Raw genomic sequence first — 251,670 nt, forward strand, 5'->3', positions numbered from 1 at the left:
AATTGGTTGTGGAGGGGTGGGGGAAATGGAGGAGTCAGAGATCCAAAACTAGAGGGAAATCCCCTAACTCAGTTCACCCCTACACCCACCAAGAAAAGGATTTCTCCAATTGGGAGCATCGAAGATGTCTCTCTCTCTTCTCCCCCCCCCCACCTCTTTTCTTTAACGCCACTTTCCGAAGTTGGGTTACACTTGAACTCTCCGTAGTGATGGTTTTTTTTCCTAGTACAACTCCACTGATACCCCAGCATCGCCACTTCTTGGCCGGGTGAGGCATCTCTCTTGATGATATTCAGATGATTGCTTTATAAAATATTTTTAAACCCCGACAGCTCTCCAAGAGAGAAACCTCTTATCAGAAGTCTGTGTGGCTTTCTATTTCTTTCAGCCTTTTAGGAAAAGTCATTTGAAGTTGGGTGTTTATTCTCTGCCTCCACAGAGCACTTAGGGGCACAGGATGACATCATTTTGTCGTTTACATCACCCTCCAGTTTACTGCCTCCCAAGCCTGGCTGTTAATCTGTCACCTGGAAGTGGAGTATCTTGGATCTTTTCTTCTTCTGGTGGCTGGTGTGAAAGTCCAGCCAGGCAAGTGGGAAATCCAGCCTCTGGGCTTAATGCTGATGGCACAGGGATGCATGGTGCACGGAGCCTGGACCCCAAGACCTGGCATTTCCATGCCATCTTCTTCACCAGTTTGTAAAATGTCACATGTTCAGCTCTTTGAAGTTCTCCAGGAGCATCCAGGCCAAGCTCCTCACTTGCCTTGCATAGGGGAAATGGAAGGCCAGAGGGAGCAGGGCCAGGCCAGGGCCCCCTGGAGAGCTTGGACCCACCAGCAGGAGACAGCACGAGGGCATGTTGGAAAGGAAAGAACACGGACTCAGCACTGGACACGAGGAGACTGGAACTCCAGCTCTGTCACTTACTTGCTGTGTAACTTTGCATAAGAGCCTCCCTCTGTCTCAGCTCTGAACTGGGAACCAGAATAATCATCAACATTGATAGATGCCCTGTGTGTAGGCACTTTGCCTCTTTCAACTCACTTATCGTTACTGTTGTTATCACTCTGCTTTTCAGATGAGGACAGTAAAGAACAGAGAATTTATCAAACTTGTGTGATGTCACAAAAAATAGCAAAAATTCCAACCAGTCTGACTGCTCTATTTTATATCAGAAGTCAGCAAATTTATAGCGGGTGGGAAGAATCTGGCCAACTATTTTTTTAAACATTTTTTATTGAAATATGACATATACCATACAATTCATATTTTTAAAGTGTGTAATTCACTAGTTTTTGTTTTATTCTGATTTGTGAATTTACCACCACTATCAATTTTCATCATCCTAAGAAAACCCAAAAAACCTGCCTCTCTTAGCTCTCAGGCTCCATGTCTCCCGAACCTCCCAGCCCTCATCAACCATAATTTCTCTTAGATTTGCCAGTTCTGGACATTTCATATGAATGGAAACATACAACATGCATCTGGCTTGTCTCACTTAGCATAATGTTTTCAATGTTCACGGTTCAGTACTTCATTCCTTTTTTAAAAAAATTTTCATTTTGTGCTACAAATCTTTGTGAATCTCATGTCTTTCTCTCTCTTGTTTTATACCCTCACTTTGGCAGAGCACATTCTGCATAGTTCCTGGAGATTAATATCATTATATACTGAGAAATTTCTTATGTTTTGTATTCTTCATTCTTTCATATTGCCAAATAGTGTTTCTTTGAATGAATGAGACCACATTTTATTTATCCATTTATCAGTTGATGGACCTTTGTGTTGCTTCCATTTGGGGACTATTCTGGAGAGAGCTTCTGTCCACACTCTTGTACAGGTTCTCATGTAGACATGGTTTCATCTCTCCTGGGGATGCACCTGGGAGTGGAATTGCTGGGCCACATGCTGCCTCTGTGTTTGTCATCTTTGGAGGAACGGTTCCACCATTTCCAAAGAAGCCACGCTAACTTGTATTCAATAAGTTTCTAGTTTCTGCACATCCTCACTCACTTTCCCTGTCTTTTTTTCTTATAGTCATCCTACTGGGTCCGAAATAGTATCTAATTTGTGATTTTGGTTTGCATTTCCAGGAGGGCCAATGATATTGAGCATCTTTTCTGCCTGTTTTTGTAAATAAAGTTTTATTGGTGCACAGCTCAACATCACTGGCCTTTAGGGAAATGCAAGCCAAAATCCCCTGTACAGGGGATCATTGGGATGTAGAGGAGAGTGAACCAGGCAGAGACAGCGACGCTTACAAAAGCCATGAGGTGCAAAAGTGTGTTTGCAAATAGAGCCATGCAGGAGACCTTTAGTTTTACTCAGATGCTCGTTGCTGTGGCCCTTCCCTGCACCTCATCTGGCTTCAGCCTCTGCAAAACAAAACAAAACAAAATAGAACAAAACAAAACAAAACAAGCAAACAAACAAAACACCCCAACCAACCAACCAAAAACAACTTCAACAAAACAAAACAAAACAAAACAAAACAAAACAAAACAGAAAAAACGGACCTCAGGCGCCACCTGGTGGTGATCGTGGATACTAACAGGCTAGAACCAACGGGAGTCAAAGCGGCTCACATTCCTCTTCCAGGAACTATTCCTTCCTATGTCTTTCCCTAGGTATGGACTTGCTGTAAGAGTGATAGAACAATCAAAGGCCATTTTTTAAATTTAAAAATTATATTTTTCCAGTTATAGAAGCAATTCATGTTCATTTCAGAAAATTTGGAAAATATAGAAAAGAATAGGGACACCTGGGTGGCTGAGTCGGTAAAGCGTCCGACTCTTGATCTCAGCTCAAGTCTTGATCTCAGGCTCTCAAGCCCGAGCCCTGCGTTTGGGCTCCATGTCGGGCATGAAGTGTACTTTTTTAAAAAAGAGAAAATATAGAAAAGATTAGAGAAGAAAATCAGTCATCCTAATTCTACCACCCAGAATAACCACTATTAATATATTGGTGTATTTCATTCCAGTGTTTTTCTCTGCATATAATTTTCCCATAGCCCAAGATTAGCATGTATATATATTTACATATAAACACATAGACATACATATGGGCTCAGTTATATATAAACATATGTTGAGTATGTTTTTAGCTTTTATTTCAAAATTTTTTTAGTTTTTGTTTTTATAATAAAAAAAACCTTTAACTCCAGTGTAATGAACACATAGTCTTATACTAGTTTCAGGTGTACAATACAGTGATTCAACAGCTCCATACATTGTTCAGGGCTCATCACAGAAAGTATCCTCTTCATTTCCTTTACCTTCTCTACCACCAGCCCCCCAACCTCCTCTCTGGTAACCATCTGTTTGTTCTCTATAGTTAAGAGTCTGGTTTTGTGGCTTCTCTCTCCTTTTTCTCCTTCTCTTCCATATGTGGTGTATTTTTGTGCACAAAGTCCTGGTGTGGGAGTGAGTGTGGGTGTTGGCAGCTGGGTACTAGTGTCACGTCTTGCTGAGTTGGAACCCTTTCCTGGCTGTGTGACTTGGGCAAGTGACTTCTTGGGGTAACAATTTCTCTCTGTATCTGTAAAATGTGTTTCATACAGGACTTCCCCCAGGGCTGTTGTGAAGATCACACGACATGGCGTATGTGAAATCCTTCGGACAGTGCCTGAGGCAGAGAGGTTTACTCCTGGCAATACAGTACCATGGAAAGTTGCATCTGCCTTTATGATTCATGGCAGAAATCTCGAGAAATGGGACGGATTTCTGGGTCTAAGGATGTGAAGAGCCCCAAGGTTGATACAGTTTACCCAAATTCGAGAGGCAAATTGCAACCAAGATCTCGTGCCTCCAGCACCACAGCTGTTCTCATTTGTCTCTATATTCTTCTAGGCCCTGTTTGCGCAGAACACGTCTCAGCATTGTAATTACAATGCTTGCACTCGCTGGCTTCATGTTACATCATCAACATTTTCCTAAACGTCTGGTGCTGTCATTGACAGCATTTGCCACCTTTTGCTTAACTATTTCCTTATTGTGGACTATCTGAGTTTTCTTTTCCATTCATTCATTCATTCATTCATTCATTCATTCAGGAAGCAGTTCTGCCAGGCACCAGACTAGGCCCAAGGGTAGAGTGGTCAGCAAGAACGACATGCTCCTTACTGCGGGCACTTGGGCTCTGGCCAGCAAGAGAGGCCACTACAAACAAGCAAACAAGCGAGACTCCCACTGTAAGCTGTGGTGAGTGCTGGGAAGGAAAAGGAGGGAACTACGGGAGGGATCCACTTTGTGACATAGTTTTATATTTTTGAGAGGTCGTCCGGGTGCCTCAGTCTAACCTGCTACTTGCTCCTTGGCAGCTGTAACTGAGGCTTCTCTTTGAGGAGTCGCTCTTGGGGTTGGATTTTCCACTAACACAGTTTCATGAGGAGTCAGAGCTCATGGAAGTGTTCGGAGATCTGACAATGAAATCCAGTGAGCCTTCTTTCCTGTTCTCCCTCCCTCTAAGGCTAGTGTTTCAACCAGTGTGGTCCCAAAGAGACTTGCAATTAGCCACTGCTCAAATCTACATGCACTGTGCCTTTTCCTTACCCCCTTCCCAGTATAGGACTCCCAGTATAGCCCTGGGAGCCTTTGAACCAATTGCCAAAGGCGCCCCCTTCCAGAGGACAAAACCTCAATGACTGAGCCTTGGGGGTGCAGAGCACAAGTTGGATTTCAGCCCTTTTGAGGCTGCTTGGATCACCTGCATGACTGCACATGGCAGCCGTGCCCACAGCCTCTGGAATGCCAACCCCACGTACCTTCTATCTCTCTGATTGTCACTCCATCATGACAATGTATTTCATCTCTTATAGGAAGTCTTATCTAGCTTTCTAGTTCACAGTAAATTTTCCATTCCTTGAACTCCTGAATAATTTTTTTACTCCTTGCCTTATTTGCACTTAATTGTACACTGCCTTCTGATTCTTCCTGTTTTTCTCACTTGCATCACTATTTCATCTGATGAGGGATGATTTAGATTGAGAAATCAGAGATATCTCTGTAGATGTATCATTTATACTAAATGCTGAAGGAGCAGTCGGCAAGAGTTCTAGAGAAAAGTGTTCTAGGCAGAGGGAAGGGCATGTGCAAAGGCCCTGAGGCAGAAGGTTTTTGAGATGCAAGGCCAAATGAATATGAGTATCTCTGCATGGAATGGACTTTACAGATTTGGGAAATGAAGTGGAAAACAACTATTAAAGTATGCATTCTCACTACTTTCTGAGGACCTCTTTGTTCTAACCCCTGGAAAGGACATATAGAGATGAATCAGACCAGGCTACACATGTTCCTTCTTAGACTAATGGAGGAGGCTAAGATGGTTTCTATGTAGTGTGACAGACATACCATGGTAGAGGGTTATCATGTATGTCAGTAGAGGGATAGAGAGAGTAACTATTTCTGTTTGTGGGCACTGAGGAAAGCTTATCCAAGATGGAGACATCTGAGTGAGATCTGATGTAGGGCGACCCATGGAGGCTGGTGCATGGTCCAGGCTAAAGGCTTGGACTGGAACAATGATAATAAGGATGGACAAGAGAGGAAAGAGGAGAGAGACATTTCAGTGTAAAACCTGTAAGACTTGGAGATGGACTGGTTTTAGGAGGCCAGGGAGAGGAATAAGTTAAGGCGCTGCAATTTTGGCATGGATGACTGAAGAAAGGCGGTACCTCTCGATGAGATCGGGGTTGGAGGAGAAGAGACAGCATTTGAGGAGGGTGGTTGGTTGGTGGAGAGACAATGGGGAAGGGCGAGGGCTTTTCTTTGGTACCACGGACAGCTCCAAGGATCTCCCCAGGACTTGACATAGGCTAGATCAAATGGTTGAGGCGAGATGCCTTAGCACCAGCAAAGGAGCTAATTTAATATACAGACTCCCAGTCCCACCCAAATATTCTGTGTCAAAATCCCTGGGGTTGGGGTTCAGGAAGCTGCTTTCTAAATAAGCACCCCAGATAACTCAGATACAGGTTATACTTAAACACTGAAACAAACCACGGTGGCCGCCAGAGGAAGAGATGAGAGCGCCCTCTGCTGCTAAAAGGACGTTTGGACCTCTTGAGTTTATGACTGGTGCATTTTAAGGCAGTTTATTTAGGAAGGGAATCCCAAAGCCAAAACAAAGAAACAAGAGACCAGAGAATATGAGTGAGAAAGAGGGGCCACCTGTGTGCAGTTACGGTTAATGTCTTCAGTCTGGGGGTGCTGTTACACCTTCCCAACTGCATTCCCTCAAAAAAAAAAATGTGGCTCCCTAAGGCAAGAGGAGAGAACCCTCGCCTTGGATTGGCTTTAAAAGTATATTTCATCCCAAAAGAAATGAAAGCAGGGACTTGAAAAGGTATTTGTGTACCCGTGCTCCTAGCAACATTATTCTCCACAGCCAACAGGTGGAAGCGATCCAAATGTCCATTGACGGATGAATGGGTAGAGAAACTGTGGTGGATTCATGAGCAAAACATTATCCAGTCTTAAAAAGGAAGGACATTCTGAGATATGCTACAACGTGGATGAACCCTGAAGGCATTATGCTGAGTGAAATTAGCCAGACACAGAGGGACAAATATTGTATGATTCCACTTGTATGTAATGAGGTCCCTGGAGGAGTCAAATTCATGGAGAGAAAGTAGAGTGGTGGTTGCCAGGAGCTGGGGGGAGGAAGGATGGGGAGTTATGGCTTAATGAGTACAGAGTTCCATTTGGAGAAGGTGAAAAAGCTCCAGAAATGGGTGTTGGTGATGGTTTTTACACACTCGTGTGAACTCACTTAATGCTATCGAATGGCACGCCTAAAAAAAGGTTAAAATGGCAACTTTTATGTTTATTTTTCCACAATAAAAAAAGGGACATAATAAGAAAAGCGGTGTTAATGCCCTCCACTTGACGGGGAATGCGTAGGGCTTCTCCATCCCATGCGGCGCTGAGAGCAGGGAAAGATGCCTCCCTTCTCCGTCTGGGGCTCTCCCAGGCCCAGCAGGTGCTTCTTTCAGCGGATACCTGCTCCCCCAGGGCCTGGACCGGTCCCGGCCAGCATCAGACTGAGGTGCTTCCAGATAGTGGAGTTCCCTCCCCGCAACGAGGTCCTGCCTCCTTCTTCCGAGGTTGTTATTCCAGCGACTGTGTAGCGGGGTGGGGGAAAGCGGGTCTCTTGTTTGAGATCCTCCGCAGCCCCCGGACTCAGCCAGGCGGCTTTCCGCCCTCTTCCAAGATGGCCGCCCGCGCCTCTGTGACAGGCCTGATCACGTGGGCGCCGCCGCCTATGAGGTCGCCGCGGCTCCGGCCGCGATTGTCCCTTCCCGGGCCCCGTCCCGAGGAGGTGCCCGCCCTTGTCAACCAAAGCCTGAGCGATCATGGCAACGGGCTCTGGAGGGGAGCGCGTGGCCGCGGCGGCAGTTTGGTCGCGGGCCGGGACGGCCGAGCGGCGGCGGCGGCGGTGGCACTGGCGCTGGTACCGGCCCTGAGCGCCATGCAGCGGGGCAGCTCCGAGAGGGAGTTGGCGGCCGGCTGGGAGGCGGAGGCGGTGGCCGTGGCCGAAGCGCCGGCGGCGGCTGCGGGGGAGCCGGTCGGCGTGGACTCCGGCGCGGCCGGGGAGCCGGAGCGCAAGGCGGCGGAGGAGCAGTCCAAGGAGCGCGCCCGGGCGCAGCCCCGCGCGGCCGAGGAGGGGGACGCCCTGGTGACCCCGCGGCCGCCGCCCACGCTGCCCCTGGCGAAGCCGCAGCCGGCGCGGGTGCGGGGCCTCTGCCCGCACCGGAAGCCCCGGAGCAAGGGCCGGGGCTGCCGGCGGAGCTCGGGCCGCTCGGCGGACGAATACTGCTCCCAGCGGCCGGTCACCGTGGACAGCTCCAAGGCCAGGACCTCCCTGGACGCCCTGAAGATCAGCATCCGCCAGCTCAAGTGGAAGGAGGTGAGGCCCGGCCCGGCCGCGTGGGCACGGGGGGAGGGTGCACTGTTCGTCCTCAGAGGACCTGTCACGGCCCAGGGCTAAGGGCTGAGGGCTGAGGGCTGAGGGCTGAGCTCCTGTTGAGCACCAGGCTCCCAAGTGCTCATCCTTCAAGGCCTAGCCGCCAAAGTCACTTCCTCCCGAAGACTTGAAGCCCGCTCCGGGTCAAGTTAGTCACTCCTTCCCCTGGCTCCCCTAACACTACGGCTCTGGCTTCTAACCATCAGCGCTCACCCGCCCCAGACGCCAGCACTCCCCTACATTGTAGATCTTAGCTTCTGTGTCTGTCTCCTCCACCAGCTTTGGGTCTTCGGGGCCCGGGACCCTCTCTGTCACTTCATTCACGTTCTCATGGTACAGCACTTCCTGTGCGGCGGTTGAGGAGTTGGTACTTTGGAGGCAGACAGACTTAGGGTCTCAGCACACCCTGCCACTTAGGTATGCGACTTCGAGGAGCAAGTTGTTTCACCTCTTAAGCCTGTTTCCTTCCTGTAAAGTGAAGCCAATAATCTGTCTCCTATCAGCGTTAGAGGACTCTGCTTATTGTAGCGTGGCACAAGTGTGCAATAAATGGTAACTCATCCCACCACCTTCTCCTCTCCCTCTTCCTCCATCGCTGTCACCGCCACCAGCATCATCATCAGGGCAGGACCTGTATTTTACATTCTAGGCCTTGGCATATAGTGCGTGTCAGTAAGTGGTGGATGCCCGGGTGAGTGAAGGGATGGGTTATTCATCCCTGAACACATTTTCGACCTGGCGGGGGCTGGGACACAGAGGGCTGCCTGTTGCAGTTGGCTGACTGGGTATAGCCATTTGACTTAATTTTCAGCTTCTAAGGCTATTTAACAGGGTCCCAGGAGTGGCGGATTGTAATTTAGGGGAGACAAGTCTGGAGCCTTAGACTCAGATGGTCTGCTGATGGAATGGGCATCTTCAGCAGGCAACATGAAGATTCGGGTACTTAGCTCTATGCTTGGCTTATGGCAGACATTCAGGAATGGTTTTATGAAGTTGGAACACACAGAGGGATGGCCACAGAAAGGATCAATGAGGTCAGAAGGTTGGCGTCCCAACAGGAAGGAGTCATGTAGTTTGGAGGGAAGTCAAGATTCAGGTGGGAAAGGGTTAGCCATTGGGGGCATCTGACTTCCCATTCCCCGCTCTACTAGTGTCAGAGTCCCCAGGCTTGGGGCTGGGGTTTCAGAGGACTTTCATGCCTAGGAAACCTGCAAGGAGGGCTCCCTGTTCTGGGCAGGAGCCCAGGTCTGGGCCAGAGATAAGACGGCCAGAACAACATGGAATTGGAGAACTTGTCAATGCCGTAGTCTTAATGAAAAAAGAATCCAGGGACTGAAACCAGGCCACAAGAACCAGGCGAGGCTGACCGGCCCCACTTAGCTTAGCCCTGTGGGAGAGAGAGACATGAAGCTGACTAGATCTTGAGAGATGCAGCCAGAAGGACTCAGAAACGAGCAGGCATACATGCCAGGTTCATGCACTCAGTCTGTGAGTGTTTGCCATGGATGCTGGACCCTGGGAATCAAGGACCCTTAAGATGTAACCTCTGCCTCCAGGACATTAAGTTCAGTAGGGATAAAACACAAGTAGAAAAACCCATTGCAGTGATTATAGCGTCTTTGCTCCTGCTTCCTGAAATGCTCTTTTCCCAATTATTTGCATGGCTCACTCTGTCACTTTCCATGTCAGGGCAAACGCCACCTCCTCAGAGACGCCTTCCCCTTTGATCCCTCCTCCAACCTTTACTCTTCTTTATTACAAACTCTACTCAACACTATATTGTGTGTTGTTGTTTATTACCTGTTTCCGTCATTAGAATGTAAGCTCCATGCGGGCAGGGGCTTTGTTTTATTTACTGCTGTATCCTCAGGTGCTTGGCGCATAGTAGGTGTTCAATAAATACTTGTTGAATGGATGAACACATGATGTGATGTGTGTCTCCCTGTCCCTTCTTAGAGCTTAGTAGGTGCTGGGGGAGAAGAGGAAGGCCATACCAAGAAGAGCTTCCTGGAGGAGAGAGATGTAAGCTGAGTTCTGAGTGCCAAAAAGGAGTGGGGAGTTACGGAGGGACTGTGGACTTTGTATCTCTGGTAGAGGGCATAGTATAGGCCTAGCTGAGGCACATTCGGGACTTTGCATATAGTTCAGTATGGTGGGATGTGCATGTTTAATGGTCTTTCCGTTTATCGCCTCTGCTTGTTTGGCAAGTGAGTTCAGCTCTTTAGGCCTCTTCGTCTGCCTGTCTATCAAAGGGGGATAAGTTGGGCGAGATAAGTGGTTCCTGGGCTCTCCTATGACAGCCACATAATGGTCATGTTCATCTACACGAGGCCCTTGCACGGGTGGACCCTGTGTAGGGGGCAGTTTCCAGGCACCACCTGTAACTGCCCCCTCTACCCCAAACCTGCCTTTTCCTTCTCACTCAGAGAGACACTGGACTGCAGGTGGAGTTGCTCCTTCTGGTAGATTTTAAAACAAATTCACTCACCACAATAGGACTTTACTATTCGATGTGTGATTATTCACTTATTGTCACTCTTCCCTATGAGTCTGTGAGGTCCTGGTCCTCCTGGGAGGGCGGGAGTGGTGTTTGACTTGGCACACGTTGTAGATGTTTGATAAATATTCACCAAATGATGCTACTTGTCTCAGAGCTCATATTTCATCCTGATACCCTAGAATGTGGAGTTTCAAAAGTACTGGAGTAGGTAAACTTGAAGTTCCTTCCAGCTTTAAGCTATGACAATGGTATTTTTAGTACCTACTGTAAAATTGACGGGATGACTAGTAATGTATATAAAGCAGGTACTAACGAAGTACAGACACTACCTCTCTAGGCCTCAGTTTCCCCATCTATTACAGGGGTGATGGTGGACAAGATCACCTGTAACGTTCAGCACTGATGTTCTAGGAGCAGACATATCTCCACCGGGAGCTGGGACGTGAGGGATTGAATGGTGTCCCTTGAATGCTGGGCTGTAGCTGTGGGATTTGGGACACCCACCCAGCTGGCTGGCTTTGGCGGGGGTGAGCGGGCAGTCCAGGTAGGAAATAAGATCATGAACACCAACCAGGGTAAAAATATTTCCTTCGTGAGTGTACAGTGAGGGGCCACGCCACACGGTCCACTTAGCACGGCATCACGTAGCCAGCGTGTGAATTCAACATGTGCCTGGTTACAGGACCTGGTCTCCCTTCCTCCTTCAGTTTTATTACACATACATTTAACAACAATGATTGTGAATGTCAGCGACTATGATGACCCCTTACGTAACTCTTAGCCTGCACCAGGTACTCTTCTAAGTGCTTAATGTATCTACAGTCATCTGATTTTCCCAACAACCCAATAAAGGGCCTCATTGTCTCTATTTTTCGGAAGAGGAAGTTGAAGTACACAGAGGGTAACTTATCCAAGGTCATGTGGCTGATCAGTGGCGGAGCTAGCATTGGAAACAGACACTCCTTTGGAAACTAGCCTTCAGTTCTGGACACTTCTCTCTGTTTCCTGCTGGATCTCTGTCTGCAGACCCTGGGTTGGAGTTCCAGATCTAGATGTGAATGGGAATCACTCCTTGCCCTCCAGCAGCAGGGACAGACATGCACACAATGGCAGTCCAGTCTGGGTGTTGAATGGGGGTAAAGGCCATTCCCCACGGAGTAGGAAAAAAGGCAAGGAGCACGGATCAGCTTTCGTACGCAGAATGGGAAGAGCAGCATAGAGAGCGTGTGGGAGAGCCGGAGGGATGAAGAAGGAGCCGGATCACGGAGGACGTTGGACGAGGACGTTGGAGGAGGACGTTGGAGGCCACACCAAGAGGCTTGTGCTTCTGCCTGAATATGGTTACAGGATCTTTGCCATATATAGACTCCGCTTCTCTTGCCCACTCTCTCAGCCCCACGCCAACTCTCTGAGGACTCTGTTTTCAGTTCTAGCCAGTCTGGTCTGGTCTGATCCAACTGTGTCTGCAATGTTGAATTTGCCTCTCAAAGGAGAAGTCACAAACGTTAGCTCTGTGAACTTAATAGATAAGGCGAGAGTTTATTTGAGAATAGCTAAATCAGGTTTACGGAGTCACTATTGAAGCTGCCACATGAAAGAGACAGATGGTTCCTGGCTCATGGTGGATGCTCAGTAAATATGTGGGGACTTGTGTGGTCCTCTTCCAATTGTGTGAGTCTCTCTCCCCATCCCCTGTGTATCCTTCTGCGGTTTTGACACCATCAGTAAAGAAACCTTAAGGGAAAGACACCAAGGAGAGCAGATGCCACTATTGTTACGAGCTGCCCTCCCTGGAGATGTAGGTTGTGTATATGTACGCAGTGGTGCCATGGACACCGGCTCACTGATGGGAACGAGGGCGCTGAGAGATCCAACAGAAGGATCTTTGTTGACAATAGCTTGCGTAAGCGCCTGTCCCAAGATCTATTACAGTGGGAGCTCTTTTTTTCAGAGACCCCAAATCATGAGTTGTTTTTCTGAACCTTATCCAACCTTCCTTCGAATATGTACACACTAATTATATTGTCCTATTTATAACTTATAGAATATTACTGTTTATTAAACATTGGTTACTGTTTACGAAATATCTGTTATGTGCCAGGCATTGTGCTGAGTGTCTTATGTTCATTAAAAATTGTATCAGACATTTACTGTGGATTGTTTTATGTAATCCTCACAGCAAACCCCTGAAGTAGATCCTATTATCACTTCCGAATTACAGATGAGGAAACCGAAGCTTAGGAAGAGGTTGGTGCAGGGCTAGCCCAAGGCCACAGGTAACAAGTGGCAAAACCATCTAGGGCCTGTGCCTGGAACTGGTCAATAATCCTACGCTGTCTTCTTTGCTAATCCTTGGCTAAAATCCACCCTACCGGGGGTTACTCTATTATTATTAGTCCCCGATAACGCTTGAAGACACTGAGGTGGGCACAGCAACTAAGAAGGAGAATCAGGGTTCAAACAGTGGTCTGTCTTGTTCCAAAGCACACTTGTCAGTGTGTTTTATAATTCTCCACTCGTTAACCCTCCCATTTGTCTGACTCATAACTCTCAAATGACAGTGGAGTCGCTCAGATCCAGGAGAGCAGTATTGCAAGTAGGACTTAAAATAAAACACGTTGACATCTATCTTTGGTGCCTGCACCTTCCAAATCCTGTCTGTTGCTGCCCACAGACTGAGAAGCAACTTGGGTGCCGTTTGACTAGCTGAGTAGCCTGTCTCCTCTGTGGAATGTGATCCTGCTCTATGAATCACTGCATCTCATTCCTTCTGGAAGAAGGTGGAGTATAAAATGAAAAACTGGAGAGTTAAATCTTCCCTCCCTTTCTCATCTCCAGGATGGTCATTGCAATTTACATTCCATTTTTTGAAAACAGCATTGCATGTACGAACGGTTTATATCCCATTCATCACATGCTCTCCTTTCAATAGACATGCGGTTTTTCCTTTGCCCGTTGAGCTTGTCAGGCCATAAAAATCACTTCTCACTAGCTGCTGTTTGAACAACATGGTATGCGCAATAGCTTCACGAATCCACACTAACACCTCAAACAGTCCTTCAAAGAACAAGTTCTAGGGGCTCATGCTCAAGTTCAATGACTAGTACAAATTCAAATTCTGGGTTTGTTTTTTTTTAAGCTGATAATTGCTAGAGCTGTTTCCCATGTTATGTAAAAGTACCCTCTGTTGTAAATAATCTCAATTTTGATAGCCTTCTGGATTCTGGGTTTGTATCAGCAGACGTTGACTGCAAAAATTCAATCATACGTATCCTTTTTCTTTTAATTCTATTCTTTGAAAAGGACATATTATCGTAGTAACTGCCCACTCGTTTAGTGCCTTCTCTAGAGGGGAAGTGTTGTGTCTTGGAGCTAGCATGGGCTTTGGATTCAGACTGTTGGGTTAAAATCCCAGCTACTGGGGCGCCTGAGTGGCTCAGTGGGTTAAGCCTCTGCCTTCAGCTCGGGTTGTGATCTCAGGGTCCTGGGATTGAGCCCCGCATGGGGCTCTCTGCTCGGCAGGGAGCCTGCTTCCCCTTCTCTCTGCCTGACTCTCTGCCTACTTGTGATCTCTCTCTCTCTCAAATAAATAAACAAAATCTTAAAAAAAAATAAATAATAATAAAAAAAATCCCTGCTACTAATGACTAATGTGACCCAACTGATCATGTACTAAATATAGAATCTGAGTCTCAATTTCTTGACCTCTAACAAGTCAAGTGACACCTACTTGCAGAATTTTTGTGAGATTAAATGAGGGAATGTATGTAAATTGCCTTAACTCACACTGTCAGTAGTTAGTAAATGTTAGCCATCTTTCTTCCTTTGAGCAATTACAGACATTGGTTGTTTGACCTACTTTTAAAAAACTAGAAAAGAAACTACTGTAGATTTTAGTCTGTGTATATAGGTTACTGGTAAGCCAGAACATCTATGACCAGCTCATTGGAATCATTTCATAAATAATTTGAGACCAACTCTGTGCCAGACGATATTTGGGCTTTGGGATATAGCAAATAACAAAGCACACACAGATCTCTGAGGATAAGGAACAGTAACATTTTAAATGAATGTCAATGTGATGTAGTCTAGATTTAAAAATTTTAAAATAACACAGACTTAAACTTTTTGAACCAATTATACTTTGAAGGCTTTGTGAATTTAACTGAAAAATTTAAAGGCTCCATTTTGAACCTGGTGCCTTCCTCATACTTTGGTGTATTATTTATCAAATACATCACTGTGGGAAGCTTATTGTAGCTATTTGAGTTCACAGGGAGGACTGAGGTTGTGTGTATGAATATACCCATTAGCCGGGTGGAGGAGACTTCCTGGGTTGATTTCTTTACTCCTGTCATCCATACAGTCCTCCCCACTGACTCTGGAAAGACCGTAGCCAGACACGGGTTTGAGTCTTGACTCTGTGACCCTGGATAGACAACTTGCTTCCCCTCTCTGAGCCAAAGGTTCTTCATCTCCAGGAATGAGCATCCCATACTTGGTAGGGCTGTAAGGAGGGTTAAGTCAGAAAATCTTTAAAGTGCCTGGGTTTCCAGTAGGAATACCTGTTTGGCTTTCCCTCCAGTGAATTTCTGTGACATCTTCATTAAGTTTTATAACAAAAACTTGGAGGTGTGAACAGGCAAATAACCTTGCTTGCCCTTTCATTAGTTTTGAACTCCTCCCTTCCCGTGGTTGCTGCGCTGCAGCCAAGTTAGGGCCCTCAGATGCCTCTGCAAAGATTAGTGTTTGGTGGAGAGCAGTCATCATGCTTCCCCATCCCAGATGGACTCCGGTCTCTCCTTTCACGTCACGTAAGTCGTGCCTTGCTGTAACAGCTGCCTTGGCTGCCATTTGTGCGCGCGTTTTTTCCCTGGGTGTGTTTGAACCATTATCTAGTAATTTTTAGAAATGTCTTTGTAAGTCCTAGCAGGCAGTTCTGATGACTCTTTCTCTAGCCCCATCTGCTTCTCTTGTCATCTGAATAAAACCTCCTCATTCTTCATGGAGCTGGGAGAATAGGGCAGTTTTCCTCCTGTGCCCATCATCCCTATTCGGTAGACTGTCACTTTTCCAAAAAGTCCTTCTGTCCATCTGCCCAGAACTCTTATGTAGGACAGTTTTCCTATTTTGTTCTTTATGCTCATAGGGAGATTTTATTTCTCTTTGTGTCAGAACTGTGGTTTATTGGGATCTAAGAAAGCAACAATGGTCATTTTTCTGGACATCTAAGATTATTTATAAATAAGTTTGTTCAACCTCCAAAAACAATGTGTGGTTATAAAAAATATATACAGATCCCAAACCTCCACTCCTCACCCCATCCCCTTCCTTCTAACTCTTCTCCTTAAGAGGCAATGCCACTGTTACAGTTCGGTATGGATCTTTCCAGAATTTTTTCTTATTCCTGCATGTGTCAGGATAACTAAATTGTGCTCTAGTAATAAGCAACCACAATGTATCAGTGGCTTGATAACAACAGAAGTTTATTTCTTGCTCACACTCAGGGATTCAGTGCAGGTTGGTGAAGAGGGAGGCTTTCCGCATTTTGGTTATTCAGAGCCCCATGCTTCCAGCTCGACGCCTGCTTCTCTGAGTCACCGAGGGGAAGAGAATGTGCACTCTGTGTAAGACTTTTTCCCCAGAAGTGGCCGTGCTCACCTATCACTCAGCACAGTGTTACATGGCATGGCTAAATTCCCAGGGCTTGGGCATGTGCGGTCCTACCATGATGGCATAAATAGGATAATCAGAATATCCGGTGAGCGGTGCTAATGACCATCGCAAAAGGAATCATATGTAGAGTTGCAAGAGTTACATATAGAATATATAAATTTAAACACACATTATTTTAAATGCTGCAGTCAATATGTATAGTGTTTGGCAACTGCTTTTTTAGCAGGGACAACTTTCTCTGTTAGTAAGTGTAGGTTCATTTCATGTTAATAACAATCTAATAGTCCACGTTATGGATATACCATCATAAAATTTATTGATGGATATTGTGTCCACACTTTTCCCTTGCAATTTCAAAGAAAGGCACAAGGGACGTCGCTGTTCAGACAATTTAAGTGTTTATTTGTACAAATACTTCCGTAGGATAAATTCCTAGGAGTTGTTGGGTCCGACGGTGTATGCACTTTGTGTTTTGATGGTTACCGTCAAATGCCACCAGCAACGTTGAGAGTGCCTGTCTTGTCCCCTCCTGCAGTGCCGTCTCCTATTCATCTTCTAAATCTGAGCCCAATTGTAGGGTAAAAATGGGGTCTTCTGATTCACATTTCTCTACTTGTCAGTGAGGTTGGGTTTTCCGTATACTTACCAGTCCCTTCTACTGCTTCCTCTGTGGAATGCCCAAATGTATTCTTTGTTCATTTATCTTCCCAGTCATTTATGTTTCTATTTTGCTTATATTGATGTTTTTCTTGTTGGTTTACAAATATTACAGATAATTACGTTTGGTCTCATATGCATGCTAAGCCTTTCCCCTGTTGATTATTTAAACATCTAATAGATAATCATTTGCCTTGCATAATCTACCTTATTCTAATTAAAAATTTTCTCCTTCCTATTCACTAAAAGCAGTCCTTTCTTATTATTGACTTGTTGGCCCAAGAGGGTAGAAAACACACAGAATTCTATCTTCAGATGCTATTAAACTTCTAATGGATTAACAGGCTGTGTGGACAACCTTAGAGTCTTAGATTTCTATGGAGCAAGATGGGGTTTTTTTCTTTTTCTTAGAGAGGGAAGGGGGAAGGGGCAGAGCAAGAGAGAGGATCTTAAGCAGACTCCACGCCCAGTGCAACACCCAATGTGGGGCTCGATCTCAGGACTCTGAGATCATGACCTGAGCCCAAACCAGCTGAGCCACCCAGGTACCCCAGAGCTAGACGTTTTATGTGGAGCTTTTACATACATTTATCTAATTGACTTGAACTTTATGCAGTGAGTGTGGTAGACTTCCTTACTTCTATTTGGTAGGTGTCAGTATAGAATGGAGTTAGATTTGGGTTTGACTCCTCCCATTTATTAGTACTGACACAGGGACCATCATACTTGTCTCATAGGCTGCTTGTCCCATTTGAGTAGCATATGTTTGATAGCATATATAACCTGCATGCCAGAGCCTCCACACAGTAAGTCCTGGTCCGGTTCAGCTTTCCCACCCTTCCGAGGTGTTAGGTGACATACAACTGAGAACTTGACACTGGGTCTCCTGGCTCTTGGGCTGGGTCTTGTTCCAGTAACCACATTGCCCATCTAAATTGAGTATGATTTCCCAGCCTGCCTAGAATTGAATAAGACCATTGGAAATTACTTAATTACCTAAGTCATCAGTACAGGACTGGGCTTTGAGCCTGGCTGTTAGTTTCATTTAAAAAGCACATTGTTTAAAATACTAAAATTTTGGGGGGAAAATTGAAAAAAATTTATAGTCCTACCAGAGATGCAATGACTCTTTTCATTTTGAAGCATTTCATTCCAGCATTTCTTCAGCATAAGTTTCAGCTGATGTGGTTAATGTCAATGTTTTACAAAGCTGATATAGTGTTACTCTGTTACTATTAATGCCCATATTATAATTTAGACAGTTTCCTATGTTAGAAAAACTTTCAGAAATGTCATATTAATTGTTTAAAAAATCTTATCCAGTGAGATTTATTCATTTATTAATTTTGATGTTAGTAATTGTTGAGACTGATTGTTCTCTGAAAAAATTTTCTGGAGTCCTTTCCCCTACATTTTAAATTATTTTCTTAAACTTTGCAGAAGTGAAATATTTGGGTGAAAGGACATTTATCTCTTCAGTCTTCTGGAACGTATCACTGATTTTCTTTCCAAGAATTGTAGCAGTTTCTACTTAACAGTATATGAGAGTAGCTGCTTTTGAAAGATGTAATGACAAATAGTGGAGAGGAGAGTGAACTAGGTGAATCTTTCCTCTATCTTTGCCAAACCTAGTTCTGATAATTTTTCCTAGTTCAGGGCAGGGCATTTTGATAGGGCTGTTTTTATGTAGCTATTATGTCTAAATTGAAAACAGTCACATCTTGGGCCATCTGGGTGGCTCAGTTGGTTAAGCAACTGCCTTCGGCTCAGGTCATGATCCTGGAGCCCCGGGATCGAGTCCCACATTGGGCTCCCAGCTCCATGGGGAGTCTGCTTCTCCCTCTGACCTTCTCCTCTCTCGTGCTCTCTCTCTCTCTCACTCTCTCTCTCAAATAAATAAATAAAATCTTAAAAAAAAATAGCCACATCAGAATGTGGCTTTACCACTTTTAAATTTTCAAGTAATTTACTCAGTGGACATGCTTGATTTTCTCTCTACCTTTGTCCCTTTCCCCACATCTGGCTCCTGGATCTTCTGCTCATGGGTTAAGATTTAAGCATTTCACATACAGTTGGGTAATGAAACTGTGGAAAGTTTCAATAGGTTATTTCTTTGTCTCTTAGGTTTTGTCAAAGTATCTCTGATGTGGAAAAAAAGGGACACATTAAAGGTTGTATTAAAATGTCACGTGCCATCGTTAGTCATTTGGGGAATGAAAATCAAAACCCCAGTGAAATATGCTTTGTACCTACTAGGATGTCTGAAAAAGCAAATCATCAGTGTTGGTGAGGATTTGGAGAAATTGGGGCCCTCATACGCTCTTGGTGGGAATGTAAAACGGTGCAGGCATTTGACAAACAGTTTGGCAGGTCCTCAAAATGTTAAAGATAGAATTGCTACATCGTGGTTGTTTACTCCTGAGAGAAACGAACATGTATGTTCACTAAAAAACACTATGCTAAGTTCAGAGTAGCATTATCCACAATAGGCAAAAAGCAGAAGCAACCAAATGTCCATGAGCTGATGGGTAAACCCAGTGTGGTCTGTCCACACGGTGGAATGTAATTTGGCCCTTAAGAGGAATGCACTGATACAAGCCACAACATGGATGGGCCTTGAGAACATCCTTGGGGGAAGAAGCCAGAGCCACAGACAACCGCACGTGATGTGATTCCATTTATATGAAACGCTCAGAATAGAGAAATCTGTATGGAGAAAGTAGGTTAGTGGTTGCCTACGGCTTGGGGAGGCTTTTGGTGGGGGACGTTGGGAGCGGCAGCTAATATAGGATTTCCCTTTGGGGTGATGGAAATGTCTTAATATCGGTTGTTTGATGGTTGCACAACTCCATGACTGTACTACACACTGTTGAGCTGCACACTTGACATGGGTGAATTGTGTGGTATGTGAACTGTGTTTCGGTAAAGATGCTAAAAAAAGTACACGTGCTTATCCCGTTCTCGTCATTGAACAGTGCTTGGCTCCCAGGTAGTAATTGTAAATATGCCTCAGGAACGCAGGTCGGCCCGGTGCTGTGTGGCCTGTTACTGGTACGTCGACTCTGGACACCACATGAAGTGGACTCGATCCTGGTGGCAGAGAGTAGTGGCAGCTGTAACGCCATCCCACACTTTCACTCTAAGAGTGAGTTTTGTTTTTTGCGGGGTAGATTTGAATATTTGCCTCAAGAATAAAGTTCAGACTCCTTAAAAGATCCATGGGAAGACTTCCACGACCTGAGATGCAGGGTAGCATGGACTTTGGAACCACCCAGACACGGGCTTGAAATAACTCACTGTGTAACCATGGGGACATTTTGCTCGGGACCTCCGTTTCTTTTTTCTTTTTTTTTTTTTTTTAAAGATTTTATTTATTTATTTGACAGAGAGAAATCACAAGTAGACGGAGAGGCAGGCAGAGAGAGAGAGGGAAGCAGGCTCCCTGCTGAGCAGAGAGCCCGATGCGGGACTCGATCCCAGGACCCTGAGATCATGACCTGAGCCGAAGGCAGCGGCTTAACCCACTGAGCCACCCAGGCGCCCGGGACCTCAGTTTCTTTATTTATAGAATGGGCGTGATACAATGGTACCTCGTGGAGTTGTTTGTTGCCAGCATTAAAAAATATAATCAATGTATTCAGTCTATGATATTGGGTATACAGTAAAGACTCAGGTGAATATTTTTTAGTAATATCTGACACTAAACTTATCTATATTTCATACATCCCATGCCTTGAACTTTATCTGCTACTAACACTGCACTGTGGGGGGGTCTCTCGAGCCTTTGTGCTGTGCCATTCCCCTTTACAGTGGTTATGTTTTCCCTTTTCCTTAGAATGTGCCCTTCCTTTCTTTGGCTGACTCTTACCCATCCTTCAAGGCTCAGCTCATGCTGCCTCTTTTCCATAAGTCTTCCTGACCCCCTCCACTCACACACACCCGAGTCCAGTCTCAGTACCCTTGCTTACTCACTTATGGTGCTTTACATGGATCTCAATTTCATTAGTTTTTCCAAAGAAGCAACTTTTGGTTTATTGATAATCTCCATTCTGTTTTTGCCTTCTATGTCATGGCTTTCTGCTCTTCATGATTTCCTTCCTTCTACTTTTGAGGTTTATTATGTTGTTCTATTTCTGACATTAAGTTAGATGCTTCGCCTATCTCTTTTCTAAGAAGACTACAGATTTGGGGCACCTTGGTGGCTCAGTCAGTAGAGCATGAGACTCTTGCTCTTTGGGGGCATGAGTTCAAGCCCCTTCTTGGGCATAAAGTTTACCTAAAAACAAAAACAAAAACAAAAACCCAAAAAACAAACAAACAAACAACTACAAACTTACCTCTAAGTACCGCTTTGGCTGTACCCACAGTTTTGGTATGTAGCATTTAAAAAAAAAAATCACCTTTTAGTTCTATGTAGTTTACAATTTTGTGAAGATTTTTTCCTTCGCCTGTGAGTTATTTAGCTTTATGGTTTTTTAAGGGGTTCTAAACTTATGAGATTATTTCTGCTTATCTTTTTATTATTAATTTCTATCTTAATAACATGGTGGCTAAAGGATGTTCTTTCTTTCCTTTCTTTCTCTTGTTCTCTCTCCTTACTTGTTTTTTCCTGTTTTCCAGCTTTTGGCTTTATAGCCTTATAAATGGTCATGTTCTATTTGTTTTTGAAAAGAATCCATATCCTCTAGTTATTGAATGCAGTATTTTACATATGTATATCAGATTAGATTGTGGATTGCATTATACAAATTTTATAGCCCTGTTAATTTTGTCTGACCGTGGAAGAGTTTTATTAGTGTTTCCCTCTATGATTATGGATTTCATATTTTTTTTTTAAGATTTTATTTATTTATTTGACAGAGGGAGATCGCAAGTAGGCAGAGAGGCAGGCAGAGAGAGAGAGGAGGAAGCAGTCTCCCCGCTGAGCAGAGAGCCCGATGTGGGGCTCGATCCCAGGACCCTGGGATCATGACCTGAGCCGAAGGCAGAGGCTTTAACCCACTGAGCCACCCAGGCGCCCTGGATTTCATATATTTTTAAATTGACTTTTCCTTTTCCCATTTCCCCCTGTACTAGTCTGGAAGTTATACATCTTATTTTTTTTTCTTCTAGTGGTAACCCTAGAAAATTTAATATGTGTATAACTAACTTCACAAAGTCTAAAGTTAGTATCTTTACTCTCCTCTTAACAACATAAGGATCTTAGGATATTTCGCTTTGGTCACATCCCTCCTGACTTACCTGCTTTTGTTGTCCAGTGTATTAGTTCTCTCTTACTTTATCCTTTTTTGAAATTTACGAATTAGACATTATTATCAGCTTCTACAAAGCTTTGGTGTATTTTAGATTTGCCCATGTTTATTTGCTTTGTTTATTACACTCCACAACTCAGGCTTTCCTTCTAGGATCGTTTTCTCTCTCCTGAAAGGAATCTTTTAGAAGTTCCTTTGGCAAGGGGCTATTTGTAATAAACTCTGTCAGTTTCTCTTTGCCCAAAATTACCTTCCTTTTGCCTTCATTCTTGAAAGATAGTGTTGCTGCACATACAGTGCTAAGGTGATATTATGTGATCTCAGCACTTTGAGAACATGCCACAGTTTACTCACTTCTATTTTTACTACTGAGAGGTCAGTTCTCCATTGGCTTTTTTTCTTTTGCTGGTGAAGTGTCTTTTTTTTTCCTTTGGGCTGCTTTTAAAATCTTTTCTTTGTCTTCTATGTTGTCCGTGTCATTATGACTTCCTGGGTGAGGGTTTCTTTTTCTATTTATTCTGCTTGAGATTTGTTGGGACTCTTGTCTCTGAGGTTTGCTGTCCTTTATCAATTCTGGAAAATTCTCATCTGTTTTCTCCTTCAATATTGTGTCTTACCCATTGTTTCGCTTCTCTCTTTCTGGGATTCTGATTTAGATATTTCTAGACCTTTCTTTTTTGACAGTAAGCTCATGTCCCTTGGGACTTTAATCTCCGATAATTCTCTGAGACCTAAATTTAAAGTGAAGATTTTTATCTTGTGCCCTTGTGGCTCAGAGGGCTCCATTAACCTAGAGCACTGAAAACTAAATTTTTGATCTTAGACTTTTAAGATTATAGGCACAGTATAAATTTTGACTCCAGACTTGCATGTGTTATGGTTAGGCATTCCAAAGGAAGGCTCTTTTCCTTTTCCCTGAGGAGCTTTTCTTCTGGTTCACCCCTGAGGATGTGGCCTTGCAGAGAGCCTGGCTTGATCTGGGAGCTTCTAATCTGATGCTTGCCTTCCAGAGGCACTCAGGGGCCAGACCATTCCCTGTATACAGGGGAAAAGGGGATTTACACCTGCCTTTGAAAAACATCCCTCTGGACAATGGATCAGAGCTCCAGAGTGGAGACAAAGATAAGTTAGGATGCTGTCTTATACCTCAGGAAAGGTGATGCTACCTGGGACAGGATAGGGGTGGGTGGCAAGGCTATTGATTGAGATGGTCTCTCTCTTCCCCTAGTCTGTAGGGTAATCCAGTAGCAGCGAGCTTGTCTTATTCATCTTTGAGTTCTTCAGTGCCTGGCACAGAGAAGGTATTTGGCAAATGTTAACTGAATTGAACTGTGTAATCAGTAATGGTTCATGGGCTGTGTTTTTGGACTACCTTCAAAGAGACTATTTTCTTTAAAGGGAAGTGACATAAAGGGATTCCAGGCGGTGAACTCACCCTGTCGCTGGCATTGCAAAGCTCAAGCCAGAAATAGAGAACCAGCTGTTTGTAAGCCCATGCGAGTCTTCAGTTTTGGCTGGGTTTACTTTCCATGATAACAGAGCTTTCTTTAGCCTGTGCACTTGTTCCTTTCTTAAGGAACCTCGGGTCTATTTGAAGGCCTTGCCATCTTACTGGATTTTATGACACTTTCTCAGAAATTACTAAACTTTATGACTGTCTAGACAGTTTGCAAAGATGTTCCTTTAATGGTTTGTGATAACTGTGAAAACTTCTTACTCTTAAGACTTCTCAGAAAAGGGGTGCCTGGGTGGCTCAGTGGGTTAGAGCCTCTGCCTTCAGCTCAGGTCAGGTCATGATCCCACGGTCGTGTGATCGAGTCCCACGTTGGGCTCTCTGCTCAGCAGGGAGCCTGCTTCCTCCTCTCTCTCTCTGCCTGCCTCTCTGCCTACTTGTATCTCTGTCAAATAAATAAACAAAATCTTAAAAAAAAAAAAAAAGACTTCTCAGAAAAAATATTCTGTGTCTAGGGAACACAGAGAGAGGAGAATGGTCCCCTCTGAGTGACAGGTTAATGAGCTTCAGCTGGTCACTGAGGAGGGCTGTTTAAAGATTTATGCAATACTATTCCTTTAGAATGTGCAGACGTATTTCTAGGAAGTACAGTGAAATAGAGTGTACATACATGATTTTAAATCCTGTGGCCTTGAAGTTTTCCATTATTCATTCAACAAATACATGTTGTATGTCCACCATGCCCCAAGGCCTGTTCAAGGCAGTGGCAACAGAGACAACAATTAGGGGTGCTTGGGTGGCTTAGTTGGTTAAATGTCTGACTCTTGATCTCAGCTCAGGTCTTGATATCACGATCATGAGTTCAAGCCCTGTGGTGGGCTCCATGCTGGGTGTAGAGCCTACTTAAAAAATGGTGGGGGGGTGCATCTGGCTGGCTTAATCTGTTGAGTATCAGACTCTTGATTTCCGCTCAGGTCATGATCTCAGGGTTGTGAGATCCGGCCCACGTTGAGTGCTCTCTTGTGCTCTAAAAAAAAAGAAAGACACAACTAGACACCATCCCTGTCCTTGAATAGGGCCACTACTGGCCTATACCATCCTTTTGTGTGAATGAGAACAAGGTGCCCCCTCCTCAAGGAAAAAAATATTAAATTAGTCAATATATTAATTATATCTCAATAATGAATTTGTTAAAGCAAGTGGATTATTGATGATAAATGAGTATTAGTTACTAGATAATATTTACATGGTATTATAACGAAATCCGTATTGATTTCAACTTAAAATTCAGAAATATACTGGCATAAGAAACAAACACCAGCTGAATTGAACTGCAATATGGTTTTACTATTGCATTAATACCAATGAGGAATTTTTCAAAAAAAATGAAAAGTACTCATCAATTATACGTCAGTTATAAAAGCAGATCTGATTTAGAAACATAGTCTGTTTTAGATGTTATTAGATCAGCCGTCTTTTGGGGCACTTGGGTGGCTCAGTCGGTTAAGCGGCTGTCTTCAGCTTGGGTCATGATCCCAGGGTCCTGGGATCAAACCCAGCATTGGGCTCCCTGCTTAGTGGGGAGTCTGCTTCTCCCTCTTCCTCTGCTGCTCCCCCTGCTTGTAATCTCTCTGTGTCAAATAAATAAATCAATAAAATCTTAAAAAAAAATCGACAGTCTTCTGATAATCCGATTTGTCAAAGGGGAACAATACATATTTTCTTGTTAAAACAAGACACTTGCGTACCATTTGCCAGGAGATTCTCATCATCAATATAAAATTCCCTAATAAAATCATCTGATGTTTGTTTACTGAACCAGAATATTTTTGAATTCCCAGTTTAGATCAGTAAGCATTTTTCCTATGGTAACATGTAAATATTACATGATAACTAATACTTGTATGAATAAGTCATTTGTTATAGAGTAAAAAATATAAATATATGGATTATAAATATATGGAAAGTGTTCAAAATACAAAAGGTACCTGCGTGTGACTAGCTACATAGCATCCTTGTGCATGACCTAAAGAAAACCACCAGTGGTGGCCTTGGGGGCCCCCGTCTCAGAGGAACAGACACAGCCGGTGAGTCCAGCATGAGACGCTAAGCGCTCTGTTAACAGTTATGTAGGAAGTGTGGTGGAGACTGAGGGAAGGGAAATGAGGTCAACCTGCAGGTTTTGGCAAAAGCTTGTGTGTCAGAGGCACTCAGGGAAATAAGAGTCAATCTTTTTGACATACTTTGGTTGTAATCCTTCTTTCTGGGTTCCGGCTACTTTCTGAATAAATGAGATGGCGGGTTTCCAGATTGGTGAGGTGTTGCTATTTTGGATAGTCTGTGTTGATCTTCTCTCCTGCCCCCCACATCCGTCGTCCTCTGTCCTCAGGCCTCTTCCCTCACAGCACGAGTCAGCATCGCTGTCATGGCCTCAGGCCTCTTCCGTCATAGCACGAGTCAGCATCCCTGTCATGGCTTGCTTCATTTTCTCTTTTTCCCACCAGATTTTCAGTTCACCTAGTGCAAGGACCACACAGGTCTTGGTGACGATTGTTTATATCAGATTGTCACCCTCCAGCGCACAAGGCCTGGCTCCCTAGGGAGCAGGCTCTTCACAGCCATTTGACTGAAATGACTTTTTCATTCATTCCTCAGACATTGCACTGTGGACTCCACTAGGCGAACAAGGAAATGCCCCCCGTGGGTCCCTCCCCGCAGGAAGCTCACTCTCTAGTTATGACAGCTCCCTGCACGAGGAGGGGCAGTGGTAAGGGACTCAGAGGCCATGCTCAGGGGCGCCTCCTAGGGAGGAAGACAGGGCTGAGCAAGGGTTCCAGTGTTCACACTCGGCGCAGCAAGCCAAGACAGGGCAGTGAGCCGGCACACAGGGAACTTGGGGGGTACTGCAGACCTTGTGAGGGATGATGCCACCTGCCCAAGAGGTGGGCAGAGGCCAAGACATGAAGGTCCCAACTGCAGAGTGAGAGCTCCACGGAACCCCGGGGTGGTTGTAAACAGGTGTGCATGCGTGTGTGTGTGTGTGTGTGTGTGTGACAGAAATCACCTCCGTATGTTGGAAAGATCCCTCTGACTGTGATATGCAAGGTATATGAAGGGCTTGGGGGCGGGGTGAACCAGAAGTAGGGAAAGCCTCCTTGAGGGCAGGGAGAGTGGCTTCCCGGTCAGTTTGTGGCGTGTGGCAAGTGCTCGGAGGTGGTACTTGGTAACCGAGTCCAGCTGCAGAAACCAGCAGGGTAGGACCACAGACCCTCTTTGCAGAAGGGCGGCAGAGTCACTCCTGTCACTTAACAGAGCAGCCCAGCCACCCTCTGAGGCAAGGAGGCTACATCCCTTTGCTCTACAGATGAGGTAACTGAGGTTGGGCTGGCCAGAGGACTCAAACTCAGGTCTCTGTCAAGGCCAAGTCAAGTGTACTCTCCTCCGTCTGTCCCATGGTGGGGGGAGGAGTGGGAGCCACGCCAAGGAGAACTGGCTGGCTGGTGTCACTTATTCCCAGGGACCACTGTCTTCCTTTCTGGTGAGGGAGGGGCCTCTGCCTTCCAGCTCTGGAGTCCCCCAGGCAGTGGTGCCCCCTTCCCCGAGTCTCCTTCCTGGCAGAAGGAGATGACGGCCCAGGGGGTGGCTGAAAGCTGTCTTCACCAAAGCAGTGGGGAGAGATTAGTGGGACCCTGGCGCTCTCATCACGTGGGTATCACGCTGCTATTTAATAAAGGCCTCAGTGCCAGAAGGGCCATAAGTAACCAATGATATATTTCAACCTCATTGAGGAGGAAGAGGGCAGAGTTAAATCAAATTCAGACCATGTGGAAATAAAAGAGTAAAAAGGCTCCTCCTGAGGGGAAAAAGAAGGGCACAGGGCAGTCAGGGTCAGCTGTGAGCCAGACTCTGGTTAGGAGCTTGGGCGTGGGTGCCGCTGCCCAGTAGAGACGGCGCCGTGTGTTTGGGCGCCGCTGCCCAGTAGAGACGGCGCCGTGTGTTTGGGCGCCGCTGCCCAGTAGAGACGGCGCCGTGTGTTTGGGCGCCGCTGCCCAGTAGAGACGGCGCCGTGTGTTTGGGCGCCGCTGCCCAGTAGAGACGGCGCCGTGTGTTTGGGCGCCGCTGCCCAGTAGAGACGGCGCCGTGTGTTTGGGCGCCGCTGCCCAGTAGAGACGGCGCCGTGTGTTTGGGCGCCGCTGCCCAGTAGAGACGGCGCCGTGTGTTTGGGCGCCGCTGCCCAGTAGAGACGGCGCCGTGTGTTTGGGCGCCGCTGCCCAGTAGAGACGGCGCCGTGTGTTTGGGCGCCGCTGCCCAGTAGAGACGGCGCCGTGTGTTTGGGCGCCGCTGCCCAGTAGAGACGGCGCCGTGTGTTTGGTAGGTGAGGAAGAAAATGCAACGGAAGGGACGCCAGCCACAGAGAGGTGGAGCCAGAGTCCCGACGCCGGGCCTGACCTCGTGCTGCTGGCTCCTTCCCCTGCACCGAGCTGCCTCCCCTGTGCAGTCTCTTCTTGCCACCAGACATGCAGGGATTAATCTTTGTGCAAAGGATGAATGGCAGGGAATCAGCAACCTGTGCCAGTTCCGATCCTCCACTCCCCAAGGGCAGGAGCCTGTCTCTTTGCCCCTCCACTGGGCTCCGTGATGTGCGGGCCATCCTGCCCCATGCTGAGTGTCACCTGCCTTTCTCCTGCCTTCTGGCTACTTCCCCTTCCATCTCTCCTGTCTTCTCTGCCCCTCAGAGATGCTCGTGTGGCTCTCCTCGAAGATGGGTTTGACCCCATCCTGAGATCTTTGCTGCTTAGTAATGAGCAAGGTGATGGGGAATCAACTGTGATTCCTCCTCTGGTGCCACATTCAAGAGGAGGTTTTGGAAGACGGCTTCACCTGCAAAAGCCAGTGGGATGAGGCCCCCCTCTGGTGGGGACCAGGCTGTGGGGTGGGTGTTCTCACACTCAAAATCCCCACTCCATCCAGTCTCCCCTGCTAGCCCTTTAGCCTCACCCCTGCCAGGCTCCCCCACCCCCCGCCCGCCCCCTTCAGCTGTCTTCTACCCTAACAGCCCAGGTTGGGCAGGTGCCACTACCCTTGTTCCCACTGACCTCTTGGGCTGGAGTAGTGTTCATCCCCTCTGCTCCCTGCCCGCTGAACTTGGAGCCAACTGTGACCTCTGCCATATGCCCCCTGCCCCCCATGCGGAAGCAGCTGCTTCTTCCTCTGTGTCTTCTTAGCACCTGGTAGGTTCCTCGGTATATATTGCTTTTCATGGGGATAATGATTTGTTTATGGACATTAAACTGTGAGCATGTTGAGGACAGAAGTAGTGAGCGCACGCGTGTGTGTGTGTGTGTGTGTGTGTCTGTCTGTCTCGTGTCTGGCCTACAGCAGGCGTCCAGGGAGGGCCTGTGATCTGGAAGAACGTGAGAACATGTGCCAGTGCCGGCCTCAGCAGCAGAGTGGCAGAGAGACACATTAGTGAGGGAGCAAGTCAGCCCTGTAGCTCTCCTCTCTCTGTCCTCCTGTTTCTTGCCAGGAAGGGATGCTTTTGTCGGGGGGTTATGCTGCTGAGTCTTCTCTGGGGCCGGCCAGCAGGGGGCTCTCGCCTACCGTCACCTGGGAGAGTGACCGCGCCCTCCTCTTGTCCTTCCTCAGCCCTGCTCCCCATCCCCAGCCTGACCTGGTACCTGACCTGACTGCATAGCTGGCCAGTCGGGAACAAATGCAGACTTGCCATCCGCCTTTGCTTCGCAGTGTCTCTGACCTGACCTGAGGAGATAGGGCTCACATACCTGGGAAGCCTGCCCACTGCACAGGTAGGGCCTCTCTTAGTCATCACTGTGTTGCCAGGCCTGAAGGCAACACCTGGCTCATGTAGGTGCTCGGTGACTCACAGTTCACTCTCATCGAAGGAAACCAGAGCTGGGCAGTAGTGGTAAAAACAGATTTTATTCAGGAACTCTTGCAAGAGAGGCAAAGAGGCCTAGGCTGTATTCTGTATACCACTAGGACGAGTGGGGATGTGTAGCCAAGGAGTGGGATATGGGTGAAGGAATGGAAAATCACCAAGAAGAAACCTCGGGGGCAAGGCAGGGTGCTGGCTAGAGCAGTTGGACAGGGTTCTCGCCGCAGCAGGCCAGAGGCATCAGATACCAAAGGTGGGGGACGAGGAGGAATTCGATGAGATACTGAGAGGGAGCAGATACGGGTGGGGGATTCCTGCTGAACTGCTGAGACCGGCGAGGAAGGCCAAAGGTGGAGGCCTGGTTGGGAAGAGCGTTCAGAGGAGCCTGACTAAAGTTTGGTCACCGAGAGGCTTTGTCACAGCAAGGGACCCTGGAAATGTCGACTCCTGGTGTGTCCAGAAAATAAAGGAACTGCATTTTGGGAACGGCCTGCAGTCTCTGCCACAGTACAAGCCTAAAGAAGGATTTGGAGTCTGTCAGACCTGCGTGCTAATCCGGGCTTTGCTCCTTGCTAGCTGTGTGGACTAGGAGGAGGCAGTTATTGAACTTGTCCAAACTTTGAGCCCCAGTGTCCTCAGCCGAATAATGGGGATAGTAACCCCCACCTCAGAGGACGGTTGAGGGAGAAGCCCAGTGCATAAGCCAGCACACTGTGAGTGTTAACGCTTTTGTCATTCGTGTCTTCATTATTACCATGTATCTCAATGCCACTGATGGACTAAAAACTTAAAGACACGCCCATAGTAAAAAAATCAACGTAGTATAAAAGGGTGACCTCCGAGAAGTATGTCCCTCATCCCACCTTCGGTTCCCTCCCTCAAAGGCAACTACCGTGGGCAGCTTCTTGGTGGGTTTCCAGAGATATGTAGGCAGAAGCATCCATGTATAAATTGTTCTTTTTCTTTAGCTAATGCGTTCATATGATGCACTCTTTTCTGCACCTTTTGTGTAATACGACAATATGTAACAGAGCTTGGCTACTGTTTTACGTCAGCACGAATTGATTTACCGCATCCTTTCCTTTACGGCTGCACGACATCCCGCAGTGTGGGTATCCCATCACTTACTGAACTGATGCCCCATCGACATGCATTTGACCATCTACAGGTGTTGCTACTCTAGAAAGCTGTGCCCACCATCCCCTCATGTATATGTCTTTGTATGCTTGCGTGAGACTATCTGTAGGACCAAAAAAAAAAAAAAAAATCTAGCATTCATTAAAATGGGGAATGTTTTCATTCTGGTAACTATTGTGGAGAAAAAGATTAGGAATTAGAGATTTGGCTTGTCATGAGAAAGTGAGAGATAAAGTACATGGTTTCTTTATTTTTAAAGCCTTTGCTAATAATAGACCCTTGTTTCCTCTTCCCTGGATGCCTTGGATTCCAGATTCCTCAGCAGATACACAAACCAGTGCAAATCAGCTTTTAGCTTGAGAGTTTATTTTCCCACATAAACATGTTGTCAACCAACTTTCTGAATGCCCTACGCATCGAAGAAGTTGGGTTGACTATAATAGGAACAAAGTCCTTTTGCTTGCTTGTTTGGGTTTGAGCGGCAGAGAAGCAAACACTGCGAGTGCTTTCTCTGGGTTAGGTATTTTTCACAGATTATCTCATTTGATCCTTATAAACCTTTGAGGTGACAAATATCATTCCTGATTCCCAGACAAAGAAAGGGGTGGGTTCACAGAGATTAAGCAATTTGCCCAAGGTCATGCAGAATCGAGATTTGGACTCCAGTCTTGATGACTGTACCACTCTGTGGGCCTCTCTTGTTCTTTCACAGGGTACTCTGTAGGACTTTCCTGAATGTTCAATAAGTTTTACCTATTGCATAGACATCTGATGATTAGTAGCACCCCTTGATGATTTTGTAGCTTTTCTGGGTTTAGTAGAGACAGAGGGTCTGTTATGGCCCCAAGTTCAGTGTCTGGAATGTTTTAGTCCTTAGGTCATTAATCCACTCTCAGGTGACTAGTCCAGTCGACATTGTCGGCTAAGTTCGTTTCTGCATTTGGGTGGCTTCTGCCCCTCAGCTCTAAGGCAGGATTGCTCTCCTGTGATCCTGGACTCTGGCTCCGTGTCCTTCCCTCGTGTTCTCCCCAAAGCCTTTACTAAACTTCTGTGTTTTCTGTCTCTTAGTAAAGGAAGGTCATGTAAAAGCACCTTCTAAATGGTATGGCCTTATTATGACAAATGCCCCCCAACCCCTGCCACCCCACACTTTGTCACCCCAGTTCTCCAGCCCCTGAGCTGATGTCACTTGAGCTTGAAGTTTGCTCTCTTTTCTGAAACCTGGTTCACTTCTGCCCAGCTCCCAGGAAATCTGTTGCCTATGAACAAAAATTAGCACATTAAAGCTCCCTCCCACACCCACCTTTAAAACATCATATCCCAGAGAACCACATTATAATTCAATCCACTGTATCCTGGGAAGGGCCTGTTTCTTCAGAACACATCTTAGAATCGTGCTTTGTGCCTGCAAATTCTCTTTTTTATTAATTTAATTTATCTTTATTAGCTCTTGGTTCCATATTAGCACAGCTCTCTTGTTGGGCTATAAATTCACTCTTGTTTTATTATTTATTAGCAAACATTTGTTAAGGGCCTGATGGTGTCAGGCTACCATCTCTATTATCTCACATATTCCTCCGAAATCACTCTGTGGATGGGCAGTATTAATAACCCCCTTCGCAGTTGGGGAACATGAGGCTCAGAGAGGTTCGTTAAATCATCTGTGTTTCATCTAGTAAGTGGTAGGTCTGGGATTTGAACCTCAGTGTTTGGATTCTAAATCCATAACCTCTCCCAGATGAAAGCCAAGGCTTATAGTTTCTTATTATCTGGCTGCTTCAGTTCCTCTACTCAACTCCTTAATTAGTGGTGACTCCAGATCAGTAGCCTTCTGGTAAGGGAATGGCTTTTGTTTTGACGGGACTCACATAATCCATACTGAGAAGGCGTTACTTAATCCGGAATGAGAGACGGTAAAAATCCACAGGAAAGCTGCAAGAAAGGAAGGGGAGCAAGTTTTATTTGACCGGCTGGCTGATTGATCTCCGGAGAGTTTTCTTTCTTTTTGTATCCCCATTCCTTTTCTTCTTGGAAGGCTAATGTGCTTCAAGGAGCTCCACCCAGTTCTTAAAAATGTCCAGGAGGTGGCAGCGAAGTAAGCGCCTGGTGTGTTGGGTTTTAGGTTTTCTGAAGCCTTAACTCAGCATATCCCAAACTTGTCTGATCATAAAAATCACCTGCAGCATTTGTTAAAGTTGGATTTCCCAGTAGGGGTGGGACCTGGGGAATATCTCTCTCTCTCTCTCTCTCTCTCTCTCTCTCTCTATATATATATATATATATATATATATTTTTTTTTTTTTTTAAACAATCCCCCCTTAGGCAATTCTTGTGATCAGAGTAGCCTGGGAAACACTAAATATCATCTCTGGGAATTGGGTCTTTTTTGGTCTACTGTCCTCTGTAGATTTGAAGCCAAGCTGGCCACACTGCAACTACAGTAGAGAGGACATGTATTCTGGAGAATTCTGGGGTCAGAAAGCACAGGATTCAGAAACCCAATGTTACCACTTATAAACTGTCTTATTTTGGGTTACATAATTGAACATTCTCATCTTGAGAACTGTCCTGCATTTTCTCTGCCAGGAAATAAGAAATTGTTTTCCTTTCTCTCTCTCTTCCCATCTCCTCGGTCTTCTTCTTCAGCTCTCAGGGATGCATTCCCTGATTCCCTGATTTCCCCCAAGCTGGGTCACTCATAATTATTTTCATAAGAATTTTTTAAGTGTCTCTCATTCCCTCTGGACCCAAAGCCCCTTGAAAGCCGGAACCATGTCCCTTGGGTTTCTTATTTATGACTCTCATGTTTATTATTGTACGCCCAACCCCTAGCACAGCGCGATGTGAATGACCTTGGAGCTCTGTTTTTCTTAACTGTAAAAGTGGATGAACACAATCAATCCCCAGGGAGCTTGGGAGATTAAATGAAATAGTGAGTTTTAGAACTACTGGCATACAGTAGGCGCCTAATAAATGTTAGTTCTTCTTTTCTGTTAAAAAGCAAAATTCAGCTGAGTTCATTTAAAGATCTTTTTGGCTTTATCCAACAACTCATCAATCAGGCAGCACTCCGTGCTTCAAAGAGAAAGTAACCCCAAGGAACTGTACAAATGAGAGGTTTGTGTAAGCAGAAGGGAGCAGGAAAAATAAATTTCTAGCAAAAAATGTATTGTTTTGGGCCAGATCACCTTCCTTTGGGGAGAGGCAGGGTTCTATCAGGCAGATCACTTTACTAGTATGGATCAGGTAATTCCAGATGGACTGGTTAGAGATTACATTCCTGGAGAGGCTGAAAATCCTTTTGGGGCCTGTTGTTTCTTTTTTTAACACTTACTTTGGAAAACCCACTTATGATTATTAGTTCTGAATGGAAAAGATTAATAGGCTTTAAGGCTGTTTGCTCAATACACTATTCTAAAAGGTTTCTAATATTCTCAAAGGTTTAGTTAGAATTCAGCTACCTTTCTCCCTGCCCACCCCCCTTCCCCACCAAGTCCAAAGACTATCTTCTGCCAGTCTTTTAACCTTATTCTGGTGACCCACTTCGAAGTCTCTAATAATTTGTACCTGACTCCCTGTGGATAGCATATCTTTACATTTTCTTTATTCATTTGGTGCTAAGAATGAAAACAGTATCACTGTAGACCGAACTTAGTATTTTTGAAAGATCATGGGTGGTAGGATGGGTTTCAAAGGTACCTTTACAGACTCTCTTTTCCTGGAATTCTTTAGAAGGAGACTTCGAACATTGTCTTGTGAAGATTTCTTCTAATCTTTTGTGAAATCCAGACTGGTGTTAGTAGGTGAAGCAAATTCAGAATTTTATTTTGTTTCCCTCCCAGTTGGGACCCACTTAGGGCTGTGTGACTGCCATTCAGACTTCAAGTGTAGGAAGAACCATTAATGGTTGGTTCTTCCTCTGACACAGTGGCAAATGGAAGATGCCCCAGTGTCAGGTCGACCAACTATCCCAGTTTGCCCAGGACTGAGGCAGGGCCTGGGGCACTAGACTTTCAGTTTTGAAACCTGGACCGTCCTGTGAAAACTGGGGTGAATTGGTTGGCATCCATGGAGTAGCTGGCTGAAGGAATTGAGATGACAGCAAAGCAAGCATTAGCATGCTTTTCTGTTGTTTTAAGGGACATAGGAACCAAGGAACCAAAAGTTAAACTGCTTTATAAAAAAAAAAAACAACTTTGCGAAAGTTTTTGAAAATTAATTTCACTTCTAAAGCCACCAAACTAAATATAGGAGGTCTCATATAAATGCAATTGCTTTTGCACCACTTAGAAACTCAATGACAGTCACTTGGAAATGAATGGTATTGTGTTGTAAAACCCAGTCCTGTCTTTTCTGCACCTGAATGGCTACAGCTAGCCAATTTATGTAACCCATTTTCTAGCGTTAATCATTTTCACTGATATGTTGTGAATAGTTCATCTTTGAAATTTTTTTTCTAGTTAAACACCAACAGTAGAACTGTTATTATCGTTGATGAGTTTTGAAAATAGGTCAGTTTTGAAAGGAGGGCCTTAACTCAGCATAAATTGTATATTATCACTTACATCTCACAAGGTAAAATATAAGCTTATTTTAATAGGTATTTATGCCTGTCTTATTCCCCAAAGCCATGTAAAGTGGCTTTCAAAAATACATAGATTTTTCTAAGTTTTTAAAAGTTTAGGTTAAAAAATCAGAGCAAAGGAACAACAAAAATGGTGTAGTAAGTTAGTGTCTAGCAATGTGAGATCTGAAGATTTTGCACAGTCTTTCTGATGGGACACAGATTTGGTTCTGAACTTTCTGGTTACCAAGAGAAAACAGAAACACACCAAGCTGTGAAGTCATGGTGCCAGCAGAGAAAATGAAAGATAACACTTAAGAGAAATATATTTTTTCCTAGTACTGAAAGCTAAGAGAAATCTCCCCAGAGGGCCTTCATAAAGGAGCCCCAGAGTGATAGGCATTGGTCCATCAACACCCCCAATTCAATGCAGTTTCAAGGTTTTGTATGAGATAGCGGCCCTCCATGCACTCTGACAGCGTAACAACCAAGTGCCAGTAAGACCCACAACTACATTTCATACAGTAGTCCTTCCCTGGGGCTGTGCCTTGGCCTCCTGGCAAGTGTTTTAGCCTTTAGATGTCTAGCTCTCAGCCCACCTCTGCTAAATCAGCATCTCCATGCTTTTGAAAAGCTCCTGGACAATCTTGATAGAGAATCACTTATTTAGAGGCTTTTTTTTTTTTTTAAGCCATTGAAAGAGGAAACTCAAATGTCCAATAAACATTTGAAAAAAAAATTCAGTCTCACTAGTATTATCATGAGTATGCAAAGTAAAACAATGTAAAAGTAAAACAATGATGAGCTACCATTTCACATACACGCCATTGGTGAAAATATGTAGCAGTAGCCAACAGAGTTAAAAGTGTGTATACTCTGTGACCCAAACAATTCCACTTCTAGAGAACAATTCTTATCTCTGTGCACAAAGAGATACAATGAAGATATTTACTGCAGTGTTCTTTGTAACGAGGAAGGATTGGAAAGCACCTGTATTTCATCAGTGGTGAGATGTATGAGTCCATTTATGATGTGGGTTGAATTGTGTCCCCTGCTCTGAGAGACAGGTCCAAGTCTTAACCAATATCTGCAAATGGGACCTTATTTGGAAATAGAATCTTTGGAGAGGTAATTAAGTTAGGGATCTTGAGATCAGATGATCCTGGGTTAAGGTTGGGACCTAAATCCAATGAGTGTCCTTATAAGAAACAGAAAAGAAGAAGACTTTGAGGTACATAGAGGTGAAGGCCATGTGACGACAGAGGCAGAAGTGGTTGACATTGGAGTGATGCATCTCAAAACCAAGGGGTGCCTGGGATTGCCAGCACCCACCAGAAGCAAGAGAGGGGCATGGAATGGATTCCCTTTCAGATCTCTCAGGAGGAACCAGCCCTGTCAGTGTCTTAATTTCAAATTTCTGACCACCAGGACTGTGAGATAATATGTTTCTGTTGTTTTAAGACATCCGATTTATGATAACTGGTTATGGCAGCCTTAGGAATCTAATAAAATGTAAACCTTCCCCCAAACCACAGGTATACCTACAAAAGGGTTATGGGGTTCTCCTTCAGCCAAGAGAGTGGAAACATGGAGCTAAAAATCTTCCATAGTGCAAATGAAGCCGTTTTCCCCTGATTTGAGGCTAGAAGAGCCCTTGGAGACCATGCGATCCGACTCCACCCATTTTAAAGATGATGATGCCCAGACAAGGGAAGTGACTTGCCCAAGACTCTATCACTAATAAGGGGCAAACTTGGATTTGAATACTCCAGAGTCTGTGTTCTTTTCCCTTCATTTGTGGCCCTGGCACCACAATGTGTCTGGTCCTCTCAGTCAGTGTGGCAGCAATGACTGCAGGAGGGAGCTCAGGTGTTGGAATCAGAAGACTTGAGTTCAAGTCTTTGCTCTCGCAGTGTGGCAAGCCAAAGTTTATTAAATTCACTAACCCTTAGATTCTTTTTCCTGCCAGTGAGGCTAACCTTCGCTCCCAGAGCACCTGACTCTCTGGATTGTAAGTTTCCCGTGAGATAATATACATGGAAAGGTCTTTATTAAACTTTAAATCACTATATGTGTGGTATTACCATCGTCGTCTAATCTAGCCTCAGACCAGGAATGGGAAAACTCAGAAAGTGTGGCAAGCAGAATTCTAAGATGACCCCGTGGGGCCTTCACCCATATGTAATCCTTTCCTTTTGAGTGAGGGTGGGACCTGTGGATTTGATAAGCTGTCACTCCTGTGATTTTGTTATGGCAAAAGAAAGATTCCCCTGGGTGGGTCTCACCAAATCAGGTGAGCAGTTTCAGAGCATTTTTCTTTGGCTGAGTTGCAGAAGAAGTGAGACAGACATGCTTTAGCTAGTCTGGAAGAAAGCCAACATCCAGTCTTGTGAACTCCCCTTGGGGCTCACTATGGCAAGAGACTGAGGCAGTCTTGAGTTGCTGAGTATGGTCCCCCACTGGCAGCTCTAAGGAAAATAAGGACCTCAGCCCTACAGCCGCAAGGAGAGGAATTCTTCCATACAGTGAACGGAAGATGATCCTGAGCCCAAACAGGAGTTGCAACCCTAGCGACACCTGCGTTTCAGCCTTGTGATGATCTGAGCAGAGCACCAGCATACCATGGTGGACTTCTGACCTAAAGAACTGTGAGCCCATAGGTGGCTGTTGTCTGAAGCCACTGGGTTTGTGTGTGTGTGTGTGTGTGTGTGTGTGTATTTTGGTGCAGCAATGGAAAATGAATACAGAGATTAAAAGCTTTTCCTTGGGTGATAGAGCCATTAAGTGGCCACAGCTGTATGCCCCTTCAAGAAACTGAGCTTCTGTAGGCTGGAGCTTCATCTGATCTCTGGAGTCAGACTGGGTGGGTCTGTGCCCTAGCTCTGCCACTTACGAAGTTAAAAAAGGAGGCAACTGGGGTGCCTGGGTGGCTCAGTCGGTTACGTGCCTGACTTTGCTTTTGGCTCAGGCCGTGATATTGAGCCCTGCGTCAGCTCCGTGCTGAGCGTGGAGCCTGCTTTAGATTCTCTCTCTCCCTCTGACCTTCCTCTACACCCCACAGCCCTGTTTTCATGTGCATGGGTACATGGCTCTCTCTCTAAAACAAGCAGACAACTGAGGCAAGTTACTTTACTTCTCTGTGTGTCCATTTCCTCTTCTGTAAGATGGAGATGATCGTATTGCTGCCGCCTAGGGCTGTTAGCAGCACTGAGTGATTTTATACATGTGAAGAGCTTACAGCTGTGCCAGGCGCAGAGTAAGCACTCAGCAGATTGTTCTATCTCAGCATTTAGCCCATAGCTAGCACATGCTAGGCACTCATGAATGCTTGTTGAGTGGATGAGTTCATTAATTTGGACTAGAATCTTGGTCCCCTGCTTCTTAATCCTATAGTCTTTCTACTAATCATTAGTTATAATAAAAGAATGCAGATTATACCCCCAAAGCTAACTTTACTGGCCCAGTTTCTTCAGGAAGCACCAGATTTTTTTTTTAAGATTTCATTTATTTACTTGACAGAAATCAAAAGTAGGCAGAGAGGCAGGCGGGGGCGGGGGGGGGAGCAGACTTCCGCTGAGCGGAGAGCACAATGTGGGGCTCGATCCCAGGACCCTGAGATCATGACCTGAGCCGAAGACAAAGGCTTAAACCACTGCGCCATCCAGGCACCCCAGGAAGCACCAGTTTTATAACACCACAAAAATACAGAGGTGTTTAAACTCATCCCAGAGTTCTTCAGAACCTGGACTCAGTGGAAGCCGACTGAAAGCTGTGCGTGGGCTGGCTTTGTCTTAATAAACCATGCCAGTGGATCAGGGTGACACACACTTCATGCTATTTGCCTCATTATCTGGTTATCAGGGAAATACCAGCTGCCATTGGCAACTGAGCTAGGCCGTCAATCAGTTCGTTCTGAGCCATGATATAAATTAAAAGATGTTGCTTAAATACTTAGTAGAGGAGTAACAGCCCCTCATCTCAAGGAGCTAGTGAAGCAGTGGCTTTTGCTACAGCTGTTGGCTGTGCTGAGCTGTGAATAATGAGAAGAATTTGGAACTTGACAGTATAGTTCAACATCAGAAACCAAAGGAGACCCCCAACAATTTGATAAGGAGGCCTGTACACTCTCTTCTCCGCTCCCATTCCATTTGGATTGTTTTTACTGGTAATTCCTTTCAAAAGCCTGGCAGGTGGGTTCTAGCTGAGAACTAGACCACCACTCTCAAACTGGTCCACATTAAGGGGGTATATTTCCTTTCCCACAGCTGCCTTGTTCACCTGCAGAGTTGTTATCAGAGCCTGGACTGGAGAGACGAGGGCCATCGCCGGCACATGTCTGCTGTATGGCTAAGTGGTTTCACATCAGGATTTGTTTTGAAGCTTAAGAGATTCTCCTTCCACTCAGTTCCCCTTCTGTTCCAAGACCCCATTGTCATGCGTTGTTCCTCTGCACTGAACCACAGGCCACTCATTCCTCCAGCATCTGTGACTTGCCACTCCCTCCCAGACACTGGGCGGAGGCACCTGGAATACAGAAATGGCTGAGATGCTTTTCCTGCTCCGAAGAGACTTCTAATCATGCTGCCTTGTATATCCTTGCCTTTGCACATGGGCCTCCTCCAGCCTAGACAGAACTTCATGCCTTCTGGGCATGGCAAATTCCAGCTAATCTTTCAAATTTCTAGTGAACCACATCTCTTCTCCCGGAAGATGAACCCACACCCTTCTCTGTGCTTCCATAGCTCTTTGGCTCTCATCTGCTAGAGCGTTTGCCATGTTGCATGAGTGATTTATTTACAAGTTCACATCCTAAAGACAGGAACTGCACATTTTTCTCTGAATCCCTGGTGCTTAACTGAGTTGATCCATGTCATGTTTACCTGCATAAAAGACAAACTTGGTACAAGAGTGTAACTGTTCCTATGTAAGGTGTGTAGGAAGGTAGAGGTGGGGATGGAACCAGATAATTATTGTGACTTTCTAATACCTCTGTTACCAGCAGGGCGAGAGATGTGTTTATAAATATCCCAACATGGAAGCCTTTAGGCTCCATGGTTTGAAAGGCCAAAGAGAGGCTCAGGGTCTTTCTCCAATTTATAAGGAGCCATTTTACTTGAAGTAAGAGTGAGTATGACCTTGAGTAACTTGAATCATGTCACCTATGGCAAGCTAATTTCTATTTTTCCCTTGAGGACTATAATTTCTTTTTCTTTTGGGGGGGAGGTTGAGGAGTGGTTATGGTTATTTTTTCACAGGTTCAAAGCTACCACGGACTAAATTCTGTGTTCTCTGAACACAGTGCAGTATTGGGGTTGGAGAGTTCAGTTATTTGTTCCTGGTACCCACTGTCTAGGACTGCTAACGGGCCTCTGACCCTGGCCCTTTGCTTCCCTTTCTCAGTAAGCTTTCCAAAAATACACTCACACTTTCTTTAGTTCTCTCCTCTATGACTCCCATATTTTTACCTCTTGCTTTGACTTTTCTCTCATTCTTGTATTTCTAATGCCTTGTGGGATAGTTCCAGTAAAATGTCCTGTTGTCCTCTCCAGCTCAGTACTTCTAAAAGTCAACTGTTTCTCTCCCAGATATACTCCATTTCCATTCATTCTGTTCTGTTAGCAGCCCTAATGGGCATTGAAATCAGAAGGTGAGGGTTAGAAGAGACAGATGTCGGTGCTCTGAGTCAGAGTACTTGGGCAGATGCAGTTCAGCACCCCGGAGAGCTCCCAGGTGGGGGCAGCTCCCTTCCTCTCAGGCCGCCCCTCTCCGGTCCAACACACATCAACCTTGGTACGGTGTGCGTCACTGGAATTCTATAGTTGTTAAAGGAACCTTATTCATTTCCCCTAGACTTAGTTCTCTGGGAACTGAGGACTTAATGGGGCTGGATTCTGTTCCTTGCTCCACCACTTACTAGACACACTACTAAAGACTAAGTTATCTAATTGCTCTGAGTCTCAGTTTCTTCATCTGTGAAGTGGAATGGCAATATCTCTATCTACTTGGTAGTGTTGTTTGTTGTGAGGGCAAATTGAAGCAGCTCATGTAAAGTCACAAGTACGCAGCACATAATATAGATTCTATAATAATAAAATTGTGACTATGATTTATTGAATCTATATTATGCGCTGCGTACTTGCGACTTTACAAGTGAGATGGCAGTGAGATGTCTCTGGGAGGTTACAGGTGGCTTCATGGGTCAGAGAAGCAAATGAATTCAGGGTGGAAGAGTCTGTCCTTTATCTAATAAGTGCTCTGGGAAACCACTTCTTTGTCCCTTAGTGTCATAATTAAGATAGCATTGGGTGCTTTGGGGTCAAAACAAATCAACCAGTTGTTGGAAAAGACGAACAGGCCCTCCTAGACTTGCAGAATAAGAGGTATCCTGCATGTGGCAAATGGGGAAACAGGCCCCAAAGAGATCTAATAATGCCCAAGGCAGCTCAGACAGTTAATAACCATAGGCAGAGGAGGACTGGGTCTCCAGGGTCTTGCTTGGCCTTTGTATGGGCTTTTGCTTCCTCCCAGTGACCTCTTTCCTCTGTAGCCTTGCAACCTCTCTATCCTTCAAAAGTCAGCTCAAATGTCACCTACCCCTCTGAGCCTTGGTTGCGTCTTCTGCGCAATGGGAGTATAATGGCCATTTGGAAGCTATGTAGAGATTAAATGTCACCGTGTGGGTAAAGAGCTCAGCTCGGGGGCAGGTATATAGTAGATGCTTGATAGGATGGTGGCTACAGGCATCCAGTGCTCTGTCTGTGTGTCTAACTCAGCTGCTGTGCTGTGAGCTCTTTGGAGGTAAGGACTCTTTCATTCATCCTCCTCCTGTTTTTACCTCTCCAGCTTTTGTCTCCCACCACGGACACTTCGACCCATACGTGGAACCTCTCAGCATTCTCTGAGCATACCGCCTGTCTCAAAGGCAAAATGTGCTTGTGTGTTGAGTGAATGCATTGATGTTTCAGCTAAACCACGGTGCATTTGACCAGCTTCCTGGTGCAGTTGCCACTGTGGACAGTCCTGAAAGAGCCTAGGTATCTGGTTAACTGGGGATGAGCTGCTGGAAGAGGTGTTGGGCATGACTTGGGCAAAAGTCATTTGATAATCCTGGTTGGGAAGAAAGTGCTACTGGAATGGAAAGTGCTACTGGAATGCTTCCGTTTCAGTTAATAAACACACTTAAAGTTTGTTTTAAACTTTAAAACAAACTTTCCCCCATTCACCGGGGCCCAGAAGAATGAGACCCAAAGAAGCAACCCAACAGCTATCTTTTATACTTTTTTAACAAGGAAACAATAAATTTGTGAGGAACTGACAAGACAAAGAAGTTTGAGCTTGAGGTAGTAAGTTAGAGAGGAAGTAACAAGATTTGTTTACATAGTCTATGAGGTTCCAAATTCTCTCTTGCTGGTAATAAGAATTTCTCCTTTCCTCTGGGTATAGAGAGGGCACCTTTCACATGGGAGATTTATTTTCTGTTCTCAGGGAGACAAAGGATGGTCAGAGCATCCCTCTTGCATTGTGTGTTTCTAATGTAACTTTAATTCAAAATAATATACCAGAGTGGTGCATTTTGGAGCAGCCTGCCCCAAACCACATCAATAATTTTGCAGAACATACTAGAGTTAATTTATAATATATAATTGATACTGCAACCCTTTTTCATAGGCTGAGTTATAGTGGAATGGATTAAGAGTCACTTAATGTGGGTATTTTGTTGTTTGTGTCACCCTTGTGAACTGGAAAGTGGAAAAAGAACATAGTGCTAACTTGGTATCTGATCTTTTCAGAGTGATTTGCCAAATAAACTGAAATTTTAATTAAAACTGCAAGCCAAGAGGTAAATCACTTTAGAAGTTTGTGAAGTTTTTCTTTTTCTCTTGGCTGGTATAATTACTACCAATAAAGATTCTTTTCAAGTGGGAAATTAGATACCAGAATAAATAACTGGAGGAGATTGCTATGGGGCATTGAAATTATGAGAGGGGCAAGGTTCTCCTCTCCTCCTGCTAACATGGGCCTTTTTTCTATAGTTCAATTGTTTGGTAACAATTCTGGTCTCATTAGAAGTCTTGTGATCAGAAGCAGAAGCAAGGTGGATGGAGGCCTCACTGCAGCTCTTCCAGCTCTAATTCATATGAGTCAATTATAATGAATGGATTTAATAAAAAATTACAATGTACTTTGGTGATTAACTCAGTGAACGACAAATGGCACGCTTACCCAGAGTATCATATTTGCAATAACCAAGAAGTGAACAGGAAAAGGAAACTTCATCGATCACAAGAATTGCTACTTTCCAGCAAAGGTTGTTAATTACTTATCCTTTTGCTATATTTATTGGCTCTATTAGTGGATGAGTAATTATTGTCTTCCTGGGAAACCCATTGGAGCCAGACGGCAACTTTATTAAATTGGAAGGCTCCTCAGAGTGCTAGTTATCCCTGTGGGATCCTCTCCGTTCAGAGTCTCCAACAACTAGGAATCTGGAGGAGGTGAGAGAGGACTGTCAGCCCATGGGCATGAAAGAAGGGGCTTCTTGAAAGTGCACTGGCTGTCAAAGCTGTTCTTACGCACGAAACTGGTGATGTGCTCTTACACCTCTGTGCCTTCCCTCACCCCGACTTGCAGCGCACTCTTTCTCTCCTTGCCCCATCACCGCTCCACCCTGTCCCCACTCTCCTAGCCTTGGCCAGATTCCTCATGCATCTGGCTGCCCTTAGTTCTGTTCTACCTCCCTTCCATTCTCCAGTCCAGTCAGATCTGGCGTAGCCCTGCTGGAGCACTTCCCTTGGCTCTCCTCTACCTGCAGAATCAAGTTCTGTCCACTTGCCCCGTGAGCCCTTCATGACCTGTCTGGGTCAATGAGACCCATCCAGCTTTATCTCCCCTACTCACCTTGGGCTGTAGGTACGTGGAACTTCTTGTGCTCTCCAGAATCCCTGCCTTGCATGCACTCTGCCCTCCACCTGATTTTTTTTTCTCCTTATCTCTGCCTGGCAAACACCTATTTCACACCCAGCTCAAATAGCCTCTCCTCAGTTCAACTTTCCTCCCATGGAGCAGAAACAGTTGTTCCTGCTGGACCATCACACAGATAATGCATCTGCCTTGACCCCAGGCTGGCTCTGGAATCCCTGGAGCCATGCTTGATTCACTACTGTTTGAGAAGAAGTGGATTTGTTGAGGGCCAACCTCTGCTTTCTCTACAGGGGGAGATGTCTGGGGACTTTTCCTCTCTGCCTCTCTCACCATGGGACTCAATTAGGTGAAGAACAATCCAGGATGCTCACTGTCACTGTAATAGGACTGTTATGCCCCCCAAAAATGGGTCTGTGATTAAAGGAGTGAGACTGATACAAAGTGAAGGTCAAGCAAAGCTTTATTTCACGCCAGGCATCAAGAATCAGACTGACTGGCCGGGGCTGCACATGTTACAGAGAGGGCGGCCTTTCTCTGTTTCACAGACTAGCTTTTAAGGCCAAAGGCCGTGTGGTTGGGCCTGGCCACGCACAAGTGGCCAATGAGATTGTAACACACAGAGAAAGCTGCACAGTGATGCTAGGTGACCGATTGAATTACAATTTACCCTATAGTAGACATTTGACCTAGCCTATCACACCTTGGTTAGAATTGGTGCCCAAAAGGCTCCCAAAGGGTAGGGCCCTTACTCCTTGGTAGCTAGGGAGACAGTATGCAACCCCCCACTGATCGGATGTCTCCACCTGGCCTGGCCCACCTTGTATTTGGGATTTGTTACCTGGGGATGGTTTCGGGGACTTGTTTTTAAGTCAGTCCCCTGGGGGAAGGGGAACAGGGACAGTTTAAGGGGAACAGGGACAGTTTAATGGAAGCCTCTGGTTAAATAGGTCCTTACAAGGACTAACTTAACTCCTTCTATGTGCCAGACTAGTCACAAACATTTTTTCACTTACATAGTTGTTTTTAATCTTCCCTATACCCTCTGTGATGGAGGCTTTGCTAGTCCTCTTTCTCAGATGTTAAAACCAAAAGCCTTAGAAGCTGGCAGGGTTGAGATTTGAACCCGGGTTCTGGAAGTCAGGTCGAGATTTGGCGTGAGTATAGGCTTTCCCCAGAGGTTAGGTGCATAAACAGGAAGACCTATATGGGTTCAAATAGCTTGGATATACCCTGTGCACCTTTAACCTTGGATTGGCCCTAGAAAACACCCCCTCCACCATCTCCTTTGGGTAATATTTTACCAGTCAGTAAGTATGGGGTGAAGGGTGTTGGGAAAATATGGAGAGAAGAAAGAAAGCTGCATTTTTTGAACACCAACTGTATATTTCGCATCATGTGCCAGGCACAGGGCTAGGTGCCTTAGATGCATTATTAATTCATCTGATAACCCAAATCACATTGTCATTATTGTTCCTGCTGAAGAAATAGGCTTGGGGTTGCCCTATGTATGGACTCCTCCCCACCCCACCCACCCCATCCAGAGATGCTGTGGTCAGGAAGCTGGCCAGTCCCTCCCCTGCATGGGGAGGCCTTTTCTTGTTAGCCCACTTTCCACAGGTAGGTGGAACCCCAGAATCTCCCTGTGGCCCCTCAGTTGGGTGGTTGGTGCTTCTCACCTGTCTGGGAAGATAGTGATGCCATTAGCTGAGATGTGAGCAAGAGAGGAGTGAGCTAGCCTGCCTCTCTCAGGCTTCAAAGAGGGGACTCCTCTTCTTTTGATATGCTCAGATTTGGCAGATGGAGTCATTTTCTATCTGGTCACACCCTTCAGCATTTGATGGATCTCCACCAGTATTTTCTTTGTCTGCTTGCTTTCCTGATTAAAGAAAAGTGTGCTATGTTTTCAGTCCATCCTTGAAGGGCAACTGCTCAATTCTTTTCTTGTCTTAACTGGTCTTCTCTGGGCTTTCTCTGGTCTATGCTCTTCCTTGAAGTGTTAACCACAGCTCTTTTTTTGCATAGATATACGTGCTCATTTTTCCCCCCACAGATTAATCCATCTACCCATCCATTCAGCTTAGTGGAGCCAAAAGAGCACAGTCTTTGGAGATAGATCAACATGACTTCAAATTCTGGGTTTGCCACTTACCAGCAACAGAATTGTATTTTTTTTTCATGTGCAAAATGGAGGCATATATGTAAGATATCTGGGACGCAATTAAGTACTGAATAAATAATAGTTATTGCATTTCTTTTAAGGATATATTAATCTTAAATTCCTTCATTCTTAGAATGCTTTCATTCTCTAAGGCACTGTTATAAACCCAAAATAGCGTATTCATTATCTACTACTGTGTAATAGATTTCTCCAAAGCTTGGCAGTGAAAACATCACACATTTATTACTCACACACTTACTGAGGATGAGGAGTCTGGAAGTGGCTTAGCTGTGGTTTTGGCTCAGGGTCTCTCATGGGGCCGCAGCCTCTGAAGACTCGATCGGGGCGGTAGGACCCACTTCCAAGTTCATTCCCACGGCTTTCAGCAGGAGGCTTTGATTTCTTCCCTCTCCCTAGGCACTCTCCATAGTGAGTGATGATGATGAGAAAGAGAGAGATGGAAGCCAGCCAGCCAGCCAGCCAGACATGCGTGTGCCCCCCCCCCCCACGCACACAGTGCACCCAAGACAGAAGCCACAGTCTCGACATTCCATCCCTTCTTCTGCTGTAGCTTCTGGTTCCATGGACCAAGCCTGTGCCAGTTGTGGGAGAAGACTACACAAGGGCCCGAGTTCCAGGAGGCAGGGATAATTGGAGACTATTTTAGAGGCTGCCCTCCACATATGGTAGGCCTGCGAGATGGTGGAGAGAATCAAGTATGTCTACCCTAAAGCCTTCTGTCTGATGGAGAGACAGGCATGTACACATTAATACCCTGCAAGGCAGTGCCTGTACTATAGGCATCGACTGAATACAGAGGGGGCACTGGAGAGAAATCCATTAGCTCTGCCCGGGGGCGTCAGCTAGGGTTTCCCAAGTGCAAGTACACTGCGGTGTTCTTATTCAAGAGCTGTCCTAATGGTGCTTGATGTTTGGTTGGCATCTTTTTTAATTGAAGTTACTCGTTGAGGTGATTTCCTTGGGCATTAAAAATAATAGGCTATCCTACATAACAGCAATTTGCTTTTTACAAAGTGCTTTCTCAGGCACTACCTCAGTCCGCATGACAGCCCAGGGAGGCGGATGGGTTTTACAGCTGTTGTTTAACTCCATCGTAGGTGAGCTAGAGCGGGGCAAGGTCAGCAGCGTGTCAAAGTCTCTGGGTGGGGTGTGGCAGGTTGAGGCTGGAGCGGTGCTCTTCCGAGCCCAAGTGAGCTGCTCTGGCTTCTACCTCTTCCTTGGATCTCCCCACAGCGATTTGGGCCTCTCATTTTAAAGCAGTAATTTGGGTCATTTCCCCCTGTAGATACATTACACATACACTTGCCCATATCAAAGCTTATTTGCCACTTTTATGCCCAATCACTTGAAAGATTTTCTTTCATGAAGAAGCTTTATGAAGAAAATCATTCACAAAGTACAGAAATGTGAATTGTGCTTTCATCAGCATTCACTGTGAAATTTCATTTTGTAAAATCCCTCAGGGGGTTTGAACTCGCTCTTTGGGCTATTTATTAGAAGGGGGACCCGGACATCAATTCCTTAAGCACAAATATGCTCAAAGGACATTTAATGGTTTCAGTTCTTGCAGGAGCCTGGCAAGTTTGTTTTAGTCCTTCTAGGTAAGAAGGAAAAGGATTTTGGGTCCACACAGGTGTATACGCTGAGGGAGAATCTTTTTTTGTGGTAAAGATGGTAGTATGTGGGGGGAGGGTGTGCTAGTTACTGTCGTTCATGTGTGACTAACAAACGTCTCATCCAGGCGAGAGAGGAAGCCTCAAAGTTTGACAACGGCACTGGGCATTAAAGTAGAGAGAAGAAATGTAAAAATAAATTAGGAGGTAAAACGGAAGACTTGCTGACCAGTTAGGTATTGGGGAGGGAAGGGAGTTATGGGTAATTCTCAGGATTATGGTTCTAATTTTCCTATGGGCCTAGGACGAATTGGACACCTGGTTAGTCATTCTCAGAGACCCGAGACAAGTATGTCAAATTGTTCCAGGTCCTAGAAATCCTTGGCGTTCTGAGGGAGATACGGGTTGCACATGAAGTACACAACAGTGTGTTGCGATAAGCATAGCAGGCGCTGAAGGGACCAGAAAGGTGATCCCTGTGGGCTGACATGGTCCTGAAGCTCTCCATGTCGTCAGAGCCAGCGCGCGGTTGTTAGTTTCCAGCCTACTTGACCTGTCAGCCACGTTCACGCCGTTCACTGTTCTCTCTGTCTTGAAACACTCTCCCCGCTGGCCTTTTATGGGTCATGCTCTCTGTCTCTCTGGTCCGTCTTCGTCTGCTCTCCACATGACCTTCTGTTTCTGCTATCCAGCTGGGGGCAGCCCTACACCATCGGCCTCTGTCTAGGTCTTCAGCCACATGTCACACTACTTTCCTCTGGTCCTCTGTACCCCAGCCATCTTGACCTGCCTTCGCTTTCCAGTGCGTCATGGTCAGTCTCACCTCTGGGCTTTTACATATTTGTTCTCTGCTTAGAATACTCTTCCTTCCTCATCTGCCTGTTCTTCTTTCCAATCTCAGCTCAAATAGCCTTTACTCAGGAGCAGGGTGACCACTCAGTTTGCTGTTCAAACTGGGATACATTTGAAAGTGGAAAACAACAACAACAACAACAACAACAACAACCCTGTATTAATATTAACACCAGGACACCAGGTGTAAAGGGGAGCTGTCCTGGGCTAATGAACATGTGGTCCCCCTACTCGGAGCAGACTTCTCTGACTTCCCAGATGTGCTGGGCTCTCTCTGGACCTCATTTCACAGCCCTTACCATAGTTTGTGGGGATACGTTGGAAGTGATTATTTGAGTCAACTCTTTCTCCCCCATGGACTGTATGCTCCATGGAAGCAGACATGTTCCCCTGTGTCCTTGCCACCTGAGACACTGCCCCACACACTAGGTTCTTAACACTTAATGAGTAAATAAATCAACGATCAACTCAGATTTGTATTGTGGAATGTACAAAGCATTTTCATTTCTATTATCTTGTTTGGTTCCTGTTGCACCTTGACATGTTTTCTCATCTCAGTCAACGGAGGACACAAAAATTTTGGTTGCTTAAGACCTCATAGTAAGTGATGGAACAAGTCTAGAACTCTCAGGTCTTTTGACCCCAAAACTAGTCCTTTTTCCAAAAGAGTTTGAAGAAGAGAAAAGGAAAGGTGACTCCTTTTAGAATTTAGAATCTAGATAACTGGGAAGATGGTGCTGACCTTAGAAAGATGGGGAGTGGGGGAGTCTGAGAAACATTGTCTATTTTCAGCTGCCCCATGAAAAGCCACGTAGCATTCCAGGCTATAGAGAGTTCAGAGTAGAGCCAGGAATGGCCCCTTACCCCCCAGGGGTAAGCAGACAGTTTCTTACTGTTGTTTTATTGTGGTGAAATATACATAACAAAAGTTATCATCTTAACTGCTTGTAAGTGTACAATTTAGTAGCCTTAAATACATTCACCTTGTTGTGCCACTATCAGTATCATCCATCTCCAGACATTTTCCATCTCCCCAAACTGAAATTCAGTACCCACTAAACAACACCTTCCCAGCCCCTGGAAACCACTGTTCTACTTTGCATCTCTATGAATTTGACTACTCTAACTACCTCGCAGTAGTGGAACCACACAACATTCCGTGTCTGATTTATTTCACTTGGCATAATGTCTTCAGTGTCTCATCTATGTTGTTCCAGGCTGAGTAATCTTACAGTGTATGGATATACCACATTTTGACTGTTGATGGACAGTTAATGGACACTTGGACTGTTTCCACCTTTGGCTGTTGTGAATAATGCTTAACATTTGGGTATCAGTATCTGTTTGAGTCCCCGATTTCAGTTCTTTTGGGTAAATACTCAGAGGTAGAATTACTGGATCATGTGACAATTTTATTTTCCACAGCAGCTTTTTACATTCCCAGTGCCTGAGGGTTCCAATTTCTCTACATCCTCATCAACACTTATTTCCTTTTTATTATTTTTTAAGCTAGCCATCCTAATGAGTGTGAAGTTGTATCTCATTGTGGTTTTGATTTGCATTTTCCTAGTGATTAGTGTTGTTGAGCATCTTTTCATGTGCTTATTAGCCATCTGTATGTCTTCTTTGGAGAAATGTCTATTCAAGTCCTTTCTTTGCCCATTTTTAAATTGTTTTTGTTGTTCTTGAGTTGTGAAAGTTTTAAAATATATTCTGAATATTAATCCCTTATCAGATTCATGATTTTCAAATATTTTCTCCTATTCCATGGACTTCCCTTTCATTCTGTTGACAAGTGTCCTTCAATGCAAAGAAGTTTTAATTTCAATGAAGTTCAATTTATTTATTTTTTCTTTTGTTTCTCTGTACTTTGTCATATCAAGAAATCATTGCCAAATTAAATATCATAAAGTTTATTCCCTGTATTTTCTACTAAGAGCTTTATAGGTTTAGCCCTTATGATTGGGTCTTTTACTTATTTTGAGTTAATATTTGTATATGGTGAAAAGTAAGGGTCCAACTTCATTCTTTTTGCATGTGGATATCCAGTTTTCCTGGCAGCAATTGTTGAACAGAATTTCCTTTCCCCATCAAATAGTCTTGTCATTCTTGTCAAAAACAATTTGACTGTATATGTCAGGGTTTAATTCTGGGTTCTGTATCCTATCCCATTAGTCTGTCTGTATTTATGCCAGTAACATCCTGGTTTTTATTAATTTATTTTTTTTATTAGAACTATTTTTGGTTCACTACAAAATTGAGCAGAAGGAACAGAGATTTCACATATGGTCACTGACCCTACATATGCATAGCCTCTCCAGCTATCAGAATCGCCTGCCAAAATGGTACATTTGTTGCAGTTGATGAACATATACTGACACATCATTATCACTCAAAGTCCATGATTTATATTAAAACTTATTCTTGGTAGTGTACCTTCTGTGGGCTTGGACAGATGAATAAATGATATGTATCCACTGTTGCGGTATTATATAGAGTGGTGTCACTACCCTGAAAGTCCTCTGTGCTTCCCCTATTCATCCCTCCCCTTACTCCTAATCCATGCTAACCACTGATCTTTTAACTGGTTCTGTAGATTTGCCTTTTCCAGAATGTCATATACTTGGAATCACACAGTATGTAGCCTTTGCAAATGGCTTCATTCATTTAGAAATACACATTTAAGATTCCTCCATGTCTTTTCTTGGCTTAAATTGCTCATTTTTTTTTAAAGATTTTATTTATTTATTTGACAGAGAGAAATCACAAGTAGTTGGAGAGGCAGGCAGAGAGAGAGGAGGAAGCAGGCTCCCTGCCAAGCAGAGAGCCCCATGTGGGACTCGATCCCAGGACCCTGAGATCATGACCTGAGCCGAAGGCAGCGGCTTAACCCACTGAGCCACCCAGGCGCCCCAAATTGCTCATTTTTTTAAGCACCGAATAATATTCCATTATCTGGGTACACCACAGTTTATCCATTTACCTACTGAGAGACATCTTGGTTGCTTCCAAGTTTTGGCAATTATTAATAAAACTGCTATAAATATTCACGTATAGATTTTTTTTCTGGGCATAAGTTTTCAACCCATTTGGGTAAATACCAAGGAACACAATTACTGGATCATATAGTAAAAGTATGTTTACTTTTTAAGAACTGTCTTCCAAAGGAGGTGTACCATTTTGCATTTCCATCAGCAATGAGTGAGAGTTCTTGTTCCTCCACACCTTTGCCAGATTTTGTGTTGTTAGTGTTCTGGATTTTGGCCATTCTAGTAGTTGTATAGTGGTATCTCATTGTATCTCATTGTTGTTTTATGCACTGTTTTGATATCTTAGCTTTATTGTAAGTTGGCATCAGGAAGCATGATAACTCCAACATTTTCTTCCTTCTCAAGATTATTTTGGTTATTTGGGGTCCCTTGAGATTCCACATGAATTTTATGATAGATTTTTATATTTCTGTAAGAAAAAAAAGTCATTTGGATTTTGATAGGGATTTCATTGACTCTGTACATTGCTTTGTGTAGTATTGACATCCTAACAATATAAAGTCTTCTAATCCATGAACATGGGATATCTTTCTACTTATGCATGTCTTCTTTAATCTCTTTCAGCAACATTTTATAGTTTTTGGCATTTAGTCTTTTATCTCCTTGTTTAAGCTAATTCCTAAGTATTTTATTCTTTTTGATGTTATTATAAATGTAACTGTTTTCTTAATTTCCTTTTTGGATCATTCATGGTTAGTATATAGAAAAGCTGATTTTTGTGTATTGATTTTTTATCCTATAATTTTTCTGAAGTCATTTATTATTTCTAACTGTATGTGTATATGTGTGTGTAACCTTTATGGTTTTCTACATATAAGATCATGTCATCTGCAAACATAATTTTACTTCTTCCTTTCCAATTTGGATACTTCCTTTCATTTTCTTGCCTTTGCTCTTACAATACTCTGTTGAATAAAAGTGGTGAAAGTGGGCATCCTTATCTCATTCTTGATCTTCAAGGAAAAGCTTTCAATCTTTTTCACCATTGAGTATGATGTTTAAGCAGTTTTTTAAAAAATCTTAAAAAAAAGGAGGGATTTTGAAGTCCTGGGACCTATTTAAAATTGTGTTTCACTGTGTTCTCAGCATCTAGCACAGTGTCTGGCACATAGCAATTATTGAATGAATGGATTTTTAAAACCCACAGTTTCTCAAAACCGAGAGAGCTGAAGGCACTGCTGAATGAAGTGTGAATTTGGGACTCATGAGGTTGGCAAGGGTTGAAGGGTAACTGTAAAGGTGATAAGGAGCCATTGGTTATCTGCGGACATGGAGCAGGTGTTGGTCCCACATTACAGGCAGCACGGTCACTTAAATCTTAGTAAACTTTGCTTGGATAGTGTGCTTTTTAGAGAAACTTCCCTGGTGAAGTTATTTTCCCCTTCCCTCTGTTAGCACTTAGCAGCTGGAAGAAAGTAACATATGCTGTATCTCTTTGTATTTATGACTACTGAATTAATAACTTCAGTCCATTGGATGCAAAGAAAACAAGTGAAATGCTATAAATTATAGATGAAAGTTGTTCATGCTAATAGAGTGTGTAACATATGCCTTACTTTGGCACAGCTTTGAAATAATGTGAATGATTTAAAGGGCTTAGTCTCTTTGCCTTCGTTTTAATTTAGAATAGTTGGAAAGCATCAAGTCACCACCATTTCATTAGTAATGCTATGCTTTTCCATTGGAACTTAAGCTCTCTCAACTTGGAGCAGACAAAAATCCTGATTAGCTGTAGTCTTAGGATGGGAAAGTCAAGTGATTGCATTCAGTGTGTTGGCATCTCTCTTCATCTGGACTTCTAACAAGCAAGTTCCAAATATGAACTGACACATCCTCACTTTTTTTCCTTTAACAAGGGTCCTCTGACTTATAGATTTAAGAAAAGGAATTCTGTAAATATAGAACTTGCTGATAACTTTGAGAGGCAGCAGGATATAGTGGATAGAGCAGGGCTTTCTGTCTCACAGAGGGATTTTTCTGGCTGCTAATAAGGAAACCCTATAGTGTGTGCAAAGAGGGGCTATATTCTAAGAATATAAGGCTGTCTTACAGGATCCAAGGACACGAGGGGCCTTGAGGCTCAGGAGGGTCTGGACCTAGGATCTAGAAGCCCTAGGAACTAAAGTCACTCAGTCTGTCACCAGGGCCGCATGGTCTCACCGCCACTTTCCTCTCTGCACCTCCTCCTTCCGTCTCTCTCATCAGCTGGGCTGCGTTCGTTTCTCTGTGCTCACAGCCAAGCACATCTGCCTGGCTCTGGCTTTTTATCACTTCCAGATCAAGGGGCAGCAGAGGCTGCCTGGCATCTCAGATTTCCAAATTCCTCGAAGAGAGAATCTGGTATGTCACCTTGAGTCAGATTACCATTCCCAGTTCGTTCATTTATTTATCCAAAAAGCTTTTCTTGAATGCCAGGAAACACTGGGGATGCAGCCTCCCTTCATGGAACGTGTGTGTTTGGGGGGGGCAGGGAAGAGAGAATGAGAGAGCGTGAGCGAGAGAGCGTGAGCTCATTTTTGCGGGGACTGATTTGGGAGTTGCAGTTTTTAGAGAAAGAGAAGTATGGCTCGGGGTTCAGATAGACCTGGGTTCAAATCCCAGTTCCTCTCCTTACCAGCTCTGTGTTACTTTGGGCATATTAGATACCTTTTTCATCCCCAATTTTCTCCCCAGTAAAATGGGAACAATTTTTTCTAGGGTAGTTAGGAGGATTAAAATGAAAGGTTAGGTGTGAAGCCATGAGTATGGTGCCTGCTACACAGAGTCAGAATGCCACCCCTCCCTGATCGTGACCTTGAGCAAGTTCTTTAACCTGCCTGAGATGGTTTCTTCACCTATAAAATGAGAAAGGCTTTCATCTACTTCACGTGCTTATTATGAGCATTACGTCATGTGATATGCACCAGGTCACGGGGAATGTGTATGTAACAGCCAGCCAGGATGATAGTTGCTCCTCTAGTTCTTGTTAATCGTCACAGTTTTTTCCCCTCTGTCTTCTAGTTCCCATTTGGCCGACGCTTGCCTTGTGACATCTACTGGCATGGAGTTTCATTTCACGACAATGACATATTCTCCGGCCAAGTGAACAAGTTTCCAGGTATCTGCTGTTATTGTTGGCATCATAAAATGTTTCTAGGCTGTGTGAGGGCACTCTCTTTTACAAAAACAAGGTGGCATTTTGAGCTCAGACTCAAGGACTCTTCATTGGGACTTGCTGCCTTTACCACTGTGGCGCCCTGACCTTGGGAGGGAAGCTAAGTAACGCAGAGGTCATCAGGTTTGGACCCACCAACCGATTAAGGACTGGAGGTTCAAAAATAAAAAGATAGGCTTTCCTGGACTAATTTCACCAGTGGAAGAACATGATCTTCACCCTTCTGAGTTATACTATGAAGGTATAATGAGGAGACTATGTTCTCAAAACGAAAAAAAAAAAAAGACCACTTCACATAAATTATTTGCCAGGAACAGAAGTACTAAAATTCTAGGAATATGCCACAAAAATGAGGTTAGCAGCTTCTGCTTTCTTTACATATCATCCCTGGAGGTACCATTTTAAAAACCAGATACACCAGTCTCCGTGTTGGGAACGGCAGGCTGAGACAGTGCCTATCTTAGACCTCGGGACCTTATCCCAGTGAGGCTTTCCTGTAGGGGGACTCGTTCCGTGAAGGTGTCAGAGCCAACACTTTACAACTCCTCCTCCCTCCGTCCCCAGCCTCCCCATATACCTTTCCACTTTATTCTGAATCTCTGCCACCCTCTTCTGCTATGAATTGCTATTCATTATTTTTAAAGGCTCCGTGAGGAGGTTGGGTAAGGTGAGTGGGTGTGTCCCCGGGGGAAGGAACATTTGGCCCAGTGGGGGTGGCAAAGGCAGCCAGAGGGTCTTTCTCTTATATTCAGAAATGTTAACATAATATGCACAAACCATATTATAATATGATAGTAAATAAATTTTTAATTTTTTAAAAAGATTTTATTTATTTATTTCACAGAGATCAGAAGTAGGCAGAGAAGCAGGCAGAGAGAGAGAGGAGGAAGCAGGCTCCCCGCTGAGCAGAGAGCCTGATGTGGGGCTTGATCCCTGGACCCTAGGATCATGATCTGAGCTGAAGGCAGAGGTTTTAACCCACTGAGCCACCCAGGCGCCCCAGATAGTGAATAAGTTTTTTAAAAAGGGCGTCACCCTGAATTCGGTCCCTCATTTAACAAACAACAATGTGAATATTTCTGTATTTCCTCCCTAAACTTAACCATATTTTTGTATCGCTTTTATACGGTTGCAGTCAGAGTGTAGTTGCCTAAATACAAGTGTTTTCTCCTAGTGTGATATCATTTATGCTTATTTTTAAAATGAAATTCCGTTTACCCTTTTTCTAGGGGGCTTTGGGCTCAACTGGGAGAACATGTGACTCTTGATCTCAGGGTCAGGAGTTTGAGCCCCATGGTATGCATAGAGTTTAACTAAAAAAGAATTTACTCTCTTTCTTTGGCATTCCATGCCATGTCCTTAAGAAACCATGTCTCAGAAAACCCAGTAGCCGGGGCGCCTGGGTGGCTCAGTGGGTTAAGCCTCTGCCTTCAGCTCAGGTCATGATCTCAGGATCCTGGGATCGAGCCCCACATCGGGCTCTCTGCTCAGCAGGGAGCCTGCTTCCTCCTCTCTGCCTGCCTCTCTGCCTGCTTGTGATCTCTGTCTGTCAAATAAATAAAATCTTTAAAAAAAAAAAAAAAAAGAAAGAAAGAAAAAAAGAAAACCCAGTAGCCGTACATGATACGCTGGCGAGTTACGCCATGTCCACTGGGGGCAGGGGGGTTCAATTAAGTGTTCAGACTTTCATGGGCCTCACTTGGCTCAGATTCACTTCTAAGGTCATAGGGCAGGAAACATGGCCTGCCAGCCAGTCAGGTCAGGCATTTCTCTCCAGCGATGTCTTTGCATGGGTGCCAGAGGCTAGACTCCCCCCTCAAGCAAAAGCTCGGAAGTGTAGGGAGACAAGACCTACATTGGTGGACGTGGGTCTGTCTTGGCTTAGACACCCCTCAAGAGCTTTATCTCACAACGCTTCTCCAAAGCATAGCTTCCAGGGCCCCCAGCAGGGTCCTGCTGAGTTACGAGCATCCTTACATCAGGCAAGCCTGGGGCTACGGCTTCCTACCAGGTATTTATGCAATTTGCCCATCAGGGATCATTTCCACCATATGCTTTGTCATCTGGTAACATGGCTAACTTTTCTACCTTTATTGGTTTCTGGGGGGACCAGAGCTAGAAAATTAACCCACAGTTAGAGAAGAGGGAGGGTTCTGTTGGAGAGCAAGAAGGATTCTGGTAGCCCGGGTTCTTGCACACACAGTTCAATGGGATAACTATTCTTTTCTGTCTTGCTGCTCATAAAAGGTGATTTTTTGATGCCCCTCAAAGGACTTACTGGGGTCCTGGGAGAAGGTAATTTGAAAGAGAACAGTTCTTTCAATGAGGACAGTGTTCCTTAGACATGAATCCTCGAATGAGGCTTCATTTATGTTTTCCCCTCTTTGCTTGTGCCTCATCTCATGACTGTGAGTAAAAAGAAGTCATAGCTATGGCTCTCCTTTTGGAACACAAATTAGAGAAAAACACCCTCAAAGGACTAGTTTCATTAAAGGACTAGTTTCATCATCAAAAATGATAGAAGAATATTCATGCCAAAGAAGCAAGTTCGCTCTAGCCTGCATCCCACATACCAGTGACTGGAACATATAATTTTCCACTTTACCAACAGCAATTAATTAGTTCTAATGACAAAGCAGGCTCTCGAACCTCTAGGCAGAGAGGCAATGTGGCTCCATCCTCTCCCTATGGAAGACAGCAATTCTTCGCTATGACATGATTCCAGAAGGGCCTGTCTTTTGGCTCTAGTTTGGGTCCAGGCTTATCTTCTGTCTCTCCTGTATCCCCTTATCCTAGCAGTGTGTCTCTTATGCTAGTAAGTTTGCCTGAATGTGGCAGACAGCTCTAAATGCAACCCATGCTGAAGAAACTGAAAACTTCTGGAGATGCATATGGAAGCGAGTTATTTTGTTTGTGTCAGCACATTAGATTTTAGCCACTTTTCTATGACGAGATCCTCCAAGATGGGTTATTATGTCTTAACATGATGAATTAAGACTTTCTATAAAAATAATCTGATTTGGATACGTCTTTGCTTTAGAGAAGTCCCAAACTGTCAATTCTCAGCCCCCAAGCCACAGTTTTTTGCTGACTTTCAGGGTCTGAGATGTGTGGCGGCCCACGGCAGGGGCGGGGAGGGGACGTTCTGGCAGAGAGGGAGAGGGCCCCTGCCAGGAAGGTCCCGGACAGCTGGCGTGCGGTCAAGCACTCGCTGTGCTGCGTGGAGGGTACAAAGACAAGGAGAGAGGCATGTAGGGAGAGAAGTCAGATACAAATTAAGTGCCAGACAGAGGAAATCTGGGGTGCCCTAGGGGCTTGGAATGAGAACACATGACCCAACCCAGATCTGCCTGGGGGACAAACAGGGTGAGAGACCCAGGAGAACATATGAACTGAGCCTCCAGGGCTGGACGGGCCTGACCTCCCTCCAAAATGTAGGAGCAGAGTTGGCACAAAGACTTAGGGTGTTTACTGCTCATTCGGCGAAGGGCAGGTGGCCTGTGATGGTGACAAAGGGTCAGGTGTGAGAGGGGCCATGGAAGCGAGATAAGCAGGGACCTATGGATAGCATCCTTACAGTCTGAAGGTCGTGGGAGCCACTGAGACATTGTTAGGCCAGAGAGCGACATGGGCCAGCTTGCATTTTTGAAAGGCCCGCCAGAGGGATGCATTGGAGGTGGTGGAAGGGCAGAGGCAGGAGACCGAGAGTTCAGAGGATGTTGCAGGATCCAGGCAAAAGATGAACTCCTCAGCGGCACTGGGACCAAGAGAAGAGGATGGATCCGGAAGTAGTTACTTGTCATTGGGTGGTTGGAATGTTCTTTTGCCAAAAGTCATTGTTTTCACTGGTGTTTGGATTGAATAGGACTCTCGACATAGCTCAGATTTTGTTTTGTTTTTGTTTTTGTTTTAAATTGGCTTAAACCGGTCTGTGTGGTAAGTCCCAGGATCAGACTGTTACCCTCTCGCCTAGCTTCACAGGGCTGGAGACCCACCAGGCTTGGAGACTCCGGGGTAGCAGAGAGAAGAACCCAGGCCCAGGAGCGGTGGGAGGCAAGTTCCTGGTGTGGGAAGCTCCAAGCTGAGTTAGGGCATTTTCCCAGTTGAGAGGGGACCTGCCACCATAGGGACATCTGGGAACAGACCCGTTGAGAACCCCAGGTAGGCGGTGAGCCTCAAAAGAACCTGTAAGTAGGCAGCGGGAGGGCAGGCACCAGGCTCAGGTCCTAAGTAGGAAGACCCTATCCATGCTGGGTAGCTTGGGTGAACAGGGAGGAACACAGGCGGGAACAAAGCAAAGCCATTGCGGAGGCAGCTACTCAGGCACCAGGAGCAAAAGACAGGTCACCAAATTCCAGGGCGAAGCAATCAGAAAGCCTCAGAAAGACAGTTGAAATCCTCCTTATCTAACTGGAGTACAAAGTCAAGGTCAAAGACTGCCTTGTTCCCAATCTCCAGGGGAGCTGATGGTTAGACCTAGAGCTTGCGGCCCAGGTCAGAGTGTGTCCCAAAGCCTAGGGCCAGGGTCATGGGAAGGGGTCAGGTGCTGCAGTAGCAGGGAGAAGGCGGCAGAGCCTGCCAGTGACCTCTCTTTTCACATATTTGCTCCGGGGACATGTGCTCTGGGTCAGCTAGAAACCTAGCTACTCTCGCCAGCTTCTTCCTGAGAGCCGATGACACCCCCACTTCTGTCTCTGAGCCACCACCAGAAGCCAGGATGGCAGCAGCTTCCATGTGGGGTGGAGGGAGTGGTCGGGTGGGAACACAGCCTAGATATGGTGGTAGAACAAAGGTTTTGGTGGTAATTGGATCGACAGAGGTCTACACTGGGGCCTCCTGGAGACAGGCATTTAGGCAGAGGATGGGGGTGAGTTGGCCAGAGCCTGTGGGTCAGAACGGTCTGGGAAAAGTAGCTGTTGGATTTCAGGGAGTCTCCGGAGTTGGCTGTTTTCAGCAGAGAACTACCTGGAGACTGGCACAAAAGCACACTTGGGAGCAGAACTGTCACCTGCTGGAGGACTTAGGATCCACAGTACAGAAGGAGCCATTCAGCTTTCAAATGATTATGTGTTCCATTTCCTGAACATTGATTTTTTTTCCCCTTTTCTTGTTTCTTTTCTCCTCTCCTCTCTCATTTCCTTTCCTTTCCTTTTCTTTCTTTTAGAGAGGGAGAGGGAGGGGCAGAGGGAGAGAGAGAATCACAAGTGGGCACCACGCCCAGTGTGGAACCCGATGCAGGGCTGGATCTCACGACCTGAGCCGAAATCAAGAGTCAGACACTTAACTCTGACTGAGCCACCCAGGCGCCCCTGGACATGGATTTTCACAAAACTTTTCTGGAGCATTCAAGCCACACTTATACTCATACCCCTCCTGTCCATGTTGTGTGAGTCTGTCTAACCTGCTGAGGGGTTTCTAAGAAACAGGGGTTTCTTCCCCTGTCACAAGGTCCTTGAAGTGTAGAAAGTAGCACAACGGTCAGGAGGCTTCATCTACTTGGTGTAAGGTGCTGTATTATAGTTGGTTATGAAGGATTTCAGTCTAGTATGATAATAAACTGTTGTCAATGAAAAGGAAAAAGCTTCAAAAACAGTTGAAGTTTTTGTTTTGTGTATTTGGTGTTTAGCTCCAGTGTTTATAACTCAAAAATTCTAATTTGGAGGGGACCAAAAGGAAACTTCTAGAATTTTCTGGGTTCGTACTTATTTCTTAGGAAGCTCATAAGAGTGTCCTCAGTGAGTTTTCTTTAATATTGAAGAGTTCACATCAGAGCAGAGTTTATTAGTGCTTTTCAAGCTCCTTTATTTCTTATTTAATTCTTCTCTCTATCCTTCTAAACAAGAACCAAGAAGCTGGGCACTGACATCTTAAATCTGTGATCTTCAGATTTATTGCTTTTTTTAATATGCTGAGGGAAGCAAGAAATAGGTTATTAAAACCTTCATTCTCAAGTGTTCACCCTTCACTTCCTGAACATGGGAATTTCAAGAAATCTCATTTGTTCTGATTGTGCCCATTTGGAATGTGTGATAATTCGGACATGCCAGGCTGACACGAAACTTTCTGCTTTCTGTTAAAAATAACTTGGCTAAGCCAGTTCCTTGTGTCAGTGATGGCACTATGTTGCCTTTCTCAAGGTGAAGGCCAGTTCTCGTCTCCATTTTCAGTGGTGATATTTACCTAAGAGATAAGTATCCTAAAACTTAAAAGAATTTTTACCTATTTGCTTAAAATTTGCTAAGGTTATACAGTTTCTTCTCTTGTCTGAGTTCTTAAAGATGTTCTAAGAAAAAAAAAATCCACCGTGTTTTAAAAATGTTTTATAAGTGAGTCATTTTAATCCCCTCTGGGCAAATTAATGGGGCCTTATCAATGTTATTGTCAGTACTTACAACTGAAGAACTCCTACAGATTCCATTTTCTCCCCTGAAACTATAAATTATGCTGTGATATCCTTTCTGCTTTCTGTCCTTATTTCAAGGAGACAGATTTTATGCTGAAAGCTGTGTATTTTTCTATTTTATACCTTGAATACTCATGAAAGATTAAAATAAAGCAACTTAATTAAGTTTCTCATAATGTAAGCAGAGTCCACTAGATGATATTCTTGAGGGTATAAAATGGAAGCAGTCCTCGAAGTATGGATGGTGGCCCCAAATTAAAGAGGACATTAAATTTTAAGTGCAAGATGTAAATGCCTGTCTTTATCTATTATCAAGGGGACTAACCAAGAATGGAATAATAAACTAGCTGAAAACCCATTTCTTCCAACTGATGCTTCATTTTTTTTTTTAAAGATTTTATTTATTTATTTGACAGACAGAGACCACAAGTAGGCAGAGAGATAGGCAGAGAGAGAGGAAGGGAAGCAGGCTCCCCACCGAGCAGAGAGCCGGATTCGAGGCTCGATCCCAGGACCCGGGGATCATAACCTGAGCCGAAGGCAGAGGCTTTAACCCACTGAGCCACCCACCCAGGCGCCCCTGATGCTTCATTTTTATAAGGAGGAAAAAAAACCCAGGCATTTGATAAGGAGGAAAAACTCTCTATTACCTCCAGTTTTTCATTAATCTGGTAGGTCTTTCCAAACCATGATTCCCCTCTGTGGGAAACAGCTCCTATCTGTCTGCAAAAGCAAATATGTCGGGTGGGCGGATTTCAAAGTCCCTGATCATGGCTGTCTTACAGTTAGCGGCTCTCTGCTGTTCAAACCTCACAGCTTCTCTTCTCCCTAGGCATGACGGAGATGGTGCGTAAAATTACTCTGAGCAGAGCCGTGAGAATCATGCAGAATCTCTTTCCTGAGGAGTACAACTTCTATCCTCGCTCTTGGATTCTGCCTGACGAGTTCCAGCTCTTTGTTGCTCAGGTAGACGACACTCTGTCCCCGGAACCCTTGAATTATGTCATGGTTGCAACTGTGTCCTGGAAGCTGGGTCCTGAGTCCTGTGTGCTGGGAGCTAGGGTGGGTAGCGGGGGGCAGGGGGTGTCCTTGGGAAGCTGCGGCTAGCCAAGGGAGTGTCCCAACAGTACACGGTGTGTCCCAACAGTACACTTGCTGTGAATAGGCGGGGTGACAGGTAGGCAAGCGGAAGAAGTGCATCTTGACACGAAGAGACTGGCCTGGGGCTGAGATTGGGAGCGGGGTCATGGAGCCGGTGTTCGGAAAGTGAGGGAGACAGGGCTGGAGCAGGTGGCCGAGCCCATCAGCAGACTGGGACCGTTCAGGCGAATCCAGGGTGGTCTCCCCGGCTTCCTGTGGTGTGAAATGTGGGAGTCGGGCTCTGTTTCAAGGCTCTGGAGGAGTCTGATACACTGTGGAGGTGGCCTGGGGGAACCGTTTAAGTGTCCTGCTTTAAATCTGTTCCGGACTCCATTTTCTAATCGCCCATTCCATATCAAAGCAAAATGTTTGAGCATGAAATACTTTGGGGCCTTCACCACTGTTTGAGACAGTACCAGTAGGGAAACTGAATTGAGGATTGCCATTTTTCATTTAGGACTCTTTTCAAAGCCTTTGCCTGTGGGTTCCACAGTCCATACCACACCTCTGAGGGTAACTGTACAACACATGCCGATCTTATTGTGATGCGATAGGGTTCATACCATTTACTGGCCCTACTGTGTTCTGGGCGTTGTGCCAGAAGCTTAATGTTATTTCTTTCAATCCTTACAGCAATCTTGTCAAGTCAGTTGTATTATAATCCCATTTTGTGGATGAGGAAACAGACTTTGATAAGCAAGGGTGACTTGCTGGAGAAGTGAAATTTAACCTAGAGCTGATTTCAAGACCTATGGATTTTTTTTTTTTAAGATTTTACTTATTTATTTGAGAGGGAAAGAGAGAGTGAGAGTATGAGCAGGTGGGAGTGGTAGAGGAAGAAGGAAACTCCCCGTTGAGCAGGGAGCCTGATCCGGAGCTTGACCTTGGCACCATAACCTGAGCTCAAGGCAGATGCTTAACCCATTGAGCCACCGAGGCACCTCAAGTCCTTTGCTTTTTTTTTTTTTTTTTTAAAGATTATATATATATTTGTCATAGAGAGAGGGAGTACAAACAGGGGAAGCAGCAGGCAGAGGGAGAAGCGGGCTCTCCGCTGAGCTAGGAGCCTGATACGGGACTTGATCCCAGGTCCCTGGGATCATGACCTGAGCTGAAGGCTGACGCTCAACAGACTGAGCCACCCAGGCATCCCACGTCCTGTGCTTTTTATCAGCTGTCTTATTGCCTGTGTGTTGCTTTGGTTTTAATATTAAATGATAAAACTTGTAATAAAATGATGATTTATTAAGTACACACAAAAAAACTTGAAGTGGTAATTTTTAAAAATGAAGCTCTCTGTGGAGTGGTGGTCATATGGGTTTATACATTTCTTAAAATTCATCTGATTATTAACCTAAAATGCATTGTATTGCATGCAAATTATGCTTCAGTAAATTAAAAAAAAACACAAACTCTCGGTGGCTTCTCATACTCATCCCTCAATTTCCCACGTCTGTGACTCTGCTCATATCCTTGTCCCTGTGTGGAATATCTTGCTGTCCCATTTCCACAACTCTATGTCTAACTATCCCGTGAATTTAAATGAGATACCGGTCAACTGTGCCTTCAAAATCAGATACGTGAGAACTTTTCCATCAACCCCTAAGTTCCTCTTGTGCCTCCTTGCAGTCCGTTCCTCAACTCCCCCAGCCCAGGCAACCACTGGTCGGTCTGTATTCTCATTCGAGATTTGTTTTGCCTGTAAAGGAATCATTCATATATATATCTCACATCACACACTTGAGTCTTTGTTTCTCTTTCTGAATTACATTTTTGAGATTCATCTTTGTTGTATAGTTTAGCCCTTTGTATTGGTGAGTAATATGCCATCGTATGAATTTGCTTTTCCATTTCCCACTTGATGGGCATTTGAGTCATCCCCAGTTTGGGGGTTTTATAAATAAAATGGCCATGACTGATCACATGCAAGTCATTGATTGAAAACCATTGATCACATTGCATGTGATCAAATGTTTTCATTTCTCTTGGGTAAAACCTACGAGTAGAATTTTTGGATCATATGGTATATGTATGTTTAACCTATAAGAACTTGCCGAACTTTTTTTCCAAAGTGGTTATACACCGTCACCAACAGTGTGTGAGAGTTCTGTTTGTTCCACATCATCGCCAAGCCTTAGTATTGTTAGTTTTTTGAATTTTAGACATTCTGGGAGATGGGTAGTTGTGTCTCCCTGTGGATTTAATTTATACCTCCCCTATGACCAGATGTTGAGCATCTTTTCATATACCTTTTGGCCATTCGAATGTCTTCTTCTGTTGAGTGTATAGTCAAACTTTTGCTCATTTCTCTGGGCATTTTATTTTTTAAGTTGTAGGTTCCTTATATATTCTAGGTACAAGTCTTTTATTTGTGTATTATGAATATTTTCTCCCTCTTTTCATGTTTTAACTCTGCCTTTTGAGGAATAAATGTTTTTAATTTTGGTGAAGTTGAACTTACCATTTTTTTTCTTTTATAGTTTGTGCTTTTGTGTGATATCTAAGGCATCTTTGACCAATTAAAGTGAAGGTTTTATACTGTTTTTTCTTTCTAGAGGTTTGTTAGTTCTAATGTTTGCATTTAGGTTTATGATTCATTTCTTTATTTTTTTTATTTTTAGAGATTTTATTTATTTATTTGACAGAGATCACAAGTAGGGAGAGAGGCAGGCAGAGAGAGAGGGAAGCAGGCTCCCTGCAGAGCAGAGAGTCTAATGCGGGGCTCAATCCCAGACCTGAGCTAAAGGCAGAGGCTTAACCCACTGAGCCACCCAGGTGCCCCTTTATGATTCATTTCAACTTAGTTTCCGTGTCTGGAATTTATCAGTGTTGAAGTTTACTTTGTTCCATAGGGATATTCAGTTGTTCAGTGCCGTGTTTTGTAAAGACGATGGTCTCCCTCATTGAATTAATTACCTTATCAATCTTGTTGAAAACCAGATGACTGTATGTGTTTGGTCTGTTTTCTTCCATTCATTGCGCATGTACTCATGCTGATATTGCATTTTATCTTGATTACTCCAAGTCGGAGTCAGTCTGGAAATCAGGTAGTGCAAGTCTTCCCACTTGTTTATCATCATAATTGTTGTGGTTATTCCAGTGCTTTTGCATTTCCCTATCAGTTTTATAACCAATTTGCCCATTTCTACAAAGCAGCCCACTGAGGCTTGGGTTGGGATTGCTTTGAATCTACAGATCAGTGTGGAGACAGTGGACATCTTAACAGTGTCGACTCATCTAATCCATAACTTTTTTCTCCATTTATTTAGATTTTCCTCAGTTGACTTCAACAGTGTTTTATAACTTTCAGAGTACAAGACTTCCCTAAGAAGTTTTGGTTTTTTTATGCTATGATAAATAGTATTTTTTGAATTCCAGTTTCCTATTGTTCATTGCTAGTATGTAGACATCCAGTTGACTTTTTACTTTTGAACTTGTAGTGTATGACCTTGCTCAAGTCCCTTATTAGTTCTACAAGTTCTTTTTTTGTAGATTCGCTAGGTAATTTGTTTCTTTCAAGGAATTAATTCATTTATCTGAGTTGTCCAATTTACTGATGGGAGTTTTGAAAAACAGTATTTCCTTACTTTTTAATGTCTATGAGATATGTAGTGATCTCCCCACTTCATTGCTGATATTGGTAATTTGCTTTTCTTTTTCTGAGCCGAAGGCAGACGCTTAACAACTGAGTCACCCTGGTGCCCCCTACGTTTTCTTTTTCTTTCCCCGTTTTTCTTTCTTTTCCTTCCTTCTAGAGTTGTTGGTGTGGCATCTGGTAAATGTCAATTAGGTCAAGTTGGTACTTGGTACTGTTCACATATCCCTTACTAATTTACTGCCTACTTGTCCACTCAGTCACTGAGAAGGAATGTTGAAATTTCCAGATCTCTATGTGCATTGTCTATTTCTCCTTTTAGTTATATCTGTTTTTGCTTCATGTATTTTTGAAGTTGTTGTTAGCTTGATGATTTGACTCTATTAGAAGGTAAATTTCCTTGTCCTGAAATTTACTCTTTTTGATATTAATACAGTACCTCCAGCTTCTTTTGGCTTAGTATTTGCATGGTATATCTTTTTACCTTTCTATTACTTTGAACCTATTTGCATTTTTAAAGATTGCTTCTTGCTGACATCTTGTAATGGGGTTATGGTCTTTTATCCAGTTTGACAATCCCTGCCTTTTAATTTGTATGCTTGCCCACTAAAATTTAGCACAATCATCAATACTGTTGGTTTCGAGTACGCCATCTTCCTATGTCTTTACTATTTATTCTATATGTTTGGATTAATTGAGTTTTTGGTGTTTTGTTTTATCTCCTCTTTAGGCTTACCAGCTATGCCTCTTTTAAAAAATATTTTTAGTTTTTGTCTTAGCCCTAGAATCTAGGGTTTACAGTCCATCTTTAACTTGTCACATTTACCTTTAAGTATTACACACTTCAAGTAAAGTATATGTGCTTCACAACAATATACCTCTATTCCCCTCTTCATCCTTTCTGGTATTATCATATAGTTATAAACCCCACAATATAGTGTTTTTATTTTTGCATTGAAAAGTCAACTATCTTATAAAGAAACTGAAAAATGAGTATATTTGTCTTGCATACTTACCTATATATTTGCATTTCCAGTACTCTCCCTTCCTTTAAGTAGTTCTTGGATTCCATCTGGGAATTATTTTCCTTCAACTTGAAGAATTTTTTTAAACATACTTTTTGTAGTACAGATATGCTGTTCTCCCAGCTTTTATTTAAAAATGTCTTTATTTTACCTTCAGTTTTGAAGCCCTTTTGAGATAATTACTTAAAAAATAATTGCAAAGATAGTATATAGAAGGGGCCCCATGTTACCTTCATTTAGCTTCCCCTAACGTTAACATCTTTTACAAATACCGATGCTGGGAAATTAACATTGATATAATATTACTTAATAATCTGTGCACCTTATTTGCATTTTTATATTGTCCTGCTAATGTCTCTTTTTCCTGGTTCAGGATCCACTCGGTGTTTACTCATTGCATTTAGTTGTCATTTCTCCTTGCTGTCCTCTGAGTTGTAACAGTTCTTTATCTATCTTTGTCTTTCATGACCTTGACTCTTTTTAAGAGTACTGGTCCTTTTTTTTTTTAGAACTCCCTCAGTTTGGTTTTGTCTGATATTTTTTCATGATTAGATTCAGATTACACATTTTTCATAAGAATACTACAAAGTGATGTTGTGACCTTCTCAGTGCAGCGTATCAGGAGGTACAAGATGTCAAGACGTCTTATTTCTGGGGACGTTAACTTTGATCACTTAGTTAAGGTAGTTTCTGTTAGGTTTCTCCATAAAAAGTTACCATTTCTCCTTTGTAAGTATTTTGTGGGGACATATTTTGAGAGTATGTAGATAGCCTATTTGTCTCATACATTTTAAAAAGCTTTAATTAAGATATAATTGAAGTAGAATAAACTGCAAATATTTCAAGTGTGCACTTTGATATGTTTTGATATATGTAAAAACCCGTGAAACTTAACACAATCAAGATAATGAACATATCCATGACCCCAAAGTGTTTTCTTATGTCCCTTTGTAATCCTTCCTTTCTTCCTCTCCCTGCCCTCTACCTCCTATCACCAGGCAACTATGGATCTGCTTTTTATCAAGACTAGTTTGCACTTTCTAAAATTTGTATAAATAAAATAAAATAGCAGGTGCTTTTATTTTTTCCTTAAAATTTTTTGCTGTTCTGGCTTCTTTCACTCAATGTAATTATTTTGGGATTCTTCTAGGTTGTAGTATTCATCAGTAATTCATGTATTTTTATTATTGAGGAGTATTCCATTGAATGTGTACACCATTGATGAAGTTCTAAAATATACGTGAGGTTCGGTGGGGTGAGGTCCGGGGCCGATGACCAAGAAAGAATTCTTGAGACATCCTTGGTGCAAAATGGTGGTTTATTAAAAGCACAGGGACAGGACCTGTGGGCAGGAAGAGCTGCTGCCCCAGAGTTGTGAGGGATGACAGGTTATGTACCAGGGGGTTGGGGGAAGTGAGGAAAATGGGGAGGCTTCTTTTCTTTTCTTTCTTTCTTTTTTTTTTTTTTTTAAGATTTTATTTATTTATTTGACAGGCAGAGATCACAAGTAGGCAGAGAGGCAGACAGAGAGGGGAAGGCAGGCTCCCCGCCGAGCAGAGAGCCCCATGCGGAGCTCTATCTCAGGACCCTGGGATTATGACCTGAGCCAAAGGCAGAGGCTTAACCCACTGAGCCATCCAGGTGCCCCAAAAGGGAGGTTTCAATAGAATTTTCATATGCTAAAGAGGACTTACTAAGATACCGCATACCAGAGGCCTTGCCATTGCCAAGTCATTTTGCCCTCTAGAAAGGTATTAACATTAAGATGGGTGGGAGATGCCTAAAGAATGTCTCATATGTCCCACCCAAGAGTGGGGATGGGGGGAGGTTGCAAAGTGTCAGCCTTTTGCTTTGTCCTCAGCCAGCCTTCTGTTACTTCATCACCATCGTTTGCTTATACCCTCAGCTGCTGCTGGATATTTAGATTGATTCCAGTTTTGTACTAATACAAATAAAGATACTATGACTATCCATGTCTGAGTCTTTGGGTGGACATACGATTTCATTTCGCTTGAGTAAATGCTAAAGAATGGAGTGTCTAGATCATATAGTAGGTGCGTATTTGATATTAAAGAAAGTACCAATTGTTTTCCAAAGTGGTTGTGTCATTTTATATTCCCTCAGCCATGAATAAGGATTTTAGTTCTTCCACATCCTTGTCAACACTTGGTGTTAGTCAGTTTTTTCAATGTTAGCTATTCTAATAGGTGTGTAGCCTTTTCTTATTATTTAGGTTGTGTTTCCCTAGTTATTAATGATATTGAACATCTTTTCATGTGCTTTGCCATCCAAATGCATTCTTTTAAAAAATTTTTTTATTTAAAAATTTTTAAAATGGATTCTTTAATGAAATAAATTTATTTATATCTGTGTCCATTTTTTAAAAATTGAGTATTTGTATTGCTGAGTTTTGAGAGCTATGTATTTTTTTTTAAGATCTTATTTATTTATTTGATAGAGAGAGATCACAAGTAGGCAGAGAGGCAGGCAGAGAGAGAGAGGGGGAAGCAGGTCCCTGCAGAGCAGAGAGCCCAACGTGGGGCTTGATCCTACGACTCTGAGATCACGACCCGAGCCGAAGGCAGAGGCTCAATACACTGAGTCACCCAAGCACCCCAAGAGTTATGTATTTTGAATATAGGTAATTATCAGATGTATCGATTACAAATATTTTCTCCCAATCTGTGCTTCATCTTTTCATTGTCTTAACAGTATCTTTTGAAGATCGAATTTTTCATTCTGTTGAAGTCCAGTTTATCAGTTTGTTCTTTTATGAATCCTGCTTTTGCTGTTATACATAAGAACCTTTACTGAGCCCAAACTCACAAATATATTTTATGTTTTTGTCTAGAAATTTTATAGTTTTAAGTTTAGATCTATGATTCACTTGAGTTAATTTTTGAATGTGATGTGAGGTATGGATTGAAGTTAACTTTTTTGGAAGTAGATATCCACTTGTTTCAGAAACATCTGATGAACATACTAACCTTTCTCTGCCCAACTGCCTTTGCATTTATGTTGAAAATAGTTGCTCAAGTTTGTGCGGGTGTTCCTGAATTCTCTACTCCATTCCATTGATTTATTTATTTTTATGCTAATACCTCACTGTCTTAGTTACTGTAGCTTTGCAATAAGTCTTGCAATCAGGTCATATAAGTCCTCCAACTTTGTCATTTTTTTCAAAGTTGTCTAGGCTATTATAGTCTTTTGATCTGCAATATGAATTTTAGAATCAGCTTGTCAGTCTATAAAAAAGCCTGCTGGGATTTTGATTAGGATTGCATTGAATCTACTTTTCACTTTAGGTAGAATCAACATCTTAATAGCATTGAGTTTCTGATACATAATATATATATATCTCCTTTTATTTTATATGTAATGTTATATATATATATATATATATTTTTTTTAATTTAGGTCTTCTTTAATCTCATTGGGCAATCTCTTTTATTTTTTAGTGCATAAGTTTTTCCCATCTTTTGTCAAGTTTATTCCTAAGTATTTCAAATTTTTGGTAAATTGGCAAGTTGTATTTTATCTATCTATCTATTTATTTATTTTTAAAGATTTTATTTATTTATTTGACAGACAGCGATCACAAGCAGGCAGAGAGGCAGGCAGAGAGAGGGGGAAGCAGGCTCCCCGCCGAGCAGAGATCCCGATGTGGGACTCGATTCCAGGATCTTGAGATCATGACCTAAGCTGAAGGCAGAGGCTTAACCCACTGAGCCACCCAGGTGCCCCGGCAATGTTGTATTTTATTTTATTTATTTATTTTAGATTTATTTATTTGATAGAGATCACAAGTAGGAAGAGAGGCAGGCAGAGAGAGAGGAGGAAGCAAGCTCCCCGCTGAGCAGAGAGCCCTATGTGGGCTCTATCATGACCTGAGCCGAAGGCAGAGGCTTTAACCCACTGAGCCACCCAGGCGCCCCGCAATGTTGTATTTTAAACTTCAAGATCTAGTTGTTTATTTTGAGTTTATAGAAATAGAATTGACTTTTATGTATTGATCTTGTATCCTGAAACCTTGTTAAACTCAGTAGTTTCAGCAGCTTATTTTGTAGATTCCACTGAATTTTCTGTATAGACTATCATGTCCTCATAATTTTTTACTTTCCAATCAGCCCTTTATTTATTTTTCTTACCGTATTGCATTGGCTAGAACCTCCATCTAATGTTGAATAGAAGTGATGAGGGAAGACATCCTAGCCTTGTTCTTGATCCTTGGGGATAAGCCTTTAGTTTTGCATCATTAAGTATGGGTTACTTGTAGATTTCTTGTAGATGCTCTTTACTAGATTGATGAAATTCCTTTTGTTCCTTGTTTCCATGATTTTGTTTTGCTTTTAATTAGAAGTGGGTGTTGGATTTTGTTACATACTTTTCTTGATTCTATTGAGATGATCATATGGATTTTCTTTTTTAGTTTATCAATATAAATAATATTGATTGATTTTTGAATATCAAATAAACCTTGCATTGCATTCCTTAGATAAATCCCACTTGTCATGATATAGTATCCTCTTTATATATTGTTGGAGTTGACCTTCTAAAAATTTTTAAAGAATGTTTGTATCTATGTTCATGAGGGATATTGTTTGGTAGTTTTCTTTCTTTCTTTCCTTCTTCTTCTTTTTCTTTTTTTTTTTTTTAATTTTACAATATCTTTGCCTGGTTTTGCTCTCAAGGTAATTCTAGTCACATAGAATGAATTGCAAGTATTCTCTACTCTTAAATTTTCTGAAAGGGTGTGTAGAATTGGCATTATTTCTTTCTTAAATACTTGGTAAAACTCACCAGTGAAGTCATGTGGACCTGATGGTTCTTTATGGGAGGGTTTTGGGTTTTTTTTGTTTTGTTTTTTTTTTTTGTTTTTAATTTTATCTATTTGACAGTCAGAGATCGCAGGTAGGCAAAGAGGCAGGCCGAGAGAGAGGGGGAAGCAGGCTCCCCGCTGAGCAGAGAGCCCGATGCGGGGCTCTATCCCAGGACCCTGGGATCATGACCTGAGCTGAAGGCAGAGGCTCAACCCACTGAGCCACCCAGGCTCCCCAATGGGAGGGTTTTTAACTAAAATTTTAATTTCTTTAACAGACATTGGCTATTTATGTTTTCTCTTTCTTCTTGAATGAGCCTTGGTAGTTTGTCCTTCAATGAATTTGTCCATTTTTGCATCCTTCAAAGATTCTTGAACTTTGTTATGGGATCTAATTAAGTCACGCAGAAATAGATTTGGGTCTTGTTTTTAAGTTTTGTCAGGCAGAACTGGAGCAGTGTTCAGACTAACCAAATAATTCCTTACTGCTGAGGCAAGAATCTTTTGTGTACTTCACCTGATGCTCCGTGGACCATGGTGTTTTCTAGTCTGGCTGGTGAGAGCGGACGCTATTCCAGGCTGTGTGTGGGCACCAGGCATTGCTACCTCTAGCCTTTTTGAGTGGTTCTTTCTTTGGCCTCAGGTAATTTCCTCAGAATCACTCACTGATTTGTCTCAGCTAAATACTAATGGGAGACCCTCTGCGGATCTCCAGAGTCCTCTCTTTGTGAAGAAATCTCCTTTCCAGTAGTCCATCCTGAGAACACTAGCTAGCTTAGTCACCCTGACTCACAATTTCATTTCCTCAGCTCCAAGGTTCTATTGGCCTAGAATCTTTCTCCGGGCAGTAAACTGGAGCAGTCACAGGGCCCACATCATTTGATTCTCAATCATCAGGAATCATAGTCCTTTGCTGCCTGATGTCCAGTGCCTCCAAAACCATTCTTAATATATTCTGTCTTATTTTATGGTTGCTTCAGATGGGAAGGTAAATCTAGTTTCTGACAGTACGTCTTGGCTGGAAGTGGAACTCCTCTGAATGAATAGTAACACTTACTGAGTATTTTTTACCTGGATTGCCTAATTTAAAATTCTTCAGCTATCCAAATAGGGTTCTTCTCTTATTCACAGGAGAGGAAAGTAAGGCACAGAGAGGTTAGGTGATTTTGTCAAGGTAACACAGCTTGGAAGACTAGCTCCAGAGTCAATACTTGAACTTCCAGTGCTATACTGTGGGCGGATATTTGAATATGTGTGTGGATAAGGTACAGAACTCCTCCAGAGAAAGGAGTAAAACTTTGCTGGCGATAAGAGGGTTAGTCAGGGTAGAGGGCAGATGGCCTAGAGGGAGGGGGAAGACTTCCGCCTAGAGGTGACACCTGATCAATTTTGAAATAATGAGCTTGCCTTGTAGACTATCCAAAGAAGAGCATTCCAGCCAAAAGCAGTAGCTTGTGCAAAGATGCATAGATGTGAAATAGTGTGATGTATTGGAATGCTAAGGAGTTTGGTATTACCGAAATTTAAAAGAAGAAGGTTTGACAGTAGATAAAGTTAGAGAGATAGAGGCCAGATCAGGGAAACCTTGAATGCCAGATTAATAGGAAGAAGCCTTGAGAGGGTTAGGTAGAGGATGGGGAAGGAATGTGGGTACCTCCTGGTGGAGGAGTATAGACAGGATTGGGGAGGGCAGAGTGAGACCTGTGGAGACATGCTTGGCTTGGCCAGGTGACAGAGATGCTGAGGCTTGTCCCGAGACACGAAGACAGGAGTGTGATGCAGAGAAGGACCAGGCGTGTGGCATATGTAGAAGGGGGAAGCTACAGAACTCTGAGACGGATCGGAGAGGCGGGTGAGGAAGAAGGCGGAGTCTGGTAGGGGTGCTGTTTGCTAAGATGCGCGCGAGAGGAGGAGGAGCAGATTTGGTGGAGAAGATGGAAAGTGGCGCTAGTGCTTGCTGTCTAAGTGTTGGCTTTCTGATGGTAGCTCCTCAGAGAGACCATCATCAGTAAAACGGGAGCCAGATCCGATGACTGACAGGGACTCTTCCGGTTTGAGCACTGGAATTCCTGAACTGTCAAAGCCCATTTGGTTGATACTACAAGTACCTCAAACTGGGTAGTTTCCTAGTACAAAAGAGGATTTCTTTGTCTCTAAGATGATATTCATCTAGAATCTGCTGACTCAGGGCTTGGCATATGCAGAATGAGACCATGAAAACCCTACTGTAGTCACTTGCTGGGAAGCCCGGCCCATCACTTATTTTCCTGGGACCACCAATAAGCCCCTTCCTCCAGCCCCCATTCTCCATCTGTTAAGTGGGGAAGTGAGCTGAACCTCAGAGGGATTGTACACATCCAGGGAGTATATAATGATGAAATGCTTTATTAGCTGCGAAGCTGATTAAACAAATGTGGCATTCTTATTTTTAATACATCCTTTGTTTTAATGCAAAGCAATGTGCTCCTATTAAGAATTCAAAGAATATAGGGACTTGTGAAGAGTGAAAAAGAAAAATCCCTACTCATTAGGTTATTTGAACACTAGTGTGTATCCTTCCAGCTTTTTCCTACATGTGAACAAATATACGCTGTAACACACACAGTTCTTTTTCTTTAAAGAAATGGGATGATGCTCCGCGTTCTCTTCTTTAGCCTGCCATTTCCTCTACTACATTTTATACATCTTTCCATGTCACTGCTGCAAAGTACTTTATCGTATGGATGCACCACGACTTTTAAAGTCGTTCTGCTACTGATGACCCTATAGGTAGTTCTCCTGTTTCTTTGGTTCAACAAATAATTCTGTCAGGTATACCCTCCTATGCAGTTATCTTCATACCCACGTGCCAGCATTGCTTCAGACAGATATCTTCAAGTGGAATTGCTGTATTCAAAGATATGTGCATTTACATTTTGACAGGTGAAGCCAGACATGAGGCTTTATTAGAAATGGTGCACTTAATTATGAGAGGTAAACAGTGTCTTGTGATTGCCTTGGAAGTGAGCTTTCAGAGGCGTTGGAGGAGGTGTCTTTGCTTTGTGACTCCTGACAACAGTGGGGGGGGCGTGTGATTAGCTGTAACACATTCTAAAACCTGACACTTTGTGGGTATTTTATTTGTCACGTTAATTAAGATTATATTTATTTCATCAAAGGACAGGGAAGATCCACATCACTCCTGATACTTGTCTGCAAAACCGGTACCCACATTTGACCAGCAGGTGGCGCTAGCAGGAAGCAAGTAGGATTCTCAGTGGAAATTTCTGTGAAGAGGGGAGGATGCGGGCTTGCTTTCCCCTGTTAGCAGATGGCCAATAAAAAAATTCCTTGGAGTTTATTTTGCATATGGTCTTCCATCTGGGTATTTGAGAAAAGTACAGTTTTGTTATCAAAACAGTATTTATTATGGTGAAGGAGTTTGTATTTCGTAGCAGAAGAATTTTTCAGTGAATAAAGCCAAAAACCTGTTCCATAATCTTTTGCGGTTTCTTGGAGGGAACCAGCAAGCCTGGGCTGCTTCTCCCATTTTCCTCTCCAGTTACCATCCTCAGTTAGCTTTTATTGATTCAGTTCCTCGAGGCTGAATGAAGTGCATTATTTGCAAACCCCCCAGAGAACAATGTTCTCCACTGGGTTTAGGAACTAGGAAAATGTGGAGTTATAAGTGGGTCAGAGTCGAGGCAGAAAGAAAACCTGCAGTGGGAAGCGTATATTCCTTGTCCTGATTCCATGCTTGTCACATAACCTTCTGGAGACTTGGTTCCTCCCATGGTTTTCCTGCGCTGAGATGCTATGCTGATCTGGCTGAGTTCGGGTCACGGGATGGTTGGCCCAGAGGATGAAGTCTCTACCTTCACCTGCCTTGTAGAGCCGTGCCCCGCTCCGCAGCCTCAGCTGGCACCATTTTCCACCCCATCCTCCGGGACATCCTTCCATAGTCAACCTTTTAGGTAGCACGGTCTCTCTTAGCTCTGCATTTTATACATGCCTTTCCTTTCGCCCCCAGCTCTCGTCTTCATCCTCCGTGCCCTTTTGCTACCTGCAGGACTGCTTTCTTTCGCCTGATCCATTTTGCTAATTCTGCAGACCCCCTTTTTAAAAATTTTCTCTACAAACCTACTCTGCTCCCCAAGTCAGGGGCAAGTCTTCCACAGTGCCTTGTTTTTCTCTCTTCCTGCCACTTGAGCCAATCCACCATAATCACCTTTCTTTCCTACTCCAAGTCCCCCAAGGGCATCAAGTGACCAGACAGGTCTTACTCATCCCTAGAGCACATCCCAGTGCCTGGCACATAGTAGCAACTCAGGTGTATTTGCATATTAATATACAGATGCTTCGGTTCCAAAAATTGTTGTCTCTTGTGAGTTTAGCCACCAGAAGTTAGCTCCTCTGAGGGCCCGGGGATCAGCATGACCCAGCCTGGCATTTTAGGAGGGTGTGGGCCAGACTTGGGCCATGAGGAGCTTCCCAAAATGCCATCGGTGAGATGGTGGTTGGTCTGCTGCCCTTTCCCTGGTGATGCCTGACCCCCACCCACGCAGGGAGCTCTTACACATCCGCAGCCGCTTGGAATACCTTCTGTTTATGCAGCGTGGCCTCCCCCGGAGGCTGACGCAGTGGCTCAAGGTTCTGGTGCAGAATTAGTCAAAGACTGAGGACAGAAGCTAGGAGACCCCAGCTGTCAGAAGAAGGCAGATGATTCAGGGCCGCTGGTGGGGACTCTGTAGGAGGCATGGGTTCACCTCCCCATCTGCTTCCAGTTTTGTTTTCTTTGTTGCCAAAAATAGAACTTCACCTCCTGCTTAGATATATCATGCTGCTCTTGTGCCCCTTGCTTAACAGTGGGATTTGTTTACTGGAAAAATGATAGCATCTGAAACCCAAGAGGCTGCCCCTCTCTGGGAAGGCACACTGAGGTCCTATTCATTAGGAGGTCCTTTTAAGTAGCCCAGGTGACAACTGACAACTTTGCAGCTTCCCCAGTACGTTTTATATGCATAACCTCTGCTATCCTCACTCAGTTTGGGGAGGCATCATTATCTGGTTTGCCGATGAGGACGTGGAGGGTCAGAATCTGAGAGGCTCGCTCATGGTCCCACGTGACTCTGCTATGGCCAGCGCACGCAGATTTCTGGCTTGGGGTAGCTTGAATATTTCCTAAGACCTACGAATTGCTGAGTGCCAGTGATACCAAACAAGTTACATATATCCTGGCCCTTGACAGTCCTTTAATGTGAAACGAAGGTCTAGACTGGAGTTGGGTGGACTGGGTTCAAGTCCTGGCCCCACCTCTTTTTGTTTTCCCCAAACTCAGCACGACTGAGATGTAACTGACATGTAACATGTAAGTTTAAAGTGTACAGTGTGATGATTTGACATCTGTATGTGATTGCCACATAAGGTATGAGGTTAGTTAATTACCTCCTTGCCTGACATAATTACATTTTTGTGCATGTGGTGCGGAACATTTCAGGTCTACTTTCTGAGCAGCTCTCAAGTACACAATATCTCCTCCCCGTTTCTGTACATCAGATCCCCAGAACTTAACACGTCCTGTAGCTGGAAGTTTGTACCCTTTGGCCATCATCCATTTCTCCCACCTTCCAGCTCCTGGCAACCGCCATTCCACTCTCTGCTTCTCTGTGTTTCGATTCCACATATAAATGAGATCATACAGTATTTGTCTTTCTCTGACTTATTTTACTTAGCATAATGCCCTCAAGCTCCTTCCATGTAAATGGCTGTATTTCCTTTTTTTTTTTTTAATGACTGAATAACATTTCATTGTATATATACACCACATTTTCTTTATCCATTCGTCTGTTGATGGACACCAACCTGGTTTCCACATGTCAGTTATTGTGAATAATGCTGTAATAAATGTGGGGATGCAACTATCTTTCAGAGCTAGTGATTTCATTTCCTTTGGCTATATACCTAAAAGCGGGATTCCTGGTGGTTCTAGTTTTAATTTTTCGTGGCACTTCCATACTACCTTCCCTAGTGACTGCACCACTTTGTATAATCACCAGCAGGTATGATGTAATGTCTCATTGTGTGTGTGTGTGTGTGTGTGTGTGTGTGTGTGTTTAAGATTTTATTTATTTATTTGACAGAGACACAGCAAGAGAGGAAACACAATCAGAGAGAGAGGGAAAAGCAGGCTTCCCATCGAGGACAGAGTCTGATGTGGGACTCAATCCCAGGACCTTAGGATCATGACCTGAGCTGAAGGCAGAGGCTTAACGACTGAGCCACCCAGGCGCCCCGTTATTGTGGTTTTGATTTGCATTTCCTTGATGATAAGTGACATTGAGTATCCTTTCATGTTCCTGTTGGCCATTTATATGTCTTCTTCAGAAAAATGTCTATTTGGGTCCTCTGCCCTTTTTTTAATTGGAATTTCTTTCTCTTTGAATTGTATGAGTTCCTCGTATAATTTGGGTACTAACCCCTTCTATGCTCTATGATTTGCAAATATTTTCTCCCAATTGATAGTTTACCTCTTTCATTTTGTCGATTGCTTCTTTCCCTGTGCAGAAGCTTTTTATTTTGGTGTAGCCCCACCTGTTGGTTTTGGCTTTTGTTGCTTGTGTTTTTGGTGCCATATCCTGGCGCCGTCTCTTAAGCGCCTATGGGATCCTGACCAAGTCATCCCTCCCCTCTCCCGAGGCTTCAGCGCATCCTCTACCAATAGAGAAGATTAGATAGCATCACCGAGGACCCTTCGTCCACTAGTCTTTTGCGATTCTGTGAATTTGGCTTTGCTGGGTGTCCATAAAACTCCCCGCTAGAGTTAAAGAAAGTTCTGCACAGATTTCTGCTCTAAGCTTTCAGCTGGAGCACAAAGGGCCTCGTGTCATCAATCTTCTTCTTGCTAATGCCTGGTCAGGGCAGCCCGGGCTTGGCGAAGTGTGGATATCGAAGGCCATCATAGGGCAGTCCCCTCACCGCTGCCCACCCCCCACCCCCGGAGGGTGACTGAAGCCATGTCTGCACATTCCTTCCAGAGTAGTCGTGCGGGGTGATCGGTTGGCTGAGACTAGCCAATATTGGCAGAGCCAAGACATCCTTCCTGTTGGGTCTGTCTAAAGCCCATTCAGAAAGATTCACATCTGAGCACCTTCTCCCCTCTCCTGACTATTTCTTTTGCTGGGGGTTCTCTTCCTGCGCTTGCTCACTTGACAAACTCTTCTAAGGTTTCCCTGCATCAGAGTTGATGTCACCGAACCTAAGACCTTTCCCGACCCCCGGCTCTCCCACTCCACCTCCCACTCCCCTGCACCCAGACCCATGGGCAGCTCCTCTGGGCCCGAAGCCCATACTTTCCTTCAATGATAGGACCCCAAAGCACAAATGTTCCTGGTTGAAAGGTAGTGAGACAAGCGTTTGGGGTTTAACCTTTGGACCCCAAAGGTTAAAATCCTTTTTAAAAAATTACTTTCTAAGTACGTACCTTGGGGAAATGGTTTCATCACTCTGAGCTTCAATTTCCTCACCCACAGCACCACGGGGCTGCGACGGGAATCACACTGTGTCCCTCAGCGAGCGGACATTTAGTTGTCCGTTGTCTCTGCTGCACGGGGGACCCTGGGGCGCCAGACCCTGCTCAGAGGCGTCTCCATCCCCCACCATCCAGCACAAAGGGGACTCTCAGGCATTTGTGTGAAACGCGTGAATATTGAGAGCAGTTTCGCAGTCTTCGATGGAAATTTAAGCCAGTGCTAAGATTGCTTAGAGTGTTCTGGGTGTTGTTGGCATATTAGAAATGTGAAGGTAGGCTTATTTTAATTTTTCATAAAAACCTAATCTCGAGACTAATCACCTCACTCTTTGGTGAGAGATCATTTAGGAGAGGAAAAAAGTGAAGACTTTGAAGAGAATCCCAGTTTGGCTTGACTTTTTTTCCCCCCTTAGATATTTTTTCCTCTCAGAGACAGCCCTCTGCATTAATACTTTGCAAGAGTAGAAGCCCTTTTGTCTAATTTTCTAAACTTCCATTTGGCCCCAAATACGTTTAATGTTTTAAATCACAGCTGTTAGAATCTTGCTCCTTTGCGGCACTGATTTATTATGTGGAGTTGTGAGATGAAGATGATCATTAGCGAGCCGCTGCCTGGATGTGCTTCCCCCTCTAACGGCAAAGCTTTTAAAAAGAAAAAGTGAAAGAGGTAAACATTTTTCTGGGAGACTATTTTAAAGGTCAAGAAAGCCTTGCTTCCCAAAGCGAGTAAAAGGTCATTGTTCACCCTTCAATTTTTGTCCTTTCATTTCATTCGGCAAAAGTTCTTAGTGATGTCGCCTTGGTCACTTGAGGACATGTCTCATTTTCTCCCAGACAATAGGGGCCCCAATCTTGACTTCGGTGCCTGTTTCAAAAGGAAATTATGAAAATTGCTTTGCCTGTGCCTCCTCTCCTCGTCTCCAAAGAAACGGAGCGATCCCTGGAACTGTTTCTCGTTCGGCTTCTTTTCTGTGTCATTGCCTTTTGCAGGAGCTCTTTCAGGGAAACAAGGCGGAGGAGAGATTTCGGGGCGAGCGGGACGCAGTGATCGGGTCCTCTAGCTTGTTAATGAACTCATTCTCGCGTCCTTTCCTGCCCCTCAAGCACACACCCCCTCTTCCACCTCCTTCTGAAACTCACCCCACATGTTTCCGAAAGAGTTAGAAGACCAGGATAAAAGGATCTGTTTGGCTAGGGCAGATCTAGTAATAGTGCTTCTCTGTCCTTCTTGGACCTGATGGCCCCCTTTTCATTTTGACGTAATTTCAGGCTTACTGAAAAATTGTAAGGATAATGAAAGAATTTCTACACACCCTTCACTCAGATAACCCCAAATGTTAACATTTCACCACATTCGTTTTCTCCCTGTCTCCCTCCCTCTCCCCTTTTTGAGAGCAAGTTGCCTACGTGATGCCCCTTGACCCGGAAACACGTCCATGTGTGTTTCCTGAATAAAACATTGTCCTTCATCACCACAAAAGCATGAAATTAACATCGATCCCATACTCTTGTCTAATCTAATCATATTCAGAATGGATCCGGATTTCGACAGCTATCCCCGTACTGTATAGTGAAAGAACCAGATCCGGTTTTGTCTCCGAAGCCTCCGGTAATCGGGGAGAATGTCCTAGTCTTTCTTTGTGTTTCATGACTTTGGCATTTTTGATGAGTACAGGCTAGTTGTTAGCAGACTGCCCCTCAATTTGGGTTTGCCTGGGGTTTCTGCATTATTCACTTCAGGATCGGCATTTCTGGCAGGAACAGCCCAGAAGCAGGGTCGTGTCTTTCTCAGGGCTATCATCCAGAGGCATGTGATGTCAACGTGTCTTCTTACTGGTCATGTTCACTTTAATCATTGGGTTAAGTGGTGTCTGCCAGATTTCCACTGAAAAATTACTATTTTTCCTTTCCGAATTAATAAGTACCTTGTGGGAAGAAACTTCAAGATGGTATAATATCCCGTTACTCCTCTGATTTTCACCCTCTCATTTGAACCTCTATTAGTAATCCTTGCCTGAATCAGTTATTATTGTGGTGGTTACCACATGGTGATTAGCTAACCCCATCGTTCCTTCTACATTCATTCATTGAGTTTCTACTGCAAGGAAGAACGTTGTCTTCCCGTGTGTGTATCTGGGGAGGTATGCATGTATGTTAGTGTGCACTCGTGGATTCTTATTTTATCCAGTGGGTTATAACCCTTTACTGTCACGCTCCAATAATCCAAGATGTGGCCAGTGGAGTCCTGTGTCCTTGTAGCACTTCCTGTTCTTCTGTGAGCGCTCTCTTACTTTTGCCACAACAAGATGTTCCAGGCTTTTCTTATCTGTTCCCTGACCTAGACTTGGAATCAGTCAACTCTCCAAGAATCCCTAGTTTCTTTTGGTGGGTGTGAAGTGTGCTCCTTGCCACCAGGTATCATTCCAGTGCCTTCCCCTTTTGTAAAAAGTATTTTGTGGTATTAACTTTACTATCCCGGAATGAAACATGATCCACCTACACACATAGTTTAAAAACAGAGTAACACTGGAAGTGTTCTCTAAAAGAGAAAATAAGGGGAAATGTAAACAGCTCACTAAGTGAATGCTTTAGCACCATTACTCTGGAAGACATAATAAAGTGATGAAATGTTTGCACCTCCCTCTGAGAAGCAGTTTTGGATATAAGTAAGACAATTTGATGAAACATTATGGCGTCTCTGTCTCTTGATAGATACATAGATAACACAAGCTGCAATGCTATCAGTAAGGTGACGTTTCTGAGCTATTGAACCACTCTTGATAAAATTCCAGGGAAAGAAAGGGCAAAGCATAGTTTTCCCTCTATTTACACAATTCCTGCATTCCTGGAAAACTGTGAGACTTAAATCACGTAGACAATTCTTTTTGTTTGTTGGTGACACAGAGTTGGGTTCTAGGCTCGCTTCCTGTCCTCTACAGGCAAGTCTCTGACTTCATGAGTCAGAGTGTGGGAGGCTCACCCTCCCCCCACCCCCCAGCCGTGGGGTCTGCCACTCAGGCCCCTGGCCACGGAGTGCCGGCAATGCTCTCTGTTCACCAAGACAAGCAAAAACACTCCCTAGTGAAATTTCCAAAACCCTCCCTAGGTGGCAGTGCCAGCCCCTCAAGAACCGCTGATCCTTCTCTGTGGGACAGAGCAGTTCCATCTCTCTTCCTTAAGAAACACAAATGCTGTTATATGGCTTGGAGGTGTTTAATTTTTAACACTTTTCAGAATTAATGTCTAACATTATAAGTTTCCCGGACTCCCATTTTACTTTCGGAATGAGGATGAGCCTGTCTCTCTGCCCGGGTGGGGAAGCAGCCTCAGGTCACTGCCTAGGGTGGCCCGAGCTTGCACGCAGGGAGGGTGTCCACGCTGGGTAGGAGGGCTGTGACCTGTCACAGCACAGTGCCATCCTGCAGGCAGTCTTGTCATGACCCTTGTTCTCCAAAGAACGTATGGAAAGATCCCTGGGAGCCTGAAGCAGACAAAGACCTCCACTGTACAGATGAGGAAACTGAGGCCCAGAGAGGAAGCAGACTTGGCCATGTCACGCTGTTCGTCAGAGATACTAATTAGGCTTAGAGCTAAAGAAGTACCGAAGGCTGGAACGACCCGAGAGAACATCCCGGCCACTCTCTTCTGGATGAATCCCCTCCACACCCGGACAGGTGCCCAGCCTCCAGCCTGCACTTGATCATTTTCAGAAATGAACAATTTAATATTTTCTGAGGCAGTTCATGCCGCCGAAGACTGTTGTAAATTTCTAAATTATTCCTGGGTTGAGACCTTTCTACGGGATCTCCTCTTCTCTTTCCCATTCCCCACTGGGTACGGTTTGGCACTGTGGGTCCCACGGAACATGTATGTTCCCTGTAGACGCAAAGACAGCAGGCATCTTGGGAATCTCCGAGTCGTATCCCTGTGTCCTGAGCTTTCTCAGCTGCTGGCTTTGACATTGTACTTGACATTGAGATTGGTTGATGAAAAAGCCGGAGTTCTTGTCCTTATGAAGCTTTCAGTGTAGCTGGAAGGCCGTTACTACACAGGTACTGGACACAAGGCTGATGTGAAATACCCCTACTTCCTTTTCCAAAGCAGTGTAGACGAAAGAGGCTGGGCTCTGGAACCAGCCATGCTTGCACTGACTCTGTCCACGGCTGCATGTGTGGCCTTGCGTTATTCTTTGCTTCCTGCTCTGAGCTCTGTTACACCCTCCGTAAAACTGCTGGCAGATGAGCACTCCATAGAGTGTTAAATAAGAGCGTTCCAAAGCGCCCAGCACCGCGGTACTCGGTGCATGGTTATGTCTTCCTCTTGCTCTTTCTGTTACCCCAGTGTGACACGTTTGAAGAAACTTCCAGATATTTGGGAAGGCCTTACAGCTCAGAATAATATGATTTATCAGAGTAAATGCACCGAGATTTATCTCTGCTTCTCTTGGACTCTACCCTTTGGTAGATAACCCGGTGATACCTGAAAAGTTGTATGGACAAAACACCAATGAGGAGATCGTGCCTATTAGAATTCAAGGGAAAGACAAAATAGTAACCTGTCTCTCAGATGAACTGTTGTATGTTTAATGTTAAAATGTATATTGACTAGTGTCCCCATGGACAAAGATAGCCATAGCACTGTCTTCTATATTGAAATTATAATCAGCCCACCTTATTAATCTGAATATATGTGAGCTCCTGCTGGTGTTCTCCAAGTATAGTACATTTATAAAGTGTTCTGTGGTCATGCAAGTGTGGAAAATGCTGGACCAGAGAGATTTGTTATAATCCCCATTTTGTGGATGAAGATACTGAGGCTGTGATGTTAATGAGTGCCCTACTATGTCTTGTACATCTCTCTCTGTGGCCTCTCAATTTATGGGATTCTGTCCTGATATCCTGAATGCTGTCCTGTTGTCGTTGTCGCATCACCAGCCTGTCTTTACAGGTCATAGGTGAGGTCTTCCCTAGAAAGGGTGAACTTCCCAGTGTCAGTGTTAGGGGATTTCTTCGCTGAGCCTCCAGGGAACGTAGGTGTGTCCCCAGGTATCGGGGAGTGCTGCCTTCCGCCAAACGAGGACACACTGCAGAGCTGCGTGGCACTGAGATGAGAATCAACAATTCCGTAAACAGAATTACGGCTCGTTGCATGCTCCTCCCTGTGTTTATTTCCCTTCTGCTCTCCTTGAGTCATTAATAACGATCTTTAGAGCTTGGTCCCTTCTCGGCTGTGGGCAAGTAAGGACAGAGTTGGAGCCCAGGCCTGGTTCAGGGCATTAACAAGGATCAACTCCCCTCCTGTCCTAAGTCCACTGTGATGGAGACAGTGACTAGAGAGATATCCCCAAAGGGCAGGTGGATTGGTGGGGGGCAGTCAGGGGAACCTGTTCCCACACAGAGTGTGGCCTCCGGTACCCCTCTCTGATTTATTAAAGAAGCAGGGAAGTTTCCTTATACCTGACCACGGAGGTCAGGAAGGGGATGCTGGGCCGACAGTGCCTGTGAAGCCTTTGAGAGTAGGCAAAGGTCTTGTCCAGTGGCCACTTGCTACCATTGAACTAAAGGGAGGTGGGGGAGAAACAGATAGTGTTTATTCAAGGAGAAGTGGCTTATAAAGCTGGCCTTCAGTGGCACGGTAGGAGTTCCCTTGTAGACTCAGCCCAGCTTGGCTTCCAACCAGCACACTCATTTGGAACACCACAGAGCTTCACGGTGATCAAAGGCACGTAAAAGTAATTCCTACATGTCAACACCTTCATGCTCCTCGAAATTTAAACCAGCAGTTGAAATCCGGAGGCTTGCAGGAGATCCTGTTCTCACTCTCCTGGTGTAAATGATCTGACGAGTTCCCAGAAGGGCACTTGGCTGCCAGGCCAGGCTCTCAGAGGGGATTGGCTTCTTGGTTGGTCGGTTTAGATCCATTGCTGTTCCGGTAGTGATCAGAGCTCTCACCCAGGAGCCCAAACACTGCGCTGCGGTCCTGCCTGCCCAGTGACCTTGAGCCAGGCAGACCCAGCATCGGGCCATGCGATTGGTACTCAGGGCAGCAAGTGTCCAGGTTCATGGCCCTGGTCCCCAGGGTCATCTCAGGCTTCCCTACCTCATCCCCACTCTCCTATTCCTGCCCTCCTGACATTTGACCCACCTCGTCCTAACTGTGATTCGCAGTCATGTCATCTGTGACTTCTCTGGATCTCAGATCCCTTATTTGTAATGTTATTAAAAATGACATTACACACATACACAAAACATATTAAAGAACAAAGCAAAAAAAAAAAACATTTTAGGCAAAATTGGCAAAGGGGGGTGGGTCAAAAGGTACAGACTTCCAGTTATAAAATAAATAAGTCACAGGGATGTAATGTATAGTGTGATTGCTGTAGTTAATAATACTGTATTGTATATTTAAAAGTTGCTAAGAGAGTAAATCTTAAAAGTCTTCATCTCAACTCATTTATCTTAAAAATTGTGTAACTATGTGCGGTGATGGATGTTAACCAGAACTACTGTGGCGATCACTTTGTCATATATACGTATATTGAATCGTTATGTACATCTGGAACTAATAGAATGTTATATGTCAATTACATCTCACTGAAAAAAAAAACCATAGAAATATAGAATATATATTTGACTAAGAGGTGATAGCCAGTAAACTGAAACTCTGCCCCCAAAATAATAATAGTGAACATTTATCTAGCACTTAGTACATGCCCAGCATCATTCTTTTAAAATTTATTTATTTATTTTTTAAAAGATTTTATTTATTTATTTGACAGACAGAGATCACAGGTAGGCAGAGAGGCAAGCAGAGAGAGAGGAGGAAGCAGGCTCCCTGCTGAGCAGAGTGCCCAATGTGGGGCTCAATCCCAGGACCCTGAGATCATGACCTGAGCTGAAGGCAGAGGCTTTAACCCACTGAGCCACTCAGGCGCCCCTAAAATTTATTTTTTAATTTATTCTTTCTTTTTAAAAAAAGTTAAATTTGATTAGCCAACATGTAGTACATCCTTTGTTTTAGATGTAGACGTCAGTGATTCATCATTAGCACGTAACACCCAGTGCTCATCACATCGTGTGTCCTTTAATGCCCATCACCCAATCACCCCATCCCCGCACCCACCTCCCCTCCAGCAACCCTCAGTTTGTTTCCTATGATAGAGACTCTCATGATTTGTCTCCCTCTCCGATGACTTCCCATTCAGTTTTCCCTTCTTTCCCCTATAAGTGAAACCATATTACCCTCCAGGTCCATCCACGTTGATATAAATGGTAAGAGTTCATCCTTTCTGATGACTGTGTAGTTGTCCATTGTGTGTGTGTGTGTGTATGCCACATCTTTATCCATTTATCTGTTGATGGACATCTCAGCTCTTTCCATGGTTTGACTGTTGTGGACATTGGTGCTATGAACACTGGGGAGCAGTTGCCCCTTGGGATCGGTGCATCTGTATCTTTGGGGCAAACACCTAGTAGTGCAATTGCTGGGCCATGTGGTAGCTTTATTTTTAACTTCTGAAGAACCTCTCTACCATTTTCCAGGGTGGCTGCACCAGCTTGCATTCCCACCAACAGTGTTGGAGCGTTCCCCTTTCTCCACATCCTCACCAATATTTTTTGTTTCCTGACTTGTTCATTTTAGCCATTCTGACCGGTGTGAGATGTCTCATTGTGGTTTTGATTTGTATTTCCTTGAGGCGAAGTGGAGCATTTTCTCATGTGTCTGTTGGCCATCTGGAGGTCTTCGTTGGAAAAGCGTCTAAACATGTCCTCTACCCATTTCTTGGCTGGATTATTTGTTCTTTGGGTGTTGAGTTTGATAAGTTCTTTATAGATCTTGGATACTAGCCCTTTATCTGTAATGTCATTTGTAGGTATGTTCTCCTGTTCCGCAGGTTCCCTCTTAGTCCTGTTAACTGTTTCCTTGCCAGCACTACTTTTTTTTTTTTTTTAAAGATTTTATTTATTTGACAGAGAGAGATGACAAGCAGGCAGAGAGGCAGGCAGAGAGAGAGGAGGAAGCAGGCTCCCTGCTGAGCAGAGAGCCGGAGGCGGGGCTCGATCCCAGGACCCTGAGATCATGACCTGAGCCGAAGGCAGCAGCTTAACCCACCGAGCCACCCAGGCGCCCCGCCAGCACTACTTTTTAAAAGAGCTTCACGTATATTAACTTGTTCAGTCCTCAAGACATCCCTTGCGAGGGATTGTTATTATAGATACATTATTTCATTACATCCATGAAACAACTGAGGCAGAGAATTTAGGTGTTTTGCCCAAAACTATTGCCGAGGAAGCCTTCACAGCCATAGAGGTGAGGAGCGCCGAGAGCAGCAGAGGACAGTCAGATGTGTTAGGAGGTAGGAAGGTCAGAATTTGGTGACCTGATAGGGCGGGTCATGCGCAAGAAGGTGCACGCCAGGGTGACTCCCAGACTTCTGGCTCAGGGACATGGGTGGATGAGGGCACTGTTCACTGATACGGGGAACACAGGAGCAATAGATTGGAGGAAAGAGACAATGGATTTAGTTTTGGCCATTTTAATTTAATTTATTTATTTGAGAGAGAGAGATCACAAGTAGACAGAGAGGCAGGCAGAGAGAGAGGAGGAAGCAGGCTCCCTGCCGAGCCGAGAGCCCAATGCGGGGCTTGATTCCAGGACCCTGAGATCATGACCTGAGCTGAAGGCAGAGGCTTAACCCACTGAGCCACCCAGGTGCCCCTTGGCCCAGCTGAATTTTTGATGCCAGTGGAGATGTCTCATTATATGGGTCTAGAGCTCAAGAGAGAGGTGTGTGCTGGAGATAAGAGAGTGGGGAGCCAGCTACATTCAGGGTACGGTCACTGAAGTCCTGGGAGTGCTTGAAGTCACCCAGGATTCACATCGGAAGTCATGCTCCTTGTCATCCTGGACATCGAACAAAGGAAGACGGGCCAGGGTGGGTTCCAACTAGCGTTTGCTGAATCCCACTCCCTGAAGGTTCCATGCTACGTGGGGGACAGAGGAGGGCGGGGAGCTGTTTTCCCGGCCTTCAAGGACTTGGCATTAAGTTAACTCACCCCCTTTTTTGTAGGACTGAGACTGTGGGGAAAAGCTCTGGTTACAAAGTATAACACTGGAAATGTTCTTACTCATCCCATAGGGTTACATCTCATGGTTGCATATAACATGCATAGCCCAGTGCCTGGTGCTGATCCGCATTGCTGATGCGGGTGCTGTTACCGCCAGAGGGGCATGGTTTGAATGTGGCAAAATATGACACCGAGAATGTTGTTTTAAGGTCAAGGGGTACCGTATGGTAAGAATGCAAGCGATATCAGGACCATGGTGTTGGGAAGAAGGAAAAGCTAGGGCTGGTAATCAGAAGTGCTATTGATTAAAATGTGGTCAAAGACATTTGGAGGTGAACAGAAGATTCTTTAGCCTGTTCATTAGCAGAAACCTCTCAGTCCTGAAAAACGAGTTTAGCTGGAAAGAGCACTTTCTCAGGTATCAGGTGTTGTTGTATTCCAGGTGGGATCAGCTACATGCCTTCTGGGGTCTCAGGAGGAGCCTGTGGGCAAGGGAGGTAGGAGAGTGGGGCCTATGGGGCCAGGGAATGACCTGAGGCTGTGGGCTGGACTCTGCTGGGGTGAATGGGAGGCTGCTGGGGGAGGGGAGCAGGGAACAGCTGCGGGTCAGGAGACAGGCCAGTCCCTGGGGACTGAGCTTGCTGTAGGATGGCGGAGTCGGCGTTAGATTCCAGCCAAGTAGGTCAGGGAGGAGCCGCCGTGTGGAATCTGGAGGATGATCAGGAGACCAGGGCAGAATAATAATAAAGTAAAATGAAACCAGAAGTAGTACTATTAAAAAAAACAGTCCTGCGTTAAATAGAAATGCAAGAGCGTGTTGAATCCTCACGGCAGCGACAGGAACTCGGCGCTGTCTTTCCTGTCTTCTAGGTGGGCATACTGAAGACACACGGGCTGAGTCACTGGGCCACGGCTCAGCTTAGGAGAGGCCAAGTTGAGATTTGAACCCAGGTCTGTCCAGCTCCAAAGCCCACGCCCTCTGCTCTGCGGCTCCCCATAGACTCTCGAATACGCGCACCCGGTGGCGGGGTCAAGGGGAGCTGCCGCCGGGGGCCCTCCTGTACGCAGGCCCGGCAAGCCTGGTCAGAGCCTGGTAGGGAACCCCGGGAGAGATGGGGGCCTGGCTGGTGGGCCGGCTGTCCTCGTGTCCTGTCTCCCGGCGTGGCGGGGAGGCCCCGGAGGAAAATGGACAGTGTCGCCACATGACTGGTTCCTTCCTGTTAAGCAGGTTTTATAGTCCCAGGTGTGTTCTAGAGGGGCTTTTTGATTGCTCACTAATGATGGATTGATTATGGCCCACATGAAGTTGCTGCTCACTGAGAGTGGGACCCATGAAATCACATTGACAACAGGCTGGACCAGGGTGACTTCCGTGGAGAGGCTCCCCTCTGTCTTCGTGATCGTCGCGCCAGCTGCCTGGAGGCTGTGGTGCTGTGTCCCCGTGGCGTCTCGCTGAGAGCGTCTTCAACACACGAGGCAGCTTGGGCCTGGGGTGCTGCTCCGGGGTCGCCTTCCCAGGGGCGGCTGCAGGCTCCGTTCTCTCCGGGCTCCCCTTCCTCTGTCTCCCTAGAATGGAGGCTTGGAGACTGAACACGGCGATCACTCTGAAAAGCATCCAAACGTATTCTAAGACCAAACGAATGTTATTATTCAGAACGAGGAGAGAGAACTTATTTCCAGGTTCTTTCTGAAAGACCGCTTCAGATGACTGAATCAATTATAGTGAGAAGAACTTTGGGTTAGAAATCGGAGTTGTGTTTCGGGTCACTAGTTGTATGGCCTTGAGCAAGACTCCAGTGTGTGTGTGTGTGTGTGTGTGTGTGTGTGAGAGAGAGAGAGAGAGAGAGAGAGAATGAACTCCTTCCTGGGCCCAGCCAGGCTCTGTGGCTGTGTGGAATCCCTCTTCTCACACCGGCTAGCCCCAGCCAGAGCAAGATGAGTCCTGCCCTGCGTGGCTATAACTTTGTCTTCCTATGTCTGTCTCCCTCCTTACTTTGCCTGTTAAACAACAGGCCCCACATGTTTACTGCTTTGAGTTTTCCCAAAGAAGGCAGTTGTCATGGAAAGTTCACAGGCTTTCTGAATCTGACCAGCTTGGTTTCCAGTCACTTTACTGCTACTCTGCGGTGTGACTTTGGCCTGGGACTCCACCTCTCGGAGTCTCTATTTCCCCGCAGGATTGTTGTGAGGCTTCAGTAGACGAGGACCACAACGGTCATAGCACAGAATGCGTGTTTCACCAGTGGTCGTTTAGAGGAAACTTACTTGCTAAAATAATTTTGTTTCTACAGGAGAAGTCGCCTTATCTGGCAGTCTCTCAGCTACGTATCTGTTAAGTAATGTTCCCGCCGTTTATAAAGGCTGTAGTAATCAAGCTTCTTAATGGTAATTTTGTAAAATATTTAGCAGGCATCCACCCCGCTACATAACAGGGAATAGCGACTAAAGTAAGGCGTGGTCTTTAGCCTCAACAAACACGTCCTTGAGTGGGAGAGACAGAAAAATAAATAATAATAGCCCCGTATGTTTGCTCAAGCCCTTTACATTCTTTACCTGATGCAGTCCTCACAACAGCCCTACGGCAGAGGCACTACTATTGCTCCCATTTCTCAGGTAAGCAAACTGAGACACAGAGGTATGAAAACTGTGGAGGGCTACCTAGCTACTCAGGGGCAGTGGTGCTGGGCTTCGTAGCCCTGCAGGTGGTTGGCTGTCATGTCCATGTTCTTAGCTTTCATAATGCACAGTACCTAAGTATGTTCCTATAATGCAAGATCGCTATCAAGTTAAGGACGCGTGAGCCATTATAATGTGATGGAGGTGTGCTGTGGAAAGGTGAGCGGCCACAGCCCTGGGAGCACAGAGGACCAGAGTGGCCTTTCGGCCTGGAGGGTTGTAAGCCAGGGAAGGATTCTCAGAGGTGATTCTCAGAGCACACCGAGTGGGGCCTTGGAGGCGGAATAGGAGCTCTGCCAGCAAAGAGGGGGCAGGGCTGGGTGGAGAGGGTGGGAAGCGTTGTCAAGGTGTAGGGGTGAGAAAGCGGGACAGAGGGGAGGCAGGGGGAGGCCCTGAGTCTGTGGCAGGCGAGGGCTAGCCTGCCGAAGAAGGAGGGCCTTGGAAGCCATGCCCAGGACTTGTGCATGCGAGGCCGGCTACCACACCTGGGGACTGACTCGTGGTATTTCTTCTAAACTGTTCAGATAAACCCAGGATACCCATCCGTCATAAAAGGAACGGAGGTTTTTGTATTTGCTTTTTTAATTTGCCACTCAAGTTTCCGTCACTGGAACTCTTCAAAAGCGAGGGAGTGGTGAGACGTGTGCCCAGGCAGGGGCGGATGCTGCTCCTGCCGTGGAACCCGTCGTCCTCCCACTAACCACCCGCCGGAGAAGCTGGTTCGGATCCCCGTCCTCCAGTTCAAGATATTCCACGTCTGAGTTTAAAATCAGAGCCTTGAGTCTCACCTCTGCCAGACAGCAGTCTCTACTTTTGCTAACACTTCAAAAGGGACTGCGAGGGTCAGAATGAGCCCTTGGTATGAAAGACTGGACACGGCAGTCCGGTTCCGATGAGTGGGAAGCGGCTTGTGGAAGGATGCGAGGGAGTTTTATGTTGGCTTCATGGCTCGGGGAAAGTCAGTCAGTGGGCTGAGCTCCCCATCTCCCCCTCCCGCCCCACCCTGTGCCCCTTCCGGCCCCCCCCGTCTGTAAGCGGTGCCCCTCCCTGCTGCAGCCCCCTCTCTCCTTCACCTGCCTCCAGTCCCTGGGTGCCCCCGAGCCCACCTCTGCCTTACTGCCCCAGTCCAGCCCAGGCCTTCAAGACTTTACAGCCCTGAATCTTCCTGGGTCTGGTCTCTTTTCTTCCAAACCATCCTCCCCATGAGTGCGAGCTGTACGGTGGCCTGGTATGGTGGCCTGGCATCACCGATTTGAAAATCGACCAGCTGCCTGCAGACCGTGTACAAATAGAAGGCATTTCGTGACCTCCTCTGCTCCTCCAGCCTCTCGTTCCCCAGGCGGCCACTACTGTCCCTGCGGAACCAGACCCATCGTGGAGGCCACTGCCATTGTGCTGGGGCCTAATGGCCTCAGATGTCTCTCTGGAGCTCCGGCTGCAGTTTCCAGTGGCCGCAGAACCTCTCCAGTTGTGTGCCCTCTGGCCCGCGCCCTCCCTCTGTTGCCCCCTGTCCTCCCTGAGATCTCTCTCTCTCTCCCTCACCTCATCATTCAGCTCCATTGATTTTACCTCCAAAATATTCTCCAGCCGGCCTCCCCTCCCCACCCCCCCCCCCGCCCCCAGCCTCAGTTCAGGCTCTTTCTCTCTGCCCCCAGCCTCTGCCCCTCCAGGCCATTTTCTGTGCGGCAGCCAGAGGGATATTTCTAATTAAGTTGTTCCTTCTAAAGCCCTGCCACTTTAGGACATGGTCCAGACTCCCTAGAATGATATTCAGGGCCCTTCCCTGTCAGGCCCCACCTCATACCCAGCCACAGTCTTCTTCCGTCCCCTCATTCACTACAGACAGGGGCTCTGGAATCTGACGGTTTGTGCTTAAATCCTCATCCTAGTGGCTGTGTGACAATTGGCAAGTTAATTAACATCTCTGGGCCCCCATTTCCTTAGCTGTAAAATAGGGTTGTGGAGGATTAAATGAGATGATACACTTATGAGTGCCCAGGGGCTGTGTGTGAAGCTTGTTGTTAGCTGGCCCCCGGCAGATCTCACTGGTGAGATTTCCAGTGCACCCCCCACTTCACTGCTCGCTGTTCTCCAGCCACTGGAACCGTTTGTACTTGCGCCGACAGAGCGCGATTTCTCCTACTTTTATAAACCCCGCTGCAGCAGAACCTGCCCGGTTCTTCCTCTTGGCAGCACCTGTCTGCCTCCCACTCTGCAGCTTTTGGTCTGGCCCTCGGTGCCCTAACTGCGAGCTGCTCCCTCCTCAGCTGACTCAGAGATCACCTGGAATGCCGGCCATAGGGATTTGCCCTGGGAGCAAGGCTCGGCCCACCGAAGCTGGAAGGAGCCGGACCCTGCACGCATGTGCTTTGTGACATGGGCTCGTCTTCCAGAGGCTTCGTTTTACCCCTGCCTTCAACACCGAGGGTCTCTCGGTTGCTGAGGTTGGATGCAAATCTACCTGAGTGACAGAGGAGTGCTCTAAACTGCCTTTGACCTCCCTGGGATTGCACACACCATATTTCCTCAGAAGCTGTCCTCTTAGCTGCCCCTAATGGCTAATCTTGGTTTGTGGCTTAGGATTCCCATTGCTGAATTTCTCTTTCAAAATATTTTAGGTCGCCCAGACGCCCAGCCAACTTCCTCAAGTGCATCATAAATCTCCAGTCCAGATCTCCCACTCTTGTAGACCCTCCCGAGGCTCTCATCACGGTGGCGGGAGCTCTCCGCTGATTAATGTCACTTGCGTGTTTGTAACACAGCCTTCAACTGTGGTGATGTCAAGATAAATCATTGTTCAGACCCTGGGAGTCGGCAGAAGCCAGGGACCTTAGTGTGCCCTCTTTATTTTATAGTTGAATACAACAAAGCCCAGGAGAGCTTAGGTGACTTACTCAAGGTCACACTGTCGGAAATTACCCAACTAAACTGGGGCTAGAATCCACATTTTCTATTGTTTTTTGTTTTTTTTTTTTAAAGATTATTTATTTATTTATTTATTTGACAGAGAGAGATTACAAGTAGGCAGAGAGGCAGGCAGAGAGAGAGAGAGAGAGAGAGAGAGAGAAGCAGGCTGCCTGCCGAGCAGGAGCCCGATGCGGGACTCGATCCCAGGACCCTGAGATCATGACCTGAGCCGAAGGCAGCGGCTCAACCCACTGAGCCACCTTTCTTTCCAACTCATCAATAACTATTTAGTTTCTTTATTCTACTAAACATTTTAAAAAATTTTTTTAAATTGTGGTAAAATCCGCACAAGGTAAAACTCGCCATCGACACCATTTTTAAGTGGACAGTTGAGTGGCCTCCAACGCATTTACTCTCCTGTGCCACCGTCACCAACAACCGTCTCCAGAACTTTTTCTATCTCCCCGGACTGACACTCTGTGCCTCTCACACGCCAGCACTCTGTTTCTCCCTCTCCTAAGTCTCTCGTAACTGCTCTGCTTTCGGTCTCTGAGAATTCTGACTTCTCTGGGTACTTCATGTAAGTGCGACTGTTCAGCATTTGTCCTTTTGTGTGACAGCTTATTTCGCTTAGCATAATGTCCTCCAGGTTCACCCACTGTGGCAGGTGTCAGAACTCCCTTCCTTTATATGGCAGAATAGTCTTCTGTTGTATGTGGATAGCACATTTTTTTTTTTACCACTCATCTGTTGATGGACACTCAGACTTCTCCCACATTTTGGCTATTGTGAGTCCTGCTGCTACGAACGTGGACAAACACGTATCCACTCACCAAGAAGTATTCCTTATATACATTTAGAGACACTTGCTGCCGACCCTTGCTACTCATTTTTTTTTTTTTTTTTTTTTTTTGCCGTAATGGGAAATTGGGAAAATACAAAAAAGCACAGTGAAGAATAGAAAAGCCACAGATGTTTTTGTGGTATATATTTACAGGATTTCATATTCATGCTGCCCATAATTTTAGAAGTTTTATACATACTAAGAGAGAATTTTAGCAGATAGTCCCATCTGTGTAGTAGGGAGAACACTTGAAATATATTTCAAGAACAGAGAGCATGAACGCTGAATGTGACCTTGGCCAACCCTGGCCTTGTAGAGATGAGTTCATCTGAACTATGACCTTACTTTACCTTAACAGTCTACGGAGAGAGCTCTTTGTAGCAGTGCTTCTTTAAGACCACCTTGGTAGAGCAGGTTACTGCTAAGGGTTGGAATTTTGAATGAGGGGTCTTTTCCAGTCACATTTCTTCAATATCCACTAGGGGGCAGTAAAAGACACATTTTTCAATAGGCCCGATGCCTGCCAAGCAACCAGGCCACCATATCCTCTTTGCATCTCTTTGAGCCATCCGTGCCTAGTTACAAGATAATGGATTTCACGTCCAACAGCAGCGTTGGGTAAAACTGGAGATACCAGCAGCTGTAGCGTACATGCAGGTCTTTCTCCCATTCGGTCTGACACCAGTGCATAAAACTTCATTCGATATGTTGGTCCCCGATTGCATTTTTATTCAATTCACATTAGTTCAGTGGTTCTCAAGCAGAGTGAACATCAGAATCATCCCTCATGCTCTTTCCAAAGTACACATGCCCAGGTCTCCTCCTAGATCTATTAAATCAGAATTTCTGGGGCTGGGGCCTAGTTAGAGAGACTATATTTTTATTCTAGTCCATGTGTTCTTGCCAAGAACTAGTGCATTTGTTCTTAACTTTAATAACTGGGAAGGAAAGGGTCACTCTGGGGTAAAACCTCAGAGGAGAGGTGAATATGAATTCTGGAAAAATCTCTTTCCCTTATAAAAATAGAAGCCACTGAAGGATCTGGTGGCTGTGGGAACTCAGAGCTCTGAGGCTTCCTCATAGATTGTACCTATATTATAATAAGCCAGGAACCTGGGCAGAAGCTTCTGGAATGGGAGAGGCCCTAGCAAACTCAGCATCTGTGGTTGTAGCTCTGAGAAGGCCATGCTCAGGGTCCAGACTCCTCAGTGTGCCACCAGAGATCAGACACCCAACACTCTCTGCCATAGGGAGAGAATCTTCCCTATTATTCTAATATTTTAATAATTCCCTAATATTCAGGAAAAAGAGGCATTTACCTTTAACTTAGGAGAGGTAAGTGGGTGTAGAGAACCTGTAGTAAGGTCAGACGACTTTAGTTCTCCTACGAACCATTCCGCCAGCCAGTGAGGGGACCCAGGGCAAGTCATGCCCCCTTTCAGAGCCTCAGCTTCCCAGTTTGAATTATGGGAGGACTGGGTGGCACTGATCTCTAAGGATCCTCCTGGTTCTAAAATTTCAATGATTCTGTTAGTATTAATAATCATGATTTGTATGGTCCTACCCTGGCAAAGAACAGAAGAAATATTCGGTAATGCAATGAATGACAGAGACTATTGACCATGTAGTTTAATTTATTTAAGGCATATACACTGAATTCAAAGGAGAAAATATTGCTCCTCATAATATATTGAACTGTTAGTGTCTTGAGCATAGTAAAAGCTTTCCAGAGGGAAAAATTATCCATCAGTGCAAACTTGACATTTTTCACTTTTTGATCCATAACTGCCATTCCTCCCACATGCTTGTATTTACTGTGAAGGGCCAAATATAGGAATGCTTTGGATGCATATTAAATAACTACATACACGTCAAGGTCGTAGTTACAAGAAGGGCTCCGTGGAAGGCCCTGGGAGGCTTGCATTGATCTCTTGTGAACTTCCATTCCCGAATCCTGCTGACAAGGGGAAACAATTGATGTGGACCATTATTAAGGTTTTAAGTGTTTCTCCATTGTTAAAGATCTTTTACAAGCCCGGAGTAACCGATAGTGCCCAAGGAATTGGCAAAAGCTTCACTTAGAAATATAGGCTGGCCAGAGAGATAAGTAAAACCCAGAGTGCAGCTGTCCTGGGCTGAGCGCCCGCAGCAAAGGTGGAGGGCCGGGGTGAGTCCAGTGGGGGGGGGGGGGGGATGCCCCCTCCTCAGGCCCCAGGTATGGCTCGGAGTTACAGAGCCCAGAAGAGCCCAGAACGGGAGCTCCTGCACACCATGAGTTGCACTCTTTCCCATCCGCCTCCAGCTTCCTCCAGCTCCCCCGCCCCCTCCATGTCCAACTCTGTGCATTCTCCATGGCTGCAGGGCGGACCTGAGAGTGTCCAGGGGAAACTGGGTGCGCGTGAATTATGCAGACCTGCGGATCCAGACTGACTGGACGGGTCGAGTGCCCCGGATAATTCTGTGCGTGTGCCGCTGACCTGGAGCAGGGAAGACCGTCGATGGTACGATAGTCCGGATGCAGTACTAGCTTCAGAACCATCTCAAAGGACCCAAGGAGGATGGGCGGGGTCTGCTAGAGGAACCAAATAGGAGATCCACGCGGTAACACGAACGTTTCCCTGAGCTAGCTCCGCATTTGCTCTTATGCTCGGCCCTTTGCACATTTTAGTTTCTCTCCTCTTTACTGTGACCCCATAAGGGTAGGTTTTTGGGCCCCATTTTTATTTTTATTTTCCTTTTTTAAAAAAGATTTATTTATTTATTTATTTGAGAGTTAGAGTGAGTATGAGCCAAGGGAGAGGGAGAGGCAAACTCCCCGCTGAGCACGCAGCCTGGGGCAGGGCTCGATCCCAGGACCCCAGGATCATGACCTGAGCTGAAGGCAGACCCTTAATGAACTGAGCCACCCAGGAGCTCCTAGATGCCCAATTTTAAGAGGAGGAAACAGAAACCCAGTAGGAGAGAGGAAGGTGCAGACACTTTAGAGTCCCTGATGGAGATTCTAATCCCTGTTCCGCCTCTCATTTAGCAGACAAGTTACTTCTTCCTTAAGAAGCAGGAAGAGCTGGGCTTCCTGCTGCCTTTCCCGGCTCCGGTTCTGAGTGCTTGGACCTTTGCATTCCTTATCTCATTTCATCCTCACATGAATCTTACTGACAATCTTACTGCTCAGAACGATCTTACTGCCGTTCTGTAGGTGAGGAAGTCACCAGGAACTTAAGTAACTTGCCCAAGGTCACGCGGCAAGAGCTGGGCCAGGGTGGAGCCCTGGGGCAGTGGGATTGGTGCCCACATTCCGAACATCGGCTTTGCCCTCTCTGCTCCCTGTGCCGTGAGAAGAGAATCATATTCTGTGTGAGGGTCAGAGTAGGTGACTGCTGTCCAGTGCCTCATAGAGTCCCTGGCGCTTCGCAGGCACTCCTACGTGGTGCAAGGCCGGGCGCCTGGGTGGCTCAGTCGGTTAAACATCTGACTTCGGCTCAGGTCATGATCTCAGGATGCTGGGTTCGAGCCCCGCGTCGGGCACCCTGCTCCGTGGGGAATCAGCTTCTCCCTCTCCCCCTGCCTTGCTCCCCGCTCCGATCATGCTCTCTTTATAAATAAATAAAATCTTTTTTTAAAAATGGTGCTAGGCCATTTTCCTTCTCCTTCCGCCCCTCCTCCTCCTCACCATTAACACGTCATCGTTAGTTAAATGGCTTGCCCGGTATTAGACCTCACAACTGACAAAGACCTGGAATTTGGACCTAGGTCCTGTGACTGCAGACCTACAGCACTCCCGGTCCCCTTCCTAGAGGACAAGACTGAGGACAGATCTTAGGTACAGATCTCGATACCTAGCCCCATTGTTATCCGCCCCCCGCCCCGGTGCTTCGTGAAGACTCCCACGGATGGGGCTCACTTTATCACTCCTTCCCCAAACATTGGCTGAGGTCCTGCTCTGTCTTGGGGGCCTGGAGAGGAAAAGAATGTAATGCCAACTGTGCTTTTTTCCCCCACCAGGTTCGAATGGTGAAAGATGGCGACCCCTCCTGGAAGCCCACGTTCATCGTGAAACCTGACAGTGGCTGTCAGGGCGATGGCATCTACCTCATTAAAGACCCCAGTGACATCCGCCTGGCAGGGACCCTACAGAGCCGGCCGGCGGTGGTCCAGGAGTACATCTGCAAACCTCTTCTGATCGACAAGCTCAAGTTTGACATCCGTCTGTATGTCTTACTCAAGTCCTTAGACCCCCTGGAGATTTACATAGCCAAAGACGGACTCTCTAGATTTTGTACCGAGCCATACCAGGAGCCCAGCCCCAAAAACCTGCACCACACCTTCATGCACCTGACCAACTACTCCCTGAACATCCACAGTGGCAACTTCGTCCATTCGGACAGCACGAGCACGGGCAGCAAGAGGACTTTCTCTAGCATTCTCTGTAGGCTGTCTTCCAAAGGTGTTGACATCAAGAAGGTCTGGTCTGACATCATCTCCCTGGTGATTAAGACTGTCATTGCCCTGACTCCAGAGCTCAAAGTTTTCTACCAGTCGGACATCCCCGCGGGGAGGCCGGGGCCCACGTGCTTCCAGGTAACCGTTGCCAGTCCCAGCCTGAGTTCCCCAAACTTCACGGGACCTGTGGAGGGCCCCCTGGCTTCCTGTGGGATGCGGGGTGGGGGCGGGGTGGCCAGAGGGGGGTCCAGGGGGTGGGGGGGTGTGGGAGGGGGGAATTGCGGTGTGGCCTCTGTTGTTAAACCTGGGTCCAGCTTTTTATTTGCCAGTCGTGTGATTTGAGGCAAGTTACTTCCCTTTGCTCACCTGTAAAATGAGACAAAGAGTACCTCCCTGAGAGGATTCTTGTAAGAATTAAATGAAATAACATAAGCACGGTGCTTGCCATTTATTTATTCATCCTTCCTTCCAGCGTTTTGTACCTTCGTAGGGGGCCAGGTCTTGTCCCAGGTGCTGCGGAGATGGTCAGTCATGGCTCCCCCGGCCAAGGCAGGGAGTTGACTAATATGGGAGACAAATCCTTTAAAAGTGCCTCGTATGAATATGTCACAAGTGCTAGAGTAGAGGAAGAAATGGACTGATCACTGTGACGTTGTGGGACCCTCTGGCATTTTCTGGCTGGGCTGGGAAGCCTCTGCAGAAGGAGTGGCAGTTAGATGAAGTCAGAGATCCTGGATAGGGCTGGGGAGACAGTGTTCTGAGGGGGCATGTTCGCAGCCCTAGGGGGATGGGGGAGTCATGCAATTTGAAGAATTGAAAGAGGTTCGGTGTGGTTGGAGGGTGGGGCTTGAGACAGAGCTTGGAGGGTGATGAGGGAAGAGGAGGTGGGAGCTGTAGGTTGTGGCCGAGTTATGGAAGGCTGAGGGCGGTGGGGGCCCCATGGGATGTAGACAGGTGAATGGTGGGCTTAGATCTGCACATTGCAAATAACAAACCAGCTGCAGGGTCGGGAGTGGATTGGGCACTGGGAGCAGGGAGGTGGCTAGGGAACCGATTGCTCTCCTGTAAGCAAGAGCTTGTGTTCACTTGGACTGGGAAGGTCTTGGTGCTGGTGGAGAGAGTAGATCTGAGAGCCATGTAGCAGGTGGAAGGGCTGGGCTGGTGACTGATGGGGCTGGAGAGAGTCATGAGGCCGTGGCAGTGAGGGACAGGGGAGAACCAAGACGGACTCACAGGTGGCTTAGGCATTTGGATGGATGAACAGAAGCCACAGGAAAGGCTTGTGTGGGGAAGGTCAGGAAGGTCATGGACTTGAACATGCCCTTTACGAGCCCATGTGACATTCAGTTGGAGAGTTTGAGTGGACAGTTGGACATTTGGACCTGGAGTTCAGGAGTGAGAGAGACAGGGCTGGGCTGGGAACTCATCAGCGTTCACACAATGACCAAAGCCATGTGAGGCTGCAGAAGAGACGGGGCCTCAGAAGACTCCTGAGGGCACAGCTGTTTAGGCAAGAGATAGCTGGTGGGGCCTGGGGGAGGGGCCTGCACCAGAGGCCAACAAGAAGGGGCTTGAGATGTCGAAGGGATATCAGCAGAGGAAGCACGCCGAGCGCCAAGGAAGACGAGCTTGCAGAAAGAGCAGGCAGGGATCACCAGTGGCGAATGCCACTGGGCTGTCACACGAAACCAGAACTGAAATTGCCCACTGTGCTTCGTGACTGGCGAGGATGGTCTTGGAGGGAGCGATGGGGCCGGGGCCACAGTGTGGTGGCCCAAGCCAGAGCGTGGCCGGAAGGGAAGGGGGAGTGAGAGCAGCCATGAAGCAGGGTGAGGCTAGAGTCCAGACACTCTGTAGACAGCCGGGTCCCTGCCACCAGATAATCAGAGCTGATGGGAAGAAGGAGGACCTCTGGGACCCTCCCTGACTCATCTCTAAAATTACTCTGTGGCAGGTGAATATATAAAAAGAACACACAGAACCTGTCCGTAAGCTTTGGAGCAGAACAGCAAAATGGGCATCCCAAGCGCCACCTCCCGACCCAAGACTGTGCACCAGCTACTGGGCTTGTCCCCAGCCCATTTCCCTACCCACTGCTGCCCCCAGGGTCACAGTGTCTGGAATTTTATGTTTATCATCGCCCTGCCTTAAAAAATACCTTTCGTATGCACGAATGTTTCCCTAACAGTATATTGCTTTGTTTTGCTTGGGTTGCAGCTTTATACAAATGCTGCTATGAAGTAAACAGTCTTTCTCAACATTCTTTTCCACCGCATGTTGAGGTGGGTTGCTGGGTCCTGTTTCGTTTGCACCTGTTTTTATGCCGACACCAAAACACACGATTTGTTTGGGCTGCTTCTCGCCCTCCATCCAAGAACGTGGCAGGAGAGCAAGACGGAACAAGAAGGGAGGGGAGAGGCGGGCGGAGCGGGGGCAGCAGAATCTCTGATGGGGGGGCTGCTTATTTGATGGCCAAAGAGGAGGCTGGTCCCGAGGTGCAGGCTCCCAGAAGAGTGGCTCCCCCTGGGCACCAGTCAGCAGGATTTCCAGGCCGGCCGGTGGAACCCTTTGAAGGGCAAATCAATCGGTGGCCAGTTCTAGGAAGGGATGGTTGTCCTCTAGAGATCCGTCCTTAGGCACTTGGACCCCAGGCTCTGGTTCCCAGGTAGGATGTCCAGCTTAGCCAATCACGTAGGGAGCTAAAGGCATTAGAAAGGGTAAGTGGGCAGAACTTGGAGATAGGACCGGAGAAAACAAGTCCGATCCCAAGCCATGAAAAGGTTAGGGCAGAGGAGACAGTTGCAACGTGGAGGCCTCCAGGGGTCATCCCGGGGGACTGTGAGGCCACATGTGTCTGACGGTGACAGCTATTCCAGGAGAGTCATGTGGGCCCAGCACGACCAGCCAAGCCACGGAGCCCTGGCACAGTGAGGGGGCGAGGGGCAGTGGTTTGCCGCTTGTCTTGCTGTGGACAGGCTGCATGGAGCAGCCACTGGGGTGGAACCGGGGGCTGGGGCTGTTGGGACTTGGAGGGTGGACAAGGAGGGAGCCACAGGTTTGGACAGACGACATCTCGCACATGGAACCGCAGCCCCATGTCTGTTTTCCATTGCTAGACCAACACTAACTGCTTCCAGGCCCGGGGTCAGGGGACGAGCACCGACTGGAAGCAATTTTCCACGGAGGGACTCTTCCCCTTTGCAGCTGTGTGACCTTGGGCAAATTCCCTCACTACCCTGGGCCTCTGTTTCTTTCTCTGTCAATCACCTACACCCACTTCCCCAGCTGCCTTCCTAGGAGGAGCTTGAGGCACTGTGGGAGAAAAACTTCCGACAAGGTGTAAAGTGTTAGATGTTCAAAATTGGGTTTCCCATACATGTCAGATTCACAGTGATTAAGAAAATAGTTTTTTTTTCCACCTTGGAGTCCTCTCTTACTTTCTTTATTCTAGTCACTTGATAAGACACTTGTTAGTTTGGGTCTCAGATACCTGAAGTAACTTGAAGCCCACAGATTGGGGGAAATGGTGTGGTTCTGCTATGGAGTTGCTGTGTGACCTTACCTAAGGCACTCAACTTCTCTGTGCCTATTTCCTCAGCCTCCTCACAGAGCTGTTGTCCATTGCATGTGAGATAGAGTATAAAGGGCTTTGCAAACTACAATGTTCTTTGCACGCACGAGAAATGATTGCTTTGTCGTGATGCCCCTTCACCTGTAGCCTGGGCCGGGCCCACATTGCCGCATTCCGGGACATAAACTCTAGCCAGCGACATTACATTTATCTTAAACATGTGATTGTGACCCCTTTCCAATCATAGCCACAATAACTACTCGGGAAATTATGGTGGCCCAGAGCGGCTGCTGGCACGGCTCAGGCTGTGGGCAGCCTTCCTGTAATCTGTTGCCTAGGAACCCGGCGGCCCTGTCATCGCGGTCTGCCCGCCGCCCCCCCACCCCCCACCATCGCGCAGCCAGCCCCCCGCGACACATCCTCATGGCAGTCTTCTTGAGGGCAGCAGTGTGACCCTGGCTTCGGCAGTCAGGTCCATGTGGGGGTAGATGATTCATGTGGCAGAAAAACACACACAGAGAAAAGGTTTCCAGCTCGGCTTTCAAGAACATTCTTTCCCAGTTCCGCGGCTGGGTGTCGATCTTCCTCTAGCTCTGTGTCTCACTCTTCTCTTGGCTCGTGATCGTTTCCCTTAAAGGTCTGGAGGAGACACCTTTCCTGAAGCCTAAGCTGCTTCTCCTTCTTTGTTCTTTTGATCTCCTGTTCCCCTTTAGCCCCAGACGCCCGCCCCCTAGGAAGGAGATGTAGAAGCAGCCTTGTGGTCATGCAAGGGCTTGGGTTTTGCTCTCCAATGCTCTGGGTTTGAGCTAATACCAGCTCCTCCGTCCAGGTGAGCTTGGAAGTTAACCTTCCTTCGCCGCAGTTGCCTCATCTGTCCTGCCACCCAGAGCAGCTCCTCTTAGACGTAATTTGTGCCGTCCTGAGTCTGCCCGTGTGTCCTCCTCTGTCTTGGCCTGGCGTGCTCTCGCCAGTCTCACGGTTTTTTGGAATTTAGTGCTTCCACCAAAGTGCTGCTTAAATCCCTCCTTCTCCGTAAAGCCTTCTTGACCACTTCTGATACATAAGCTTTTTTCTTCCTTTGGAATATTCCCTGGGCTTGCACTGAGACAAGCCCCAAGCTAGCTGTGGGGCGGTGGTCATGGGTAAGACGTGGTCCCTGAGGGGGCGCAGGCTACAGGGAAGACTGCCACCTGGGGATCACAACTGCTTATCCTACGTGCCGGAGGAGGGCCTCTACAGGATGCTGGGAGCGCTCAGAGAAGGGAGTAATTAACTTTGCCTGACCCAGTCAGGGAGGGCTTCCCAGAGGAGGAGCTCTTGCAGCTGGAGCTTCAGGCATGAAGCAGAATTTGGCAAGCAGAGAGAGGCGAGGGACTCCCACTGTGGCCCGCTTTTCCTTCCACCTTGTTGGCTGCTGGTTGTGCACCCCTCCTTCTGAAGGAGGAGATACCCAGCACTCAGTGCTTAGGAAATTCCCCTATCGACAATCACTCCCTAAATGATCTCACTTAGCCCCAAGGCTAGTGAATTTAGCTGCCTCCTTCCATTTTCTACTTGGATATCTAGTGGGACTCTCATGCTCAACATATCCAAAGTCAAACTCCTGATTTCCCTCCCACACCTAGTCTGCTACTGTTTTCCTATTTCAGTAAATGCGCAGCATCCGATTGGTTACGCAAAGCAAAAACCTGAGCCATCCTTTCTTCTTTTTCCCTCTTTCTTAGGTCTGCTACATAAGCCAGTCTTGCAAATAGACTTTAAAATACATCCTAACCAGCTCTGTTGCTACTGTCCCGGTCTAGGCAGCCATCACCTTGCACTTGTACCACCACCATAGCCTCCTAATTAATGCCCCTTTGCCCATCCTTGCTGCTGATGGCCTATTTTGCTCTCTGTATCCAACATGATTCTTTTAGAACATGTCAGATCCAATTACTTCCCTTGTGCAAATTCTCCCATGGCTTTCTCATTGCACTTAAAATCCTGGCCGCTTACCATGGTCTACAAGATGCTACACGATCGGTTCCTTGTCTTCCTATCTGACCTCATCTCCTCCCACTCTCGCTCTTGTTCACTCTTTGCTGTGGTTCACAAGTGACCTTGGTGCTCGCTGTCCCCTCTGCCTGGAATGCTCTTCCTTAGCTCTTCAGATGACTTACCCTCTCACCTCATTCAGCCCCAATTCATGCATCACCTCCTGAAACTTCTGCTTCCGGTCGTGATGGAATAACAAATCTGGACTAACCATCCTGCTGAAAACAACAAGAATACTGGACAAAATACATGAAATAAGTGTTCCTGACTTTGAACAACAAGGCAGCTCAGCACTGTGATCCCTGAGGAATTGGGGAGTGGAAACGGGGTTGAGTCCCTACGGTTGCCACAACTTTCTATCTGGGAATAATCCCCAGGACATGGGCACAGAGATGGGGAACTCAATCCCTGTGACCTCAATGAGCTGCAGAGATGGAGATCAAAAGTGTGGGAAGTTTGAGATGGCAGAGATTCTGTGGGCAGAATGCTGAAAAGGAGGGAGCTGAGCAGGAAAAGAGCTTCCTTGGGGAGGCAGAGATCCCCGTATCACTGCTGGCCACTGTAGGCCACCTCGGTATGAGTGTTGATGCATACAGTCGGGCAAAGAGTGACCAGTGAACTGATAAGCTGAACAACTCCCAGGCTCACACAGAACAGGGAGAGATGCTCACGCTCTGAGTAGCTGGTGTAGACAGTCCTTGGTGGTCACTGGGAGCATTCAGGAGAGGTTCCAGAGAAGTTATGCCTTAATGGACTGAATCATCCCTGGAATGAAAGTTACTCTAGACCTAACCTAGTGGAGCTTAAACAGTAGACCTTGGTGGTATCAAATTAATTTGCAAATAACTACCAAAAAAGCCTACCCCCTTTTAAAAGAAAACAAAATCCAGACACTCAGCTTTATAACATTCATAGTATCCAGCATCCTTTCCTGTCCAGCATCCAGCATCCAGACATTCCACAGAGCAGGTAAGGTAACCCATACCAAGGTGGGGGGGTGAAATCCACACAGACTCAGAATTATCAGAAATGATGAAACTAGTAGGAAAAGAATGTTAAAACAGCTATTATAACTGTGCACAAGATTTTAAAGGAGAATATGAGCTTAATGAAGAGGAGAGATGGAAGCTATTAAAAAGAACCAAATGGAATTTCCAGAGAAGAAAATATAAAATCTGAGATGAAAATTTCACTGAATGAGATTAGCAGATTAGATACCACAGAAGAAATGATCAGTGAACTTGAAGACGTAGCAATAGAATCTATTCAAAATGAAACAGAAAAGAGAAAATGACAGGAAATGTAAGTGAACAGACCCTCATTGATCTCTGATACAATATCAAGTATTTTAACATGTGTAATTGGAGTTCCCTGAGTAGAAGATATAAGAAAAATAGAGAAACATATTTGCAGAGATGGCCCCAAATTTCCAAATTTGATAAAAACTAGAAATCTGCAATCCAAGAAGTTTAAGAAACTCCCAAGAAGGACACACACACACACACACACACACACACACACACACACCCCAAAGCTTATCATAATCAAATTGTGGAAAACCAGTGATGATTAAAAAAAAAATCTTAAAAGCAGCTAGAGAGAAAACATACATTATGTTCAGAGGAACAAAGAATAATGAAAAAGTTATTCTCATCAGAAACTGTGGAAGTCAAAAGACAATGGGATGGCAAGACCTTCCCTGGTCATCCTTCTAAACCACCAACCCTCCCCTCTTGCCCACCATATCCCACTCCTTGTGGCCTTAATCACTAACTTACTGTAGTCTCTCTCTTCACTAGACTGTAAGCTTCAAGAGGGCAGGATAGTAAAACATCATTTGTCTCATTCACTGCTTTATCCCCAGTGCCTAGAACAATACCTAGTTATTTAATAGGTGCTCAATAAATACTTCGTCAATAAAGTCATCTTCCAGACAGAAGAGTATCAAGGCAGAGAGCAGTAGAGAGTCCTCAAATTACTAATACTTCAGCACAATTACAGCCCAAGATGTGCAGGGGAGGGGGAGGAAATACAGCTGGAATGAGAGAGCGATGGCAAGTCGTAGAGGAATTTGTAGGATATGCCGTGGAACTGGGGCTTCATTCTGCAGGCAGGGATGTTAGGCAGAGGAATGCTAAAACCCTACATTTTAGAAAAATTTCCTGGGAACCCCTTGTGCCGGATGATCTAGAGAGGTGAGTTGGAGAGCAGGAACTAAATGGGGAGGCTATTAAATTAGTCCAGGTGAAAACTGGTGCAGACCAAATGGAGGCCAGGAGCAGTGAGGATGGGTCAGCTCCAGAAAGTTCTTTAGGAGGTAGGATGTACAGGAGATACATTGAGCAGGAGTTGGTGAACAGCTAGATATGAAAGATGAAGGAGAGAGTTCTGACTTGTGTAATTGGGTGGATAAGGAGCACAGGAGGCAGAGTCAATTTTAGGGCAAGGAGGTATATCAATGATCTATGGCTACATAGTCAATTTCCCCAAACCTCAGCAGCTTGAACTGACAAACATTTATTATCTCTCAGTTTGTGTGGATCAGGAACCTAGGCTTAGGGGACTCCCTCTTGTTCAGTGTCTCAAAAGGCTGCAGTGAACCTGATGGCCAGGCCTGTAGTCACCTCAAGTTCTGACTGGGGAAGGAGCCTGGGGTTAGGTCTCAGGTCCCCCTAGCTGTTGGCTGGAGACATTGGTTCCTGTCACCTGGACCTCCAGAGGGCTGTTCCCAGCACAGCAGCTGGCTTCCCTCAGAGTGTGTGAGCAAGAGAGTAGGAGAAGGCATCCCAAGATGGAAGCCACAGTCTTTTTATAATTAAATATTGAAGGTGACAGCCCATCATTTCTGCCCTATGCTGTTTTTAGAAACAAGTCACTAGGTGCAGTTCACACACAAGGGGAGGGGGTTTTACAAGGGCATGATTACCAGGAGGTGGGGATCACTGAGACCATTTTAGAGGCTAGTGAGTTTGGAATATGCTAAATTGGAGACCCAACCTCCTAGTTGTGTTTCCTGCGGATGCAGATGGATGTGTAGTTCTAGGGCTCAAGAGACAATCTCCTCTTATTGGAAGGTAGCTTGGAGGCTTGGCGTGGTTTACAAGTAATGGCCCAGGACCCTTTTGTTCCCAGTTTGTTCTGGAGGCTTCTAGAAGGGCTGAAGGACAGATAGCTTGGAATCCCCAGAATTCCTTGGGAGTAGGAAGTGTACAACCCGTAATTGCTGTCTTCAGTCTCATAGGGGGCAGTGATTGAAAAGCACTCGCTTTCTCTCTCTCTTTCTCCCCTTTTGACAATTCCTGCTCTGCCATCAAACCAGAGAGAGGTTTTCCCCTTTCTAAACTGCAGGTTTATGATCTGCATAAAGGGACTGTTAGACTAGATCAATAGTTTCTCAAAAAAATATAAGGCTTTTTTCTCTGGGGTCCCCAGTATATGAAATAGGTAAAAGTTAATTTGATCTGGCCTCCCCAGTGCTTCCCCAGAAAAGAGCCCCATTTTGAAAAACACTGGACCAAATAAATTCCTGATTTTTTTGCCAGCTCTAACATGCCCGAGTTTCATGACTAGATCAACTCTAAGCTCCTCTCGGGTCTGTTATTCTGCTTGTTGAGATCTCCTGATGCAACACATTTCATTGAGCTTTTGAAAAGAAACCAAATTGTATTTCTTTGAACTTGTGAAAAAAATATAATAAAGCTGACCTTCTTTAAATGCTTACAGTGTTTCAGGCATGGTGCAAAATATTTTACATACCATTATCTTTATTTGGTCCTGTCCCCCCACTACTAGAATGAAAACTCCATAAGGGGAGGGAACTTGTCTAGTCCATTGCTCGATTTCTAGAAGCTAGATTAGTTCCTGGGATATAGGAAAGCATTCAGTAAATATTTTTTCCATGAATGAATTAAGTACTATTCTTATTCCCATTTTACAGATGGGGAACAGGTTCAGAGCTGCTAAGTAACTTGCCTATAGTTACACAAGTTAAAGGCAGAACTAGGATTTGAAATGAGCCCCTTTAGCCACATCCTGCCATTTCTTGGTGGTGGGATCCGTAGGAAACTGCAAAGGCAGCTAGCATATATGGGATACCTCCTATAAGGCAAGGTACTTTTTGCTTCCATTAGCAGCTAACCCTGCAAATCAGCTATCGTGACTCCCATTTTTCAGATGGGGGATATGAAGTTTGGTGAGGCTAAGTACCACTCCTAGAATGAGAGACAGAAGTAGGATTGAAGCCCAGTCTTTCTGACTCCAAAGCATTTCCGTACAAGATCCTATATATTCAACTGCCTGCACCAAAGCATAGGTTCTGGAAAATACCACACCATTGGTGGGTGCAGGTCAATGTGGCCGGACAGGTTTTGCCTTCTCTGGCTTTTCTGTAGCTTTATTTTCATGAAACCACTGTGCATTGAATTGAAGCGTCCACCAGGCTGACAAAGAGTGAGTCTAAGCTTCTGAGTTGGAGGAAAAAGCAGTTGGTGACTAAGGATGATAAACCTGGGCCCCATAGCCCGCTGCTCTCTGTAGCCTTGTCAACACCACTTGCCTCAGCCCAGGTCTGAAGTTAGACTGATGATGTCACCGGTGTCTCTTAAAGGGCTCATCACTCACAGCCACTTGTCATTTATTATTCAGCGGATCTATAATGCATGTAACATTTTCTACCGAATTTCCATTCCTTTCTTCTCGTGACCGGGGAAAGAAAAATAGAGTCAGGATGACTTTTTCCAACTCCTCGTCCTTATGGCCTTTCCCTGAAGAATAACCTCATTTTGAATTAGCCCCGAAAATGGTCATTCAGGCTTTGGTTTCATTAATAAGGATGAAGCTACAGTTTCATAATTACCATCTAACGAATGCACGTTCTACAGAGACAAGTAAATGAATTTCCCCTCATCTTTTCTTCCAGACTCCACAGAGGAGGGGACACCAGCTGTCCCTTTTTCTTTTTCTCCCCTTTATTCTCCACTTAATTTTTTGGAAACTTTGGGACTGTATCAATTCTGTTAGAAGCTTTCTACCTTCTCATCTGCAGAGTTAATGAGAGCCCTCCCGACAATCTGACGTCCTCATGGCTCGAGTGTGGATCTCATTAGAACACGGGATCTCAAGGATCAGGAGGATTCATGTAGGGGAAGGGTTGTTCCAGGCAGAGGGAGTGAGATGCTCAGGGTGGCTCACCCCACTCTAGGGCTTGTGAGGAACTGAAAGAAGCCAGAAGACAGCCCGCCCTGAAGCAGCACGCCGGAAGGAAGGGCAGACGTCAAGGACAGATGGTGTTGGAGTTAGCCTGGGGTGTGGGCGCAGTGACACAGCGCTCCCCGCTCATAAGGGCTCCGTGCCTGGTTTAAGGCTCTGTGGTCACCATCGTGCAATTGTCAGTACTTTTGGAACAAGGGGTCCCTTATTTTCGTCTTGCGCTGGATCTTGTAAATGGTGAGGGGTCAGTCTTTAGGGAAATCCTTTGGACTTTCTGAGAATCAGTTTCTGCTTTTGTAAAATGGAGAGCAGGATCCCTCCCTCAAATACACTGCCATGAGGATTAAGTGAGATTATGGTATGAGATTACATAATCGGTGCATTGTATAGTAAACGGTGCCTCATAAATATTCCCTTCTCCTTAGCTGAGAGGGTCTATCAGAATCACCTGGGCAGGGGGGGAGTTGTTTTTCCAAGTTCATTTGCCTGGGTTCCACTCTGATGGCTTCTGACTCCCACGTGTGGGTTGGGGGAGGTGTGTGCTTAGGGCCCTTCAGGGATACTGAGGTACAGCTGAGCTTAAGAAAAGTAGCCTTGGGTTTTCTGAGATCTAGCTGAGAACCAACTTAATAGAGGAGAGCAGATGGAGAGGGAGAAATTGATGGAGCACTACTGATCCTTAACATAATAAAAAACCTGTTAAGGAAGAGAGAGGTCACTGAGAATGCTGAAATGCATTATGAGAACTTGTCCCATTATCAAGATTCCTGTAAAATGCTCTGCTGTCTATGTGGCCTGACAAGTCCACCCAGAGGAAGAGAGGCCGTGGTCAAGAGAAGCCAGGGTCCAGGCCCAAGGTGGGGGCAAGGTTCAAATTTACCGTCCTCTTAATGACCCTACTACCATACTCGGTTGTTGAAAAGAAATTGGAGCTGGAGGGAGTAATCCTGAATTCTGTTTATCCGGCCCAGATTCTAGGCTTTGACATCCTTCTGATGAAAAACCTGAAGCCTATCCTACTTGAAGTAAACGCGAACCCCAGTATGAGAATCGAACACGAGCAAGAAGTAAGTACCAGGACTGTCTCCTTAAATATGTTGCCCTACCGCCGCTGGTGCTTGCTTGGCTCAACAAGATTCAATATCCTCAGCCTGGCCCAGCAAACTTCTGCCCAAGTCTGAATAATTTCAGCTTGGTGGAGCTCTGAGCAGCGTCTATAAATATAAGACCTTTCCGACCCATGGTAACTTCCCAGCATGCTGTTCTTCACGTTTTTAAGGTCTGCAGACACAGAAGCAGCTGAGCCTTTCCATCAGTTTTGACATGAACTAATTAGTTAGCCTCAGGAGATGAGCTAATTGAAATTCTATGAATATGATTTAGCCATGTCGACATACTCGAGTCACTAAGATAAATAGTACAATTTAACAGTGGTTTTATTTTTCTCCCCCCCCCCCTTAAAAAAAAACTCATAAAAAAGACTGGAAGGAAATACACCCAATACTAATATTGGGTTTTGGGTTCTTTTAATTTTCTCAGCCCCATCTATATTTCCAAGTTTTCTACACCGAGCATGGATGATTTTGATGGTTAGATAAACCTAGTGTTCTTTGTGTACGTTTTCCCCTTTATGTCTTTTGTGGATTTGTTAAAGGAAATTGTCATTGTAAAAGTAGCATGAAGGGAGCCTTTTAAAAAATTCTCCTCTATAGATTGATATGAGCAAAACCTAACAGCACAGCCAGTAGAGCTGGTGAGGATAGTCTCTTGGTACCAAGTCACTCCCTCCGCCGTAACACAGAATCCTTACCCATTCAAGCTTTCTCCAGGGGTGTTCGAAAATGTCCCCAGCCTTGTCGACGAGGAAGTGAAGGTGGCCGTGATCAGAGACACGCTACGCCTCATGGACCCACTTAAGAACAAAAGAGAGAACCAGTAAGTATTTTTTATATCATTCATTTCTATCAACTCTGCTCCCTGTGTCCTAGCCACTCGGTTCTTGGAACATCGTAGCATGGTGAGATGTACATGTGAAACCGTCTAACCCATCATATTTTCATTTATGGTTATCAGCCTCCAAATACGGTGACTTAAAATCAGGAGGTGGAGACTTGTATATGCATCCGACATTTGGGATTCAGCTATGAATTTTTAGCTGATTGTTATTTGAATCTGGAGATTCTCTTCCAAAAACCCCCATTCCCCCCTTGCCCACCATTGTTCACAGAGTGCTTCTCTTGGAAATGCTCAAGCCTAGGGAGAGACCACAGGTCACTCGAACGTGATAAAGATCATTTTCTTTTTACCTTCTTTGTGACGTTTACACTCTGGCATTATAAGCTTTTTGTTTCAACATTCACAGAGCCACTTAAAGGAAGTTCGAAGTTCTATCATCTTTATGGCAATTATAATTCCCCTCCATTCCACCCACCCCAGGGCACATAACCAAGGTGCGGATGCTGGTGGGAGTACATGCCCCGCTCCTTCCTCCGGGGATCACCCCTGAAATGAATGGCATCTCATTTGGGCATTTTGTTTGTTATGTTTTTGCCAACTTCCTGGCTCTCACAAAGTATGGGTTGAGTAAATATCGTTACGCTTGTTTGAGGCAGAAAAATCAAAGACAAGCATTTCAAATAGCATTCTTTATCTGCCACCCCTCCCCACCCCCGGCAAATCCGATTGACCAAAATGCTCGTAAATGCAGCTCTTGTCAGCTGCAAGGTTCAAGACTGCAAGGAACACTGGCTTCCCCTTCCTAAGCCAGGCGTGTCCTGCAGGTTCCCGCACCGCAGCGCCTCACCAACTGGGCTCACGCCGAGATACCGTTAGAATATTCTGCGATGGAGCTTCTCCCTTGGCTGCGCATTAGAACCATCTGGAGAGCTTTCATAAATACCGGTGTGAGGGCCCCCACTTCTAGAGACACTGGTTTTAATTAGCCTGAACTGGAGGCCTGGCTGCATGAGTCTTCTGGGTCCCCTAGGGGATCCACCCAAGAGGCCGAGGTGGAGTGCCGCTGCCCCACCGGAATTGTCGCTCTGGAGGAGTGTTGATCTTAATGCTGAGTCGGGTTGGATGGTGCCAGCTCGGCTGAGTGCCCCTCCCGAGTGTTCTCCACTGCAGAGTGCCACTGTTGGCGGGACTTGTCTGAGAAGGTTCACCTGCTGTCCACAGGGCCCGTCCTGCAAGGCATGGGTCCCACCAATTAGAGCTGCAAAGTGGCGTCCTGTTGGGTCCTGTGCACGCCCAGCGTGGCTCCCACAGCATAGCGGCCGGGAGCGCGACCAGGCAGGTTGTTGGCAGTTTGGTGAGATTAATTGCAATAAATCTCATTCCTTGAAAATAGACTCTCCAAGGGTTATTGATCTCCGTGATGGAGATGAGTCCTCCAGAGACCTACGGCACTCTGGGGAGGTGCGGGGGGCTGTCCCATGTCAGTGTGGCACATTAGAGCAACTCTTTAAAGATGACCTTGACACACGAGCACTCTGATTTTGTTGGTGGCAACAAATTCGAAAGCCATTGTGTGGCTGCCAAAGATAGGAAGGGATATAAGAGAATCACTGTATTTTCACATTAAACGGTATCAAAACACAATTAGCTTTCTTTTCCTTGGTTTAGTGGTTTTGCTTTTCCTACACCTGGCATTCTGGATCATCTTTGAGAGCTGTAGATTGAAAATTGAGGAGCAATGGGGCACAGGACCAGGATGAGAAAGCCAGTCACAACTTATCAATCTAAGTAGCAGAACCTGGTTTTAAAGGAAGGAGTGTTGCCTTTTTTTTTTTTTTAAATTGATAACCAGGAACAGTTGAAACTTTTAGAACCTGACCTTGATTCTAATATAAAACCCTTCTATCTCCCTCTTTCTAGCCCCCTCTATTCTTACCTGTTAACATAACAGTGCATATTAATAGCCAAATGTCATTTACCGATAATTTCCCTAAATTTCACCTTAAAAAAAAAAAAAACCCAACAATGATTCTCTATGAAAGCGCTTTGTAATCTGTAAAGTGCATTTATGTAAAGAATAATTATTACCATTTTGGTAATTTTATCATGCAGATAAAAAGGCTAAAATTATCCTCAACTCCCCTGTGTAGAAATGTATCAGAATAACTTGAAAGAGCACCATATTCATGCCCACGGAAAGTGCCCAGGGTAGTAGTACTGAATCGTAAGTGCCCAAAGCTGAAACCACATGGTTCTGGCTGCAGGAAACGTCGTCACAGAGACTTCTGGGCTGGGAGGCAGCTTTAGAAACCAGAGTGTCTTGTGTTTATTTATTTATTTTTTAAAAAGATTTTATTTATTTATTTGATAGACAGAGATTACAAGTAGGCAGAGAGACAGTCAGAGAGAGGAGGAAGCAGGTTCCCTGCTGAGCAGAAAGCCTGAAGTGGGGCTCCATCCCAGGACCCTGGGTTCATGACCTGAGCCGAAGGCAGAGGCTTTAACCCACTGAGCTACCCAGGCGTCCCGTGTCTTGTGTTTAAATAGGATCTGACCTAATCCTTTAAAAACAATTTATGACCCTTGCCTTTTACTACACGTCTTTAGCCAAAGAGGGTCCAAAGTGTCCCTCCCTAGTTCCTTCTTGAGTACCTGTGAGGTGGGTCCTCACTCTCTCCATACAGATTGAAGACAAACAGTAGATAGGTGTCCTGACCTCTTCATGCCTCTGAATGTCCTCAGGAAGTTGCAGAGGGGGCTCATGTCCGTGCCTGGGCCTCTTCACACTCCTCGGGGACTTACGGGCTAGGGTCGGTTTCCTGGTGGGACTGAAAGCTGTCCTCATGCCTTCCCCGGGAACGGGAACCCGTGACTGCTGGTACCCATCTTGGCATAGCGGGAGGCTCTCTCTTGAGCCCAGAGACACCAGATTCAAGTTCTGACCTTGGGGATGTGGAGGAGCTGGGTGAGCCTCGGTGTCCTTTTCTATTAAATGACATTTAAATGAAACAGGAAACCAATTGGTAAATAGTAGCTACTTAAATGCTTAGCTCACTACGCAACAATAAAATTCTCTACTAGAGTATGAGAAAACAAAAACAAGGCTTAGCTATCATTATATTTTCTGGTATACTTAAAGTAGAATTTTGAGTTGAAAACCAGAGATGTATCCTAAAACTGAGGCTGCTGGATCACTATGGACTAGAAATGACATGGGAGCTGGTTGCCAATGGAACATTCTGTTTCCAAGGAGCAAGATGTCACTGTTCCACGCATATTTCTTTGTCGGATTGGGAGAAAATACATTTGGCCCCTGAAGGAATAAAATAGCTACCATATGAGAGCTCTTGAGAACTAAGATAACGTTTTATAATATCTAGTGACTCTGATTTATATCGTAGGGTTCTTCGGAGGCACTGAAGGGACAGGGGAAAGGGGAGGCTCATGGGGTGGGACCCTGGAAATATCGTGTATCTGTACACACACATATATGGTGGTAACATTCACATACTATAAAATTAGGTATTTAAATTCCATAGCATTTAGTATATTCACAGAGTTATGCAATAAGCACCCCTATCTAGTTCCGAAATGTTTTGTCACCCGAAAAGGAAACCCTGTACCCATGAAATAGCCACTTCTCATTTCTACCTTTACCAACCTACTCTCTGCCTCTGGCTATATTTATGCTAAATACTTCATATAAGTAGAATCATACAGTATGCAATATTTGTGTCTGCTTTCACTGAGTGGTATTTTTTTTAAGATTTTATTTGTTTATTTGACAGACAACGATCACAAGTAGGCAGAGAGGCAGGCAGAGAGAGAGGACATAGCAGGCTGTCCGCGGAGCAGAGAGTCCAATGTGGGGCTCGATCCCAGGACCCTGGGATCATGATCCCAGCCGAAGGCAGAGGCTTTAACCCACTGAGCCACCCAAGTGCCCCATCACTTAGTGTGTTTTTGAAGTTCACCCATGCTGAAACACATATTGGTGCTTTATTCCTTTTTCTGACCAAATAATATTCCATTATATGGATATACCATATTTTATTATCCATCTGTCACTCCATAGACATTTGGGTGGAAGCAATGAACTCTTTTATATTTCAGCGTTCTGTAGGTTTCATTTGAGAACAAAGAATCCCTGCTACAAGAAATTTTTAAAATTCCCAGTTTAGTTCCATCCCCTCATTTTATTGGGAGAAGTACAGATGGTGAGAATCGGAAGGGTTCTTAGAGACCATCATGCCATTGGGCGCCTGGCTGGCTCAGTGGGTTAAGCCTCTGCCTTCGGGTCAAGTCATGATCTCAGGGTCCTGGGATTGAGCCCCACATCAGGCTCTCTGCTCAGCGGGGAGCTTGCTTCCTCCTCTCTCTCTGCCTGCCTCTCTGCCTACTTGTGATCTCTGTCTGTCAAATAAATAAAAAAATAAATCTTAAAAAAAAGAGAAAGAAAAAGAAAAGAAACCATCATGCCAGTCAGCTCCCTGGCCAAGACTCTCCCTCCTAAAGGTCCCTGCAGAGGAGAAGCAAGTGTCCATGTGGGGCACAGGTATGGCATCAGTCTGGCCTGCGGCGGGGGGAGGTTTTCAACCTCTGATCACTGTAATATGAGCTTGGCCAAGACACCTTGCTTTCTGATCTGGTCTCTAACATGGGGGTCGAGCGATCTCCTGGGCTGGATTGTCATGGTCACCACATGGAGTGACGCCTAGGGGAGAGCCTCATGACGTCTGAAGACATTAGACAAATGCCAGTTCTTAGGCCCACCAGGTGGCCAGTCAGGCCTTGAAGTTCTGTTCATGGTGACAAGCATTCCCCAGCGACCGAGACAGCCCATCTGAGTCATGTACATGACGGTTCTGCACACGGGATCATGCAAGACAAAACCTAAACGACAAAGTCACAGAGCTAGTCGGAGGCAGCGTGGGGACCGGATTCTGGGTTCCTGACTTCGACCCCAGCGTCCACTTCGCGTTGCCCGTTGCTCCATGGACCTCCAGCTTTGCCTTGGATTCAAAGCTAAGCTCGTAAGATAAGGAGGAAAAAAATCAGGAAAATCAGTGGAGACTTTTCCTTTCCTTAAGGGACTTGGGAGGCCTAAGTCTGTCTTTTTAAAAACTCCTATCCAAAGCAGAAGTAAACAAATGGCATTCCCTGATTATTTAGAAAACAAAGTGATTGTCCCATCAATTGATTCATTTGTGGAAGGTCGGTCTCCTCTGGGGAGCCATCTTACTGGCCTTTTTCTCCTCTTTGTGAATGTAGGTATTTCTGGTAACCAAGTGGCTATCCCAGGAAGCATAGCCTAAGGGCTACGGTTAGGGTTAGGGTTAGGGATAGTGGACCCCAGAGAAGCGTAAGTGAAGCTAGAGACAGGCTTGGAGGAATTGGAGGTGACTTTTTCAACATTGTGCTACCGCGTAGTGTCTGTGAGCTGTGGTGTAGACGGCCCGGCCCATCTCTTATTCAGAAATGTGTATTTTAGAACACGGCTTCTATAAGACATGGAAACCCCTTTCCCCACAGCAGCATCTGACCACCTTCTCCCAGTTTTCTACCACAGCAACAACCCAGTGGATTATAAAGGGAGGAGTCAGGCTGGGCACAGTGGCTTTTGCCCTGATTCAGAGAGGTTTGTCCTCCGAAAGCTTCACTGGGAGCTCGGGCTTTTCTACCCACCTTGAGTCCAGGCATATCCCTCGGATTCCTGCACTATGTTTGGAGTCAATAAATTAAGTGAATCCCCAAAGTAGGTTGATTCTACATAGAATCTGGAATAAAGGTGGAACATTCTAAGAGAAATGAGACCAAGGAATCTCCCCATGGCTCACTTTCACTGCTGGGGCTTGTACAAGACCAAGGAATGTCATTCTGACCTGTCCTGGCAAAGAGTATCAAAAATACACGAGCCAGAAGTCCTCCAAGCCCAGACCCCTGCCACTTAAACTGGCAGTATATCCTACTGAAATCCCCTCAGTGGCAGGGAAGAGGGACTCCTGAAATGTCTGGACCAAACACACCTTCTTAAGTGTGGGACGCCATCTTCCTCACCAGAGAGCTCTGTCGCCAACAGTCATCTGAACAGTCACGGAACTGTCCCGCCCAATGGCCCATCCATGTTGGCACAACTGACATTTGCTGAAATTCTGGGTTTCACTGATTCCTAGGGATCCCTGTGTAGCAACACCCTATAGATCAGCACACAGGGACACCAAGCACCTTTGAAGACTTCACATAAATCAGGAGTCTGGGTCAGAGAGAGACAAGTATTTGCATATTTATTTGCATGTCATTGACACCCTGTGAGGATTAGAGAACCCCCGCTCTTGGCTTTTAGAGTATTTACGGACTTACTACTGTGTGCCAGGGAGAAGTCTTTCAGAACTGAATTAGCTCACAGGCCCACGGGGGAGACAAGACCCACACACATAAATAAATCTGTAGGATAGAAAGTGCAAAGTGCCTAAAGGGAGAGACAGATGGCCAAGGGAGGAAAATGTAAGGAAAGAGTATTTACTGATAAGAAGAGTTAAAGAAAAAATTCTGGCAAAGAGGAGAGGGCATTTGAACTGAGCTTTAAAGGAAGAGTAATATTTGAGAAACACACCAATGGAAAGACATCCGTGGTGGAGGAAACAAAGTCGCTGTTGGGGGAAATTAAGGAGTTCGAGTCCCCTCGAGAGGCAGGTGTGTGAAGTGGATTCGCAGAGGGGAGGTGCTGCTGGGGAAGTAGCTGAAGACCCTGAGGCCAGAGGGGCATGGCCTTGAACGGCAGGCTAAGAGAGTTAAAGCTTGTTCTCAATCCCATTAACTACACAACATTTTGTGTATCTGTGTATTTTTTCCTGGAGAGAAGGCCAGGCATTCCATCACGTTCAAGAAGTTGAGGACCCCCGCAGTCCTATTATTGTCAGAGGCCACAGCGAGCCGGAGCAGTTTGTCCACGGTTCGGTGTTGTGGCTTCAGGATACAGCGTGCCCTCTGTGCCTCGAAACGTCTCCCATTTTGGATGGCAGTCAGCAAACTAGAAAAATGTGCACGCATTTTCAAGTAAGAACAGACAGGAAATGACTAATGATAAGTGCATTATGTTATGGGCCAGAAATAAAACCAGACAACTCTCTTCCATTTGGAAGTGTTTAAACATTAAGTCAGAAGTTACCAGTGAAAGCCTCTTTCGGATGAAGTTTGTTGAGCAGGAGGCATTTCCGAGACTTATGGGGAAGGTGGGATTTCCTGAGCTGAGTGAGAGTGTCATTTTGGAGACCATTAGACAGGAGCCGGGCCTCTCCACCCGCAGGCAGCCAGGAGCAGACGAGACACTAGACAAGCATATGGCCAGTCAGGCACCATTATGGGGTGACACGGAATTCTGTGGGGGCCCTTCCAGAATCCTTCCAGGTAGTAGTCGGGGTGGCGAATATATTTGGAAATCTCCTTATTGGAGTTGCTTCAGTGAGCCTTAAATGTTCACGGGCTTTTAAATGAGGAGCTGTTAGCTTTTCGGAAAGAGACAGTGTGGCCTGGGTTCAGGAGAATGAGGTTTTGGTACCGGATCTTCTTGGCCTCGAATGAGTCACTGTACTTCTCCTACACCTGGTTTCCTCATCAGAAACAAAAACAAGAATGGAAGCAAGGGGATGCCAGATCTGCGGAGCTCGGGCCCTGAGAGAGAATGGAGGTGAAGCTCTTTAGTACATGGAGGAGATGTGAGCCCACAGGGCATCATCGTATCATTACCTGGGTGGGCTCAGGTAAACACTGGACAGGGACGCGGCTTGTCGTCTTTAAGTACAGAACAGGAGTGCATCTGAGTGATGGGTTGTCTCCTCTGAGGAAGCTCTGTGGCCGGCTAGGTGGCTACTTCCTTTCCCGTAATGTTCCACACCGGAGTGACTAAAATGGGAGCCAGTGTGTGGAGAACGCCGACACACAGCAGGATCTACATGTGACACAAGAGACAACAGACCTGACAGAAACTTATTTGCATGTGGCTGTGCGTCCCAGACTGTGAACCTGTGGGAAGTTCAGAAGAAGGCAGGGTGAGCCAAGAATTAGGTGGAACCCCATGAAATGGTTGATATCCGACCTTTTTGGGGGACCTACAAGAATGGCAGTTTCCAATGGTTCTGCTGATAGCTGGCCTGGAGTCATCAAGGCCACCTTCTTGAGGGAGGTAGGGCTTATGTTCCCTTAGGTTGGGTCTGGTGAGAAAACAGAAACTAGTTTTGGGGAGGAAGGATGGGGGTAGGTAGGGGGCAGGGCTGGGGAGTGTCATGGCTGTCCAGGACCGCCAGGCATGCTTCCAGAAGGGCCCTGTGAGATGGAAACATCAGAGTCTTCTCTTTAACACACTTCCTATTAATTTTCTCCTCAGTATAAAAGTAGTATACGCTTCTTATTTAAAAAAAAAAATTGGAACATACTGAAAAGTATATAGCATGTAAGAAAAACCTCCTTCAAATTCAAGCACCCAGGAATTAACCTTCATTAACTTTATAGTTTATAAAAATAGTATGTTCTTCTCTTTCATTTTGTAGCTGAGGCCGCACGATCTATATCATTTCTGCGCGCTGTTTTTATTTTTCTCCTTTGTACGTGACAGCGATTTCCCCTTCGTGTCCGGAGCTCTGTGAGCAGCATCACCGGCATCAATGGCTGAGTCAGAGCCGGCCTCCGTGTTGGGGAATGTTTCGTTTATTTCCAGCGTCTTGTGCTTAAAGCTCTGTGTGCAGTGCAGGATGTTGTCTTAGCCTGGAGGGAGCCCCCGAGGAAGTGGGAAAGGAGACCCGCTCGTGTTTTGAATGCACAGGTAGGCGACCCAGCGGGTGAGAGTGGGCGCCGGGCTGAATCCAGGCACCGTGGCTGACAGCTGAAAACGGGACAGAACTTCCTCCCCTTTCTGTCCTTCGGTTTCTCCTTCTGTAACAGGGAGTTTGCAATTGGTTGTTCCTAAAGCTACAGAGCAATGAGAACTTCTTAATTTCGGGGGGAGAGAAACATGCTGCTTATCCCTAAAGACTATTTGTCTCGGGAAATGTCCAATCCGAGTGTATTTAAATAAGCCAAACAATTTGTGTAACCTGGGGACTTTCTTTTTTTAAGGGAAAAACAGTGCGAAGGAAGGGGTGGGCAAAGTAAGTGGGAAGGAGCTCCAGCAGTGACGGGTTAATCTTTGGCTGTGAGGATGGATTTGATTTCCCTCTAATTATCTGCTAGATTAAAAGAAATGAAAGATCAAAATTAAAGCCAGTTTTAGTCCTCATTTGAAAGCCCTTGGATATCACACCAAATGGTGGGCAATATTCTCCAATTGGTTTCATTCCTTTGTTCAATTTCCATTTTTTCCTTCGCTTTCAATAGCAAAAGAGCCCCAGGCAACCCTCCCCACATAGGTTAATGCGAGGGGGTGGGAAGAGGTGGAACCCGAGCAGCTCAGAACCATGGGACCCACCCCCAAGCTCATCCGCTTCTGGAGCGCTCCCAGCCGCAGTGAGGCTCAGGGGCTCAGTGTGTGCACTCCGGGCCGGGGTGGGTATCTGCATTTGCCTGGAGAGGATCGCTTTCTTCTCGCACCAGAGGCCAGTCTGGAGAAGCTGCCGACACAGGCACGAGTGCATACACGTGTGCATGAGTCAGTGAGTGGCGAGGGATCGTTCCACGTGGCCCCGTGCTGGAGGCTGGGTCAGGGGCGCCCCCGAGCCTCTGTGCGGTGCAGGGTACGGTGGGAGCCCCGGCAGCAACGTGAGCAGGAAGAAGGCAGCGAGAGGGGCCCGGGCAGAGAATATAAGTCCCCGTGAGGACCCCAGGGCAGGAGAGCACGGGGCTCTCGGGGCGCAGAAAGGAGTCCAGAACTCCAGCTGCGTGACTCATAAAAGCTCCAAGCCTGAGACAGCTCCACACTGTCCCCGAACAGAAAAATACACCCATCACGGATATTCACTCCTCGGAGTACTCTGTGTGAACCACAGCTCTGCACGTCAGTGTGGACATTGAACAAAGTTGTATCTGCAGTAGGGTTCCAACAAAGTAAAATGTAAAACAGGCAAAACTCAACTTTATTTGGTAGAGATGTAACCCTAAGTGGCAAAAGCCTAAAGAAAAGCAAGGACAGGTTGTGAAAGTTTCAGAGAGCTGCTTCTGGGCAGGGGTAGGGAGACAAGGTGTGACCCGAGAGGGGCAGAGTTGGGGACAGAGACCTCGGCCGTGCTCTGGTTTTTCATCCGGTTGGTGGTCCAGTAAGGGCTGGACTTTCTCTGTAAGCGCACACATCTGTCTTATGCACTACCCTGCTTGGGGCGGGGGGGGGGGGGCAGGGGGTAGAGACAGGGGAAATAAGGTGAAATTGGGGCGGCCTGCTTGGCGGGATCATAGTGTGTGAGCAGGGAAGGAGTCAGGAGACAGGGGCCAGATGTTGCCGGAACTACTGGGTTGGGCCCCACGTTGAAAACAGCAATGTCTTCAATAGCCGGGCAGCATGGTGGGGTTCCGCCGCAGTGGGAAAACCGGACTGGGGCGAGGGGGGGATGGCGTGGGGCGCTGAGAGGTTTGACACGGTGGTTGTGTGGACTGGGTGGCTGTGACGGGGACGGAGGGAAAGGTTGCAGCCACGAGGTATTTAGGAGGATGCGGGGGTAGGATTCGGGATGAGTGGGACGTGAGAGGTAAGGACGAAGGTGGACTCAAGAAAGGGGAGAGGTTAGCACCCGGAGAGACCAGGCGACGTTCCACAGGCCTGGGGTTTGGGAGGCTATGCGTGGGGGAGGGCAGAGGCGGAACGGGCAGCGATGGGTGTGTTTACCTGTGTGGGCGCACCCGCCGGCCCCGGCTCCAGACAGGTGCACTTCTGCACCCCGGGACCTCTGCGAGTCTCCGCGAGGTAGAGCGACTAGAATCTGTCCTTAGAGGCCTGGTTGGGAAGTGGGACTGGACATCCCGCCCAGAGGAAAGGGTGGAGGAGAAGAGAAGACCCCAGGGGCCAGCAGGAGCATTTTTAGCTTATAAGGTGGTTGTGTGGGAGAGGGATAGACACCCTGCAGGCCCCAGTGGGCAGAACAAGGAAACACGGAGAAAATTTGTAGAGAGCTTTATTTAAGCTCAAGGGAAAAAAACCCCTAAATCAAAAACACCAACCTTACTTGGCCTGAAATGGTAAAGGTTGACTCAAAAGAGTAGTGAGTTCCATGTAGCTGGAAGTATTCAAGCCAAGACTAAATGGCCACACGCAGGGAGGAGCACCACCAGCTCTGGGATCAGACAGAAGGGGGTCTGTTCCGGGTCTCATGATTGTGGGCAAGTTGCCTGACCTCTCCGAGTCCCGGAGTCCTCCCCTGCACAATGGGACAACAGGTAGCTGCGAGGATCCCATAGGGACCAAAGCAGGTATCTGGGTTCGCTGGTTCCACGGCACCTCTTGAGTTCCTACTGAGTATGTGACATGTGTTACCTGGTTCAGCTGTCGCCAGGCTGCGTGGAAGCCTGCCCTAGACGTTAGTGGGGCATGAGGGAGAGGACATGCTGATATCCGAGCCTCCCACCAGCCCCTCCTCCTCTTCCATCCGCCATTGCAAGGGGTGGGGAGATTCTCCAGGTCACCTGCCTAAGCTCTGTCCGCACCAACCCGCACCCCGAGCGTCTCAATCAGCTATCCATCATATCTAGGAGAGCACACCAGGAGCACCCTTTGCCCTTGAAAGGATGTACTCGGCCATTTAGGAGGGAACACCGGGGTTCTGCGTACCAGAAGGTGTGCGGCACAGACCCCATGTGGGCACGTCCGCTTGGCCTAGAGGACACCTTACTCCACAAGGAGGGGGGCTACCAGAGCTGGGCCGAAGCAGGAGCCTCTCCAGTGGAGAGCCCAGGGGCTGCTGGCCAGCTCTGAGTGCAGTATCTTTTGTAAGATTCTTATGTGGGGGTGCTTAGTTATCTCAGGGATGCTTGGCCATGGGCTCTTCTGGGGTCTCAGTGGCAGGCTAAGAGGAAGGAGCAAAACCAGGAAACTGGGGGAAATGGGAAGGGGCTGCGGAGGGGCGGGACGGGGCCAGTAGCCCAAATTGTAATCTGGGTCCATGTTCTCATTTCCACGGCAGTGGAGGTCCACGGCAGGGAGCGGTGGTGGAGTCCTCGGGCGCTGGCGGGAGGAGCCTCCCGACTTCAAGCTATCCAGCCAACCTGAGGGAGGACTGAGAGCCCTAGTGCCTCCCCTGGGAGCTGGCCGTAGGAGGAGAGTGGCAGTGACAGTGACAGTGGCAGTGACCATGCTTCAGCCATGGAGCCTGGAGTTTGAGATAGAACCGCGGCCCTGTTCGAATGCCAGCGTGGCAGCCGGGATGGCACAGCTGGGCATCAGACTCTGGGTCTGAGTCAGCAAGCCCCCCACCCACCCCAGGCCCCCTTCTGCTTGTGCTTCCGGGTCTGTTCATGCACTCCCCGCTGCGGCCAGCATGGGCCGTAGGGCTGGATGGAGAGAGTCCTCAGATGCAGGCCCCGAGAGCCCATAACTGAGCAGAGGCAGAGGGGCAAGGCTGCGCAGGCTGTGCACGGATGGTTCCTGAACTTGAGCAGCCTGTGAGATACCCCCCACCCCACCTGTGTGTGGGTGTGGCTGCGGGGGGAGGGGGTGTTAGAGGCCAAATGGCTGAGCCCTACCCCCAGCGTTCTGACTGTTCTGCATTACAGGGTCCTGGGTAATACAGATGCCACTGGGCCAGGCACAACACAATTCTTTGAGAAGCACTTGCCTGGCAGCCCCCGGCCTGTGTCCATCCGGGGCCATCTGAGGACTCTGGGCAGCAGCCCCTCGGCCCCGGCCGGGGTTTGGCACTCTGCTCTCAGTTGGGTAGCTAGGAGGACTGTCCTTATGCAAAAGAGATGGGGAAGGAGGCCACTGGAGACACTTTGCCAATAACACAACCCTTACTCATGGGTGTAGCGACCACAGAATTGAAAAGGCAAAGCAGAGACACTGCATAATTTCACGTTTTAATTAATGTTTCCTTTCCCTGCCTTTCTGTGCTGGCTTCATAGGTTGGGTCAATATGAAATGATTACAAAATCTAACTTTGAAGGCACAAGCCACCCCCTTGGAAATGATCTTCCAACGAGGGGGAAACGTTGCAGATTTCTTCCTCTCTTCCTCCTCTTCCGGCTGGTTTGCAGGCCAAGTCCTAGATGCATTCTTAATTTGAGACTTCCTCTGCAGCAGAGCAAGTGGTGGGGAAAATTTTTTCTCTAGGCAACAGCAACATTTCTGTCTCATTTATTTGGTTTTGTGCTGTAACATGACAGCTATGGGGCCCCTGATTCCAACTTAGGTCCTCCTAGGACTGCACCGTTCACGATCAGTAAATACAGCAGGTTGCAGATTTTAGCCATTTCATTATCTCAGATGGAAATGAATGCTTTCTGGCCTCGTGAATAGTTTTAAATGTATTTTAAAAAAAATACAATAGACAAGTTGTATTTCACTCCCAAATGTCTTCGTAGTTCTGATCCGTTTTGGCATTATCTGATTATCCCGAGGCCGTGAGCTGTACTTGTCTTCCAGGGATTTGGTGGTAAAGTTACTTTGTCCTAAACCGTGGAGGAGTCTAAGACATATATAGAGGACAGGTCGTTTTCACCGCATTTAGTTTGTCCTTGGATCTGCAAATGTCCTTGCTGGCAATGGAAGCTGGAGCCATGCTTTTTCATAAATGAAGGGATAGTGTTGTATAGGCGAGCAACAAAGGTTCTCGAATCCAGGGGGTCTGGGTCTGAATCTTGACTTACCTTTCCTCTTGCCCACTGTGAAACATGGGACCGTTACTTAACTTCTCAGTCTCGGTTTCTTCATCTTTAAAGTGCGAGGAATAGTAACAATAAGTGCTTTTAATGGAATTATTGTGATTGTTAAATGAATAAAAATACATGAATCTGTAGCATAATGACTGGACATAAGTATAGTAAGTGGTAGTTATTTGACAATTACCCTTATTGCTGTCATTATACAAAGTGCCTGTCACAGCACCGAGCGCAGAGTTCAATCAATGGTAATTATTATTACTATTATTATCACCATAATTCGTACAGATGGACATATACCGGGAATACAGTTTTCCTCCATGCAAATTATATGTGTTTTATTTTTTAAGATATGGGAGCCAAGAGGAATTTACATGAGTAAATGAACATTTTAATGAAGTTTAGCAAGATTAAAGTAAATCAATGGTGCTCATATAAATAGTTTAATTAAGGTAATCCCTGATGCAAAACATTTGTTCAATTTGTGCCTCAAAATGAAAATGGGTTCCATGGGTTTTCAGGAACTTCTCCTCTTTGCCACGCGTGGGTATGGGGACCTTAAGCAAGAACTGTGGGGTGCCTGGGTGGTTCGTTGGATTAAGCATCTGACTCTTGGTTTCAGCTCAGGTTATGATCTCAGGGTCTTGCAATGAAGCTCTGCTTTGGGCTCTGTGTTCAGTGTGGCATCTGCTTGAGATTCTCTCTCTCCCTCTCCCTCTGCCCTTACCCCCTCTCATTCTCTACCCACCCCTCAAGTAAATAAATAAAATCAGAAGAGAGGGAGGAAGGAAGGTTGGAAGGGAGGAAGGAAGGAAGAAAGGAAGAAAAAGAACAGCTTTCTCATGGAAAGGCAGCTCGGCCCATAGAGGAGATGACGTAGGCTGGGAGTTAGGGTCCTGGGCCCTGAGCTGGACTTTGGGGCTCCCCACCCTTCTCTGGGCTGTGACTTGTTCATCTCCAGAGTCTGCTATGGCCTGTAAATGCTGTGATTTTCTGAGTGCTTGTGATTTGCTGCCTTTAAAAAAGAGAGCTATAAAAACTAAAAAGGAAGATTTCATCCTTTAAAACCTTGCGACTCTGCAAATTTTGCCAATTGCTTTTAAACCACTCGGTATCAGGTGCCAAATATGTGAGGGAGGCTTAGTTGGAAATCGTGTTTGCCATCCGGAGTGTAAGCACGCGCACCGAATGTGTTCCTGACGGCCTCTTGCCACCCAGCTTCTTGCTTCCCAGCAGGGTGGTATGCTTCTCGGTTGCATTCAGAAGAAACACTTTTATGTTTGTTACCAATGTTAATTAGTTTAGAGAAACAGGATTGTGTTGCTAAAAGTAGTTCCGGATACAGAAGGCCATTTCTGGTGCTCTCATAATCTGGCTGCTTCATCAGCGTGGGGTGGGTGGGGGTGGGAGGTACATTAGGAGGCTTTGCATGTTCTTCTTGCCCCAAGTTCATTGCTAGCCTCTTGCAAGCTGGTGAAGCCGTGCTTAGATGGTGCTCCCTCCCTGTGCATAGCACCTGGGGATTTGGATCTTCCCATTCATCCTAACAGCGGTTTGTTGGTGGGAAATCTCTCCTCCGGTCTTGGTAGCCTGCTGAGTCGGCCTGCGACAGCCTGATAGTGTGAGTGCATGATGTCAGCGAGGCAGACGGATGTGCCTTGCTGTAAGAGAGGGAAGGCATGCTGGTGCGGGAGACCTGGCCCTCGTCTTGGTGGCCTCTCCGCCACGTACTGAGGGTCAGGCCTGTGCCGGGGCCTGTGGACGGGAAGTAAACTCCGTGCGGCATCCTTGCGCAGCTCCAACATTTGGACTTTCTTAGCTCTTTAATGAGGGGCTTGATTGCTGAGGACGCTTCCTGTCCTAACACTGTTGGCTCAGTTATTGGTAATAATGGCAGCAGTTCTCAGCCTTGTTGCTGAAGTGGGCATTTTGGTATAAGGCTGGCCATAGGCAGCTCTCTGGGTGAGTTCCGAGTTACCCCAAAGTGTGTGCTTCATTTCTGAACTTGCTTTATACCCCACAGCAAGTTTGTTGTTGGCTCTTTTCGGGGGGGGGGGGGTTCCATAAACTGGTTCTTGGCTCCTCTTTTGTAGTTGAGAAATGCTTTGGTTAATTTTCTATTTTGGGCTCTTAGTGGCATTTCAACTGCTTTCTGTGTTACCTCAGGTTAAAATCTCAGGATTGGTAGGGGCCTGGCATCGTCTTGATTTATGATGTAGTCGTTTGAAGCTGTGTTTTTTTCTTTTGGTTTCACATTTGAGTTATTTTGGGTGATATTATCCCATTCTCCCGTTTTTCTCCTCCTTAAACTCTGGGTTCTAGTCTGAATTACGGGCACTGCATTCATACAGCCTAGTAATGCTCTGGGCGATTGGTCACATCCGTGCTGACACTGAAGCTGCCTCTTCTTCAGGAGAGAGCTCTGCCCCATCCCAGGCTTTATCTGTGAAAAGGGGATCATAACGTTTAGGATCTTTGAAGAAGGCCCAATCCACAGTCCTCTTTTCTGCCTAAGTTCTGCCGTGACCAGGAATAAGACAAAGGAATAAAGGGGCTAGGGTCCAAAATATCAGTCATTATGGAAAAGGCGATGCTGGAGAATGAGTGTGAATGAGCCTCCCATGGTTGAGCCAGAGTGGGAGTCCTGAGAGCAAGGTTCCTCCCTGCCGCCCTGCCCCAGCAGGACCGCGGGAACCAGAGCCAGCCCTGGTGGCCGAGCCTGTGCTCCCAAGAGGACCAGGAGGGAGACCTGAGTGGCTTCCTGCATTTCTCTCTCCATACTCACCAATCAAAAAGTTCCTTAATTTCCTCAAGGGTAGAGTGAGGTGTGGCAGAGAGAGGCCCAAGATGTCATGCAGAGTCCCCTCCTGTCACAGGGGAGGAAACACCCAGGGTAGGGAAACAGGGACCCCCCTCCCTCCCCCAAAGAACAACCACACTTACCTCACAGGAAGCAGAGGAGCAGGGGTTAAAAGGACAAGCTCTGGAGTCTGATAGATCCGGTTCCAAAACCCCAGTGTCCACTCACAGGCTGTGTGATCAGACACGAATTCCTTCACTTCTCGAAACCTCACCTGCAAAGCAGGAGAGAGAGTCCATCATTGTGAAAGTCAAGTGAGATAATCTGCTGGAATGCCAGGCGCATGGTAAGTGCTCAATAAATAATAGAATCAAGAGAGAGAACACACAGAAATGTCCTTTGTAAATGATACACTCCTATAGAAATATGGGGAAGTGTTATTATTTGTGCTGGTGATATTGACCAAGTACGGAGTCCCCTTGCTACACAGTAGGGTCCGTGCCCCCGGGGTGGGCTTCTTTAAACAGGGCTGGGAGCACCTGGTGGCTTGAGATGATGCATGTCTTCTCTGGTCCACTCTTAATAAAGAAGATCCACGAGCCAGGAGGGAAGAAGAAATTAAATTAGCGAGATACTGGAAGCATGAGAATGACCAGTCTTCGGATTCCAGCTTTTTTGGTAGATTCTCCTGGAAACTGTCATGTAATTCGGTAGCAGCCACTAGAAAGCCTTTCCTCCCTTTAATTTATGCCAAAAAACCATTAGCAGAACTTTGACACAGACTGAAATCCTGCTGTCCGGCCCCAAAGGCCAGCTCCACATGCCAGAGCAGACCTTGAAGGGCACTCAAGAAAGAAATGGGGAGAGGAGTGTAGCTTCCCTCTGCCTCCCCTTGTCTTTCCAGTCACCACCAAGAGCGTCGCATTCACAGAGGGTTTCTGTGGCCAGCTACCTTCTTGTCTAGGCTTTCCCATAATCCTATGAGGCCGTCTTACTCCCATTTTACTGTTAACAGCCTTCGCCCACAGACTCGGGCAACCTGCCCATGGGAGAAGAGCTAGCAACATCTCAAAGCCCAGAGGGAGACCCCTCCCGCCCCGTAAGGCCCCTTGCAGCCGTCATGTCACTGACATTTGCAGTGAACCAGCAGAGTGCCCCTTGTCTTGGCAACTGTTATTGCTAATATCTAGCCACAGCCACATTTTTTGTTTTGCATTGGTTTTGTTTGTTTGTTTGTTTGTTTTGTTTTCATAATGACATTTGCTTTTCTTCCTTGACCTGGGAGCATTTGAGCACTGCCATGGGGAGCGGAGGTCTCTGCATGGTCCGCATTGCACACTCTGTCCGTAGGTCAGACTCTGTTGGTTCTGTCCTGGTGGAGAAACCACACCCCTTAGCACCAGGTTTTCAGAATCGGAATGGTTGGAGTTTCTTTCAAATCTAAAGAAATGTGTAAGCCCCTACCCTTTTCCAGGCACAGACATGGAAATTAAATAGCAGTATCTATCGCGGGTGGTTCAGATGATACACGGACCGTGCCTCCAACAGTACCCGGCACGTGGTAAGCACTCAGTGAGAACAGCCATGGTGTGGTTCTTGGTGGTGGCCTTGGGGAGCTTCCAGCAGGTTGGCAATGATACATCAACAGACGATGCCAGGACCACTGGGTGAATACAGTGGGAGAGGCTGCCCAGAGGGGGAAAACAGAGATTGGGCTGGGGAAGGGCTGACCGCTATGTCAGATGGGAGAACCGAAGATGTGGGCCATGTAGGTTGGGGCAGAGCTGGTTTGGGGTGACCAGTAACTGTTCTCACATGGAGGAAGGTACTCTTGGGAGGACCACATTTATTCAGTACAGTTCCACAGGGGAGAGCCAAGACTAACGACATCCCAGAAGGCAGATTTGGGCTAAATGTTAGCGAAAAGTTTCTAATAATCAGGGTTTTCTAAAATGGAGCAGGGTTGCCTGGGGACCCTGCTGTCCGTCGCCAAAGGGCCCGTGCAGAGCCCGTGAATGCGAGAGGTAGAGGAGGGAAGCCCAGGCTTTGGTACCAGAGAATCACACTTGAGCCAAACTTGCACGCTTGCCATGTGATCCCAGGCAGACCACTTGATGACTCACTGGATTCTGCTTTTCTTGCGAGGATCCAACACCAAGTGCAAAAGCACTTTCTGAACTGGGGAACACCATGCAAAGTGTGACTTTCACTTGTTGGCATCATGATAATTTCTGCTGAACAAGTCTTCGTTATGTCTCATTAGTAAATGCTTGTAGATTGGGTTCATTAATGAACTGATGATTTCCCCCCAACCTGGTCCTAAAGCTTGAATTTGGTCTTATCCCCAGAGCCTAGTACATAATGATTTTAAAATATACCTTAAGATACATAGTATAGTGTCATGTCTACACTGACTCTGAAAGCAGTGCCAGCCTCTTGGGAACTGTCGAATCCACCACAGAGGATCCCTGCAACCCCCCGCTTGGCAGCTAGAGTCTAGGGCTGTGGATTCTGTGATCCTAAGCATCGCCTAACTTGGACTTGGAGCAAGTTGTTCTCCAAGGCTCAGTTTCTGTATCTGTAAACTGAGACAGTACTGGGGTGCCCGGGTGGCTCAGTCCATTAAACATCTGACTTCAGCTCAGCTCATGATCTCAGGGTCCTGGGATCGAGCCCCACATCTGGCTCCCTGCTCAGTGGGGAGTCTGCTTCTCCCTCTCCCTCTGCTGCTACCCCTGCCACTGCCCCCTGCTTGTGCTTGCTCTCTTTCTCTCTGTCAGACAAATAAAATATTTTTTTTAAAAAAAAGAAAAACTGGGACAATACCAATTTCTTACAGTTATTTTGAGGCTCAATGTCAAATGCATGTTTATTTCATTGCTTGGCAATGGAAGGGCTCAGAAAGCGGCATAGAGTGGCCATCATCAACTGACTTTTAGAGTTCTCAGACATGGTAGACATCACTGGGTGAACGGTTGCTACTATAGATAATTGCTGTAACTTACCTAATTACAGAAACATGCATAACACCATTTTCTCTATCCATGTGATATTTTGAGGTGCCCGGATTTGGGGCAAATATTGGATAAATGAAGACCAAATCTTAAATCGGTGCCAATTTCCTTTCTGCCCCAAGTATCTCCATTTCTCAGTACGGAGAGCTGCTCAGAATCGTGCCTCTGGTTTCCATTCTGCCTTGTTCCCACCAACTCATATAAGGACAGGACTGCAGCTCTAGAAGCCTCCGCTGTCTTGTCCGTCCAATGGGGTAAGTGTAGCCACTTCGTAGGGTCATGGAGAGGATTAAAGGAGATCCGGGGACGATGCTGACAGTGAGAGCTGTTCCATCGCTGTCACTTCTAGTACCAGCTATGAAAAGGACGAGCTCAGTGTCGCCTTGTAAAAAGGGACCCTCGGTAAACAGGACTTTCTTTGATTCCTTTTCAATTTACAATCTCCTTCAATCCTCTCACGGTGCCAGCATAACGAGGCTTTATAGCATCGGCCAGCTGACGAAGGAACCACGCTGGGAGGGAAAAATGCCCCAGGTCTTTTTTCAGTGGGGACTACTTGCAGCTGAGCTCGCCTCTGGCTCTGGGAGATCACGGGGGCGAGCAGCTTCTGTGAGTCTCTCCTGTCATTTCTGAACAGGAGGCTCCGAGCCAGCGTTCCAATATTGGAACTCCACACATCTAGCGGCTGAGGCAGGGACAGGGCTGCCGGGCGTCTGGTCTCAGAGGACAGTGTCTGTGATGCTCCCGGTGGTGGAGGCTGGGAGCGAGCGCCCCCAGACGCCTTGTTCCCCACTTCCGTCGTCCTTTGTCACAGCGGCTAAGTGACTCCAAGTAAAGCTGCCTCCAGCAAGAAGCAGCACGCAAAATGCTTTAGTACATGCACGGCATCTTTTTTTTTTTTTTTTTAAGATTTTATTTATTTATTTGAGAGAGAGAGAGTAAGAGAGAGCCTGAGAGCAGAGAAGGTCAAGAGGAGAAGAGACTCTCCATGGAGTTGGGAGCCCGATGTGGGACTCGATCCCAGGACTCCGGAACCATGACCAGAGCCGAAGGCAGTTGCCCAACCAACAGAGCCACCCAGACGCCCCCCCTCCCACCCTGCATCTTAATGCAAATTGCGGATAGACATTTTCCACGTACTTGGGGTTTAGCTCTTCCAACCCCAAAATTCATTTTTAACTATTTGGGATTGAAATCGTTCTAAAAGGCATTACGTACCTGCTTCCTGAAATCGAAGGAACATTAATTTGACTTTTTTTTTCTCTTCTTGGGGCCCTAGAATTAAGAGGTGGACCAATGAATTGGCTTCCCAAAAGCAAAACAAACAAGCAAACAACCCTCCCGCCATTGTTAGCATTTGCCTCTTTCCGTGGTGTAACTATTTCTACTGCAAGTGATTTCATGCTGTCAGTGGTTTTTAACAGCCAGCTGGGAAGACTCGAGAATATTTACGGGCTGCTTGAGCCCCCGTTGCAGGAGGGAGTGGAGTAGGGTGGAGAGGACAGGGGCCCCCAAGCCCCGGCAGACCTGGCTTTAGTCCTCATTTCTCCTGCTTGAGAGCTGGGCTATCCGGGCTATCTGGGCTGTACTTAACCTGAGTTTCTTTATATAAACTAAGATAACAATGACTACCCCAAGGGTGACAGTAAGTTCTGCTAGGTCAGGGCTCCCAAAGTCAAGTGCTGAGGGGCCAACCAGGTGCCATCACGATTGTAACAAGCTGGATGGGCGCTCTGACAAATACAGAAACAGAGGTTCTCAGGCTTGGCCAGGGAACTTCACCCAAGCCCCAGCCCAGGCCCTGTCTCAGACCAATTAAACCAGAATTTTTTGGGGACCCAGTAAGCAAAATGTTTTTGTAATTTTGGGAAATCCCACAGGGAGATCAGTTACTATGGCAGAACTCGTTCGTGGTGGTGACTTGTGGCCTACTTTCTTTAAAGGACGTAGACACTGACCTTTAAAATAATTTTTCTCTACAGTATTGTCCTAAATGGCAACAGTAAACTTTGGGTGACTTTGGGAAATTGTTAAGCTGTGTGGTGTGGGGGAGGGGGAGATGAGGTAGGAGGGTTGGCAGCACTCTGATTATAAAGGGCCTTGAATGCTGGGCCAAGGAGTTTTAGCCTTCGCCTGCAGGCAGAGGGGAGGACCCCGTCCTCCATAGTTGGCAAGAGAATCGTTCCTGGTTGGCCCAGTGAGCAGATCAGATCAAACCATTCATTTTTCAGAGCAATCCCCGCTCCAGCCCTGTGTTCCTGCCCTTCGAATTTGCACAAGTTCCTTTTATTTAAAGTTATTTCTTCCACGACGTTCACCACCCGTACTGGCAGGAACAGTCTGGTGCCGGAGAGAATTAGATGGATGGGACCCCAGAGGACCGCCTTTGTTCATATTATTAACCCAAGTATTTTTCAGAGAAGATTTGATTAAAAGAGATCATCGGGGGTTTGTTTTCTGCTGTCTTTTCTGGGGAGAGCGTGGCCAGTGACCGTGGTTGCACCTGCCTGCCCTATCCGTGTGCATTTTACAAAGCAGGTGTCGGGCAGAGCTTAGGGGGCACCAGTTTCTAATGAGTTGCTTGTTAAACCACAGGCCTCCAGATTGTGTCGCTACAGTTACTAGTTTATCCAAGGAAGAAACCCTGATAGTACATTTTTTTTTTCACCCTGAAAACAAGCATATTCGATTCTTTGCTGGTACCATGGTTTTCTGAGATGGTTGTTGTTGCTGTTACTATTACTGTTTATGGCCCCGGGGGCAGTGGTGGGTGCTTGGCAAATATTATCGTCTTATTGAATTTTCACGGGGCCTTTGCAAATACTGGTTTTTCAGAAGAAGAAGTCTGGTTTCGAAGAACTGAGTCATTCCCCAAGGTCACGTGCCTGGTAGGGGTCATGCTCAGCGTTGGGCTCAGCCCATGTTCCTGTTCTTGGCTACAGCCTCTTTGCTACCCTGTGCTCATGGCTATCTGCTTGCCTGTGTTTAACTGGCAATGTTCCACGATATAGGAATTTGTATTTTGGTTGAAGAGCATCTGGAAAATAATAAAAATAATTTTTAAATATAGCTTAAGACACATAGTATAGATGCAGATTAAACACCACTACTACGTCCCCGGGACTAAAGTCATTCCATGGAATCCACTTAAAGGAACAAATTCAGCATTTCCCTACGATAGCCGTGAAGTTCCAAATTCCAGAATTACCCCAAGGGCAAGCGTTGACTTCAGTGATTATTCACGGCGTAAGCAGCCTTCCTAGGCCATATTCATCATTTGGTTAATTTGGTCATAGTTTGTTCTTCCTTCCAGGAAAATGGTGATTGCATAGAATCACTTTTGATTAGGGATTTGTAAACATCACAGTAACTTGATTTCTCACTTTCTTACTGTTAGCTATTTACCTTTTTATAATATGAGGATAGGTTTGTGTTCTTTGATCAGACATGACAAGAGAATCATTCATTGCTTTATTCAGCAAACATTTTCTGGGTACCTCCTGTGTGCCCTACGCTTTCCTACGGGAGGGGATAGAGCTGTGGAGGCGACCCATGGGGTATATGGCCTGGAGCATGCATTCCAAAGGGGGGACAGACACTAAGCGCACGGAGAAGGGAATGCAGGAAAGTGTGTGGGGGTGGGTACCAGTGAGCACGGTGATGGGCTGACAGTGGGGTGATGACATGGTTTTGTCTCTTTGGAAGATAGACATTTCAACAGATAGATATGAACTCCAGCTTCTAGGCATTTGTAGGTGTAACACTGACTGTCTTGACTGTCTTGACTGTGCTTGAGCAACGTGAAAGTATGTGAAATGCGGTAATTGGTCATTTTGCTGAAATATAAATTATCTTCCTTTGTGAAGGAAGGAGGAGCTTTTTGCCCCCTGGTAAAATAACTTGGGCATTACCAAAGAGGTGAAGTAAGTGTTTAGGGGGTGTGATGGGTCTTCCCTGCGCCCATGGAATCAATCCACACAGATACTCTTCCATCCACTGATGCAACAAAACTTCAACTTGGCGTCTGTATGGTCTGTATACCTAAGAAGCAAAGCTGCAAGGCTCCATCCCTGTCTTTGACAAGGGAGAAAAACACGTACAAATACTTCTAATACAGTCTGCTCCTAATAGTCATGAGGGGTGTGTCAAGAGAACTTTGTGAACCTTTTAATTGGCTGCTGCTTCTTGTCATGGAGAACTGAACAAATTGTTCATCGGCCCGCTGGCTCCTTCACTAGTTCAGTGACATGTGAATTCCTACCTCCAAGGTCAGGCAGGATGCCTTCCAAATGTCATCTCATTTCATCCTGGCGACAGTTGTGGGATCGGGATTGCTGTCTCCATTCCCACTGTCACCTGTCGCGACCTTCAGGACTGCCAGTGCCAGGGCAGACCGTGCGCCATCCTATATTCTGTAGGTCTGGAGTGAAGGGGCAGGTGACACGCCTTCTGGAACCAGGGGACGTTAGCCTGGGTTTTGCAGAATGAGAGGAGCTTGTCCGGCGGAGAAAGGGGAAGTACCAGCAGAGGGACCACATGTGCAAAGGTGTGATATACAAAAGAACAAGCTTATTCAGGCAAAAAAGAGATTGTAAACTTGGTGGGGGGGTGCGGGAACGTGGCAGGAGATTAACTTGGAAAGGCAGACTGGAACATGATGAAAGGCTCTAGTGCGCTTGGAGGCGGGGTCGACAGGATTCCTGCTGGCCACAGAGAAGAAAGGGGACAGGAGAACCAAGGCTCCTCCTGGGGTTTTCGGCAGAGTGACCAGGTGGCACCTGGAGAGACGGAGATGCTGATCTGTACCACACACATATCCTGTGGGGGACAGTCCCCAAGACAGACTGGTTAACAGATGAGCAAGGAGCACTTCGGACCAAGGTATTTGGCCGTGGTGCTGGAGAGAAGGGCGTCGACCAGAGAGAACCCTCCTGGCTCCACTTAGCAGGCCCCGCCACTGGGAACCGGGGTGGGTGGGGGGAGTGCTGGAGGGTGCACTGACCATGAGGTTGTGCGGGAAACAATTCCCTGAGGTCAGGAATGCAGCAGGGAGGAGAGATTTCAGGGGAAGGAACGAAGCTGGGCTTGGGACAGGCCGCCTTTCAGTTACCTTCGGGTGGAAGATGTCTAGAGCCTGTCCAAAAGGACAGACGAGGGAGATTTGGGCCTGGGCTGTGAAGCCAGACCACGCGGGTGCCGACTCGAGCTCTGTCACCAGCCTGCTAAGTGGCCGGGGCAAGGTACCCGACCTCACTAAGCCTCAGCTTCCCCTGTGGCACCTGAGGTATCAGCAGCACGCACACTAGGCTGTGAGAATCACCGGACAGACACGCCTAGAGGAATTGGCATGTTGGTGCTCAGCGAACGCCAGTCATCAACATCACTGTCACCGTCACGACTCATTTCACAGCCTTTGGCTCGTCAGCAATAGCTGAGACCATTGCCAAAGATGAGAAAAGGGTGAGGAAGGAGCTGCCTTCACCTCCGTTTCTCTTAGAAGCCGGTGCCAAAGACGTTGTTCTAATACTCGGGGCTCACTTTCGTGATGGACGTGGCTTCAGTTGAGAGTTTCTTAAAATTAACTGCAATTTTAGAAGGTAAGGAGTAAGCCTCTGGCTGTATTCAGCGATCCTGAGGTTCCCTTTACGCGAGAGCTCCTTGGAACACACGAGGAAGATAATGACAGGCTCAGCACAGTTAAAATGTTTTAATGGGGAAAAATGGATGTGAATGGCAGAATCTGAAATGCATTAATTTTCAACATTGTGAAATTAATTGGCTCCCAAATTTAGCCGGCTCCTGCCGTAATTGGAGTTCTGGGGACCTTCCAGTTTTCCTGTTACCTTTAGCCAACATTTCTTGGTTCGATGGTGAATAAAGACCTCTTTGTTTAATTAGAGTTGAATCATGTTTTGAGAAATTAGTAATCTAATTAAAATTATATTTCCAGTTTATACGAGGTAGAAAAAGGAGATCAGCCCATGGTCTGTGGAGGCTGTTCTTTCTCAGGGGGTGACGCAGGGCACCCCGAGAGGAGGGACACAGGGTCCCTGCCCTCAGGCTGTCCAGGGTGTGCAGACCAGAAACAGTGAAATCAGCTCAAGGTGATAAGTGGTCGTAGTCCCACAGGGCCCAGAGGCGAAAGTGATTTCCTCTGCCAGGTGGGTCAGGAAGCATCTCCAGAGAAGGGGACCCTAGAGGTGGGCCTTGAAGGGTGCCACTCTGACCGGAGGCCGGTTAAAGGTTGCGGTGGTCCAGGGAGAGCCAAGGAGAACAAAACTAGGCCTGGATCCTGGGGACAGTGAGGAGAAGCATTTCACTTCTCCTGTGGCGGCTGGCGGATGTGGGAGAGTGAAAGAGGAGCTTCCATGGAGAGAGCAAGGAGGTCATGGATCATAGATGCTCACACTCCACGAAAGGGAGAGGCAGGGAAATAGGGAGGAAGGGCCAAGGAGGAGACTGAAGGTTCCCCTCAAGCGTACACTCCCCCATAATTTAGGAACAGGATCTGTGACCATCAAACACATATGGGTTTTTCCCTCCGCCCTCCCCCACCCAAAAGCCGTGCATTCCTCTGAAAGCTTCATACACCGAAACGTCGAAATGTCATCAAGTGAAGAAGCAATTACCATTAACTTACATGGAAAAAACCGTTTGCGTTCCCAGACCCCCAAATTGCCTCTCTTGGGCTTTTCTGGTACTGGAGGATACACCCGGCTACCGGATGCATAGGCCACATGGAGAAGAGAAAGTGTGGTGCTCACAGACACCTCAGAGCTCTGGTGGGGGGTGCTGAGATGCTGAGGGTCTTTCTGGGAAGGAGCTGGCAGGGACCACCCTGCCACCCCCCCGCCCCCGCCACCCATCCTTCCACGGACCACTAACATGGAGCAAACGCCATTCTCGATTTTCTCCTCTTTTCATAAAATCCACTTTGGATTTTTTTTTTGGTTGGTAGGTCTTTCACAAAGACCGAATGGCGGAATGCAAACTTCTGAAAAGCAAGGGATACTGTGCTCAAAGCCTGTCCCCCAGCCTCGCTCTTTCAAGCGCTGTGCTGGTAAGCTGCGCTTTGAGAGACGGGATAGATGTCTGACCTGTGCCAGGGTAGGAATACCCAAGAATGAGCTGGGGTTTTAGGTTCCAGAAATGAAGGAAGACGAGCCAGGCTGGAAGGTGGAAGAGGGAAAAGCATGTGTCCCTTCTGGACAAATTACCTTTTCAGGTAGCACGAGAGATCCACTCGGCTCTCTTCCCCACCACCCTCCCTGCCCCCCTGCCCCCCTGCCCCCCTGCCTGCTGCTCCTCTTGTCCAGTCCTTGCTGAGCCAAAGTAAAGCTTTGACTGATGAAAAATGCTCTTCAGAGCTGTTACAGTGTCTGGCGGGTGCCTGATTTGCAGACTGCAGGCTGGGCTGAACCCCGGTGGGGTGGGGGCGGGGGGTGGCTGGGATGTTGGGCCTGGGGTGTTGAGCCTGGAGTGGGGGGAGACTGAGTCTGGCGGGGATGCAGCCTGAGCCTAGCAACAGCGCCACAGAAGATTACTTTTAAATTACTTTTACTGTGTACGTATGTATTTATAAACAAGACATAGAATTATTTTGTATATCGATTTTTATATGAAGGATACAACACGATACATGTATCCTTTTGCAACTAGCCTTTTGGCTTAACACTGTTTCTGGTATTTATCCTCTGTGATGGATTTGGATCTATGCTGAGTCTTTTTTACATTTACTTTTCTGGTATATAACATTTCATTTAATAAACCACAGTTTATTTTTCTATTCCTTCCTTATTAGTTCACTTGTACTGAGGAAAAGCCAGGTTGTGTCTCATCTTCGCTGTTGGAAGCAGCGCTGCTGTGAACAGCCTTGGCACGTTGCAGGATTTCTGTGGGGTCTGGACCTGTAAGAGGAAATGGGAGCCTTCTAGGTTACTGGTTATTTTTTTTTTTGCTATCAAGCTTCATCTGTTTGGTTTGCTGCCATATCCTTTGCACCTCCAATAGTGCCTGATAAATGTTCAATAAACATTTGTTACAAGAACGAGTATTGACAACTGATTCCCCAAAGTAATAGTACTAACTTGCATTCCCCCCAGTTTGTGAGAACTTCCCTTTTTAACATTCTTGCCAACACTTGGTTATTAAGCTTGCTCATGTTTGCCTGTCTGATATATATTAAACTATGTCATGTTGTTTTAAATTTGCATTCCTGTGATCATTAATGAGAATGGGCATCTTTTCACATTTCTTGGATTTCTTCCTCTATCAATTGGATTTCTTCCTCTGTCAATTCACTCTTCATATTCCTTGCCATTTCTGTTTTGTTTGTTTGTTTGTTTTGTTTTTACTGATGTGTATAAATGCTTTATTTAGCTGAGGTTAAAAATCCGTTGATGGTTTTATGGGTTACACCTATGGTTGCTCAGGCTGCCAATTGTCTTTTATCTTATTTTAGTTTGACTTTTAATAAACAGAAGTTTTCAATTTTATATAGTAGAATTTATCAGTCTTATTATTTGTTAAGAATGGTAACTTTATTTCTTCCTTTCTAACCCTCATATGTTTTATTTCTTTTTAAATGTCTTTGCTCTAATGATTACAGGCATGCTCACCTTACTTTTGATCTTAAAGGGAATGCTTCTAATGTGTCACCATTGAGTAGAGGTAGACATCTCTTCTTGGGTTATTTTATATATCCTTGCAATCCTAGGTTATCCTAGGATTATTATTAGATTATTTTTTTCATCTTTATTGGATTTCTTTCCAGGTATTCTCTTTGGGTCTGTTCTTAATTTATTTTGTCTTTCCAAATCATTTTTCTTCCCTTAGGCTTTAGTTTCTTTTGTTTGAAATTTTGATTATTTTAAACATACTTAGCTAGGATACTGTGGTCTGCCTTATCTTTTTTTTCAGGGAGGACCATCTCTTCATGCTTTTCAAATGGAGTCTGTCCTTTGCTTCCAGTGGATTACATAGCCACTGAGTCACCAAACATTTACTGGGTAACTACTGTATACAACAGTCTTTAGATCCAAGAACTCATGTGAAGAGTACTTGTCACATAGTTAGTGCTTACTGTCCGCAAATCCCTTGTCCAGCAAAGTGAGATGAGGTAGTGATCAAGAGCCCAGGATTTGGAGTCAGGTGAATCCATTAATTAATTAAGATTAAGTGTGTCACCCTTAGCAAAATAGCAAGTTGGTTAACTTTTTAAAACTCTAGCTGAGTTTTAAAGGGTGCCTGGGTGGCTCAGTTGGTTGAGCATTTACCTTCACCTTGGGTCATACTCTTGGAGTCCTAGGACCGAGCCCTGTGTCGGGCTCCCTGCCTAGAAGGGAGTCTGCTTCTCCCTCTCCCCCTCCTCCTGCCCATGCTCTCTCTCACTCATATAAATAAACTCTTTTAAAAAGATTAAAAAATAAATCTCCAGTTAACTTCTTCTATTACCATTAGATATTAATAGTATCTCCTTCCTAGAGTACATCTGGATACCTGTGATATAAAATGCTGAGCACAGGATCTGACACAGAGTGAGAACCAATGACAAAAGCTGTTATCATTTGTGTCCATTTTCCCATTTGATCCTCACAATGGTTTTATGAGATGCATCGTTATTGTTATTTGACAGACGTTGTATGAGCATGTGGAAACATTTAGTAAAATATTACTAAAATATTGGGTTTTCATTAATGTGTGCCAAAGGACTTTCTTTGATAAACATAAAACATCACGCAGATGGAAAAGAATGTAATACCGTGGGATGATTTAAACCCAAATTCTTGCCTTCTTATTCAGAGGTGTCATTACAGGAATTTAAAATCATATAAAAGACCCAGAGAAACAGCCTGGCATATTGGAAAAGGAGGGAGTAGAGAAAGGGTTACAAATTACCATTTAATACTATTATTTAGGTGTTACTCTCATGTTTTTGAAGTCTATAGGATGAAGTAGTAAAGTGTTCCAGAGTAATTTGCATATGGCACTCATTCATTTAAAAATCTATGGTTTATATGCATAGAAGCTATTGGAGGGAAACATGCTAAAATGTTTCTCTCTGACCTATAACATTACAGATAATTTTAATTTTTTCTTTAAGCTTTTCTGTATATTCTAAGTTTTCTACAGTGTTGTTGTTGGTTTTTTCCCCCTGCTCTGAGAAGGAAAAGAAGGAGCCAGGGCCCGCCCATTAGACCTGGGATCTTGCAGCCGCTGGGCCCCCAGAGGGCAGAACAGAAGTGGAATCTCCTCTCCTCTCTCTTTCCACTCCGAAGCTGGACATTAATGGTCTCAATTCACATCCTCTTGCCGGCCTGTAGTGGTCGCTTTCAGCTTGCTAACTGGTACCTGGCCAGGTTGTCTTACTCTTAAATTCTGTTCTGCCACCGGTGTCTTCCTTTGTCCATGCCCTCATCTTCAGTTCTCCAAGCAGGGAGGCTCTAACTGGGTTGGCCAACCTCTCCCCACACCCCCATCCAGAGTTAATTCTTTTTGATGGTAAGGAGCTCTGTCTCAGCCAGTCCCTCGGAGATCGGGTTATGTACCAGTTGCTACCTGAGGCTGCTTTTCTCCAAAGCGGCCAGTAGGGGTCAGTGTACCCAGAGACCTTTAGAGACTCGGTGCTCCTCCCGCCAGGAGGCTGGTTTCCCTGAGCTCTCCCCGCGAGCAGGTGCTGTGCTGTGCGTATCACACGCTCCATTCCTCTGCGCTCCTTTATCAAATCATCCCGGTACCTAAGCTGGAAACCATGGAGGTTTCCATGAACTCTCAGTGGGTTTTCTTGAGCTCACCTCGATCCTGTCGTCCTCTGCGATTTACGTATACCACCCCGGTCCAGTCACCGCCTTCTCCCGTGCAGGGAGCTCTAAGCGTCTCAGAACTTATTTTCTCCGCCCCCACCCCCCCCCCCCCCTTTCTGCATCCACTTCATTCTTGCAGCAGCCAGAGTGATCTTTTCAAAACTCAAATCTAGCTGGGTTAAGACGTAAAACACTACTTCAAACACTTCAATGGCTTTTCCGTTTCCTCATAGACTAAAGAGGAAACCATTTAAAGTGCCTGTGCGTGAGCTAGGCTAGACCAGCAGTTCTCAAAGTAAGATCCGCGGACCTCCAGGCTCCTTGAGGATCTTCTCAGGATACCTGCAGGCTCGAAACCGTTGTCATCGTCAAAATAAGAAGACGTCATTGGCCTTTTCACCGTGTTGACTTTTGCGCTGATGGTGTGATGGCAGTGCCCGGCAAAACTGGCTCCCTCCCCATGCTTAACACACCGCCACCAAACTGTGTTAGCCGTCGCTGTGTTGTCGTTTTTTGTTTTTTTTTTTTTTTAAGATTTTTAAAATTTATTTGTGCGCGCGCGCACACACACACACACACACGGAGCACAAGCAGGGGGAGTGGCAGGCAGAGAGAGGGAGAAGCAGGCTCCCTGCTGAGTAAAGAGCATGAGGGAGGTCTTGATCCTAAGACCCTGGAATCATGAACCCAGTCCAAGGCAGATGCTTAACCAACTGAGCCACCCAGGTGCCCCAGGGGCTGTGTTCTTGACTCCTTCCCACTCTCTTAAAGTTTAAAACAAACGCACAAAACAACAAACGAACAGAAACCAGTTTCACTTAAAGAAAATCCTTGATGAAGTGGTATAAATTATGAATTTAAGTAAATCTCAGCCCCGGGGTACACTTCTTTTTAATATTCTGTGTGGCAAAATGGCAAGTTAAGTTTAAAGTGCTTCTGCCGTGGAAACCATAGGGCTTGATTAGAGGAAAGGCTCTCGTGTGGTCACGCGGGTTACAAAGTGAAGTAGTTCTTTATGTCAAGGAATGATCAGAAAGCGCCGTTTCCTGGAAAGAAGATTGGTAGACAAACTGTAGTTATTCAGACTCAGGCATCTGGCAGACATTTTCTTGAAATTTGGAAGAAGGGGCTTCTCATTTCAAGGAGGACGACCAATAGCACTTGCCACCAATGATAAAACTCAAGAATATTTAACTCAAAAATTAGAATTTTGGAAAACTTGTATCAACCACCATGAGCTTGATGGCTTTGCAACAGTGAAAAGATTTTTCTGATGAGATCAGTGGTGATATTAACAAACATCACTTTCTGGTGTTGTATAATGAATTACACAACATTTGGAAAGTCTGTATCAACCAGTATTTTTCAAATATCCAGTACCTGATGTTGTAAAATTCTACATGAGTACATGATCCATTCCAAGTGCAAGGTAGACCAATAGATTTTCCTGACAGGGTACAACTTTTATTGATAGATTTCAGCTCCGACACTGTGCCTAACCTTTAAGACAGCGCCACCTGGCAAGATTTCGGGTGTGCCAACTTTCCTCCATATACTTCAATCCTGAACACATCACAGCAGACAATGTAGAAACACATAGGAGAACCCAACTATCTTCTAGTGAATCAGACATTAGAGACACTTAAAAAAGTGTAAAACAGTGCTACTCTTTTCACTATTTTGTGGTGGTGGTGTTGCTGTTTTGGAAAAAAATACTTTTCATAAGCATGTTATTTACAGTAACATATAATGAACCTGTTATTGTTATTTTTAAGTGAATATGTTAAAAAGTTGTCTGTTTTAATTTCTCTTATGGTGAATTGAGAGATTGTAAGTGTATGAAGGACTCCCAAGGGCCTCCCCCCCCCCCCGCCCGCCAATCTGCCAAATTTGGGAACCATGGATCTAGAACCTAGATCTAGAGATGAGGTCTCTACCCTCCTCTTACGTCATTCCTGGTATTCTCTGAATAGAGTCCCTTTCTGTGACCTCATCGTTTCCTCCAGCCGGACTCCCTGCTACTTCAGGGCCTTTGCACATGCAGTGACTTGTGCCTAAAATGTGTTTGTTCCGCCTTCACCCAAATTCTCTTATTAACCTCTACTCTCTGGCCAACCCAGCTCAGGAAACCTTTCTCTTTCCTTGCATCCTGTCACATCCATCCTGATGCCCTCCCTTCCAGAGGCTCCGCGCTAATATATTTCATACCTGTTCTTCCACTCTACCTTCAGATTTAAATTCGTGTTCCATCCTTCCTTCATCATTTCCCCTTTGTGCCTATTCTATAAGTCCCACTTCCTCTGCTGTCTGTTGCGTTATATTAGTCACCACCTGTCTGATACAAGAGAGAGGAAAAACTAACTGACATTTTCAATGCTAAAGGAGTCCGTTGATCAATCTTTTCCTTGAGATTGCATACATTTTTAAGAGGGTTCTCACATACCTCTTTACACACTCCAGTGTAATTTACTCTGTAGGTTTTTTTCAGCTCAGGAAGCAAAGCATCTGCATTTTGTCATTAACGAAGCCGATTTTCCTGTCTCTTGTACTTGGAAATCTCTGAAGTGTGTGCTTATTTTTTTATATCTGCCAAACTTCCCATTTTAATGGTACATCATCTTTTTTTTTTTTTTTTCCTGAGCTCCAACCCCTTGAAGTGTAAACTCAGACCTCACCTATCCTCACAATCAGTGGGAATTAGCCTTATTATTCGATGTTTCTTTGCGAAAAAACTGGGTTATCTAGATCTATCAGCCTGCCCTACTATGAAAGGTTCGACAAGATTTTCTTTTTGTACTGTAAAGAAAGCCTTTGTAATAGCTCAGACTATCTGTGCTGTCATGAGGGGGTCTGGGAGTGAAGCTTCTCCCAGCCGCGAATCATCCTGGGCAAGCCTCTTTTCCTCTCAGGATCTCGTTCTCCCGTTTGTGATATGAATGGGCTGGATGTTCACGAAAGCTCATCCTGCCCTAAGACTCTGTAATCCAAAGGCGTCCTGGGAGCCTGGGATGCACCCAGACTATGCCTGTTATTGCGGGGTTGGGGGCAGGGGTACAGATGTGGGAGGAACCAAGCCTCTGTTTCCAAAGAAGAGTGCCATGCTCTTGGGAACCAAGTATCAAACCCCCCGAAAACATTAGGTATCATACAGAATGATAGAGATTTCTAATATACATCTAGAATACATGTAGCTGCATTTTTTTTTTTTTAATACACAACCCTTCCCCCCTTTACCAAGCCTATGGCCACATCCTGGGGCATGATGAGGCTGCAGAGAAGGAGAGCATAAAAAGGTCAAGTCTCAAGAACTCATAGGTTTTTAATAGAAAAATAGAATATGCAGCATCCCCAGATCAAGGTGCAGGCCCTATGCCATCAGCAAGGACATCAGAGGAGACCCTCAGAGGTTGGCGCCAACATCACTGAGAAAACTTGAAAAGGGGGACCGAGAAAGAAGAGCTGGGGTGGGGGGCACCGAAATGTCTTTGCTGGGATAACTGGAAGTCTCTGGAAAATGGGCAGCTATCCTGAGGGGTGAGTGAGGTGGCTGGAATGACCGGCAGGATCCACTCAGAGGATCCTGCATAGTATGTCAAGGCCATGTCCAATGGCCACCGAATAGTTCCCGATCCCAGGGTGTAGGGCTCAAGCCTCACGGGCTGCAAAGACAGGCACGAGATGGGGACGGGAGGATGAAACCTGAGAGCATATTCCCCAACCCTTCAACAAGATCCAGTAATAGAGCAGCTAATTTTAGTCACTTAACTCACTCCTCTTCCTTCCGGGAGAGCCTGTATGCCCGCAAGGGGCTGGGAGGAAGCCGCGTGGCCTGGTGCCATTAGCACGTGCTCTCTGCCCCGAGCACATTAGATCATTAGAACGCGCTCGGTGTTTGACAAATGGGACAGCTGCCGCTCAGGCAATTTCCTAGTGAATGGCCGAGCCAGGTGGAGTGGGAAGATAGCCGGCCTTACCGAACAGGGAAAGCTAATACTAATCATTAGGTCTTTGAACCTTGCCATGTTACCAATTAATGGTGGAATAAAGTGAAATGAGTAATTAGACGGATTCCAACCCACTGGCTGTGCTTCCCTGCTTGAACGCCTCCCATTTCCTTACTGTGTGAAGCAGAGTACAGATTCCGTGACTAAGAAGAGGGGCCTTGTGGGATTCTACTATGAACAACGTTGTTTGCTGCCTCTCCTAGAAACATTAAGTGAGCACCTATTATGTGCCAGTGTCTGTGCTAGCAAATCTGCGTTTAAACACGTATCCTCGCAACCACCCCCTGAGGTGTGAATTTCAGAGGGGCAAAGGTCAAAGCATGGAGAGGTAGAGTGACCACTAGGACTCGGGATTCAAAGCTGGGTCTGCTAACTCTAAAGTCCAAACCCTGACTCGCTCCCTCCTCCGCAAGCTATGCCAGACACGGGTGGCTCACAGGCCAGCATCGCCTTTCATCCCCGTGCTGCCCTCTAGGCAGGAGGTAGTATTCATTCTGAATTCACCCATGTGGGACTGGAGAGAGAGAAGACAGTTGCTTGCTGGCGCCACTCAGCGAGTCCCAGGCAGAGCCTGGTTTCTGGCTGGCACAGGTGTCTTCTCCACTCCCTGGTGCTTCTAGGCTTTGTCCACAATGGGGTAAATGGCCTGGGGCCCTGGGGGCTGGGCTGTGTACATTTTGCTGTGCCTCCAACCAGGAAGACCCTTGCAGCAGCAACAACTTAAAGAATTGGGAACTCTGGTCTTTCTGATCTTGGGCCCAGGACTCTGCCATTGCTGGCTGAGTGGTTGCCCCCGGGTGGGTCATTTCCCTCTCCCTGTAGCAGGTGACCTTCGAGGCCTAGCATTCTCTGGGGGCTGACTGACATGGTATTAAGTTCAAGTCATCACCGGCCATTAACTGATCGTTGAGTGGCTGGTCTTGAGATGTGGGACATGGTTTTAGTAATTGTGTAAATGAGAAAATGAACCAATTCCTATCCATATTTTCCCCCAGATAAACGGTCACTTTGGGCTACTTGCTTAAGCCATCAAATTATTGGAGTAAAAGAGCTTCTAGAGGCCAAGTGCCTTGAAGAGCCAAAAGCCTTTCTTACCTTGAGCAGAGTTGCTGATGTGTAGTGTGTTACCCTGTAACCCACACATCCAAGCCACATGGTCTACGTGGGAATTCCAGCCTGGTCAGCCCAGGGCCATTGCTCGCTTCTCTTCCCCTCTTCCTGTGGTCCAAGTTCATGTCCCCGGACCTCAGTTTTCTCAGATGGTGCAATCAGCTGGGCCATCTTTAAGCAACTCTTCCAGAACTCAAATTCCATGATTTTCCATTGACTGCCCCGTCATTGCCTCTCATTTGGGGAATGCGATTGTCCCCATGAGTGAATTCTTCTCAACAGGTAGGTGCTCATTTCGCTGACCACCAAAGTTTTACAGTTTAGTCACGTAAAAGTTGGAGATTTTTTTTAAAGCTTACACATTTGTTTTCCTAATAAAGTAGATATTAAACCTTTTCCTGCTGAGTTAAGCTTACAACTTTGAACATTAAGCCACAGGACCTTAGTACCCAAAAGAACCGTGATCCACCCCCAGCGTCTACAAATGCCCCCAAGAGGCTCGAGGGGGGCAGCACGTGGGTCCTCAGAACCTGCCTATGCTTCCTGACGGGCACGCGCCTTCTTTTCTATTGTGGTCTAATGAATGGTTGCCCTCCAGACCTTGCTTGTATTCCCAGCACCTCATACAGGGAAAGGCTCTGAGAGGGCTCATTACTATTTAAGGAATGAATGGGTGAGCTCGCACTCCCGGAAGTGGCCCTGCTTTGTAGTGCTGGCATCTGATGTGAAAGTTTGGTTCACCCCTCCCCAGTACGCTTTTCATGCACACTCCTTGGCTGGAAGAGAAGTTGCAAATGCCCCTGGCTCTCCTAAAATAGAATGCATGAGTTTTATGGAAACTCTCTGCCATTCTGGGGCCTTTGGGGGCTCACTTCATGTTTGCAAGCTATGTTTTGTTAGCTGATATTGTCCCAAACTGCATGTTCTACTTAAAATCACAGAGGCTGTCCCTAATAGGCTAAAGAGGATTGTTTGTCCAAATGAGAAGAAATGAATCATTTTATACTAGTGTGGTAAATGTATGCTTTGTGTGTACCTAAAATGGAATAAAAGTTTTTAAGATCTTCTGACTTATGACTTACAGTCTCTTAGTATAGACATACTAAAAAAATAGCATCAGTTTTTCTAGAAATAGTAGCGCTCCCCAAGTCAGGGCTAATGGAGAGTTCATTCTGAAACAGAATTCTTGATCTTTCTGAATCACAGATGTGACCGTGTGTCCCATAACCCTCTCCACCCCCTTTCTGTGTTTCTTGATCATTTAAGACTGTGGTGCCTGGAGTACCGCCGTGGAAATCACCCTGCTGCGTTTTTTTTTTTTAATATTTTAAATTTTTTATTATTTATAAACATATATTTTTATCCCCAGGGGAACAGGTCTGTGAATCACCAGGTTTACACACTTCACAGCACTCACCAAAGCACATACCCTCCCCAATGTCCATAATCCCACCCACTTCTCCCAACCCCCCTCCCCCCAGCAACCCTCAGTTTGTTTTGTGAGATTAAGAGTCACTTATGGTTTGTCTCCCTCCCAATTCCATCTTGTTTCATTGATTCTTTTTCTACCCACTTAAGCCCCCATGTTGCATCACCACTTCCTCATATAAGGGAGATCATATGATAGTTGTCTTTTTCTGCTTGACTTATTTCGCTAAGCATGATACGTTCTAGTACCCTGCTGCGTTTTTAATACCAAAGTCTCTAGCCTTGAGACTAGAAGCAAGCCTTGAACAAGCTCATTGGGTGATTCCTTTGGCACAACAAAATTTAAGGGTTACTGGCCTCTAAGGTAAGATCTAAACCCAATACCGTGGAACGTGCAAGATCCTTCATGACTAGGTCTTACCACCTTACTGGCATGGTCTCACGGCCCCTCCTGCTTCCTAGTTATCCCCACCGTAATACCGAACAGACTGTAACTAAGGACCAGGCACAACAGCTTTGCTCCTTCTGCTTGGATCACCCTTTGACCCTCAGTCTGACTAGAGAACTCCTGACCTTCCATTAATAGCCCATTCAGGACCGTAGCCCCTAGAAGTCTTCCCTGCTTTCTAAATAAATAAATAAATAATCATAAGGCCCATTTTCTGTGCTCTTGTGGGACTCACCATTCCCCCCCCAAATTATCAGTCTACATATTCTTTTTACCTACTGACTCTAGACTATCTGGGGGCCTCATATGCCTAGATCTCTTTGCCTGGCAGTCCCTGGCACTTAGTAGGAACACCGTCATTGCTTTTTTGAAACTTACTGATCCAAAAAGCTGAATCACGGTTCAGGGAGAGGCTGACATTTGTTGAACAAAAATAATAACCATGAAGGTCAAATTCAGAGGGGAAATGGAAAGCCTCGAGAAAAAATAATGGTAACAAAAACCTCTAGCAGGCTAGCTACACTGGCGTGCACACAGCGTCCGTGCTCCGTGTAAGACACTGTGTGAAGAGCCGTATCGGTGCCACTTGAATTAATTTTTACGCTATAGAGTGAGGTGCTGTCTTCCCTCTGTGTGATGTTGAGGAGTCTGAAGCTGAGGGACGTGGGGGATGGGTCTAAATACAGCCTCAGCAGTGGGACCCAAAGCCATGTCTGTTGGGTCTGATGGGGCAGCAGGGTGACCTGGGAAGAGGCCTGGACCTTGACCTCTGCTCTGCCGCTGATCAGCTCTGAGATGTGGCACAAGCTGGTCCTCCTCCTGGGTTCGTGGATTCCTGGGCCGTGCCGCAGGGTGCTAAGAGGCCGTGGGGGGCAGGGGACTCCTACCTGTGACATCCGTGGCCCAGTGCTTGGCACCCACCAAGTGCACACCTGGGAATGAAAGGAATGAGTCCGAATGAGCCCTTCATAGGCCGTGTGGCTCTGCACAGAGGAGAGGGGAGTTGTTTTCAGGTTCTAAATAAGGCGGGGTCAGCAGAGAACAGGACTCCCTGCGGCCCAGCGCCTTGCGTTGGGACCGGGACGTGGGCAGCGCAGGGCCTGCCCGGGGCCAGTCCTGGGTCCCTCTGAAGCAGACACTCCTCACATCTGAAAAATCGTGGCTACTTCCTGGCGGGCGTGTGTGAAGGGGAACTTCAAAGTGTATGTCAGGATCCCCTTATGGCTCTAAAGATTAAAAAACCCCTCAAGAGACGAAATAACCTCAGAGCCTTCACACGGGTGAACGGGTGTCTTTCTGAGAGGAACACAGAACTGGGAAGACATTGATACGACAGGATTTTCAGAGCTCCTGTGGCCCAAGAAAAATGTGAAGGAAAGATGAAGGCCTTCCCTCCTCCAGAGCCGGCCTGTGCCTTTCATCCTGAGATTAGAGGCCCCTGGTGCCAGGCTCCCTTCTCCTCATGGGTGACGCTCTCCAACAAGGGTGAGGTTGCTGGTCGGAAGTGGGCGGCCGCCATCCATTCGGTCATTCCACAAGTCCGCCCTGAGCAGACGCTGCTCCCGGCTCTGGACACAAGGAGACTCCACAAACCTGTCCCCATAAGAGAGGGATGTGTTCTCTGGCAGCGTGGGGGGGGCAGCATGGGGGCCCACGGAGAAGTACCGGAAGCTGTGGGAACCGAGGGAGGAACAACTCACTCAGCCTGGGAGTGTCCGAGGGCTTTACTGAGGGGGAGCCTGTGAATCTGAAGAAGTAAGTGTTTACAAGAGGAAGAGGCAAGAGGGCAACCCAGGCAGAGACGAGGCCATGTGCAAAGGCCCGGAGTCGTGCGTGGGCCTGGCATGCCCAGAACAGGGCAAGGAGAATCCTCAGGGGATGGGGCAGGTGGCAGGGCCAGAAGTCTGGCAAGATCGATGGATCCAGGCAGTGGGTGGCCTGGCCCCCCATCCTGGGATCCCGGGGTCTCAGATGTGGCCTGTGGGCTCTGAAGAGCCAACCAACACCAAGCTAACATGGCATCACTTTCTCTGGGTTTTTAATTTAGTTTTTCTAAGCTTCAGCCTTAGGAAAAAAACCCATACATCTCCTGTTTGCCATGTTCTTCAGTACTTCAGTCTTTCCTTCAGAAATGCCATGGTGGAAGATTGGGTCTGAAATTCTGCCGGAGATATTAGAGATCTATAAAAAGAGCCTTTCTGAGGAGAAATGAAGAGCGAATTGCCTGTGTCCTGCTTCTCTCCTTCAGCCGAGCCTGTTCTCCTTGTCGTGATGAGAAAATTCTTGTAATAAGACCATATAGTCGGATTAAAACAGGTTGAAAAGAAACAAAATCAATACCTTGCCATTTGTTTTATTATATAGAAACCTTAGACTTGCTCACAGACATTTTGGTTAGCTTCCAGCCCCTTGTGACAAATGACTGTCTCCGGGAGAGTTAAAATGTCTCTCACGAGCTGGAGGAAATCTCCGGAACGAATTTTAGTTGATAAAAGTAGCTGGGCTTGACGATTTTGCTCAGGTTAAAAAAAAAAAAAAAAAAAAATGCTTGTTATCCCCACAGGCATTTCTGCAGGAAATTGCTTGGGCCTGTTTTTTCTCTTCTCTTTCTGGAAGTGCCCAATTTCACTCTGACCCCTGCCTTTTCATCAGGGCTCTCCCCAAAGCTATTCTCTCTACCTGTCCCCTCCTGTTTCATTTTTAAACTTCTCATCTCTCTCCGTAGGACCCTCACCTGCCCCTTCCCTTGTGTCTTGCTTTGCCAGACCTTTCTCATTTTCCTCTGGAAGGCTTGTCAACATCTTCTGACTATGAGTTTACTTTATGACTAAAACGAACAAGCCAGCACACAACATGGTACAGTCTCGAGAAACCAGGAAATGGGGAAACACTGGGGCCTTGCCACTCCCTGCCCTTGTGTGCCATGACCACGCTGGGAAGGATGGAAACATTCGAGGGTCCAACTCAACAGCATCGCTAGGTGCTGAGCACCGACTCTGCCAGGCCCTAGGTCAAGTCCCGGGAGCATGAGAGAGGCAGAACCCTGGGTCACCCCGCTAGCCCCATGAGCAGGGAGAGCCACTAACGCTCACCAAACCCCAGTTTCTGCACTTGTAAAACGAGGCACCTGATATTGAGGGCCGTTGGGAGTATCAAAAGGTGAATATTGTCTTAAAGCCCCTGGAATGATGCCTGGCCCAGAGGGTATCTCTGAAAGTGTTGATTTCACCTGTTTCCAAATGATGCCCTTTGCAGTTTTTGAACAAAAAACAATAAAGCATTAAGAAGGGCCCGGGGCAGTGGGGTTGGGGGTGGTGGTGGTAAAAAACAAATTTCTGAAAAAAATGGAATAAAAAACCCCCAAAACGAGAAAACTTCCAACCCCAACGTCGACCAACAAAGTTAATGCTTCTCTAGACTCTGTCTACTTGCAGATGTGCCTTTAATGCTTTCTTCTCATGTACAGGATTTGAGTGCTGCTGGTTTTTAAGGGACTCCGCGGCCTGAAATTTCCCCCAGGAAATTTCGCTATGCAGTCCTCATGATCGTTCTTAGTGCAAAGAGTATTCTAGGGCGCCGTTGCACTATAATTTACCCCATCACTGGACATTTATGTGGTGTTCCACTTTGTTCTTCTCTAAATAAAACCTGCTCAGGAATTACTGAGTCAAAGGGATGCTTATCTTTATAAAGGTCTTGTTGCAAAGGGTCACTTTGCTTTTCCAAAGGGCTGTAACTGCCATCTTTACCGCCATTCTTGTCTGTGTGAGCCCACATTCTGCAAAGCCTTCCGGCTGCCTTTACAAAACTAGTTGCCAATTTCGGGCATTTTAGGGAGTTTTAAAACGTGCATGTCTTTGGTTGTTCATGGACATCAGCATTATTCCACATGAGTGTTTCTGTTTACTATTTGTATTTTATTTTATGGGACTTGGAAATTATCTGTCTGTATCTCTTGTCCATCTGATTGTAGGGATTTTGAGGTCTAACACACACACATACACACACACACACAAACACACACACACACACTCAGTACTGATGTTGACACTTCGCCCTGAACCCTGAAAACACTGACTGGGATGTGGCCAGGCGGAGGTGACTACAGTCCCCCCTGGAAAAGCACACATGCACGGTAGAAGGTGATGGGGACCTGCCTGGGGCACTGATTTCAGGGGTGGTCCCCACCTAGCCATCCCAGGAGGGACCATTCCCCCCTCGCTATCACAGGCGAGAACAGTTGGTAGCCAGAGGCGGCCAGAGCGGCTTCCAGAATCAAGCTCACTTCTGAGAGAGAAAACAAATCCACTCTAGGCATAGTGAGCCTCTAGTGTGTCAGCAAACGAGGTCTTTCTACAGACTCCAAGGGATCTGGAATGTCCCTGTGGGCGTTATGTCTTCTCTGGCCCCAGGTCAGCTTGCTCGCTGGTGGTCACCAGCTGATTGGGGCGTTTGCAGACTCAAGGGTTCCTGGAGGATCCAGGAACCCTTTCTGTAGTGAGAAATACTGAATTAAAAATTCCACACTGCTGCCTGTGATGACTCGGCTCCAGGGTCCCCGATGATAAGCATATATGCACGTAAGGGCACAGAATTTGCAAGACAACAACATAATTATATCACATTTTTTCAAACAGTATCAATACAGTGAAAATGGAGAAGGATAAAATTCTTATGGCGTACTCAGGGATCTCACCAGAAACGGCAAGTCTAGAGGCTGTTTGCTAAGAGTTAGCAGGACATGGTTCAGCACGGATATGTGGTTGCTCCCACTCCAGTGGTTCCCAGTCCTAATGGCTTCAGATCCTAAAACCTCCTTGGCGGCAGGGAGGGGCGAATGGAAGAGCACGAACAGCCTCTGAGGTAGAAAGTGCCCTTTGCCAGGCAGCGTGCTAAGCTCCTTAAAGATGTTATTTCCTAATCCTCGAAACAGATGAAAAGGGCTTAGTCTGTGATGACTGTGTCAGGCTCTCCAGATTCTTCTGTGGGCTCGGAGGCAGGGTTTGTGAGCAGCCCGGCGCCCCTCTAAGAACGCGTCTCAGCTCTCCTTCCTCCTGACTAAGGAGACAGCCAGGAGCATCTCAAGTCTAGGATGACTTCCCTCTGACTGGCCACAGGACGCTCGACCTTTCCCGGCCATCTGCTTGGCTTCCACTCTCTCTGTTGGATCCCCTGTTCCCTCTCTGTCTGACCACCCCCAACTGGAGCGTCTCATAATTGCGATCACTAAAGCTGAAATTCTCAAGGTGTTGAAAAAGAACACAGAAATAAATCAGCAGGTGCCAGAATTTCTCCCAAGGGGGGCTCAGCCCTGGGGAGGGATTGCTGAGCTCTAATTTACACGCCAGCTGTGCTTCTAAAAGGGTGTGTAAATCAGTCCAGGGGTAATTGAAATGTAAGAGGTGGGGGTGGGGGGGTGGGGACTGTTACTTGGAGGAATTGTATGGCAAGCTCTTTTGTAAAACAAATCTTACTGATCCTTTGAGGTCCCACTCAGGTGTCACCTCCTCCTCAAAGTTGTCTCTGATCTCCGTCCCCCCCATTAGTTATGCTTTCATCTAATCTCCCTGAGGACAGTTGGTTGTGTCTCTGCCTAGCATGTGATCCAACCTCCCTTGTGATATAAATAGATCGTGGCACAAAAAAGTGTGAAACAAATGTTTGTTGAGTCAATGAGAGAAGGAACCAGTGAATTAGACTCAACTCCCTGAGGGAAAGATACATACCTGATTTAACTTTTTATGCATATCGCCAGCAAGCGTCTTTCAAGAAGACCTCACCCTTTCATCGGTCAGCAGACATTGGATGAATAAACAACCGAAGATGAATTAGCCTCTCTTAACTTATACTTTGTGGAAACCCCTCTGTTAATAGGAAAGAGATAATATTTCTCTTAGATAAAATTTCTCTTAGATAATATTTCTCTTAGATAAAATTTCTCTTAGAAATTTGTTGGCAGAAGTCAAAGCAATTCAAAACATCAGGATGCCTTCCAGGCTGTTCACATTTTAACTGGATGCCCTTTCTCTTCTTACCTTCCCCAGGCAGAAGGCTCCAGGCAAAGTGGGGGGGGGGGGTCCTTGGCTCTCTGTAGTAGGTAGGGGTCTTCCTCCCTCTTTGAGAACAGTTGCCTTCCTATGATGGGGCTGTTCCCATTCAGATCATTCATGAGACTGAAATGACCCTAGTCACATGGGGTGGCATAAACTTGGGGGGGCTGCAGTCTTTGCTACTGGTCTTCATGTTAGTGCTGACATACAACAGTTTCCAGAGAGAAATCAGTCTTGGCCGCAGATCCTCCTTGGTCTACTCTTGTGGAGATGGGGTAGCCATCTCTTCTGGTTCAAGTCTTGTTAGGTACTGATGTAGAAGAAAAGGATTTCAGCCCTACCTTTTGTTTGATTGACTACCAAAGAAAACAGCTTAGGTCTAAATCTGCAAGATAAGCTATCTGCTTCTCAGTGATGTGCTGCCTGGTGACATCCAGCAGTTTCCTGAAAGGCTACAGGATCCATCTGGTCTAGATGGCTGCATCAAGCCAAAGCACCAGAGAGCTCTGCTCTTGTACACATTGTTGCAGTTGCCTTTCCTGACTCTTCTTTGGTGGTGGGAGACATTACAAGAAAACACTGATTTTAAATATACGTTGTCTATGGAAAGAACTTACAGCAGAGCTTGACAAATAGTTAAATAGTATCAAAGTGTTAGCATCGGCATTCCCATTAAGGTCATTGTTAGGATGTTGTTGGGGACTTTCAGGCACTGCATCACTAGCTGTCTCACCGAGAGGAGATTTCTCTCCAGTGTCGGCTCCAGGAACAGCTGGGCTTCTGCTTGAGCAACTGGTATGGTTTCTGTATGGTCACAGCTTGTTGTCAAACTGAATCTCTCAACTCTTCTGTTTCTCTTTCCTTTGGCCGCTGGGAAGCCTGGAGCCAATCTTGTGACCACTTTACCTCCCCGCCAGCAACTATGCAGACCTTTGAAGCAAGTGTTTCGTTGTGTTGAGTTCATTCTTAACCATCTTTTTCTGCTATGCATGTTCTTCTCTTACCCCTATTTATGTGTAGATCCCTTTAAAAGCATTTAATCTATCTCCTCTTCTTTCTTCTCTCTCTCTATCTATCATCTATCCATCTCTGTAAACCACTTTACATACTTAAAAAAAAAAAAAAGAACATGTATGCTTTTTTTAAAAAAAAAAAAAAACTAGTATTTTAGGGGCCCCCGGGTGGCTCAGGTGGTTAAGCAGCTGACTCTTGTTTTGGCTCAGGTCATGATCTCGTGGTCATGGGATCGAGCTCCCTGTGGGGCACCACACCAGGCTCCACACTCAGCGCGGAGTCTGATTCTTTCTCCCTCTCCCACTCCCTCCCCCTCGGCTCGTCCCACTCATGTGCACACATGCTCTCTCTCTCTCTCAGATAAGTAAATAAATATGATCTTCTTTTTAAAAAAGTTTTTTTTTAATGGTATTTTTAAAGTATTTCACAGGGATCAGGCAACCCCAGTGTCCATGAACAGATGCGTAGGTGACCAAACTGTGGTGTATTTCTGTAATGGAATATTATTCTGCCTTAAGAAGGAAGGAAATTCTGCAGTATGCTGGCACATGGGTGAAACTTGAGGTCATCACACTAAGTGAAAAAAGCCAGTCACAAAAGGACAAATACTGTCCTATATGATTGCACTTATATAAGCTACTTGGAGTTGTCAGAATCATGAAGACAGAAGGTAGAATCATGTTGTTGCAGGGGCCGGGGAGGGGGGCAGGACAGGGGAAGGGGGAGTTCGTGTTTAATGGGTATAGAGTTTTAGATTTACAAGAGGAAAGGTTCTTGGGGATGGATGGTGGGATGATTGCACAATAGGGTGAATATTTACCACTGAACCGTACACTTAAAATGTATTAAGATGGTAACTGTTATGGGTATTTTAACACAATAAAAATCCCACAACATTCTTAAGTATTTTAAAGGATTTTAAAAGGCAGTATAACTCCTGAAGTTGTATTGCCATCTTTAAAGTTGTCTGATATTGGTTTTATTAAAAATAGATACTCTTAAACTTATAATTAAACTACCATTCTCTCCATGACTCCATCTAACTTCTGATTTTTGTAAAATATTCCAGTTTAACTGACATATGGCTTTCATAGAGAAAAGTACGTGATTTATAAGTGTACTGCTCAATGACTCGTCATAAAGGGAACACACTGGGATAGCCAAATCCAGGACAAGAAATGAAGCATTACCAGAACCTGAGTGCTCCCACAGACCCCTTCTCAATCCCTCCCCACTGGCTCCTCCCCACATGTAACTACCATCCTCATTTCTAACACCATGCTTTTTTTTTTTTTTTTTGGCCTGTTTTTCAACTTTACATATAAATACAGCCAGATAATATATATTTTTCTGTAGTTGACTTCTCTCACTCAACATTACATTGGTGACGTTCATGTGTGTTGTTACATATAACAGGAATTCATTGATTTCCCTTGTTGTATGGAATTCTATTTCATGAATGTACCGTGATTTATTTCTATGTTCTATAATTGAGGGGTTATTTCCAGTGTTTGGCTATTATTTCATGTGTCCTTTTTGGAGAACGTGATGGGTAATAGAAGAAATTAAATGAGTGAATGAATGAGTGCATCCTATAAATTGTCATAGAGCACTTTCCACTCCCAAGTGTCCTGGCCATGGAGTCTTCAGATCCAGGTCCCCCTGCCATCTGAACTTCTTGGACAGCCCCAGTATTGTTGTTGATGCCATCTGCCCTAGACCCAGCTCAGGGGCAGCTCTCATTCATTCATTCTTACATTCAACAAATAAGCATTAAACATGTACTATGTGTGTGCATTTTCTGGAATCTGGGGATATCACAGGCATGAACACAGATGACAGCTGCTGCCCTCATGGGGCACATGTTCTAGGAGCCTAGAATTACCCCATCCTTGTTCTATTATTTCCCAACGCTCTATGACCTTTGGTCCATGCTCTGCCCCATGGCAGCCACTTTCTTAGACCTCACAGAATTTCCCCCTGCACATTCAATCCTCAACCAAGGATGTGAGGGGTACCCCCCAACCTGGCCCCATACACAGACTTGCCCCTCTCCAGTTACCTGCTCCCTGCATTCTGGACACCTCCGCTCCCTGAATGCTGGTCTCTGCTTCCATAGCTCAGGGTCTGCAGCTCTTCCGTCCTTGGTCTGAGGTCTGTAAAGTGCCCAGTAGGAAATCCTGGCTCACCCCATGTTTCCCTATGTTCACGGTTGCACTTCCTGTTGTCCAGTACTTAGAAACACTTTCCTCAAAAAATTCACTGAGTTTTCTAGTTGCTCAGGGCAGGAGTAGAAGTTGGCTGTCACTTTATCACAGCCCAAAGTAGAAGTGTATGTTTGTCTTTTTAATGGCCCCATATTATTCCATTATATGGGCAGAACTCAATTCTCGTGGATTTTTTAAGTGCAATTTATTTCCTACGGAGCAATGAGAACAGTAATACTTAGAGATTATGCTCATTCTTGCCCCTAACTCCTGCTCACGTCAGCAGGTGCCTTTCAGATTACCTTTCTCTCTTTCTTTTTTTATTGTGGAAAAACAGACCGAACATAAAATTTATCATTCTAATGATTTTAAAGTATACAGTTCCTGTCGTTAAGTATATTCACAATGTTGTGCAACCATCAATTTAGTGGATTTTAAAGGGAAGTATAAAATAAAATTGACGTCTGGTACACAATAGGAAGTATTTGTTTGAATAAACATATGATTGAATCCTGTCACTGGAAAGAATGATTTTGAGTGTGCTGAAAGGGTTTTGGCTATAGGTACCTGAAAAGCCCAACTCCATTCGGCATAAGTTATAAGGAAATATATAATTTTTCATTAAAGAAAACATCAAAAGCTAAAATGTAGTAGCTCGATGACGTTGCTGAGTGCCCAAGTCCTTTCCATCCTTTTGTTCTTCCATTCACAGCACAGTGACTTTGTCCTCAGGTCCCCTCCTGGCCCAGAGATGGCCAGAGCAGTCTCAGGTGTTGTATCCCAAAATAGCAGCCTCTTGAGACAGTAAAGGGGTCCACCCCTCTTCATGTATCTTTGAAGAGTGAAGAAACCTCTCTCACAAGCCCTCAGGTGTCCCAGCACATCAAATTAGCCAGAAATGGGTCACGGTCCCAAACAGAACCAATATTGTCAAGGACAATAGGTTCACCTCAGTTGGCCTAGACCCAGCAGAACTCACCCCGGTGGCTGGGCCTTGGGCTGGGGCCAGCCTCCCTGCAGCGCCCAGCCTTGAGGAAGAGCGTGGGTACCTCAATAGAATGGGAGCTCTGGGAGGAAATGAACCTTGAATGAACCACCGATCAGATCTACCCCATGGTCCTGACCCGAAATCGATCTGCCCCAGTTCCAAGAAAGAGACACTTACCTGTGAAAATTCAGTTTGTCTGATACAGTTAAAAGAATGTTAACTGGAGATCAGATTCCCTAATAGTGTTTCTAACCATCTGACTGTCGTCAGCGACAAATCAAACTCTAACCTGACTAGCCTCACTCGGGGCTCGCGTGAACTCGAGAGTCATCTAGCTGGGCTCTACTCCTTCCGTTCTGGCTGCTTGCTACTTTCCAGGCTCAGCTCCAAAAGCACTTCTTCCAAAATCCTTCTCTGAACCCCAGAATCAAAATGAATTTTTCCTTTTTCTATATTCTCTTTCATTCTGCTTAGCCTAACTGCTATGTACCCAGGCTTTTCATTATGATTATGATTATGATTGTTACTATTTGTTTGAAAAATTATAAAAGATGGGGTGCCTGACTGGCTCAGTTGGTAGAGCATGGGACTCTTGATGTCGGGGTGGTGAGTTTGGTGTTGTGAGTTGGGTGTAGAGATTTCTTAAAAATAAAATTTTAAAAAATTATAAAAGTAACAATACATCTTACTTATAAAAAAATCCAAACCAGATGTAAAGTATATGCATTGAAAAGTCAGACCTTCCCACTTTCTCCCTCAATCCTGTCCCGTTTTCAGGTGATAACTGCTATAAACAATTCGCTTTTATCCTTTTTAACACTATTTTATATGATTTTTAAACCTCCAAGGAGAGGGGAATTCATTTTGTTATTGTAATTTTTATAAAAATGGAATCATAACTATAAAATCATAATTTTATAAAAATGGAATCATAACCATTTACTAAAATGGAATCATAACTAATCATTTTTATAAAAATGGAATCATTTTATAAAAATGGAACCATACTACACATGTGATGGTCTATGACTTGTTTTTACTTATCAGGATAGCAAGGACAGCTTTCTGTATGAGTAGATCCAGATCTAGACATAGTCTCTATGGCCTGACTGTCAATTCCAGTTTGAGGCCTTATCATACTTTTTATAGCCAATCCTCCGATGATGGAGACTTAGGTTATTTCCACTTTCCCGTATTTCAAACAGTGCTGCCAGGAGCTCCTGCACATGTGTGTGTGCACATGTGTGTGTGTATGTGTGTCTTTGTCCTCACAGACTAATATTTCTGCAGGGTAGCTTCCTAGAAATAAAATCACTGGGTCAAAGAATAGGTGATTTTTAAAGTTTGATAGCCAATGCCAAATTTATGAGGGTGTTTTGGAGTGAGTGGCTGCAGCTATAGGATAAGTAATTCCCAGACTTTTACTTTTAGACTTTATAAACCAATAAAATATAAAAAAAAATTGTGGAAATAACATAAAGAAAGTCATCAACATTTTGTTTTTCCATGTAAGGATGTTAAAATAAAAAAAAAAATCAAGTACCAATGGTTAGCTTGAACCATGTGAAATTGACATGTTTTTATGTACAAATGGCCCAATATCTGCAGTTTCATCTGGTTTCGCTTCATACCATCAGCATGATTTCAGAAAAGAGTGGATGCCACGCTCACACACCCACACGCACAGCCTTGTTTCCTTTTCTCATCTCACCCACCAGGTGGGGGAGCACTTACTTAATATCATGACCAGGAACCCCTGGTGTGGAATCACTGACCAGGGGCCCTCTCCCACCGCCACCACCACCAGTGTCTGGCTATGTTGTAGCTGAGAGAGACACTCTGGTCGTGTGAAGAGTGACAGGGTGGGGAGGGCATAGAGATGAAGTGGCTGATGTTCCTGTCCTCGGCCGCTGGCACAGGTTTTAAGCTCCTGTAGAAGAGGGGGTAAGAGGCAGAAGCTGATGAATCTGGGCGAGAGGACCCAGGTGACATTTGCCACAACAGGAGCCACAGTGGGGGAGGCCCTCCCCTGGTCCCCAGTCTTCTCCCCATGTCTCCGTGGAATCTAGCTCCATTCAAGGGCTGGAAACTTAGGGAGCACGGAGAGCAAACCCTCTTGCCACGGGATGGTGCTCCCATGACAGCCCAGCTCAGACACAAGGACGCTCCCTGGGGAGTGGGCCCTGGGAAGTCTGTGTGGAGAGGCAGAAGTGTTCTCCAGGGCTCTGCACCAGTCACGGGTGCTCCCCTGGTCTGGTGGGAGGACCAGAGCAGATCGGGACTCTGGCTCTGTTACGGGGCAGGTTGAGAGACACTGAAACAGTAAACACTTGGACTTGGCAGTTTATTTGAAGGCCCTGCCTGTGCACTCAGTCCCTTGATGCCATGGACTGTGTCTTCAGCTTTGACTCCACACCCCCACCCAACTCAGGCCTTGCCAATAGTAAGTGCTCGGGTAATTTCCTTATGAGGGTATAGGCCTTACTCTAGGGGTTGGCTAACTTGTCCTCTAATGTGCCTGACAGAAAATACTTTGGGCTCGGCTACCATAATGTCTCTGTTGCGTCCACTCAGTTCCATCATTGCTATGTGAAATCCAGTAGACTTGGCTGTGTCCGCATAAGGCTTTACTTACAGATGGCAAATTGGTTTGGACCCAGGGGCCATAGCTTGTCAACTCCCGCCCTATACTCTAGGAGAAGGAATGAGAGCAGACTGTCTTAAGGTCAAATACTGCATGAGTTCCAAGCTGCATCCCTGGGTGAGCTGTTTCACCTTCTTGAGGCTTTGTTTCCCCAAACAGAGAGTGGGGATAACAGTTGCCACCCTCCGGGTTGTCGTGAGAGCTGAATGAGGTGGCAGGACAGTGTCCAGCAGAGTCCTGGCAAGTGGGTGGCTTAAGGGGTCGAGAACTGCTGGTCTCAAGTGAACAGGAAGGCTCCATCCACAGCCCTGCAGCCCGGCTCCTTTCCCCAGGCCCATCCAGGGAGGAACATGAGAGAGCAGGAGGCAGGATTTTTGAAGTCTGGCAGAATGCGATGCTTGGGACTTTGATTTGATTTCAACACAAGCACTGGGCAGAGACATAACGTCCCTGGTTCTCCTTACACGTAGCCTTCAGGTGTCAGTCCGGTCGCTCCTGGCTTGATTACATTCATCACAAGCAGCGGACGGCTTCCAAAAACACAGTCCTAGACAGATGTTGAGCCTGTCTGGGGATTAGAAATATCCTTTTCCATTAAGCATAAATTAACTTAATCACCAGGTATGAAAGATATGCAACACAAACAGCATTCCCTGAAGCTTTCATTAAAATTAAAATTCTATTTAAAATTTAGCTTGTATTTTCTAGGACCTGAACCCCTTCAAAGAGATAATATCTGCTGTAAATTTTTACACTGACAGAGTGGCAGAGATGGATGCATGGGGGACAGTGATGAACTATGTAATTTCACTTTGCCTCCTGGCCTTCTTTTTGCCAGCGGATGGATCTTGTACATCTTAAAGAAATAATTAGTCTCGGTAAGATCTGGTCTTTGACCATTTTCAGAAACAGTCAGACGGATCTAAAAAATATGAAACTCTTGAGTCGAGATTATTCAGAACAACGTACTTCAAGTCCTGTCTTCCCAGAACCATGCTGTGGAAAGTGCTCTTAGGATACACAGAGAGGAGGGGCGTGGACAGAGGTAGCGCCAGGAGACCTCTGAATGGAACCCTCCTTGGCTCAGACTGTTCGTCGGGATTGGAGCCTGGGAGTGGAGAAGGGGGCAGCAGTCGGGGCTCATGGCGTCCCTTATCGAACGTTGCAAGAGAGACCGCCTGGGGGACATCCACAGAGTAGAAAGAGCGGTAAAGTCGGACAAACCTGGCTTCGGATCTCATTCTTTTTTTTTCCTGACTCTGATCTTGGGCGAGTCTCGTAATTTTCTCCAAGCTTCTGTTCTCTAATCTGTGAAGTGAGGAAAATAATACCTGCCTCCTAGAATCCTTGTGAGGGCTAGACGTAATCTTCGTGCTTAGAACTCTTCGAACATTCTGGGCTCTTCCTGAATGCTTAATATTATTTATTCATTTCGGAAGCTGTCGTTGAACATCTGCCATGTGTCCGATTCTAGACTAAGTGCTGAGGACGCAGAAAGTCATAAAATACAGTCCCCACCCTCAAGATGCCCAGAGACGGGGGACTGGGACGTATAAACAAGAAAAGCACAATATAGGGTGACCAGTCCAAAGTGGGAGCAGGAGCGAGGTATGGAGACAGCACAGAGAAGGGAGCCGTGGGCCCTGTAGGGGGTGACATCTGCTGGCCCGTAATGACACAGAGAGGCTTCATGGTGTATGAGAGGGAAGGGCATGGGGGGTGGGAGGCACGGCTTGTGCAAAGGCAGAGAGGCATGGAGAGACATTTTGTATCTGGGGGATAATAATCAGAGCAGTTCTGTCAGATGGGGAGGAGGGCAGAGAATCATAAGGATGGAGTGTCTCCCCGTGTGGGTGCGCCCTCTGAAGACCTGGCCTTGAAGTGTTCCGGATGATTCCTCAGCTTGGTCATGGAGGCCTCGTGGGTGCCACGTGGGGCCAGCCGCCCCACTGAGATGTTCAGGATGCCCAGACCACAAGGTGTCTCTTCCGAAAGGAAATCCAGCTGTTGAGTTTCAGGGGATTGCAGATTTGAGAGGAAGCAGGTCCTAGAGTGGCACATGGCCTGGATGAGGAGGCCCAGGCAGTCAGGAGCCCGGTCCCCACCTGTGACCTCATGTGAGCCCCCTGGGAGCAGAAGCACCTCTGTGTTTTTCCACTCTGAGTCCCCAGTGCAAGGGCCTGTCACAGAGTAGAAGCTTGTAAATATTTGTTGGATCACCGCTCAGATGTCCCATCTGGCCATCTGGGCCATCTTTAGCCTGCTTCCTCCCAGTGCCCTTCTGAGAACCAGGGACACAACGGGGGGTGAATGCCCTCGGCAAAGCCTCAGGCTTTATTCCCACACAGATGTGTGCTGGGGTATAGCTGTGCCCCAATGATAATGGGTACCGATGCTGAAAAACCAGTTTACCTGTCCATTAAAGAAGACCTCTGCCTGATTACTACTGGCTCTCTCACTTAACAAAACAGCTGGCATGGACCCTTTCAAACTACGAAGAAATGCACCCTACATGATTATATTTGGCAATTTGCCTTTTTAGTAGTGCGACGTTGACTTCGTAGTCAAAACAATAATTATATTTGAGACTATCAAAGATATCCCGCTTCTTTCCCGTGCCATCCAAAACATGTTAATTTACGAAGGAAAAAAAAATTGAAACTGTACCTACCTACAAAGCCAGCATTATCTCAAAAAAAAAAAAAAATGTTTTCCCAAACATTTCCAACCGACTTGACAGCGCAGAACATCCCTTTTCTCCCAAAGCCACCGCGCTTTGTTTTAGTGATAAATGTGTTCTAAAGAAAACCGCTGCTGTGCAGGGCTGGCAGCAGGGTCTGGTTTGAAGTTTTGAGGCTGCACCACTGTATTCCAAAGTGTTATGCTCAGCCGACGGGGACACTGTGAAGGGACTGGGGAGTTTCTAAAGTGCTGCACAGAAAGCAGGGACTTGCACGGCAGCGGCAGAACGAGAAGGGACTACAAGAAAGACCAGTGTTGGAAATCAAGCCGTTGATGCTCACTGCCGCTAAGTAACGTGCTTTGGCCCAGGCCATGGCCAATAATATCCGCTGTGCCTCACGAGAGATGTGTCAGAATATGAGATTTGCCCAAGGTCGTGGGCCAAGGCCAAGTCCCTTTGTTTTCCCCAGAAGGCCCATTGCCGGGGCGGAGCCTAGGAGACCACGTGTTCAGGTCTGACCACCACACACTCCATGTCCTATGGACACAGTAGTTCTCCCCTCACGGGCCTCCGTTTCCTTGTCTGCACTCAGAGAATGATTTCTGCCCCTCTCACCTTACAGCCTTGCCCCCGAGGGGCCAGTGAGGTGATGGGAGTGTTGAGCCCCGGGAAGCATTGTCAGAGCGTCCGCAGTGGTCCTCCCAACCCCAGGACCTGACCCCCTGTCCCCCTTCTCCACTGGCCCAGAACATCTCCCGGGTTCCTATGGGGCTACCCCAAACCCACCCATTCTGGGGTTTTCCTAACCCCTCCTCCCCCAGAAGGCCAGGTCTAGAGAAGCTCAAGCTCTGCTCTTCTCCTGTTGGATGGATCTGGGCGAATCCTCTCCCCACACCCACCCTCATTTTCTTAGGCCTACAGGGAGAGAATTTGGCCAAAGTGATTTCTGAAATCCCTTCCAACAGAAAGCTCAGAGTCTGAGAGAGCTTAGTTTGCTCAAGCTGGACTTGTCAGTCCTTGGCTGTGGAGACTCCAGAGGAATTGGAGTCCTTTGTTTTCTAAAGGGGCTGTGTTTAACCCTTTACACGTCAAACCCTTTCAGCTTTGCTGGGAATCTTGACTTCTTAAATACGTTTCAGTGACTTTGGCTTTTCATTTGAAGGTTGGTTCTGCAAGCTGGGTTTAAACGATTCTGTGGTCTATCAGCGCCCTGGAGAGCTCTGACGGGGTTTTCTACTTTTTTGTCTTCAGGCCATCACCCCGAACAGGCGGATTGCATGGCTGTGACACCCGTCTCATCCCTTCTAACTTGCTGGCTGCACTGTGCCGTGGGATGGTCTGAAAACCAGATCACCGAGTTGTGAGAAGTGTGTGTAGAGGAAGAGTATATGGGTGTGGAGGATAGGCCCCCAGAGGCTCTCCTCACTCAAACTTCAGGGCATTGAACTTTAGGATTTTGATTTGGGCTTCTCGGAGAGCAAGAGCCTCTCGCTTGCTTCCCTGTTCTTAGCAGTGTTCTCTGCAGAGAGAGGAAGCTGTTGGGTGTCTGGGTTCTGACAGTGCAGAGATTTCTCTACCACCTGGTATTCACTTGGGAATTACCACACAGGTCTTTACCCTAAATCTCTCCTCTCTCACTGCCAGCACATACCCTCGGCTCCGTCGCTGCCTCTAGAGTTCCAGAACTGTGCCCTTCCTGCCGAGCCCCTGCTTGTTTACACAGGCGGTGTCCTCTGCCTGGGATCCAGGCCTTCCTTTCTCTCTACCTGCCTCTCTACCTGCCATCTCGAAGGCTCCCCTGCAAGACTTTCAGCTTGCAACTACCTCATGGAAGCCTCTGGAAGCTGCCCTAAACACTCAGAGGAGCAGAGTGCCCGTCATCCCTGTGCCCACCTTCTGCGTCACACACACTCAGTGATGTGTCTGCGGGTGTCGCCCCAGCCAAATGGACACCCTCCACGCTCGAACTGGCTTGGGGTCCCCAGCACCCCGCGCGATGCCTGGCACATAGCAGGCACTCGATTAGGGTAGGAAAATGAATGAACAAATAAATGAATGAATGTGTTGGCTCCCTTTTTTGGGAGCGTATACTGTGGGGACTCAAAATATGACCTTATTTGGAGAGAGGGTCTTTATAGAGCTCATGAAGTTAATATGAGGTCATTAAGAGTGGGCCCTAATCCTCCGTGACTGGTGTCCTTACAAGGAGAGGAAATTTGGACACAGGCCCACACGGAGGGGAGTGAAAATCCAGGGAGAACATGGTCCTCCTGAGGACACGGGCCTGGAGCACCAGCCCCTCCAAGAAAAGTGACATGTCTGCATGTCTGTTCCCCATACTAGGAGCTCTGACTAGATGAAGAAATCCGTGACTGGTTGGACCAACACATGTAGAGATAAGTAGAGAAAACCACCACTGAAATGAAAAATGACTTCATTAGTTACTTCAATATTTTATGAATGTTCAGTGCGGCGCTGTCAAAATGGGAGATGGATCTCTTTTCATCACTCATGAAACACCAGCACGTGGTGGGATCTTTGACGAGTGCTAAGGATTCTGTGCGGCGAGCAGGGGCGCGGTCTGTAACCTGGAGACGGGGCGGGCTGTAAGCGTGTGGGTCGTTTTGATGGCTGCGCGCTCGGTGCTCTTCACTGAACAATTCCGCCCCCCCCCCGCCCCGCCCCGCCTCACACACCTGGGAAGAGAGAAACAAAGGGTCTGCTGAAATGTCAGAAGTGGGAACGACAGATGGGAAACCTGAAGTTAGAGGCGAATGGGATGGAGAATCTGGGACTGGAATCCGAGACTCCACCTGGCCTCCTGCTCTTCTTCTTCTACCCACCAGAATTCTCCTTTCCCTGAAGTGGTCCACGTGCCTTATGTTGGGATGTACACCCCTAACCTGCACAGAGAACGCTCTTCCTCTCCCACTTCTTCTACACTCTTCTATAGGAGATAGGAATCATCATCCCTATTTTACAGATGAAAATACTGATCCCCAGAAAGTTTAAGTGTTTTGCCAGAGTCGTAGGATTAATAACCAGCAGCAGGGGAATTTTGTCTCTGGCTGTCTTTCTCCCAAGCTTCCCACCATTCTGTGTTTTTCTTAATGAATCTTGATCCCCAAGCCTGAGACATTTCCCCTCCAATTATGTATAACATATTTTGAAATATCCATTTCGTTAGAAGTAATACATTTTTCAGGGCAAACCGGCATATATGTAAGAATCCCTAGAGAAATGTGTGGTAAGATTTGGCAGGTTTCAAAGGCCTTGCTGACCCTTGAAGGTGGCCACCCAGTGGAAATGAGCGACCGGATGATCTAGACATGGCTGGGCATGACTTGTGGTGAATGCTTGGAAGAATCTCGAATCATTTGCAGATAACTGACTGAAGGTGGTGGCCTTTGATTAACGGAAGACCAGACTATCTCCTGTCCTGTTCTGGTTTTGCAAGTGTCCTTTCCCTCCTCCAGGGAGAACCTTTAAGTAGAATCACTAAAACCTCTCATTTTTTTCCATGAGCTCTGGGAAGGCAGAAGGAACCTGTTGCCCTCAGGATTCCGTCATCTAGCACCATCCTACTACCTGGAAGGATAATCCATAAATAATCTATGAAATAATGATGTTTTCTTTCATTTTGAAACCATGGACATTCTTTGCTATTTTCTTCTTCTTCTTCTTCTTCTTTTTTTTTTTTTTTTTTTTTTTTGACCATTGCTCTGGAGACAGCCTCTGGGCTAGTGGTGGACTTCCTTCCATTTCTCCTTTTGGATCCACACTATACACCAGATTCCTAGCAAGGCACCATCCACATGCGTACTGGCAAATCAAAAATGAATCCTCTCCTGTTTATCCATGCCTGTTGTCTGTTGATCTTTCTGCTAAGTCTTGGGAATTGCACTGGGTTGTTCCTTCTAGAAGCTCACAGCTTGTGAGCAGCTTGAAAAAATAACTCGAACATGATGAAGACCATAGTCAGTGTTAAATGAGGCACGGGTGATGAGCTATGGGAGGAAGGGTGATTAATTTTTCCTGGAGAAATGAGGGGAGGGTGCACAGAGAAGACAGATATTTTTTTAAAAAAATTTATTACATAAATGAATTTTGAGTAGCTCGTCCCAAGTTCACATTCTACATAAGAAACTCAAAAATAGAGCTCACTGTTTCCAATTCTGGCTGTTTAGGATGCTGACTCAGATTCAGATTCATAGCTTTGAGAAGACGAGTCTAAAAAAATAATTAGAGATACAAATCTCAATGACTGTTTCTTATTAGTAGGAAAGCAACTGTGGGTCACTTGAAAATATTACTTAATCTCATTACTTCTCATTTCACATACTCCTATGCGAGATATTTTTAAACCCATATTTTTGCTGAAATTAATAGGAAAGCATGTCATCCTATTTTATTGTGATCGCAATAGTTAACTTCATGGCAAACAAAAGATTATAGATAGAAAAGCTTTGAACTGGTGACTATGATTTCATTCTTTAGCAGTTCACAAGGTCATGGACTCAAGCCAGATTAGAGAACAAGAGCCTTAAAAATGGTTAATACCGGGGCGCCTGGGTGGCTCAGTGGGTTAAGCCGCTGCCTTCGGCTCAGGTCATGATCTCAGGGTCTTGGGATCGAGTCCTGCATCGGGCTCTCTGCTCAGCAGGGAGCCTGCTTCCTCCTCTCTCTCTCTCTGCCTGCCTCTCTGCCTACTTGTGATCTCTGTCTGTCAAATAAATAAATAAAATCTTAAAAAAAAAATGGTTAATACCTGTTGACTCAGAAACTTCACTTCTGGGAATTTATACCGAAGATATAACCCAAAATTATGAGTAAGATTTATTGTCCAAGTATGTACATCCAAGTAGTGGAAAATCAGAAACAATCGAAATAGCCGTTAGCCTGAGGGAAGTCGTTCAGTCATTAAAAATTTCTATAAATAATCCTGGTGATATGGCAACATGCTTCTCACACAATGTTAAATGGAAAGTGGGCTACAGAATTCTGCATCAAGTATGATTTCAACGACGCGAACAGATTATATTCACAAAAGTGAAGTAGAAGGGAGTTTGTCTAATATTAAAAGCGATCATTTCTGACAGTGAGATTATCTTCGAGAGTTGTGTTGTCTTGCCTATAGATTTCCGTATTTTTGTGTGTCTTCTGTAAGGAGACATGCTATGACGCCGTTAAAGCTGGTGATATTAGAGAGAACCCCCACAGCTTAGACCTCCAGGGAGGAACGTACGGCACAGGCCAGCATATTCTGAGGTTCAAGGGCAGCATGGTTCAGAGCAGTAGCAGAGATTTTCAAAGCAAAAGAGCATGACCGACCAAACTTGGACTTGTCTGGGTCCACAACTGGGGGCTGGTGACGGCAGGAGGAGCGTGGGAGGCCAGGCACCAGTCAACACGGTCACCCAGGCAGTGGTGGCCTCATGGCGCCATGAGCTCAGGTCACTCACAGCTGGACTCAGACAGCACGGGAGGGGGTGAGGAATGGCACCTGCTGCCCAGGCAGAAGAAGCAGGCAAGGACTTGGCAGGGGGGGTGCAGTTGAACAGGCAGGGGTAACGGTCAAGGGGGTGGGAAAGTTCTAGAACACCAAACAGGTCCTGAGCTGGAAGCCCTACTGCATGGAATCATCCCTCTCCATAAGGATGGGGTTGGTATTAGCTACTAGAGTCCAAGTTTCCTCTTAGGCATCAGGATTCCAGGCTGAGAGCAGAAAGAGCAAAGCCAGGGCGAGGACCTGCCAGGCCAGGCCAGGATGGGGGCTCCGGTCGTGGACCGAGCTGAGGCGGCTGGCAGAGCGTCAGGACTCCGCAGGACTCCAGCTGCGAGGGACTGGCTGGTGTCGCTCCCGATGGGCAGTAAACTAAATGTGTGATAATGTATACAAGACAAGCAGTTAGAGATGTCCCTTCGGTGATCGTCATTAACCATGGAAATATTTTTAGTTGCTAGTACTTTCTTCCAAGAGAAAATGCTATTTCCAAAGATGGCTCTGTCGGGAATGTGGGCCTCCAAGCCACGTATGTTTCATTTTTGTACTCAGCGTGTGAAGCCAAGTCGCCCTGTATATTTAACCCACGTTCTGGTTGGTATCCCTGAGCTGTGCTGGAAAAATGACAGGATAAATATTGTGCCATTCAAAGCACAGAAGAAAAAATACACCTCAGTGTTTTCTTTAAATACTTTACATTTATCTAATACTTTCTATTACACCCATGCATTTGTTCATCGTGACAGACGTATGCTGCGTTGACACAGCCAGCCCAGAGAGGTTGGTGACTGCCCTGTGCCAGCCACTGTTTGTATGTAGGGGTGTGTGTGAAGTGAGTGTTTTGAAACAACTTACAAAAACATGCATATGTAATCTCGTATTATAAATATACTTATATTTGTATAAAACATCACAATCTTCACAACAACTTGCAAGGGAGATTATCCCCATTTTAAGGATAAGAAAACAGAGGATCAGAAGAGCTAAGTGACTTGCCTGAAGTCACACGGCATCTAGGAGGCCGAGTCAGGATTTGAGCGCAGCTAGGATGCCTTGTCCTCGTCCCAAAGGTCAGAGGAGGGGTTTCCCGCTCCCGCAGCACTGAGGTCCCTGAGGCCATCCCTGTGCGTCCTCCAAGCCCCCTCCCCAAAGTTCAGGCATCTGCAGATTTCCTTCCGAATACCTTTCAGTGCAGCCACAACATTTCTGTCCCTATATCTGAGAAGTGTGAGTCACTCCTGTTGGGAAAAACTAGAAAAAATGGGTCTGGGAGTTGGGCAGTGGAAAAGAAAGGGGTGGGGGGAGCAGGGCAAGGCAGCACAGAAGAGGGTAAGTGAGTTGGGGAGCTGAGGGGCAACACATGGAGCTTCAGAACTGACTTCCCACCCCACGTGTGTCCGAGGAGAGCAGGTCCCTGAGTGAGGGGGGGCGGATGGGGGCGGTTCCTCTGCCAGGAATCAGGAAGCAGGGCTGAGGCCCCTCACGCTAGCAAGGATGGGGGGCGGGATGTGAGGAAATACCTCTGTATCTGAGCCCCTCCCGGAAGGTAAAGCATTCCAAGCAGTTCATTTTCACAGCATCCTGTAGATTGTGCAACTCCTGGTGATTCAGTGAAAGGTGATTGAACCTTCAGATGGAACACATGTGCGCACACACACACGCACATGTGAGCACACACGCACACACACACACATGCACGCACGCGTGCGCACACGCACACAAACACGCACGTATGCCTGCACGCAGAAAAAAAGGCTCAAGGTGAATGTTATCTGCAACAAAGCAAAACACATTCCAGACCTCTTGTTCAGACTGCGAGGGAGAAAGAGGCTAAAAATATCAAGGGAGCATCGTGTGGCAACTTACTGTTCCTAAGTTTAAGACAGATAAGATACAGATAAGATAGATGACTCCGTCCCGTTGCTGTTGGATGCCGGTGAACACAACACTCTGAAAAACGGCTTTTTGCCACTTTGTTCCTGCCCTTCATCTCACGATCTTAGAGATCGTAGGGATCTGAGCTGGTGGGGTAGAAACAAAAAGGGTTTCTATCACTGTGTCTCGGTGCTTACTGCATCATTAACGGAGCTCTTTTTTCATAAGGGTCTCCCTGCCCCAGATGTAAGCTCTTTTTAATTTTTTTTTAAGATTATTTATTTGAGAGAGAGAGCGCGCGAGCAAGCACAAGCAAAGGGAGTGGCAGACAGAGGGAGGGGAGAAGGGACGCGGGACTCGATCCAAGGACCCCGGGATCATGACCTGAGCCGAAGGCAGATGCTTAATGACTGAGCCCCCCCCCGGACGCTCCCCAGATGTAAGCTCTGGAAGGCAGGGGTGCTGTCTTACTCACTTGGCATCCCCTCTACCCAGTGCTGGCACAGAGAAGGTACCACATGTTCATCTCGCTTGCTTATCACGCTTGGTGCCAGTTTAAAGAGCTGTGGTACCCGGGACTTTGTTCCAACCATTTGAGGAGAGGGAGAATCTGGGCCTGAGCTGCTCCTTCCCCACAGGGGTGTTTGCAAGGTCCCGGCCCTTTCCAGCCCCGCAGGCGCAGGCCCGGGCGGAGGCCTCCTGAGCCACTTGCACGGTTCCGTAAACGTCACTTGTGTTTGTCTCATGCAAAACAGCCTGGAAACAGCAGTTCACTGTGCTTTCTGATTTCAGCTTTCCAGATATCTATGTGGACAGAAAACACAGATTCCCTCCAGTTTCTGACAGAATGTCTTCATCCGTGCTTCAGCTTTCAAAGCTTTTCGTAGCCAGGTACTGGTCAGTTGAGTCGATGTGGCTGGAAGATTCTGCGTCTCCTACACCTATAGCTACTCTCAGTAGAGTGGTCCGGAGGACACAGGCAGAGGAATGGGGCTGCAGAAGCAGAGATGTCATTAGAACTATCGGCGCTTCTCCCTTAACACCACAGGGCAGAGTGGGAGGGAAGACAGGTTTTCACCACAGAGAGACTTGATATGAATCTCGGTCCAGGCCTTTGTCTGCTCTGTGACTTCGGTTGACTGACGTACCTTCTCTGAGCCGTCGGTTCTTGAGCTATAAAGTGCAGATGATTGTACCGAAGGATCACTGAAACATTGTGGGTTTCAGAAGTAACTTTTTGGCCAATGTGATCACAGCTACGTTAAATCTCACCTACCATGTGCATCGGCAACACGGAGGACAGAGAAACAGAAAGACAGACAGAAAAAATCCTGGAAATAAAATTCTAGTATGTTAGCAGGGGCTGTAGGTGGGTGGTGAGACAAAGGGTGAACTTTCCTCCCTTTTCCTGCTTTTTGGTATCTTTAAAGACTTTTTTCCATGAATATATATTGACCTTATCGTTAGGAAAACAGAAAATAAAGAAGTGTAAAATAGGCGAAAAGAAATAATATGCATTAAGTACCAGGCATAAGTTGGCACTCGGTAAATGGTAGCTATTTTTACTAATTAGTCATTATGCCTAATAATAATAATTAGGCTTAACAATTTCCTCTGGGACCAGAGGTTGTGAATGAGTCTGTTGGTGGCTGCTGATGACTCCGTCTCAGTCAGGGGGAGCTCTGGATTCACTTCCAACCGGGCTCCCCCTCCCTTGCCTCCCTGATCCTTCTGCCAGTGCCTGAGCTCCAGACTCCCCAGCACTCCCTCTGCTTCCCCCACATACGAGCCCGAGCAGTACTGCCGTGCCCCCGGCAGAGGGGAGCTCACGTCCAGGCAGGCAGAGGTCTTCTCCATGGAGGGGCTCGTCCAAGGACAGTGGCTGTGGGCAGGGTGGGACACTGCCATTGCTTTATTGATGGCAGGTCAATTGTCTCAAGTGAGAGGGTTAAGAGTCTTGTCTATTTCTTCTGTTTGAATCGCAGACAAGGTCCCTGGGAAGAGAGTTTCGCAGCATGTAAATCCAACTTGACGCTGTTAGTTAGCAAGCCCTGAAGTGAAACATGTCCACCTCTCTGCTGATGGCATAGTGAGAAAACTGGTCAGAAGGAAGCCCAAGTGAGGCTTTTAGACTAACCTACCAGACACCTTAGGGCCCCATAGGGTGAACCAGATAGAATTAAACTTCTTCTAAGGAAAGAGAAAGTGAGGTCTCTAACTAGCTCCATGACCGTGAGGAAGTCCGTTCGCCGCTCTGAACCCGTGTCTGAGATGGAAAATGAGAGATCAGCGCCACTGCTCCCCGAAATCCCTGGACGTTCTCAATTCCGTGACATGCTGGTGATAAACACCGTTGGTTCTGAGAAGAAACTGGATTTGGAGGTTTTCTTTGCTCGGCGGGTGAGCTGCCAAAATGTGATGCCTAGGATGGGAAAGGACAGGCATTCTCTCTGGGGCCAACACTTAATCAGTGTGGCCCCCAGAGGTGACAGATGATGGCAGGATGGCAGTTGGTGGCTTCGAGAACAGTGGAAACAGCAGGTCCTCCACAGGTGTGTGTGAGCCCTCCGTTGTGACTGTGTTGGGTGTGCCGTGCCGCCGTGTGCCAGGCACGGTGGCAGAAGTTATGTGTACTGCGCATCATGTCTATTGTTGGGTACCCTGCAGGAGTGGCAGCTGAGACATAGGAGCCTGGCTCCCTTTTTTCCCTTGACATTTTCTGTGCCTCAACCGTAGTGTCAGTGCATGGCCCCAAGAATTGGAGAGAGAGCGAGATGATCCCACCTTCACAGAGCTGGCAGTTTAGAAATTATAGACAAGTAAAGGGGTAATTGTTGTGTAGTGTGAAACAGTCTTCAAAAAAGAGGTAAAAGTAGGGTGTCATGAAGGTGAGGTGGAAGCAATGACATTCCAGGCAGAGGCAACGGCATGTGCAAAGGCCCAGCGCTACTATCCAAGGGGAGGACCTGGTGAGCTTTGTGGTCTGGCAGTCCCTGGGTTTACATGGGGTTGTGGAAGGGCAGGGCTGGAGGGGACACAGCCAGCACATGAAAGGACTGGACCCGGCCAGGGACCCTGCAGGCAGAGGGGAGTCATTCATTCATGTGTTCACGCACCTGGCCAGTGTTTGGTGAGGGCCTACTGTGCGCCAGGACGAGGAGCCAGTAGTGAACAAAACCATCACCGATCGCTGCCTTGGTGAACCTGACATTCTTTATTGGAGGGGGGGTGTGTGTGTGAGAGAGCAGGAGATGGACAGCAACAAAGTAAATGAGTAAAATCTACGCTCTGAGAAATGGCGGGAGTGCTGGGGACAGATAGAATGGGACGAGGCAGGCCCTCGTGGGCTGGGGAGGAGCGGGTGTCACAACTTTAGGCAGCGTGGCCGAGGGAGGCCTGCCAGAGAAGGGGATGTTTCCACAAGGACTTGAAGGAAGTAAGGGCGAGACACGGGGACAGGTTGAGGGGCACGAGGTGACATGGGCAGATCTGCCATGTGGCTAGGACATGGAAGATGTGTTGGGAGGGGAAGCTGGAAGCAAGGAGACTGGTGATGAGGCAGTTGGGATTCAAGTGACCCACCATTGAAGTGACAGGTGGTGGCAGCTTGGAATCCAGGGAGTGGCGGTGGCAATGGAGAGAAGTGGGTGATGCAAGGTGACAGAGGAACGACACTAGTCTACTCATGGGGTTTGGGGTTTACCCTCCTCTCCTGTCTCTTGCTCAAGCACTGTGGGTGCTATATCTCTTTCCTGAGCTGGGGAACTAAGCCCAAGGTCAGGTTTGTGACAGAAATGGATGCCCTTCCAAGTATTTTGCCTACTGCACTGCTCACAACACCCAGCAGGTGGCGGCAGCCCACGTGACCGTTGTGGAGGAAAGAAGGGCCCAGAAGAGACGTGGTACAGTCCCCCAGTGGAGTATTATTCAGCCTTTAAAAAGGAGGTCTGAGACCTGCTACAGCATGGATGAACTTGGAGGACATTGTGCCGGGTGAAATAAGCCAGACACAAAAGGACACACACTGTATGCTTCCACTGACATGAGCTTTCTAGAGTGTCAGGTTCATAGAGCCGGGAAGTAGCATGGAGGCTGCCGGGGGCCAGGGAGGCAGGAAATGGGAGTTAGTGTGTAACACGCAGAGTGTAAGTCCGGGAACGTGGATTGTGGTTGTGGTCGCACAACAGTATAAGAGTACTCAATAGCACTGAACTGTACCTTAATAATGGTGAGAATGATACATTTCATGTTACCTGTACTTTAAGAAACTTTAAGGATCTGTGTCAGGTCATTTACCTAAAGTGGGGCGACCAGCAAGTCCAGCCCAGCTCTGGGGCCCCCTTGCACCCCTGCTTCTCACTGTCTTCCCTGGTTCTAGACTGTCCCGGATCACCTGGTAAGTGACTTGGCCTCTCTAGGCCTATCTTTCCTCCCCTGGGAGGCGGAGACGACACTTCCTGGAGTTGCTGAAAGAATGAGGCGCGATCACACACTCGCCTCGGTGAGATCCTATCTCCTTGCGTTGTGTTGCTCTCCTTATGTCAGAATGCCTGACTTTGGTAAAACAGCACAGACCTAGCTAGAATCCGCGCTCCCGCTCCGTGAGCTGTGTGACCTTGGCAAGGCGCTTATCTTCCTGAGCCTCAGTTTCCACTTATAAAGAAGGCCTGATATGTTCTACCGGGCAGGGGTGAGGGTGAGACTAAATACGACCTTGGATCGAGGTCCCCAGGGCAGCGCCTGGACACCACGGCCTCCGATAAAGGGCTGCTGTTCCCATAAGGACACAGGATCATAGTTAGACAAGGAAAAAATTAACACAGTGACGTTACAAGTCAATTCAACATCCTTCCCCACTTCCACACCATTTTGTAGGCGGATACAGCCTCTCCCTTCTGGGAGTTGAGGTGTTTGTGGAGTCCTGAAATGACACCTTTGTGTTGGCTTCAGGAACAGGTCCACCGTCTGATTTGTTTTACAAAGGAGATCCATTCAACCGAGTCTAAATAATAGTTCCTGAGCTCCTGCTTGGGCCTGGCCCCAAGCCGCTGCCCGAGAGTCAGACATGAGCCAGATAGGGCACTGTCTGCCCAGAGCTGATTGATATTAGCCAAGGATATTATTCTAGCAAAGTGCGCCGGGAGATGGGAAACCTGTATTCTTCCTGACCCATAAAGCCTGAGTGCCAGGAAACCTTGGACAAACTGCTCCCCGTCTCCGGAGCTCAGTCCTTGTCTACATACAGAATGACGACCACCAGTCTCTATGACTTAAAGCTCTTTCCTTTCCAAATGCATTGACTCCTTGGCCCCGTGGTTCACTCTGGAAGCGGTCTGCAGGGCATAGGGTGTTCTGGGAAAGGTGGCCAGATCACTGCTTTCTGTGCTCTGCCGACCTGGTCTTGGGGGCTTAGCAGTCAGCCAGGAGGGAGTTGGCCCCAAGGCATGCTGGGACTCCAGCTGCAGAAGGGTAAGAATGGGGAGGCTGCTGGGGCTGGGCAGAGTCTGGAATGCAGAGACCCAGAGTCAGTTCTGGAGGCCAAGGCTACAGCAAGCTAAGGGAATGGGGCACAGCTCACTCCAGGCACCCAGTGTGGGCTGGGACTTCCTGGGCACCCCCAAGCCCTTCTGCCCTGACTCCCCAGGAGCACACCAGCCAGGTCAAGAGGAGATGGCCCGAGAGGTGCCTTCTGGCCTTCCTTTACCTGCCCAAGGGGTAGAAGCCCCTCTCCTCACATCAAATTCCATGAAGAATGGGGTGGAGTTTGCTTTGTGGGCATGCCTCCTTCCCCTAGCACCTGTGGGATGACTGGGAAAGGGTTCTGGCATCTTCCTGATTGCTGGTCTGCCTTCTGGTGCTCTGTCTATCTCATGCCAAGGCACGGTCTGCTCATTTCACACGGGATGCCGCACCCGTGCTTGCTTATCTTGGGCCAGAATTGAGTCAAATCCAGCAAAGCTGCATTCGCGTCCTGGGGATCATTGGTATGTGCACTGGCATAGCGTTTCCTCGTCAAATACTCAGCAGCAACCCAAGCCCATTAACGTGGGGAAGAAAAATCTCAGGTTACCATTCAACCACTGCTGCCTCCATATGCATAAAGCCGAGAGACCCAACTCCCTTGCAGAATTAAGACAACCTTTAGAGAGCCCTGTGACTGAGAGCTCACTGCCTACCACTCCCACCTACTCCTCAAAGCGCTTCCCTACAAGCCACGTCTGCAGCCGCCCAGGACATGGCCGGGGTTACCCATGTGCCATCAACATTCTTGAAGAGTCTGATGGGCTTCCGCCACTTAAGAAATTGGTCACATTTAGAAATATTCAGCCTCAGTGCACATGTCATGGCTGTATGTAGGAAAAACATACTATTATCTCTAGAGCTTGCCTGAAACCACAGGCTTGTTCCCGAAACAGATGTTTTGTGAAACCCACCGTGACAGGCTCATCAGAGCTGGAGACGGGCCAGCACTCAGTTACCAGCCTCACAAGGACACAGACATCTCTGCCGGCTTCCCGTTTTTCCTCCACACCTGGGCTCAGTGGAGATCGTCCCTGTGGCTTCTCCTTCTGGCTCCTGGGTTCTGAAGTTAAGCATCTTACAAGCCTGACGCTCTAGGCAGAACCAGTCAGCCAGGTGTGTCCTGGAGAGAAGTTTCCAGGGTAGTGACTCTCGGGATATTTTAATTTGGTTCAGCAAACATTTATTGGGGGCCTCCTGTGCCCAGGTCACTCTTCTAGTTGTTTCCAGTCATATTCTCTCATAGTAACTGGCGGGGTGACCCATTTCAGAAACTGAGACCTTGTGCTGGTCTCTTGGGGCTGCAGAAGCAAGTTCCCTCTTGGATTCAAGAGGCAGACACGTATTCTCGCCCAGCTCTGAGGCCAGGCGGTGTCAGTCAGGCCATGCTCCCCCCGGAAGCTCTGGGGGAGACTCCTCCCTGCTCCTTCCAGCCTGTGGCGGCGGCAGGCGCTGGTTGGCTTCTGGTGCTCTCAATCTCCATCTCTGCCTCCTCTTCCTACAACCCCTTCTCTGTGTGTCTGTGTCAGATCTTGCCCTGCCTTTCTCTTCTGAGGATAGCTGTCCCTCGATTTAAGGCCTTCTCCAAATCCAGGATAACCTCCTCTCAAGATCCTTAACTTGACTGCATCTGTAAAGATCCTTTTCCAAATAAAGTCACATTGCCGGGTGCCGGGACTTAGGGCCACTACCTGGCCAGCTATAGACCTCTAGCTATCTTCTGGTTGTTTCCCCAAGGTCACACAGTGAGAAAGGGTCGCCATGGGAGGGAGAACCAAGCTCAGACCTTCAGTCATGTCCTCACCCCTCAGATAACGTGACACACAAATGTGGCCCATGGGCCCTGCTCTTAAGAAAACTATAGCTAAGTGGGAAAGAGCTTTGCTTGTTGGTTATGCGTAAGGGCTCATATCCAGCCAATCCCGATGACCTTGGGAAAATTATGTCACCACACTTGTGTCTCATAGGAAAATGTCTCATAAGGAAAATGGGAATCATATTAAGAATGATAATAGTCTCACTAGCCGTGAGGACAAGACCACAGAAGGTGCTTAGCCCACAGGCATGGAGTGAGCAAGATCCCAGACGCCTTGACCCCACAGCCTCTGTGGTTAACCACCGTGCTCCCGCATTCCACTTCCTAGGACTCCCCAGGACATTTGAATCAGAGCCTCTGGGTGGAAAAGGGCTAGTACATAAGTCCCTGGGAACCTGGGTGAGCACAAGCGAGAAGCCAAAGCCGACTTCAGGGTTTCGAGCTTGGCTCACTTGGGTGGATAGAGTTGCCAATAACAACACAGGTGGGAACAGCACGAAGCAGGCTTGTGGGGGGCTGGGGAACAAATCACGCTCAACCTGACTGCAAGAGGGACATCTGGGTGGATTTGACTGGCAAGTGTTGGACTTGGAAGGTGACTTTTAAAGTGACCTTGAGCTTAAGAGTGAGGGAAAGAATTGAATTTTTGGCAAATTCAAGTGCTATCACACATTAAGCCTCTCAGGGGACAGAGAGTAATCGAAAAAAGAGAACACGGAAGTGTCTGGTCTCATTTGATTCACGGTGGCAACACTCCATTTTCTCACCTGTAAAATGGGTGCTCTGCTTTTTTCTTCCCGGGCTCATGAATGATAGATCGTGGATGGGAAATTGCTCCATAGATTTGGGGTTTTAACCACACAGTCGCTCGAGGCAGCGGATACCGCCTCAGGCAGGCTGAGCAGACCGCCCCCTCGCCCGCACCCGGCAGGAGAGGTGCGTGGCCCTCTCCCCCATCCCTGCCTCGCGGCTGAGGAAGCAGTAACTGTTCATTCACCAGGTTTGAACTGGCCTTTCTGCTGGACTCTAATCCGTTCACGATCACCAAAGGAACTTTACGATAGCAACTGGAGATTCCCCGTTCCCTGGCAAGGGCTGCACTTGTGCCAGCGGTTTTTGTGTTTCAGAAAAACAGGTGAGAGCACCTCTCGCAGCGAAGCACTGCCGCACCGCCCACGTCCCTGGACCCCGCCTCCCACGTGTGCCCCGTGCTGTCTCGCATGTGTTTGCAGGACCCGCTAGGTCAGCGACGTTGCCATGGCAACCAAGGAAGAGGCCAGCTCTGACTTCAGCTCCGCACTGTGCTTGGTAGTCGGGAAACTAAATGATTGGCTTTCTCTTGTTTTCTTTCTTGGGGTGCAGGGTGCCCCCACCCTCCGCATTCCCGTTGGCACGGAAACCTTTTCCTCCTGCCTTGTGTGTTGGTCAAGTGAGGCTACTAATTTATTTGAATAGGCGTTTGGAGAAGCCATTGCGAAAGAAGAAAGTGTCTGTGTGCCAGGATGTCACAAAAAGAACACCACCCCTCACAGCTGTCCCTCGGGAAGGGATGGTGAGTGGGTGTGACCGCCTCGAGACCCCCGTCTGCACATCTCCAAATCTCTGGGACGTCTAAGCTGTCTCCTATTGAGGACCAGGGATATGCTGGGCATTCTACGAGGTTCTCTACGCTTCATATTCCGCACAGTTCTCCCCAAACCCCGTGTGCCTCGTGTCATTGTCACCATTTGGCAAATGAAGAAACTGATACTCAGAGAGGTTAAGTACCTTCCCCAAGGCTGTTCAGTGGCTAAGTGGAGAGCTGGGGCTCAGCCCTAGGCCTGCCTTGATGTGCAGTCCCCAAACTGTTGCCATTCTGCCGCCCAGCCTTAACCTTGTACTTGAACTTCTGCAACCTCTCCAGAGCCGTCAGGGAGGCATCATCTCAGAAATGTACCACGATAACTGAACATTTAGTACTTCTGTGAGCAGCCTCACTGCACACTGTCTAGATGTCTGCTTGGGGAATTGTGCAGTGACAAGAGAAATTAATACTTTAATGGATTTTGACAACAACTCTATGTTAGGGGAATTCAAATGGCAGGGAGAAAAAAGTTAGGCTTTCTCTCTGGACCTGGTTGCTAATATGCATATGCCTAATTTATTAGCTGAATTAAAAAAAAATCTCTTTCTGTTAAGACCAAAACTCTTGGAGGGAAAGAGTGCTATGGGCAGGAGGAGAGAGTTAAGTCTTCCTGGTTGGGTTTCAGCTGACCGGAAGTCACTGACTTTTGACATTTTGTTCACACTTACTTAGGCTGCAGCCAGGACCCCCGCCTCTCATTTAATCCCTCCACACCCCTGGGAGGGAGATTCTGTTGTCCAGCTCCAGCTGACAGAAGAGGAACAGAGGCTGAGTGATAACACAACTTCCCCAAGACCGGACAGTTAGGAGGGAGTGGAGCCCGATGGCTTCTTCTCATTGCCAGAAATTATTATTGTTGCCCTATTTCCCTAAAAAAAAAAAAAAAAAAAAAAAGACTCTCTAAAACCTGAAGCTGAAAATGATGCCCAGAGGTCACCCTGCCCATTTGCTTGCCTTCAGGCAGAATCACACCAAATTTCCTCTCGTTGTTTGTCTTACAGAATACTTTTCTTCCCCAGTCATCTGTTAGTGTGTCTTTTTTTTTTGCATTACCTATTAAAGGTAGAGTACTATAAGAAGAATGGATTCTATTTTCAACAAACTCAGTCTATGGGGGAGAGAAGCCACAGACTTAAACGGCCGTAATATAAGTTTAGAAAATGATAGATTCCACAAGAGAGGTGCAAATGAGGTGCTGTGGGAAATCCAGAAGCGTGTTTTCTGGTGGGAGGGATGAGGGGAGGCCCGTGGGTGGGCTGGCATTTGAAGAGCCGGCTTTTGTGGGGTGTGTAGGACTGGAGCCTGCCCGTTGGTGCCGGGGGAGCAGGGCACACGCATCCAGGCTCGGGGGCCTGCAGAAGCTGCTGGGGTGTGAGCGCATCTCAGAGTCATCTCCGCGTGTGAATGAGATGGTCCAGGGAGACTGGGTAGGGCAGGAAGCAGGTCACAAACAGAGGCTTAGAGGACGGTCTACCACGTTAGGAGGGAAAACAGAGAATGGGAAAACACCTGGAGAACGCATAGGCTTGGAAGCCAGGATATAAGAGTTCCAGAAAGAGCGGTTAAGCGTCATTGGACACTATGAAGAGGCTGAACTGGAGAAAGACCGAGAAGGTTGGGGGCAATAAGGAGGAAACTTGGTAACGCCAGGAAGAGCAGCGTGTCTGAGGCAGTAGAAGAAGAAAGGCCAGAGAAGTGTGCTCACTCCGAGGTCAGGAGGGCAACAAGCACGCCAAGGGACCTTCTCTAGGCCATGCCCTGCTGGGTTCAGATTGCAGTGTCCTAGCAGAGCGCCGGCCCAGAATCCCGTCTGCACGGCCGAAGCTCAGTGGAAGCCTGGAAAGAATGAGGTCTTGAGAGGCAGAGCCCGAAGATTCACTCCAGGAGCCACGTGACCTCAATGACATCATTTAACCTGAGCTTAGCTTCATTGGATGAACAGCCAACACTTAACCCAGTGCTAACTGCACACCAGCTGTCATTCTCAATGCTCTGCGTGTGTGTATGAGCCCATTTAAGTTTTCCAGCGGGGCCGTGACGTAGGGAGAACTGTTATCCCCATTGTACAGACAAAGACAGCAGGGCACGAGCAGGTTCAGAGACTTTTCCAAAGTCACCAAGCTAGGGAGCGACAGGCCCAGGATTCCAACCCAGGCCTTCAGGTTCCTGAGTACATGTTAATATCTCCATCTCAGGTCTCCTGCGGCTTAACCACAATAATTGATATATGGGAGAGTTCCTGGCCCAGAGAGGGGCTCAATAAGCGGTATCCCCTTACCCCCGACCAAATACAAATGCAAAGTCATGGCATCCTTGCCTGAGAAAGATCTGTGATATCAGCCCCATAAGGTCTCACTCACGTTAGCGAAAATCCCATATAGAACGACACACAAGAAAACAGCCTCCGAAAGCCTCTGGGACCCTGAGTGAAGATAGTTTTGTATTCAACACCCTCACTGCGGGTTGACCAGACAGCCGTATGGCCCCCCTAGGTGGGGTGAACCCTCAAGGGCAAATCAGGGACAGGTGAAATTCACAAAGTGAGCAGATTTCATCCAAAATTTGAGGGGGGAGAAAATTTGGCCTGGGATATGCCTACAGAATCCCTAGGTTAGGGTTCACCAGGCATACAGTATACAAAAGAGAATAGGATTACCCCCCAAAGCAAACTGCGTTTGGATGAAACTGAATGCCAGAAAGAATCACGGTGATGACTTCTCCACATGGTTTCCCCACTTATCATCTGTGTTCACAAAGGCCTGTACTTCGGTGCAGAGCTGTGTTTAAACACTAAAATGCTTTGTGTTGCAGAGAGGCGCTGAGTATGTAATTAAAAGGATCCCTTCATTAGCACAACTAGACAATGAAAGCTCAAGTTGGCCTTTTCCGCTAATTTTGGAGGTGGTAAAACAGAGGCTAATACAACCCCTGATTACAATTGTCACATAGACAGTGCCTTGCCGTTGCCACTAGGAAATCTTTGTTCTCCCTGAAGACAGCCAGGATCTTCCCGTCACTGGGAGGGACGAAGAGAAAGGAGAACGCATTCTGGCAACCGGAAGTGGAGGGTGTGGCAGTGTCCCGGCCACAGGACTCTGGTGCCAGCCTCCTCACCCCAGCAGCTGACTTAACCTCTCAAAGCTTCAGCATCCTCGGAAGTAAACCCGAGTGATTGATTAGATTGTTGTGAGAACTCAGGGGGACAATGCCCATCTGTATTCCCCGTCGGATGTCCTGAGCACCTCAATGGCTCATTCTAGCTCCAAAGCCTGTGGAGAGTTTTCTGGGAAAAATGCTACGCAGTCCAAGAGTTGAAGGGTGAGTGTTTTTCCCACGGATAATTTGGGAAGGCGCATTTACACAGAGAGGGAGGAATGTGGAGTTTGGAAGGCAAGGCCGGCCGGCAGCCCCAAGGGCTCTGCTCATGAGGTGAGCCCCATGGAGGGTGCCTCGGCGGCCGGTGCAGGCCAGGCGCAGAAGGAGGAACCCGTCTCCGGGTCCCCGTGCAAAGCTAAACACGGGCCCAATCTTCTGTAGAGAGACAGCGACCAACCCCCTGGTGGGGTTAGAGCAGGGACTCCTCAGCCCTTTGGGCAAAAACAATTCTCCCTGCCCTCCCTGCTCCTCCCTGCCCCCCAGAAGGGCCTCGAGAGTCTGAAGCTTTTCATTCAGATTCAGAATTTTGGCCACTCTGGCGGTTCAGCTTTAGGAGTGGTGTTCTTTGTTTTGGGTTTCTTCTTCTTCTTCTTTTTTTTAATGCTCTGGGTGGGAAGTCAGGAGAACTGGGTCTGTCTGCCCTTGCCACCACCTCTTACTTGATGCCTCACCTCAAGCAAGGGTCTGCCTCAACTTCCCTGTATATTGCAAAAGAAAAATGGGGTGAGAAGACCCTCCCCCAGTGCCCCTTCGCATTCCACAGTTTAATTCTTTCTTTACTTGGGAAGCAACAAATATTTTTTGTGGCATCAGTAATCCTCAGGTAAGGGGCAGGTATCCAGTGAGGTCTGAGAAGAGGATTCATCTGGGGGATTTATTTCAGCTGGGACAAGAGACAGGTGCAGGGTGACCTGGCCAGCTTGCAGCGAGCCTCCCCAGACAGGGGAGCGGGAGGGCGGTCCAGGGTCTAGTTACGTGAGGGGTTGCCGGTAGAGCAGAATGTCAGAGAGTGGTTACAGAAACCCCATGATCTCTGGGGTTCCCAGAGGGGTACGCAGATGTCTCCCATCGATGGTGACTAGACAGTGAGCCTCTTGAGATGATGGCATACAGGAGAAAAAGACGTTGGTGATTCGAATCCCAGAAGCTAACAGGTATCGAAGCCCTGTGCCAAGCCGGATGCAGGCACTTTCCCTGTAATCACATCAGCCCTATAGGTTAGGCGCCATTGTTTTCCCCATTTTTGGTAAGAGGAAACTGAAGCTTTGGGGCTGGATGACTTGCCAGGGTCACCCTGCTCGAGGGTGCAGAGCTGGGGTTCCAGGGGACCACCCGGCTGGTGCTCCGTGGGGAGGAGCGGCTGGGCAGCCGGCCCGCGCCCCCCACCCACGTGACGGTGCGCTTCATTTACTCTAACTGCCCAAGACAAAGAGAGCAAGGACAATGGCAAGACGCCGGCTCTGTGCGCAGGGGCCGAGCAGAGAGAGCTGTGTTCGAAAAGAAGCATCTTGCGATGTCTTTGTAAAATGAGCTGTCAGTTCCCTCATCCGGAAAATGAGAGGGCTGAGCCCCATGACCCTTGAAGGCCCTTCCAGCGCTGAAATAGCAGGAGTTCTGGGTCTGTGGGAATGGGGGCACCGGAGGAAATCCTCGTGTGTGTCCTTTTGTTAACTCATCGCCTTGGCAGGAAGATGGTCCTGCAGCACCCCCGCCCCCGCCCCCCGCCTGGTGGCTCAGGGAGCTCATCCCCAGCAGAGATCGAGACCCAGTCTGCTGCTGTGGCCGCTGGGCCCTTGTTAATTCATACCCGTGACAAACACAGTGCATCTGTGACTCGTGGGAGGCTGTGATGTTAAAATAGGGATTGAGTGATTTGGCGACCAAAAGGGAACAGCCCCTCCAGGTAAGTGCTGTTGCTCCCAGGTCACCCCACTGAGGTCAGTTATAAGCCCCCGCCCTCCCCCAAGCAAATTCATCTGGACGCTTCATGGGTGGGCTATGGTTTTGATCCTAAGCAATGCCGAAGTTTTGTGCCGTCCCATCAGAAGTAAGAGACTTCTCTCCAGTCGGAGGTAAAAATACATTTAGAGAAGGTGCTTAACCACAATGAGCTGTAGCCTGATGGAGGGGAAAGCACCCAGGCTTTGAAATCAAGTGGGTCCAGGGGCAAATCCTCACCCGTAGCCCTGTAATAGCTGAGTGGCCTTTGGAAGGTAGGTTAACTTCTCTGAAGTTAATTTTTTTCATCACTTAACAGTCTGTAAGTCATAGGGTCATGGCCAAGTCTCGAAGGAGATGCTGCAGGTATCCTGCCCGAGTCTTGGTGCTCAGTGCCTGCTAAGTCCTCGGGCACGGAGGAAGCATCATGCACTGTTTAGAAGCAAGGACTCTGGCCCCCCGCTCACTGGGTTTCTATCCTGGATTAGTCTGTGTCTTCGTATCTTAAGTTTCCTCACTGTAGAATGGGAGTAGCAGTAACACCTACTTGGTGGGATTTCATCAAGGTTAAATTTTTTTAAACCGCGGTTCCTAGCACATAGTAAATGCCACCAGTGTCATCACCATGGTGTTTGTTGCTGTCACTGTCCCACCGTGCTGTGGAAGGAAGCGATCAGGGCAGGGGGCGGTGGCCAGAGGCGCATTGCATGGACCGCACAGGGAGAAATAGACCCGGCATGGTCTTACAGGGCCTGGAGCATGGGACAAAGTTCCCTGACTGAGTCCTTCTCCTCATCAATTCTGGAAACACGTGTTTCAGCCATTCTGTTTTCTCTTGTCTTCTCTTCCAATAGCATAGCGCCACCAGCAAGCGCAAATGGGGGCCGTGGGATAGCCGAGAGTTATCCAGAGACAGAGCTGGGCTATCTGGTGGTTTCATTTATTTTTAGTGACTTCATCCTCCAGCTCTTTAAATTAGCTGCTGGGCTAATTTAAGGCACTTCTGTGGTACATGGTTAGCAGTTTCTTCAGGAATGACAATGTGCATTTGAAGTCCCAAGTGACTGCGGGGACGGGTGTCAGCCACGTGGCGGGGAAACGAGTCTGCCTACCTCCTTCAGCCGGTGCGGCACCACTGCCCACCAAGGCTCTCCTGCCAAGCCCCGGATTGCCTGGGAACCTGATCCTGGGTGTTCTATCGCTTTCTGTCCCCCCGTGATCCAGAAGTTGCCATATCCACTTCCTTTCACTCAAATCAGTGATTCTTAGACCTTAGCCTGCCTCAGAGTCGGCCACGGGGCCGGCTAAGCAGAGTGCTCAGCCCACTCAGTGTCTGAGTCTGTGGGCCTGGGGTGGGCCAAGAATTGGTATGCCTGACAAGTTCTCAGGCAGTGCTGAGGCAGCTGGTCCAGGCCATATGCTTTCAGAACCATTGACCTAGAATGTTCCAGGAGCTTCCTAGCATCACCCACGCCCCTTCCTTGATTACTGCTGGTGGGCTCATTCACCTTCACCAGACTTCTGATTTTGCCCCTCCCTTCTGATCTCCGACACCACCAGATCCAAGAGGTCTGACATCCAAGGTCCTGTAAGACCCACAACAGCTTCCCTCCGCGCCTACTGCCAGGACCCGGCAAACCGACCTACTTCCATGTGCCCTAGGTCCTCCTCTGCATGCTCCCCTGGCCATCTTCACCTGACTCACTCACTGTTTACACATGGGTCTTGTCTTCTCCACTTGGTCACACACTTCTGGCCAGTAAGAACCTCGGCCAGCTCACCCATGTATCCAAGGCCCCTGGGACAAGGAAATGCTTGGGCAATAGTTCATGAACAAATAAATTATTGAAGGCATGAGGAACTAAAAATGGAAATTATTTCTCTGAGAGAATTCATGTACTTTCTCTGAAATTGGAATCTAACGTTGCTTTATCTGCCTTCCTGTTTTATTAATTTCTGGGGAAATATAGTATATGCCTAAGAAAAAAGTCTTTGGTTTGATTTAGATCAGCTTAGCGCCAAAACAAAAATCAAATTGGCATAAAACTCTCTAGTGAGATAAGTGTGGAACATGTAGTGATATAGTCATAAGTATGAATTCTGTTTCCACTACTGACTTGGGATGCTGGGAGTGTTCTGGTTCTCTGGATCTTGGGTCTCTAATCTGTAAAATGGCACTAGTTTCTACCTACCTCATAGAACTGTTACGAGGAACGCTGAGATAGCATAAGTAAGCTGCTTGGCCCAATGCTTGACACAGTACGTCCCTGATAAATAGGATTTCCAGGCAAAATAGAGAAAGGTGGTTTTAATAACAAAGAATCCCATTTTATTTGAAAAACGATAATAGAGAAAACTTTCCAGAATTTTAATGAGCCAAGGATATACCAAATTCAATAATTTAAAAAAAAAATTACCTCAAAGGACTAGTAAGCTTGATTTATGTTTTCTTTACCAGTCACTTTTATTTCATAAACCCGGCGGTTCCATTAAAATGCCATTAAATAAAAGCAGGGTTTTACAGTATTTGCGATAACTTGGATCTCGATGTAATCATTGGAATTAGCTCCCGCAAAGATACCGTTTCTCGTTGTTTTATTCTGTCTTCTAGACCAGCTACATCTTTTACTGCCTTCTTCCGGTTGAGTGAAACACTCCCCCTGTATTTGTGGTTTTGAGTATGGAAATGGTATCTGTGGCTTTGAAGGCCCTTTTCATCTTGAGCTTATTAATTGGGATTCAGGAAGGAAGGGAAATGGTAGGCAGCCAGTAAACATAGCAGCCCTTGAAGGAAATGTGAGGGGTTCACGTTAAAGAGAAAAAAAACCTCATTCTGTGCAGCTCTGGGCGTAGGGCAGGGCTCGGGCTGAGGACGCTGGTGGGAGACATTCTCTGACATGCACATCATTGGGAAAACTTCCCCAGCCCGAGAGGTCCTCTGGAGGGGCAGGGTCCCCATCACCTGGGCAAGCCTGGCGGGAGGCCACCAGGACCCTGGGCCATCTGCTAATTAAAGGAGCCCCTGGGGCTAGTGGCCTTATCTGCCTGGAATTAAAGTTTCCCCTCTGAAACGGCACTGTCCTGGAAATGTTCTGGAACTAGATAGAGGTGATGGGTACACGACATTGTGAATGTGCTAAATGCCACAACGTTGTACACTTTAAAGTGATTTACATTCTTTTATACATTTCTCAAAATGTCTACAAAGAGCGTGGGTGACTATTATAATCTAAAAACACTATTTAAAACACAACGTAAATAACCGTACATTGGATTCTGTGAATCTTGCTGCACTGTGGAGCAGTGGAGTGCCAGTGGGTGAGCTGGAAGGCCTAGTTGGAAGGACAGATTTTTAATTCTGGGTCAGCCGTGGCAAACCTTGCTGCCTCTTGGTGTCTTCACCTGGAACAGGGGCATAAAAATAACAGTCACGTCACAGGGCTTTGCGAAGAGCGGATGAGACAATGAAGATGGGGCGGCTGATTGGGAAGAGTTCTGAGCTCTCTCCTTCGGCACTGAGCGCATGCAAACTGTACATTTCCAAATCTTCCCTCTAACAAAAACTTAATGAGTGCTTCTAAAGTCAGTGATTGCCACTTAGCCAGGAATTTAAGAGCTAATCTCCAGAAACACTGCTACTCTTCCCTTAACTGTCTTCCTATAACCTTCATGTGAAAACATTTCATTTCATCTGAAAAGTAACCACCTGACTTCTATTTACTGTTCTTGAACTCAAGGAGATGATGCTGAAACCGGCTTGGCTGGAGGGAGATCTCAACCCACCCGGGAAAGGTGTTTCTCCCCGGGAATCAGGCCTCTCCTTGGTGGGCAAGGCTTCGTTTCCCCAGAACCATCCATACAGGGCTGAACTTTAAAAGGGGTTTTCCTGGGGCACCTGGGTGGCTCAGTCAATTGAGTGTCTGACTCGATGTCTGTTCAGGTCATGATCTCGGGGTCGTGGGATCAAGCCCCGCGTGGGGCTCTGTGCTCAGCGGGGAACCTGCTTGGAATTCTCTCTCTCCCTCTTCCTCTGCCCCTCCCCCGGCTCGATCTCTCCCACACATTCTCTTTCTCTAAAATAAACAAATAATCTTTAAAAAAAAGAAAAGAAAAAGGTGGGGTGGGCAGTTCTGGTTCCGTCTTCATTCTATCATTGCTCTGAGACCCGTGCCAAGACTCAAGACCCACACGGAAGGATCTGCAAACAGAACTCACAGCCCTTGACTCACACAAGGGGTTTCTCTTTCTTAGGGGCTGACTCCTTGACCCAGAATACAGAGAAGATCCTTAGGGCAGGGCTGTCAAGCTTGCTGTTTCTCTATCAAACCTCTTCCCCGTTAAAAAGACCCTATGGTGTACAAAATATCATAACCTTGGTATTTTCTATGAGCCCCACCTGGCCTTTAAAAGCAAACTCCCAATTCAACAAATTCGATGAAACGTCTCCCAAGCACCTGAAGCGATCCAGGTTGAAACAGAGTTGAATGAGAGAGAGAGAGTTGGATGAGTTAGGGTTGAATGAGATGTGAGGGAGGGATCAGCGTCTAGACCAATGCCGGGCCGCTTGGGCAGAGGAACCAAGGAGCACGTCTGAGAAACAGGAGCGGGGCCAGGCAGAGAGTCATCAGCACGATCAAGGAGACATCTGAGCTGGCTCTGGAAGTGGAACAGAAATGTGCCAGGCAGCCAGGGCTAGGGGGAGGCCTCAAAGGCCAAGGAAAGCAGGTATAAAGATACCAATATGGCCCAACTTCGTGACTGATGGCGTGCTTGGAAGTGGGAGCACGGGGAATGAGGCCATTTAATAAAGGAAAGAGTAGAAAATGGCCTTGGTGTTGAGCTCAAGACATGGTTCTAAATTTCCTGCAGTTGGCTAGTTGGGCAGTATTTACCGACCAAGTACAAAGCGCTCAGGGTGCTGTCTCAGGAGTGGACGCAGGTTATGGATGGAAATGATTACACCGGTTCCCAGACCAGCTGTGGGTGGCACAGTGGAGGGGAAGGTGTGATGAGCTCCAAGGGCAGAGGGAGGCACCGGAGGGAAGAGACCTGGGCGTCCAGTGAGCTCTGAGTCTCTGGCCCAGACCAGACCAATGGGCAGCAGGGTAGGGTGGCAGGGCGTGCCCAAGGCCTTTGAGGGTATAGTGTGTCTAGGACAATGATAGGAAATGAGGGGGATGGAGGAGAAATCGAGGGGGGCCTTGAGTGCCAGAGTGAAGAGTATGAACTTCACTGTAGGCACTTGGGAAATCAGTGGAGAGTTGTAAGGGACAACCCAGCCAGGTTTGCTTTAGAAGAGGTGCCTCAAGGGGTGGTTGGGTGGCTCAGTCAATTGGGCATCTGACTCTTGATTTCAGCTCAGGTTGTGATCTCAGGGTTGTGGGATCGAGCCCAGCGTTGGCCTCCACGCTGAGCGTTAATCATGGAAGCTGCTTGGGATCCTCTCTCTCTCCCTCTCCCTCTGCCACTACCCTCCCACCCCACCCCCACTTGCGCTCGCTCTCTTAAAAAAATAGTAATAATAATTAAAAGACTTTAAAAATAAGAAAAATAAAAAAGAAGAGGGGCCTCGGTGCCAGTGTCTATGGGTCTATGGATGAGAAAGGCTGGACGCTGTTGATACAGTCTAGGAAAGAGTTGACAAGGGCCAGCAGGGTAGAGCAGAGCTGGTTTCAAGAGATAATGAGGACTTAGGACTGGTGGCAGAGGCAGAGGGAGAGGAGGACTGTCATTTACCCTGACATGTCCTGCTTGGGTAGCTAGCAGATGGGGGTGACGTCCAGGGAGATGGGAATGTAGACTTGAGGTGAAGGAAACAGACGTTCCAGTCTGGGGGGCTGGGGCCATCCTGAAGCAGCAACAGGTGGTAGTTGGACATGTGGGTCTGGAGGTGAAAAGAACATTCCAGGGCAGAGGTGGGTATGTGAGTGTTATTAGTTGCGGAATTCTCTTGAATATCAAAAGAATTTCGGAATAAAATATCCAGATTCAGGAATCACAACACTATAATCATTTTTTTTTTTTTTGGTATGAGTTCCAAATAAGAAAATACTTAAGCTCGAAAACATAATTGTGCCTATTCCTAGAATTGGATAGCTGATGTATCTTTGCAAATTGTTCATTGAACTGTGCTTCTGGCCAGCCCCCAATGAGATTTTCATATTTCTTAATTATTCAATTACTACACACAAGTAGGATTTTGAAATCAAACCTAGGCTGCTCCGTAACAGTATTGTCTTGATTCATGAGTGCGGTAAAGGAGAATGTCCGTATTGGGAATCTGGGGTGAGAGAACAGAGGAAGTGGACGCTTCCACAGGACTCCACAGAGTCCTGACTCTGTCCTGGGTTCGAGTCCCGGCCTTGTCCCACGCTAGCTGTGTGAGCTTGGGGACCTTGTTTCTGTGAGGTCAGGTTTCTGGTCTGTACAATAGAAACAGAGAGAGTGTTCACACCTCCGGAGGTTGCGGTGAGTATAGAGAAATGAGAGTGGCTGAGGGAAGGTGCTCTACCTACTGTCACGCCCCCTCCAGATGCTGGTCATGTCCCTCATTGCTTGTGTTCTGCAGGTCTCAGAAGCTTAAGCAGCCAGCTGTGAAGGAAGAGCCTTCTGACAGCGAGCCGGCCAGCGCCTCCGACGCCAACCCCAATCCCGAAGCGCACCTGCCTTCCATCTGCCTCAAGCAGGTGTTCCCCAAATACGCCAAGCAGTTCAACTACCTGCGCCTGGTGGACAGGATGGCAAATTTGTTTATCCGGTTCCTGGGGATCAAGGGGACAATGAAGCTGGGACCAACAGGCTTTCGGACTTTTATCAGGTCAGTGAGACCAGCCCCTCCGGCTTGGGATTCGGGCAGGGTGCAGTGGAACCCCGCATCTGGCTGGTCCCATCACCCCCTGACTGTTCCTGGGGGAGCCCATCTGTGCTGTGAGGTTGGTGCCCCAATTTGGGTCAGATTGCTCTGGAGGCTGACCCTGTCCCCTCCTGTTTGCTGAGTGAGTTCATGAATGTGACAGATGGGATGGCATGAAAACACAAGGTGGTGCTACCTTAAATCAGGTCCTTCAACCACAGAGAAGTCATTGTCCCCTGGACCCAGACGGACCTTGTAGCTCTTAAGCTGGGGTGATGTTCTCCCAGAGATATGTGGCTGCATGCTGAGCGCTTATGAAGCCACAGCAAAGAAACAAGGCACATCTACCCCAAGTGTCCATTTCAGGAGAAAAAAGTTAAATAATTCAGTGGATAAATAATTTAATGTATTCATCCTAATATAAAGATAACCCGATTGTATCATCAAGTACAATACAAAATCTGCATGAAGTGTAAACATAAGACATGAGGTAAAGCAAGTGGGTTTTTGCCACAAAATAACCCCTGCCTCTTGATCATTCATCCACTTGCCTCTACTCTCCGGGGCACTTTGGGGTGGCACAGGACTAAGTCCCTGAGACAGTACTCACTAGGCGCATAACCCTGGGGCAAGTTAGAAACCACCTCTGAGTCTCGGTGACCCTACAAAATGGAGAGGAAGCCAGCTATACGCCAGGCTTGGGTGTCCCCCACCACGAAGAAGCTCTCTGCCGGCATTCGGGGCTGCTGTTCTGCTCCTTGTTGGTTTTCATGTTTCTACCTTCCACCTCAAAGTCACATCCTTCATAGTTTTATTCACTAAAGCAAATAATTAGAAGACTTGAATTGGGAACATTCTGTTGTACAATTTTCTCCAAATGAATTCTATGAACTCCAACTCTGGCTCTCTCTGTTCCTGATGGGACAGCACACAGAAGACACGGCCAGTGTTCAGAAGAATCGGTAGGAATCTTTGCTGTTTCAGGAAACCTGAGTTAGAACTTAAACGGTGATCTGGAGAAGGCCTCTGTGTCCTCTTGGGGTGAGGGGGCAGAGGAAAGCCCAGTGGAAGGAGCCCAGACTTTGGGTCTGGCTCCTGAGTGAGGCACGTCACTTAATAGCTGTGTGGCTTTGGGGCAAACCCCTGGCCTTCTCCAAGTCTCGGTTCCCCCATCTGCACATGGGACTAATCCCTCCTGCCTATCAGGGTTATTATGAGGTTGGGATGTAACACATCCTGAAGCACCTGGCCCAGAGCCTGGTTGACAGGAGCTATTTGCTGAGTGGGGGGGGGGGGGGTCTTGTACGATTATTCCCATTGTGCAGCGGGAATTCTCAACAAAGTCAAGAGACACATGTTATTACTTCCCTGAGAATACTACCCGATACCTTCTGACTTGTTTGGGAATTGCATCTGTCTCATAGTAAAAGATCCTCATCTGTAAATGTTTTAAAATAGTGAGATTGATTTTCTCTCATATAGGAGGAAGTTTGGCATGGGGGTGTTCAAGGGCTGGTTAATGACTCCACAATGTGATCACACCCCACTTCCTGTCTTCCTGTCCGTCCACCCTAAGCATGGGCTTTTCAAGCTTCAGGCTTGCCTTGATATCACAAAATAGCTGCTCAAAATCCAGCCATCATGGTCGAGTTCCAGTCAGGAAGAATGGAGAAGAGAGATGTCAGATGCTTCCTTCTAACTCCTAATAACCGTCTACTGAAACATAAGAGATGGGGGGGAACAGTGAAGATTTGGAAAAAAATAACATAGTGAAAGAATCACAGTCTCAGCTGCCTCCAGGGGTTGGGCCAGAAGCAGAGGCCAGCAGGTGGATTCTGGAAGGATGGGGAGGGCTGGGGTACGGCAGCCTGAGGAATACATGCCCCAGCTAAAAGAAAGGTTGTCCTGGGCACATATCACCAGAGCTTCTGAGTTTTCAAAGAGAAGCTAGAAATGCTGATTTTTATGTAAAATCTCAATACATGTCTATCAATGCGGTGATTCAGAAAATAATTTTTAAACACTGTGTGGGTTCGAAGGGTGACTGCCCATAGAATCCACCAGTGTGTGAGCGCTGGCAGGAGAGGCAAGGGACATACTGAGAGGACTTCTAGGTTCACACCTGATTTTGAGAAGAAAACAGAACTGAGAATGGTTCTAGCAAAGGGGGTTTCTAAAACACTCTCAGATGGGAACTGGATGATGTCGAAAACATCGCTACAAATCTGTCCACGTATGATAAGCTTTATGATTCTTTCCATCATTTTCTCTCTATAATTAAGGGCATTTGCATGTAAAACTGGTTATTGTCAGGTTGGAGGCCCTTAGGTCTTATAGCCATCATTCCCAGTCTGTGGCCAGCACCGTCGGTGGGAGCGACAGTGACCGTGGCAACCGCGAGCAGGGAGAACAATGTCTTCAGGTGGGGAGTAGGCGGCCAGGGCAGGACTTGGACAGCGAACCCCTCTTCCTCCCTCCATGCCCTCCCAGTCAACGTCCTGCGTAATTAAAGATGTGGGAAGAAGTGGAGAAAACGTGGCACAACTGTTAATAGATATTTGTTTTTTTCCTTTTGAAAGATACCGACAAATCCCAACAGCAACTTAATCGTAAAAGATGATACTCTTTGCACTTGGATTTATCGAAGTAAGTTCGGTCTTGCCAGCTAAATGTAACAGCAAGCATTTTCTCTTGCTAACAACCATTCTCTCTCTCCTTTCCACTTCAGTTTAAATTTTGCTTCATTATGAATTAATAATATTTATGCCATATGTTAAATCGAGCCAAGTGCCCTTCTCTGGAGCACTGCACAAGAGACATATTTGCTGGTGAGATATATACTCCTCTCCGGTCTCCCACGCAAACAGCAGAAGCTGAACTTGGCTTTCACCTGGACGACCCACTCTTTTTCTCCGAGTTCCTTAAAGAGAACTGGAGGAAACAAAATAAACATCCGATCGAATTTATTTTCAGTGACCATCTCTCATAGTGTGCTGTGTAGATCAGCAGTTTTAGGAGTGAATTATGCTAATGCCAGTCTGGCCACATTCTATTTTTCTTTTCTACCAAGAAATGAGAAATAATGAACTGTCGTTCCCTTGTCTAGACTTAACTCGTCGAACCAGCTTTTCGTGCCGTTTTCTCAAGAGGCACATAATAGTAGCACATATTACCATGAATTAAGCGCCTCTTTTCTCTCTTTCTCTCTCTCTCTCTTTTTATGTCATAATAATTCCTGGGGCGTGGAGACTTCTCTTTCTCTGAGAAATAGAAATTAACTGATTCTTCAGTTTGACAGCTTTCTTTGAGAGAAATGCATTTTTGCCAGTTTCCTTCCATTGGATTACTAATCTGGGGGCCATTCTATGTAATTTACTAAGAACACGTTCTGCAAACGTAGCCTCTTATCAGGATCCAACATCAGTCTGCACGTGCTGCATTTCCCGTTTCCACAGCGGGCAGATTAAACCATTTGCCAGAACCGGGTTCGTTTCGAGGAAAGGGAGATGGCTCCTTGGCACCTGGAGCATTTGCTTCCTGCTTCATGTGAGGGCAGTCTGCTTGGAGAGCCCTGCTCAGGCCCTTTGTGGTGTCTGATCCTGTTCTCCTTTTAAATTAGAGAATGGTTTTTCTCTTTTTTCCTTTTTTCCCCCTTCTACTCCCTTTGCTCATAGGGAGATATTAATATGTTTCATAATGGGTAGCTGTGGGGGGTTTTATGCTCTGAGAGGCAACGTGGTATGTTAGAATGTTCTGGAAGAAAAGTATAAAGGGCCCCCCCAGTCATTAACTCCTCCGTGACTTTGAAAATCCCCCTGTTCTGTGATGATCTCTTTCCAGTAATACTGTGAGATGCTATGCTTAGGATTCAGTCACCTTTAAAAAAATGTATTTTCTAAACCAGAGTTGTCATTTCCCCCTCCTATTTAGTGTTGGTTTGGTGTTTTTTTTTTTTTTTTTTTTTTTAATTAGCAAATATTGATCATTTGTTAGCTTTCACCTTATGGAAAACTCTCCAGGAGAAGTAAGCTGTTTTTCTTTCACAGAGAAGGATGCACACAAAAGAAATTCTATAAATGGGATTTTACAGTGTGGAAAAAGTTGGTTTCTAAATTTCCCATGTGATGTCAGTAGTTGTTGAGAGGAAATGGGGCTGATAATTTCAGATCTTTCTATACATGGGCTCCTAATGAACTTGAATGATTTGTGATGATCTCCTATCATATGTGCCCAAATCCTTTTGATTCTGGGGGAAAAAAACTAAAGAAGAGAAAACATTTCTTCAAAATGGCTCTGTGTCATGGAGGAAGGCTAGGAGCTGCCCTTTACTACTTCTCCGTATGTGCCAGGCACTGAGCTACTCCTTAAAATGGCTTTGAATGGTGAGTCATCTTATCTTCATTGTACAAATCAGGGAAGAACCTCAGTGACTTGTTCAAGGTCACATAGCAAAGTCAAGATTCAAACTCCTGTGCATGTGTTTCCGAGCTCTTTTTGTCCCTTGCACCTCTCCAGACTATCCTTTGTCAAGAATTGTCCTGCTTCTCCTGTATTGCTTGGACTACTCTTCCACGGAAGAATTTATCCCTCCACTCCTTAGTCATTTCAGGAATCTCATCCCAGGGCATAAGGGGAAATGGTTCAAATGATTAAGAGCTACCAAGGCTTCATGTTTTCTACCCCAGACTCTGAGGTCACTTCCACCCTCCGAGAATGGCATCCAAGACAGGTTCAGCTCTGCACTACTCACTGGGCTCCGAATCCCACCTATTCATAATGGGCACAAAATTCATTCTGTAGTGATCGATGGATAAATGCAAAATTCATTCTAAACATGTTGTTACAAGGAGGCACTCCCTGTTTGGGTCAACTGAGAATATTTGGTGACCATGGGGACAAACCGAGGAGACTCTGTCCCCAAAAGACCCTGGTTGTCTTCCCTAGCCTTATATCCCAAAGTTCCCCCAACAGGGCCTCTCTAGAGGCTCCCACTTTCCCTGGCCCACCTGAGACTTTGCCTTGAATCCTGGGTTCTTCCTACGGCCCTGGGCTGGGTCACCTCACGACTTCTCCCTGAAGCTCCTTAATCCACGACTCTCTCCTCCAGGGTAGGACTAGATGTGAATCCCAGCTGTGTGATGTTGGGCAAGTCACGTCCCTGCTCTTCAGTCTCATCTTACCTGTCATTGAAATGGGACTAAGAATACTTCCATCACAGGGTGGTTATGAAGATCCAGGGAGCCAATGGGCAGGAGAGGGCCTGGCCTACGGATGGGTACCCAAGAAATGCCTACAGAAGCAAAATTCTTTTAAAGCCTCTCCTGTCTCCTGCAGCCAGCATGGGTTTCCCCCCTTCCCCTGTCCAGGCACCAGATGTAGCAACCAAATGTGTTTGTGGGCATCACTAGGGAGGATGAGTTACCTTGGAACAAGGATAAATGGAGAATTCTCTTTGGTAAATTACGGCTCCTGCTAAAGGTTTGACACTGCTATTTTCTACCTGTCAGAAAAAAATAACTATATACCAGTGGCCAGTTTGGTTTCCCTTTTTATACTCCATTAACCCACAGAGCAAGCCGGGCAGAGCTCCTGTCCCATGGGGGAGCAGGTAGTCAGGAGGACACCGATATGATAATTAGGGGAACGCGGTGGCTCTTCCTAATGAAGCTTTGAAAAATGAGCAGTGTGGGTTGTCGGCACACCCCGGGAGAAGCTGGAGCATCGTCTCCAGCGGAACCCAATAGAGATAGCCATCTTGGTGACAGGCGACGTGAAAAGCTCTGCGTCCATTGACATGTTGTTACCAGGGCTCAGTAACTGTGCGCTGATGTGTTTGAAGTCCGCCACTGGTGACTTGTGATTGAAATACGGAGCAGGAGCCCAGGAGGGAGCGGGAGGTGAGTTGATGGCCTGGGAAATACTGGTGGGAAAGATAGGAAGGAAGCGGGAGGGACTGAGAGAGGGAGCGAGCAGGTGTGCCGGCATACACGGAACACCGATGCCATCTGGGCACCCTGCCGGGCACACGTCCAGCCACCACGGTCAGGGGTGTTCATGGGTTTGGAGAGGGGCTTCGGGGTGCCCATATCCTGCTTGCCAACCAGCCCCTCTCCTGTGGGGTTCCTAAGGGAGCTATTCACACGAGGGCTAAAGACAAATGGGAAATCAAAGAACCACTTTATCATTAGCTGGGGCAGTGGATGAGGACATGTTCGGAGAGTTAAAAGCATCACTGAATGTAGTGCAGGCAGACAGCTGGCTCGGAGGTCTAGCTTCGGGATTCCCAGGGCAAACCCAGCCTGTGTTGGGACTCGCTTCCCCGCACGACCCTGTTCAGAAAGGTGGTGCGTCTGAACAAGGCAAGGCCTCCCTTCAGTCTGGACAGAGAACCTGGGCGTGCGTACCCAGTCAGTCTGACTGGCGAGCACCAAATCTCCAGAATGGACAGGGCCACTTGCGGAAAGGGCAGCCCCAAGCAGCCTCTGAAGGGTCCACATTCGAGCCCTGGAAGAGGAATTGGGAAAGGAGGGAGAGAGAGGGAGGAGAAGCAACAACTGCGGGCTCCCCGGGCACCAGGCACCTGCTGGGTTCTTGACGTGTGCTGCCTCATCTCATCCCAGCCCCCACGCGGGCGGTAGTCTTCTCTTCTTTTTAGGTATCAGCAGATAGAGGCATCGAAGGTTTCAGCAAATGCTCACAGTCACACGGCTAGAAAAAGCCAGAGCCAGCATTTCAATCCTGGTCTGTCTGATGCCCAAATCACGCTCTCCTCAGTGTGCCAGACTGCCTCCCCACATCTCCAGACCCGAAAAACACCATCCACAAAAAACAAAACGAAACAAAACCAAGAGGGGAGGGGGAGGATTGCAAACACGCCTCTGTGCTCAGACGGGGAGCTGATGTGGGACTGAAAACCTGGTTATCTGAGCCTCTGCACTGGAGGAAATCAACTAGGGGAACTTCTGAACTCTGAGGCCAGCCCGTCCCTGCCCCTGCCATTTCCAGTTGACTCCCCAAAGTCAGGAATGAGCATGGAGGGGCCCCACAGCACCGTGCCTCAGCCCGTGCAAAGGGCGTGGGCTAGCCGTGCTTGTCTGTGCTGGGAGTCCTGGGCTTGCCGTGGCTGTTTGGGGCCCGTGTGACATCTCAGGGGACAGATTCAGATAGGAGCAGTGCAGGAACCTCAAGCCCCTGCCTGTAGGTTTGGGCCCAGGGACTCATCGGGTGAGCATTCCAGCGGGGACTCACTTCTGGATGGCAGCGATGTCTTCTGTCTGAACTCGTGACATGGCTGTTTTCTTTGGGTCCCCCAGCGGGTCACTGTCACCCAAAAGACACTGGTAAGAGAGAAGAGCACCCAGGTCCGGCTTTTCTTTCTCCTCTTAGAGACTAATGGATACAAGGTAAAGACGGGCATAGGGACAATTTCTGAAACATGGGATTCTCATTCCCCCTCGGAGCGGGCAGAGACCTCCACCGGGAGGTGTTAGAAGAGGTCAAACACAGCGACTGTTTTGTAAGGATGGAACCTGAGGCTCAGGAACGGGAGATGGATTCTCTAGGGCGGTCAGCTTCCAAGTGGCAGAGCCAGATTCAACTCAAGACGTGCCATCCTCAAGTCCTGGCTCTTTCCAGCCCTTTAGAATGGACCAAATGACAGAAACCCACATAATCTATCCTTCGATTACATTTTCAGCCTTCTTTCCCACCACCCCAGCCGTAAACCCATCGCTAATGCCAGCTGTGGGAAGGCGGGGCCTCCAGGCAGGACCCCCAGCCCGGGGAAGGCTTGGAGGCAAACGGAAGAGGCCACACCCCTTCTAGCAGTAATATGTCCCCTCCCGTCTTCGGCAGGAACTGCAAACTCAGCAGCAGCAGCTTGTCCATGGCGGCCGTGGACATCCTCTACATTGACATCACAAGGAGGTGGAACTCCATGACGCTGGACCAGCGGGACTCGGGTAGGCACCTGAGGACTGGCCTCCGCCCTGTCTGGTGCGAGTCCAGAGGGTGGGCGGGACCCTTTGGGTTTTTTCTTATTCAGGGTCAAGTTGGGGAAAGAGGAGGGTTACCGTGTCAGCTCTAGACATCGCTAGAGGGATTGAGCTGAACTTGAATTCAGGAGCCTGAATTCCTCCACCAAGGCTGTGCCCACTCAAATTCAAATGCCACCATTAGAATTCCTTGTCTCTGCTTAAGGCTTTGATTATACTCACTTAATCGTTCATGTGCTCATCTCTTGGCACACATGTACTAGCGTGTGCTGGGCCAGGCCCTGGATAGACAGGAGCGAGTAGCACTTGGCTCTCACTCACTGTAGACCAGGGAGGCAGAGGAGAGCCCAGCGCTGGCATGCCGTGCTGTGTGCTGGGGTGGAGGGGCTGCGGGGGAGGGAGCCCAGCGGAGGAGATCCTGTGGAGGGAGGCCTGAAGAAGACTTCTGGGAAGAAGGGTGAGTGGGAGAAGCCAGTGAACAGGGCAGCATGGACCTGCTAGAGCCGTCCAGGCCTTGAATCCACATAGAAGAGTTTGCTCTTGATCCCCTAAATTATGGCGGGGTGGGTGTGGGGAGGGTGGAGGGTTCCGTTAGAAGGATCCACCTTGGGGTGAACACATTTCTGATCTTCTTCCTCACACAGTGATTTTCCAAAAAGGCAGAATAACCGTACCTGACATTTGTATGACTCATCATAAAATTACGCCGTGCTTCCGTGCATAGTCCTCATTAAACCTCCCCATGAGCTAGTGCACTAGGTATCAGCGTTTGAATTTCACAAACGGTAAACTGTAGCTCGGGTGACCGGGCACCCAGGCTTTCCTCCCTTGGGCTGCCTCCTGGCCAAAGGGACGCCAGGCAGGAGGGGGCGCCTTGCGGAGCAACTTTCTCCTGTGATCTGGTGGGGAGGTCAAGAAATCAGAGCTTGGGAGATCCAGATTACCACTGACTGTGCCATTTTCTACCCATGTGAGCTGAGAAAGCCATTCTGCCTCCTGTCTCCGCTTCCTCTTCCGTAAATGGGGCCAACCGTACCTGCTCGCCAGGGGTGCCCTGCGGTCTCTGTATCCATGGGTGGGAATGTGGGAATGTGGACCCTTGCTGGCAATACGAAGGGGCTCATCTATCTTATCAGTGGGCGGGGCTTGGGGAGAACCCCGGGGGCGGGTCTGTGTGAGCGTGAGGGGCTCCCTTTCACATCCCGCCCGCCCCGCCCCACGAATGGGCTACAGCTTTTGACCGCAGAGATCATCGCCTCTTAAATAATGATGCCACCGGCTGCCGTGGTTGGGCGAGTACGACGCGTGAGCTCTCCGCCGGGTGCTTCGTGGGCGCAGCCCTGGCTGGAATTCTGGAAGGGGGTAGAATCACCTCCCCCCAGAGAGGGGTTCAGCCTCTAGGGGTTCACCTAAGGCTGAGGTTCAGCGGGCTGCTTGACCCTGCGAGGTGGTCCCGGGGTAGGATGACCACCCAGCTCCCTACGGCTCTCCTTCCGTGAATGCAAAAGCGAACCTCAGGGAATACCAGTAGGCACCGAGTCCACAAGGTGAGTTCCACCGCGTGTCTGTGGGCGGAGCGCCCTCACAGCCCTCCCTGGCAACTAGCCACGGCTGGAGATGGCGCGTCTTCCGAATCGGGCAGATTAATTATCATCTCGAGGACGGAAGGCGCTCACATGACAGTTGAGCTGCGCGCTTTTTGCTGACGCCTTCAGAAAGCGAAGAAGTGTTGGCTCTGTGAGTTGAATGCAGGGAGTCCTCGCAGGATCCTGTGGAGGGGGCCGGGAGAGGGGGTGGGGGTGGCGGCGGAATTATTAAATATTGAAATTGATCAGGAGTAGCAGCAGGAAGCTATTTATCATGTTTTATTGCTGCAAACTAGCATTACCATCTGGCCCATTGTTAATTCTGAATAGCTTTTCATGTTTTGTTTGCCTCTTAAATTGCTCTCTGTAAGCGGAATCCACAGGGGCTGTCCACAGCACAGGCTCGGGTGAGGTTTTCTGGGGTCTGCCAGGATCTCTGCGTCCTGCTGACCAAGCGAAAGCGATGAAAATAATACCAGTTTTTAGCACCTACTGACAGGCGAATCCGGGGCTGGGATCTCCCAGGCTTGTGGCCATGCCTGGGTCATCAGTCCTTAGCAGCAACTGGGATTTCAAGATTCCCCTCCCTGGCTGGTTCTCACCCCAGACCTTCCTAGTGGGTGATTGTATCCCATTTCACAGAGGAGCATCCTGAGGTTCCAAGAGCAAATGACTTGTCTAAAATCTTACAGCCAGTGAGTAGCAGAGGCCCCCATGTGAAGTCAAGCCTCCTGCCTCCTGGCCCAGGATGCTGTCCCCTATCCAGCACTGCCCACCCCCCACACACACCAGCAGTGGTGTTCATTTGAGTGATGGGGGAAGGAGCAGGGCTGGTAAAGCAGGGAGGTGAAAGGTCAACTCATAGAGCGCAGGGCCTCTGGGAAGATGGAACTGGAGTGGGAGGTTGGTTGCCTGGTGTGAGCGCCTGTCTCCCCTGAGAGTTTGACTCCTGTTTCCATGGCTCCTGAAATAAAATCACAGACTTGGGGGGTGTGGGGTACAGATAGCGGGGGCTGGGCATTACAGCCAGAGAGGAGAAGCCTGTCTGTGCCCAGGGTCTCAGGGACTACTACTGTCTGACAGCTGGCAAAGAACAAGGGCCCCGTTCTTGCTTCCTGAGAAGGCTGGTCTGACACCCCTATTCTCAAGGATAAGGTGCTTCTGAAGTCAGCCACATTCTTGGGAGCATTTGGGAAGCTCCCAAAGAGCACAAAAGGACATTTGTGGTTGGGTGGTGGTTTTTCCTTTGGGTGAGGATCAGCAGAAAGAACCAGACAGTCCTCGGTCCTTCCCTCCATGGTGCCGAGCCAAAGGATCCTCGTGCTCTCAGTTGCAGCTAAGTCCTGGCCAGAGGTGTGGAAGCCCAGTCAGATGGGAGCAGCTTTATCTATCCCAGAGCTGCCGTGGAGCTGACAAGAGAGTAGTCAGAAGAGAGATAGAACTGGGCTGTCATTCTCAGAGGGCACACATTCACTCATTCAACAAACAGGTAATGAACATGTTAGCAGGTATTGGGCTGATGGGAATATAAATTATTTACAGATCCTACCCTTGAGAAAAAAAGTAATAGAGACCATTTACTGCACATTTACTATGTGACAGAAATACTAAAGGCTTGTTATGAATTCTCCCATTTACTTCTCACACAGCCCTGTGAGATAAGAGTTTTTCTCCCATTTGACAGACAAGAAGCCCGAGGCTTCAAGAGGTGAACTTAAACAGGTGTGTCAAGTACATCAGTGGGGACCCTGGGATTTGAACCAAAAGCCGTCTGCATTCAGAGCCTTTTCATTATACCCAGTGTCTCTAGCCACACAAGTGAAAAGGACACACAGTTGACAGTTGTCATAGGGTATGGCCAGAACCCCCATAGGGGAAGCAACAAAGGAGGGGCGCTGTGAGGGTAAGAAAAAGAACATATACAAAGCCCTGAGCATGGTGCGCATCCCAGAAAAGTCACTCTCTATGAGTTCAGTATCCCTGAAGGCTGGCACAGGGCCAGAGCAAGATCTTGCTCAGTGCCCAGTGGATGTTTGATGAGCAGATAAATAGCGATAAAATATGTCCTGCATCCCCAAAATAGGATGTTCCGAGTGTGAGGGCCACGGCTTATGGTAGAGGTGGTCTCACCGACAGAGTCTCCCTTTCTGCTCCTTAATATCCTGCAGAAAACACCATCCCGTTTGGCTAAGAGCATCACCCTACACCCAGCACCAGCTGTGTCTAACTGCTCGGGCAAGGTCCCCTTTCTGGAAGCCAGTCCAGACCTCCCTTCCTCCCTTACGAGGCTTCAGCAGCCGCTGAAGGGGTTAACTCAATTCCTGAAGTCTGAAACCTTAATGAAACCTGCATGGGGAGACCCTACTATTTAAGGGGAAAAAGAAAAACAGTGTTTAGAAAGATAAGTGAGAAAAAAAATCAAAACTAGTATATAAAAAAAAAGATTTCGCATCATGACCTCTAAATCTCAGACCATTCTTTTAAGCAGCCTTGTTTTCTATCTTTTTTTTCCCCCAGAACTGGAATTAGGGCACAGAACTGGATTAATCATAATCCTTGGTTCATTGAGAGCCTTCCAGCCCCATCCACACATAACCTGCTTTTATCTAGTCAGCTTTTTAAATTAGTAATTTTTAAATAATGTAATAAGCATCCACGATTCACCACCTAAAAGGAAATCTAGGACTTGACAATAACCCACGCCCAGCAGGTGGCTCTCCCCCAGCACCAGCCCATTCCCCGCCTCTTTCCACCCACAGGACCCTCGTCTGGATCCTGCGCTTGTCAGTCCCTGGATAGTCTTGCTGCTTCTCTGTTAGAATGTCAACCACTACTTAGGAGCATCATGGAATTTAGCAATACGCAATCTCACACTGCTCCGGGAGGCCAGCGTAATCAGCATTCAAATAAATAAATAAAGATTTCAATTTGCAATTCTAGAATTTCTAGCAGAACGGAAATCTAAAATGCAGGTCTTCTCAGCCAAACTGAGGTCTGGTAGCCCTGTTGTTGCCCAGAATCCAATGAAGGAACAAATGTGTCAGTGAAGATGCAGTCATTTCATGTAAATTGCACTCCCAAGCACCTCCTTATCATTGAGACTTTGCTCTCAACTCTTCCCAGAGTGGAATTTCACTTCTCTGTGCTAGAGACGAGGACAGCATCACGATGAGGCAATAAAAGGTAGTATTACTGCGTCATCTATGAGAGACCAACGTTTCGCTGGCAAAGGGAACATTTGAGCCCAGCACCTGGACATCTTGTCCATCTAGCACACAACCGACATCTGGAGTCTGTCCCAGTAATCAATGGAACATGATTGCAAAGCAAGAAAACAGGGATTGAAGGGTCTTTCCTACCCACCCCCCTCCCCGCTTCTCCACCCATTCAAGCACGCGTGCGCGCACACACCCCTTGCTTGCAGAGGGAAATCTAGGAGTGGCATCATTTAATGTCTGATATATCCTGCATTTCTTCTGCTGCCTGAAGAATGCCTGAGCTACATGGCCCCCCTTCCTGGGGCTGCCTGAGTTTGAGCGGCACTTACAACCGAAGCCACAGGCTCCGGGATCCAACAGACCCGGCCTCGAATCCGAATCTGAGCTCTGCAACTTGGCTAGCAGGTTACATAACTCCCTTGGAGCCTCACGTTCTTCCTCTGCAAAATGGAGATAGCAATGGTGCCCACCTCCTAAAAACAGTACCTGGACGGCCGTGGCACGGCTCAGGAAGGGGCTGCCCCTGCCACGGTCACATGCTTGGCTCTCGCTGCGCTACTCTTTCCGGAAATGCCTCCCTCACCTGCTCATGCCCAGGGCTCCGTAGGTGCTGGGACCGGACAGGAGGAAGTGCCTTCCTGCCGGGTCTGTGACTGTAAACCGCCTAGTGCCTCACTGCTGTCGCCTCCCATTTCCTCGCCCCTGAGTCCCACACCACACTGCGGGGTGGTGTGGCCAGGAAGAGGGGGTGCGCGGTGGTGCTGTGAGACTGGGGAGGGCTAGCGGCTGTTAGCCAGCCTCCCTGCACACCTGCTGTGGTCTCCGAAGGCCGGCTCTGGCCATTCCTTCCCGTGTCTGCTCTCACACTGGGGGTGCTCGCTGCGGTGCCCCCCAGCCCTCCTCTGCGTCACGTCTCCATGCGAAGCCACCAGCAGCACCTGCGGGCGCTGGTCTAAGACCCCACTGCTGGGGTAGAGCATCTGCAAGAGGGAGAGCCTCGCAGACTGGACCCCCCTCCCCCGCAGCCGCCACCACTCTCACTAGCCCCCCACTCACTCACTCCAGCCGGGGTAGCCGCCACCTTGGAGGGCCTCCACGAGGCTCCTTACCTCTGCTGGACACCCCTCCCCTTGCACCACTACCGCCCAGGCCATCTCCATAAGGAGACCCTCAGGCTGGGCCCCTGCTGCTCCTTAACAACACCGATCGCAGCCACCTAAATGCGGTGGAATGAGCGTGGGCTCTGCCCTTTAAGCTAGACTTAACCTCCGTGAAGCCGAGCGCTATGCCCGGCACATAGTAGGTGTTCTGCAAACGTGTCAGAGAAGCTCAGATCAGACCCTGACGATCAGCGGCGCCCGTGGGCGTCTGAGTCTTATGACTGTCTCTCACCAAATTTCCTCAGTCGACTTATGCAAATCAGGTGCCTCCTATACTTTCATCAGCTGGAATGAGCCCCAAGTAAAATGTATTTGGTTAACGATGTACTGAAATATTTAAAAGTATTTTTACTTGGTGTTTAACAAAGCCTGGCTTATACATATACATGGACGGCCCCCTCCCTCTGAGATCAGGGAGGCGGTGGATCACTCGGCAGGCTCCATGCCGCGCCTCTTGCAACGTGTCTGGCGCAAGCGACATTCTTCAGCCTTGGATTTTCTTGAAGTCAGATGGTCTGGATGCGTGCCCTACATGCTTACAAAATAGTCAGCATCAGAATCATCCTTAATAAAGGCAAGCGAGCCGGCAGAGAGGCCCGCGCACCCTCTCCCTCGCACAGACCCTGGCGGGCCTGCCGCCTCGTGGGCTGCGTGTTCTGCAATCACTTCTCCCCTCCACAAGGGCTGCCAGGAGCCCCCGTGTCCCGGGCACCCATTCGTCATCCTCTCCACCGTCACCTCTGGGGTGAAGGGAACAGGCTGTCTGTCCACTGAGCTGGTCTGCCCCGCCGGACCCTCAAAACTCACAAAAAGGGAAAAGCAGAATGATAGTTTATGCAGCGCCACGCCCCTCTTTGCTTGTGCCTGTTGCTTACCACTGTGGACCCTGCAGGGACAGCCGCGGGGGAGGGAGGTTGCCGGGGAAGTGGGAGCCCCCGAGTCATGTGGCCTGCGGTCCCACGGTGACACCCCCCAGCTGGCAGCTCTTGGAGGGGACACTTCAGCTCTGCAAGCTTCAGTTTCCTTTAAAAGGGGGCTGATGACATCCACCTTGGGTTGTTTTAAGGGTTTAGTGAGGAAGAGTATGCCTGGCTCAAACAAGTGTTTGTGGATCTGTCTGTCTGTCTGTTTGAAGCGCTGTCGAGGTTCCTGACGTTTGTGTGTGCTTTACAGATTACAAAGCACTCTCCCCGTCCTCTTGGGACTTCTGGTGAGCTGGGTCTTGTTCCCACGAACCGGTTCTCAGAAGAGGAAACTGAGGCTTGGGGGGATGGGGCAGAGCGGGATGGGGGGTGGAGCAGGGTGGGAGGGAACTCTGTCCCGAGCCTCTGCCTTGTGCTGCCTAGGAAGTGACAACAGTCACAGCCACATGCAGATAGAAGGGCCCGGCCAATCCCCAAATGTCCCCAGGCCCAAGACCCTGATTCAGTGACCCAGGCATCCCTAAGGGTTGGGCAGAGTTGTGTTTGGTCCCCAGTCTTGGCTCAAGGAGACATTGGCTGTGACAGACACATCTGGGGGGCTTCTCCCCCAGGCAGCCCCCATCTATTTCTCCTCCCGCCAGAGACTCCCCTGTTCACATGCTCTCTACTGTCACAAATACGGCACAGAAGCTCCCCACAGCCCTGCTCCTTAGAGTTGAGGAAGGGAGGCCTGGCCGGGTTAAGGGCCACCACCAGTGGTGCCCAGCTAGTATGAAGAATTTATGGGAACATTGAGCAGATAGTACAGAGAATTCCCATCTGTCCCCCTACATTGTCCACTCTTATATCTTGTATGACTGTATGCATATTAGTGAATAAATATCAATACGTTATTAAAGTCCATAGTTTACATTAAAGTTGATGCTGTGTTTTCTATGTGTTTTGACAAATGCATAATGTAATTTCCCCAGCGTTATAGGACCATACAGAATAGTCTCACGGCCCTAAAAACCCCCGGTGTCCCACCTGTTCATCCTCGCTCACCCTACACCCCTGACAACGTTCTGCTGTGTCCTTAGCTTTGCCTTTTCCTGAATGTCACACTATGGGAATTGCACCGTGCCTGCCTTTTCAGACTGGCTTCTTTCACTTAGCAGCGTGCATTTAAGGGTCTTCCGTGTCTTTTTGTGACTCAGTTGCTCAGTTCTTTATATTTCTGAGCAGTGGTCCACTGAACGGTTACATCACAGCTCGCCAATCCTTTCACCTATTGAAGAATATCTTGGTTGCTTCCAAACTTTGGCTATTATGAATAAAGCTATTATAAACATTTGTGTGCAGGCTTTGTGTGGACATAAGTCTTCAGCACAAGTGGGCAAATACCTAGGAATGTGATTGCTCAGTCATGTAGTAAGACTGTGTTTAGCTTTGTAAGAAACTGCCAAACTTTCAAAGTGGCTGTACCCTTTCATGTTTCCGTGAACAATGAATAAGATTGCCTTGTCAGCATTTAGTATTGTCAGGTTTTGGATTTAGCCATTGTAATGGGAGGGTAGTGGTGTTTCATTGTTTTCATTTGCATTTCCCTAAAGACTTAAGATGTTGAGTATCTTTCCATTTGCTTATTTGCTTTCTGTACATTTTCTTTGGCGCGATGTCCATTCAGATCTTTTGCCTGTGTTTCAACTGGGCCATTGGGTTGCTTTCTTCCATATTGTTGAGTTTTAAGAGTTCTTTGTATATTTTAGATACAAATCCTTTATCAAATATGTCTTTTGGAAGGGTTTTCTCCCAACATGTGTCTTATCTTTTGAATTTCATAAGTGTCTTTTGCAGAGCAGTTCTTGGTTTCATTAAAGCCTAACGTCATTTTATTTTTTGGTGTTTTTTGTTTGTTTGTTTGTTTTTGCTTTCATGGATCTCGCTTTTGGTGTTGTATCTCAAAATGCATAACCAAATCCAAGGCCCTCTAGATTTTTTCCTATACTATCTTCTAGAAGTTTTATAGTTTTGTATTTTACATTTAGGTCTATGATATATTTTGAGTTAATTTTTGTGAAAGGTACAAAATCTGTGTCTAGATTTGGGGGGAAGGGTGATGGATATGGATGTCCAATTATTTCAGCACCATTTGTTGAAATGACTAGTTGTTCCACCGCCCCCCCCCCATTGAATGGTCATTGCTCATTTGTCAAAGATTAGTTGATTACATTTGTGTAAGTCTATTTCTGGACTCTCTATTCTGTTCCATTGATCTATTTAATGTTCTTTTGCTAGTATGATGTTGTTTTTTTGGGTTCTTTAAAATATTTTATTTATTTATTTGACAGATAGAGAAAGCATGAGCGGGGAGCTTGGGGAGGGGTTGTAGAGGGCAAGGGAGAAGTAGACACCACACCGAGCAGGGAGTCTACTCGGGACTTGATCCCAGGACCCTGAGATCATGACCTGAGCCAAAATCAAGAGTCAGACACTTAACCAAATGAGTCACCCAGGCACCCCCCCATATAAATTTTAGATTCACTTTAATATCCACAAAATGACTTGCTGAGATTTTAATTTAGAATGTGTTGACTTACATACCTTTTCTTGTCTTGTCTTTCTGTATTAACCAAGACTCCCAGTACAAAGCTGAAAAGAAGAGGTGAGAAGGGGACATTCTTGCCTTGTTCTCAGTCTTAGGGGAAGCGCATCTAGTTTCTCTCCACTAAGTATGATGTTAGCTGTGGGGTTTTTTAAAAAAATAGATATTCTTTATCAAGTGAACAAAATTTGTTTAGAGGATGTTTTTCTTTTAAATCATGACTAGGTATTTGATTTTGTCAAATGTTTCTCCTGGATCTATCAGTATGATCATATGATTTTTCTTCTTTGGCTTACTGTTGCAATAGATTACATTAATTGATTACTGAATATTGAAACAGCCTGGCACACTTGGAATAAATCCCATTGGCAATGGTGTGTGATTCTTTTTATACACTATTAAGTTTCATTTGCTAAAATTTTATTGAGGATTTTTGTATTCATGTTCATGAGACCTATTATTCTATAGTTTTCCTTTCTAATAATGCCATTATGTATTATTAGGGTAATGCTGGTTTCATAAAACAGAATTGGGAGAGTAGTGGTATTTCATTGTTTTCATTTGCATTTCCCAAAAGACGTAAGATATTGAGTATCTTTCCATTTACTTATTTGCTTTCTGTTACACCTTCTTCGGTGCAATGTCCATTCAGATCTTTTGCCTGTATTTCAGTTTTCCCTCTGCTTTTATATCCCAGAAGAAATTGTAGAGAATTAGTATAATTTCTTTCTTAATGGTTGGTAGAATTCACCAGTGAAACCATAAGGGACTACTGCTTTCTTTTTTGAAAGGTTGTTAATTATTGATTCGATTTCTTTAATAGACATAATCCTATTCAGATTATCTGTTTCTCTTTACGTGAGTTATGGTAAATTGTGTCTCTCGAGGAATTAGTCCACTTCATCTAAGTTACCAAATTTGTAGGCAGAGTTATTAATAATATTCCTTTACTATCCTTTTTTTTTTTTTTAGAGAGAGAGAGAGAATTTTAAGCAGGCTCCGCACCCAATACAGCACACACAGAGCCCAACATAGGGTTCAGTCTCACATACCTAAGATCATGACCTGAGCTGAAAGCAAGAGTTGGATACTTAACTGGCTGATCCCCCTGGGTGCCCCCCCTTTATTATCCTTTTTAATGTCCATTGGATCAGTAGTGATTACCCTTCTTTCATTTCTGATATTAGTAATTATTAATTACCAATTAGTAGTCTAGTAATCTGCTCCTTTTTTCCTCTCGCCTGGCTAAGGTTTACCAATTTCATTGATGTCTTCACAGACTAAATTTTGTTTCATTGACTTTTTCTATTAATTTCCTCTTTTAATTTCATTGATTTGTGCTCTTATTTTTATTATTCCTTCTCATATGCTTACTTTGGGTTTAATTAGCTCTTCTTTTTCTAGTTTCCCAAGGTGGAAGCTTAGATGATTGATTCTAGATCTTTTATCTTCTCTAATAGGTGCATTCTAGATCTTTTATTTTCTCTGATATGTGCATTCAATGCTATAAATTTCCCTCTAAACACAGCTTTCACTGCACCCTATAGAATTCAGTCAGTTCTATTTTCATTGAGTTTAAAATATTTTAAAATTTCTCTTGATACTTCCTTTTGGACCCATATGTTGTTTGGACATGTACTATTTTATCTCCAAATATTTGGGGACTTTCCAGCTATCTTTCTGTTACAAATTTTTGGTTTAATACCACTGTGGTCTGAGAGCATGCTTTGCATGATTTCTGTTCTTTTGTATTTGTCAAGGTGTTTAATGGCCCAGAATGTAGTCTATTTTTGTGAATGCTCCATGAGAACTGAAAAGAATGTGTATTCTGCTCTTGTAAGATGAAGTATTTTTTACACGTCAATTAGATCCAGTTGATTGATGGTACTGTTCAATCCAACTATATCCTTACCAATTTTCTGCCTGCTGAATCTGTCAATTACTGAGAGAGGGGTGTTAAAATCTCCAACTTAATAGTAGATTTGTCTATTTTCCCTTGCAATTCTATCTGTTTTACCTCACATATTTTGACACTCTGTTTTTAGCTACATACATTCTAAGGATCATTATGACTTCTTGGAGAATTGACCCCTTTATCATCATGTAATGCCCACCTTTATCCCTGATAATTTTCTCTGTTCTGCAGCCTGCTTCATCTGAAATTAATTTACCTACTCCTACTTTCTTTGGTTAGTGACATATCTTTCTCTTTCCCTTCACTTTTTATTTATGTCTTTATGTTCAAAGAGGGTTTCTTATAAACAACATAGAATTGGATTTTGTTTTTTATGTATTCTAACAATCCCTGTCTTTTAATTGGCCTATTTAAACCATTCACATTTAAAGCAGTTATTGGCATGAATTCTTTACATATTTGGTAGAATTCACCAGTGAAGCCATGTGGCCCTAGAGTTTTGTTGCTTGGGAGGATTTTGATGTCTGATTCAATCTCCTTACTAGTACTCAGTCTGCTCAGAAATTCTGTTTCATAATGATTTAGTCCTGGGAGGCTGTATGTTTCAAGAAACATATCCATTTCTTCTCTGTCATCAAAGACACTGTTCCTGGACATTCTCCTTTTCTTCATTCATTTTCTTTGCATTTTAGTTTGTGACATTTCTATTGACATGTCTTCAGGCTCACTGATTCTTTCCTCGGCTCTGTCTGGTCTACAGATGAGTCCACCAGGGGCATTCTTTATTTCTGTTTTGGTGTTTTTTATTTCCAACTTTTTTTAATTCTTTCTTAGATTTTCCCTCTCTCTCCTTATGTTACCCATCTGTTCTAGAATGTTGTTTACTTTCTCCATTAGAGCCCTTAACATGTTAATCATCATTATTTTTAATTCTCCATTGCATGATTCCAACATTGTGTCATAGCTGTGTCTACTTGTGATGCTTGCTTTGTCTCTACAGACACATTTTTTTTTTCTTGTCTTTTGGCAGATCTCAGAATTTTTTGTTTAAAGCCAGACATGGTAGATCAGGTAATAGGAACTGAGGTAATGCAGCTGTCAGTGTGAAGCTTTATATTAACCCAACTAGAAGCTGGGTTCTAAGGTTTGCTGTAGCTGTAGGTGCTAGAAGCTTTATTTTCCTTGGTTTTATTTTCTCCTTCTCTGGCCCTTGGGATTTCCTAAAAAAAAAAAAAAAAAAAAAATCCTTCTTGAACAGAGTCTTGGTCTTGGAGCTGTCAATTGTTATCCAGTGTTCTTACATTGGAGCCTTTTTGATGCAGCGGGAAGGTACTGGAGAGATAGAGCATTTGCTAATCTTGTGATTAAATCTCAATTTCTTAGTGGGCTTGAGTCTCTGGACTGTGACATCCAGAAGTGTTTCTTAGGCTTTTTTTTTCCTACCCTTCTGTGAGAGAGGAAAGCTGAAAGGGTTGGAGTTGTATAAATGCCCTTCCCTCGGGTCAGATAAGCCTCTGGGAAACTAGTCTCCTTTAAGGTCAGTATTATTTTATAGAGAACACTCAGAGCATATTTCAAAAAGATTACTTCCCCACACACACATTGTGCCAGAAGCATGTGGAGTTTTTCTCCAATCACCACTTTGAGAACCCAGTGGGTCTCTGGGGATAAAACCCACAGAAGTGTGGAGGACCCCTAAGACAGGGTGCCACACTCAGCCTCTAGCAATTCCTCAATCACCAATGAAGCATTCCTACCAGTTACTGTCTCCAGCAGCCACTGCTCCTGGTAAGCTGACCTTGGCTGTGATTCTCTGTTTTCACATGTCTGTCCCATTTTCAGGATGGCACTTTGCCCTGTGACCTCAATTTTCTGACGGACATAAGGAAAGTCATTGGTTTTCAGTTTGCTCATCTTTTTTTCTTATTGTGAGGATGGGAGTGATGACTTCCAAGCTCTTTCTGTGTCAGTGCTGAAGCTTGAAGTCCTCTATATACATTTTATACTTTTCACATCAATCTGGAAAGTTACTCTTTCTATTCCAAGTTATAGAGAAGAGACCCGAGGCTCAGAGAGGTTAAGTAATGTGCCCAGGGTCACTCAGATAATGAGTGGCAGAGCCAAAATTCTTTGTCTTCTAATTCTAATGGTTTTTGAGGAACTACCAATCCTAAGCATTCCAGAAATATTTAATATATAGGCCTTTTCAAGATTTTCCATGAATTCTTGGTGAAATCTGGACTTGGTCATTTAACCTGAGAATGAAATGAGAGTCTCATGATCTGCCTGACCAGTCTCTGTCTCTAGCCAAGAAAATGACCAAGTTAGCCAAGATAGAGCCTTATCCAGCCCAAGATCCCCCATCTCTCACATGGGGCCAGCTTCCGTATTCACTGGTAGCATCCTCCAATTTGTGTTTACTGCCATAGAATCATAGTGTTTAAAACTAGAAATGCCCGAGAGATCACTTATTCCAACACCTTTGCTTTACAGGTGAGACCCTGAATCCTAGGGACTCTGAGACTCTGGTAAGTTAATAGGAGAGCCACCTGCCATCCATTGGCTCACTACCTTGCTCTTTTTCCTAGATCCTTCTAGGAATTAAGTTCCACATTTATTTTTGAGATGGCCAATATATGACGTGCGATGAAACCTACACTCTGCCCCATCCTTTGCCACATGGGAGAAGGGGAAAGGCAGACAGCATGCCCATGGGCTGCCCCGCATCTCACTGGGAGATTTGGGACTTCTAGTGGTCAAGTGTGTCAGCCTTCATTAAGTCTACACTGAGGTCTAGGTAGACCAGTGGTTCTCAATGGGGGGTTGACTTTGTACCTCCTCCCATGGCCCTGAGGGCATTTGGTCATGTCTGGAGGTGGTTTTGGTTATCACAACTAGGGAAGGAGGAAAGTTGCTATTGGCCTCTAGTGGGCAGAGGCCAAGGATGCTTCTTAACATTCTGCATTACATGGGACAGATTCCCCAACAAAGCATTTTTTAGCCCCAAATGTGGAGAGTATCGAGGTTGAGAAAGCCTGAGATAACGCATACCCACTCAGAGTCTCCACGATGGCTCTCTGCTTACTTGAAATAGACACTTTTCCCTTTGGCTTCCCTTAAAGACAGCTCCTGGGCCAGGGGAGCAGTTCCCCGTGCCCGCCCACCCAAACCCACCCCCCGCCCCAATGCTCCTAGGAGGCAGCTGCCAACCAACGCAGGGTGGGAAAGGGTGTGCACCTGAACTGTTCCGCGAGACCTTACATGACTGAGGTGCTTTCTTCTTGGTAGCAGGTGGGTGTCTCTGCCCACACTTCCCCACTGATCACGTCTGTGAAGGGAGGAGGAAGCCTTATGTAAGCGCAGCCTCATACAACCTTCTGTCATTCTGGCACTCCAGGCCTTGCGAACACCCTCCCTCCCTCCGGAAGTCTCAGGGGAACATGGCTCTGTTCTGAACCCGCCCTACGGGGTCTGCTGGCCAGCTTCCTCGTCATCCCCTGCAACCCTAGCCCCTCATCCGAGCTCCACTCCCCTCCCACATACCCCATGCAGCAGCAGCTGCACGGGCTACTCTGAGACAGACCAGCAGGCTTCAGTTCGAGCCTCTGCTCCTGCTTTTCTCCCTGCCTGTAACAGCCTTCCCTTCCTTGACCATCTAGACAATGCCTACCCTTGACCCTCCTTTGCAGAGCCTCCATCCAGGCCCGTCTCCCTGCTTCCGCGCCAACCAGCCCTGCTTAGTCCTGTGCTCTGTCCCCTGTCGGCACAGCCCTCTAGAGGGACTCCCCCTGCGTGATGGGGTTTGCAGACATCTGTATCCCTCTCCACCTGGCCCCAGTGGTTGCCAAGCCCATGCCTGATTCGCCTCTAGGGCCCAGGGCTTAGGGCCGTGAAAACTTATTGAAAGGATGAGTAAGTAAGTGAATAAATGAAGGAACGAATAGACAGATGGAATGTCCCTGCTCTTTAACTTCAGAGTGGCCACTTCCCCGACCCTTATGGCTCCCTGTCGCTCACCCAGTTACCTAGACACAGGACACGTGACCTCAGCTCTGCCTCTTCTGCCACTCACACTATATGATCTCTAGCAAGTCACTTGCTGTCTACACTGGGCGCACCCATGGTAACTAGCTATGACACTGTAGGTGTATAGCACCAGCTGTGACACTGTAGGTGTATAGCAGGTAGTAGAACCTCAACCCAGTTCAGGACTCCCCCCCAGTCCTCCATTTGTGGTGGCCCCGACTGGTCCCCAGACAGCACTGCTCCTGAGCACTGCTCCTGAGCACGAGTACAGTGAAAGAAATGTTTCTTGCGCTAATAAAATTACCTTCTCTAAAGAAGGCAATTTGCATGTTAATGTTTTGGGTAATTCTGTGCAGCTCCAGTGCCCTCGGGGCTGCAATTTCTCTCTGACAAAGTGATAAAAATAAACTCCCGCATAAAAGAGCATTTCTCTTCTCTCTCATTTGCGCTCCGAAGTGACATTCTTAATGTGAGTCAAGCTGAAACCCACTTCACAATCTTGTTTTTGACACTGATCTGCCTGTCAGTGACAGGCTGGCTCCCCAGAGTTCCGCAGAGGGGTCTCCCCTTAAAGACCAGGCTGGATCCTCCTGGCAAGGGGGCGTCCCACTCCCAAGGCTCCAGATTCCGGTCTTCCTTAAATTCCAAAAGGTGCAGCCTGTTAACTGGAGGGCAAACATGGGGCACAGGGAAGAGCGCTGCCTTCAGTGGGTGAGTTAGCGTGACCTGCCCCCCCCCAAGAGTGCCCATTCTTGGGAAACAAATACAATGGATGGAGAGTCCAACACTGCCCTCCAGGATGGCAGACGGTTCGCCTGCCAGGCTTGGCCTCTCCGATCACCTAGAGACAAGAAACAAAGAAGCTCAGATTTGGGGGTGTCCTCATGTGCCCGGCCCAGGCCCGGCCCCTTACATCTGTATTCTCTCACTGAAACCCCACAAGAGCTGGGCAGAGTGGGTAGAAACTGAGGCTCCCAGAAGTGAAGGGACTGAGCCAAGGTCACCTAGCAGCACAGAAGAGACAGATCCTGACTGACATGGACCCGTGTGTGTGCTGGCAGCATGCTGTCCGTGCCCAAGCGGTCGGAGAGGAGGAGAGAACTAGCATTCGCCGGACACCTACTCTTGCCATGCCTTACGCGTCTCTATTGCATTCACTTAGTCTACTAACGTTAGTGACCGCGTGTGTGGTGACCCGTAGGACTCCCCGGCCTCATGCCCCCCGACAGTCTGGTAGCGGAGGCAGACAGAGATTAAACATAGAAACCCAGAAATAAGCCCGTATTTCCATGTGCTGAGCTCTGTGAGATAAAATAACTGAGTTTCAAGGAGACTAGCGGAGGAGACCTAATTTATGTAAAGGAGGTGGTTCAGGGACATCTGTCCGTAAGAGCATCGCAGCTGAGGTCAAAGTTCTAAGGAGGGGGTGAAGACTTGAGGGAAAGAATGCTCCAGCAGAGGGAACAAGGAATGACAAAAGCTCTGAGGTGGGAGAGTGTGCGGCCGGTTCTAGGGAACAGAAGCTGGCAGAGGGTGGGGGGTGCACCCAGGCCGAGAGGGGGCTCTGGCGCGAGGGGGTGGGGCGGCTGCAGAAGAGGGCGGGGCCAGGTCTTGCTGCGGCTTCTAGCAGGTGAAGGAAGCGGCTGTTGCTCTGAACGCTCTCGGGGAGATGACAGCAGAGTACGTGCTTCTGAAAGTTCATTCTGGGGGCTGTGTTGGAAGGGGCAGTGCTGGAAGCGGGGAGACCAGTGAGGACGTCGCTGGGAGTCCAGGGGAGCCTGGCCTTGGTGGGGGTGGCTGGCGATGGTGGAGGGGGCGGCAGCTGTGGGAGAGGAGTTTCCAAAACGGCTCTCGGACTTCTGGGTTGAGCGGTGAGGTGGGTGGAGATAGTATTTATTGAAATGGTACAATTTAAGGCAAAGCAGGATGGAGAGGGAAGACGGGGAGATCCATTTCGAACAGGCTCTTTGAGATGCTAATGAGATAGCCGGGTGGCAGAGGAGCAGTCTGGCTTGGAGCTGGGGATTGGAGCATTGATTCCTGGCAGATATTTAAAGCCTAGGGAATGAATGACAGGAAGAGAGAGCCCTGGGCCCAGGCAGAGAGCCCTGCAGGACCTCACACCCACGAGCCAGAGAAGAGCCAGCAGAACACTGGACCCCTGAGTCCGGAGTTGCTAGAAGGATACAAAGAAAAGCCAGAGAGTGGGGCATCCGAGAAGTACGGAGAACACACTTTAAGGAGGGAGGCATCCCCACTGACTGATGCCCAGAGGAAGCTAGGAAGGGGAACGGAAGGTACCCAGGCTTTTCTCAGGAAAGGTTCCAGTAGAGGGGAAGGGGATGGAAGCCCACCATGGCGGGTACACAACATCCCTGTGAGCAGTTCGGCTGATCTGGGACCAGAGCTAGGAAGGTGAGCTGCAATGTCAAGCCTTTAAATAGTGCCAGAGGCCAGTGTGTTTGATGGCCTTTGGGCCCAGTTCATGAGAAGGGAAGAAAGTGCTGGGGACTGGGGGGTGGGGGGAGACCAGGCACGGACTCCCCACCACCCAGCTCTCTCCCATAGGTGTTCCGCGGGCTTTCCTGCCTCTCCTGCAATTCTCTGCTGCTTCCTCTGTGTTCTGACCCAACCCGCTCCCCAGCATGCGTGCGCACGCACACACACACACACACACACACACACGCTCACTCACTTTGCCCTCCGCTCTGGACAGCAAACATGACCCTAGAGCCAGGCTGCCGTGGGGACAAAGAGTTAGATTTGCTCTCTGAAAGGGGTGATCTGTGGGGGCTTGGCACATTTCAGCATGGTGAGAAGGGGTCTCCTGGGAGATAGTACGCATCCCACCTCTAGAGAAGACCAAATGGGGGCCAGATGCCCATTTTAAGCAATGCCAGGGAGGACAACCGTGGCTCGGAATCTCACCAGGGACCTGCAGATAGAAAGTACCGCAACAATTGGGCTTCTGTGGGACTTGGGATCCCTCCCAAGTCCCACAGAGTAGGGCTGATGCGACCTGATTCACAGAGCCCAGGTGTGAGTCCCCACCCCAGCTGCAGGCGGTGGGACTCTGCCTGGACGTCTGTACCTCGGCGCACCCCAGAAGCCCACGGCACCTTGCTAACAAACAGAACCCAAGACAAAAGCATTTGCTCTGTCATTAAACACTGGTGAACAGGGGCGCCTGGGTGGCTCAGTGGGTTAAGCCTCTGCCTCCCACTCAGGTCATGATCCTAGGGTCCTGGGATCGAACCCTGCATCAGGCTCTCTGCTCAGCAGAGAACCTGCTTCCTCCTCTCTCTCTGCCTGCTGCTCTGCCTACTTGTGATTTCTCTCTGTCAAATAAATAAATTACAAAATTGTTTTTTAAAAAACAAAAAAACAAAACAAAACAAACCCACTGCTGAACAGCCCAAGGGTTATAAATGCGTGTACTACCCAGATTTTGTCTTGAGGATGAAAGGAGAGATATCCCTAGGGAGCGCGTCACAGTGCCTGCTACATACCAAGCACGACTCCTACTAGTTCTTATTATTTTGAGTGTCATTGTCCTGTAAGGGCCTAGACTGCATTAGCTCTGAAATCCTTTCCAAGCCAGAGGTTTTGACCGCTTGCTGAGGAATGAGTGTTGGGCCTCAGAAGGTTCTGCTGGAGCCGTTAATCCCACCAGAAATGTCTGGAACCGTTCCATGGCGTTGCAGAAAGTGGAGCCGGGTCCTGTAGCCCCACCTCCCCACCAGTGACTCAGGGGCTTGTGTCTGTCACGGTGGAGTCGGGTGACCCTGGCTAGGACTGGAGCGGGACCTGGGGCCACTCCGCACCGTCCAGCAGTGTGACCTGTGCCGGACGAAATGATGGAGAAGCTGCTTTCGACATTGGTTGTGTTTGTTACTCGGGTGTCACAGGCTCCTGGCGATAATGATTTTCCTGCAAGGTCTATTTATGGTTCATTCCTGACACTTACTAATTTTTCCATCCAGACAAGGACAAAGGTGATGGTGACTTGCCGCCGCTGTAGTGCGTAAATACAGTGATTGGGTGCGTGCCATTCTGTTCTCGAGCTGTTCGCCGCGGGGAGCGGTGGGAGTGAGGCAGTGCTCTCCTTCTTCTCCGAAAGGACGGGCCTTCTGGAGGTTTCCATCTGGTTTGGGGAGAGGCAGTGCAGAACAGTAGTGGGAACCCCACAAAGACCACTGACCAACAGTGTGACTCTGGGCAGGGGACAGGACCGCTCAGGTTTGCCATGAGATTATAGGAGCGCTCAGGGAGAACGCACATGTGCATCCAGTAGGCAGGGTGCCCCCAATAAATAATTTTTATCACTACCATTTTTTAAAACGGTCAGAAGCCACCATCCCTCCCCGTGCTTCTGGAGTCCCAGGACATCACCCAGTTGCAGAAGGGGAAACTGAGGCCTGAAGAGGGGAGGTGATTATTTCAAAGCCCCGCAGGGCAGAGACCATTTTGAGAACCCGTCTCCTGACCCCCTTCGTGACCTGTCCTCCCTGCCAGCCCAGCCAGTCTGCTCGTTTACTCCACAAACAACTGTTGAGCACCTGCGCTAGGGCTGCTGGATGTGGAGGTGAAGACAGCTTGGCCTCATGACATGCAGTGTGGACACAAGCAGACAGCTGTCCGCCACCAAAGGAGCAAATGAAGAAATGTCATGAGAGTAGGGCAGGACACGTGGGGTGGGCACAGAAATCCAGGTGGGGACGTAGCCTGAGACTTTGGCACTGCTGCTCCTAAGTGCCCCGTTGGGCTTCCTTTGGGCGGTGCGTTGTAAAAGCCATTTGGCAAACTTCACAGATGCAGAAACAGAGGTTTGGAGAGGTGAAGCCACTTGCTGAAGACGAGGCCGAGAGTACACGGCACAGCTGGACCCAGTCCAGTGCATCTGACCCCCAGTCACTGTCCCATGAGCCCGATGCTGTCTCGTGGGAAATGCCCCCGTTCCATCTCCCCATGTGAAGTCCTTTGAGACCCCAGCCCTGGCCAGCAGAGACCACGCTCCCGTCTAGGGGGATTGTGTGGCAGCAGACCCTGCGTGGCAGGGAACCAGGCTGCAAGGTGCCCCAAGAATGGAGGGAAGGTTCTGGTGATTCATAACCTTGGAGCCGGTGCAGGCTTCCCAGACAGCCCTTGTGGGGAGCATGCCACCCCCCGGATGAGAATCGCTGAGCTCATTCCAGTCCAGATCATTCAGCTTTATTTCCTACCAACGATTCCACACAGAAAGCCCGTATACTTCCACCATTAGACTTTCACTATCAGACAGACACATCTATTCTAGGTGGGTCATAAGAAAGATGGAAAGGCTGGGGAGAGAGAAGGAATGGGCAGGTGGCTGGCCTCGCCCAGCACACCAGTACCTTGAAATGGAATTATAGCAAGGAAGCTCGGGTGTTTTTGAAAGGGAAACAGTATCTCCTACTCAGTCTGAGTTAATCTCCCCGGCTGTATGCAACGATTTGGATTTAATTATATCGTCGATTGTATCGTCGACGCAAACGTGTTCTGTAAACTGGAAAAGAATATGTAAGTGTCACGTTAAGAAGGCGCGATGCAGGACAAGCACCGGGGGTCTGAGCCTCAGGGAGGCATGGATTTAACGCTGCCCTGTCCACCTGCGGGAGCCACTTGGCCTCTCTGGGCCTGCACTCCTCGTGCCTGTCGCAACGTCCTTTTCTGAACAAGACCTGGGGAACCAGATGAACACACGGAGATGCTCTGTAAACGGGCAAGGTGTTGCTGATTCCGTCCTTGGGCCCCAGAATGGAGGTTGGGATCGTGGGAGCGCGGCCGCCAGCATTTGCATTAAGTCCTGTGTGTGAGGACCCCTCCCTAGGAGGAGGGACCAGAGGTCTTTTGAGGCCAGACGGAGCCCGTGGGCCCACCCCACCCTCGCCCGCCGACTGACGGAATGACACTATGTTCTGTCAGGGGCTGCGTCCCCATGTGCAAGGGACAGTTTGGGTGGGAGACATGCATATGGCCACATCCGGAATGTTTCAAAGGCTGCTTTCTCCAGCGACACCCGTCAACCCAAATAAAGTTGCAAAAAATACTCAACAGCTTATCTTCAGGCCCGGGAGGCAAGTGGGCAAAGCGCACTGGCAGGGACCCGCAGATCTTCGCCCTCCTGCTGACATCTGGCCGAGATGGGTGGGGCCCGGGCCTCCGCCGCTGCCAGGCAGGCGTCGTCTCTGCCTTCTCAAGGACCCGAAGGAATCTGAAGGCTCTCAAAGCAGCTAGGGAGTAAAGAAGTTTCGAGAACAGTCCCTATTCCTTCCAGCTTCCAGCTGTGTGACTTTGACAAATCTCTTGAGCGTAAAATGGGATTGGTAGGGACACCCGCTGCGTAAGGCTCCTGTGGGATTAAATAATGCGCTTGAAGCCTTTAATTCAGGGCCCGGCCCCTAATGAGGGCTCCGTAATTATTAACCAGTGTTGTTCATTGTCACTGCATTTACGGTGACAGGTCACTACAGCGATGTTAGTTAGCAAAGAGACACCTCCAATTCCAAGTGAGAGCCACGAGAGGTTTTTCAGGGAGCTGACAGGGCAGGGAAGAGGGGGAAGGTCTCTTCTATTTCTCCTCAATGGCTCAGGTGATCCCTAAGGCTCGGGTGGTGGTAGAGGAAGAGTGTCTCCAAGGGCTGGGGGAGCCGTAGCAGAACCGAGAAGTTGGGAGCCTACGGAATTGTTGAGACCCTAATCCCCAGTGTGACTGTACTTGGCGCCAGGGCCTCTAAGGAAGTAACTGAGTTTAAAGGAGGTTCTAAGGACAGGGCCCTGATCCAAAGGGACTAGTGTCCTTATGCGAAGAGACTCCGGAGAGCCAGTTTGCTCTCTCTCGGGGCCATCCGAGGACGCAGCGAGAAGGCAGCCGTCTGCACGCGGGAAAAGAGCTCTCACCAGAGCTCAAACCTGCTGGCAGCCTGAACTTGGACTGTCAGCCTCCAAACTGTGAGAAGCCTCAGTCTATGCTGTTTAAGCCGCCCAGGCTCCAGCAGATGCGGTATACGGCAGTCCAAGCAGACGAAGAGGGCGACAAGGGGTGGGCAGTGGGGTTTCAGAGAACGAAGTTTGTTCTGGGCCTCCCCCGTGGTTCTCGAATGCCCACAGCAGGGCTAGCCCGGTACTAGGCTTCTCAGAGACCACACACTTCACTTCTTTACTCCACTGCCTCCTCGAGAGCCTTTAAGGGGATGGCCAAGATGGAGCGTGTGATCCAGAGTTGCCTGATCACCCATGGTGCAGAATTACTCACACTGTAGTTACCAGTGCAGTTTCAGGGGCCTCGTGGCCCATACACAATCCCCAAGAAATGGGAACAGGAACCTGGATTTCAGGCAAGGTCCCCAGGTTATTTTATGTTAAAAATGTTTGAAAACCACAGGCCTTGAGGGGAAGGCCAGTCCTCCTCTGGTGTGAGAGGCCCTCCTTCCTAAGGGCACCTGACTTCCACATCACTGCCCTCAGGCTCTGTCCTCACCTCCTCCGCCACTCCCACCCTGGTCCAAGCTGCCAGCAGCGTTCGCTTGGACCAGTGCAGTAGCCCCCAAGGGATCTCCTTGCTATCTCTTCACTTGGGCCCCTCCTCCTGGTCTCAACACAGCAGCCACAATGCCCACTTCCTTTCCTGTCTCCCCAGTGGCTTCCCATCTTCCTCAACATGGAACCTAGAGTCTGACCATGGTCTACAGGGCTTTCTGTGGCCTGGCCTGTAAACCCTTCCAGTCTCATGCCCCTCGGTACAGCTAGAGAAGGGCAGGCCTTGCAGAGGGCAGTGGAGTTCTGCCCCACTTCGTGGTCAGTGTTGATGCCGGGAGAAACCAGGGATATGCGGTTTCTCAGAAACCAAGAGAGGAACAAAGCCAAGCTGGAAAAATTTCATGGTTTTTCAGCTCCATCATTTGATTTTAAAAATAACTCGATGAGATTGTCTTAAAATGCAGACATTTTTAGCCCAAAGTCAAGCTTCTCAAAGTTCGGGGGCAGGTCCTTTTGCTGATAGGCCACTTTTTCCAGATGGGTTTTCAGAGCGGAATGTGTGCAGACAGACTCAGCAGTGGGAGGGAGAATGAGGGGGAAGGGACGAGTTCTCGAAGTGGGGTTTCTGGACCAGCACCCTCAAAACCACCTGGGAACGTGGTCGAAGCGCAAATTCTCAGAACTTCAGAAGCAGGAACTCCTAGGGTGAGGCTTGAAGCCTGTATTTTCACAAGTCCTCCTAGAGCCACCAGTCTGGATCATCTTTGGCTCACAAATCTGCACATTGTCTAAGAGAAGAGCTTTCATAGGTATCTTTCCCTTTGCTGCTTGCCTTACCCTGCCGTCCTCAGCTGGAAGATGGGCACAGTTACACCTGCCTCGCAAGATTGCTTAAAAAGTTCAGTCTATTCAAGTAGACAGAATGGACCATTTTCAGTGCCTGCTGCGTGCCGGGCTGTACTGGGCACTAAGGATGTAGAGAAGACTGGGGCAACGTCCCTGCCTCCAGGAGAACACAGTCCCACTGGGGAGACAGCCTCACCCCCAGGGATTTGTCCCAATATAGAGCAAGGAACAAGGAGAAGCCCCGAGGAAAGGCCGTTGACTCCATCTGGCGATGGGTCAAGGCAAGCATCACAGACCTCCAGAACTTAGAGGCTGGATTGGGGTATTTTTTTATTTTATTTTATTTCTTTAAACTTTATTATATTTTTTCAGTGTTCCAAGGTTCATTGTTTATAATATAAATTATTTTCTAATTTTTATCAACAATGAATATGCATTATCTTATCTGGGAAATACAGAAAAGTAGAAAGAAGCATACAAAAAGACCCTAGAAGTCTAGTACCACCCCACCCCCCAACACACACTGTTAGTATAAGTGAGTTGATGATGAATACCACTGTGTACATTTTGTTTTCCCTCGGAAGGAATATTTTGAAATACTTGAATGGCTCTTAAAACTTTTGCCAAACTGCTTTTCAACCATCCATGGCAATTTCACCACTAACTTCCCATTATTGTTATTTTGCATTTTGGTTAATGGATGAGCAATAGAGTTCTGTGGCTTGGGTGGGGACTGGATGTTTTCTCTCTTACTTGCTAACCTAAGCGAACTACCCATTCATGTGCTTGGTCCGTTGGAGGACTCTATAAGGTTTAAGTATTTTCAATATGAAATTAATTACCCAAACCAGACTTAACATAAAAAGCAAACAACCCAGATTCCTAGGGTTTCATTGCAAGAGAATACACGAATCAGAAATAAAAACAGTGATGTACCAAGTGCTTCTGATCTACTTCTCAAAAATAGTGAAGAAAATAGAACCAGTTTCAGCGTCTTGTGGTGGGGGGGATGGTGACATGGTATGCACAGCAAGATTTGATGGAATATTATTATGCAACTATTAAAATAATGTTATGAAGCCTGCATAGCAACATACAAAAATATTTATGCCATCATTTTAAGCCATAATAGGTACAAGATTCTGTACATGTATATTACAATTGAGTGAAAGCCCATCTTCCATAGACAAAGAGAGTGGAGAGAAGGTCAGTCGTCAAGGACACTTAAGTTTCTAGAGGGGAGGACATTTGTGAGCTTTCCTATGCTTTCTGCTGGCACTGGCACTGTATTTTATAATAAATAGTAAGAAGGAAGAGGAAAGCCCCAGAGAGAACATGGGGACTGTCCACTGGAAAAGGCAGGAGAGACCGCCACCCCCCCACCACCGAAGGTAACTTGGATTATCTCCAGTACATTTCCTCCTCCCTCTTCCCCCCACCCCCAGCCCGCAGAGACTTAAGCACTTTCCATTCTCTCCAGCACAGGGAATATTGACCCGGGTCTGGCCACCACTTCCTGGGCCACTGGATGAAATGAGATGCAAGAACCACGTCCTATCAAACTCAAACCTACAGCCCCTCAGCCTGGCTGCGGGGGAGAGCCAGCCACCCGTGTCCTCGTGGTGTATAGTGTGGGGCGTCCCTCTTCCCAAGCCTCCCTGGCCTTCAGACGCCCTCAGACACACTCAGTAGGGTTGAGCAGACAATGCGGGGCTCTCAGCCCTTGTCCCCAGTCCCTGGCCTGAGAAGTGTCGGCCTCGCTTTCTTATGCTGGTCGTGGTGGGGCGGTTTGAGGTCAGGAGACCTGGGATCTAGTCCCGCTCCTGCCAGTCACAAGGCTCTGACTTGGGCCTCACTTCCTGGCCCCCTCTTCTGTAAAATGCAGGTGCCAGACGAGGCTTTTAGAGCAACAGGAGGGCTGGTGCTCGGCTGGGTATGAAGAGCCAAGATTCCCTTAGATGAATCGTTTCTGCTGAGGACGATCTGGGAGGGCAGGGCTCCAAGCCACCCCCTCTACACACACACATGATTTCATTTGAGGAATTAAGACAAACAAGCAAATCCCATGATGTTTCTATCGCTGTAACAAAATAGGACACACACACCCCTTGACTGGAGGATATGCTCAGACTGTTCTAGGCCTGGAACTCCACAACTGGCTCGTCCCCCAGCCTTCCAGCCCTTCCCAGTCTCGTCCAGCTGCGCCCTTCTCCACCTGTCCTGCTGCACGCACCCTGGGTTCTTACTAGGCCACATGCCCCACCTCCCTGTTCCCAGCCAAGCCACTGCTCCCAGCTCAGCTCTGCCCATCAGAGCCCTACCTGCTTTGCGCATTCCTTATTGCAGGAATCAGATGCAGAATCAGCAGTGCATGAGACCTGGGTTCAAATCCCAGTTACGTACCAGCATGGGGCTGGAGGGCAAGTTATTTCGTCTCTCGGGGCCTCTGTTTCCGCATCTGCACGATGGGAGTCATACTCGGGATCTGAGCGCCTGGCACAGCCAGCTTGACTCCTGCCAGAGTCAATAGTGTGCAGCGCCCTTCCCTTCCGCTTCTGTTTTCCCTGCATGTATATAACCTTTATCAAAGTACAACATGTATGCAGGAAGCTGGCACTCTGCCTTTTCTTCAAAGTCATATGTGCACTTAACTTCAAATTCCAATAGTAGCAAAGGGTTCACGATTAAAAGTGGCTGCCGCTGCTTTGCCGCCTCTTTCTGCCCTCTGGAATTTCCCGTTGCATATTTTACAACTGGGTACATGAGGTATTGATTCCATAATGGGAAGCCTGTATCTCCCCTTCACCCGTTTCGTCCACCGCCGCCGCCCCCCTACCGTGTCTGGCAATCATCAGTTCGTTCTCTGTATTTATAGGTCTGGTTCACTTTTTGTTTGTTTGTTCGTTTGGTGGTTTTTTTTTTTTTTTTTTAAGATTCCACATAAAAAACAAAATAAGGTATGTGTTTCCTATAGAAAATCAGGAAATGTAGACAAGCATAAAGAAAACCAAGTAGAACGCATGAAATCTCATTTCTCATTGTAGAATGTTTTCTTCCAGATGATTTAGCCACAATACTTCCCCCCCCCAAAAAAAACCCTTGTATTATCTTTCTTTTTCCCTGGGCATTACAGCTTTAATCACAGCCTTATGCACTTAATTAAGGGAAGGAAACAACTATTTGTTGAGTAAAAGGTGCTCAGTGCTCGCTACTCCAGCACGGGCACTGCCAGGAAGCTTGTTAGGAATGCAGAGTCTCGGGCCCCACCCCGGAATCTGCATTTTGACAAGCTCATGCAGGTAAAGCTGAGAAGGGCCGTAGACCAGGGCTGCTTGGAGCCGCAGTCCACCCACTGTTCCTTCTCGTCCTGGACAAGAGGCTTGAGCCAGAATGTAAACGCCCGCTGCTTCCTTTACAGAGAAAGACTTGCTACAAAGTACTGCCAGCTGAGCTAAACAATGTGAGTGATGAGGAGGGTGATTTATATTCTGGCCCAGGCTCCTTATCTTGTCAGGGACCAGGGACACACAGTCCCTGGACTGGGCGCCCGTCTGCCGACCACACTTTGAGTAGTGCGGGTGAGATCACACACTTCTGCTGCTGGGGGCTGGGGCTGTGCTGGGTCTCTCTGGCTCTGGATCCCAGCCTCTGCCAGCCTGCTCGGGTCTGTCCCTCCCACTGCCGGTGACAAACGCCCGTGCTGGCACAAATGCCCACGCATGCACACAATCTAGGAGAGCCTGGCCCATTATCGGTGATTAGGAAACATCCATATCTCTCTTTCTCTTGGTTTTTTTTTTTTTTTTAAAGATTCATTTATTTAGGAGAGAGAGAAAAAGGAAAAGAAAGAGAGTGTGCACACATGCCAGGGGAAGACAGAGGGATGGGGGAGAGAGTCTGGAGCAGACTCCTTGCTGAGTGCAGGGCCCAACGCAGGGCTCAATCCCCTGACCCCAAGGTCAGAACCCAAGCCAAAATCAAGAGTTGGATGCCCGACCAAATGAGCCACCCAGGCGCCCCAGAAATATCGGTCTCTTGATGCAGATGGAGCCCCCCTTGGCCCTGCATCTCTGTCTGTACCAGGCCTCTGTTTACATTAAAAGGGTTTTACACCAGGGTTACTGTTCCCTTTATCAGCATCTCCCATCAGAGCCAAACAGAGCAGGGCACTGGCAGAGCATCTGGAGTCCAGAAAAGCTGAGCAAAAAAGCTTTGATGGACTTGGAAGGAGACAAAGAAACAGCTTCTTTGCTCAGCGCCAGTTCCCAACACGAAAAGAGCTCTCAGATCCCAGGGTCCATATATAATCCAGGATTTACAGACTCCAGGCCAGGCTTCTCCCCGAGGACAGCAGCCTGAGTAACGTGGTGAGCCGGGAAGCAAGGCCATTGGGAAGGTATGGATTCGCAGGGGTGAAGCCGGCCTCCTCTACAATACTGAGCATCACCTGCCCTGAGGAGCCCAGGAATCCCATGACTTTGAATCGTGGGGTTCATTTTCACTTGGACATTGAAAAGACTCAGAACTTTTCATGCAGTGCAACTTAGTTAAAAGAAGTGACAGTTAAGGGGCGCCTGGATGGCTCAGTCGGTTAAGCGTCTGCCTTTGGCTCAGGTCATGCATGATCCCAGGGTCCTGGGATTGAGCCCCACGTTGAGCTCCCTGCTCAGGAGGGATTCTGCTCCTTCCTGCCATTTGTGCTCTCTCTTGCTCTCTATCTTGAATAAGTAAAATCTTAAAAAAAAAAAAAAAAAAAAAAGGAAAGAAAAGAAAAAAAAGAATCGAGAGTCAAAGTTTGAATTCCCAAGGTCACTGTTATCTGGCCTACATGAACGTTCAGGGTGGAACATTCATGACCTGATGTTCTCTGAATGTTAGTTTCCTCATCTGTAAAGTGGGACGTAAGAACACTGATCTCAAAAAGGTGTCGTGAGTGGCAAGGTCAGTAGAGTACCTACCGCAAACTCATTTGTCCATCCATTCATGCCCTCGTGTACACATTCTATCTGGAGCCCCCAGGGTCTGGTGCCAGGGGACGAGTGTCGAGCTGGAGCTCACAGCCCAGCAGGGAAGATAGAGATGGTTGAAGAACCGACCGCACAAACACGAAAGACGGCGCGGTCGGTGCTGCGAAGGAAAATGCAGGAAGCCGGTGCCAGGGGCCACATCTAATCCGGGGATCAAGGCGAGTTTTACCGAGCTGGAGATTTTTGAGCTCAGGTCCCAAGGACGAGTAGGAACTTGGGAGGCAAAGTCAGAGGAGAACGTTTCAGGGACGTGGCCGGACCGCTGTCTAGAATACCATTTTGGGTAGAGAGAAGGGGGTCAGGTTTATTTTACTCTTTGAGATGAAATCTACATACAGCAAAATGCACACATTTTAAGGTAAAAATGGCTAAGTTTTGACAAGGCACCCACGAAACCAGCACCTCTGTCAAGAGCTAAAACCTTCAGGTTTCTCTCCGTAACTTTCTTGACTGTTAGAAAACTCAGGGACTGGGTTTTAAAGCAGACATGTGAGGGCGGTGCGGAGGAATAAGGCTTCAGGCCAGGGTTGAAATCCCAGCTCCGCCGGTTCCACCCACGTGACGTGGCCCAGCCAGCTCCACTTCTCTGAGACTCAGTTTCCCTGTCTGTCAAACCGTGTGAATTAAGCCTACCTCAGAGGACTGATGAGGGGCTTGAATCTGCAGATGGTGGTGAAGGCCCGGCTGTGCCCGGCACAGGGTAGGCGCTCTGGGAGTTGAACCCCAAAGCTGAAGTTTCCAGAAGGGAAGTGGGGGGGGGGCGGGGGACGGGGGGAGGCGGCCTGGCGGGTGCCGTGGGGCCTTGCCCTGCTCACCGCTGCTCTCTTTGTCCACAGGCATGTGCTTGCAGGGCTTTGTGGAGGCTTTCTTTTACCTGGCTCAGCGGAAGTTCAAGATGCTGCCTCTCCACGAGCAGGTGGCCTCGCTGGTCGACCTGTGCGAGTACCACCTCTCCCTCCTGGACGAGAAGCGCCTGGTGTGCGGCCGGAGTGGCACGTCGGGGGGCCGGGCCCCAGACAGCGGCACCCCCCAGGAGGCCGCCGCCTCGGCCCCGCTGGCACAAGGCACCCCCCCGGCCTGCACAAACAGCGCCCACAAGGTCTCCAACTCCAGACACGCGCTGTCCTGAGGGCCCCTCATTGCTGCAGATGGAGAATGAGCCCCTCTGGGCTGAAGAGAACCTTCTGGGCTTCTGGCCCGCAGAGAGGGGAGGCTGGCTGCAGAGAGCCCCTGCGAGAGAGCCCCTCCTCTGCCCCTTCTCATCTCCACATGCCGCTCAGCCGCGCTTGGAGAGGCGAATGATTCCACGCCCGCCTTCCTCTTGGTGGCCCAATGATTCGTGAGTCATCGGTGGACATATGACATCCCCAATGTGACAGATGGCAGCGTCTATTCTGGGCTCACAGGAAGCAACAACCAGGCAGAACTGTTGTGCTGGGGGCACAGGGCAGCCGGGACCCCCAGCCTGAGCCATGGCATGAGACCCTGAGGAAGCCGGCCCGGCGGGGGGCCGGGGGGTGGTGCGGTGCCGGGGCCTCCGAGAGAACTGTTCAGTCCCAGGGACATCATGTTCATTTCCTCCCAGCGAGCTGTGAGAACCAAGTGGCGCTGGCACGCGGGCAGACGCGGCTCTCCTGTCCCCAATCATGTGCTTCATGGGTGCCGTGAACAGATCGGCCTCGTCTATTCCTTTAGCTTGCCTGTTCCTGCAGTGTTCGCTTTGTTGTTAATTATGAAATAATTAACCAAGGAGTAACTAAGGAAGGCTCTGAGAGTCTTAGAGCTGACGGGAGCCTCGGAGGTCATTTTGTTTGATTTTGTTTGAACTTGATTCCAAAGCCGGTGTCCGGCGGTCACATGGCTTCTGATGGCCCACCCTGCACAGATAGGGCATGGCCAGCTGGTGGACGGCAGGTGCTGCCAGAGGGCCCTGGGTGGGTGGAGGACAGAAGACCCTGGGGAGGACCAGCGAGAGCAGGAGCATGATGTCCGAGGCTCAGGTGGTGGGCGCGGCATGAGGGAGAGGAGGGCCCACACGCTCCCTTCCACAAGACCCTTCCCTTGTCTCCTTCTGTGTCCCCAGGCAAAGCCCTTCTCAGAAGGGAAGACTCAGAGGCCTCCAAAGGTGGCATTTTGGAAAACCAAGTCCTGCAGAGCTCACTCTGGGCTATTTGTCGACCAGAGCCACCTGTAATGACTTTGTTTTCCCAAACAGACAGCAGGACAAGAGGCCTAAGTTGGGAGGGGCAGGAGGAGGCTGAGGCTACTGAATGCCCCTGTTCAGGGACAGACATCAGCCTGACTCCCCAATCACCTTGGGTAGTTTCCTACTGCTGTTCCCATTTTCAGATGGGAAAAGAAAGGTCGGGGGTGGGGGTCATCTGTAGTGTCAGCTTGGTCCAATTCTGTTGGTCCATCCCAGAGCCCCATTTCCTTTATGTCCCTGTGTGAGCGTGACGCCAGCTCCAACCCCCCCAACCCCCCGCAACTGCTCCGGGGCAGCCCGGGGTCTCCCAGGGCCCTGTCCCCTCTCCTGCAGTCTGGTGGTCTGGGCCAGGACCATCCGTGTTCCTGAGTGGCGCTGTGAGGGAAGCCATCTGGGATGACCCCAGGCCCGTTCTTCAGTCCCTGTTGCTTCTGGAGCAAATGGGCTTCCCCGGGAAAGACCCAAATGAACGTGTCTCTCACACTTGTTAGCAGCTGGGAGCAGCACAGAGGCTTTGCAACAAAGCTCTGACTTTGTTTTCAGAAAGTAATCACTTGCCAAAATGGAGTGCAGTTTTCAGGTCCAAATCAACCAAGCACATTGGATTGGGGGTGAGGTCAATAGGTTGAATTCGAGTGGCATGGTTTGGGGTGATTTGAAAATGTCAGTTCTCACAGGGAGGAATGTCCTGTCCCCCACCTTTGCACATCATCTGCAGGCGGGTGGCTCTGCCCAGGACCCCCAGATCACTTTCTCAAAGGAGCCCCACCTGCGGCCAGCACCTGGAGCCCTGCACCCCGCAGTGAAATGAGGCCAGTATGCGACAGACAGGGCGCTTCTTTCTCAATGCTGCTGAGCAGGAGGGATTAGAGGCTGCTCCCTTACTGGAGAATGATAGACTACCCCACCTCCTTGGGGCCCAGGGGACACCCCCACCTTGGACAACTGGCCAGCGGTGTTGCCGGGTGCAGCTGACATGAGAGCAAAGACAGATGTCCCCTTTCTCCTAAAAAGAAGAGCCAGAGCTGGGGAGCCGGGGTCCAGAGATGTCCCATGAGAAGCTGAGCCCCCTGAGCTGTGCCCTGTGTTACCCCATTTCCAGGATCCGGCCCTCAGGATCCATCCGCTGGCCCTCTTCTCCCCTAGTGCCCCTTCCTCCCTTTCCTGCTGAGTCTCACACACACACACCAGCCAAAGTCCCCGAAGGGCCCACACTCCAGAGTGGGTTCAGTGAATGGTGAAGACCAGGCTCTCTGAGCTCTGCCTGGGGGACACCACGGGGCCACGCCTGTGTTGCTGCGGCCGGTGGCTCGGCCAGCGCCCTTCCTCTTCCACACGGGCCGTCCTGCTCCCTCCCTCCCTCCTCCGACGAGACGTGCGTGGCCTCTCCGCTGTCACAGCCAGGAGCTCTGTCCCCACAGCCTGGCCAGTGTGGAGCCCACTCGCGGTGCTTCTGAAGGCGCAAGGGAGCCAGCGGGGCTGTTAGCAAGCACCCCTTATCGAGCCGCATCCCAGGTGCAGGGACAGAGCGTCCCGGAGACAGAAGCCTCCATCCCCCAACAAGGGCCCTCTTGTTTCTCCTGGGGGTCCCTGTCCACTCTCCCCAGCTTGGACTTCATCTCCTCCCGCCTCTCTCCCTGTTCAGCTCACCCTCCGTCCTCCATCCCCAGTGGCCCCGAAGGAACTCAGAGAGCCCCAGAGCTCACCACTCAATCCCCTAATTCAATCAGCTGTCATCTGTCCAGATTAAGCCTCTGCTCCGTAACCCAGTGTTCAAGGCCGCTCATAATCCCTCCCCTTCCTTCCCTTCCATCCGGGCCCCCACACACCAGGGGGCAGCCTCGGCCTGGCCTGGTCCGGGTCCTGGCCCCCATGCTCCTGGGGCACTCGCCATCTGTTGTTGCCCCCCAACCCCCCGCCCCGTCCCCGGGAAGAGAACGTGCTGTTTCCGGCCACCATGGCTCCGGGCCCAGGAAGAGGACCCGCTCCGGGCTCTCCCCAATTTTTGCAAGCTGTTCCCCATGCCTGGATGGCCTCCCTCCGTCTGATGGATACTTACTTATCTTCAAGGTCCAGCTCAAACGTCCCACTGCAATACCCCCAGCAGAATGAACTGTTCTCTCCGTCTACTTGGGAGAATCTGGAAAGTTCTGTTATCATGTTTGCCCTGTGGTGCTGGTTGAGTTGATGCCAATGTTCAGCGAGTCCCAGGGGAGGAGCGCATTACGGTGCTCCCCTCCCCCACCCGAGCCTATGCGTACCCTTAAGAATCACGGATTTTTAAACCCTGCCAAGGGATCCACCGAACCCCTCCGTGTCCCCAGCTGGCTGTTTGGCTCCCGAGGGCCACCTCTGTCCCATGAACCTGAGCAGACAATGGCTTCCTCTGACCCTGGACCATCTTTCCTTTGTGCCTTGTCACCTTTGTCCTGGGTTCAGGTCTGGGCTGTGTCCCCCACCCATCAGCACCCCCTCTTTTGACCTCAGAGACTAAGGCTCGCCGGGCTGGATGACACACCCTACAGCTCCTCCCTTGAGTGGGGCCATTTCTTCACCTGTGCAGCCGCCTGCGTCCGTCCATCCATCCGTCTGTCTGTCCGTGTGGGGTTGGTGAGCTCAGAGATAATCCCCACATGAATGTAGATGCTTGGGGCATGTTGGGGGGGGTGGGGGGTGGTGCTAGGACTGGTTTGGGTTAGAGCCCAGACCTTTGGAACCATGTTCCTGCCTTTCTAGATCCAACTTCCTTTCCCACGTGACGTTAGCAACACCTGTTCCGTGTTCCGCACATCACAGTTTACAAAGTCTGGTGCAGCCATCCTGCCCTCGGATCCTCCAGCCACGCAGCGAGGGGTGGGGGTTCTCACCACCCTTGTCACAGACAGTCCCAAGCGCGCGGCTAGAGAAGGGCAGAGCCGGGACCCTCAGTGAAGCCCCGTGCTCCTTTCTCGGCGCCGTGACAGCTCTGCACAGAGACTGTGCTCCCAAAACCCGGAGCGGGGAGGCTTCGGAGCCCCCTTCAGAGACGTGGGAGGCTGGGGGGGGGGTGGCTCAGCTCGTACCCGGGCTTCTGGGAGCTCCCAGGGGCTGCCCACCTGCTCCTCTCGTGCTGCGCACCCCAGCGGGGCTCCAGGGGCCGATCGGCAGGTCCCTCAGCCACACAAGGGGGTGACGGGCCCTCACTCACCTGGTCCCTGGGAGCCAAGACAAGAAACAGCAAACGCAAACACAGCAAACACAAAGACACACAAAGGAGGGGCTCGACAGTCTCTGGTTTCTGAAAAACGTGTGAAGGAATGAAGGAAAACTTTCCCTCTGGAACGTTGTCATCCGTCAGGACGAATGAAGCCCAAACAGTCACCTCCTCTCCCTCGCCACCTCACCCTCAGGACTCTCTGAAAAATGGCCTCAGCTGTAGCTCCAACACGCGGAACTTGCCTTGTGACTGGCAGAGTATTATGCCGAAATAGCCTCCCTCTTTTTTTCTTTCTTTCTTTTTTTTTTTTTTCCCCCCACTTCTTGATTAATGTCCTAAACTCCTCGGCCCTATAATTGGACCCTGGGCTTGAAATGACCGGCGTTTGAGCAGCTTCCCTGGAAGCTCAGAAATGATGAAATCTCTTGCTGGGGAGCTGGTGTCCCAGCGGTCGAGGGAGCCGTTCTCCCTCTCTCGGCCGAGGTCAAGGGACCTAAAACCCACCTGGCGCTGACTGAGATTTTTGGCCAGTCTTCGATTCGGTGTGTGATGAACGTGAGAGGGATTTTCCCAGATGGCACACCGATTTCTCCCTCATGAATAAACCCAAAATGTGTTTCCCTTCCCAGGGCGAAGGAGCTCTGCAGGAACGTTCACCCTACTTCCGTTACCCTCCGTCTGTAGTAACCAAAAGTCTTGACGTTTATTAACTAGGAAAAACCACGCAGCCCAATGCCGCGATGCGCTCTCTCTCTCTCTCTCTCTCTCACACACACACACACACCATCACGCTGTCCGTATAAAACGGCAAAATTACTGACGATTCTCATTTCTGGCAATTTCCTTCTGAGTCTTATTTAGAGATCCTAGGAAAAGGGGCTCTGTGCAGCCCTAGGATGACATAACCTGTCCCAGAGGCTCTTGGGAAACGTCATCTGATGTGAAGGTGCTTGTGAGGATTCCGACCAGGGACCAAGGTCCTGGCCTTGGGGACCCTGGCTGCTCCTTGCTGGGGCTCCCCTGGGACGCTCCAGGGCTGCAGGAGCGAGGCCTCGGCCCGGGATGAGGAAGCCAGCCTGGATAGTTTCCTGCAGAACCTCTTGCATCACAAAACGGGAAAACCGAAGACCTGCTTTTGCTGCCCCTGTCACACTTTCTCACCGGCGACTTCACTGCCCTCTCTCTGCCCTCTTTCGGACCCCTATGGTGGCCATGGTGTCCTCATGACCATGAGGAGCCTGTCACCAGACTTGTTGTCTGGGAGCTAACCTTGACAAATGTCTGTTGAGGTATGCTAGAACGGGACGGATGCCAGAGAACCCTGGTGCCCACCTGGACGTCCCCGCCAGAGGGGCCCCTCGAGGTGCCGCGGGGGCCCCGCGCTCCAGCCGGCCTCCCTCAGGCAGGACTCTGCTGCAGCGCCTGCCTCTGAAAAAGCCTTTAAAACACTCTTTATTAAATTTTCATGGCACATAAAATCAAGGTTCTGTTACTTGGCCTCAGTTGTCTTGGTAACTTCGTAAAATGCAATAATAAAACAAAGCCGAGTGTTGCTAAACACAGGCTCATTGTAGAAACGGCTGCAAAGTATTGACCATTTCTTCCACACGGTACTTTTTCACAGCAAATCCACTGGGTGGACAATGCTTGTTCATTTTGGGTCAATTGGTGAGAAAAGGGCTCTTTTTGATTTGTTCCTCCCCTAATGGTTCCTGTTTGCCTGGGAAGCTAAATATTGCCCCAAGGAAACTGTGAGATCCCAGGGGGAAATGGAAGGAGTTTGGAATATCCCCCACCTCTTGGTCCGCTGAGGACCGCCTGCCCTACGGAAGGACGGAGGTGCCCCCCAGTGTGGCGCCCTATCGGAGGCAGGTTGAGACAGCTGCCCCGGGAGGGAGGGTGGCCCTTCCTGCCCCCTGCCTCGAGTGTGCAGCAGCCACTGTCCGCAGCTCCAGGCCAAGAAGGTATGTAGGGAAACTCTTCCCTTGCGGGAAGCTCCAGGCCGACACCTCCCTGGAGAACTGAGCCCTTCAAGCTGCGTGGGTGCTGTGGCTCACCTGGTGGCTCCTTCCCTGCGAACAAAGGTCTTCCCCACTTCCTAGCACCACCTCTCCCCTGGACTCTCGGGGAGCAGCCTACGTCTGCTCTGACAGCACCCCTCATGGGACGTGAAAAGCAGATAGCCCAAGGTTACACTGGGATACCCGCTCCCGCCCCCAAAATCCCACCACTCTGTGGCATCAGGGAGGTTCATCTCACAGAGTGTCCTGCCCCCCCCACAGCAGGGCCATGCAGGCTGGCTTCTGACCCCAGGGGACTCCTTTGTCCTTCGGCCCCCACGTGCTCCATTTAGGAAAGCTTCCGATGCTGTGCTTTCCATGTGTTCCTCCTCTCTGCCAGCCCTGGGTTCTGGACTCCCGGGTCTGCGGGTCACAGCTCTGCCGGGTGGCGGAGCTGCCGGGAGGCCGTCCCGCAGCCTCAGAAGTGACATCAGCCTTGGCCCTCTGCAGCCGGGCCAGGACACATCTTCGCAGGGGTGAGTGGGGGCCATTGGGGCTGTAAGGGTTTCTCCATACCTCTGCCTCCCTCTGGAGCCCGTGGGTGTTTGGTGGCGCCTCTCAGGGCTCAGTCCCCACCTCCAGCTCTAGCCCAAGCGGCCCCCACTGTATCTCCCACACGTAATGGACTCAGTGACAAGATCGTATCCTCGCCCGCTGTTCATCAGTTTGACCAGTAAAACAAGAGAAGCCCAGAGAGGGGAAGGGCCTTTTCCCAAAGGCCCAGCAAAGCTAGTGATGCCAGCGAACGCCTCTTGGGGGAGGGAATGTGAAGAGAGAAGCCAGTGCCAGCCCAGGGGCCTCTAGGGCCGGAGGCAGGAGGTCTGTTCCCAGAGTCCACGGTGCCTCTCGGCTCTGAGCTGCTTTACGGACGGAGCTCGCAGGTAAGGAAAAAATCTTCACGTGCCACTATCATCTCTTCCAATTTCTTACCCGCAACAAAGCTGGGACCTTGGGGAAATAAACTTGTTCAAAGTTATAAACCACAGCAGCTTCTCCCGCCCCCCAGGCCCCGCCACCTGATCAGCTGTGACCCTACCATGGCCCCAGCCACTTGGACATGGGGATCGTACGTGTGTCGTTCAGGCGGTGATGCTCGGTTTCTGGGCTGGTTCACACCAGGGCCCCAGGGAGGTTCAGGGCTCCCCCAGGTAGAGCGGCTTCTCCCACCCACCACAGAACACTCTGGGGGCCGGGGTTCCCTTGGAGGCCGGTGCTGGGCTCATTTCTCACTTGGCTCTAATCACGAGACGCTCGAGACGTGATCTGACACACTCTACCTCAGTAGGTGCTCCCTGTAATTTATATCTGCTTTGCGCTCGTTCTGGAGCCCGCTGCCACAGCATCAGGGTCACCGGGCCCCTTGCCGCTGTGCTCAGTGAAATGTAGCCCAGACCCTGGCAGGTCATAGGTCCGCCGGTGGGGCCTGCAGAGGCCAGCGGCAAGCAGACACTTACTTGAAGCAACCTCATGTTTTAGCTTTAAAACTCCCAGAAGTACGACCTTCTTCATATTATGTCCTTATTTTAGTCAGAATAGGCTACGTGATACTGAAGTGACAACGAATACCTCCAAATCACAGTTGCCGAACCCAGCGGAGGGTGATTTTTCTGCTCGTGCAAACCTGACCTGAGTCGGGGGCAGGATCCAGGCCGCTTCCAGCCTGGGCCCTTTCCTCTCAGCGGCGGCTTCCCGGGTGTCTGTGAGAAGATGGGAGGCTTGCAGGGGTGGGGTGCTCCGGGGGCGCTGACTTCACCTCTGTGCATAAGCCCTTGGCCGGCACCGGATCCCAGGGCGCAAGCTGAGGGCACAGACGCTGGGAGACGAGTTCTTGCTGCTCACCCAGCTGGAAGAAACCAAACGGGACTTGGCGAACACGTAGTATCTTTTTTATGGTTTTTCTTCCTCTAAATCTTCAAATAAAATTGCTGCTCTAAGGAAACAGTCATCCATTTCACCTTAGAGCTGTCCAGAGTGTCCCCCCCAACCCCGCCCTCACCTACTGTCCCTTTGAGAAGCTCAGCACCGTGGCTTTGCCAGACTCCGTAGAAGACGAAGGATCTCGTCTCTCCCCACCGAGAAACCCAATGCCAAGCCTGTCACTTAGCTGCAGCTTGTCTCCAAGATCTCTGGGTAGGTCTCCCATCACCTGGAAACCCCAGTCCGAAGCTGGTGAGCCCTGAGGTTTCTCCTTGAAGAGGAGGGGGGCTGGGCCCAGCTCCCAGCATGGCTGAGGCTCTCGGACAGGGTGGCCCTTCCCAGGCTAGAGTAGCACCCTCAGTCCAAGTCTTGGGGCCCCCTGGCCTGGAGACAGGGGGTCCAGCCAAGCCGGCTCTGGCCGGCCTTGCACACGGACCCACAGAGTGAACACAGATGCACAGATCGAACGCGGTGCAGGGAGTGGAATGTCGGCAGGGCTCCTCCAGGAGCAGGTGGCAGCTGTGCACAGGGCAGGGGGGAGGGTGTGTCCCCCAGATCCTCAACTCACCAAGCACACACACTGGCCAGACCATGCCGGACACACGCTATGGGTTTGTGCGTTCATCTAAAAAGTTCAGGAAATGGACAGTCCTATCATCACCCCATTTCACAGGTGAAGAAACTGAGGTTCAAAACCAAGGCAGAGGGGCTTTCCCGAGGCAGCTCAGTGTGTAAACGCCCAGGCCAGTTTGGGATCCCGACCTCGTGGAGCCCCCGCACTCCAGATGGTTCTCAGCACTGCCGGCCTCTGGAGTTGGGGGGGAGGGGCTCCCCCTTCACACGGTGCTGAGTTCTGTCAAGGAAGGTGTCCCAGAACGTGTGGGCGTGGGAGGTTCTGGGGGAGGCCTTCAGCAGCACCATGTCAGCAAATGTTTCTCTGAAAAAGCCCTTGCACAGTGTGGTAAAATCCTTGAGGAAAGGCCTTGCCTGCCCATCTGTGCTTCCTGGAGGCTGCCCGAGTCCGGCCAAGTTTACGGAGCAGGGGCCTTGGGAACTGCTCAGCTTGGCCACAGAGCCATAGCCGAGGGGAACTGTGGCACGGAGGCCACTGGCATAACGGTGCCCACGTTATGGACCGGCTTGGTCGCAGGCACTGGAATCCCGGCAGCCCTGGCGGGGAGGCTGGTGGCATCACTTTCCTTTTAGAGCCAAGGAAGTGGGGATTCAGAGAAGCTTCATGCCTTACCTAAGGCTGCGGAAGGCCGCCTTTCCGGCCCATAAGGCCACATGGCAGGCCAGCAGGGGGAGGGAAGCAGCTGCCCACATTCCTGCAGATCAGAATGTTCCAGGCCCCCTTCCCCTGGGGCCCCAGGCATTCACGCACACAGCATCGCGGCATCCAGAAGGTCTGCCCCGGAGCCCGGGCTCCTGGCTCCACAGCCCCAAGAGAGGCCACTCACGCCGGGTCTGGAAATGACACTCCCCGTCTCAACCCTTCTCAGTGCGCTCACATGCTGCGGGTGAAGTGGCATTCGGAGCAGGGAAAGGGGAAGGGACAAGGGCCTCGGCAGAGAGGGGACAAAGAACCCTTGGCTTTGGGGCCAGCCAGGAAGTGTTCATTCACATTCCACATTCTTTGCCTAAAAAGATATGGAGGAACATTGTACGTCTTACGTAGGCTTCCTTTAAAAATGGCTTTTAAAGAGTTTTGATTCCTGTAAGATATCTGGGGAATTTACTTTCCGGAAAAACCAGTCCCCAAGGACAGTAGGTAAAATGCCAACCCCACTGCATGGGAAAGACACTCAGCCCATCTGGGCTTCACGTGGTTGTTGTTGGTTTCAAAGAAATACACAATGGAGATGTAAACATCACACACACACACACACAGACACACACACACACACACACACTTAAATGCACATATGGCACCCATGCAGATAGACGGCTAAAACAAATAAAACGGCACAAAGATGTTCAGTCGTACGCAGTCTGCCTCCACCCCGTGCCTCAGTCCTCCAGTCCGTCCCCAGAGACAACTATCGCTCCCGGGGGGTCTGTATGTTCTTTCAAAGACAGTGCGCGCACACACCAGAAGACTTAGGTATGTGCCTGTGCCCCTTTTCCTCTCTTTCATCCGCTGCCCTGCACTCGGCTTCCGCCGCGGGGCGTTATTTCTTGGACGTTGTTTCAGGACACCGACGCGGAGGCAAGCCTCAGTCTCTTAACGGCGTTAGAGCGCGCCTTTATACAACGCCCTACAGCCGCTTCTAATACCTAGTTCGCTTAGCTGGTTCCCAGGGGAGGCATTCACACTGTTACCCCATAACGGGGCTCTTCTTTATGTACACGCATCTCGATTTACCTGTCCAGCTCTACCCAAGAGGATGAGTGACCAGGTCAAAGGAGACGCACACTTTAATTGCAATCGATAAATTGTTCAGGTGCCCTCCCAAGACACAGGACCTGTTTTCGTTCCCCCGACAAGGTGTGAGAGGGCCAGACCCCCTCACCCTCCCCAACAGAGCATAGTCTCAAAATGCCCATTTTTGTCAATGGATGGGAAAAAAACGACCTCTAGTATTTCCTTTTCTGTGAACTGGTTGCTCCTGTTCTTTGCCCATTTCTCTGCTAGTCTTTTTCTTGTCGATTTGTAGCATCTCGTGGCAGATGAGAAGACTTAGCCTTTTGTCATATTTTTGCAAACTATGTGTTCTATCAGGGCCATTTTTTGGCAGCCAACTGTCTTTCTGCCTCCAACACACTCTCCTCAGGCTGCCAGAGTGGCCTTTCTGAAATGCCAATCTGATCACGTCACCTTCCTACCTCGAGATGGAGGACAGCGTCCCATCGTCGGGATCCAGCTCAAACGCCTCACCTGCTTTGGGGGGGACCTCCATGTGGGGTCCAGCATTCCCCAGCCCTGACCAGCAGGGCCACCATGGGAAACCGTGAAGATTGTGCCCTGCACAGGGGTCAAGGACACATGAAGGAGAACTCAGGGCGCCCCCTATAGGCAAACCAGGGGGCCACCTGAGAGCCACTGCCTCTGGGTCCCATACACCTGACCTGAGCTCTCCCAGATTTTTGCCATTCCCCATACGCCCGGGCACTTCCGTTCCTCCGCGGCTTCATCCATGCTCTTCCTTCTGCTCCCAATGCCCTTCCTCCCCTGTGGGCCTGGGCAGCTTCTCCTCCAGGTGTTGTGGCCACTATCTCTGCTCGAGATGGGCTCACCCTCCCCTGTGGCCACACAGCCCTCCTGTTACCCCTTGAACCCAGGTCAAGGCGAATCTCTCTGTAGGGCAGGGCTGTGCTCTTTGATGTCCGAATCCCACGGCCAACCAGGGCCCCGCACGGAGGAGGAAATGCGTGTGGAATGAATGCCCGAGTGAAGGAAGGCCGGAGAGCAGGCAGGCAGCCTCTGACTGCCAGACGCGGTGGACATGAAGCGAGCTGCAAACCCAGAACCTCCTCAGCCTTTCAGCCTAATGGAAAGTCGTGCATCTACCCAATAGGTTCTTCTTTTGCATAAATATCCATTAAACACTTTGCAAAATGCAAATTTTTAAAAAATGCAGCAGACCGGTTCTTCCCAGGTAATTAGAGTCTGGCCTGTGAGTCGGCAGTGAAGGCCTTTCATTAGTAGGTCCATTGCTCTTTTCAGATAATAAATTAGGGCCCATTCAGGAAGCAGGTTCTCCTTCTTCCTCTAATTCCCCCAAAGGGGCATCGTAGGAGGACGCAATAGGCATGGGGCCAGGCACAGCGGTCTCTGCCATGGGAGCCCCCGGGGAGGGAGCGGGGAGCTAAGTGCAGATGGCTGTGTGGGTTGGGGTTGGGGTTTCCCCACTGTGGGGGTGGAAAGCAAGGGTGAGGAGGAGGCAGGGAGAGGCTGGCAGGAGAGGCCAGGCCCCGCAGTCCCTGCTGGCCCGAGGAAGATTTCTTCTTTGCTATCAAAGAGTGTTCAGAGGGGCTTGTGTTTTAAAATAAACAAACTTCGAAATTTGGAAGGGTGGGCCTAGGCAGCGTGGGTGGTACGTGGGTGTGAGGCGGGGAGGCCAGAGTCCAGGCAGCGGGGATGGCAGCTGTAACCCGGCCAGGGCTCTGGGGACACGGAGCACAGACACCGCGAGGGGACATGGGGCACAGACACCACGAGGCTCATAGGAAGCAACACTGAGGGCACCTCCCACAGCAGGGGCTTGGCCACCGCCCCGCCTCCCTCTGGGAGGGCAGGGCCTGCGCCATCCTGTTGGCGCATCTCAGTGCACAGCTCAGTCCACAGCAGGTGGAATGTTCTGGAAGTGAATGAATGAACGACACAGGTGGGAGCGGAAACGCTGAGTGAATGAAGGATTTGACACGCGGGGAAACCGACGCTGTAAGTCGTGGGGTGGTGTGTGATCCGGGGAGCACCCTGGGCTGGGCCAGACCCGGCTGCAGGGCCAAGAGGGAGGCCACAGGCGGCCCACCCACCGCCCCCCGCCCCAGGGCCACAGGGAAACCCAGCTCCTCCTACCTGCTCACGAGGACTTGTCATCTCCCGGCTCACCCACAGGCAGGAACAGGCACGGTCCCAGTAAATAAATCTGGGCCACTTTTCAGCATCGTTTAACGTCCCCGGAAGGTTGGGTCACATGGCGTCCAGCAGCAGCCCATTAGCCGACAGGCTGAAGCATATCGTATTGGATTCCACAGCCCGCGGAGCCCGCAAGAGCCCGTGCTGCTCTGAAACCTGCGCTGATTTATTACAACGTGACCGTGCTGCTTATTTCCCGGGAAGAACACGTGCCCCTTGCCCTTGCCAGGACCAGTTTTCCAAACCAGAAGCAGGCGTGGGAGGGTCTTGAACCCACTTCTTGTGTACAGGTTGAGAACAAGAGGGAATGATGAGCAAAGGAGCCCGTGGGGGTTGGTGCTGGGCGCTGGGGGCTGAGTTTGGGTGCCGCTCGCAGAGACATGATACCAGGGCCCCTGCTGCCCTCCTGCCCTGCCCTCTGCCCGCTGCCCTGGGTCTGTCTGCTCATTGCCCTGTCCCTGGCTTCCCTGGCCCTCGCGCACTACCACAGAAGGACCTGGAGCCAGGCCGGCCGGGGGCTCAGCCCCCGGAGCTCACAACCTAGCCGCACCCCAGGGGCCCACAGGCTGGGGCTTCTCCCTGCAGCACAGGCCACACACACTGGCCACAGCTCTGCACCAACCAAGACAGAGAACATACCCACGCGGGTGTATAAGCCACAGGAGACAGAGTCACACACGGAGACACGCCCACAGACACCCCTCGCATCCTGGCGTACACGGTACACGTAGCCCACATGGACACACAGCACACCTCTCACAACAGGCACACCTGATACACACTCACACACACACGTATAGTCACATACACACTTCCATACACATTTTTGATTTCTAAGCAGCAGATTAACTTTGTTTTTTATTGAAGGCTAATTGACAGACAATACCCGATGTGTCTCAGGTGTACGTCATGGGGATTCGATATTTTTTATACAATATGAAATGATCCCCTGACTAAGGCCAGTGACCATCTGTCACCATACAAAGTTATTACAATATTATTGACTATATTCCCCATGTTGTACATTATATCCCCATAGACCTTTGTTATTAATTCCTGTTTTAGTTGCTCTGTGGTCAAGAAACACGACTTCCTTTTTTGAACCTACTCTGTGCCAAGCACTATGTCAGTGTTAATTATGGAAAGTTGAATAAATTTGAACTCCAGAGCCTAATAATGGAGGAGAGAAAAATCCACATGGACAATTTGATGCATGGATGGCAGAGGGAATGCCAGAACATATATTTTCTTTAATGTATCATATATTTTTTTTCTACTTGGGTTGATTCCTTTTTTTGTTAATTACCTAACCACTTCTAGGGAATAAAAAAAAAAGAGAGAGAGAGATTTCAGTATCACTCCCATTGTTTTCCTTGAATCATCAACATCGATGGCCACATTTGCATTTATTTCCGTTTGTAGTTCTTCTTTGCAGCTTGCTGTTTTTCTGCTGGGATTAATTGTTTAATTCTTCAAATTTCCAGTTATTTGTCTTTTGCAATATTCTTGGATAAGACTCCAAGCCGATATTCTGGGATGAAGCATGACTTTGACTTTCAAACACGTGCGTTCTGGGTTTTGCTGTCGGCGATGATATTTTATACCCCCAAGGTTTTTTTTTTTTTTCAGGCTGCACCCACCCCTTAACGGCACACTCCTGTGGATTGATGAAACATTATTTGAATCATCTGAGAATTCATTCAGGGTGGCTGAGGCTCTTGCGCAATCCTGACGCGCTAAGGCTTGGGGCACCGTCGGGGGCAACGCAGGACTCTACCTTGCCCTGTAGAGAGGACTGTCTGAGAGCGAATCTCCCCGAGGATCTGCATACCATGTTGGCAGGCTCAGCCATTCCCTCCACTCAGTCTGAGCCTGTGCCCCCCGCCCACTGGGGGGCCGGGATGGGGAGCAGCTCCGTTTCCCCCCTGCAGGTGTCTTTCTTTCCCTTCTGCTCAGCCTACGGCGGCTCTTCCTGCCTGCCTGATGCAGGGGCCCCCTGACACCTGCTACACTTCGGATTCCGTGAAATCAGAGACTTACGTGCCAACTCCTGATACCTGGAAGGTGACTATGTATGTTTGTGCGCACATGTGTATGCGTAAGGGTGCATATTTGTACTGTACGTGTATGTGCATACATACACACATATTTATACACACATACACAGATGTTTATTTGTTTCCTGGCTCTGCCTGCTGAAAAGGTAAAAAAGAAAGGATGTTCTAGTGGCTCTCAGGTCCTGGTCTGTAATTCCAAACCCCAGAGTTGCTCAGGGAGATGAGTGATCCAGAGCTGGAGGAGAGCAGGTACAAGATGAGCCTGAACCTCTTATGATGCTAAAAATAAGGCAATGGTTCAAAAAGACATTGAGGATGTCAGGGGACATGGGCACCAGCGTGAAGGGCCTCCTGTGGCCAAATCTGGGATTGTCTGAGCACCAAAATAATTAAGCAATGACTTATAAACCCTTAAAAATAGGACTTCGTGTATCCATATACCGATAATAAATAAATACCTGAAGAGAAGGAGATCCTTTGTTGGCAGCAAAATTCTGAGCGTCAACTGGTAAGGGAAAAGGGGTGCTGGCATTGGAAAATCATCCTTTGTAGCCATCCTAGTAAAGGCTGAATCAATCAAGAATCGTTAATGGTTGCTAAATCTAGGGGGACAGTTTGATGAATAGCAAGATATTCGCATGGTCTCAAAATGTCTCCCCCATAGGCTGCTTATTAGTTGGAACCAAGACAGAAGGAAAAAAAAACAAACCAGTAATTACACGATGGAGAAATAGGACCATACCTTGATCAGATGATCAAAATGAACATCACCCGTGAGGGAGAGACGGGTATCATGTGCTTTCAAACAGGACAGAATATGCTCCCCGCATTATTTTGGCCAAGAATGAATAACCAGAAACTAGCCACAAGGAAATATCAGACAAATTGCAACATTATATTTCTATTAAGGAAGAAGGAGGGAATAGTTGGCCGCAGTCTTCCAAAACTCAACACGGTAAAATAGAGAAAAGCCATGGAAATATTCTGGATTAGCAGAGAGTAGAGACATAATACCTAAACACAGTCTTGACCCTCCACTGGATCCCATGCTGGAGGGAAAAATACTATAAAAAAAATCACTGGTTCAACACAGAAGATCGGAATGTGATGTCGGATTACAGTATGGACTGATGCAAAACTGACTGAGGTTGATGACTATCCCTCGATTATGCAACAGAGGATCTCCAATCTTACTGAATGCACACGGGGGGAACTTAGGGGTAAAGGACCATGACGTATGTCACTTATCTTCAAAGAGTTCCAGAAAAAATTGTGGGGGGTGGGGTGGTGGGAGGAGAGAGACCAAATGATAAGGCAAATGGGATAACAGCGTTACTAGGAGAATCTGGGTGTTCTTTGTATTATTGATTTCAGCAAATTCACTGTGAATGTGAATTCTATCCAAAATCGGAAGGTGGTTGTTTTTGTTGTTATTTTTTTAAAGATTTTATTTATTTATTTGACAGAGAGGGAAAGAGAGCACAAGCAGGGGGAGAAGTAGGCAGAGGGAGAGGGAGAAGCAGTTTCCCCACTGAGCAGGAAGCCCGACGTGGGGCTCCATCCCAGGACCCTGAGGCCATGACCTGAGCCAAAGGCAGAGGCTTAACCCACTGAGCCACCCAGGTGCCCCTGAAGGTTTTTGGGTTTTTGTTTTGTTTTGTTTTTGTTTGTTAGTTTTTTTTTAAACTTGTTTCTGGGGCTTGAAATTTTAGACTATGTGCAAGTATAATAATTTAAAAAAATAGGAAGGAAGGAAGGAAGGAGAAAGAGAAGGAAGGAAGGAAAAAGAGAAGGCACGCAGGTGGGCAGACAAGGACAGCTTAGGAGAAGGACTGTATCTGTCATGAATTGTCTACGGCCGTACCACCCTGAACGCGCCCGATCTCGTCTGTATCTGTCATGAATTGTTCGGTGTCCATGATCTACTGCCAAACTGTCCATTGGTGGGGAGTGTGATTGCATTTTTGTCTTAAAGATATTAGTTTTGGGGGACCTGAGTGGCTCAGTGGGTTAAGCCACTGCCTCGGCTCAGGTCATGATCTCGGGGTCCTGGGATCGAGTCCCGCATCGGGCTCTCTGCTCAGCGGGGAGTCTGCTTCCTCCTCTCTCTCTGCCTGCCTCTCTGCCTACTTGTGATCTATCTGTCAAATAAATAAATAAAATCTTTAAAAAAAAAAAGGATTTAAAGATATTAGTTTATATGCTCAGGAGTAAAGTCTGTCAGAGATCTCAATCAACAGTTCACAAACGATTTCCATCAAGAAGGGGATTTGTGAAGGAGGAAATCCCTTTTAATTTTAGAGGTTTCTGTTTGTTGTGGTTGTTTTTCACAGGTGTCAGGAAAATTAGTGAAAGACTTCAAAATAGGAAACAAGGATTACCCGACTCCTGGACCCGGAAACTGCTTTTCAGTATCCTTGAGCTACTTTTCAGCTCCTTCGATCACAAAAACCTGATTAAAAGGCATATGATTTGGGCAGGCGGGGGGAGGGGGCTCAGTCGGCTCAGACTGCCATCAGCTCAGGTCCTGATCCCAGGGTCCTGGGATCGAGCCCCACATCGGGCTCCCTGCTCAGTGGGGAGCCTGCTTCTCCCTCTGCTCCTGCCCCTCTCTCTCTCTCTCTCATGAATAAATAAACAAAATCTTAAAAAAAAAAAAAAAAAAGCATGTGATTCTTATCCCTATTTGTAGGTAGAAACATAGATCGTGCCCTGTGGAATGCCCTTGATTATGGCCCCATGGACAGACTAGTTTCACATCTATTTGTAACATTTGTTCAGCATTTGTGATTTCCCATTATAAATGTGGCTCTTTAAATTCTCCTCCAAATGGGTTGTGACAACTGGCGGGTTTCCTCATTAATTAATGAATTTTAAAAATGCTAAACATATGTTCACTTTATTTGCGTGAGAGGCATGGTTTCATCATTTTAATAAAATGTATCTTTTAACACAAGCATTTGTTACTTTCATAAGGAAAGGTAAAATCTAGAAACATTTTAAAAAAAGGCAGTCCAGAGATTCTCCAGAGAGCCAAATCAGAATCCTGGGGAAGTGTGGGAGGGGGTGCTTCTTCTTCCTTTTTTTTTTTTTTTTTTTTTTTTAAAGATTTTACTTATTTATTTGTCAGAAAGAGAGAGAGCACACAAGCAGGCAGAGGCAGAGAGAGAAGCAGGCTCCCTGCTGAGCAGGGAACCCGATGTGGGACTTGATCAGGGACCCTAGGAATCACGACCCAAACCGAAGGCAGTAGCTTAACCCACTGAGCCACCCAGGCACCCAGGAGGGGGTGCTTCTGATCTCAGTGCTGGATTCCCCGATGGACCGGAAGCCCAACTTCATGCACCAGCATAATGTAAACACCAAGTGTGGGCACCCCCATCCCGGGACCCCACCCAGCCTTCCCCAGGGATCCTGTGCCCCCAGTGAGTGGGGCTTCCGGGCCCCTCATTGTCACTGACCCAGAGTCACTGGCTGGCGGGGGGAGGACGTGGCCAAAGTCAGACCACCACCCTCTGGGTAAGGGATTCTTTCTGTTTCCGACGGACTAGGCGTCTCAGAGAGCAAGACATCCTCGGTTAATTTGTTTTCTGGGCGTTTCAAGGATATATATAAAAACAAGGAAATGCCAAAGGAGAGTCACAAAAATAGCAGTAAATTTTAAACATTTATGTTGCATACATGAATGTTTTAATACGAATTCAATAAACAGTGCTGCGTAGTTGTCCTGCTCATCAGAAAATAAGACCAGGCTGGTGTGTGACGGGTGTGCTCTGGAGACGGCCTCTTCCCCTTGCCGGGGGTCGAGGCACCACCCAGACCATGTGGACCACCTCTCCGGGGGATCCAGGTGTGAGTGCCCATGGAGAAGCAGTTTCAATTTTGTATATTTATTGCATACGTAGACACTTTACTGAATTGTGACCGGTTGTTGGCTAATTCCCAGGGAAATCCCAAGACAACCCCGTCTTTTGTCCTCTCTTGCCCGGTGATTATAGTTGGCTGCTGAGGCGCAGTCCTACAACCGAATCTTAACTTCTTACCGCATCGGGTATGTTTCACTCTTAAGGGTGATCTTGGCTATTGGCTTGAGGTAGTCTTTCTTTTTTTATAATGTGCTTTCATTAAAAAGCAAAAATACGTTCAGGAAATACTGATAAGCACGGGGTGGGGGGCAGAATACAAGTCCTCGCCCCCTCTCTGTCTGTGTTTTGCGACCAGCTCAGTGTACGTCCTTAATAATAGTAATTATTATTTTAAGATCTTTTTTTAAAAGACTTTATTTATTTATTTGACAGACAGAGATCACAAGTAGGCAGAGAGGCAGGCAGAGAGAGAGAGAGGAGGAAGCAGGCTCCCTGCTGAGCAGAGAGCCCGATATGGGGCTTGAGCCCAGGACCCTGGGATCATGACCCGAGCCGAAGGCAGAGGCTTTAACCCACTGAGCCACTCAGACGCCACTTATCTTAAGATCTTTATGAGAATGATTATTATTGCTCCCAGAGCAGGTAATGTTCATTTCCGCATCAGCACCTGTGGACGGACAGGGGTGACAAACAGCATCTCTGCGGACAGTTGCAGAGACGGTCAGTCCCACCTAGAGTCGGGGCTGTTAAGACGAAGCAGACTTGCCCCAGTCCCCTAAGCTCACATATCAGCAGACATCAGACTGAAGCCCAGGGTCCCTTACGCCCAGGCTCAAGCTCTTACTTACCCTCCACTGCCTCTTAATCCAGATTTGCTTTTGCAAATAGATTTTAGAAACGAAATTCCAATCCTCCTGGACATACGGTCCTGTTACCAGCTCTTACACCCAATGTAGTGTCAACAGCTCTCGTCGTCCCTTGTTATTCCATAGATTTAATGGCTGTCCAGCTTTTTATTACATGGCTAGGTTTTACTTGTTCTTAAAGGGCTCTGTACCAAAACAAGCAATGAAGACTGGTTGGGAAATATGGACACAATAATAGTACGAAGCAGAAAGGGCCCGTTCTCCTGTCCCACCCTGCTGAGCCCCGCACGGCGGAGGAAGTCATCACTAGTTAGTAGCATGTTTGTTTCCACGGCTCGGCTGTGTCACTCACTGTGTAATTTGTTTTCCTTTAAAGGCTTGGGGGCATGTGGATCTACTTCCTGCCGTTCACACCCACTAGATCGTGACCACCATTCCAGAACCATCTGTCCTTTTTCATGCACGAGAATCAAGAAGTCACCCCTGGCTCCTGGTAACAGCAACGGGGAGGGCCGGCAGTGCCGTTTTGGGGTCGGAAAAGTCCAGAGCTCGGTTTTGGGCACGTGGAGCCGGACGCCAACGGGCGATGATGCTACGTGGGCCCATGGCCCTGGGAACGTGGAGCTCAGAGAGAGGTAGAGCTGGGTATGAAAACGTGCGGGTGCATCAGAAAAGCCACGGTATGGAAATCCGTGGCTGTGTGCCCTGCTGGGGGGAGCCACGCCTGCAGGAAGGGCAGGTGCTCGTCAGTTCACCCCGGGCCCCACCTGCTGCTCCGGTGACAGTCGTCGCAGGTGGCCCTGCTGCCGTC

The 251,670-nt window shown here is 47.6% G+C and overlaps 1 protein-coding gene and 1 long non-coding RNA gene across 4 annotated transcripts; one reads left to right on the top strand and one right to left on the bottom strand.

The window, feature by feature from the left end:
- The first annotated feature begins 7,211 nt into the window (after positions 1-7,211).
- On the top strand, positions 7,212-232,731 carry TTLL11 (tubulin tyrosine ligase like 11). Of its 3 annotated transcripts, XM_032306851.1 has the most exons (10): positions 7,344-7,907; positions 54,716-54,812; positions 62,105-62,238; positions 98,856-99,431; positions 111,078-111,173; positions 111,926-112,041; positions 173,216-173,314; positions 193,046-193,294; positions 201,185-201,291; positions 230,946-232,731. In XM_032306851.1, exons 1-10 carry the CDS (start codon positions 7,470-7,472, stop codon positions 231,236-231,238), a joined length of 2,205 nt encoding a protein of 734 aa, XP_032162742.1. In that variant the 5' UTR covers positions 7,344-7,469; the 3' UTR covers positions 231,239-232,731. The 3 variants fall into 3 exon arrangements, with proteins under 3 accessions (XP_032162741.1, XP_032162742.1, XP_032162743.1); XM_032306850.1 differs by lacking the exon at positions 173,216-173,314 and having other exon boundaries at positions 7,212-7,907; XM_032306852.1 differs by lacking the exons at positions 54,716-54,812; positions 62,105-62,238.
- On the bottom strand, positions 211,866-227,644 carry LOC116570157. The gene is made up of 3 exons (XR_004277298.1): positions 227,404-227,644; positions 215,948-216,038; positions 211,866-213,930 (listed from the first exon to the last, which is right to left on the bottom strand). It is a non-coding gene; the product is annotated as an uncharacterized LOC116570157 (long non-coding RNA).
- Positions 232,732-251,670: the final 18,939 nt, after the last annotated feature.

Source organism: Mustela erminea, chromosome 12, assembly GCF_009829155.1.
Source record: "Mustela erminea isolate mMusErm1 chromosome 12, mMusErm1.Pri, whole genome shotgun sequence".
NCBI classification, from domain to species: Eukaryota; Metazoa; Chordata; class Mammalia; order Carnivora; family Mustelidae; genus Mustela; species Mustela erminea.

Excerpts from the sequence above, each read along its gene's own strand:
- TTLL11 (XM_032306850.1), top strand. The coding sequence starts at position 7,212 with ATGGCCGCCCGCGCCTCTGTGACAGGCCTGATCACGTGGGCGCCGCCG. Across the intron at positions 7,908-54,715 it reads GCCAGCTCAAGTGGAAGGAG|TTCCCATTTGGCCGACGCTT; the intron begins GTGAGGCCCGGC and ends TCTGTCTTCTAG. Across the intron at positions 201,292-230,945 it reads GCTGGACCAGCGGGACTCGG|GCATGTGCTTGCAGGGCTTT; the intron begins GTAGGCACCTGA and ends CTTTGTCCACAG.